General features: G+C 49.7%; 4 protein-coding genes and 4 long non-coding RNA genes across 20 annotated transcripts in view; 5 read left to right on the top strand and 3 right to left on the bottom strand.

Annotated features, from left to right (window-relative positions):
• Positions 1 to 47,592, bottom strand: part of RIMS3 (regulating synaptic membrane exocytosis 3) — a 47,972-nt gene extending 380 nt beyond the window's left edge. Inside the window, exons 1-10 of one of the 5 annotated variants that reach the window (XM_019429133.2) lie at positions 47,467 to 47,592; positions 47,260 to 47,344; positions 46,253 to 46,368; positions 21,924 to 22,100; positions 16,302 to 16,549; positions 10,753 to 10,894; positions 8,254 to 8,366; positions 5,970 to 6,071; positions 5,500 to 5,639; positions 1 to 3,941 (exon numbers count right to left, since the gene is read on the bottom strand). The exon at positions 1 to 3,941 is cut by the window's left edge and continues 380 nt beyond it. In XM_019429133.2, the coding sequence (XP_019284678.1) occupies positions 3,729 to 3,941; positions 5,500 to 5,639; positions 5,970 to 6,071; positions 8,254 to 8,366; positions 10,753 to 10,894; positions 16,302 to 16,518 (927 nt within the window). In that variant the 5' untranslated portion in view covers positions 16,519 to 16,549; positions 21,924 to 22,100; positions 46,253 to 46,368; positions 47,260 to 47,344; positions 47,467 to 47,592 and the 3' untranslated portion in view covers positions 1 to 3,728. Of the gene's footprint in view, positions 3,942 to 5,142; positions 5,245 to 5,499; positions 5,640 to 5,969; positions 6,072 to 8,253; positions 8,367 to 10,752; positions 10,895 to 16,301; positions 16,550 to 21,923; positions 22,101 to 38,277; positions 38,601 to 46,252; positions 46,369 to 47,132; positions 47,232 to 47,259; positions 47,361 to 47,466 lie in introns of those variants that run through there. The other 4 variants (XM_053896842.1, XM_019429134.2, XM_053896857.1 and 1 more) reach the window with 4 other exon arrangements.
• A 9,468-nt stretch (positions 47,593 to 57,060) lies between these two features.
• Positions 57,061 to 124,129, top strand: NFYC (nuclear transcription factor Y subunit gamma). Of its 4 annotated transcripts, none has more exons than XM_019429138.2 (10): positions 57,061 to 57,262; positions 94,892 to 95,004; positions 102,475 to 102,546; positions 104,274 to 104,387; positions 107,258 to 107,353; positions 112,355 to 112,528; positions 116,021 to 116,179; positions 119,350 to 119,457; positions 121,893 to 121,952; positions 122,920 to 124,129. In XM_019429138.2, exons 2-10 carry the CDS (start codon positions 94,900 to 94,902, stop codon positions 123,349 to 123,351), a joined length of 1,320 nt encoding a protein of 439 aa, XP_019284683.1. In that variant the 5' UTR covers positions 57,061 to 57,262; positions 94,892 to 94,899; the 3' UTR covers positions 123,352 to 124,129. The 4 variants fall into 4 exon arrangements, with proteins under 4 accessions (XP_019284683.1, XP_019284684.1, XP_019284685.1 ...); XM_019429139.1 differs by lacking the exon at positions 57,061 to 57,262 and adding an exon at positions 73,890 to 74,007; XM_019429140.2 differs by lacking the exon at positions 57,061 to 57,262 and adding an exon at positions 75,620 to 75,720.
• Positions 124,130 to 134,777: 10,648 nt separating this feature from the next.
• Positions 134,778 to 188,593, top strand: KCNQ4 (potassium voltage-gated channel subfamily Q member 4). Of its 5 annotated transcripts, none has more exons than XM_053896801.1 (14): positions 134,778 to 135,497; positions 165,135 to 165,225; positions 165,893 to 166,019; positions 166,316 to 166,491; positions 167,118 to 167,243; positions 167,630 to 167,740; positions 167,958 to 168,023; positions 170,907 to 170,995; positions 172,681 to 172,842; positions 179,717 to 179,937; positions 180,826 to 180,925; positions 183,268 to 183,399; positions 185,661 to 185,790; positions 186,389 to 188,593. In XM_053896801.1, exons 1-14 carry the CDS (start codon positions 135,184 to 135,186, stop codon positions 186,599 to 186,601), a joined length of 2,058 nt encoding a protein of 685 aa, XP_053752776.1. In that variant the 5' UTR covers positions 134,778 to 135,183; the 3' UTR covers positions 186,602 to 188,593. The 5 variants fall into 5 exon arrangements, with proteins under 5 accessions (XP_053752776.1, XP_053752769.1, XP_019284687.1 ...); XM_053896794.1 differs by having other exon boundaries at positions 134,813 to 135,497; positions 167,928 to 168,023; positions 179,720 to 179,937; XM_019429142.2 differs by having other exon boundaries at positions 134,817 to 135,497; positions 167,928 to 168,023.
• On the bottom strand, positions 164,568 to 186,126 carry LOC109254871 (uncharacterized). Of its 2 annotated transcripts, none has more exons than XR_008420165.1 (5): positions 186,093 to 186,126; positions 183,641 to 183,683; positions 170,108 to 170,259; positions 166,263 to 167,230; positions 164,568 to 165,851 (listed from the first exon to the last, which is right to left on the bottom strand). It is a non-coding gene; the product is annotated as an uncharacterized LOC109254871 (long non-coding RNA). The 2 variants fall into 2 exon arrangements; XR_002075001.2 differs by lacking the exon at positions 186,093 to 186,126 and adding an exon at positions 185,649 to 185,730.
• Positions 188,594 to 210,075: 21,482 nt separating the features above from the next.
• Positions 210,076 to 212,134, top strand: LOC109254873 (uncharacterized). Its single transcript, XR_002075002.2, has 2 exons — positions 210,076 to 210,178; positions 211,876 to 212,134. It is a non-coding gene; the product is annotated as an uncharacterized LOC109254873 (long non-coding RNA).
• Positions 210,178 to 211,549, bottom strand: CITED4 (Cbp/p300 interacting transactivator with Glu/Asp rich carboxy-terminal domain 4). Its single transcript, XM_019429144.2, has one exon. The coding sequence runs from the start codon at positions 211,259 to 211,261 to the stop codon at positions 210,707 to 210,709; it is 555 nt and encodes a 184-aa protein (XP_019284689.2). The 5' UTR covers positions 211,262 to 211,549; the 3' UTR covers positions 210,178 to 210,706.
• A 29,369-nt stretch (positions 212,135 to 241,503) lies between the features above and the next one.
• LOC109254874 (uncharacterized) lies at positions 241,504 to 255,696 on the top strand. The gene is made up of 4 exons (XR_002075003.2): positions 241,504 to 241,603; positions 243,015 to 243,059; positions 249,289 to 249,389; positions 255,164 to 255,696. It is a non-coding gene; the product is annotated as an uncharacterized LOC109254874 (long non-coding RNA).
• Positions 255,697 to 265,732: 10,036 nt separating this feature from the next.
• Positions 265,733 to 267,039, top strand: LOC109254843 (uncharacterized). The gene is made up of 2 exons (XR_002074994.2): positions 265,733 to 266,056; positions 266,804 to 267,039. It is a non-coding gene; the product is annotated as an uncharacterized LOC109254843 (long non-coding RNA).
• The last annotated feature ends 16,545 nt before the right edge of the window (positions 267,040 to 283,584 follow it).

Genomic DNA, 283,584 nt, shown 5'->3' with positions numbered 1-283,584 from the left:
CTGGGCAGCAGGGCGAGGAGCAAGAGCCCTGGTCGCGGGTCAGGGCTCCTGGTAACGCAGTCTAAGATTGTGCTACATTTCATTTCCAAAGACGGACCCTTGGAGGTCTCTAGTGTCTTTAAGGGGTGGGGGAGGGGCCTGCTCTCCTGGAGGCTGGCCCTGGCAGGCGTCATGCCCCTGGGAGAACCGGCGATCCCACCAGCGATGGGCTACACGGGTGCCCTCTCTCTGGAGCCCCGGGGCTCTGCCTCAGCCCCCTGGAATGCTGGCATGCCCCAGAGGGCCTCCTTAGCCCACCACTCCTTTCCTGGGAGAACTGGGAGGTGGAAGAGACCGCATGGGGAGTCCTTTTGGAGATGGTTCTTCCCTGAAGGATCAAATCCCCCTTGTCAAACCTAGACTTGGCCCCGTTTACTGGAGCCTGATTCATACCAAAGGCCCTCAGACCTTCCTGTAGGGAAGGAGTCTAAGAAGGAAGTAGGACACATGGAACAGAGCAGAAACGTGAAGACAGATGCTCTGAATCATCCGTCACGGTTCCTGCCCACAGCCCAGCAATGCCGCGGGGCCACCCCCATCTCCGCCACATCCTCCACGAATCCTGCCTGAGCAGAGGAAGGGGAATGGCAGAGTCCCATCCTGTACTCAGCTCTGGGTTTCACCTGGGGTGAGGAGGCCTTCAGAGCCAGGAGGCTGTACCTGGCAGCGAGTCGGTCCCAGTTCAGGGAGAACTCTGGAGGAGATGGTTCCTTTCTTCCCCACCATCCTCTCCTCAAAGATGCTGCCCTCCCCAGGGAAGGACAGGAGTCTCACTAGTGCTCCCTCCCCTCCTGGGACAGGCTCGCTCCCAAACGGTTTCTCAGACAAACCCCTGGATCCAGGAGGGCGAGAAACAGACCCTTAAATCCAGCCATTCACCATCCCACACACATCAGTCTCATGTGACCTCACCATCATGGGGGGCGGGGGGGAGGGAATCCACTGGGGATTAGTAACTTATTTGGTGCCAAGGGTTAAAAAGAATAATTCCCTAAGGTCTACCCGGGGAGGATTGCTTCCCGCTAGAGAGGTGGGAGAGTGAGTGGCCCAGCTCTTGGGCAGTTTCGGCAGCTAGGGACTGTAGGCAGGCCCAAGTCACCACACGTCAGGCCCCATCTCTGGCTAGAAGTTCCACGGTGCTAACCAACCCTCCCCCAGAGGTGAGGGCATCGTTGCCTGCAGCTACCCAGAGGCCATTGCTCTGCGGGCAGCCCTCCACCTTCTCTGTCTTCCTGGGCCCCTAGAGGAATGAAGGTGATACCCCACAGTGATATCCCCCGTTCCCTGGGGATGACTGTGTGGTCTGGGTATGACCACTCAGTGCTACATCAGCAAATGTCTACACTATCCTGTGGATCACTACGAATCCCACCATTCCAAAAGTGTAGAGTACGTTCACACTGTCCTGAGGGAGGCCGCTCTGAAGGTGAACACCTCACGGACAAAACAAAAAAATACCCTTTTGTGAGCGAGTTTCCTCCCTTTCCCGACCCTAGGGTCAAAGAGTAGAGCCCTTCACCTTATTTTTAGAAACATGAGAAATGCATGCATTACCCAGTCCCGACAACGGGAGAGAATTTCTGCCTAGAGAGAAAACTCGACCCAGCTGCCTCCTCCCTCGCTCTACGCCCACAGCAGTCCTCATCTGTGATAGACAAGGATGAAGGCTCCGGCAGGAGCCAGGAGCCCATTCGGTTCATTTCTTACTGCCCGTACCCACTTTCTGTCTGTGGGCAGGGCTGATGGGGTTTTCCTGGGAGAGAGGTGACCGGGCTCTGGCTTTAACCTGATGTGGCTTCCTGCCAGGAAAGGAGGCCCTTTGCGCAGAGACGCTTCCACCTCCACCTGCCCTCAGAATCCGCCTCTCTGCCCATCCATCCAGCTTTGGTTACAAATGGAGCCCAAGCACTCAGGCCCAGAGACCCCCTCCACTGCTCGGCGGGGTAGCTCCCCTCCACCTCGAGTAGGTGGGTCAGAGTCATCGCAACACGTGGGGCTGACGCCGGGGGAAGAGGCAGAGGGACAGTCTTCTCCACACCTTGACCCCTCCTGCCACCTCTTTGCTCCCCACCAGACGCGGACCCAAGGGCTACTGTGTCCATCCCCTGGGCAACCTCTAGCCTTTTGCCCTAGACCCGAGGAGGAAGAGGACAGATTTGGGCATTTCCTAGCAGACATCTCACAGGGCCAGTCCAGGCCCTGGTCCCCACCCACAGGGCCCAGCTGTCAAATGAAGTCAGGGTTTTTGAGTGGCTTTGGGAAGCTCCAGACAAGGGTAGAAAGAAAGCAGAGGCAGGTGAGGCACCTAGGGCCGGCCAGGCCACTCTCCAGAGGGCAGCTGCGGAGCGCAAGGAGGTGGGGAGGCAGAAAGGGGAAAGTATTGCTTGTACAGAGCTGGTGTCTATGGCAGTCTAGCTGAGTCCAGAGCCAGGCTGTCCATGGGGCCAGAAGGCTGGAGCCCAAGTGAGTCTGAGCTCCCACACAGGGACCCTGGTCTGGAAATGAGCAAACAAAGAGAGACCCAAATGATCAACCTCATGCAGCTAATCCCCAAAGGTCAGACAGGATTCTCAAAGGGCACAGGGCAGGTCAGCCCCAGCGCCCCCCATTCCAGTAAGCAGCCCCACCCTCAGCACCTCCTCCACAAGCCAGGCCCCCCCAGCATGAGCCCAGAGAGGGACAGGACCACCCCCAGGGCCTGGAGAGGACACAGGTGCCTCCAGGGACCATCTGCTGGGGCAGATAACATCCCCCTTCTGAGGCCAGCCTCCTGGATGTCAAGACCCTCCACGTCCACACCTCCTGGGATCCACTGGGAGAGCTCCTTTGGCATGTTGGAAGTGAGGAGGTTCGGAGGAAGACAGGAGGTGAAGAACATGCCTAAGGGAGGTGCCAGCACTTCCCTCTAAGGGGCCTGGCCAGCAACCTTGGGAACTAAGACTTCCTAGCGTCTCACCCATAGGAAGGAGGCAGCTCCGGCCCGAGGGAGAAGATGGTCTCCAAGCCCTCAGCTCCCTGGGCATCCTCTGCTCCCCAGGCCCCTGGCCAGGGCACCAGATGAGCATGGCACATGCTGCAGATGCATTCAGTGGGAAGAGCTGCCAGAGCGCTCGGGTGGGGAGGAGGGCGTCGGGTCCCAGAGGGGCCTCGGGGTGGCCAGCTGCAATGGGTGCTACATTCCTCAAAAAAGAGCAGTGGTGCTGGGAGAAGCAAAGGTGGAACAAAGGACAAGACAGAAAACTAAGCAGGGACCGCCAAGAGGCAGCCCAGGCGGGGACATGTGGGCTCGGCCCCGGGCACAGGGCCGGGCAGGACGGACTGGCGGCCACGGCCCCCATTTTTACCCCTGGACTCCGGGGGGATTGGTGCCCACACAACACTCCTTTGGGTTTCTTTTCAACAAGACACAGAGGGGTGTGGATTGTAGCCCATGTAGTCACCAAGACTGACTGTACCCAGACAGATGAACAGATATAACGTGGTCACACACAGACACAGACACACACACACACACACACACACACACACACGCACACACTACAGTCTCCACTGCCAGCTGGGACGGGCCCAGTAGCCAACAGGCATGCAGCAGGGCAAGGGGGCCAGAAAGACACAAAGACTATGTACAAGGGAGGGGAGGCCATCAGGCATCCCTTCCCACACTACATCCTGGCCTCTTCTGGAGGTCCTTAGGAGCACGAGGGGCTGGTGGCACTCTCCAGGGAGGACTGGGACAGGCGCCTGGTGAGGGATCCAAGCGAAGAGTCTGCCACTGAGGACGTAGGGAAGAGTTTGTACCAGCCGGCGACCGCGGCGCTCAGGTCCAGCTCGTCCAGCATGATCTGGGCCATGCCCATGAAGCATTTGTGGTCCATGCGGCCGTAGTCTCCCCAGACGATCACCTGCCGGAGGGGTTGGGGGTGGCTGGTGAGACAGAGGCACTGAGCCAACTCCCTGACTCCAGGGCTCAGTAGTGGGCCCAGGAACCTGCAAGTTTCACCAGAGCACAGATGAGACAGAGAGAGCTGGAACGAAGACTGATCTGGGGCAACAGCTTACTGAGCACTTAAGATGTGCCACGGGCTCGATCCTACAGACTTCTATCTATTATCTCAATTGTTACAACCATCTAGGTAAAGGTGTTACGTATCGTTATTTTGACAAAGAGGACACTGGAGCTCAGAGAGGTTGATTAACGCAGAGATATACCGCAATTGGTGGCAGAGCTGGGATGGGAACCTGGGTCTGCCTTCCAGAGCCTCCCAGCATCCCAGATGACAGCCTTCCCCATTAAGGAGCAGACTGAGAGTCCAGGACCTGAGTCATAGCTCCCAGTCGGCCGCTGGCTCATGGTGGAGCTTGGGGAGACCCCCGGCCCTCGCTGGACCTCAGCGTCCCCGTCCATAACACTGGAAGAGGGGACTAGATGAGCTCAGTGATTTTCACACTTGTGTTTTTATCGGTGGATCCCGTTTTCAAAGCGGAATCCCAACATATGCGTGCGTGTGTGTATGGAAACAGACACCCAAGATCACCCCTTCCCCCACAGAACCCTGGAGTTCCACAGCCCTTGCCATTTGCAACTCTGAGGGCTGTTGCCATGCAACCGCCTCAGCCCAGAGGAACAGCCCTAGATGAGCAGTCGCACAGCCCAGACAGTCCCTGGCTCAGGCCTCCCCTCCGCCGCCCACGTGGCCTCCGGCAAGGCCAACAGCCACAGCCACCACCGCCAGTACCTAGCGAGTAGCTGTCCGTGCGCCAGGCGCTATGTGAGGCTCTTCACATGCACCTCTTGTTTACTCTTCACAACATACCACCCGCAGACCGTGATGGAGCTGGAACTTGAACCCAGGACTGAACCCAGAGCCCAGCCCCACTGTGAACTATCCCCACTTAGCCTCTCGAGCACCTCAGGCGCCTCATCTGCGGCTGGGGGTGATGATCCCTCCCTCCCAGTGCTGTTGCGGAGGGCACCGCACTCTCAGGCAGTTGGGGCGAGGTCACCTCGGCCCCGGGGGGTCACCCTGGCTCTGCAAGTTACCAGCTGAAACCTCACACGGGTCACTTCCCCTTTCTGAGACTGCAAGATGGGGATCATCGTACCTACTTCCCAGGACCATCTCGAGCACAAAAGGAGGTCAGGACTGGAAAGCACTTAACACAGAGCCTGGCATGGAGCTGATGAGCAACAGACATTAGCGCCGGCTGGAAAGAGAAGGCGGCGGTCACACCCTGCTTCTATCTACCAGCAGGGCAACCTGGGGGACAGTGGAGCTGTCCCCCTGAACTCTGGTTTCCTAATGAATCAACCAGGGGCAATAACACCTCCCTGGGCTGTGAAAACAAACATGTAAAGCGCATCAATGCACCTGGGACGGTGCCCAGCACGGGACACATCGTACGTGGAAGAGATCTGAAATGACAACCTGCGGTTTTTGAGGATTGCCCCATCGCACTCACCTGCAGCACCTTGCCCTGGGGCCCCTCGTCAAAGAGCAGAGCCTGCTGGTACAGGGGGTCACAGGTCTTCTTGGCGACCTTTGTCTTCTTTTTGGCCAAGCAGGCCCCATTCTCAAGCAGGTAAACCTTGATATAGGTGGCTGCGGGACGGGAGAGAGCATGATGGGAAGGGTCCAGGAGAGAATGCTATGCCCTGCTCCACCCCCTGACATCCAGCTGGCCCTGGAGGTGAGCAAGGTGAGTGGGACTAGCTGACCAGTGGACAGCAGTAGAAAAGATGGACTCAAACACTGACTCGTCCATCCTCCCCTCCCCCCAACCCTTTCCACTGGCCTTCCAGGCAAGCCAAGTCGAGAACGCGGCTCTAGGCCAAGGGCAGCTGAGGATGTGCTAGACCCGGAGCTCAGTTGCATACCCCTCCCTGGCAGGACCCCAGATGGAAAACCCCTCTCCCTGCTGCTCTGCCTTACCTGGGAGGGATTTGGAGCCTGGTTTGGGGGTCAGGCCCCGGGCCTCAATCACTTCCACCTCCAGCTGGCCACTCCGGTCCATGATGGCAACGTGCACGTCCCCTGCAAGGGAGAACAGGGACAGTCCAGGCAGAGGCAGACGCAGGGGCAGGCCGGCCAGCTGCTGTAGAGAACGGCGTCTGCAGAGGATGCTACAGCACTGGAAAGGGCACAATATGCAAAAAATTGCATGTGCCAGGATTGCTCTGGGAGGCCACTTGAGAGCAGGCTGTGAAATACTTTGATAGGTCCCCTGAGGAGAGGCAGGGGCATGGCCCTCAGTGGGGGCCATGCTTGAGTAACAACAAATGGCTGCCAAATTCCCAGGCGAGGCTGGTTTCCTGGGGGGGTTCTGTCTCACCGAACAGGACAGCAGGTGTGGGGACAGAACTTCCGGCGTCAGGAAGAAAGCGAGGGAGGCTGTGGGTTTAGCGGCTCTTATTCACCTTCTACACGGCAGCCCTCCACCACGCCCCAAAATACATTTTGTCAAACAAATATAGACAAAATACCAGTTTGAAGAGACACAGAGATAGGAGCTCGTGTGGGACAGGAGGCCCCTGCCTGGGAACGAGGGGCCTGTTCGTACCCTTGCCAAAGGAGGGAGGAAAGGCCGGCTTTCCTGGGAGCAGAGAGCTCAGAATTCCTCACTATGCTCCCACAAGCGATTATCTCGCTGAGGCAAGTTCTGTGTGAAGTCATGTCAGTTATTTCTAGAACTCTTCGCTTTGTTCGACACCAGTTAGCAGAATTTGAAATTATGCATTAGTCACTTGGAGCATCCTTCAAAGGAGTGCAGAATCACAAGCCTGATGCGGAAAGATTAAAATGGGCCAGACTTTGGGTTCAGCCACCCATTTTAGATACACTGAGCTATCGTGCAATTGTTTGTATTTGCATACTTGGGAAGACGGGGATTTATTACTTTCAGGAAACCTCCTGGAAGTCATCGCCCTCCCTCTAGCTATTTCTGACCTCCCCATGGGGGAGTGGGAAGGGGGAGGTCTCACTGTAACATCCCTAACAAGATGAGCAAATACAAGCCTGTCCTTTCCACTTCTGGACACCAGGCGGCACCACACACAAATGTTCTAGGCTGTGGTGGTGCAAAAGCCTTGTGGAGATGGCTGGCTCCTCTCACTGCCTCCCAGCCCCTGGCTGGGCCTAGGGCTGGGAAAAGCAGATTCCCCAGGCCCGTAAGAGCCTGTAAGCAAGGGCTGGGAATTAGCCAAATCCTACCCAAGAGCCAGAGGAGAGCTGAGGGGTCCCCGTGGACCGCCCCTCCCAGCAGACAAAGCCTCCTGTGTAAGCACATTAGAGCAAGACAGGGCAGTATGGTGGGATGGAAACCCAGCTCCACAGCTTGGCTTACGGCAGAGCACTGTCTGAGCCCAGCTCTCTCATGGGCTGTGACATCAGCACTTTGAATCTCAACACTTTGAACCTGTGAGGTCAACATCTGAACACTGTTCAAATGAAGACTGAGTCCAGATGTCTGGGGCAGACTCCCAGGTAGGACTGATGGGGAAGCTAGTTCCTGGGAGGAGCTGCTTAAAGCCAACACAGTATCTAAGAGAGGGAAAGAGGGAGGGAGGGAACCAGAGTGCAGCTAAAAGGACCAAGGGTAGACTCTGGGAAATAGGTCCTAGCTGCAAGGAAGGGAGATGAAAAAATTACTTAAAAGGCTTTTTTTTAGGTGCCAGGCACTATTAAGTAACAAGTCAAAGAAAACACACTTTCTAAGGAGTTAATGAAATACTTCACTCAAAGCACCGAATAGGAACTCAGTGAATTGTTGTTAGATTGCAGTACTAAGGCAGGTATTATTATTCCCATTTTACAGATGAGGAAATTGAGGCCCAAAGAAGGGAAGTGACATGGCCAAGGTTACACAGGGCATCAGTGGCAGAATGGACTTGGTGAACGTCAATGCTGTGATGATTTTTGTTCACCGTTTTCCGCCCAGCACTCAGCACCGCCAGGCGGGTAGCAGGTGGTGGGGGGGTGGGGGGTGCGTGGTGGTGAGGGCAGGGGTGTGCTTTAAAGCTGCTGCAGGGTAGCCAGCAGAGCAAGGCTGGCTCCCCTTGTCCTCTCTGATGAGAGACAGACTGAGGAGTGCCGGGCTCCTTCTTGGGGCACAAAAGCCGGAGTGAGGGCTCCTCTCCGCAGCTCACACTGTATCACACAGGGCCCCCACCGAGCTCACCCCTTCCGCCCTACTCGCTCTGCCCTCAAGGAGACTCACCCATTGGTGGTGTCGCCAATGTCTGTCGCCCCACAATCTGGGCTGGTCCCAGCCCATCCAGGAAATCACTAAACTGGCTTTCAGCCCCGAGCCGGGTGGTGGGGAAAATGAACCTGGAGGAAGAGGCAGAGGGGTATGAGGTGGTCTAGATAGTGAGATGCAGTGGCTTTGCCCCAAGGACACTGGGCCATGCCCCTCTGTGCCTCAATTCCCCACCCCCTACACAGTACGAGAACACTACTTTAGCTGGGAACAAACAGAACTGCTCATCTCTGCACATTGAAGAAAAATACTTTGATGTCTCTTGAGAAATAATAAAGATAATAATGTTATTCAATCCTCAAGCACCAGGATTTCTAAGATAACCCTTAGAAGGCAGGGCTTGCTGGGCACCTGTGTCCTCCCCAGGGGGGTATGGATGCCAAGAACCAGAAACATAGGCCAGGAATTTCAATGCCTGGAGCAAGTTCCGAGAACTGAGGTTTAGTTGACCATATGTTTGAAATCCAAGTCAATAATCTGAGGTGGTGCCCCAAACAGCAGCCGAGACCAAAATAACACAATTACAGGGTTGAGATAAAAGGCGAGTGATGGTGGGTGGTCCCTGGTTGTGGGGGCCTGGAAATAGTAACAAGCAAACTGACAGTGATTGAAAGTTGGCCAGACGCCAGCAGCACACTGAATGCTCAGCATACATTATATCATTTCATCCTTCTAGCCATTTCTGCGCTCCAGGGGCTATTACTCAGTTTTACAGATGAGAAAACAGAGGCTCCAAGAGGTAAGAGACTTGCCTTGACTTCAAAACAGAGAGGATGCCCAACTCATAGGGTCATGGCAGTGGGGGGGGAGGGGGAAGATCAGGGCAGGTGATGCATGAAAGCCCCAGACAAACAGGAAACAAAAAAATGGTAGTTATTACGTTGCTGCTGTTAACATCAAGGGGAAGTGCTACTTGTTCATGTCCTCAAGCCTAGATGTTCTGGAGGTGGCCAGCAGAGAAAGGCCAGATACTAGAGGGCTGACCCGGGTCTTCTCAGGACCTACGAAGGACCGAAGTTCTAAGACCCCCTAGCATAGCCTCGGTTCCTGGCCTGAGAGGTCAGATTGTCCCAGAATGACTCCCTGTTGGAGAGTTTGGCCTTGAGTTCCCCTTGGCCAGTGACAGGCAGGGAGAAAGACACAGGACATACCCTTGTTGAAGAGGGCCTGGATCTCCCCAACTAGGAAGTTGGCTGGGCTCTACTTCCTGGGAAGGGGCGTCGAGGCCCACCCGCTCTTACTGGCCAGCAGCAATAGCCTCATACTGAATTCTGTCTGAGAAGGTTACATACATAAAGTAACAGACTCTCAAGGTCACAGAATTAGAGACAGCGTAGAGGTTATGAAAGAAAGGTTATAGAGTCCAATGGCCCTAATTCAAATCCTGACTCTACCACCACCGAATGGCTGTGACCTGGGGTAAAGGACCTCACCCTCTTCCCATGCCTCAGTTTCTCCACCCGTAAAATGGAGTTATAATGGTACCGACATCCCCCAGTGTTGTTGTTGTGTTAAATGAGATACTATTTTTGCTCTGATAGTAGCTGGTAGATCCCAGAGTAAAAGGCACTCACCTGATGCCCTGCATACAGTAAGATGCAATAAATGTCACTGGCCATTTGCATTCATGGAAGTGGGCACAGTAGTGACATATGAGGTCACAGAATCCTAAATAATAGAGCCACAAGGTCCTAAAGTCAATGGGCCTTGATGAAGCCAAACCAAAAAATCTTAGTCATATAACCAGTTGCATAGATTTAGGAGAGACCAAGGGAATATCTAACCCAGTGACTTTCAAATTTTTAACTGTAACCCCCCCCTTCCCCCCCACCCCCAGGCAACAGAAGAAATATATTTAACACCACGGACCTCTGTGTATCCATATATTAAAAAACCAAAAATTCCCAAGGTAATTCATCCTCACTCCACAGGATATGTTTGAATTTTCCATTTCTTCTTCTAATGTTGGTTTTGACCCACTAAACTGATTTTACTTCCTGCCTGAGTCACCACCCACAGTTTGAAAAACACTGATCTAGTCCAACCTCCTCCTCTAAGCCCCAGGCAAGACCACTTGCAAGAACTCCATTCATCTGAGCCATAACAATGGTTTCAGAGAAGAATTTTAGGATCACATTTTCCTTTCGAGCCCTCTCCTCTGGAGCAGGGCAGCATGTAGGTGCTGGGTGGGGGGGGGGGGGAGGGATAGGGGGTGGGGATGAGACATACAGATGGGATACACTGCCCTGGGGCTGCTGGGGGGGTTATTTGGAGGGGAAACAGCAGCCTGGAGCAGAGGAAGACTGGGGCCCAGGCGGCGGACGTCCAGGGGGGGCAGGGACGCAGAAGAACCCGGACATCTGGACTGGAAACCCCCACAGGAAGATTTCCCAGCCCTGCCCCTGGAGGGTGCAGGAGGGTGGGGCGGGGACCACAGTGGGCATGGGCTGCACGCACGTGCCCTCGGAGCTGTTGCTGTTGGTGCTCCCATCGGTAGACTCCCGGCTGCCCTGGCGTGTGACCCGACTCCGCATTTCCACGGCGATGCCTGTCTCTGTGCTCCGCCGGATGTTGCTGCGCAGCTTCTTGGTGGCCCCTTCTGTGACCCCCCCGAAAGCACAGAAAGGGAACAAGGTCAGATCGCTGAAGAGGCTTCGGAGAGCGTGCTGCCAAAGTCACCTCCCGGGAAGGGGCAGGATGGGCAGGACTCGAACTGGAGGCAGGGGCACAGGTGAGCTGGGGCTGCAGGGTCGGGGGGTCACCAGGTGGAGACCAGCCCTGGAGCCCTCACTCAGCCTTAACCCTGCCAGGCTCCCTGATGGCCACCTTCCCAACGCAATTCCAGCCTTTGCCCCAAATGGTTACGTGCTCTTTTCTCTTTTGGAAAGTTTGCTTTCTCTGGCATTCCCAGATTTGCTTTCCCCCTTACCCTCATGAACCCTATCACACCCCGACCTCACAATCCACCTCTGACTCTGATTCCTTCACAGAACCAATGAAAACCCCCATGTGAAGTTTAGCCACTCTCACATTAACCCACATTCTCAATGTGGGCCTGAATGTGGAAAGGGATGTGTGTGGCGGGCTGGAGGGGCCGTTAGGGAAGCAAGACTGACAGGGACCACTAGGTTGGCCTGAATTGACCTTGGCTCTGAAAGAGAGGTCTGCAGAAGAACTCCAGAAGCCATGCGGTGAGAGCTTACTCAGTGTCTCTGTACCTCATTTGGAGGGCCCTCTACCCTCACCCCAGCCCCCCTCTTGAGCCTTGCAGGGAACACGGGGGCACTTTGCCTCTCCTAGCAGCGCACCATCCTGCCTGGGTTTCCATGGCAACCTCCTCAGCATTGCAGTGAGGTCCCACTAGACACCCTCTCCTCCTGGGGGTGGGGGGAGCAGAAGACGAGTGGAAGGTTTGCAGGGCTTTCCCCTGCTGGCGCTTTGCTGCCTACGGAGCTTCATAGGGAGGAAGAGGCACTCAGATAAGGACTATACCAAAGGAGCCATTTGCTGTCACTGGTTAGAGGCCTGGGCAAATGAAGAGTGGAGATGCTGACAGGGATGGGGAGGCTGGGAGTGGGGCCGGGAACACAGCCTCCAAAAGCAGTGGGGAGGGGGAGCTGGCTATGCTGGCAACCTCCTCTCTTGGTCACACCCAATGGTAAGTTGGGGAGGGGATGTTCAAAACACCAGCCTGCGCAAAGGGGAACTTTATTCCTCCTGCTTCGTCCTACTTACCTTTCAGGAAGTCCCACTGGGTGAGGGACGGCTGAGAGGGCCGGCATCACTAGCAGATGGGATGGGGGTCCTGGGAGTGGGGATGGGCTGGTGGTGAGGAGGAATGTCTTCTCTGAAACCACCCCAGCTTCTGGGATATTGGAATAGCTACTATCCATGAGTCAATGAGACCGCTGATATGACTGTCTGTTTGCCGGCCTGTTTCTCTCCCCCCCCCCACCTCTCTCTCTCTCTCTCTCTCTCTCTCTCTCTCTCTCTCTCTCACACACACACACACACACACACACACACACACACACAGTCACTTTAGCTCATGTGTATTTCTTTCACATTGACATAAGCAGATATACATGAGTGCTAATGATCACACGTATGAGTACAGTGATCTCACACACCAGGTCACGTATGCTCATATAATGGGCACACAGTCACAAATGGTCCTACCAGGTCTTAGTCATACGTACACATGACATACTCTGCCACGGACATGTGACCTTCATGCCCTAACACTTGGAGTTGAACCCATCCACTCAGTCACACACATAGATACAAACTCATAAATGGTGTGTGACCCACCACACATACAGGGCAATAACAGTGGGTGTAGGGGACTCACGGTGTCCCTGGCTCCTAACTGCCACACCCCCCCTAACCCAGTTAGGAGTCAGAGGGTCTGTGGGAGCTGCACTTTACCCTCCCTTCTCATATCCCCCCCAACAATACACACCCTAAGCTGAAGCCAGAGCCTCACCACCCCATGGCCTCAATCCCCCCTCTTCTACAACTTGAGAAGCTTTGACCCAGCTGGGAGAAAATTTACCTTCTTTGACCTACCCAACCCACTACGAGCCCCTGGGAAGGGTGTCACAGAATCCTGAAGTGTTGGAGACACCTCGCTGACCTCCCACTGCCATAGATGGGGAGCCCAAGGTCCACATGCTCATAGGGCTGGGGCCAGACTCTCCCAGTCTACTGATAGCCAACTTTTCACCCCCTCCATCAACTCCACAACGATTTGAGAGGTGATTCAGCAGAGATTCAGTTCTGTGTCTTCTGAGTGGGGAGAAAGTTCTTGCAACATCAGAGAAAATTCCTCTACTCCAGTCTGAATTCTGTCCATCTGGGGAATAACTTTATGTAGCCTCTCTCTCTCTAGAGAACTGGGTTCCTTGCAATAGTTCTGTGGTTCCTGGAAATTGAAAGACTCAAGGAACTATCCCATCTGTCCCACCACATAGAAGGGAGAGGCAGTCAGAGCGCTCAGCACCACTCACAGGGCATCTCCTGGAAGGGTCCTGAGTCCTCTCCCCACCTTGACCCAGAGCCCAGAGCTGAGGTGGGAAGAGCTGCTGTCCCTGGTACTGAAAAGAGGAGCTCCATTTGGGCAAGGGCTGGAATAGCCCAGGGTGGGCCCTGAGTAGACCCAGCCTAAGGCCAGGCCAGAACCCACCTATGTCCTAGGACCCTAAAACTCTGACCCTACCTTCATCATTGCTCCCACAACTTAGAGAATGTTAGATATAGCCGGAAGCTGGGAGACCGTCTCTATAGTTCCATTTTATAGAAGAGGAAATAGAGACCCAGTGGAAATGTGACTTTCCCAAGGACCCACAGGGAGTTACAGAGCTAGAATGAAACTCTGAAGTTTCAGGGTGAGTTTCTTCAAGGCCACTTTAGGAAAATGTGAGGAAAAAACTGGAAGGGGCAGGCCGGAGGCAGGAGAATTAGAGAGGAGGCTGGGGCAATAGTCCAGGCTAGATATCATGGGTCCTGAACTAGGACAGAGGAGGAGATGGGTGGGGCTGGAGCCAATGCAGAGTATGGACAGATCAGGAGGAAGGAAGCTGCTGGGAAGGGCAGACCTAGAGCTCAGAAGCTGGGGTCCAAGAGAGGAGTTCTCCCCACTTCACACAGCCCAGCCCTTCAGGGAACTGAGCCATCCCATCTGGGGGCAGCAGGGGCACCCTGCTAGGATCTTTTCCCAGAACCGAGTTTCCAGAGCCAGTGCGAGGTAGCCCATACATCCCCCTGGGGCCAGACTCTCCTACCCAGAAGGGGGCTCCAAGTTGGGACACTGGCAACCTCAAGACTGGGGAGAAAAAAAATGGAAAGAAAGAATTACAGATGGGAGAGGAGTATGCTACTGGTGAGAGGCAGAGTTGTGGGGGCTAGAGAACTCACTTCTTGTTGGGTCCTACTGTGTGGCCATGGGAAATAATAATACCAACAATTTACCAGGTATCTATTATGTGCTGGCATGAGGCTGAGTGGCTTTGCATATCCTGTCTCATGTAATTCCCTGGAAAGTCTGCAAGACAGGTATCATTGTCCTTATTCCACAATCAAGGAAGCAAGCTCGGAGAAGCGAAGTAACTTGCCTGAGTCACCCAACTAGTAAATGACAGGGTGTGGCTCTGAAGGCCAACTTGAAGTTGTTCTTCAGGAAAGTGCCTTCTCCTCTCCAGGCTCAGATGCCTCATCGATAAAATGAGTGTAGGGGACTAGATGATCCCAAGGGGCCCTCCCTGCTCTCCCATTCGGAGATTGGATGATTCACAGAGAATTTTGGTTAAAAGGGCATCTGGGCAATTCTCCTGGCTCAGGCCCCAGGCCTTCAGCTGTACCCATGCATACCATGGAGACAAGTGATCCAGAAGCCTCACCGTCATTCATCTCCCCTCGAGGCTTGAGATCTTCTTGGTGTTTACTCCAGTCCCTGCCTGTTGACTGTGGAGTCTGGGTAGGTGGACAGCCCCAGGCAGATCACCAGAAGGTCTCCCAGTGACTCAGGCCCCAGCCCTGACCTTGGAAAACCATCTGTTCAAATCACTTCGGGCATGAAGAAGCCTTTGGGTCTGAAGCTGAATCAGCCAGATTCCTAAAGCCAGACTCCTGGAGCCCAATACCTCCTCAACCTCCTAATCTTAATCCCCCAACCTTAATCCCACCCCTTGGTTCTGTGCCAGCCGAACTCCTGGATCCCCATCCCCCTGATTCCCTAGCACCAGGCCCACACTGCAAACACAGAGGCCATGCCTCCTGGGCCACTGATAACCTGAAGCCCCCTCCCCATCTAACATTTCTCTGAGCTAAAAAACACACTGTAGCTTGATTGCTGGAAAAGACCATCCCACGTGCTCCTGTGAAGGGCTTTGTAAAAATCTATTTTAAGGCCTGGAAAAGTCTCCCACCCTCAACTGGGAGTCTTGATGAGCATTCTCTCTGGATCCTCCGGCGCCCCCGCCCCCTCACCACCCCCATCCAGCTGCCTATTTGAAGGTTTCCTGGGGAAGTTGTTACTCTGAACAAAATAAGCAGGAAGAGATTTTAAAACAAAACCAGCTGGTGTCTGGGCTGATGCCACAAAGTGAGGAGGTCTTGGGAGGGGAGGGTTGGCTCCTCCTCTGTGATGTGGGGTCCAGGGTGACTGTGTGTGACAAAGTGGGTCACCCCCCAGTCCGAGCATCACTAGGACTCCAAAACTAGGTGGCTGAGAAAATACATTTTTCAGGATGTAGCTGTTAAGGCGTGTGTGAACGTGGCTTTGGGAGGTACGTGCGTATACGTATACATGTGCGACGTGTTTCTGTGACCATGGGCTGTTGTGTGTGTGCGTACGCGACTGTGCTTCAGTGATCTGGGTCTGTACATTACTACTCAGAGGAGCGTGCTTGTGTGATTTGCATGACTGGCTTTATTGTGACCATGTACAAGTGTGAATGACTGCAGTATGATTTCCTGGCAGTAGGGGTGAGTCACCTGAGCAAGTCAGCACACACCGTATGACGATACAAGGTGTGTGTGTCTCCCTTGTGACTTGGTGATGTGTAGCTGCACTCCTGCGGCTATTTGTACTTGGGAAATTCAGAGAATGCAGGTGAGACCGTATCCTGTGGATGCGTGTCTGTGAAGCCGTGCCACTTAGCACAGTGCCAGGAAAACGGTGGCTGTTGAATGCGTAAGGGTGCGCACGGAGGCAGCACAGCGTAAAGTTCAGGAGCATGAACCCCGCAGCCCAGCTGCTTTGAATTCAGGCTCCAGTAACCCGCTTGCTATGTAGTTGGGGGCATCTTACTTCCCTTCTCTTGCTTCAGGATCTGCCTCATGGAGTTTATGGGGATCCAATGAGTCAGGACACGCACTGGCCCCAGAGTAGCAGCTGGTATACGGTAAGTGCTATATAAGTATTTGTAGGCATGAGGACACCCCCTGGGTGCCCTGTCATTGCAAGGTACCCCACCCCACCCCCTCCGTGTCCCACGTCCCCTCACCAGACTGGGGGAGCTGGAGTGTGCTCTTGCTCCACTGAGTCAGGCCCACGATGGCCACCATCTTGGCCCCAAGGCTGCTGCGCCGCTTCTTGGCCGTGGTGGTCCCGGTCCCACCCCCAGCCTGCTGGGAGCCACAGATTTCACCGCTGATGCTGGAGCTCCGAACCACATTCCTGGAGGCCGCGGCCGAGGCCGGACCAGGCTCCCCGTTAAACATGGTCCGAGGGGCGGCAAGGCCTCAGGCAATCCTGTGGGGGGAGGGCAGGAAACAAAGGGGTGCCACATCAGGCCCTGGGGCCACTCTACGGCAGCCCGCCACTTCCTAGCTGTGTGACCTTGGGCAAGTCACTTGGCCTCTCTGAGGCTGTGAGGATTAAACGAATCAATAAACGTAAAGCGTGTGCACAGGGTCTGGCTCAATAATGGAACTGTTCCTATTAGCACATGGCTATCCTGGCAAGTGACCTGGTTTGGCCAGGTCAAGGCAGAGGCTGTGGAGTCATACGGCCCACTCTTGAATTCCAAAGGCCTCTACACACTGCCTGTGTGATCTTGTGACCAAGTACCTCGCGGCTTCAGTGAACACCTCAGCAAAACGAGAAATAAAAGCACTCACCTCACAAGACTGTCGTAAGGATTAAATTAGAGCATGTGAAGGCGCCAAAACAGTGCCAGGCACGGAGTAAATAGTAAGTGTGATTATTGTCATGGCCAATAATAAGAACAGAGACAGCAAGACTGGCCCCAGCCTGTGGGGTCGGGGTGGGGGTGGCGGCTCCGGAAGGGGCCCTCCTGCTGGAAGGGATAGCACAGAAAAGTAGAAAGAAGCAGGCACAGGTCGCCCTGAAGCCCACCACGGAGTGGCGGCCCCTGGAGGCGTTTTGATCTGATTTCCTCCCAGTCTCTTTTCTATGCATTTTTAAAAATAATTGAACTCATAGTGCAAATACAATTCTGCATCCTGGTATTTTTCATTTAACATCATATCACAAGCATTTCCCACTGTCGTGAACGCTTGGTATACATGTTTTAACACCACCATAATATTTCATTGTATAGAGGTAGCATAATTGACTTAAGTATTTCAATATCGTGACCTCTTAGATCGGGTCTGACTTCCTCCTCTGTCTCCTGTCTTCTTTTTTTTTTTTTTTTCTTTTAATGTTTATTTATTTATTTTGAGAGAGAGAGGAGAGGGAGGGCAGAGAGAGAGAGAGAGAGAGAGAGAGAGAATCCCAAGCAGGCTCTATGTGGTCAACACAGAGCCCAACACAGGGCTCCATCTCACAAACCATGAGATCATGACCTGAGCCAAAATCCAAGAGTCGGAGGCTTAACCGACTGAGCCACCCAGGCGCCCCTCTCCTGTCTTTTAAACAACATCACTCAACACTGCTTTGATCTACTTATTTCCTTAGGATTGAGTCCCAGAAACAGAGTCACTAGGCTGAGTGTGGATACTGCTAGGAGCCTCCCCAACAGCCACACTCCCTTCCTGCTTCTTGACAGAGTGCTGGTTTTGTGCAGCCACCACCCCATCCCATTTCAGAGGCAGATCCTGATTAGTTCAAGCCAATCAGTGAGCGGCCCTCATCTTGGTAACTCGTACTGGTACAAGGGCAGGCATATGACTAAGTTGGCCCCATCTGACTTAAGGGGAAGATTTGGATTCCATGCTTACCAGCGAAGTGGGGTCTCTCTCCCCACTTCTTCCCTCAAGACTCTTCCCCCTAGAGAGGGCCCAGTCCCAAGAGGAATCCAGTGTTGTCGAGTGCAGCACAGCACAGACAGAAAGGACCTCGGCCACCCTGGAGCCTGCTTTTCTCTGGCCTTCTGGTTATGTGAGATAATGTGTTTTCCACTGCTTAAGCCAATTTGAATCAGTGGTCTCAGTTACATCCCAAAGCATCCTACCTGATACCAAGGACATAAACATTTCTCTGATTCTTGTAAAATATTGCCGAATTCCTTTCCAAAGCTGGGTTCAAAAAATATCGAAGCCCCCCCCAAATTTCAAGGCCTGTGCAGAGTGCCGAGGATACAGCAGTGGCGAGCCAGGCCGACTTGGTCCTGCCCGCTCAGAGCCTCCAGTCCAAGAGAGACAGACAGCGAGTGACTGATTATGTAATTAAATATTAAATCGGATTGTTCTGATGAGTGCTAGGGAAGACAGAGGGCATTGGAAGCCACTCTGGGGGAGCTGGGTGGCTCAATGTTGCACAGAGATGGGATCTCCAGCTATCGGCCTCTACAACTTGGCTGAAGGTCCAATGCTGCAGCAGGTGCCCTCTGCTCAGAGTATGGGAAAAACGGCTGCTCCGGCAGGCTCTGCACACAGCCCTTCCCAGCTCTGTCTCAGCCTACAGAGCTCTTCCCAGGGCAGCCCATCTCCGGTCACTTTGCTCGACCCTCTGCTCTCAGCCCTGTCACCCTGAGGGAATCTGCCTTTTCAAAAGGACATAGTTGAAGTGTCAGGTCAGGGGAGAAGGAGGGAGGAGGGAGGATGCCACTCTAGAGGATTTCAGCCCCCAGGTAGCTGTAAACGGTGGCCACTTGGCCTCCTGGTCAGCATGGCTCCTGCCAACCAGGCAGATTAGGGCTGACAGTGGGATGAGTCAAAGCTGTGTTCTCCCTTCTTTGTGGTTGTCTGGACTGTTTTCGCTCACTCTGTGATGTACACAGAGTCCCGGATTGTATTTCTCCATCCATCCCCCGTTAACCTTGCAGCTAATGGAAAGTCCCCCTGGACTTGGGCCTATGATGATCTCTTCTCTTCAGTTTCCAATTCTAGTGCCAATTTGTGTGGTTTTTTTTTGGGTACCTGCATGGTCTTCTGGTGAATGGTGGGAGAGGGCTTCCAGCGTAAGCCTAACTTACTCTTTAAAGTATTGTTGTTAGGGGCACCTGGGTGGCTCAGTCATAAGCGTCTGACTCTTGGTTTCAGCTCAGGTCATGATCTAATGGTTTATGAGTTTGAGCCCTGAGTCGGGCTCTATGCTGGCAGTGCGGAGCCTGTTTGGGAGTCTCTCTCTCCTCTCTCTGCCCATACCCCACTCGTTTTCTCTCTCTCTCTCTCTTTCTCAAAATAAATAATAAAATAAACTTTAAAAATGTTTAAATTATTTGTGTTAGGTGTATGGTAATCTCCACGTCACAGATCAGAAAAGTCAAGGCCTTGCCCATCCTACTTGGCTACGAAATGGCAACACCTGGACTCGAACCCAGGTCTCCTCTTCCCACAAAGATGTGAACACACTCAGCAGTTCCTGCCCCATCAACCCAGACCTCACCCAAAGGTGTAGGCCCATCCCTCTCACTCAGGCTTTGCCCTGGGTCTCCGGCTTTTTGAAAACTCTGCAAGAAAATTATCCCTGATGAGAAAAACCTCTCTGGGCCAGGTTTCCACAGCAGGCACAAGCATCTGGGGGCAGTAGAAACCCCACCCAGACACAGCTGGAGAAGGAAGCGCTTCCCTAGCGCAGCCTACAGGCAGCTCAAGATTATCACTCCCAGGGGTTGAGAAGGGAAGAAAGTATGGGACAAAATTCCTGACCCTGCCAACCCAGGGGCTCATGTTTCCTCATGAATAATGAATGACATTGACAAGCAGATGGTTTGACATCCAGGACTCTGCACCATCTGGAGCCACTTTCTCATCTTTAACTACCCAGGGATCACCCAGAGGGGCCTAGAGAGCTGGTGAATGCTTCAGAGGGCCCAGCCAGATAGGCCACCCTCAAGGGGACAGGAGGAACCAGACCCAAAGCAGTGGACCCAAGGTCTTAGGGCCTGACCTCTGGTGCAGGAGTGCTGGGCAGGGCAGCCTGGGAGAATGAAGAATCAGAAAGTGGGATTAGAATGCCTATGGATTCTTTGTGTCACTTTCTCTAGGCCTTGGTTTCCTCATCTGTGTGTAAAACGAAGGGGTTGGATTAGGTGATCTCTACAAGTTCTTGTAACTGGAGAGCAGAGCCTAAGAACACATTCTGCATTGGCAGAATGGGGGCTCTGGCTGCTTCTCTGACAGTCAGTCTAGTTCAAGAGGGATAAGACAGAGGGGCACCGGGGTGGTTCAGTCGGTGAAGTGTCTGACTTCGGTTCAGGTCATGATCCCATGGTTCGTGAGTCCAAGCCCCACATCAGATTCTGTGCTGTCAGTGTAGAGCCTGCTTGGGATTCTCTCTCTCTCTCTCTCTCTCTCTCTCTCTCTCTCTCTCTCTCTCCTTCTTTCTCTGTCCCTCCCCCACTCGTTCTCTCTCCCCCACCCCCAAAATAAATAAATAAACTTAAAAAAAAAAGAGGGGTATGGGGCACCTGGGCGGCTCAGTCAGCTAAGCGTCTGACTTTGGCTCAGGTCATGATCTCACAGTTCGTGAGTTCGAGCCCCACGTCGGGCTCTGTGCTGACAGCTCAGAGCCTGGAGCCTGCTTTGGGTTCTGTGTCTCCCTCTCTCTCTGCTCCTCCCCCACTCATGCTCTGTCTCTGTCTCTCAAAAAAAAAAAAAAAAGGCTTAAAAAAGGGGGGGGTAGACAGAGAGACAGAGCCAGCCACCTGGCCCCCATGTAAGTCCTACTCATAGCGCCCTCTGAGCCATGAGACCACAGGGACGGGGAAGGGGCAGCAGGCAGGGATGGGGGCAGAGTGTGAGGGGCCAGCAAGCCACAGAGCACAGCATCTCACATATTGGTGGTTCCAAGAGATTGCTAAATGACCTATATCCTTTCTACAAAAGTCACTTCAACAATTCTCTGCCTCTGAGCAGGACTGTCCCTTTCCCAGCCCAGTTCATGGCACCTCAAGGAAGGGGGCCCTTCCTCGCCGGGTCACAGACACCTCACTCTGGAGTTCTCTCCGCTGACCCCCATCTACTGCCACAGCAGCATCTACTACTATGGCTCGGGTGTCCCCTCCAGGGACAAGTCCTACTGTCCCCACTCCTGCCAAAGCTCCATGCCCGCAGATACCTTCAAAGCTTCCCAAGCAAGGAGGCTAGTGTTTTCTTTCCAGTTATGGATGTTTGGCCTCTACCCTGGAGTCACAGTACCCTAAGCGCTCCCCAGACCATCTCTTGAATCCTGACAGGGTTTCAGAGCTCTGCCAGGCTACCCAGGTCCCTCATGTGTCTAACCAGATCATAAGCCTGTTTTGAGAGTCAAACAGGGCCATCCAAAAGCCCAACATAAACCTAGCTACCCACTCTTTCAACAGGAGAGACCAAGGAATCTGTCACAGGGTGATGGACTGGTAGGTTGGAAGGGATGGCAAATAACTGAGGCTCTTACCACCTCTCTCCTTCTCCCACCCACAGCAGACATCACTAATCCATCTCTTTCCCACCAAGGACAGATTTAACCTCAGAATCCCTCTCAACACAGCTCCAGCACCAATTGGTGAAAAGTGGCCCGTGATTTAAAAATGATTTAAAACAGATTTGCCAACCCCATTCCAGCCTGAGTCTTTCATTTTGCAGAGTGGGAAATCAAGGCCAGGGAAAGAGACACACCCAGGGTCCCACAGGAAGTTGGTGACAAAACTAGAGCTCCAACCCAATTCTCCTAACTCCCAGGTCCCACATCACCTGGCAGGTGCTTCCTCCCCACTTTGAAGAAAACCCAAACTCACCCAACTGATGAATCTGAGCGTGGTGTTCCACATCACAGGGGGCTGTGCCCCTACCAACAGCACACCCCTAGGGCATTTACACGAGGCTTCTGTTAACTTCTGCCCAGACAGCAGTTTTCAAGAAAGGAGGTGAAGGCAATCAGGGTAGCTTCTAGGAGGAGGTGATGTGATAAGAGTCTGGAAGGAAAGAGGGGAGTTTAGAGGAAGGGCTAGTGAAAACATCTATCCTTAAGGGCTTCCAGGAGCTTGCAGAGTTAAGAGACAGACTTCTGAGATGGCTGTGGGATGTTGAGCAAATCATTTAAACTCTCTGATTGTTTCCTACTTTGTAGAAAGCATCTCAACTCCTGGGTCCCCGAATCTGCCTGTAGGCACGTTAATGTCAAACTGCTGCTGAAGCCCCACCCATAATTTTACGACTTTTAACACACGAGGGACAAATGGAGGTCCAACGGCTAAGGAGCTCTACATCTTACTCTTTCTTCCTCAGTCCTTCCTCCCACTGAAGGGATGTCCCTCCCCAGATACTGTGAGATACCCCGGGATGGGGGGTGGAGCACTTCTGGCTCCACCCCCAGCCATGTGACCCCGAACAAGTCGTTCAGACTTCCGTCTCCTCTTCTGTGCGGGGGGGTGGGGGGGGGAATGTCTACTTGCCACCTGGACGCAGCCCCTCTTTCCAGGCTGGACTTGGTGTCGGATGGGATAACGAGGAGCAGGAAAACGCTGATTAAAAACACAGGCTTTGGAGGCAGACCTACTTGGTTCAAAACCTAGATCTGTCACTTGCAAGCCGTATGACGCCGGGCAATTTCCTTAACAACCGACCCCCCCCCCCCCCAGCCTACTGCTCCTCACCACTAGAGTGGGGATAATAATGCCTGCCTTAGGATTATTAGATGAGATGCTACAAAATAAGGATCGGTAACGTGCTAAATGCTCGGTTGGCCAACTACACTGTTACTACTCATAATGGTGCCTTTGTTAACAGGGAAGGACTGTGTGGGTGTCAGTGCTCATTGGGCCGGACTGCGCACCGGGTGCAACCACTTCATGAGAAGGCTCAGAGACCGAGAGGATCACCTCTCACCTGCTTCCCCCCAGAGTGCAGGACAGCGTGGGATGTGGGTCCCTGTGCCTCTCAGTTGAGGTGGGAGCTGGCACGTGAAACTGTGCTTTTCTTTGCCAGCCTCTCAGCTCCTGGGCCCTCACTGGGTGCTGGGTCTGACTTTTGAGGGCCCCGACCCAATCCCAGTCCACCACCAGGGCTTCCCGCTACATCTCCCGTACCAATCTGTGTCCATGTCAGGGGCCAGTGTCTGCATCCACAGAAGGGGAGAAGGGTTCTCTTTTTTTTCTAGCCCTGCTTTACCCCACCCCCAGGAAAAGATGGGCGGGTGACAAGGCTGGCATATGGTGGGGGAGGCAGGCTGGGCTGAGGGAGCACACCCAGCTTGCATGGGGAGCACCATGCCAGGTCTCCTCCTGATTATGTGACCTTTGTCTCCCCCAAGCCAGACTCACATGCACAACACTATACACACACAGGGGGAGACACAGGGCACTGAGTTTCAGATGTGTGGTCACACACCATACCGACCCAGACGGATGATATACACTTAAAAGACATAATCCCCTACGTACACAGACAGGCACATGCACCCCCAAGACAAAGGTGCACAGAAGCAGCCACATTGACAGTCACAGGCGTTTGCAGACTCACATATGTGTACACACCCACGCACACTCAAACACACACACCCCTCCTTGGCCTCTGCCCAGCCCAGGGAGGTGGGAGGAGCCCCATCCCTTTAGTGGGCAGGGAAGTAGGAAGGGTCATACCTGGATCCTGGGTTCTCTTGGCTGAGGCACGCACACCAGCTCTGAGCAGGTGCTTGTGCGAGCTTGAATACGTACACACTCATACCAGCTCCGGCCCTGAGTACCACCCTCCTGGCCCCCATCCCTGCAGGCCGGACAAAAGAGCTCATCGGTGAGGTTTGTGGTGAGGAGATGAGAAGGCTGGCAGGGAGCAGCTGCTGTCACCATGGCTACCAAGCTGACCCACTTCTCCTCCACCCAGCCTGGCCCACCCAGCCCAGGCAAGGGAGGAAAGGCAGCTTTGGGCAGGGGGGCCCTCTCCTGTCACACACAGTAAAGAGTCTCTGAGGGTGTGGTGAGGGATGGGTTGAGCACCAGGCTAGTTCCTGCATAGAAAGGAAATAGCCAGACATTCTTTGAGGGCAGCAAGGTGCTCAGGATATAGCCCCTGCAAAACCTAGCCCCTGGCCTCCCTCAGCTTTGGCACCTCTGGCTCCAGGGACCTACGTGGGTCATGTGCCTACCCTGGACACATTCTTAGACACAGTCTTCATGGCAGGGCAGAGGGTGGGGCAGCCGAACCCAAAGCTCTGTCCACAACTCCAAGAGCTCAGGACACTGAAGGGCAAGATAGACCCAGAGCTGGTTGCACCCTGTGTCCTGCTCAGATCAAGGTTCCTGAGGGCAGGGCTTGTCCTCCCCCTTTGAACCAGGGGCTGCTGAAGACACGGCCATGCCTCCATTCCTCAGACAGAGCTACCGTGTGTCTTTCCTCAGCCAGGGGGCTCCTGAGGACATGGCCATGTGTCTTCCCTCAGAACTGGGGAATATAGAGGAAGCACACAGCCTTCAGACAGCTCAGTTTTGTGAGATCACTCACAAGGCAGAATGAATCACTCCTGCAAGACAGCTTGCCATAGCTCCCTAATTCTTTCAGGAGAAGGTAAAAACCCCTCACACCAAGGCCCACAAGCCAAGTGAGCCAGATCGTCCCGTGCTCTTGCTCTGCTTCTGTATTCCAGCTGCACTTGCCTTTTTTCCATTCCTCAAAAGTGCCCTGTGTCTCCTGTCTGCCTGGAATGTTCTTCTCCAGCTGACCCCCACCCTCATGTTCTGATGCCCTCTGTTTCTCTGTGTGCTGCCTTTGCCTGGCTAATCCCTATTCATTGCTCAGTCCCAGTTGGAAGGTCATTTCCTAGGAGAGTCTTCCCAAAATGACTCCCCCTGTCATGCTCTCCCAGACTCTGTACTGTCCCTGCCCGTTATGGGTTGAATTCTCCCCCCGGGAAAGATATGTCGAGGTAGTAACCCCAGTACCTCAGAATCTGACCTTGTTTTGGAATAGGGTCATTGCAGATGTCATTAGTTACACTGAGGTCATGCTGGAGTAGGGTGGGTCTCTAATCCAATATGACTGGTGTCCTCATAAGAATGCAACCACATGAAGGGCGCCTGGGTGGCTCAGTTGGTTAAGCGTCCGACTTCGGCTTAGGTCACAATCTCCCGGTTCATGAGTTCGAGCCCCATGTCAGGCTCTGTGCTGACAGCTCAGAGCCTGGAGCCTTCTTTGGATTCTGTGTCTCCCTTTCTCTCTGCCCCTCCCCTACTCCTGCCCTGTCTCTGGCTCTCAAAAATAAATAAATGTTAGAATGCAACCACATGAAGGCAGAGACACACAGGGAGAATGCCACATGATGATGTGGGCAGAGTTTGGACTGATACAGCAACAAACTGAAGAACACCAAGGATTGCCAGCGGTCACCAGAAGCTAGGAGAGAGCCACGGAACAGCATCTCCCTCAGCGGAACCAATCCTGCCACCTGCCTCCAGGACTGTTAGAGAATAAGTTTCTATTGTTTTAGGCCACCCAGTTTGTTATAGCTGCCCTAGGAAACTCATATACTGCTATTCTTAATTTGTTTAATGCCTGTCTCCCACACTCCACCTAAAACAGAAACCATGTCTTCTTCACCCTGAACCTCCAGTGCCTGGCATAGGCCTGGCTCCGTAAAAATGTGTTGAGGGCGCCTGGGTGGCTCAGTTGGTCGGGCGTCCGACTTTGGCTCAGGTCATGATCTCACGGTTTGTGAGTTTGAGCCCCGCGTCGGGGTCTGTGCTGACAGCTCGGAGCCTGGAGTCTGCTTCGGATTCTGTGTCTCCTTCTCTCTCTGCCCCTCCCCAACTTGTGCTCTGTCTCTCTATGTCTCTCAAAAGATAAATAATGTAAAAAAAAAAATTTTTTTTTAAATGTGTTGAAGGAATGAATGACAATCTCAAACAAATATTAAATTGACAATATTTATATCTGGATAGTAGAATTGTGAGTTATTTTTATTTTCTTCATGTGACATACCGTGTTTTTTTAAGTTCCCACTTTAGAAACTGTATTGATGCGATCATAAAGAAAAACTAAAATACATATTTTTCTTTTCAAAATATACATTAAAATAACAGTCATTTCCACCAGTATGTGTTTTGTGAAGAGGAAGAAGTTCTGCTATATGCTTGATAACTACTTTTTCATCGATTAATTGATTCCTCCTTGTGTCGCTAGAGTACTTTCTCGAGTCAGATTTACAGAGCTTGAGCTCTGGGGCCTTTTGGGGCATAGATTCCAGGTAGGAGGGGCCAGGCAAAGTATGCATGCTTCACAGCCATCTCAACCATCCACCCCTTCTCATAGCTCGTGGGATCTGGCCAGATGTGCCACCTGTCACCTGATGGGGGCTGTTAGACTTGGCACTTAAGAACACCACCAGCCCTGGCTGAAGGCCATTCCCAAACAAAAGATCCTACCCTCAAACTTAAATATTCACACAAATCACTTGGGGATCTTGTTGAAATGCAGATTTCAATCCCATGGGTCCCAAGTGGAACCTGAGATTTTGCATTTCTAACAAGGTCTCAGGTGATACCCATGTTGCTGGTCTCTGGGCGACCCAAGGCACTGAAAGTTAAAAATTAAATACTCTGGTTGTTCTTCAAGAGTGAATGCTTCAGGGGGTGCCTGGGTGGCTCAGTCAGTTAAGCGTCCGACTTCGGCTCAGGTCATGATCTTGTGGTCCATGGGTTCAAGCCCTGCGTTGGGCAGGCAGCTCAGAGCCTGAAGCCTGCTTTGGATTCTGTGTCTCCCTCTCTCTCTGCTCCTCCCCCACTCATGCTTTCTCTCTCTCAAAAGTAAACATTAAAAAAAAAAGAGTGAATGCTTCAGGATGAGGAGACTAGAAAAGGCACATTGGGAAGTGCATTGCAGAATACCTCAAAAGATCGGCAGGATAAGGAGAGATAGAAGTGGCAGGAGAGAAATGGAAACTACCTGGGAAGGACCAGAGAGGAAGTGTTATGTTCACAGGATGGTGAATAGGGCAGTGCAGATAGAACAGGAGGTAAGTACAATTGCGGAAGAGAAGGCTAAAAAGGTAGGCTTGGCACAGCCAGTGAAGGGCTCTGAATGCAGGGCTAAGAAGCTTGACTTTAATCCTGTAAGGAGTGAAATCTGACATGACTTAGATGTAATGTTTTACAGAGCTCAATCTGACACTGAGTGCAGAATCAGAAGAAAGCCTGACAGAAGGAAAAACAGTCAAAAAGCAGATAAGAAGACTGCACTGCTTCAGACAGTGCAGATGGGAAGAGGAAAAGGGTGGTCAGGAGTCATGAGAAGGCTTGGGGCATTGCCTAGAGTTAGTGATGGGACGAAGTCGGGGAGAGGAAAAAACAGAATCCAAAGTGATTTATAGGAAGGGTAGAGACTGAGAGGTGCCATCAGCAAGGCTTGAGGTCCCAGAGGAAAACACTGGCTTAAGGGGAAGATGAGTCCCATCTTAGATGTGATGAGTCTGAGATAATACTGCAACTCCCACGTAGAGGCATTGGGCAGGTAAGCAGATTCACTGGAGCTCAGGAGAGCAATGTAAGCGGGCAGGATTTGGATGTGTACCCTGAGGGGAAAAGTGGCATATGGAAAGGAAAGAGAATGCCCAGAGGGGAGTACAAAGTGAGCAAAGGGCGAGGGATAGGAGGAATATAGAATCCAGTGAAGAAGGGAGTATCAGCAGAGAAGTCAGAGAAAATGCCATGAGTATACAGATGGCCAACCTGGAGGCCCTACCACACCGTCACATCAAAACCAAGGGAAGACTTGCCCAGCCAAGAATGTAGACGCGCAAGGAAAGTCTAGGCCTGAAAAAAAAAGCACAGCTTGAATAGAAAGCAGGATTTGGATTGGTGGAGAAGAGGACGGATTCCCTGGGGAATGTCTGGGCTTCAGCACGATCCCAAGGGGCCTGGGGCTCCCAAGCACTTATTCCAGATCAGCCCTAGCACAGGAAGGACCATCCCCTCACCTGCAAACACACTTAGTGCTCACACCCCCAGAACCTACAGAACCCCTCCCCCACCCCGGAGCAGAGAAGGTGGGATAAGAGGTCTTTGGAGCAAAGCCTTATTGTGGGGATGCACATAATTTATCATCCAAATAAGACTTTTGAGAGTAAGCAGAGATGCTACCAACAATCACACCAGGACCACAGGTGTATATTAGGGTTGTCTCAGCCAAACACAGCCCTACTTTTAGCCTAGCCACAGCGGGGGGGAAGGGGGCAGAAGATGGTAGATCCTCCAAAATGCCCGTTTGATCCCTGTTCTCCCTTCCTAGATGGGGTGGCGGAACTGAGACACAGGGGATAGGAGCAGGCAAGCTCATCCTCCGAGGCAGGGGCCCCAGCCAGAGCATGTTGGTGGATGGGGAAGATTTCGCTCCCCCCTCCCGGCAGCACCATGGACAGCGGCCGGTCCGCTCGCTCCCCTCCCCCTGGCCCCTGTTTCTCCAGGGCTGCTGCGAGGCTGATCAATATTTCATGGGGGAAGGGGCTCTGGTTACCAGCCCCGCGCCTAGCCGGAAGGCGCCACCCGCTCCCGCCGAGCTCTGGGGACCCTCCCCGGGAACCCAACACACCCACGGCACGGCCCGGCTGGGGCAGGCGCCACCTTCAGGCACGCTCAGCATTCCCGGGCCCACTGCTCTGCGCCCCCGCCCCTGCCCGGGCACAAAGACCCGCGCGCACGCCACACGGCTTCCCGCGGCCACTCAGACACACCACGTATTCGGATGCGCGCTGTACAAAGCCAGCGGCCACACAGAATAACAGGCACACACCGCACCCAGCAGCCAGCCACCTAGACACACAGCACACACACAATATGCCTCACAGACACGCACCACGTGGAGATGAGTTCACTACAGACCCACACGCACATCAGACGCCCTGCCACACATACGCAAACTCACATGCTGCACAAAAACTCCCTCACAGAGAACCTCAGATTTATCCCACGCAATACATTTACCACAGATGCACATATCACACGCTGTGTGCGCACACACGTACGACATGCGCTCAGAGTCCTTCAGATATATCGTTCAGAAGTACATCACCACGGAGAGCTACATGGATCTCACACACACACACACACACACACAGAGTCACACGCGCGTGCACACACACAGTATGCTGGAGAGCGACACTCATCTCACACACACACACACACAGTCACACAGAGTCACACGCACACGCACACACACAGTATGCTGGAGAGCGACACTCATCACACACACACACACAGTCACACAGGCACACACACATGCACACACCATGCCAGAGAGCTACATTCATCACACACACACACACTCTGTCACACACACACACACACACACACACACTTACTCTCTGTCACACACGTGCACACACACACAATATGCTTTCACAGAGACCCTCAGACATTCACCGTGGATACAGGAGCACATGTCTCACACTACCCAGGCCCCCCACCCTCCTGGAGCCCAGGCCTGCCCTCCTGCTGTGGACATGGGACTGGGGACTGGGGAAGAGTCAGGCGGGACCTCCACCCCTCCTGCCTGGCCCCAGTGTTGACTCCTGTGGATAAATTCTGTGTCCTCTGAGGACTCCCAGGGTTGCTGCCCAATCCCCGGGGGCAAGTAGGCAGCAGCACAAAGGGATGGGAAGGGGGTAACTGGGGAAAGGGAACCTTTGAGACCCCGAAGCCTCCTGGCTTTGTGGCCCCGGGGCCCCAAGCTCTGGGGCACCAGGCTCCAGGGATGGCCTTGCCCTCACTGGCAGCTCCCACGGCCTCTGTGCTCCCTGGGACTCCTGCCCTCTGGGAGGCCCTGAGGTTTGTGTTGTGCCTGGGGACCAGGAGAACTGTGGAGTCTACAGCTCCTGCTCTCCCCAGGAGTGCCCACATGCCGCCTCAGAGATGAGGGGGCATCCTACCGCCGTCTAGACACCCCAACTCCAAGAGCCTCCCTCTCTCGTGGACTGAGGGAAGAGTGGCACAAATTCTGTCTGCAGAATAATCATGGCAGGATTTTCTGAAAGAATCTCAAGACGGGGCATGTGGTGAGGAGAGGGAAGCAGGCTGGCGGAGCAGGAAGAGACCCCTACGTTTTCCAGGCAGGTGGAAGGCACCTTCAATATTACCCAGGTGAACAGTCCATGTCTCTGACATCCCCACAACACTTCCCAATTTTGCATTATCCGCATAACACTGTGTGCCCTCTCAATGATTTCTGCCATACTCTTGTACTGCTCCTTATTTATTGTGCTGACATTGACACTTTTAACTTACACGCATTTATTATAAGGAGAAATTTTGTGTTACTACTATAAATGCAACTATTGTTGCTTTTAATAAGTAGAAGATGAAAGTACAATACCTACAGTAAAAGCAAAGCTGTATTACTAAATTTTAGTTACCTGGAGTTGCCAGTCAAGACCTCTTTGTTAAAAAGGGAAGGGCAGCAGTGTTGGCAAGTTGTTAAAGACATACTGGCACTTTCTCCCTGGGACAAATTTGGACTTGATGGAGTGGAAAGGGAACCAACTTTCTCACTATGGGAGCCAATGCTCTGTCATGACAGGTCTGCGAGCCACTGAAAGTCACCTCAGGTCTCACTGAAGGTGCTACTACCCACGGTGGGAAGCTCTAGGCTTGGGCACAGTGGCTAGCTGGAGCCCTGTTACCACAGTCCAATCTGGTAACAATAATCCTTAGAAATTGCTCAGTTCTTTCCCATTTACCAATTATCCTTAGAGCCACTATCTAGTATGAGCTGCGTACCGGGAATTATCATCCCATTTCCGAATGAGAAAATAGAGGCTCTAAAAGATTAAGAGATTTGTCCAGAATCACATAGCTGTACAGGGTTAAGTCCACGAGTGGGAGACCCTCAACTCTACCTGTCTCCATTTGTCTCATCTCTGGGATCCCTTGTTCTGGGCTGGCCCCTTGCTGGGCAGTGGGCAGGAGAGGGAGAATGGTAATCTTGTATTTGCCTGCGAGGCCCTCACAATCCTGAAAGGCCAACAGGCAAGTGAGTAAGTAGTGGAGGGTAAGAACTTTTACTCTGGAGTCACACTGTGTGTCCCTAGCCATAAAAGTCACCTCTCCGAACCTGTTTCCTTGTCTGTAAAGTGGGGATAATAATAGTACCTATTTAATAGGGCGTGAGGATTCAATGAAATAATGCATGTGCATAGTGTTTGGCACAAAGTAAGGGCTCAAAAATGTTTATTACGAGGGAAGTACAAAGAATAGAATTAATTCAGATAAAAAATGGCTGACGGTGGGGAGCGGGGAGGTAGGCACGGCATGGTTCTTCATAGAGGAGAGGAAATGAGTTCCATCTTAGAGAATGAATATGATTTTGGTAGGAGAACTATCCTGTCTGCTCCCACCCTCCTCTTCCTCCAAAGACAAGTGAGAAAATTTTGGGTCTCATCTATCTATCTCTCTGCTCTGGCCTTTGAATGACAACTGACAGGCTCTTCAAAGCCTGCCCTAGCATTGCTGCCCCAGGAAAAGACACCCCTTTAAGTCACATGCCTGGGTTGTTTTCTCCAGGTGCTATCCAGATGGAAGGGTGGGGGCCAGGCACAGCCTGGCGCTCTAAGGATTCTAGCAGATGTCTTTTAAAAAGTACTTGCCCAAATAACAAAGACTCTCCCCACCACCACCTTTCCATAAGGGGGTCAAGAGCAACGTCTGCAAATCTGACTTTGAGAGCCTTCCCAGCAGGCTGCAGTTGATTGGACCAGGGTGGGCACCTGACCAACTCTGAGCCAATCAGATCCTCTCATACAAGTTTGGATTTGGATCTGGCGAACCCTGGGTTCCCTCTCTGAATGTGGCGGGAACGCAGGACACAGTACAGGAACTATAGGTAGTTCAGGGTCTGGTAAAGCAGGAAAAACCAGTCCGTGGAGAAAGAAAGCTAAAGGCGGCCAGCAAGGTGCAGAGAATGGCTGCTTCCATTTCTCCTGGCCTACAGTTTCTGCCTCCCAGAGGCTAACGATCTTTCTGCCCCTCAGTTCTCAGGAATCTCTTGTGTCCTGGTAATAAACCCTTCTTTATTACCGAAGCTGACCTGAGTCGGTTTCTATATACAAGCGGAGACCCAATTAAGACGGGGGAGAAGCTGGGAGCTAAGAGGCACAAAGATGGACAATCCTGGAGGGAAAAAAAAAAAAAATCACTGTGCCTGCCCTGGATGAGCTCAGCTGACCGAGAGATGAGGAAGAGTCGACGTCTGTCGAGATGTAGACTCTGAGAAGATGTGGCCGAGGGAGGGTGGGTTAGCTCTGTCCAGGAAGCGCCAGGAGGGTCCTCAGAGGCTTCCCAGCAAAGGTGGCAGCTAAACCAGTTTTGAAGAGTGAAGGACGTTCTCCAGGGAGAGAAAGCTGGGGTGGGGAGGCATTACAGGCGGCGGGAACAGCAAGTGCAGAGGCACAGAGGCACAAAACAGCCTGACGTGTTACAGGAACTGCCAGCAGTTCAAAGTGTGGTGGGGGAGCAGGGAAGACGAAGCTGGAGAGGCCGGTGGGGTGCAGATCACAAAGGGCTTTGAATTCTATGCTAAGAAGATGAGGCCTTTCCTGTCAGCAATAGGGAGCTATTGAAGTATTTTAAGTAGCAGGGGGTGACAGGGTCAGTTCTGTGCTTTAGAAAGATCGCTCTGGGGCCCCCGCGAAGAAAGGACTGGAGAAGGCAGGCCTGAAGGCAGGGAGGCCAGTTAGGGTACTGCAGCAATGATTCATCTAGCCCTTTCATCCACTGAGCAGCTCACTGTGTACCTACTGGGTGCTGGGGCTGGGCAAAACAGGACCCCTGACCCCACGGAGTTCACAGGCCAGCAAGACAGAGAAACAAGGGAGAAGCAACTCCAGTGTCCTGAGTGTCCTGAAGAAGTATGAGGTCCCACGGAGGGGGGCGGTGTTCAGTTTCTGGTTGTTACGCTTCACTGTGGGAATGCCACAAGAGCTGATATGTCTCTGAAGGATAAGTAGGAGTTAACAAGGCACTAGGAGGAGTGCATTCCGGGATGAAGGAACATGTGTGAAAGTCCTGCTGCTGGGAGAGAGGAGAATGGGACCAGATGATCGAAAAAGGTAGGCAAGGACCAGATCACGCAGGGCCCTGCAGACTACATCAGAGTCTGGCTTTTATTCCAAGAAGTCTTAGAAGGGTCTTACACGGGGAAATGATACAGTCAAACATTTATCTTTAGAAGATCACTCTGGCCACAGTGTGAAAAATGAAACAAAGCGGGGCAAGAACAGAAACGTACAGAGCCCAGTCTAGGAGGCTATCGCTGCGGTTCAGGTGGGCACTGATGGTGGTCTGGCATGGGGCGGTGGGCAGGGAGAGAAACACAGGACAGCTAACACGATTGCTGAGGATGGCTGTGGGCTGTGGGGGTGAGGGAGAGGGAGGTGTCCAGGAGAACTTCCAGCTTTCCAGCTTGAGCAAGTGGGTGGATGGTGGCAGCAGAGATGAGCTGGGGATGTTGGAGGCAGAGCAGGTGCTGGCAGGCGGAGCTGGGGACCTGGGTTTGGACTCTAGGCTGATTGTGAGACATCTAAATGTGGTTAGACCTGCAGGGCTTGAGCCCAGAAGAGATCACTCAACTCAAGAGGGTAAGGAGATTACCGGGCAGCGGAGGAGGAGAGGGCAGGGCAGCGAGACGAGAGCAGGGACAGCTGGGAGGAATCCTGGGGGCAGCAGGGCCTGGGGGCAAGAGTGACCAAGAGCTCTGAGCCTGGCAAGTGAGAACCACAAAATCCAAAGGTTAATTCCCTCAGCCCCAGGGGGCATCAGGCTTTGGCTCCCACTCTCCTGGCCAAGCATCGGGCCTCAGCACAGACGCTTTCCGGCAGAGACAGCCCTCTTCTTCCTCCGAGTTACCTTCAGACTCGGCTCAGGGGACCCCTTCTCCTAGAGAAGACTTCTGGTCCGGGCATGCACTGTGCTGTCCAACAACCTGGGTTTGAATCCCAGTTCTGCCTCTTGATAGCTGTGTGACTTTGGCCAAATGTAACCTCACTTTCCTCATCTGTATAATGGCAATAATACTACCTACCTCATGGGGCTGTTTGAGGATGAGTACTTAGCAGAGAACCTAACACACAGTAAGCACTAAATAAATGTTACTATTATTAACATCCCGCCCACCTTGGGACAGTTAGTCATGCCCTCCACCTTACACCTCCTCCACTTGGGAACTATTTGTCAGTCTGTGTCTCTCCCGGCCTCTCCCTACCCTTACCCAATTTGTAGGGCTACGTACAATGGAGGGCCCAGTGCTAAAGGAAAATGTGGGACCCCTTGTTCAAAATTAGGAATTTCAAGACGGTGACAGTAAAACTGAGGGTGGGGTCCTTCTAACCCAGGGCTCCGTGCAACCAGACTCGTGAAGCCAGCCCTGTCCCCGCCCCCACCCAGCCCTGGGCCTGGCCTGGAGTAGACGTCAGTGCCATGCTACAAAGTAACGTGCCAAATGACATTGGAATGGGTTCCATAATTTCCATCTGGAATTTCGTTTTATCCTTCCTATAGAAATAACATCAATTCTGTCTTATGGTTGAGGACACGGAGGTTGAGAGATGGGGTGTGCCTTGCCAGAAGTCACCTGCCTCGTGCAATGCAGAGCTAGGATGTGAACGTAGACCAGCTTGGTGCCGAAGCCCTGCCTCTTACCCTCTGGCTTCCTGGGGAGGTAGGGAGAACCTGGCCCCAAGGGGTGAACGTTGTCAACAAGGCCCAGGGGGAGGGAGCTGAAGGGACTGGGACTGGCCCCCTCCTGGGGAGAGCCACATAAACAACGAGCTCCCTGGGCACCAGGGCTGCTACACAGGGAAGGGGGTGTGAGAGGGCAAAAGGTCACTCCTGAGAAGGCTCTGCCCGAGAGCCGCAGACCCTAGCCCACGCTCTCTGGACATGAAACCCTGCCTCCTTGCCTTAAAGCCCTTCAGGGGCTGCCACTGGCCTCAGGATAACTCCCAAGCCTTTAGTATCCTGCTGGACCAGGGAGGTCCGCCCTCTGCTACCTGTGCACTCTCTACCCTCTCTCCTCCACTTCTGTCCTCCCCTCCCCCATACCAGGCCCCACCTGCCATCACCCAGGCCTTAGCCCACACTGGTCCCTCTCCTCATCGCTGCTTCTTTGCCTCAACTCCTGGTCACTCTAGGCTCCCTGAATCTCTCCTTTTGACACACGATACAGGGGCAATCACCTGCCCTGGACCATCCTGGGCTAGAAAGCAGGCTCCATGGAGGCAGGGCTGCTTGGCTCACAACGCTTGGTACATCAGGTGTCTGAAGGCATCCCCCTGCAACAGAGGCAGGAGGGTCCTGCACTCCTTCTCCCCTTCTCTCCACTCCCCCCTAGTCCTCTTTTTCTTGTCCAGGCATCTCGAGCTCAAGGTGGGAGAAGCTCAAACTTGCAAGGGGAAGAGAATCATCATAGAGTATCCTCCCCACGCCCCACCTGCCAGGCCTGGGCTGGGTGTTGTACATCCAGTTACTGTATCTAATCCCCAAGCACCTTCCAGATGGGGGTGGGCACTATGAATGTAAATTATTCCTATTTTCCAGAGGAGTCTGAGACCACCTGCCTGAAGTGGCAACAGAACCTATAAGTGGAGAATGCAGGATTTGAACCCAGGCCTGTCTGGTGCCCAAATACGTGGCATCCCCTCTGTCCCTATGACTCACTGTTTGGAGCCAGCTCCCTTCCAACCAGGGAGAGTTGTTTCTCACCCATGCCTTCAGTTCACACACACACCCAGGCAGCTCAGCTACCCTGTGAGATCAGCAAAACCCTAGCGCAGAAGGCAGCACCCCCATCAGTGAGAGGCCGGTGTAGAAGTCACCCCTCCCCTGGGTCAACAAAATGCCAGTGTAGTAGAAATACCCCCCAGGTCAGCCAAACACTAATGGGGGAGACACCCCCACTGTCAGCAAAATGCTGGTACAGGAGGTATACCCTGCATCCCAAGTCAGCAAAAAGCCAGTGAGAGAGAAACTTCCTCACTCCTCTCTGCCCAGGGCCCATGACATGCTCTGGGGGTGCACAGAGTCCTCCAAGGTGGTGCTTTTGGGGTGGGGTAGGGGGAAGCAATGGGGCTGGGGCGGCAGCTGCTGGGGGCAGGAGGCTGCAGCTGGGGAGCGGGGCAGACTCGGGTGAGAGTTCTCACATGGCACTAATGAAATCAACCACCAGCCTGCCCCCCCTTCCCCAGGGACCCTCCAGCCTCCAGCTGATGCAATGCCCAGGCCAGATAATTGTTTTCTTCCCTCCTTAAAGGGCCAGCTGCTGTTGCAGCTGCAGACATCACCCAGACCCCTGAAAGACCCCACAGAGCGTAGCACCTGGTTAGGGATAGGGGGAGCCCAGAAAGTAGCTGCTTGGCCCAGGCTCTGCAGAGGAAAATCCAATTAATGCCCGAGACCAGAAACGTCTGTGAGCAAGGAGGGAGAGATGAGAGTTAAGACAGAGACAGCACCTGGCCCACAACCACATGCCCTGAGGGAAGGGAACCTGGTCCCGGGCTGGGTCCCCAATACCTGGCTTCTTTCTGCCTGCCTGTCCCGTCAAGTCCTTGGCACAGGGGTTGCTAGTGAGTTCAGTAGTTCTCTCCCAAGCTTCCCTGAGTGCCAGGTACTATGTGAAGCAGTTCAAATCCACCATTTCATTCACTCCTCCCAGCAGAACTGGAAGGTGGGACTGTTTTACTGAAGGAGGCTCCGAGAGGGGAAGGGATTTCCTCAATAGCAGCCAGAAAGTGGCAGAGGTGGGTCTGAAGTCAAGTTTGCCTGACTCTGGACTTCATACCTTGCAGAAGGTCGAGTACGTGTGGAACCCCAGGGCTGGAGGTCCCTATGCCAGGCAGCCCAGCACTGAGGTCAGGAAGGAGGGTCTATGGGCCCTAAACAGGTTCAGAAGGGCACAGTGCTTGGTTTAAGCACAGATTTCACAGACCCCTTCCCCAGTCACCTCCCCCAACCCCCAACCAGAGAATGCCCCATTAGGCTGCCCACATGCCCCCAGGGACAGTTGGCAGCTGCCTGATTACAGACTAATTGGTGGCTGGCAGCAATTCTTGGGGGGTGGGGGGGGGGTGGTGGTGGTGGTGGCTAGTTAACCCTCTGGTGACCAGGCCTAGCCCAGAAAGGCCCTCTCCCCACCACTTCAGGCCTCAAACCCAAGGACCCTAGACTTAAGAAGGCATCATAGGCAGAGGACCGGACCAAAGGGGCATCAGGCTTCCTCTCCACACCCAGACAACATCCATGGGGCTAGAGGTAGACTCTGACATTCACCTAGGCTCCCCAGCCCCAAAGCGGCAGTGCCAGCCAGCACCCCTTGTTCCCTGGCCTTGAGTATGGCATTGCCTACTCCATCAAGACCACAGGAGCTATGGGTGCTCCCTGGATTTCCAGGCCCAGAATACTGGGAAGAAACCCACTCCTCTGGGCTGGGTTATCCAGACAAGGGGATGTAGGCATGGGTCCAGGCAGCCTGGAGGCTAGCCAGTGAAGCTACCCTCCCCCTGAATGAACGGGTGTCCAGGTTGCCCACCAAGAGTCCTGCCAAGCCTCCCTGAACTCCCCACCATGGATTGACCAACTGCCTTTCCCAGTTTCCCAAAAGCCCCCTCTTCCCCTCCTAGGGCCGGAGTGAGCACCATCCCTTTCCTTTCATGGGCTGAGGGGGTTCTCTGGGCACCACAATGGTGTTTCATTGGGAGGAAAGAGTGGCTGCTTGTCAACCAGGGCACAGGCAGGAGGGAGAAAGCAGGCTGCCTTCCAGCTCCCTTTCCAGGAGAGATTTTAAGCACTTTCCAAAAATGCCATGCGAGGCAATGCTGTTGAAGACCATGGCCCCAGGTGCTCTGAGAATCAGCAAAGAACTCAAGACTCTGGGGTCCTCTACCCCATTTTCCAGGTTTCCTCAAACACCCCACCTTCCCCTCTCATACCTTAGCCCCCACCCCAGAGCCATCAAACACACTCTGCTGATCCCCTGAGGCCCCGCCCCCCCCCCGACCCTGCACACTCACATCCTTACGTGGCTCCTCACGGCCCGAGCCCCCCTCCCCCGCTGGTAGTCCCCCAGACCTCCGAAGCCCCCTCCCCACGTCCACTCCCAAGCGAGCAAGGCCTACTGACTTACCCGGAGGTGGGTCCAGGGTCTAGACAGGGAGGGGTCTCCGCCGGGCTTGGCGGCTCCACAAGGCGGGGCAGGTGCTGCCCCGGGACCCCGCCCCGCGGACCCGGCGGTGGGCGCGGCCCCGTCCCAGGCGGGCGGCGGACTCCGAGGGGGTAGGGGCGCGGGGCGGGGAGGGGCGGCGAAAGAGGCTCACGGGGGCATCGCCCGACACCGGGCCGGGCAGCTCCGCTCCGCCCGCCTGCGCTGCTGGCTCCGCAGCCGCCACGGTTCTCAGCCGCCGCCGGGTGCAAAGCCCAAGCCCCGGCCGGCGGGAGGCGAAGAGGGAGGCGGGGCCTGACGGGGGCGGGGCCTCGGCCAGCGGGTGGGGCCACTGGAGGGGCGGGGTTAATGGGGGCAGGGCCTTTGGTGGTGGGCGGAACCTAGGGGAATGGGGAGAGTCTGGATTTGCCCAGTTGCAGGCCACCCAGGGTAACAAGACCAGCCTCGAAGGGTTTGGGGTCTAGAGGACGCCTCAAGCCTCTCCACGTCTCTCGGACACTCTGGCTTCATGACTGGTCCCCCTCTCCACCACCATTTATATCTGCACTTTTTCATCCTTCCTCCTCTTTGGGGAACCTCGCAGGACATCACTGGCACCATGGTACCGCTACTCCCTGCTGGACCAGATCCAGGAAAGTCAGATGGTGGGAGATGAGGAAATGACTTACAAACTCAAATGCAATGTATAGGTGGAAAAACTGAAGCCTAGAGAGGAGAAAAGCCTTGCGCAAGTGCCTGCTGTGAGGAAAAAAACTTTCTGTGACCGGATAATGTGGAAGACCTGAAGCTGGATCCCACAACTGGCCAGAGGGGAAGCCAGGACTCAATTCCATTCACACATTAATTAAGCTTTTGTTATCATCTAATCTACATCACGCCTAGAACTAGGGCCCGTGTTGTAGCATGAATGCTCTGGAGCAGCAGGGGCATTATTAGATTGGAGGGACAAGACAGAGACCAGGGAAACGGCTGGAACAATGGTAGAGGTGAACGGTGGGGAGAGCAGAGCCTGTGAGGATGTGGGAGAGGAGGGAGAAATTGAGGTTCCCCTGTGCTCTTCCCATGCTCCCTATCACAGAGACATGGAAACCAGGGGCTCCCTTTGGAATCATGGTCCCTTTGCGCATTTGATGACAACTTAGACAAATGTGCCAATGTATGCTTTGCAGATAATTCTAGGGACTCCAGGGACAAAGGATTGGGTGGAGGGTTGATTCTTAAGTGCATATGGAAGAATAAATATGCAGGAATAAAAAAAAATCTAGAGAAAAAGGAATGGAAAGAGATTTTGCCTTACCTGATATTAAGACATAAAGTCAATGTACTTAAAGCAGTATGGTATTGAAGCAGGACTACACGAATCAGTGAAGCAAAATGGGGTAGAGGAATGGATTCAACTCCACAAAGGAATTCGGGTGTTATAAAGATGGCACTTCAGGTAAATGGAGGAAATAGGACTTTCAACAAATGGGTGAAATAACTGGCAAGTCATTTGAGGAAATGAGAGAAAGCTGTGTCCTTACCGTACACCGAAGTAAATTCCAGGTGAAGAGCATATTTATATAACAACACCAAATGTACCAGAAGAAAGCATGAATGGATGTTTTAATAATCCTAGAGACGGGGGCGCCTGGGTGGCTCAGTCGGTTAAGCATCCGACTTCAGCTCAGGTCACGATCTCACGGTCCGTGAGTTCGAGCCCCGCATCGGGCTCTGGGCTGATGGCTCAGAGCCTGGAGCCTGCTTCCGATTCTGTGTCTCCCTCTCTCTCTGCCCCTCCCCCATTCATGCTCTGTCTCTCTCTGTCTCTCTCTGTCTCAAAAATAAATAAAAACGTTAAAAAAAATAATCCTAGAGACGGAAAAGACTTTCCTAAGCATGGTGAAAGCTAGAGGCCAAAGGAAAAATACTGATAAAATTTAAAACTTCTATGGAGAAGACGATAGACACTATAAAAACTTCTATAGAGAAGAAATTATCATACTCAAGTTTGAGAGACAAATGACAGACTGGAGACCCTAAATCCCAGCTGCCCTCTACTACTGTCCCCTGAGAAACGGGTGAGCAGAAGGGACGGCGGCGGCTGTGAGCGGGCCAAGCACATTGCGGAGGCTCCTCCCACAGCGCCCTGGCCAGCGCCCACCTGTTCAGGGGCCGGGAAGACCCGGAAATCCCAGCCGGGCCATCTGGGTCCACAGCAGGTGCTTATAGCACAGCAGAGCCAGAGTCAGCCCCGATGTTGCTCACCACTTCCCTCGTGTGGCCATCCTGGGAACTGTAATCCTGTAATCCAAGGTTCCAGTTCGTGCAGCTCTCAGACGTTAAGGTGGGATTTTTTTTTTTTTTTTTTAAGATTTTATTTTTAAGTAATCTCTGCACCCAGGGTGGGGCTTGAAATTACAACCCAGAGATCAAGAGTCGCACGCTTCACCGACTGAGCCACTCAGGCGCCCCATGGGATCTTTTTTTCTTAAAATAAATAACAGCTAAATTTTTGAGGAAGCTAACAATGTTCTAGGCATTGTACCAAACACTTAACATACAGCATTTCATTAACGCTCAAAGCTGCTCTTCTACGTCCACTTTATTATCACCTCCATTTCACACATGAAGAAACAGGATTTGAGGAGAAGTGACTTGTCCAAATTCGAAGTAGCAGCATCAGGATTCAAAGCCTGACTCTTGGTCCCACTCTTGATACGAGAAAGCCAAGGCCTTGGAAGAATTCAATGAAACAAAGTTTTTTGAAGTTAACCTTGAGCCAGGCTTTGTCCCAGGTGCTGAGGATTCAGTTGAGAAAAACAGTCATTAGGGGAGACAGGCAGAGAAACATTTCTGACACAGTGAATCCTGGGAACACTCAAGGCCCTGTTAACCACGGGGGAGAGAGGAGAGGTGCAGGCCCTTGAAGCTGAGTCCTGTGGAGTTTGAGAGAGGGGTGAAGGAGTGGGGCAACACTTACAAGTCTGGGTGGAGGATGAGTGGAACTTAGGGGAGGAGCAGTGGTCTGAGTCTGACTCTGGGGTAGGTTAGAGATGAGGCTGGACAAATATACTAGGGCCAAGTTCGAGTTTGGGCAAGAAGATTTTGAGAACTTTTCTATGGTTCCATAGACTTGGTCTAGGGGTCACCTGCTCTGCTGACCCAACCTGCCTCTTTCCTCCCAGATAGTCCCCACCTGAGCTCAGGGTACCAGTTGCTTAAGTCAGAAGCCTGGGAGTCACCCTTGACTCCTCCCTCGTCCTCACCTCCATCCAGTTCATTATCAGGGCCTGCGCAGTCTACCTTTTAAATACTCCCCAGGTTCATTTGCTGCTATCCGTCCCCCATGGCCGCTCCCCTCGTCCACACTGCCCTCCTCTCGCTCCTGAATCCACTGCTGGCAGTGACTTGGTGTGGAGGCCTCAACACCTCCAAACTTTCACACAAGAGAAAGCCTTCTAAAACAAATCTGTCCACATCTACTCTCCTACTGAAAACCCTTTTCATTGACCCATTCAACAAATATCAAGCGAGCATTTGTTACATGTTAAATACTGAGGACTCAAAAATGAGAAAAACAGAGAATTTAAAGTCTGTTAGGAGGGCAGACGTCAATCAAATGAATCCCACACCAAAATAATACATAATTACAAACTGGAATATGTGCCCTAGGAGGGCCTGACCTAGTAAGGGAGGTGCTAGAATGCTCCCCCAAGGTACTCCATCTCAAGTGAATAGCAACCAGAGCAGAGTCAAGGATAGGGTAAGAGCTTATGCAAAAAAGCTTCTCTGAGTCTCAGTTTCCTCATCTGTACCATGGGGCTGTTTATAGTTGTGAGGATTAAGTGAGTGAATATATAGAAGGTCCTTAGAACAGGTCTTAGGACATAATAAATTTTCCGTAAATGTTAGCTATAGTAACAATAATTATTATTTAAATTTGCTTTAAGTAGAGAGCCAATGACGGTTTATCAGCAAAGGAGTTAAATCATAAAGAAGTATTTTTTAAGGGTCATTCTTGCTGCAGTGAGGAGCATGGTTTGGAACAAGGAAAGAGCAGATTGGGGGGGTTAATGAGGGCGATTTTGCAGGGGCCCACTGAGAGCTGTGGGGCATTTAAACCAAGGAGGCAGAGAGCATTTGGAGACATTTTGTGATTCGGGTGGGCGAAACCACTGGCCTTGGTGTTTAGTGGTAGGAGGCTGCGGGAGGTGGCAAGGGGCTCCCAACATCTCGGCCCTAGCAACAGGGTGGGTGGTGATGTTCTTCACCAGATTGGGAAAGCTTGGAGGAGGACCAGGACTGGGGGAGGTGCTGAGGCCAGTTATGGATGTGTTCAGGCACAGGCACTGTGGGGCGTCCTAGATACGGGATGCAGAAGCAGCTGATTGGGTCTGGAGTCCAGGGAAGAAATAGTGGCTGCAGACACAAAATTGAGATTGTTGGCAAATACTTGAAAATTTGACCTCAATCATCCCGTCTGTAAATGGTAGGAGGAAGGAGATAGCTAGGTGATTTTTTTTTTCTTTAAAGGTTTTATTTATTTTTGAGAGAGCGAGCGCACGCAGGGGAGGGGCAGAGAGAGAGGGAGACAGAAGATCTGAAGCAGGCTCTGTGCTGGCAGCAGAGAACCCAGACTGGGGTTTGAACTCATGAACTGTGAGATCATGACCTGAGCTGAAGTTGGACGCTTAACTGACTGAGCCACCCGGGAGCCCCAATAGCTAGATGATTTTTAAGGTTTCTCCAACATGTGTAAGATTCCAGTTGTTGAGGCTGGTAGGACCACAGAGACAAGGAGAAAAAAATCCACGTGGCCTAAAAGATTTGGCAGAGGCTCTTTGGAGGCTCTTTGCTATTCTTTCATCAGACTACCTTTTACTGAGCAGCTACTATGAGCCAAAAGCTCTCCTGGAGTTGGAAGAGTAAGACCTTGCCCTTGCCCTCAGGGAATTCAGTTTGGTGCTGGGACAAAGCAAAGGGCAATTACAAAAATGTAACCCAAGTACCCGAAGGTAAGCTTGGGAGACCAAGAAGGCTTCCTAGAGGAACTGACATCCAAGACAACACCTGAAATTCAGGCAGAAGAAAGCCCTGTGGGGAATCTGGTCTGGGGAAGATTGTTTATGTGGTTATTTTAGAGATTTTCATCCCTCCCGAATTTTTCATCTGGACTCTGCCCTGAGAGTCTATTTCAGGTGCCAGGGCCCAGATACTAGTAATTGCATTTCATAGGCTGTGTTAAATTGGTCTTCTAGATCCTTCTCCTCAATGCTCCTTGTGGCCTCAACTCCACATGCTAGCATTTGCTAGGGCTTGGATGAAGGCACAGCAAGAGAGGTGCCCAGAGTGCAAACTTAGGGAGGCACTCACTGTCAAGGGTGTGCAACGTGTCCTTGGCCCTGCTCCCCGTCCACACCCCCACTCCAGACTCTCCGGTGCTCATATCTTGCTGTCCACACACAGGGCTCTGTTTACAAAGACCCTCCCCCACCCCCATTGGCCTGGTGAAAGCTCACTCCTGCTCCAAGGCTCAGCTCTATCTGAAAGTCTACTGCTCTCACCACCCATCCCTGCCTCCACCCTAGGCCAAGGTGGTCCTCTGTGCCCTAACAGCATGGCTGCATAGTGCAAACCAGACTCTGGTATCAGAGCCCTGCTGTGCTATTTATCATCTGTGAACCACTCTCTGAGCTGGTTTCCACATGTGGAAAATGTGGTGCTGACTTCACAGGGGAGTTGTAAAGATTAAATGAGAACATGTATGTAAAGTGATCTGCAGTGATTGGTACAGACTACTCAGTAAGCGGTAGGTATTAATACTTTGTTTATACTTCTTCTAAAGCACTCATGTATTCTAATTATTCTCCTGTCTTTATCTCCACTATACCATAAGTTCCTTGGGGCAGGGAGGAGGAGGAGGAGAGGAAGGAGGAGGAAGATCTTTACAAATGACATTGAACAAGCCCTAAGACATGTCTGCTGCATAAATCAAAGAAATGACAAATTCTATGGAAAAAGTTCTGGGCAGGAAATCTGGAGCCTTGGGCTCTAGTCACATGGTCCCAGTGATGGCACAGTGCCTGCCCAACTTACACTCACTTGGAAGAAAAGCTGCCCAAACCGCAAACCCTTTTGAGCCCATTGCTTTAGACCACTTGGCCCCTTCAGCTTCTAGACTTGAACAAATGGGGCCAGCACCAGAGCCAAGGGTTACCATTTCAAATATTAGCTGGTGACCTTTAACTAATGGCCCACCACAACAATCTGAGACAGGCCAATTAGAGGCTCTCTTGGACCAAGGAACAGAAAGAAACTGTCAGGTAGCGGAGGGAGTTGGAGTAGGGAGGTCAGAGACAAGTGAGCCTCAGCCAGTAAAGCCATGTGCAAGCCAAGATAAGACAGAGCAGAGACCAAGAAGCAGCAGAAGCTGGTTAGTAGGAAGAGGAGAAAGGAGCAGCCCTGTGCAGAGATGGGGAGGGTGTCAGGGGAGGGAGAATGAATAGAACAGTGAGTCCTAGGGCTGCCTCATTCCTGCTGGCATTTCAATTCCAGTCCTCACAAGAAAAAATTCTTTATATTTCAGCTACATTGGGTAGATTTCTGTACCTTGCAGCCCAATGAGGCTGACTCTACTTGTTATGTTGGTCAGTCTCTGCCTTTCTCTCTGCACCTCAGTTTGACTAGACCATCTCCATGGTCTTCTCCAGATCAATGTTTGCTTTGAACACCATGTAGAGAGAATGAATTTTAGGTTGTTGGCCACTGAGTTCAGTGTTAGTTACAGAGTGCCATGACATCCTGGCTCCCGAAATAGCTTGGTGACTGGTTAAAGAGCCTGTAGGAGGATCCAACACGTACCTGACTTTGAACCTGAGCCCTGCTGATAGTCTGCCTCCCCCTGTCCATTGCATCCTTTGTTGGATCACAAAGGAACTGAGAAACCAGGGCTGGTGTTTCTCCAGTGTCTTTGGCTGCTGAATGCCCTACCTACTGCCTTAACACTTTCCTGGACCCACTTTAGCATTTCAGAGGAGTCCAGTGCCAGGTCTGCTCCAAAGAAAGTGCCACTCCAGGAAGATTGTGAACAAAGAAAGTTTCCTTCTTTGGTGCTAAGATTTCCTGCCTTCCAGCTGTTTGGCTCTCAGCCTGTGCCCTGCCATCAGCTTTCTAAACTAACAACTATGTTGATAATAATACTTCCTTGCTTTTGTATGGTACTTTGTCCTTTTCAGAGCATTTTCATGCTTGTTGTCTTATTTGATACTCACAGAAACCCAGGGAGAATGGGCAAGAAGTGAGGTGTAGAGGATAATACCTATCATTTCTCCCATCACATCCACCCCCCCCGAAACAATTTATTTTAAAAGAACTTAAAAAATTATCCCTCTGTTCTTTTTAAAATACATGAAAATAATGAGACTGAGCTTGATTAAGTGACTTGCCCAAGATCACAGGGCAGGTAGACAGGTGAGTTGGAACTAGAAAGTCTCCAGTCACGGATCACACTTAAGCAGGACACATCTTGCAAAACACTGCTGGCCATGGCAAGGGACCTCTGAGAGACATGGTGTGCTCGCACTACTGTCCCTCCCCCCCCCCCCCCCGCCGCTTTTTAAAAATGTTTTATTTACTTTTGAGAGAGAGAGCGTGAGCAGGTAGGGGCAGAGGCGGGGCAAGGAACAGAGGACCCAAAGCAGGCTCTGTGTTGACAGCAGCAAGACTGATGTGGGGCTCGAAATCACAAACCACGAAATCATGACCTGAGCTGAAGTCAGACGTTCAACCCATTGAGCCACCCAGGCGCCCCCACCCTGCTGCCCTTTTGAGGCCTCTGGGGATCGTTCACCATCTTACCGCTCTCGTCCCTGCAGAGACTTGGCTACCCTACAGTGGCATGGGTAGCACCAGGAGCCCACAGAAGGTTAGATGCAAGCATTTAGTAATGGTTCTTTACATATTGGCAAAGATAAGTGCTTTTGGAAGAGTCCGTGTTCTTGCTTTGATTACAGAGCCCTTCACAGAAGGTAAGACAGGAAAGGAAAGGCTGAGTCCCTCCTTCAACCAGCACCTCTGAAAAAGAGGAAGCAGAAGTAATAGTTCTTGCCCATCCTCCTCTCCTCAACTCTACTCCGCAGCAAGGACACCCTGTCCTGGCCCCTCTGTTTTGGGCCCCTTCACGAACTGTTCTCATTGCTGCACTGTCACCTGGTCAGGATGAGCCCACCCCTCCCAATCATAACACAGATTCAAGTTATCCTGGGAGACAGCAGTAAGTTCTCACCTCACAGTTCTAATAGGGGTAGGCGAGGAAGCAAAAGGAGTGGGAAGTCTCTGTGCTTTCTCCGGGGTCTGCCCTTGCTCCTTCCCCAGCGCCCCCTAGAGGGCATAGTGTGCTTCTCTTGTGGCATCACCCAGCCCCGCAACTCCAAAGGGCACAACCGGGAAATGAGTCAAGGCAGTCAGCCTATCCAATGGCCCGGGCAGTATGTCAGCTCAGGTGAAGACAAGAGAATAGAAAATGTGCTTGGAATTTTGAACAGAGGGAATTTATTCCAGAGGACAGCTTAGAAACCTGTTGGCTTGTAGGAGCCAAAGGGCAGGGTGGGGCAGGCTAGAGAGTAATAGGTGCAGCAAGCTTCTACCAGGCTTGGAAGATCAAATGGAAGGGTATTCCTGGCTCCTGAAGTGCACTTGTTGCTGACAGTGTGCGAGCTTAGTTTTTGAAATGATGCTGCTGGCAGAGCTGCTCGAGGTCACTGGAGCCCACAGGTACCCACTGCTGCCCACCCCCCCCAGGACCACCAACACTGCTAGAGCCCGTGACAGTAACCCACCACTGCTGGAAATGCTGAATGTCTCCGAGCCCATAACCACCAGCTGCCAGAGTCTCCAGTGGATGCAGAGAGGAAATGACTTTGCCTGTCCCGCTCCGGTCCCATCTCCTGGCATACCGTTTCTCACCTGTACTTCCCATTCGCAGAATCTGACAGGAAGCCAGTTGGCAAAGGGAGCCTGGGAAATGTAGTTTTCAGGGCCCGGCATTCTTCTGTACAAAGCAGAGCATTGAAAGGCTAGAGCAATAGGCAAATGACCAGCACAAATGCTACTGAAAGTTACACCTCATTTGGGCACCTTAAAGGCCATAGGTATTGGACGTTAGCTGATTACCTCATGACTCCATTTTCCCTTTTCTAGGATCCATGTGTTTCTAGGAAGCTGGCTCCCTGGGAGCAGAGCAGGGCTGAGTCAGTCAATCCCACTGGCCAGAATGATTGGTTCAGGGTGGTCATATGAATCAGCCAGTCCAATCAGAGGGAATTTCAGGATTTTTGCTGAGAAGGCTGGCACACAGGCTGTCTCTTCCTTGCTAGCAATGAATGAGGAAGCAGGAAGGCCTTGGGGGCTGTTGGCAGTCATCTTGGGACAATAATAGGAGCAGAAACCAGGAAGAAAGAGTGGCCTTGAAGACTGGGAGATTGATTTGGGGGCACATAACCCAGATGCTGTGGCCACTGTGTAGGAAGCTCTGGCAGAGGTGATCAGTCTTGTGCCCTTTATGGTGCCTATTAGCAATCTACAAAGCAAGACCAATTTATGAGCATCATGGAAAAATCTGGAAGAGAAAGAAAGTTCTAGGAATCAGCCACTTTTCCCATGGTCACATCTTGAACCAGTGGCGTTTAAACGTTTTTTATTGTACCTTCAATACATGTGTGACCAGTACACATGTAGCTGTATAAATAACTGAAATAAAGCTTCACAACAGTTTTCACTGTATTTACCCTGCTATGTGCAATTAATTCAAATTTTCAATTCTATTCCATTTTTAAATAAAGCTGCTCATAAATTTCTAAATGATTTCATGATCTAACGGTTAGGACCTGCAATTTGAAAAACATTGCCCTATACCATGCCATCATCAATTGCTGTAAAACTTAACTCTTGATTTGAATCATCCTAACCTTTGCTAACTTTCCTGCTTTTGTACCCATATTCCCTGTCTTCCTTTGCTCTGAAGGAAAGTTACAATGTCCCATGTCTTATTGGAGGTGAACCTCTCTCCAACCTGACACAAGAACACCAAGAATTTACCTCTGTAGCTATTCTCTTTTGCATTGCCAATTTCTGCCTGTATACTGGAATGTTGAGTTTATAAAATTGCTCTAGAGTCTCTCTCTCTTTTTTTTAATTTTTAAATTTTTGTAGTTTTGAGAGAGCGAGTGAGGGGGGCGGGGAGGCAGAGAGAGAGGGAGACAAAGAATTCCAAGCAGATTATGCACTGTAAGCACAGAGCCCGATGTAGGACTTGATGTCACGAAATGTGAGATCACGACCTGAGGCAAAATCAAGAGTCAGACACTTAACCAACTGAGCCACCCAGCTGCCCCTAGAGTCTCTCTTCTTTAGAGTCTCTAAACTCTCTTGAGTCTCTCTTCTCTAGAGTCTCAAAAGTCTCCTTTGATCCCATTTCAATAGCCACTTCCTTAAGTCAACCCAGATATGGTTGAATGGGATAGGAAGAAGAAGGGTGGCCTAGAGGTGAACTCAGTAGAGGGATGAGGACTCTGTCAAGAAGGCAAGTAGTGGGCATGGAAGGGAGAAGAAGGCATCACAATTTATGCGAACAGACAGAAATCAGAAGTAAACTTTCTTTGTGTGTGAGAGAGAGAGAGAGAGAAAGAGAGGGAGAGAGGTTGAGTGGGGAAGGGGCAGAGGGAAAGGGAGAGAGAGAATCTTAAGCAGGCTTTATGCCCAGTGTGGAGCTCAACATGGGGCTCAGTCTCACAACCGTGAGATCAAAGAGCTGAAATCAAGAGTTGGACGCTTAACTGACTGAGCCACCCAGGTGTCCTGAAATCACAAGCAAATTTTGACTCAAGAACTGCCTTCCTTAAACCCCACTTTTGAGAATCCTGCTCCTTCCTTTGTTGGTGGAGCCTGGAATCTGGAGTGGTAAGCTCAAGTTCCATACTAGCTCTGCCATTTCTGAGCTGGCTAACTTTGGATAAATCACATCTCTTCTTTAAGTTTTCTCATCTGTAAGATTAGTCTAATAAAACCTACCTTATCAAGCTGGCTTAAGGATTAAATTAGATAAATACGTGTTAGCTCTTATGATTAAGGCCTTTTCCCATCCTTATACAAAACCTTACCTCCCCCCACCAATAATAATTACCATAGTGACCACTTGTTAAGCAATTAATTCCTCTGTGCCAGGCAATATGCTAAGGACCTTTCCAACTGTTTCCAAGCCAACAAGGATTCCCTGGCCACCTTCTTACTGCAGAGTTTTTTTCCCCTGATGATGTACTTGATATTTATAGAGTGTCTACCATGCATCAGGAAGTCAACTGACTTACTCACATTTCATTCATTCTACAGATGTTAGTTAAGCACCTACTATGGTGCCAGGAACTTACTAGGTGTTGGAGATACCAAGATGAACGAGGCCCTGAACCTCGAAGGACTCACAATCCAGTCACATAGTAAGTGTTATGTAGTGAGGGGATGTATAGGAGATGTTCATTACCTGTGGCTTCCTTGGTCTAGACAACCCCATCTTTGGCTCCAGACCTAATGACTGATAGTGTTTGATTCTGTGTTTCTGGCTTGACTTTGGAGCCCTACTTTTAGGACACGCCTTTCAGTTCTCAACTCCCCATGGGCCATCAGGATTAAGAGAAAATTTTTGTGTTTCTTGTCTCTCCCTGCCTGGGATCCCCCTCCAGAGGAAAGAAACTTAGCAGATGTCCAAAAGACAAATAAATTGCTGGTTGGTTTTCACCCCAACACACTTTTAACACTTTCTGTCTTAATCTACTCAGTCTCCTAATTGCCAAATTCAATGGACTTTTTGTGCCTTTGCAGGTCTTTCTGGTATCACATATCATTTACTGTTCTTTGCATCTTTCACCTCTATAGCTCAGAGGGGTTAAGTAACCTGTTCAATTTACACCACTAAGAACTAGAGTTGGGACTCGAACCCAGAGTAGACTGACTCCAAAGCACATGCTTTAGCCAACATTCCCTACTGCCTTCCCAAGCAGACCAGTAGTCTAGGTCTGTGCTGTCCAATGTGTAGTCATTAAGTGCATATAATTATTTAAATTGAAAATAAAATAAAAATTCAGTGATCCCTTCATGCCCAGGCAGACTCTCTTCATGAAGCAGAAATGATGGCCACTCACAGATCCTTATGGCTCAAGATCTCCAGAAGAAACGTCCTGTCTCTACTGTACCTGTGCTTCACATCTTTCAGAGGGCTTTGCTCAGCTTAGTTTGGGTCATGTGCTCATCTGTTCAGAAACTGTGACCTGTCTTAGCAAGGGTTCCTAGAAAACAAAGCCTGAAGAAGGGATTATGTGCCAAAGGCTTTTGTGGACGCACATTTCCAGGGCAGTGAGAATGAGGGGAGGGGGAAGCAGGAAAAGATGGGAAGCAATGCAAGCAAATGTTTGTTACTTCTTCACAATGAGCTGTGAACAGACACAGCTACTCTCTTGAGAGGTCCACCTACTTGGCCATGCAGAATGTCTCTAGACAGGTTGTATAGAGAAATTACACCTTAAAACAGACCATCAGAGGAAGGAAAAGAGAGTGGATTGTTCTCTCCTGCCACTTCCTGTCTCTTGTCTCCCAGTGATCACTGTGCCCTATGGGTAATGAAGTCTGTACTTCTAGGTTGCTTCATTGGCCCCTTCGGGAAGCCAGAGCTCATGTTCTGTGAGGAGGTGTGTCATCAGGGTCTGGAAGTTTGCAGAAGCCAGAGAATATACGTTTGCAATTAGTTGGCCTCAGGCAGCAGAGCTGTGAGACCTCACTCAGAATTGATCAGCCATGCCTGTGGGTGAGGTGGACCAAATAACTAATGGTCTGAGAGTGAATCACACTGAGAGACTGAAGAGGCACTGGGCCAAGATGTGGGGATCATTGAGATCAGTCAGACTGGGTCACATGCCTATCCCTACAGCTGATGGGATATGGAAGAAACACTGGGGAAGGAAATAGCCCATCCTTCTTCCCCTTATGCCAGTTCAGATCCTCAGAGAATCAGATACTGAGGCAGGATTAAATGCAAGGGATTTATTATGAAAAACATCTGTGAGAGAAAATGGGGCAGAAGCTGAGAGAGACTGAGGACCACCAGATAGTGATGCAAATCCAACCCTGAAGGAAGGAGCGAGAAGGAAGGAGTTCTAGGTGGAAGGGTCTCTGACTGCAGTGTAGTTTTAAGGAAAGTCTGGCAAGGCCATTGAGGAGTCCTTGAGCCACAGTCACCCATCAGAAGAGTATCCGTTTATCCTAAAAAAAAAAAAATCCTGTCCTGAAATTCCTGCTGGGCTGTCAGTGGCCAGGAGCAGCCCATGGGGAGTGAAGCCTGGGAGTGAGGGGTGATGGATTTCATAGCTCAGCAGCTGGGCTGCTGAGGAGTTACACTTCTCCCAGTTGGAGATCTGAAAAGTGCATTCTCATGGCCACACACTCTCCCAGCCCAGCACTACATGCAGATGAAGAAGGATGGTTCTACAATCTAAAAGAAGAAAAAACGTACAGTGCCATTTCAGTTGAAAGGGCAAAGACATTGAGCAGGCAAGACAACAAATGTCCACCTATAGCTTACAATGTCTCATGTATAATTCAAACTCTACCTGTTCCAACCTGAACCCGTGACTTCTCCATGCTCTGAAAAAGTCCAGGAGTCTTCATCTGGAGACCACCATCCTCCTAACTGTGAAAGCTAGAAGTCATATTAAACACCTCTTGATCCCCTCTCCCCTGAAATAGTCAATCAGTTCTCCAGTCCTTCCAATCCTACCTTGGAAATGTCACCCCTGCACTTGTACACTCTTCTCTCCATTCTCACTGCTACTGATGTATTCAAAAGTTCATTGTATCTTGCCTGAACTACTGTGAAAGTCTCCAGTGGTCATTTTACAATCCCATTCCATCTTATTATCTCTGCCAGATTGTCTTTAAATGCAGTTTTGACCATGTCAATCCCTTTGTAAAAACTTCTATCACTGGGAATATAAGATGGTGTAGCCACAGTGGAAAACAGTATGGCAGCTCCTCAAAAAATTAAACACAGAATTACCATATGACCCAGAAATTTCACTTCTAGGTATATACCCCAAAGAACTGAAAGCAGAGACTCAGATAATTGTACACCAATATTCATAGTCAGCATTATTCACAGTACCCAAAAGATGGAAACAACCCAAATGTCCATTTATGGATAAACGATAAACAAAACGTGTTATATATACATAACAAAATACTACATTCAGCCATAAACAGAAATGAAATTTTGGTGTGATACGGATTAACTTTGAATACATTACGCTAAGTGAAATAAGCCAGACACAAAAGGACAAATATTGAATGATTCCACTTACATGAGATACCTAGAATAGTCAAATGCAAAGAGACAGAAAACAGAACAGTTGTCACCAGGAGCTGGAGGAAGGGAGGATGGGGAATTATTGTTTAATGGGTGCAGAGTTTCAACAGGGGGTGATGAAACAATTCTGGAGATGGACAGTGCTGATATTTACAAAACAATGTGAATGTACTTAATGTCAATGAACTATATACTTAAAAATGGCTAAAGTGGTGAAACAAACAAAAACAAAAACAAAACTCCACACTAACTCTACTTAGCAGAAAATAAAACCCAAGAACCTTAATCTGACCATATGTAACTTTCCAGATGATTCTTCTTCCTTTTCCTCTTACTCTATGTTTCCTCAAGTGATCTCCTGCTTCCTATATTTGCTCCAGTGGCCACCTACAAAGGGCATGCTCTTCCCCTAGTTCTCATTTTTTTCAAGACCCCCTTCAAAGGTCACATCCTTGCAAATCTTTCCCGAACTCCTCCCTGTTTCATACTACGTGGAAGTAATCACTCCCTTTTTTGAACTCCTACAGCTTGTGAATTATGTCTGTCTTTAACACTTACTGCTTTTCTTTTCTTTTTAAAGTTTATTTATTTATTTTGAGAGAGAGAGAGAGAGAGGTAGAGAGAGAGAATCCCAAGCAGGTCCATTCTATCTGCTCAGAACCTGAGTGGGGCTCCATCCCATGAACAGCAAGATCATGAGCTGAGCCAAAATTAAGAGTCGGACACTCAACCGACCGAGCCAGCCAGGCACCCCTTTTGGATCACAGAAGGCACACAAGGAGATAGAGAGGTATAGCTGAGGGTAGTCTAGCTGGCACTCTAGACAGGTCCCTCTACAGTGCTACAACTTTAAGGAATTTACCAACATCCCAGAACTGGTCTTCAACTTTATAAATTCAGAACCCTGATTTTAATAAGTAAACAGAGGGGAATCATCTCTCAAGGGGGCTCCTGTATCCACTAAGTTCACAGAGACTGGAAGTTACATAAGCCAGAATCCAATAGATTGATTTATAATGAAAAATGTCATTATCAAAAGAACTGAGATCCTCTAGGCAGCAGATCACTAAATTCTGTCCCCACAGGTGAGACATTTGCTGGGTGAGCACAGAATCACACCAGGGAAGCACGTTGATCTTTTCTTAGCTGAGGCAGCCTGAGATACTCTCACCCACTATAGGGATGACACGGACAAGGAAATCCTAACGCTTAGGTCAGCTTGACTGAGGCAGGGCGTAGAAGGGCAATGCTAAAGTTTGCCTCTGTGACTGCCCTGTTTTGGGCTGTCATGGCTGATTAAGCCCTTTGGTTCACAGAATCTCTCTCCAAATAGGATATAGAATGATTGGTTGATAAGATTGACTAAGCATCTATTTAGTAAATTACAATCACATTTGCTTTCGTGAGATTCCTCCTGTATGACCTGGCCCAGAGTTTGGTTTGCTTTTTGATCGTGTTTGTAGAGAAACTCTTGGCTTACTGCCACAGATAGCTAATTTTAGGGTTGTATTAGTCAGCTTAGGCTAGCTAGGTTATGCTACGGAAACAAACAACTAAACCTATTTCAGTGGCTTACAACAAAGGTTTATTTCTAAAAAAATTTTTTTTAACATTTATTTATTTTTGAGACAGAGAGAGACAGAGCATAAATGGAGGGGGGGGGGGGCAGAGAGAGAGGGAGACACAGAATCGGAAGCAGGCTCCAGGCTCTGAGCCATCAGCCCAGAGCCTGACGCGGGGCTCGAACTCACGGACCGTGAGATCGTGACCTGAGCCGAAGTCGGACGCTCAACCGACTGAGCCACCCAGGCGCCCCTATTTCTCACTCACCTTACATTACAGGTCATGTACATCAGCTGTGGCTCTGCACATCTTCGTTCTGGGACCAACCTTGGAGAAGCAGTTCTATTTGGGACATGCTGCTCTCATGGCAGAAGAAAAACAATATGGTGGAATCATTAGATGGCCCATTTATTTCTGTTCAGAAGTGGCTCATGTCATTTCATATTTCATTGATCAAAATAACACCAAGCTTGATGACATTAGTGTGAGAAGTATAATCTCCCAGGGACAGACAGACCAGATAGGCAGGGTTTTAGAAAGGCAGGGGCAGAGAATATTGATAATAATAGTCTACAACAAGGACTAGTATTCAGCCTGTGCACCAGTATGACTGGTACCAGTTATAATATCAAAATAGTGAAATGGTTTTGTACTGATTAATGCCTGCTGTCCCAAGCCTCCTGAGAACTCCCCACTCCTGGGAACTATTCACAAATTAGCAACTAAAGGGTTAATATCTGGCACAGAAAGCTCTCTCCAGGACAGCTTATGGATTGCAAATCTGCTAGATCAATGCTTGAGCCCTACTTGTAGTTAAATATGTTTATAATCACCTTTGGCTGATTTCCTCCACTATGTAAATTCTTATTAGTTTAATTCTGAGGGCAACCTGATTTCCAGGCTCTTGGAGGGAAACTGACTGAAGCCCCTATGTGCTGTCAATACTTCATTATAACAATATCTAATAATACTAATTTGTGCTCATTCCTACACATTTTTACATCTTTTGCAACAAAGTATATGCAATAATTAACTTAATAAGTATTTGTAGAAAGACTCACTTAGCTTTTTCCCATTAGCTGAGCTCATCTCTGTACCATTTTAACATAGTATTTATTTTGGGTCTCTCTGTTTTGAATTTTTTTTAATGTTTATTTTTTGAGATTGAGAGGGCCAGTGGGGGAGGGGCAGAGAGGCAGGGGGTGGGGGGTGGGGGACGGAGGACCTGAAGCAGGCTCTGTGCTGAACCCAAAGAGCCCCGGTGCAGGGCTTGAACTCACCAACTGTGAGGTTATCACCTGAGTGGAAGTCAGATGGTCAACCAGCTGAGCCACCCAGGCGCCCCATCTCTGTTTTGAATTTTTTTTTTTAAATTTTTTTTTAATGTTTATTTTCGAGAGAAAGAGTGAGACAGAGTGTGGAGAGGGCCAGAGAGAGGGAGACACAGAGTCGGAAGCAGGCTCCAGGCTCTGGGCCATCAGCCCAGAGCCTGACGCGGGGCTCGAACTCACGGACCGCGAGATAGTGACCTGAGTAGAAGTCGGACGCTCAAACGACTGAGCCACCCAGGCGCCCCTCTGTTTTGAATTTTTAATGCCATTTCTCATGTCTGAAAATGTCATCATTATCGCTAACTTCTTTATGACACTTCTGCAGTTTGTGAAGCACTCTCCCTTACACTATTTCATTCAATCTCCCCAACCAACACTCCCAGGAGACAGGAATTAGATCATTTTACAGACAAAGAAATTGAGACTCAGTGAAGTCAGGTGTCGTATAGCTAGTTAGGTTTTGTTCATTCATTCATCAAATATTTATTGAGTGCTTGAAGTGAGATTTATTCAGGTTGGATCTGAAAACAGTTTCCCTGAATTCAAGTCAAGGGCTTATTCCAGTATGCTCAACACCTTTATCACCAGGGTCATACACTCAAAGGGAAGAAATAATAATAGTGTATTGGTTATATTGTTGAAGACCCCTGCAACCCAAGTCTCAGAAAGGCTCCAAGGTCATTTATAAAATTTAAGGTAACCACTAGCACCAGCAGTTTCATTTGTCTCTGTGCTTACACCTAACCATTGGTTCAATGTAGATAGTCCCATTCCATACGTATTTGGTGAATAAAAGACAAGTTTTGGAGCTACTCACACTGAGTTTTGACACTTAATAGCTGTGGGACTTTGATCAAGTCACTTAACCCTTTGAGCATCAGTTTTATCATCTGTAAAACAGAAATACTAACGCCTTGGGACCAAGTGGTTGCGGAGATGAAAGAGCTAAAAAGATGTAATGCCCATTGTAACTGGGGTTTTCAATCGTCTTGATGAAGTTTTAAACTGCATTTAAATGAGAAAAGCAGTGTCTATGTCAACGTAAGGTTACCAGCGACAATTCTTGGGATGTGCTGTTCTTTACTCGAGTATATCATTTTTACAGTTTTGGTGTTAAATCCCTTTTTATGGTACTGGTAGCTATCTTCTTTACCGGCGCACGTAATCTGGCATCCCCGTGTCGTCCTTCGTCCCCCCAGCTCTTTCCTTCCAAATTAAACAAACCCAAAAAAACAAAAAAAACCCGTATTTCCTAACATTCAAGGGTGCGCACCACATCAAACGCCAAGCATAGAACACCCTGTGGAAGTCACCAGGCAACGCCTCCGGGTCCCCTAGAAGGGGGTGGGGTCAGAAGGCTCTCTGATCTCATTCCGCCTCCCCAGGTCGTCGCCCCTTCCTAATTCTCGCGAGATTTCAAACAACCCAGCTTCTGCGCACTTCAAGATACTGGGAGTCAAGGCGCCAAGGGAGGGGGAGGGGAAGGTGGGGGGAGACGGTGCAAACGGCGTGGCCGCCATCTTGTTTGTGCCCCCGCTTCGCGCGCGCTCCGTTCTCTGTGACGCACGCTTCCCCCTCCCCTCCGCTGTGCCCAGGCCTCTGCATTGCCTGACTCCGCAGGAGCGCGGGGGCGGCTCCTGCTCTTCCCTGGACTCCTGAGCAGAGGCGTGTGAGTGTGCGGGAGCGTCTGTGGGAGGGAGGGTGAGAGGCGAGCGGCGGCGGGGGGAGGGGCAGCGCTTCCCGCCTTCGGCGGAGACCTCACTTCCCTCTCGCGGCTGCCGCTGTAGTTCGGTCCGGCCTGCCCGCCGCCATGTTGTGTTCTCGCCAGGCCCGCCGCTGTCGCCGCCGTCGCGCTCCTGGGGTCCGTGCGCCTCGTCGGCCCGGCCCGCGGGCTTTCTCCCATTGGCGGAAGGCGACTGCGGGGGGGCTCGCTCGTGATTGGTCGGTGGCGGGGAGGCCGCGGACCTGGCACCTTATTGGTCGCGCTGGCTCGGGCCTGGGGGGTGATGAAGGAGTCGGAGGCTGCGGGGATGCGCGCGTCTCGGGCTTGGACGGCAGGGCGGTGACCCCGTCCGGTGCAGGCTTGGGGTGGAGGCCGGGGGCGAGCCTAGAGACCTTAAGGGGGAAACAGGGTGATGGTCTGGCAGGTACTGTGGGGATAGCCTGTGCACGGCCCGGAGTGGGAGGCACTCCTAACTCCAGAGGTACACTCCGTGGAACATGCGTGGCCCATTATAGAGAGGCGTACAAGCCCCAAGGGTGCCATGCTTGGAAACGCTGAAACCTGAGTTAGGGTCTGAGACGGTCTTTGAGATCCAAGAGTGCTAGACTTGGAGGTGTTTTTGTTTTTGTTTTTTAATTCCAGCATAGGTAACATAGAGTGTTACATTAGTTTCAGGTGTATAACGTAATGATCCAACAATTCCCAACACCCAGTGCTCGTGGCGGGGAGTGCACTCCTTAATCTCCATCACTTGTTTCACCTATCCCCCCCACCTGTTTCCCCCCCTGGTAACCATCAGTTTGTTCTCTATAGTTAAGATAGACTGGAGTTTAACACAGTTTGTGAATGACTTTGATGTCCATGGATGTCAGGTCTGAGGGCGTGGTATAGGAAAAAAGGCATCTGGGCCTTAGGGACCTATCTAAAGGATAGGATGAGATCAAGAGTTTTGCTGGAGAGTGATAGCATTGAAACCGAGGTTTCAGAGTTACCAGACCTGGGATGTGATATGAGGAGAAAATAAACAGACCCAGCCCGAGAGGTGGATCCTAGGATGTGATATGAGGAGAAAATAAACAGACCCAGCCCGAGAGGTGGATCCTATTGGACCAGTGCGCTGGGCCTTCAAGTCTAAGAGGCAGGGGCATGAGGTAGTGACATCTTTAAGAATGAGGAAGTGCGAAGCATTGGGGGAACATTTGCAGAGTTGGGAATTATAGTAAGGGAGCAATTCTAGATTATTGGGTCTCAGGACCATGCGGCTAATTTTGTAATGTTGTTATATAAAGTTTTCCTGTATTAGGAAGGATATAGGTCAGGGCTGAGTTTCTAAAGCTACGCTTGCTGGCAGATATTAGATACTTGGTATTTATTTGAATAGATATTGGTAGGTATCTCTTTAGTGGAAGAGAGCTTAACAGAGATCCTGGACCTTGACTTATTTGTTTTCTTTTTTTAAAGTTTATTTTTGAGAGAGAGAGGGAGAGCGTGAGCGAGTGCATGCACGTGGGGTTGGGGCAGAAAGAGAGGGAAAATCCCAAACACTAGTAGTGCAGAGCCTGATGTGTAGCTGGAACTCATGAACTGTGAGATCATGACCTGAGCCCAAGTCAGACACATAACAGACTGAGCCACCCAGGCGCCCCTCTTTTCTTTTATATATACCTAAAAATTACACTCATCTTCCTGTGCACTTAAAAAAAAATTTTTTTTAAAGAAATAAGCAGATTTGAGAATAAACTAGTACATAGTTCCTTGCATCTTGTTTTGAGTAACAGGACTTGTCAACACTTTCTGGTTTGTATTTCACAAAACTTTTGTTCTAATCAAGAGTTGTTAGAGTAAGCTTGTTGGAGGTATTTTATCATTTTCCGATTTATTGTTATGACTTGAATTGTTCTACATTTGCATTTCCCAAGGTTTAGGGATCGTGGAAACCATTTGTGTTAAACTTCTCTGTTTCCTAATTTGTTTTTCCTTGTCTATGTTAGGTGGTCCTCTCTAATTTCAGATAGATGCTATAAATCTGTTTTTATACCAATTTCAAGAAACTTTTCCGGTTTTCAAATGTGGTCAGTTTGTGAATGCAACATTTTCAAGAGAGAAGAGGAAAGTAGTAGAGGAAGGGAATTGACATTTTGGGGCACATATTTCCTATTATGTAGGCATTATCATTTGCATATTGCAGATGAGAAAAATTGAGGATCAGAGAGGTTGTGTAGCTTGTCCAGTGTCTGTGTGGTTGAACTGGGATTCATATCCAAGTTGCCCAGTGGCAAAGCCTGTAGTGTTATCTGCTGTGTCGTGTTATCAGTATAAACCTGACTAGTCAAACTTCCAGATAGCATTATATTATATTTTATTTATTTATTTATTTATTTAGTAATTATTATTTTTTAAAATATAATTTATTGTCAAGGTAGCTAACATACAGTGTATACATTGTGCCCTTGGTAGATAGCATTGTATTTCAAAGTGGATCATCTTTCTTTGATTGCTGGGAATTAGGAGCATATTGAGTGAGGAGAACATAATTAACAAGAGTTTGTTGTACTGTTTCAAAGATTCAGACCACAGGGTAGGAGCCATGTAGAATCTAGGTTCTTCAACTAGATATTTAAATCATATCTCTTGTTTTTTATTGTGTAGAGAAAGATTAAAAAGTAAACTGTTGGAGTTTTTCTGAAGCCAGGTAGATAATAGGGGAAAGTATGTACAGAAAGTTTAAGAATCTGCATTCTTTAAAACCAGTCTTCAGAATATTGCTGACATAGTTTTTCTATATATGGAAGTGATTAATGTCAAAGAGTGAGGAACTACCAAGTATATAAAGAACTCACCTGGGAGCTTTTTCAAATATCACTAGTACTTTAGATGTTTGTCTCCAAGCACTGGGATCTGTCCAGAAGCCTAGTGCCTTCTTCAAACCGTGGGATAGTGATTCTAGTATATGCTTATCCTGAATGATGTGTAAAATTAAAACTGGATACAACAAAATATTTGTAATCCCAATTTTGCATGGAAATCTTTAAATAATTCAGGTTTCAAGGGGAGACCAATGATTTGGTAGTCTGAGTTACTTTGTGACTTAATGCAATTAGGTGAGGGTCTCCTCCCTTTTATTTGCAATTACACTGCAGTGTAGGAGATAGAGTTAAAATACAAGGGGAATTAGGGCTTGCCATATTTTGTACATTGGTCATCTCAAGCTTCATTTGGCTTAGTCATTAAGTTAGCCAAATATGAAGAATGTTACAGCATCCATGACTTAGTTCTTTTTTAGTAAGTCTAGACAAGGTTGCAAAAACTAATATACACATATTCAGCAAGCATTTCTGAATTACCTTCCCTTCAACAACGGTGATCACCTTCATTCCCATTAACTCCTTACATCCATGGCCGGTTGCTGGGCCTTGTTATCTTCTGGAATGGACCACCCTAAAAATCTGGAATCCCAGGAGGTCTGAGTAGGTCTGAGTTTATGGTAAAAACTTGAGAACATCAGCTGTGTCTTCTAAGCAGACATACTAATGTTTAATACTTAACAGACTGTGTTCATGTCTTGTTACCTAAATTTTTATAACATAATTCTGTTATTTATGTGTACATATTTTCCATTTGGTCAAAACTGATTCATTGTACTAGAAAAGATACAGGGTTTCTTAACCTCATTTACAGAGAGATGCAGAGGCAAAGTGAAATGAGGAGCCATGCTAGGTGTCTCTGAGGCAATTTTGAAATTCATATCTCTTTTAGTTCAGAGGTACTGAGCCATTAAGGATCTATGAATCAAGCTCAGGAATGATATAGTTAGTTACTAACTTTTATCGAGTGGTTATGTTGCACCAGCTAGGGTATAAATGTATTGTATATATTATCCACACTCTGTATGTGGTGGACACTATTACCACCTTTATTTTTGTGTGTGAAGAAACTGAAGGGTTAGGTAATTTGCTCAAGGTCACACAAGGTGGCAGAGCTCAGATTCAAACTTAAGTCTATAACTCTTAATTCCTACAAAATTTGTGGAACCCTTACTCTTAAACTGTGTTTTCTTGACACCTTAAAATATTATGAGAAAAGAAAAATTCCTGCATCTTAGATCAGAAAGTGACCTTCAGTTTTTTTCAGGCAGGTACTCTTTTACTGAGGCCCTAGAGTGTGATGTGACCTTGACAAGGTCACTTGGCTTGGCAAGGGGAGAGCCAGGTGTAACCCAGATTGTTGGATTCCCAGACCAGTCTCATTCCACTGGACAGTATTGCCTCTTCCGTGGAAACATTGGCTTGATGATAGGGATGACTCTAAGGCCCTTTTATATTTTGACAAGTTTGCCTCATTCATAGGAAGGAGAATGGCAGAGGACATTATTAAAGATACAAATGACCTTCTTGAGGTTTATTCCAGCCTCAGGCATACAACCTAGGAAGAACATTCCTTAGCCAGCAAGTTGTTCTTTTCCATTCAGTTTCTTGTGCTCAAAGCAGACTTATTGTGAGTTATCTGATGTCTTCCAGTCTCTTTTCATTTTGTTTATTCAGTTTTTCATGCATGTGCTGTGACTAGTTAGGAAGGCTACAAGGTCATTTTAGTATTTTCCCAGTGACTCAAAGTACCTAACATAATTTAAGTAGATTAATCATAGGAAGAAGTGGATTTAAAATACTTTGGCCAAAAAATGCCATTGGGAGGGGGTAGTGTAGTTGCTGACGCTGGAGTCAGACCTGGGAAAGAATTCTGTCTGCGTTTACCCTCTGTGTGAGCTCGGGGTCAGATTCTTGACCTGTCTAAGCCTTAGTTTCTTCCTATGTAAAGTAGTGGTAATGATACCTCTGTTACAGAGTAGTTATGAAAAATGAATACAGCAGCATATGGTAGGTGCCTGTCACCAAGTGGACCTTAGTAAGTGAGGGAACACATCCCTTTCCTTTTAGAACAGCATAAAATCTGTCAGCCTGTTAAAGCTTCCCCAATGAGAAGGTCGTTTGTAATCGTCTGTTCTTTCATGTACAGTAAGATTTCTACATGGGGGAGCAACCACTTGACATGAAAGAAATAACCTAATTTAGTTGTGGTGTTGTGATTTAGGAGTTGATTTATAGTGGATCTCTGTTATTATTAGTCTGTATTATTTATGAATGCACAAAGCAGTAACATCTTCTGCTTCAGAGTTAGGTTGTCTCCTGATTGCCTCTGTTCATTCTTGGGTGCTAAGTGGTAATGATTTTGATGAGATGAGAACTTTTCTGTATTTGCCAAATAGCAATAATTACTAAAATCAGAACAACCAGTTTTATCTTTCAGTCCAGAAAGATTTACATTATAGTCATTTAAAACTTTTTCTGGAGGTGCCTGGATGGCTCAGTCTGACTCTTGATTTTGGCGCAGGTCATGATCTCATGGTTTGTGATCATGATCTCCCAGTTTGTGAGATCGAGCTGTACATCAGGCCCTGTACTGATGGCACAGAGCCTGCTTGGCATTCTCTCCCTGCCCCTCCCCTGCTTGCACTTTATCTCTCTCTCTCTCTCTCAAAATAAACTTAAAAAAATTGTTTTTCTAATTGTAGAAGTTGTCAGTTGAAGTGGGACTGTCAGTTTGGCTTGTAGTCACCTGGTAACATTTTCTTTGAAGTAAGCAGGAAGACAGCATTGTAAAATGGTTCAAGAAAAAAAGTCTGTCTGCCTGCAGAAATTTTTTGCCAGGTTGCGAAATTTGCTGCACCCTTCCCACACTTCTCCATGTTTTAGCAGTGATGTACCTGATAACAGTGAGGCAACATTTGTGCTCATTTTCAGTGTGAGAGTTGTATTTTCTGTTTTGGGTTAAGTCCTTACTTGTTTGCAGACAGATTACTTCTAAATTCAGTGTACTTTTATACTGTGAGAGCTTTCTAATGGATAAACTTCAGGTGCAGTTTAGAGAGAGGGACTAGGCTAACCTTTGCATTTGAATGTTTCCAGTGGAATAGGTTTACCTTAAAGGTTCAGATCTTCATGTCCAAGGTACATAAGGTGTCCTCATTAGATGAATACTCTCCATTTAAAATCAACGGTATCTTGTTACAGATCAGATTTAAGAATTAATCTTTTTTTTTTTTAAAGGAAAGATTTTTTTTTTAATTTTTTTTTTAACTTTTATTTATTTTTGAGACAGAGAGAGACAGAGCATGAACGGGGGAAGGGCAGAGAGAGAGGGAGACACAGAATCGGAAGCAGGCTCCAGGCTCTGAGCCATCAGCCCAGAGCCCGATGCGGGGCTCGAACTCACGGACCATGAGATCGTGACCTGAGCTGAAGTCAGACGCTTAACCCACTGAGCCACCAGGCGCCCCTAAGAATTAATCTTAAGTACATTCATGGGTATGAGCTATAAACAGTGATCTTGACCAGTGCTTCGATGAATGCCTCAGTGACTCATAGGGAATGATATCGGAGTATGGAATATTTTGTATGATGTCACTGGCTTAAATCTATTAGAGTTAAAGTCGTCCCACCCATTACCTGTGGTTTCGCTTTCTACGGTTTCGGTTACCCATGGTCAACCGTGGTCCAGAAGCAGATGATCCTCCTCTGACTATTGTCAGAGGATCAGTAGTAGCCCAGTGCCCTATCACAATGTCTGTCCTCACGTCACTTCAGCTCATCACGAAGGCATCTTATTTAGCGGCGTCACAAGAAGGGTGAGTGCAGAGCAATAAGATTTTGAGGCAGAAAGAGACCACATTCACATAGTTTTTATTACAGTATATTGTTATAATTGTTCTATTTTATTATTATTATTTCTTACTGCGCCTAATTTATATAAATTAAACTTTATCTTAGGTGTGTGTGTATGGAAGAAATGAATTGTAAATAGGGTTTGGTACTATCTGCAGTTTCAGGCATCTCCTGGGCAGGGCGCGAGTGGTGTCTTGGAACGTGTCTCCTATAGATCAGGAGGGACTACTGTACTGAAGGTTTTCACAGTTTCTGTTATTGCTCACCCTTTTCTCAGGAGCTGCAAATTGTCCAGTGATCTGTATGAAGTGAGATTCTTTGCCCAATGTTAAGAAGACCTATCCTCCTCACTAGTGGTGTGATCAATTCATTTAAGAGAGGAAAGTGAAAGTACGTGCAATCTGCACAGTTGAACATCTTTGTCATTTTTAACTGTGTTAAAAATTATTGCTGTACCCTGAAGGGTAAGTAGCTTAGAATTTGCTCATTATCAGCTGACAAAGTTGTGGCCTTTTTAAAAAGCAAAGCACACTTGGTTGGCAGTAATTTGGGAGGCAGAGGATTGCTATTTATGGTGATATTTAATGTCATTTTTAGTAGGACTAAATTAAAAGGGAAAGGCCATAATGTGTGTAAAACTCCAACCATTTTGGAAGGTGGTCAGAATAGAGTTGCCTATAATCTTTTCATTCCGCTAAAATCTGTAAGGCAGCTTAGCGCAGCATTTCCTAAACTGTTTCATTGAACTTTAGTTCTTATACAATGTAATAAATGTCCTCTGGAGTTGAAAAAAGGATCCTTGACAAAATGATAGCTAAAGTGAAATGCATTTCTTTACTGCAGAATTAGTATTCAGGGCCTTTGTGTTTACGTGCCTTATGACCCTTCAAGAGAGAGGATACATAATGCAGTGTTTCTTGGACATATTTGGCCATGGAACCCTGTTCGTGAGAACATCTAATAAGTATTTCATGTTATGACTGGGGTGTAGTGGGGCCCAGTTGAGCAGTTCTAGTGCAGAGAGCTTATGAGTAAAAAATGAATCTTTTGTATAGGATAGTTTGGCCAGTAGTGGAAAAGAATTTTTCTGGGAACATACAACACAGGTCTCCAAAGTAACATAGACTCTTAGGGGTGAATATGATTTCAAAGGCCATCTAACCCCGTTGCCAGCATCCGTGACACTGGTGGCAGCTACCATTTTTTTGTGCACTTGCTGTTTATCAGTCGGTGGTGGTGTTCTACATGCATTATTAACCACTGGTCTTCATGTTATGTATTTTTTTTACCTTCTTAATATTTCCCATTCATCTACTTTTCAACATCTGCATTGCTACGTTTTCTGGTAAGTAGGGTACTGCAGTGTCTTGTTTTCCCTGCTATCTGTCTAGAGCTGCCAGTCTCCCACCCAGTCCCACTTCTCCATACTGTACCCCAAATGATCTTTTAAAAGGGTAATTCTGAGAGGCGCCTGGGTGGGTCAGCTGGTTGGGTGACTGACTTCGGCTCTGGTCATGATCTCACAATTTGTGAGTTCGAGTCCCGCATTGGGCTCTGTGCTGACAGCTCAGAGCCTGGAGCCTGCTTCGGATTCTGTGTCTCCCCCTCTCTCTACCCCTCTCCTGTTCTCTGTCTCTCAATAATAAATAAACATTAAAAAGAATTTAAAAAAAATAAAAGGGTAATTCTGATTGTGCCAGTCCCATGCTTAAACTCTTCAATGGCTCACTGTTGTCCCTTAGAATAAAGTTCTAGCATCTTAGTCTTGTCCAGCCCTGTTCATGTTTCTGAGTTAACTTGTAGCCTTTTGCCCCTGGGCTACTGCCATACCAAACTATAGCCCTTTCAGGAATGTAATGCTTTATGTCAGCTCCAGGCCTTTGCACATACAGTTTCTTTGTCTGTCTCATTAAGTTCCTATTCTTAGGATTTAAATCTCCCAAGAAGCCATTTCTGACTGGCCTGAAATTGAGTTAGGCCATGGGCTAAGGGGCTCTGCTTATGTCCTGTACTGTGCATTTGTTCCTGTTGTAACTCTTAACATAGAGCACTATGATTGCCTGTTTTAATTTTCCTCTTTGTTATAATAGACTTTAGTCTCATTGAGGACAGGGACTGTATTGTTTAGGATCCCCACGTCTTAGCACAATGCCTACACCTAAGTATTTATTGAATGAGTGAAAGTTTCCTTAATCTTTACAGCCTTGCAAGATGGTTTATAGTTTAGGAAATTGACCTCAGTGGGGTTAAATACCTAGTTTGAGGTTACTCAGCTAAAAAGAGGTGAAGAGGGATTAGAATCTAAATCTGTCTAGCTGCAAAGACTGTTTTTTCCCCCCTGCTTCTCCACATGGCTGCTCTTTTTCATCTTGTCTTTACATATTCCTGTCAAGTGTTCAAACAGCCTGTGCTAACAACCCCATCCATAGCTTCTGAAGCAGCTTGTGCCATCTTTGGACAGCTCTGAGAGAATAGAATAGTTTTCTAGAATAGTTTTCCATCCATTGGTCTTAATTTATGCTTTGGAGAATATAATTTATTTTTAAAAACAAGTAATTCAGGGGCTCCTGGGTGGCTCAGTTGGTTGAGCGTTCGACTTTGGCTCAGGTCATGATCTCATGGTTCCGTGTTCGAGGTGCGCATTGGGCTTGCTGCTGTCATCATGGAGCCTGCTTTGGATCCTCTGTTCCCTTCTCCCTCTGCCCCTCCCCACTCACATTCTTTCTCTCTCTCTCTCAACTTAAAAAAAAAAAGAAAAAAAAGTAATTCAGGGGGCCCCTGGGTGGCTCAGTTGCTTAAGTGTCTGACTCTTGATTTTGGTTCCAGTCATGATCTCATAGTTCATGACAAGCCTCATGTTGGGCTCTGTGCTGACAGTGTGGAGACTTCTTGAGGTTCTCCGTCTTTCCCTCTCTCTCTGTCTCCCCCTCCCCACTGGCTCTCTCTCGCTTTCTCTCAAGCATTAAAAAAAAAAAAAAAAAAAAAAAAAAATTCAGAATTTATAATCCACTTAAGGTCTCATTTATTAGTTTACTTCATTAACTTGTTGAGCAGTGATTTACTGGGCACCAGCGCTATATTCCTTATTCTAATGATACTATCATTGCTCAAAATGTTTCTGGGACTTTGGGGTTCTTTGGGAGTTATCTTCAGAACTTCTGCCAGATTCTTTTGAAAATGTGTGGACACACTTTTTTAAACCTCAAAGGTGGATTTGGTTTGGGAAATAACTAATAGTTGTTCAGGACCAAGTCAGGTGAAAGAAATGGGTCAGAAGCTATAATCTGGCAGCCCATAATTTCTTTGGTCTGCTTATAATTAAAAAAAAAAAAAAAAAAAAAAACTGAACCAAAATTGAAACTGGAAAGATTTAACATTCAAACAATCTGGCTTTCATGTTTGTATATATTTTTTCCTTAAACCAGACAAAATGATACTATTTATGAAGTCATTGCTGTGGTTCTGGAAGGGATAATGAGGGTATAAGGAATGGGCATAATAGATGTTCTCTGTGATGCTATTTACAATATTTTAAAATTGAAGATACTGAGGGATTAATATCTAAAGTATACTAAAAATGTCTGCATCTCAACACCAAAAAGTAAACAGTCCAGTTAAAAAATGGGCAGAGGACCTGAAAAGACATTTTTCCAAGGAAGACATATAGATGGCCAACAAACACGTGAAAAGATGCTCAACGTTACTAATCGTCAGGAAAATGCAAACCAAAACCCAATGAGATATACCACCTTACACCTGTCAGAATGGCTAAAATCAAAAAGACAAGAAATAAGTGTTGGCAAGGATGTGGAGAAAAAGGAACCTTTGTGTGCTGTTTTTTTTCCTTCAAAAAATTAAAAATAGAAATACTGTATGATCCAATAATTCTGCTGGATATCTACCCAAAGAAGATGAAAACACTAATTCAAACAGATATATGTACCCCTGTGTTCATTGCATCCTTGGCATTATTTACAGTAGCCAAGATGTGGAAGCTGGGTGTCCATCAATAGACAAGTGGATAAGGAAGATGTGTGTATACACACATACACATACATGCATGCACAGTGGAATATTACATAGCCATTTAAAAGGATTAGATTGTGCCATTTGCAACAACATGGATGGACCTAGAGGATATCATGCTCAGTGAAATAAGTCAGAGAGATGAATATTATATGATTTTTACTTATATGTAGAATCTAAAAAACAAAACTAATGAACAACAGAAAAGCAGAATCAGACCTATGAGTACAGAGAGCAAATTGATGGTTGCCAGAGTGGGAGGTGGTGGGCAAAATGGGTGAAGGGGAGTGAGAGATACAGGCTTCTAGTTATGGAATGAATAAATCAGAGGAGTGAAAAGCACAGCATAGGGAATATAGTCAGTGATACTGTAATAGTGTTGTGTGGTGACAGATGGTAGCTATACTTGTGAGCATAACATAACACATAGAGAAGTTGAATCACTATGTTACACACCTGAGACTAGTGTAACATTGTGTGTCATACATCAAAAGGTAAAAACTATAAAACATTGTAGACAGTGAAGTCATTAACATAAAACTGATAGAATTCAGTGGAATATACTCCAATTGTAAATGATATAGATACAGATTTGATATGGAAAATTGTTCACATATTTAAGTGAAAATTACAAAGCAGTTTGTGTAATATTATTATACAATATGTTAGATGATATTAAGGGACTAACTCAGCCTTGTTTCTAACTGACATAAGCAAAATACAGTGTTTGATTCTGAGTGGTTGCTTTAAAGGAAGGTATTCTTAAAAAAAATAGCCCATCTGCCTAACTGATAACATCAGTACAATACTGCTTTATACATCCATCTCATCAACTTAGTATATAAGTCACACAATGTATTTAATAGTCAAGTGAATATGGCTTTGTATTCATATCACAACATACGAAAAGTTCATTTTTCTCTAGAGGTTGTCTGATATTTCTTGAGGCTTCTAAGTGTACTTACTTTACTAAGTCAGTTAGGGACAACATCAATAAAATGTTCAGGGCACTGAAGAGCCCAGTTTCTTTGCTGCTATTTCTGCTTCTGATGTGATTGATACAGCATAACCTCCAAGATAGGTAATCTTGGGGGACTGAACAAGACTGTCCTTGACAAGACTTATCAGGGTGGTTAAGGCCAACTTCTGTCATAACTCTGGTCCTTCAGTCATTCCTCAGGATCCCAGAGCAAGAGCTGTTCTGGCATCAGCTTTTTGTGTTCAGGATCTGACTTTTGTTTCTTTTATTGACTCTGAGGCTCTTGCTACAGTGGACTAGTATTCCTTCATGGCTTTTGTCAGTTGGAGCTGAATAGTAGCTGCCCCTTCAGATGGGACATACGCTCTCCAGTTTTCCTCAGTCCTCATTACTCGTTACTTCATTGACACTGTGGCTAAGGTTGGGTTTGATGTACTGGGGATATATGTGGATATAAATAAAACACAGCCACTAACTTCAAGAAGCCTTCCTCTGGTAATAGAGACATGGTTAAAAGTAATTATAATGTGTGATAAATGCTATAGTCAAGTGTATATTTAGATGTTATTGAGTATCTACCACATGCTAGGTGTTAATGCTGAGTGCTTTTTTTTTTTTTATTTAAATTTTTTTTTTTTAACGTTTATTTATTTTTGAGACAGAGAGAGACAGAGCATGAATGGGAGAGGGTCAGAGAGAGGGAGACACAGAATCCGAAACAGGCTCCAGGCTCTGAGCTGTCAGCACAGAGTCCGATGCGGGGCTCGAACTCACGGACCGCGAGATCATGACCTGAGCCGAAGTCAGCCGCTTAACCGACTGAGCCACCCAGGCACCCCAATGCTGAGTGCTTTAACCTTATATCATTTAAACCTCAATGCTCCCATGGGTTGGTGTTATTTATTTATTTTTTTTTCCATTTTATACATGAAGAAGTGAGTTAGGGATAGATAAACAGCCAGTAAATAGGTAGCTATGATTCAGAATCAGTTTTCTGACCAAGAGCATCATTTCCCATGCTGCCTACTTTGAGAGCTTGAACCAGGTAACCAGAGGCAGTCATTTTGCCTCATAGTGATCTGGGTGTTTTTTTTAGGGCAAGACAATGCAGTTGTCTGTTGCAGAGGGCTGCTGATATCCAGGACCAGGGAAGAATGTGAGTCGGAATTCCAGAGATCCCATGAGGCTGTTAGTCCACAGTAACAACAGGCAAGAGAAGGGAAAGCTATAGTAAGTAAGTACAGTATAGTAAGCCGCCAGATGGAAATTCTAGGATAATTTCAGTTCTCTTCCCACTAGTAGCTTGAATTCTAGTAAGGTGGCTGTTGATGAGAGGGGTTCGAGTGGTTTTCTTGCAAACCTTCCAAGAACTAATAAAAACTACGCCAAAGGTATTCACAGAGTATTAAGGGACATGTTTGGTTTAATCAGGTATCAAAGGATGGGCATGTGGAACAACAACCAAATCTTGGCCTGGATGGGTGATGAAAAGCATGGGGAAGATTTTTTGTAGCAGCTGGGAGTCCTCCCACACTGCCCTTTATGGCTTAGGAGTTGGTTTCTGCAGGGTTGCAGGGTATGCTGGAGATGGAGGAGAGACAGCCCCTCCTAGTAGCTTTGGGGCCTTAAGGAGAGAGACCTTTCTGCATCTTAACCCTGTATAAAACAAGGAATTTGGACTGGATGACTTCTAGCACTTTACAGTTTTTCAGTGCTTACTAGGCACAATACAATATACATGTGTTAACTCATTTAATACTTATGGTGGCTCTGGATATAGAATGGTGACATCCATGTATTACAGATGAGGAAGCTGAGGCTCAGGGTTAGTTCAGTGTCATACAGTTAATAAGCAGAGAAGTCAGAATTTGAAATGAGCTCTGCCTGATTCCCAGGTGCTTAGTTGTTTTTTCCTAGTGATAACTAATTAATAGTCAGCGATGTGAATGTTCTCCCTCTTCCTCTGCTTCCCACCTCATATAAGCTTCTTGCTTCCTTCCAGCCGACTTGACCTCCAGTGTTGAGGGGTTGAAAGACTCTAGTGTGGATGAGACACAACTGGCTTTTTGGCCCTCTGCCTTCTCTTCTCAGGCTGGTAGCTATTCAGAATCTGGGATCGAAACTTCTGAGAAAAGAACTATAATACCTGCAGTTCTGTAGCTTCAGCAGTCGTCCTACAACACACCCTGTTGGCATAACTAAACTCTTATTTAGATGCCATAGTAAAATTGCCACACAATCCCGTAACAGTTTATTTTGTGTTAATGATTTAATCATTAGTTGTTCCAAGTCCTGATAAATTATAAATGTGATTTGCTACTGGTTAAATGCCCCTAATACTTCAGTAGTAAAATGCGTATCAACTTATAGGGTGCTATTTTGTCATATACTCAGCTAGGTCTCTAACCATCAGGTGAAGTTCAACATCAGTCAGATTTCTAATTTTTAGATTAATGAAGGTGGGTTTAACGGTTTATGCTACCTCTACATATATGTGACTCCTAAGAATTTCCTTGGATGTGCCCTGGGGTGCTCCATGTCTTCGTGTCAGCCTTGTGGTACAATAGAAAGAATACCGCCCTAGGTTGGGACCTGAGTTTGCATTCTAGATGTATGGCTAGGGGCCAGTTGTTAAGCTTTGTGAACCTCACTCTTTTTCACATATAAAAGAGGATAGTGAGGATTAGAGGGGGAAAGTCTGTGAAATATCTAGCATAGAACCTGGCACTAATTGGTGTTCAGAAATTAATTCATTGCAGTTTGAGAAATGAGTAGAATGTGTGTAGAGAAGTTAATATGGATGGCAAAGTGATTAGGCGGACTACCTTGCTTTTTTTTTTTTAATTTTTTAAAAATGTTTGTTTATTTTTGGAAGAGAGAGGAGTGTGAGGAGGGGAGGGGCAGAGAGAGAGGAAGACACAGAATCTGAAGCAGGCTCCAGGCTCTGAGTTGTCAGCACAGAGCCTGATGCGGGGCTCGAACCCATTAACCGTGAGATCATGACCTGAGCTGAAGTTGGAGGCTTAACTAACTGACCCACCTAGGGACCCCGACCACCTTGCTTCTATTTCAGGACTCTGCCACATCTCTGCGTATGCCCATGATGACTTTTCATGTAAGGTCAGCTGAGGTATTTCTAGAGAAGGACTCGTCCTGAGGAAACAGTCGTGTTTGTTTCATCCTGGGATGCTTAGTTTTCATGGGAGGAAGCAGTTCTAAGGAGATTGTTCAGAACTTTCAGTAATAGTGCAGTGTTTCTATTTGACCCATTTTGTAAAAAGAAAAGAAGACATGTTAACTGATTTTCACCTTTTTTAGGAGGTTCCTCTGAATACCTCAACAGTTGGGCACAAAATCCATAAGCAAATCTTTGACCACTGGTAAACCTCAGCACCCCAGAATGTTTTCCATAACTGCAGTACTTAGAGTATCTTTCCTGGGCTCATACCTGCTACTTATTCTTGAAAATGTGGTAAAAAGTTTATCTTCCATGATATCAGAACTCTGTAAGATTAAAAGCTGATAAACATTTTATGACCATTCTAAATAAATTAATCCGAACTATAATATGCTTTAAACAGTGTAATCACTGGTGTTCTATCTCTGCCAGTGTTCCCCACCCTTTATTATTATATTTCCCTCTTGGGTTCCTGGTAGACTTTTTGGCAATGCCACTGTCCCTGTCACTACCTTCTGACATTACTGCAGAATTTTCCTGTTTAGGTTAGTTTGTGTTTCAAAGTAAGGTGATTTTTCCTAGCACTAATATATGCTTTTTTTTTTTTTAACGTTTTTATTTATTTTTGAGACAGAGAGAGACAGAGCATGAATGGGGGAGGGTCAGAGAGAGGGAGACACAGAATCTGAAACGGGCTCCGGGCTCTGAGCTGTCAGCACAGGAGCCCGATGCGGGGCTCGAACTCACGGACCGCGAGATCGTGACCTGAGCCGAAGTCGGCGCTCAACCGACTGAGCCACCCAGGCGCCCCTAATATGTGCTTTTAAAATTACCAGGGACAAGATGACAGATTCCTTTTTAGAAATCCTACAAACTGTTGTAAGGCCATTGGTATCACTCTTTGTAACAGCTGTTAAAGAGGTTACATTTTCTCTGGAGCTATTTGATGAGCCCACCCTGGTTTCTTTTTCTCCTTCTGTTAATGCTCAACAGAAAACTGTAGATAGTTAAGCCACAACTTTCAGATCTTGTGCACATTGCTTCTCTGGTTTACTGCCATAGGATACTGTAGCAATATCTTACAGACATCTTTGATGGCCAATCAGAAGCAGTTAAATTACCTTAAATTTTTTAAATGGAACTCTGACAGCCAATAAGAAATCCTTTGGGTGGGAACTGTAACAACCCTTTCGTGTGATTTTAAAAGAACAGTTGTAAATTTGCAGTTTCCTGTGTTTTGGAAGCACAAGAGGCCCTAGTGCATCTGCTGTGTGCATTTGCCAGGCATTTCCAAGCCTTAAGTTCCCTGTAGTTTGAAGTCTGGATCTGACCCCTGTTCTGCTTCTCAAGGTAACTTTAAAACAGGAAGTGTACAAAGGAGGTAACTGATGACGTGAACAGCCAATCATGGCTTTGTGTTCTTAGCTGATAAAGCAGCTCAGCCAATGGGACCACTCTGGAGGCAAGGTTTGGTGTCAAATAGCATGCTAGATTGAATGCCTTTGACTGTTAAAGTGGAAGGAGGCTGCAGGGCTTCATTGGAGCCTCGGAGTTTTTCACTGAGGCAGGGGTCAGCTGAAAGACAAAGAAAAATGGCGAATAGTTTGCTGGGGGGTGGGGGGACAGCTGTTCGGGTTTTCACTGGAGTGGACATTCCAGACTCAGGTTTCTGCATCTCCTGCTGCCTTTTGTTTCCTCCGTCCTTTTGGGGGGGAGGGCTAGGAGTGACTTAAATTCTCCCTGTCCGAGGAGATATAAATAACTACATGTAAAATTAATGCAGTTCCCGGTAAGTTTAATTCTTTGTTTTGTGTTAAAATGGTAGAAACTGTTTAGCTTCAGAGAGTGTAGACAAGTTGCACTGTTTCAGAAAATGGCCACTTTACATTCCATGCATACCTTTTGGTGCACCTAGAATACCTTGCTCTGTTTAGATTTTGCATGCCCTTCACCTAGGATTTCTTTTCCTAGTTGAGTATTGACAAGATCAGGTACATGAAGAAAGGCTAATCATTTTTCAGGGGCACACAGAAACAAGGCACTTTCTCTTCGCATTGGGTAAACTTAACTGTTTTCCAAATAATTTTCCTTTGTTCAAGTGCACTGAAGCTTTCCTACAGAATAAGCTGAGTTGTTGTAAGACTTTTTCTGTTTCCATGCACTTTGTTGACATCTGTGTTTTCAGAGGTGGAAACAACACTATTGCTGTGCTAAATTTGTGTGAAAATACGGTTTGCACGAATGCAGCTTCTAATGGTGAAGGCCCACATGGCAGTGTGAAATTCTCCCGGTAACTTTCTTGATTTACCTGTCTGCTTCTATTCTGATACGTACCAACTAATTAAATAACAGTCTTTGTTTTGAAATGCACATTTGAGCTTAGAATGCTGGTGAGGAACATACTTTTCCACTATATTGGTAGTGACAAGAGCAAATCTTTTTCTGTCAATTTCACACATTTTTGTCAGGCATTGATTTGGTTCTTTAAAGTGATGTGAGCAAAGTGCTTTTCATTTTCTGTATGAAATATTTCGAATCCTAATTTACCTGCAATTTGTGAATTGGAAAGTTAAGAGTACAGGCAACCCTATCTTTTGCCCTTGATATATTTTTCCCCTCTTTTAAGGATAGGAAGCTAATGCTGGTTGCTAATCAGTAACCAGCCAGTTTTTGTGAATAGTGCACTCTTCTGTCCCGTGTACTAACATCTATAATACACTTGATTTTAAAAAGCAGTTCTTTGTTTTCTTCTTATTTGCAAATATGGAATGAAGGTCATTGGAACATTTCTGCAGCAGACTCAGTGTGGAGCAGTGAGCCAGCAGTACTCAGTCTCTGGGTAGGGAAAAGGAACAGGCCCTAGTAGAGAAGTTTGGAGGGTGTTGATTTGCCTTCCCCTGGCTTCCCCTCCTGTAAGGGATTTACCTGAGAGGATCGATAGGGGTTTAGGTTCGGGGCTCTTTGAATTGGAGTGGTGTTGCAGTGAAAGTTGCTAGATGCAGGCCTCTGTCGTTGCTCGCAAAAGTGACCTTGAAAAACTGCCGAGGAGTTGAAAGATTGAAGGACAAAGTTTGTTTATACAGATTTAGACTGAAAAGCTCTATTTAAGATGAAAAGAGACTGTACTTCTGATGTTCAAGTCGAGTGGTTAGTAGGAATATGTTATAGATTCAGATTAGGAGTTTTCAAGCAATAAGACAATGGGGCTGCATTCATTCTCTCTCCCACTCTTCTCCGTTCCTTCCCCCAGCAAAAAAATTCTAAATCCTTTTGGTATGATAGTTGAGTGAACTGCCTAACAGATTCAGAATTCCTTGCACGCTACCTTGTCTTCTGTGTAATCTAGAGGGTTCTTTAGTGAAGAATGGCATTTCAGGAGTTCAAAGCAGTTATGTTTGTAAAACTTCTTTGGGGGAATTGGAATGCTTATGGTAAGAAGACTCATTCTGGGAAGTTAAATCATAAGAGAAAGGAGTATGTGTTAAGGATTACATTTTAACAGGTAATTAATTTCCATTTATTTTTTTATAAGTCATTGATTTATATGTTACCAGTTGCTCCAGGTTTTATGTATGATTTAAAAAACTCGTAGATACGGAATGACTCTGTTAGCCTGGGAGAGGGCCTGGAGCAGGCAAGGCAGAATAAGTGGGGCACAGTACGAGGCCTTGATAAAAACTCTTTCTCTTGAGAACTTTGTGGATTTAGCTTCTTGGAAAGATATGTGGCTATTGCCTCTAGCTTGGGTTCTTAACCTTTCAGAATCATGGACTCTTGAGAATCTGACCCACTACCTGGAAAAATGCATATAGGCATGCCTATGCAGAACTCCTGGTGACTGAGAAATCTTCCAGTATATGCCGAATGGTCTTTATGTGATCTCCTCATTTAATACTTTAGCCAGATAAATGTTTCCCAGAAAAAGGAAGGAAACTCTACTTCCATAAGGAGCAAAGGCCTTCTAGAGTTAACTATAACTTAGACTAGGGGTTGGTGTGTAGGGATGGGTGAGGCTTAGATGGGGTCTTAGATTTGGGCATTTGTTTACTCTGATGACAGTATATGAAGTAGTATGGTATAGTAGCAAAAGCAGGCTATTTAAAGTCAGGAGACCTGTGTTCAGGTTCCACTCAGCTATCACCAGCTTTGTGAGCTTGGGCAAGTCAGCCATTTAGTGTCAGCTTCCTCACATGTAAAAATGGGGCCTAAAAATAGCACCTTCCTATTTAGTGGTGAGGCTCAAATGAGCTCATGTATGTCAAAGTGCTTTTGCAAATTGTGAATTGCTACATTAATATAAGTTGTTACTAATCCAGACTGTTGGGGGAGGGGTGTTAAATACTTAGGAAGATAGATGGGCATCAGAGAAAAGAATGCCAGTATTTTAATATTTTTACAAAGGAGTTTGCTTAAATTCGACACGTCTTTGTAAGCCGGTTCCATGTGCCTTCACGTGCATATTCCCATTTGTGCTGACATGATCCTATGTAATTCATATGTTGAGACCATCAAACCTTCCCTTACCAGGATTCCTTTGAAAGAATTTTAACCCCTTTTTCAAAAATTAAGAGTCTCTCAGAATAAGATGAAATGGGAATGCTGATTTTTAAAAAACCCTTACTAGATTTAGGAACCTCTCAGTAAAAACTGGGAACCTGTTCTGATTTGTGTTATAATGCAGGTGAGTTCTAATAGTTAGTTGCAGATGTTTACTAAGCAGAGGTTACATTTTTAGTTTGTGCACCAAATATTTATAAAGTAAACTGGAGCCATTTTTTGTTGTTGTTTGCTTTGTGGTCATATGATTTTTTTGGTCAGTTTTCAAGCTTGGGAGGTAGTTATAGCTTGCAAAGTAGTAGCAAACCAGTCAATGTTGGGATAAAAACTAAAAAAAAAAAATAGTTGGTCTCTCATCAAAATATAAGCACTAGCATGAATTTCACATAGCTGATACATATTGTGACAGATAAATTTCCAAGATAAATGGTGGAAACCCAGGGGGGGTTCTTTATCACCCATTTTACATGCCTGGTGTCCTCTATTTTTAGGACTCTTTTTCTTCCCCTGGGGTGGGGTGGATATTTTGTGATCTATTTGATTTCCTGTCCTATTAAGTCACTTCCTCTCAGGCGTGGTCAGTCAGCATTGATGTCTGCCTCCTTTCTGTGCATTGAAAGAATCATTCACACAGAATAAGGTTTGCCAAAATTGGCATTGGCCTCTCCAAATAAAAGTCCGCTTCCAGGGATGTGTATATTTGAAAACAACAGTCATGGTCACTGTGGGCTTTCTGTTCCTAAAACAAAATGAGATCTCCTTTTAGAGAAGCTATATACTTTTCTTGGAGGCATCAGTAACCCCAAAAGCATTCTTAAAGCTAATCATTTATACATGGTCTTCTTCATGAGTGGATTTATTTTTGCCTATTTCTATCCCCAATAACATATGCATACAGAGTTTTTATACTCTTAAGCTGATGGAAATCATTTCAGGATCTAGTCTACTTCCTTTCTTGTAAAGTGGGGAAGTTGATGCCCAGAGAGGTTAGGTGCCCTTGTCTGTCAGCTGCTTTTTTTTTTTAATTTTTAATTTTAATGTTTATTTTTGACAGAGAGAGCAAGCAGGAGAGGGACAGAGAGAGGGCGACAGAATCTGAAGCAGGCTCCGCAGAGTCTGATGCAGGGCTCCAACTCATAAAAAACCCGTGAGATCACAACCTGAGCCGAAGTCAGACCCTTAGCCAACTGAGCCACGCAGGTGCCCCAGTCTTGTCAGCTTTTTAATGACTGGCCTATGCAAATTCAGAGATTCAGCTCCCACTTAGTTCATTCCAGGTTTCTTTACTTTTTATTTTTCATATTTCTCTTCCTTTTGGCATATCCATACAGGTTTGCTGTTTGAACACAGAAGGAACAGAGAAAATGGGCTAGGTAAGAGGTTCAGAAGTCTCCATGTGGAGTCTGTTGGTTAGAAAGTCTGCTGTGACAGCAGACTTATAGTCCCTTTTGGGATATGAAGATTTCTTGCCTCAGCCAGTTGCTTATTCAGAAAGTAGAGAATCAGCTAGGAAGCTAATGGTGTCCACCTGGCTGAGGTGTCCCAGAGAGCTGGTTACTTTCATATATTACAAGGAAGTAGACTAAGGTGTACAAACACAACACCCGTATGCCAGTTAGTTGGGTTTTTGTTTTGTTTAGTTTTGATTTTTTGGTGGTGGTGGTGGTGGTGGTGGTGGTGGTGGTGGTGGTGGTGGTGGTGAATACATCTTACAAACAAGCTAACTCCCAAACAAGTTTGGGCCTGGTTGTTCAAGTGAGTCAACTGGTATTTATAACTAAGGTCTCAGGATCGTTTTATTTTATTGTTTATTTATTAACATTTATTTATTTATTTTGAGAGAGAGAGAGAGAGAGAGAGCATGAGCAGGGGAGGGGCAGAGAGAGAGGGAGAGAGTGAGAATCCCAAGCAGGCTCCATGCTGTCAGTGCAGAGCCCGATGTGGGCCTTGAACTCATGAACTGTGAGATTGTGATGAGTTGAAATCAGGAGTCCCATGCTTAACTGGCTGAGCAACCCGTGTGCCCCTCAGGATCATTTTAAGCATTAGACAAGACTGAAATAGAAATCGTTATCTGTATACTCCCCAAATAATATTTTAACTATGTTGACTTTAATCTTTACCACCAACAGTTGTATTGTGTGTCTGCACGTGTGTGTTTGGGTAGTTGTGGATTTGGTTTTGTTCTTATTTTGCATTCTCTGATAGACTATAATCTACTTGAAACTTTCATTTTATTTACTTATTTTTAAATGTTTGTTTATATTTTTGAGAGAGAGTGCAAGCAGGAGAGGGGCAGAGAGAGAGACAGACAGACAGACACATAATCTGAAGCAGCTCCAGGCTCTAAGCTGTCAACACAGAGCCCGATGCGGGGCTCGAACTCATGAACTGCAAGATGATGACCTGAGCCACCAAGTGCCCCCTGAACCTTTAACATTTTTTCTTTGTAGTTGCATTTCTTTTCACCACCTTCATATATTTGAATTAAAGTTACAATTCATTGAAAGAATGAGAGCCTGAATGATGTGCATCTTATGTAATGTTTAAGTGCTGAGGCATACCATGTCTGAAAATTAGAATAGACACAGCTGGATAGTATCTTCCTCATGTCTGAATTTCCCAGAAGCTTAGTTTTCTTTTTAATCTCTTCTCTCTGCTGCCTCACTGTTGGGCCCAGATCTTTAGAACTTGGTCAGATTCTGTTTGTATTGTCATTCTTCTCTTCCTGTCTCTCCCCTTGGTGTCCCAAAGCCAGACCCCACTGTTCAATAAGTGACCAAAAGTTTTCCTCTGTTGATTGTTTGCTATAAATTGAGTTACAGTGCTGCACTCTGTAGTGAAAAAGGGCACTTGAAGGGTAAGAAATAAAGGTAAATTCCAGTGTAAATGCAAAACTAAAGAAAAAAAATCTAGTAAATGTTTAACTTTAAAGTGGCATAACATAGTTTATGACCTTGTATTCTTTAGTTCAAAGGAAGAAAGGAGACAAACCACAGCAAACAGCAGTGCTGATTCGCTTGGTTACCTTTTTTCTTGGAAGTATTATCATTTGGTCTGTCTTCATCATTTCATTTACATAGAAAACTAAAGCAAGACCTGCTTGACTGGAAATACCCAGATAGAATGAATTTTTCCTTTATCTCCTTAACCTGTATAGTTCTTACCTACGAGGAAGTCCCAAAGGTGTACGCTCTATACTTTCTTCCACTAATTCAGCATGCACGCATGTCTTATACGTGGAGACTTAAAAACGTGCACAAATAACATTTTACTCCAGGACCTAACAATCTGGTAGGAGAAACAGAGGATGTATATCAAGTACATGAAACTGATACGGAAAGTACAAGCAAAGGACACAATTCAGAGGAGGGGAGACCTCTACTTCTGACTTAGGAATGAAGGAAGGCAGTTTAACTGAGCGTTGGACTCAGGGAGGTAAGAACAAGGGCATTCCAAGCATGGGGAAAGGAGGAGCAAGGTCATGACTGAAAAAGTGCAGCATGTGCCGAAGAGAGCAGTGAATGGTCCAGTCTGCTTAGACCATATAAGGAGATGAGTTAGGGACAGGAGGGAGTGGAAAAAGAAGTCCGGAGAAGTGAGTTGGGGTCTGCTGTTGGAGGGCCTTGACTGTCAAGAAATTTGAACCATCTCTGCTTGAATTGGTGAACCGTTGAAGATCTGGGGTAATAGATTGATGTGGCAGTATCAGGTGTGTGCTTTTATAAGATTTATGAAGAGATTTATTATGTATTTATTATGTAGACATGAGTAGAATTTGAGTGGAAGGCACCAGAAACAGTGAACGATGCAGTGAGTTTGCATACTGGGTTCACAACCCTTACAGGATTGTTATGGGGGTGAAAAGGGAGAGCAATGCTAGTACCTGACACACAGCACTAAACCAGTATTAGGTATTATGATCATCATATTTGTTATTATATGGAGATGATGAGGGCCTGAATAGAGATAGTGGCCATATGAAGAAAGGTCAGGAGATGGACACTGTTGGACACTGTTACTACAGAGCCTGGAATTGATTAGAATTGAACAACAGAGTCTAGGACAACTCTGAGGTTTCAAGCCTAGGTGACTGGACGATAGAAACTGAAAAGTTAGAAGGAGCAGGTTTGGGGAAAGAGGAAGAATTTGGACACATGGAGTTTGAGTTTGAATTCTGGGTGGCTTTCCAGTTGGGAGGTCCAACATGCAGGACTGGAGGAATAGCAGAACTGGTAATGTATACTTGGAATTTGGGCTGTAGAGATTATGGCTGAACCTGGGGAAAAGATGAGAGAGAATCAAGGGAGAAAATAGACAGAAGGACCGGAAGAATAAAGTTTCATGTCAAAATTGGAAACAAAAGGTTGTACCCTCAAGCTGAGACATGTAGAAGTGAACATAGTGGAGTTGTCTAGGTCAGTGTTCTGTAAGCTTTTTTGATTGTGCACCCCTATCGTCTGAGTGTGCCACTCCCATATATGCGTTAGTATTCTTTAAAATTGCTTATTCCTTTTTTAAAATGTTGGTTTAGTTAAAACCAGAGAATATCTATAGCTTCCCTATTCCAGGCCTACATAACGAAGTAAGGTGTCATTGTTAGCCCACATTTTTCTCAGAATACTTAGAGCACCATGCGTGATACATGATCTTGTGACAAGTTAAACGGAATGAGGGCGTCAGTATCAGCCCATAGCTTAACTATTCAGAAAGCTAATATTAACATTTTCAGTGTGTGCTTTGATGCGTAGAAGACTAGAAATCCTGCTTTAAAATCGGGTGGCCTTCATTTCTTCTGAATATGTACAAATATTTCCTTGAAATGTTTTCCACTAGTTCCTTGAGATTAGTTATATATATGTTTCTGTATATGTGTGTAGGTATGTATAGCCATAAGCTTTCTTGTTTAAGTTTTAACCATATACACACTTCTGTCCAGTGCAAAAACTAAGTCATTCGATGGCCTGGGTGGCTCAGTCAGTTAAGCATCTGACTCTTGGTTTCGGCTCAGATCATGATCTCACGGTTGGTGCGTTCGAGCCCCACATCGGGCTGACAGCGTGGAGCCTGCTTGAGATTCTCTCCCCCATCTCTCTATGTTCCTCCCCTCCTCGTACATTCTCTCCAATTCTCTCTCAAAATAAGTAAATAAACTTAAAAAAAAATTAAAACAACAACAAAAACTAGGTTGTTGGTTTGTTTCCCAAGTCGCATGGGGCTTGATCTTCACTGGTGTTAACTTTATAATAAAGTCTCAAATGGCAGCCTCTGCATGAAGCATAAATACACATGTAGGAATTCGGTAGCATTTGCTTAGCAAGTAACTTATAGCCACATGATCATGATAACACTAATGAACAGCATACAATATAAATTACCAGCAATAGGATAGCCTCATCTGTAGGATTTAGCAGAACTTTTATTTTGTATATTTTATTTTTATTTTTTTGCAGAACTTTTAATATAAGGCACCTATATTTAGTTTCTAGGCTAGGTATGTTGTAATTACCCTCAATTTAAAATAAAAGTAATAAACTTTTCACTGAAGAAAAAGTGGTAAATTTCCAGCCATCCTACGTTGATTATTAATTTATATCCTGAATTCCATGATTATGTCTCTCCTGGTAGTTAAATGGCCAAATACCCATGAAGCTAGCCTTGAAGGTAGTTAAGTAGCATAATAGTATGTAATGTTTATATGAAATAGTACGTTACAGTTAATGGAATGATTTGATATCCATTCTGTCACTTGGTATTTACCTAAGGTAGGTAAGACAGAAATATTATCCCCATTTTGTGGGTGAGGAAATAAGAGGCAGAGCCTAGTGACATAAGCCCTGTGCTCTTTGCACCTTGTTACTTTGTATGAAAAACAAGCTATAGCTGTGTCCATCTTCTAGGACTAATTCTTCCTTCCACCTCTTCTTGTGTGTGCTGCTCTTCCCCAGAAAGGAGACACGTAAAAATTTTTTTTTCTCCAGAGATCACACATAATCTTACATGAAATGACTAAACAGTTGATCATAAAAGGAGCAAATACATATAGTCAAACTGAATTACTATTTTTTTAAAATTTAATGTTGATTTATTTTTGAGAGAGAGAGAGACACAGAGCACGAGCGGGGGAGGGGCTGAGAGAGAGGGAGACACAGAATCTGAAACAGGCCCCAGGCTCTGAGCTGTCAGCACAGCCCCAATGTGGGGCTCAAACCCACAAGCTGTGAGATCATGACCTGAGCTGAAGTCTGATGCTTAACCGAATGAGCCACCCAGGTGCCCCCTGAGTTATTTTTTTTAAGTTTATTTATTTTGAGAGAGACAGAGACAGTATGAGTGGAGGAGGGGCAGAAAGGGAGAGAGAAAGAATCCCAAGCAGGTTCCACACTGCCGGCGCGGAGCGTGACCTGGGCTCCATCTCACAGAACTGAGAGAGATCATGACCTGAGTCAGACGCTTAACTGACTGAGCTACCTGGGCGCCCCTATTTTTTAAGTTTTCTCAAACATAGCCGCTTTTCTTTTCAGAACACGGCATAGTGCAAATAGATAGGTACTAAATGAGTACCACCAGTGTGGTGGGAAATTTGTCTTTCCTGAATCCTAAATTCACTAAGGTCAGGTAAGTAGTTGAAGGACTTTTTCCGAAAGGATATGAGGTTAGAGTTGTGTTATGTGTTCTATGGTGTTCCTTAGTTGTGCAAATGCACACATTATGGTGTGTATTGGGCACCCCCTAGATTTGTGTTCTTATCTGGAACCATAGATTGGTATTTTTAGATGCCTTATGGTGTTTTTAGATAATCAGTTGCTTTATATTTCCTAGCTGTGATTTCTAATCCTTGCTTTACCCCTAGTGAGGTAGTTAGGACAAAGGAATTCTGATTTCTTGGAGTGATGGCTGCACAAGTAAAATAACATTGTCATCATGTTCACAATGTGGCAATAGCTATAATTTTGCGACACTGAGTAATACTGAGTCAGGTGATTCCTCCTGTTAACGTGCTCGTCTGGAAACACCTCCAGCCAGAGGGCCAGGCTAAGGCTATCTCTGAACCAAAGGGAAGCAGTAAAGGGACTTCCCATCACCAGGCCCCCAGAGAGTTAACTTGATCTACCAAACCTTTTCATCCTCACTCTTGGTTAATGACCAGATAACCCCAACTTCCCAGTCCTTGTGGGCAACTGCAGCTTTAACCAGTTTGAAAACAAAGCTCTCCACTTTGAAATGTATAAGAATCTGGCATCTTGGTCTTTTGGAGTACTTCTTCCAGGAGAATGATGGACTTATTTATGTTCCAGGCTTCGAAGACCCATACATTCTTAAGTTTTTGGTCCTCTGTTGAGTTATTAATTCTACGAAGGGAGGAGGACATGCGGTGTAAGAGCACAGAACTGAGTGTCAGGACACGTGGATTTTCATTTGAGCTCTGGCATGTGCTTGCCCTGTGCCTTCTGACAAGTCCCTCAGTCTATCTGAAGTGTTTTTGTCAGATGGGAATATTAATTAGTACCTGTGCCGTGTTTATAGCGAAAAACAAATGAGATGACAGAAAGAGAGCTACTGTACAAAGTGTACATACAGCATGCACAGATGGAAAGGACTAGCATTACCATCTCAGTTGCTTTCCACTCTTTGAAGTCGTCTTTACATTCTCAGTTCCTGACAGCTACATACCTGGAGGTAGGAGGGTCAGTGCTTGTTGGGCCTGGAGGATTTGTTTCTTCTGCTTTTTTCATTGCCTGCCTTCCTTTCAACATTTAAGTCAATGATAAAAGACACTTAGCAGAGGGCAGAATTTAGTGTGTCTGTGAATCAGCAGAATCCATACAGCCAAATCAATACAACCAAGCTCGCATTGACATTCTTACAATACCCTGCAGGTTTTTAATTGAGAATTCTTTGCTCACTGCCCTACCCCCGGTTTTAGATGGATTAACTCATCAGCACAGTCTCCCATTTTTCCAGTGGAGTCCATGATTAGAGAATTATCTGCATTCGTGGTATGTTTTCTGAAGAAGAACAGGTTTCTCTCCATACCTACTTTTTTTTTTTTTTTTTTTTACTTTTCTTTTGGATTACTGCACAAAGGTTATTGCACAGCAGAGTACAGGCACTTAAGCAGGGGTTTCCCCATGTGAACATTTCAGAGAAAAGGACCCAGAGTGAGGCCAAAGATACTTGGAGTCTTAAAATAGTTCTTTTTTTTTTTTTTTAATTTTTTTTTTTTAACATTTATTTATTTTTGAGACAGAGAGAGACAGAGCATGAACGGGGCAGGCAGGGGCAGAGAGAGAGGGAGACACAGAATCTGAAACAGGCTCCAGGCTCTGAGCTGTCAGCGCAGAGCCCGACGCGGGGCTCGAACTCACGGACCGTGAGATCATGACCTGAGCTGAAGTCAGACGCTTAACCAACCAAGCCACCCAGGCGCCCCTTAAAATAGTTCTTGAGGAGCTTGTATTTGTCCAGTAGATTTGTGTTGAATTCCTACTATGAGCAAGGCATGTTTCCCTTGAGGATGTGCCAGAAACAAAGACAATTACATAAGAACTGGGGAGAAGATAGGAGCAGGGAAATTTTAGGCTTAAGAAATAATGTGCCAAATAATAACATGCCACACAAGTCTGACGAAAGTGAATATGTTAATTGTAGAAATAGATTTTATTGGGTGCTGGGAATGGTTTCTTGGGGAGAAAAAAATTTAGTGGTCACTAATTAGTGAGCGTGTATATTTAATTTGTTACAGTTGTACTGTAAAAAGCAAGCTTAACAGTGCTCTCCCCCCCCCCCCAAAAAAAAAAAAACGTAAAAGATTGGTTTCAGTCCATGAGATAGTCTGAATAGTTCTTGCTTTCAGAACATGTTCCCTGTACTCCAGGGTTTGGGATGGAGATGGAAGGAGCCAGAGGTCTCTTCAGAGCTCAAAACAGAATCTTTTTCTTAGCCTTTGGGGCCAGGTAGGGTGGAGGCTGCCTAGACTAGGTCTCCTGTGCCCTCTAAAGTAACAAGATTTCTTCTGAAGGACAAAGCAGCCACACACACTCCTAGCTTACAGAAGTCTGAGGTGTCCAAGGAGACATGTTCTAGGAATTTAAATGTTTTTGGCTTAGTCTGGAGGGGAAACCTGCATAGCTACTGGTCATTGACATTCTCAGGGATTTAAATGTGGAGCATTCCTAGTCATTTCCATTTGAATTCTTTGCTTATTTGGATCAGTACACTCATTCTAAATTTAATAGTTTAAAGGGCTTTAAAATTTATTTCTTGTCTATTAAAAGAGATGGGAGAAGATTTCTCTGTATTTGTTTTTAGCATATTTTCTAAGAGTCCAGTTTCAGATGCATGGAAACAAAGTAAGTCTAAATTAGAGGATGAAGCAAGTTGAGTTACTGGCTACAGTACCTAAGGGAGGTTGGACTTTGGACTTGATGTTCTGTCTGAGACCATTCAGGCCAGGATTAGATGTCTTATCTAGCTCTGAGCAGCGAAGATTATATGCCATCTGGCATTTGTATGATTCTTGGTATTTTTCGAGGCCTTCTAGCATGTATTTTCCCATTTGTGTGCTGCAACTGCCCTGTGAGGTGTTCCTGCAGGTGAACAAAGGCCCCCAAGAAGTTAAGAGATTTGCCCAAGATCATAAACATAGCAAGTTAGTCGTCAGAGAGGGAGAACCTCCATGTCCAGTACATTTTCTTTATGTATTTATCCTGTACTTTACTGCCCCCCACTGTTCACAGCTGAGTATTCATAGGTGCTGCCTACTGACCTGGAGACATGCAAAGGGGAAGGAAAAAATAGGAAAGAAAAAAGAACAGAGCTTGGAAAGAGACAACAGAGAATTTAGAAAAGGATGTTTATATGGTAGTAGATAAGAGTGCTATTAGCATCTTCTATTATTGTCACAGAAATGATGGGAGTAGGTGTTTAAAAATGATCATTTGGGTTAAGGATTTGAGTCATTGATCTAAGCCAAGACTGCTTATCTCTCTGAACAGTTTGAATATACACATACCTTAAAACAGTGCAAAAAGTGAGGATGAACAAGCTGACTTAAGGCAAGAACAGAATTTTAGAGCTCCACCATTAACTATATTGCGATCTTGAGCAAGTAACTTAAGATAACTAATCCTCTGCTTTCTTATTTGTAAAATTGAAATATTGATCTCTTTATCACTGAGCTGAGTGAAGATCAATTAAGGGTAATGACTGTGACAAGTAGTTTGTGAACTCAACAGCTCTTAAGTTGGCATCGAAACATTCTGCAGAGTCCTACTTCTCACCTCTCCTGGGCACACACAAATACAGGATCCTGCCAGAACAGGAAGAGGTGGTTCTCAGGGTTTCTGAATCTCAGAAGGAATCCAGTAGGCAAAATGCCTCTTTGTTTTAGGATACAATTTAAAACTCAGGCTCCTGGCACTGTTTCTGTCTCCAACTCATGTCAGAATTCTCTTTCAGGCTCAGAGCCTGAAAAACCAGTAACTCTCCATTCTTCTTGCAAGAATTTATTTACTCTCCAGAGGTTGGAGAGTCAAAGAGATTAACAAATATTCCTGTGGGGCGGAGCGGGTTGGCCCAGCTCACTCCTTCCTGATGGAGGCTGAACAGGTGAGGGAGCTGTGTAACAGCTGTGTGATCTAGGGCAAGTTTCTCCACCTCTGGTGCTAAGTTTCCCCATCAGTAAATGAGGGATGACACTCTTCTGTCATGGAAGGATTCATTGAAATAAAACTTAACAGTTTCGAACTGGGTTCTAAATGTTATCTGATCCTTTTTGTGTAAAGGGCCAGATAATATTTTTGGCTTGCAGGTCATACAGTTTATGTTGTAACTGTTCAGCTCTGCTAATGTAGCATGAAAGCAGCCTTAGTGTAAATGAATGACGGTGCAGTCTTCTAATAAAACTTATTTTTTGAGAACAGGCTGCAGGCCAAAGTTGGCCTGTGGTCTGTAGTTCACAGACCCTTGCTTTAGAATACTTCACTAAAATACTTGATTTTTTTTCCTCCAACATACAAAATAGTGTTTTATTGCTGTCCTGTATGGAGGGATGGTTTAAGAACATTACTGAAGAAATGAAGAAAGTGTGTGAAGTAAGATGTTTACACATCATTTTCCATTCCACAGAAACAAATCTTAAAATGTTTTGTTCATGCCTTCCTATAAGTTTCATTGCTTATACCAGATGCTGTGCCTTCATTTATTTTCTAGTTATAACTGCATTATGATCTGGCCCTTGTTTAAAAGATTATGTTGTAGTAGATAGCAAACAGAAACATGTTTTTGTTTTTGAAGCAAAGTGTTTCTGCTGCCAATTTAAAAATGTGTCCTTGTGAACAGATCTTTGGGGAGAGCAATGTGCAGCTAGTTCCAACCCTTCGTCTTTTGGGAAGCATGGTTTTTCTAGTAGGCAGTTTGAAAAGCAACTTCATACCTAGCCTCTTGGAGCTAAAAACAGACACACCCTCAAACATTGAACTTGACATTAATCAGGGTTGGGGAAAGGGGTCTTTAGTCAGGCTGCATTATTCATTCTTATAGTACTGGATACTGTATAATCACCTGCGAATAGTAACTATGACTAGCTGATACACAGTCAAGTAAGGGGTTAGAACTTAAGTAAGAAGGTTTCTGGCACTACCCTCAGTGCTTTCTTGCGTGATTAAGTAGAAACCTTAGATGAGCTTAAATAAAGATTGTTGACCCCTCTTTTCTCTCTAGTCACCCTGCCTTCTTTTGTATTCATTCATTTATTACATCAACTAGTGAAGTGTCGGTCTTCCATACCAGACCACCCCTTTGGCCTGCATGGTGAGTATACATTGCTCCTGGAGTGCCTTAGTGGAATGACTGGCCCAGGGCCACCAATTAGTAGGCAGTAGGCCAGTTCACAGACGTAGGTCTTTTAATTTCCAGAGTGATGCTGTTTTTCTCCTGAAATTGTTGATTTGAGATTGGTTTTATTGTAGAGAACGCATGCCTCCTTAAGGTTTGAAATACTCTTTAGCCATGATTGATGATGGGTCCATCTGTACAAACTTTAGAACCAAATTGACTGTTGGTGGAATTGTTTGGTTTCAAAAGTCTCAGTTTTCAAATGTCATTTACACTTTTCTTTGTAGTTTAGAAGAATATCTAAAATAGCAAGCACAAATAAGCTTAAATCCTACCCCCTTCTTATCCATCTAGTAATTCACATTAACATTCTTTTTTTTTTTTTTTCTTTCTGTGTATCGCTCTCTCACCATTTGAAATATAACATTCCAACAGTTTTGGCTATTTCAAATAAACCTGGAGCTAACTACAATAAATATCTGAACAGTACTGGAATGTAATAAAAGGCATGCAAAAATGCTGGCAGTTGGGCAAGATAAAAAACATGTCATCTAATGACAGAGGAAGGCATGCTCAAAATGCAAGACACAAAAGGGAGTGAAGAAGGTATGTGCTTTGCACATAGGGAGATAACTGATACATGTTAAGTTGGAGATACACAGGAATGATTAAGGTTGCTTATAGCCTAAAGGCCGCAAGTTGGATTGGGGGGCGGTCATTAAAAGGAAATGGTGGTACCAATGTTTAGATTTGTTTTTCAGTCAAAACTGGGCTAAGATATATTTGCATTTGACAGTAAGAGTATTGTTTTTAGGTGAAACCTGACTGCCTGGAATGGGTCAGCTCTAGTACTTTAATAGAAAGCAGCATTGGTCAAGGGTTGGGTTTCATTTCAAGGGAGCTTTCTTTGATCTTTTTTCCTTGAACAGTTGTTATATTAGGGTTTTAGGTATTATCTCCCAACAACATCTATTTGGTTTTAGTTATTTTCAAAGAGCTATAAAGTGGGTTTAGGAATATTGTAAAGGACTTTCATAGAGCGAATGAGGTTATGTGCCAAGAAAAGAGAGCTAAAGTCTAAAGGTACAGAGTTTTAGAAGCCAGAGCATATTGCAATAAAACTTACATTTCTATATAATTTTATGAGGTAGATCTTTTTGATACATCCTGTTTCATGTCTAGGCATGTCACTGAGGGAGGATTTGGTGAATCGTGGTACCTGGTCAAGAGTAAGAGCTTGGAATATTTCCAAGATCTTAAAAAGAGGAACACTCTGTTCTGAGATGTTTTGAAAACTGCTTAGGTCTCTTTTTCTTTCTTCATCAATGATAGAGTAACTGGATATTAGAGTGACAGCTAGATTTTCCATCCTTGAATGATATGATTGAATCATCTCGTTTCCTCCATGCTTTTCTCCTTCTCTTCCTGCTAATGTATGGCCAGAGATACTTGCCCTCCTCCTACTTACCTTTTGTCATTAATTTTTCAAACTTTTCTAATCTATCGTGGTCACCTTCCTGACAAAGTTCTGTCTTTCCAAAGATTTACACTTGGGAATGGTATGCACCCATGTTTCCAGGCTTTCCAGTCTGCCTTGCAACTTGCACAAGGTGTGTATGGGGGTGTGGGGGTGTGGCCTTCCTACCCTGCCCTTTTATCTTAAATTCACTTCAGTAAGTTTCAGGTGGATTTCTCATTGTTGTCCTTCTTACTTTAAAGGCCCAGAGAGAACCCCCTTTATCTGAGCTTCCCAGAATAGCTCCTATAACCACTTCCTTTGGTTGTTCAGGCAATCCATTAAGTCTATTTCAGGGCCACACTTCTCAAGAGACCTCTTTTTCTCAGGCCATACCCAGCAACTCTCTTGCCTCTTCATTCAGAAGTAATCAAACTGGGTGCTAGATACTGTGAGGGATCCAGAGATAAATCATATTTAGGTCCTACCTAGAAGGAGCTTGTAAACCAGAAAGGGAAATATAAGACATACACATAAATAATGATCATACAAGATAATCTGGTGAAGGCAGAAAGAGGTGCAGATCAAGGGCCCTGAAGGTTCACAGGAAGGAGTGATCACGTCCGGATGGGGATGTTTAGAGAAGACTTGTGGACAGATGGCTGTTAAGTTGAGCATTGGAGAAACAGCCTTTTTGTGATGGACCTTGATTCTTCTCTTTCTAGCTTTGGAAAGCAAACTGTTTTTAAAAAAGCAGGTAAATTAATCGATATTGGGAGTTGAGATTACCTCTGGCAACAACCGTTCTGTATACTTGATCTGATCCTTATGTCTTTATTAAATAGTTAAACATCTTATTCAGGTAGTATGAAGTAATTAACATGAATGGTAAATCTAATACTAATAATTAAATCTGGGAAATTCTATGCTGCATGTCTCATGAGTGATCTAAAGCTAATACAGCTTGATCTTAAAGCAGTTTTGTTGTCAACTGTGTATAAATAGCTTTGTCCTGTGATGAGATAGCAATTTAACATGGAATAAAAAGGATCCTGGAATATAAATCTTTCTTACTTTTTAACATACCTTCTCTCATTACTCTAGAAAATGAATCTGGCATGTATTTCATGAGCTGTAAATGTTATGAATAGGCTACTTCTGTGGCAGAATCAACTCAGTTGCAATTAATGTATTATTAAAATCAGAAGTAATAAGATTAAGGTCAGTTTATATTTTTTTTAACTTGTTGGGGTGTTTGGTGAGCAAAATGCTGATTAGGTTTCATTATTTTAATCCTGTGCCTCAGTGGGAAAATATTGAGAACACCAATTTGTTCTTATAAAATCTGTTGCTTGAGATTTGGTCTAATTTCTTTTCAATTAATTTTTTTTGAGAGAGAGAGAGAGAGAGAGAGAGAGAGAGAGAGAGAGACCCCGCACTGGAGGGGCAGAGAGAGGGAATCCCAAGCAGGCCCCACACTGTCAGCATGGAGCCCGATGTGGGGCTCAAACTCAGGAGCCATCAGATCGTGACCTGAGCCATGTTCAAGAGTCAGATGCTTAACTGACTGAGTCACTCAGGCACCCTGAGATTTGGTCTAATTTTTAAAGCCCTGTGTAATGACCAGATCTGCTTTAATGAAAACCTTTTGAATGAAAGTAGTCACCTTTTCTTGGAATTTACAGTAACAAAGAGGTATTAACAGAATTACCTACTCATCATCTCTGTGCAAAGATGCTACACTTGATCTTAGCCAAAAGGCCGAGAAGCAGTCTCTGTGCAGAGATGCTAGAAATCCTGCTCCTAATGAGATCTTCCATTTCTGATGAGAATACCTTTGGTTTTGAAGTCAGAAATTTATAAAAAGAGGTTTCTGGATGGAAAAATCATAAAGCCTATAACTCTAAATCCAAAGCTCAAGTGGAACTTTGAAAATAAAACCTAATGTAAAGTAGAACAGTGAGAGCTGTTCAAAGATGGAAAAGAATGCCTTATCAGCAAGCCATTTTCCCAAAACTGGGGAGGGAGATACTCATATTGAAGTTGAATGACCACTTGGGATGGGATTGAGGAGGTTTGGCAGAGGTTGGAGTAGAGCAGTGTTCTTTAGATAGGTGGGCCTTGGTGGCTTTTGATGTCTTTTTTTTTTTTTTTTTTTTTTTTTTTTTTTTTTCAGTCCTAAACTTCTGTGATGCAATAGAATACAAAGGACATTATTATTGACTATATTTTGCCATTGTCTGTGATTTTCTAATGCCGATGGGCATCTGAAGTTAGATATTTAACCTTTAGTACATTTTTCAATTCTAGAAATATTTGACAACTTCTGTTTTGTACCTAACCTTCACTCCCAGCAGTGTGTGGGTCTGAGCCAGCCAGGTTCATTGATAATCTATTGACTGCACAGATGTTTGGGAACTGATCATACCAGCACATCCTTAGTTGGGATAGTTCAAAATTTAAAAGCATACTGTCCACAGACAGAATTTAAAGGTGCTTCTTGAATTGAGCACCTTTGTAATGTTTGTGGGAACAGATCACAGGACAACCAAAACTTGTTACCAACTTTCTAAATCTCACAGACCTTTTGCACTCAAACTGAATCTACCCGTCACTAGCAAGTATACAAAAATATCACACTGGCAATGGTTCATCTTCCTCCTTTGACTGTAGCAGTTTGTGTGGCAAATTTTGCTAGATCAGGCCTATCCATGGATCTATACAATAAAAAGTTAGATTCTTTTTAAGTTTTTTGATACTTATTTTTATTTCTGGAAAGATTTTTTATTCCATTTTAAAAGGTTACATACAGTCTTCATTGTCCTGAGTACCTTGTAGATATCTGTTAATAAAAATAAACTTCTCTAGGGGCGCCTGGGTGGCTCAGTCGGTTAAGCGTCTGACTTCGGCTCAGGTCATGATCTCACGGTCCGTGAGTTCGAGCCCCGCGTTGGGCTCTGTGCTCACAGCTCAGAGCCTGGAGCCTGCTTCAGATTCTGTGTCTCCCTCTCTCTCTGCCCCTGCCTGCCCCGTTCATGCTCTGTCTCTCTCTGTCTCAAAAATAAATACACATAAAAAAAAATTAAAAAAAAAAAAAACTTCTCTAGATTACTTTGATTTCTTTGTTCTCAGTACATCTAAGAGAATAGTGTATAGGCCATGTGCATACAATGATGAATGAAAATGTCGTGGGAGCTGAGTTGAGAGGACCATACTTGGTTATTGAGGACTAAAGATTTTATCTAGTCGTTTCAGCTGTGATTCAACACTCTTCACTTTAATTCCCTCCAGAAACTCCAGGATCATATTGCTTCCTAGTACTTAGAGTTCTGTTGATGTATGGAGCTGCTTGTTGGCCTCCACCACCAGAAATTGGCTCCAAATCTTTTCCCATTACATCATCACCCACTAATGTCATTACACCAGAGTGAAATTTGCTTTGAAGATTGTACTCTTGTTTTCCTTCCATTTCTTTCCTCTCATCATTTCCTTTAGAAGGAAAAAGAAAAAAAAAAAAAAGAGAGAGACCTCTAGGACAATCCCGGCAAATATTTAAGAGGGAATCAAAACACCCTCACAGTCTAAACCGATGATTTATCAGCCCTCATTCCACTCGGCTGACGGAGAGTGATCTGCCCAGTGTGCGTCCACACAGGGTCTGGAAAGGAACACGTTTGGTCACGTGATGCTTGGCTTTGGTGCTTTTCTTTCAGCCCTTCAGAATTAGTTCTTAATGATTTACATAGCTCTCTGCCAGCATCCTGTCACTGGCATGTTAAACCTTTTTAAATAATTTCCCAGAATAGAAATTCTTAGGACATCACTAAGTTTCTTGTTCTTTGTATTTAATTAAACTGTTTCTTGCATTTAAGTATTTGCCAGATAAGCATTTATGCCATCTGGAGTTTTTTACTTTCCCACCGTAAATCTTTGAAGACTTTATAGTATCATCTACCGTTCTAACTGATATGGGGGTTCTTATTCATCTTCCCTCCCCCATCACAAAAGCAGTTGACTGCATGCAGGTTTTGACCCTCTTTTCTTCATCCTAAATTTAATTCCCTGTTATTTTTCAACCACCTTTAAAGCGTCCAGTTGACAGTGTGCTTTGTTTGGCTTTGTTCCTGACAGAAGGCTTCAGGTAAGGAAAGAACTGGGAAGTGGTTCCAGTTTGGAGACTTGGTGCCACCCACTCAATTATTGGCCAAGGCTTCAGTGCTTCTGTGCCCTTGGAGGCAGATTAGCTTGAGAGTAGAAGGAATAATAATCATCAGTAGCCTCAAAGAAATGGGGCCACGGTGTCTGAAACAAAGGAATAAAATGGGCTCTTACTTTTAAGACTTGGGTTTACATTTCTATACAGTGTTAGTCACTGGGACCCTCAGTATGTCTGCTGCAGGCTGTGACATGGAATGTGAGAAACCATGTTGAACTTGAAAAAACATTGAAGGGAATGGCATTGAAAATTATGGACCAGACTAGAGCACCAACCAAGTACCCTTTTTGCCCCCTCCTAAGACAAGACATTAAAAGGCCTGATTCACATTAAGATTTCAGTTTGGATTTCTAGTAATTTTAGGTTTTCTAGTTAGAGCTCCTTGTTAGTGTCTGTGGTATAGGTTGGATAGAAGGGAAAACTTTTTCCATATGTTTTTGCTGACATTTAAGTTTGTGTCAGGAGCCTCTTCACAATTATGTACCTTCTCAGATTGAAAAATTGAATGAATTTGTGAAAACAGCCATAAGGAAAGATATAAATAACCTGAACAGAAAGTCTGCCGTTATTACTTCTAATGTATCTTATGTATGTATTTATTTTCAGTTGTCAGAATGTCCACAGAAGGAGGATTTGGTGGCACTAGCAGCAGTGATGCCCAGCAAAGCCTCCAGTCCTTCTGGCCTCGTGTCATGGAAGAAATCCGGAATTTAACAGTGGTAAGTAAGAATGAGAAGCTTGTGGAGTGTAAAGAACTATGAGATGAATAACTGAGAGTAAAACGTTTTTCATTTCAAGTACATTTACAAAGGCATAGTTCATTCCTTACCTTTGGGTGGGAACATGAAGATGTAATTTACCTTAGTGAGGTAACTACAGGGGTTTTCTTTTTATATCTTAGTGGCTTTCCTTAGGCATGTGGGTGTATAGCGGATGCTTTGATGCAGAGATAGCTTAATGTGAGGCATATCTTTTAGAGAATGTGGAAAAACAGAGCTCTCACCTTCCTTCAGTAGCTGTAGCTCATTTCTTAGTCCTGTTTCAGTGGCCCTGCCAAATTTCTGGAATCATAAATGCTGTTGGGCAATTTATTCAACAACAAATCTGTAAGCAGGCACTCTTTCTAGGTGTTAAAAGATACCCTTTAGATCAGGGTTTCTGCACAGCAGCTTTATTGACATTTAGGCTGGATCATTCTCTGCTGTGGGGGACTGTCCTGTGCATCGTAGGATGTTTAGCAGCATCTCTGGCCTCTCTACGCATGTTGCCAGTAACAATCTTCTCCAGTTGTGACAACCAAAAACGTCCCCGTACATTGGCAGGTGTCTCCTGGGGGCTAAAATCATCCAGTTGAGAACCACTGACTTAGAAGAATCAAATATAACCCTGGCCCTTGAGGGGCTTACAATCTAGTAATTACAACCAGAGTCATTTATTCAGTGAATATTTATTGAATATAATAGTGAATATACTTACTGAGGCAGGCACAGTGATGAGTCTAAAGCAGTAAAAGTCAAAGTGCTACGGGATTACAGAGGACATAGTGCTTGTTCCTCCCTGGTTGAGTTAGGGAGGCTTTAAGTAAAGGGAACATTTTTTTGGATCTTGAAATAGGAGAAGCATTCACCAGATGGAAAGGATGAGTGTGAGAGTATCTTAGGTAGAGAGATTGGCATTCGTAAAGGCCTGGAGGCCCAGAGGGGAGGGCCTTATGTTTCAGGGAACAACAAGAAGTTCAGAGTGGCTGGAGGTTACTGTGTGAGTAATAGGGGTGAGGGGAGGAGTAAAGTGGTATGACAGTGGTAGAAGGAGGTGAGACTCATTAGAATGAAAATATTTCAAGAGTGTAGTGTTATTTTCTTAGTGAAGACTGTTCCATTTGGTGTCATTTTAGCAAATACTGAAGGATCTCTCTGTTTTAGATGTGTCATTCCTGCCCGAAGGCATTAAGCATCCTAGCAGAACAGATACCGGACTCCTTCCTAATGTAGAACTCATGTTGCACTTTCTTAGAGCTAGTGGTCTTTAAATCTCAGACGTAGGAGGTCAGTTTATTTGCTTATTCAGCAAATATTCATTATATACCTACTGTGGCTGTGCTACTTACCGTGGATCCAGTAGTGGGCCAGACAAGATCGTTGCACTCACAGAACATGCATCCTGGTGGGAGAGAGAGACTCTATAAACAAGTAGTGAATGAATAAAATAAAATAACTTCTCTTTGTGGTAAAGGCCCCACTGACTTCAGGGCTTAAAAAAAAACAGGTTCATATTCTGATGTACCTGTAGGTCATGTTTGTTTATATGGGACGTTTCAGCAGCTGAATTTGGCTTGGCTTTTCTCAGAGTGGCTTGCATTCACAGATGAATTTCCACTGAAAAGTCATTGTTTCTTTTATTTAGTGTAAAGGTGGTGGTTACCTATACTGTCTCAGATAGAGGAGAAAAAGAAATGATAAAGTAAAATGTAGGGTATTTTGCTCATATTTTGAGTGGGTAATCTCAGTCACGCTTATCAGGTGTTGGTGCAGGAGTCAGCCAGGCATAAAGCTAGTGCCCTCCTGGGCTGTGGTGGGATTAGGCCAGTGCCGCAAGTCGACACTCCAGCTTGAGCATGGAAGCAAAAATTCAGGATCAGGCAAGTGGCCAAATAAACTCTGGAGGTTCAAGCTCAGCATTTTTCTGTAGTTTGAGTTTTGATTTTTTTTTTTTTTTAATTGTGGAAAAGAATATGTAACAAACTGTGTCATCTTAACAATTTTAAAATGTATAGTTTAGTAGTGTTAAGTATATTCACGTTATTGTGAAACAGATCTCCAGGACTTTTTCATCTTGCAAAACTGAAACTCTATACCCCTGAAACAACAACTACCCTTTGCCCTCTCCCCAGCCCCTGGTAGCTACCATCCACTTTCTGTTGCTGAATTTGACCACTCTATGAGTACCTTCCATAAGTGGAATCGTACAGTATTTGTCCTTTTTGTGACTGGCTTATTTCACTTAGTGTAATGTTGTAGCTTATGACAGGATTTCTTTCCCTTTTAAAGCTGAATAGTATTCCGTATATATGTGTATACCACGTTTTGTTTATCCATTCATCTGTCAGTGGGTATTTGCGTTGCTTCCACCTCTTGGTTATAGTGAATAATGCTGCAATGAACATGTGTATTCACATATCTCTTTGAGACTCTGGGCTTTGGTTTTTATTCGCCTTGGTTTAATTTGCAAGTTTGATTGCCAAAAAAGCAGATGGTGGTGTTGACCAACTTTATTCTCTAGACAGCTAGTCTACCAGAGGTTCAAAGTGGGTTACTCTGAGGGATTCAGTTTTAGTTCACATTTTATGAATGAAGAGAAAGACCAGCAAGGAGGACAGTTGTCTTTAATGATTCTTCTATAGATGGCTAAAGCTTTTTTCCCCTTGAAAAAGACTCCTGGACCACTACCATGGGAACGCTTAGATGCTTAGAGCAGCGGTTGGCATTTAATAGGTGCACAATAAATATTTAAGTGAATTAGACTCCCCTACTTGAGATTGAGTGTGAGGCAACATCAGTGGCGACTTCAAGTAGGGATGCGGTCTACTAAAGTTGGGGTGCTCTTTCCTTTGGTAGGACCCTTCTTTCTCCTCTGCCTGCAGCACATAAAGGCATCTTCCTCTCTGACTATGTAAATACTTTAGTATTTAATCTGTGCCTTTCCAGAACTCAACAGTACTTACAACCAGACTTCTTCAGATATGTCAGAGCCTCTTAGGTTGACATCTCAAAATTTCGAACAGATTTTTAAAAAATCCATAGGTTCAAACTGTCCAAATGTAAATAAAGGTTTTGCGAATATTCATAAGGTGTTGGAGTCCCTCTAAAACTGGGACAAATTTGTTCTAAAAACAAATTGAAATTTGCTAGGTGATCTATTTCATGATGCATTGGGAACACTGGACCCAATCATTTTGGTCTCAGCTTTGCAAAAGCAATTTATCTTTCATCTCAGCTTGGCCATTATGTTCTCCTCGCTCTTAAAAGTCTCTGTAATTGTCCATAAATCCAGGTGATGTTCAGTTGGGATTGAAATTGGTTAAAAATCATACCAAAATGATGTACACTAGGATGATTGTGCAAAGTACCGTATTCCTGCTCAACAGAGCTCTGGGAACGATAATTAACAGACTTCTTGGCATTGAATTTTATCCCTCTAGACCTCTTTGAAAGTGGGGAAGAAAAAGCTAACTTCATATTTTGGGGGGCAGGTGGGGAAGTGCAGCAATGCTGAATCTTGAAAAATCTCCTCCTCTTATTCCCTCCATTCCGTTCAGCCTTTAGTTAGCTGTAATTTGATGCGTAGGCCACTTTCTTTTAATTGCCAGTTACATCTTATTTTTTGGTGCCTTCAGATTGGACGGTGACATTTCTAACATTACAATCAAGCCAGATAACCGTTTAAACAAGAACTTGGAGATGAAGGTTGGTGGGCTGTTACAAAACAGGTCTTGTGCTGTTTGAGCCCTTCCTGTCGAGCAGCGCCTCTTTAAAGTTTATTGTCTATATGAACCAGATGAGGATCTGGTTAAAATACAGATTTTGAGGGGTGTCTGGGTGGCCCAGTTGGTTGAGCATCCGACTTCATTTTGGGGTCATGATCTCTCAGTTCGTGGGTTCGGACCCCATATCGGGCTCTGTGCTGTCAGTGCCGGGCTCACCTCAGATCTTCTGCCCCCACCCCCTGCCCTGCCTCCATCACTTGCTCACTCTGGCTCTCGCTTGCGCGTGCGCGCGCTCTCTCTCTCTCTCTCTCTCTCAAAAATAAACGTTAATAAAATATATATGTATATATATTTATATGTGTGTGTATATGTATTATATATATATTATAATGTATGTATATTATATATACACACACACATATATATGTATATAGATTTTGATTTAGTACGTTTGGAGTGGAATCTAAGTTCTGCATTTCTTTTGAGTTTCCAGGTGATGCCATTGCTTGGTCTGAGGACCTCACTTTGAGTAGCAAGGCTTTTAAAGCAGTGGTCCTTAACTCTCACTGTGGGTCATAGTCATCAGGCGAGTTTTCAAAACACTTGATGCCCCCTAGAGTTCCTTGTTCAGTTAGTTAGTCTGTGGTAGAGCCCAGGCCTCTTGATTTTCAGAAGCTCCCCAGGTGTTTCTAACATGCAGCCAAGGCTGAGAATCAGTGCTTTGGAGAGGATTAGAACATGGACTTTGCTGGAATGCCTGACTGGGTAGGACTGGAAAAGATTTCTCATCATTATTTGAAACTTCGGATGTTCTTTAGTGCAGCCTGAGACCCGTTGACTTTTCTTTGGCTCCAGATTCTCAGTGAGTGAATTCAGACTTCTTGAAACTCGGCGGTTTCAGATGGCAGTGTTTTTAATGTAGTTCTTTGGTTGTGGTCAGGATCATGAGAATTTTCTGAGAGTGAATCTGTTCTTCCCCCTTGCTGATATCACTCCCAAGGGTACAAAAGAAAAGTCAGTATGTGTCAATTGTTCGTCCACTTGGATCAGCATCAGGAGAAGTTAAATGCTATTCACATCAGTTGCATGGCTGCCATTGATAAGGGGAGCAGGGAATTGAAAGGCAATTTAGTGGACCATAGCCTGTTGCTGGTGAAAGGGCTCCCCTCTCCAGTAAGCTTGTCGTAAACCCTTACACGTGACTGAAAAGGTAGGATGAGATTATAGAAGACTGGGGTCTTGTCAGCAATAATGAACCACACACGCACATATGAAGATCCACTTTTCACACACTGCGCCTTGAGATCTCAAGGTCTGGGGATCACGATAAAGTTTCCCAAAAGAAAAGGCTTTTTGGAAGGGAGACTTAGAGCAGAGTTGTTTTGTAAATTTCTGCCACATTTTATATCTCTACAAGATGGGACCCGTTTTTGTTTGAAGAATGGTCTCATAGAAATTCTAGAAGTAATAGATTGAAGAATTATTGATTGAAAAATAGTCTCATGGAAATTCTAGAAGTAATACTCTTCTCTTTCAAGTTGGGGAAGGAGGTCTTCTCAGCTTTGGGCTTTGGTTAAGAAATTTTAGAACAGTCGTGTGGAAATACATTAAATAACCAAGCCCAATGAGAGCACACTTGCAAGAGAGTTAAATCTTGTGGTCATAATCTTGTGCTGTATGTATCACCGTGGGAGGCCTTCCAAAGGAATTATCCCCAGCATTCTCTTTAGCATTTCTGTTTAGCATCATCATTTTGTGTGATATGCCACATAAGAAGGAAGACCAGTGATTGATTTCTGTGGTTAAACGTTTTTTAAAATCCCTTTAGGGTCTGGCCCCAATCCAGCATTCCCTTTCCTGCTGCTCCCCTCTGTACGCAGATCATACATCTAAAACTTAAATAGGCCATGTTTTTTGTGTCACCATACTTTTGCTTCTGACTGAATAACATTCTCATACTTTTCCAACAAGCAAATTTTGTAACATCCTTTAGACACAGTTCAGATGTCAGCCCTTCTGTGGAACATTTGCCAGCTCCTCTTGTTCATTCCAACCCCTCCCCTTGCCCCACCAGCTGCCTATTTCCTTTCTTGTCACTGCGATTTTACACCCCCATCCTAGTATAGCATAGGGGGTTATATTTTTTATGTGACGGTCTCTAACAATTAAACTATAAATCTGTTCAAAGGTAAGAATAGACTTGCATCTTTTACATAGTAGCAGGTATCATACATTCACTATTGGTCGAGTTGCATGAATGAGTGAATGAAAGAGGAGAAAAATAAGTATAGAAGGAATGTATCCTCCTGTCCTTTTCTGGTGAAATTCCAGTCATTTGAACTTGTAAAGCTCTGCCACTCCAGAGGTAGTTTTAGTAGAAGCCTCATGGAAACTGTTTTACCTAAGTTGGAAAGAGAAAAGGTACAAAAATTGGTGTTGGAGGTTTGTGGAGTTGGTGAGTGGTCCCAAGCAGCCCGTTGGGTTTGTGAGGAGAAATCCAGTGTCTCGGTGTGCATTTTATCCTAATAAAACTAACTCTTCCTTCTGTAGTCATAAAAATGGATTCTGGGAAGGCTGGTGATGTTTTTCTAAAATGCCCCACTGCCTTCTTTGACATATAGTTGAGAGTTTCTTTTGGTCTTAGAATAGAAAGTTCACTTATGCATGTTCATTATGTCAAATCTGAAATAATAGCTGCTCCTTCCATAATGTGATGATGCAAATTCCCAGGTGAGCACGTTGGGTTTGGTGAGTCACATTTCAGACCACTTATAGAATCAGTCACTTGACACCTGGGCCCAGTAGGGGTTTCGCTGATTTTAGCCAATCTCTCCCTTTGCACCTTTCTCTTCACTGCGGCTCTGAAACCCAGAATTGATTTTATTTCTAGAATTGCATCCATCACTGGGCATGTGTTTAAGTACCAATAGTATCAAAAGGGCTTAAATCGCAAATAATTGAGTAGTGCTGGTAAGAAAGCCCTTTCCTAAATTCTGTCCCTAGTAAAGTCACGTGGTTTCCTCCCAGCCCCAGGGCAGTTCCTAAAAGGCAGCTGAAAAATTTACCCATTTTTCTCCATACTCTTCCACTCCCACCCCAACCCCCAACCCCCAACCCCACCCCCAAGCAAACTTCGGAGACCAGGCCTTTGCTGCTGTGATGGGAAAGGCCCTCCTCCCCGATTTCTGGTGTCAGATTAGTGCAAAGGTCAGAAGTAGCCCATATCAGCCAGTGCTGGCTGAAGACAACTGTGGGTCACAGTGGTCAGGTGCTACTGGCACCTTGCCCTTGTAGTCCCAGAATAGAAGAAAAAACTAGCAACTCAAAGGAATGCCCTTGAGGCAAAAGTCTCATTTTAATCTACATATCGCATACTGGTTGGTGTGCTTAGGGGGGCGGCGGTGGGCACTCAAGATGCACCTCAATATTGTGCTGGCACAGAATCTGATATTGTTTGGGGCTACTCTTCATGAGGGCACTGTTAGATGGCATTGTAAGTTTATCCTGAAACCTTTAATTGTCTGAAGCTCTGCATGGGTTAAGAAGAATTTTGCTCTGAAACTTGTATTCTCTTCATTTAATTTGTAGCTCCTCTCCTGGCATGTTTTTTGAAAGGAGGGACTAAACCAGTCACAGTGTTTCAAGATGCCTGTCATGCCCTGTTGATTGTCCCCACCATTTATGTGCCTCTTGTTACTCATTTCAGAAAGATTTCCGAGTACAAGAACTCCCACTGGCTCGTATTAAGAAGATCATGAAACTGGATGAAGACGTGAAGGTGAATTCACATTCGTTTTTATTATTCATATTGAAGTTATAATGGTGGGTAGGTTTTCGCTCATTTTTGTAGTGCTCAAAGCTTAAAAATGAAAATTTCGTTATTGTTTCTTTTTTTATTTCGTTCCTGTCTAAAATTGTTAAGTGAGCTGAAATTGAACAGTTTTAATTATTATATCGTGCTTCTCTGGAAATTAAGGATATCTTGTTTTCCAGATGTTGATAATATGCTGTTTGCCTTTTTTTTTTTAATGTTTATTTTTTTGAGAGAGGTTGAGAGAGAGCAAGCAGGGGAGGGGCAGAGAGAGAAGGAGACACAGAATCTTAAGTAGGCTCCAGGCTCTGAGCTGTCAGCACACAGCGCAATGCAGGGCTCCCAAATTGTGAACCCCAGGATCATGACCTGAGCTGAGGTCGGCCGTTTAACCGACTGAGCCACTCAGGCACCCCTGCTGTTTGCTTTTTGAATCACCCATTCTTTTCACTGTGTAGGGTAAACACAAATTATATCAGCAGGACAGTGCCATCTTCTCAGTTAGCATTTTATTGCAATCTTTAGTTTGTCAATATAAGCTCTAAGAAATGCTTGATAAAGATACTGCTCTTGTTCTAATTTTTCAATCTGTGAGCTGTTTTACGTGAATGACAACCTGTGAGGTTTCCTTGCAGGTGGCTATTTCTGTATACCTAGGCGCCCACCTCCTATTTCAACTCTCAGGAAGAGAGCAACACTTACAGCTTTTTCTTTTTTTTAAGTTTATTCATTTTGAGAGAGAGGGCACACATAACACGTGAGTTGGGGGCGGGGGTGCAGAGAAAGAGGGAGACCCAGAATCTCAAGCAGGCTCTGTGCTGTCAGTGCAGAGCCCCATGTGGGGCTCGATCCCACAAACGGTGAGATCATGACCTGAGCTGAAACCAAGAGTTGGACACTTAACTGAGCTACCCAGGTGCCCCTTCACTCTTCTTATCACTGAAAACTAATAGTCCCTTGTGTTTGTATAGAAAGCTAACAGTTCACAGCAATTTTCCCTTTTATTAGCTCTCACTTCTCCTTCCTTAACTCCAGAGCTCTTTCCATGGCTCTGTCCTGCACAGACCAGCTCACCAAGGGTTCAGAGCCTTGTTTGACCAAGAGCTTGAACTTTGAAATCAGACATGGCAAAGCAGCTTACATTACTTGAGCACTTACTAAGTGCCAGGTCCTGTGCTGGGTGCTTTTATATACATGACCTCATTTGATTCCCACAACAACACTGAAAGGTTGTCTTCTTTTTCAGTATGTGAAAAGTAAAACCCAGAAGGATGGGAAGCCTGAAATTTTATCTAAATCCATTGGCTCTCAAACTCATTATCTTTCCCCACATTGTCTGTCCTTGGATTAGGACCTTAACGCTGCCACTTAACTGGCTCTTTGGCCGTGGGCAAGTCACTTTACCTCTCCTAAACCCTAGTTTCTTTAGGTTTCTTTGAAAGTCTGTTACGAGAATAAGAACGTATGTGGTAGTTGCTAGAAAAGTATTCTTTTTCCCTCTTCCTTTCTTCTGCTTGCTTTCTGCTTTGCCCGATTCTTAAGGATTTACTTTACCTTGGAATCTCTTGGGACTGCCACCTTCTCATTTTCCAGCCTTTACCCCATCGTCGATGGCAGGACGTGAGGCAAGGGACAAGTGGGCTGGTTTGAATAACATGCTGGTGATTGACAGGGAGGGCCTACATCTGTTGCAGATGATCAGTGCAGAAGCCCCTGTGCTCTTTGCCAAGGCAGCCCAGATTTTTATCACAGAGTTGACTCTTCGAGCCTGGATCCACACGGAGGATAACAAGCGCCGGACTCTACAGGTAATGTTGTAGACGTACATGGGGAAAGGGGGCAGGCAACTGCCCTTGCCTTTGTCTGCTTTTCTTGCATCGTTTTGGACCAAAGATTGTTCTTCCTTAGGTTTCTGTCAAGCTGATGTGTGTAATTGGCATATTCCTCCCACTGTTGTGAGGCAGGCATACTCTATAGCCATGATTGTATTTCCCCACCAAGAATCTTAATTGCCAATTCTCACGTTTTTCACAGCTCAGTGACTGAACTCTTCACTTGGTGAGCTTTGACTATAGACAGAGGCTCAAGTGTTTGATCTATTTCCAGATGTAAACAACTTCTGGTTGGAAGCCTTGTGAGACTCCAGGAGAGGGCAGTCCCAGGGAGAATCCATCTCACTTACCTCATTTGCCTTTTTGTTCCTTGTCTGCCTTCCTGGGAACCCTTTCCTTTTCTTTTTCATTTTCCTTTTATTTTAAAAATCAACATTCACATTGTGTGTGAACGTCCCTTTACCTCCAAATTGAAGATGTGTGCTTATTTATTCTGCAAGTATTTATTGAACACCCACAGTATGCCAAGCAGTGTTCACACAAAACAGGAAGAACCCCCACACCCTTGGGAAGCCTACATTCTAATGCAGCTAGACATTGAGAACTTACTTTATGCTGCTGTGAAGGAAGCCTATGACTCTAGAGAGATCCAGTTAAAGCTGTCTTCAAGATGAGTCCAGATTAAAAAATGAGCAAGATACTTGGACAGTGTTTCAAAAAAGATACCCAAATGACCAATAAACATATGAAAAGGTGTGCGGCATCATTGGCACCTGGGAACTAGAAATTAGAACAAGACACTGGTTTACATCCACTAGAATGGCTAAAACAAAAAGGACTGACAATACCAAGTGTTGGTGAGGGAGTGGAGTGAGTGAAACTCATATAGTACTTACTGCTGGTCAGGATGTGAAGTGGTCCAGTTGCTTCGGGAAACTGGCACTTTCCAATAAACTTAAACGTATCCCCACTGTGTGACACAGCCGTTCTACTCCTGCGTATACACACTGAAGTGTGGATGTTATTGTGTAAGAATGTTCATAACAAGCTTACTTATGATGGCCAAAAACTGGAGACAACTCAAATATCCATCAAGATGGGGATATAGAAACAAAAGGTTATAGTCATAAAGTGGATTACTAGTCAACAACAATAACAAAAAACTGTTGTTCCGTACACTGTGGGTGAAATCTGAAAAAATTATTATGTTAAGCAAAAGAAACCAGAGGGGGAAAAATTATATAACACACGATTCCATATACTCTCACCATCTGTGGTGATAGAAACCAGAGTAGTGCTTGCCTCAGATTCAGGGGGGAGGGCAGTTGATTGGAAAGGGATAGAAGGACACTTTTTATAATCTTATCTGGTTGATAGCTGTGTGGGTACATATATTTATTAAAATTCATCAAGCTGTGTCCTCAAGACTTCTGTATTTTACTGAATATGAGTATTCAGTAAAATACTACTGGCTTTAACAAAGGCAAAATAAAAAAAAGACCAACTCTAAGTATATTTGTGTTTCCAAAATACTGTAGCACACTTTGGTGTATGTTTGGAGGTGTTCTTTTGTTCCCCACCCCCACTGTTCCCCCAATTCCATCCATAGATGAGCTGTTTAGATAGCTTTGAGTAGGTGACATCATCAGGAATGTGATACTGTATCGTACCGATCTTAAATGAGACCTGGCGGCCTTAAGATGCGCCCCGCTTCCGTTGGAGGGTTATTGTCAAGCTGGTGGTTGGCAAGAAGGGTGGATTGGAGTTTTGCATTTCAGTGGCTTGGGGCCATCACAGAGACAAGGGAAGGAAAAAACAAAATTTCCATCCCCTTTTGTTTTGTCTGGTGAGTCACCTCTCTTAAGATGTGATATATAGAGAGATTGCTAGGGATTTCTGTTACCATGTTCATTTACCCCCCAACATTTTATTACGAAAACATTCAAACATAAGCAAAGTTTACAGTATACTTACCTCTTAGATCCTACCGTTAAGTTTACTTGCTTTATCCCCGTATCTGTCTGTCCCTCTGTCCATCAAGTCATCTGTTTTTAAGTGCATTTCAAAGTTTACTTTCCCCTCAAGACTTCAATATGTATATCACTCACTAGAGTTCACTACTTTTTCCTGTTTTTTTTTTTTTGCTTTAAAATTTTCATGCAATGAAGTATACAGATCTTAAGGATCATGTGTTAGTTTTTAATTACAAAATTTTAAAAATTATTTAAAGAAAGGGAGTATCACTCTTAGAATTCCATTGGAACAGGCCTTGGTTTTGGTATCATTAGTCAATTCTAGTAACTTTAGACTTCCCCTTATTCATATCACATTAAACAAGATATAAACCACGGATTTAACATTGTGACTTTGAATTCCAAAATAAAAATCATAGCCTTGTGGGAACTAACATATAGATCCAGTGACTAGAAAATAATTGTAAAAAGCTATTAGGATTTCAGTAGAGATTCAGAAAGATTATAAGATTGAATAGTAGCCTAACCTTGAAACCTGCCAGTTGAGATTGCTAGGTTTGTACAAATTTAGCTGGAGGATGATAATTTAACAATTGTGGGGCAGGCCTGGTGTAGGATCCAGCAGAGGTGATAGTTGTAGTTGGAGGCTCAAATCCCTAGCTTGTAGAGCATGAGCTACATGTAGATCTTCCGTGAAGTCTGATGTGAAGTTTATGAGTTTGGCTGTGCTTGCTTTAGCTATAGCCTTGGCTGTGGTTGTTGAGTTTGGCTTAGAAGTCATCATCTTATCTTACTTGTAACGTGGAGGGTGTAAAGCCAGGTGAACTAGTTTCTCCCCAGGCTAATTTTTCACCCTGCTTTTCTTTGTTACAGAGGAATGATATCGCCATGGCAATTACAAAATTTGATCAGTTTGACTTTCTCATCGATATTGTTCCAAGAGATGAACTGAAACCTCCAAAGCGTCAGGTGAGCCGGGAAGGCATTGCTGCTGCTTCTGACCAAAGAGCACCTTGCGTGCTGGTGTCAGATATGCTCCCTTTCCTCTCTCAAGTCATTTGCTGTTCCTTTTGCTTTTCTTTCTCTAGACCAGATCCATCCTTAACATCTCCCTCTGTTACTCATTTATGGATACTTTTAACTCAGTGCCTCTGAGGTGGTATTTCAGTGAAAGTAGACAAAATGAAAGTTAAAGACAAGTTACAAACAGGAAAGTGAAGCTCATTTCAAGGTATCCTAGGGAATTTCTCAGAATTCTTAATCTGGGATGGGAGAACATTCCCAGCAAGGCACAGATTTTAGATTTTCCAGATACAAAGAAACAGCTTCTCTGTGTGCCCAGTGGTATTTGAATGGACTTTGGTTTTCTCTTACTCTGGTTTGCGGTTCTCTATATAGTGCTCTGGCTATCCATTAGATCACCTGTTAGGGTTTAAAAAAATACTAGTGTCCGGGCCCCACCCCACACCAGCTGAGTCAGAATCTGACGGGGAGGCCCAGGCATCAGTGCTTTGTCGAGCTTTTCAGATGTGCCTAACGTGCACCCAAGTTTGAGAACCACCACTTAAACCGTTTTCTGAGCAGTCATGAGAAAGAATGTGAATATCTGTCTTTCCCTCTCTTCTGCCTGCCCCTCTCCAAAGGCCACACTGATTGTCTTTTCAGCACCTTGGGTGCATAAAGCTCTTAACTGCAGTTGTAATAGACCCCTTTCCTGTAGAGCTCATTGTCTGAGGCACACGGATTGCATGACTCAGTCGGTGTGGTAGAGACACTTGGGGAATAGTGGCAGGGTCTGACAGGAACAAAGCCGTGCCTTGTTCTCCTCGCTTTATTTTGTTAATAAAATTTTAAGTGTTTTGAATGAATTATTTCATAATATATTATCCTTAGAACAGAGTCATTCAGTGACAACCATTGTCCTATGCTGTCTCATACTAATAATCAGTCAGGAAGTATAGAAGTGGGCATCTTAAAGGACACCTGTAATCCTGACCCTGCCTGGGGGCCTTTGGATCAGCAAATCCTCTGTCCCCTCCTTACTAGAGCAGGTGCCTCACTGCGGCTCCGTTCTTTCTGGGCAGTCTTTGCTACTGTAAACATCCTTGACTGGAAGCTGTAAGGTGTTCAGAGGAGCTTTCAGTCGGATGTTTACAGCGGCAGGCTGCCACGGTCGTCCCCCCGCTGCGCATCGTCTTTGAGACAATTGCAGGTTTGTGCCCACAGGCTCAGTTCCTCCTCTTGGGGTGTTTCCCTCCTCTCTGAGAAGTCACTACAGCAAGAACTCCGACTACTTCTCTTCCCCCAAAACAAATGCTACCATACCCCTGCTCTCCTTGTTGGAATTTGTTCCAGAAGCCCCCTTTAAAAACAAGGTGTTGAGCTCTGTGACAAAGTCAGGCCTTGTGCTAACTCCTGCTTGTTCTCTATGGGCCGTCTGCTGAACCAGCTGGCTGCAGGGAAGGGTCATGTCCTGTCCCTTCCTCAAGCCCTCGGTGCCTGACTGACTCAGGGTGTCAGACAGTTCCTTGTTCCATCCTAGCCCGGCTCACAATGCTGTGATCCATCTCCTTTTAAAGTATGTCTAGCTGAAACAGCTCCTTGCTGCCTGGATTCAGGTCTTTGTAGGTGTTCAAGCCATTGATTGGCGTCCTGTTGGGGACAGCTGCTGCCTGGCCTTTGAAAGGTTGAGATTGCTGAAAGCTGGCCTGAAATTCTAAGATAGCACTTTTAATCCTCTGTAGACTCAAAGTTTTCCCAAGCTCCAAATTGGCTGGCACCTCCTTAAGTCCTTTAAAAGCGCCTACTCTCCAAAACTCACCCTTTCTGAAGGAGGCAGCAGTTCGTTTCTGGCTACTGAAGCAAATGTACTTTTTTCAGTTTGGGGCTGGCTGCACAACTCTGTAGTGATGCCCCTGGGATGCTGCTCATTCTCTGACATTTGTCAGTCACCACTTCTGAAAAGATTCCAGGCGTAAGCCCTCTGGTCAGGGAGGCCACTGCGAAAGCTGGGCAAGTGCCCCATTCTGGATTGATCCAGTCATTCAGAGATTGTCCTAGCGCAGGGGGTGATTTCCCACTGCTGGGGAGAGAAACTAGCCAGAAATACTGAATTGTAGATCTAAGGTCCTTGACTTCTCAAGAAATGCTTGGAAATTTCTCTTGTTCTTTGGGGAAGCCAGTAAAGGCTATTTAGAAGCAGAGAATAGTTGAGGCTGACTTCTACTCCACTAAAGCTATGAGTTGAAAGTTCCTGCCCATTGAAATGTCATTTTCTCTTCACCCATTTCTTTAAACCAAGCATAATCATTCCCTTGCTAGCTTGCCCTCCATTGGCCGGATGAGTCTTCATAATGCAGAAGAACCTTAGATGTGCCTCCTTCCATTCCAGTGATTCGAGAACAATCTCGCCTGGTCCTCACAACACAAACCTAGGCGCCTCTACTTGGTACTCTCAGAGTGACCTAGACACTGCCTAGTTCATAAACAACTTAAGGGGGAGTGATGGGCAGTTTAGGGGAAGCTTTTTACCTGCTGTCACAGTTTTTGGCAAGGAGTATTTTGGCTTTTGAAAGGGATGCTTAAAGGGTTTGCTTTTTGTCTGGCAAAAAGACTATATTCACTTGTAGACCAGTTGCAGTCAGAGATAACTGGAGACAGAGCAATCACAGGTTGGGGCTGGGAGGTGCCAGTTTCTCCCTCCTCCCTGACTTCCTTCAAGTTGGTTGTGGCGGTGGGGGGTGGGGGGTTCTTGGTTCTCTACACCCTCTCATTACCCAAGAGCTTTTGTAAGTTAGGTCTAGACTACAGTGATGGATGTTTTTTTTATAAAATGAGAAGGGCATTCTCAGTGGAAAATAAATATGTTGAACCTATTTCAGGAGCCTTGAAAAGAGCTGTTGGCCTTTGTTTCTTGGTTAAGGGAGGGTATCTGTATTTATCCCTGCCACAGCCAAGAGCTAATTGACAGGCTGGCCTTTATTTATAATGGTGAAAGTTGAGTTGAAATGGAGATGGTGATGATGTCACAGTTACATTGTTCTGGAAACTGAGACCTCAGTGAAAATAAAGGGGACCTCCTTTTTCTTCTGCCTCAGCATGGTTATGGTCAGGGTTCAGATTGTTTGGGTCTAAAGCACAGACTGCATTAACCTAGAAAATTCGTTCTTGTTTGAGAACTAGCTTAGAAATCCAGAATGTTAGAAGTGTCTGCTGAGGCTGGGTGTGTGGCCGTTAGGGAATCTTGTCATGCCAAGACCCCAGTTCCTCAAAGCCTGGATGTCAACAGTCCTAGTATCCTGGGCCCCCAGTCACCAGGCAAGGCCTGTTCTGTAGGGGACATGAACTCCCCACACCATGACCACAAAATCCTAGAGGTAACAAAAGAGAGTGTAGCTACTCTTTTCTGTTGGTAATAGCTGTTGGGTTCAAGAGACTGTCATACACCAACTTAAGCTAAAAAGCACTTTCCCGGGTGCCTGGCTGGCTCAGTCAATAAAGCATGTGACTCTTGATATTGGGGTCGTGAGTTTAAGCCCCATTCTGGGTATAGAGCTTACTTAAAAAAAAAAAAAAAAAAAAAAAAAGCACTTTCCTACCTGCAGCTGTCTGCCTGGCTCTATAAATCCATCCATCATTCAGCAACCTCTTACTAAGTACCTACAAGGGAATGAATGGCTGGAACAGTGGAGAGCAAGAGTTAAGCCCTCATAGGGCTTCCACTCAAGTAGGGAGGGCACTTGACAAGCAAGCAAAACAAAGTGTAGTGAGGAAAGGACTGCACAACATAGATTGGGGCACCTAACATAGTGAGGGTATCGGGTCAATACCGGCTGTGTCATTGTCATTTTGGGGAACTTTGAGGCAGCCCACAGTGCCTCTGTACCTTGAAGAAGTGTCTTTTCCTGTCTTCTTGAGCCTGGCATACTTAGCCCAGAACAAGGAATTGGGTAAATGAAGCAAATTTTCTGCTCAGTCAACCCAAGTGGTTGTATGTTTCTGTTGTTTTTGTTGTCCCAGGCAGGGGCACCGTGTGTCGCAGGGCCCTCCGGAGCAGACGCCGATCTCTGTGTCAGTGGTCGGGGGCCGGTCAACCCCGGACCCTCAGGCTCTAACCATGTTGTAGTGTGTGTAAACATCCTACACTCTCAGCTGTGAGCTCAAGGTGGCTGGGAGAGGGTTGTTTACTCCTTCTGCCATGGAAAACGTCAGCTGAAGAAGGAACAGTCTCTTCATCCCGCACATTGGACAGAATGCGACCTCCCTAGTCAGCCAAGGCCGCCCCCCAGCGGAGAGCTGTCCCTCAGGCCCCCTGGGTTGCGCTTCTGTGGCTAAGTACAACCAGAACCAGACCTGACGCTGGACAGATGTGCCTTCAGTGACCACGGAGCTCTTGATGTGCTGTGAAAAGCTAGGCACTTACCTACCAGTGCTCTCAATCCTGACACTCAATTCTGAAGTTCCAGCCCGGGGAAAGCCCTGTTTCCCTTTTCCCTGCTCTGTCCCTCCAGAGCTGGCAGGAACCAAATAAGGAGAGTGCTGCCTACTGGGGAGATTGGGGGCTGGCCTGAGATGAGAGCCTGATGTTTGGGTAGCATCTTCCCAGTGCTCGCAATTAGCACCGTTTGCAGATCACAGGCCTTGACAGCGTTTACTGACAGGCACTGCTGGTGCGTGGTTTTTAGTTACGGTAATTATTTGCCCATTTGCAACTCATCACGCAATGGGTGATTACTCTGTACTTCAGAAAATTGGCTGTATGTTTTGTGAAGCCTATGGAATCTGTTATTTTTAGTTTGATTTAGCACAACTGGTCTCTTCGAATTCCACTTTCCCTTGGCTTCAAATGTGGAGAGCTCAGCATTCAGCAGGCAACTGCACAGAGTCCGTTTGGGGGAAGAATGGAAATTCACTGTGGCGGCTGCTGAGTCAGTTCTTTTCCTCTTACCTGCTGCTCCTTCTACCCCACAGGAGGAGGTGCGCCAGTCCGTGACTCCCGCCGAGCCCGTCCAGTACTACTTCACACTGGCTCAGCAGCCCGCTGCCGTGCAAGTCCAGGGGCAGCAGCAGGGCCAGCAGACCACCAGCTCCACGACCACCATCCAGCCTGGGCAGATCATCATCGCGCAGCCTCAGCAGGGCCAGGTCTGTGAGCTGCAGAGGGCGCCCACCGGCAACACGGCACCGCTTAGGTTGGGGAGAGCACGGCCGGGGCAGAGGAGCAGGCCGGTCGTTTTACGACACCAAGTTTGAAGTCTGGAAACTTGGGCTTCTCCCCAGATTCAGCCACCAGAGTGACATGTCACCCTGACCTCTCTGGGTCCTGGTTTCCTCACGGGTCACATGAGATTGCAGTGAGAAGATGCTCTCCAGGATCCCTATGACCTAAAACATTTTGGAAGGAAAAAAGTCTATATCATGCCCCCACGAAGAGTAGTAACATCCCCATGGGAGGTATTACAAGTGGACCCCATGCCTATGTCTGCACTGGAACTAGGATTTGTTGTACCTCTAAGGAAGAGATCAGGCATCATTTCCAGTTTGCGTACTTCCCCTCCTCTTCTCCCTGTCATTTCTCTGTCACACCATAGTTGTGTCAAGTGATCTTTTTACAGTAGCAACCAGAATATTCCCTCCCCCCAGTGGTATTGTTGTGAAAGCAGTAACATCCATGCTTGTTGGGGATCACGGGAGGCTGTGGAGAACTCTGTTCTCTGAGCTCTGACTCCAGATTCCCTGACAAGCATTAATTTATTCACCAAAGATTGAGTCCTATCCTATGTGCCTGGAATATAAGCATGAATAAAACAGTCCCTATTTTTAAGAATTTTCACAGTCGGAGTGCCTGGGTGGCTCAGTTGGTTAAGCGTCCTGACTGTTGATTTCAGCTCAGGTCATGATCTCTCACAGTTAGTAGGATCGAACCCCACACCGGCCTCTGTGCTGACAGTGTGGAGCCTGCTTGGGATTCTCTCTCTCCTTCTCTTTCTCTGCCCCTCCCCTGCTCATGCGCTCACTCCTGCTGGTGCTGTCTGTCTGTCTGTCTCTCTCAATAAATAAGTAAATAAATAAACATTAAAAAAAAAAAAATTTCCACAAACTAGTAGGGTACAATTACTTAAAGGTCATACCACCACCACCTGAGAAGTGTAGAAATATTCTTAGGGCTGTGTAAAGGGTGTTAAGGGATCACATCAAAAGGGATACCTAACAAAAATGTGAGAGAGGTGGTAGAAGTGGATGTCAGAGAAGGTTCCCGAAAGGGAATAATCCAACTTTTAGAGGGAGAACAGTGGCAATGAATCAGATAAAGAGGGCAAGGAGGGCTTTCCCAGTAGCACAGCACAAGCAAAGGCTTGGAGGTGGGAACCCGCACCGGGAGTGGTGGGAGGGTGCAGTCAGCATGGGGACATCTAGGCAAGTCTGAAAATAGAGGCAGAGGACACATGCTAGATAGTCTTGTGTATGCTGGTAAGGATCTGGGTTTGCCTAGAAGGAAAAAACGATGACGGAGGTAGATTTAACTATTAATTATGATTTTAGGATTTATTCCCTGCTCCCTTTTTTATCCGTATAACAAGTTTTAGGGTGCTCGCTCTTTGCCAGACACTGTGCCGGGCAGGAGGGGTTCAAAGATGATCACAGCCTAGTCCCTGCTTCAAGGCGTTCACTGTACCATGATGCCTAAGGGATCTTCTTTGGCCAAGGCTTGTGCCTCTGCAGTGGTGTGAGAGCTTTATCCCTCCACAGAGCAAACTTTGAGGGAGTCTACGAAGCGCTGGCTCTCATCGACTCAACATCTAAGAAGCTCGTCGTGGTTGTTGTGTCCTGACAGCAGGGCACACGCCATACGTGATTTGACAGCTGCCAACTAGCACAAGCCTTCATTTTCCTGAAATGACTCAGAAATACCGTGGAAATCCTCTTGGGGAAATTGAGTTGGTAAAGTACAGTGATGAGTTGGCAGTATACATTTTTTTTAGTCAGCAAGAATTTCATCTATTCTCTTTGCCACCCCAGACTTCTCAGCTTGGAGCTGGTGAGGCTTGTGGGGATGGGGAAGTTGGCCTCTCTCTGTGTCTCCTAGCTGTGGTTCTCTGTTCTGCTGGTTCAGGGTGGCCTTGTGCTGTATCACCCCTGCTTAGGCCTGTAGTAATGATTATTTCAGGTTGAGTTCAGATAACCTTTGCGGGACAGAACACATATTAAAGTTGGAAGGAAAGCATATTTTGGTAAAGTGAATCCTGTGCGTTCTGTCATAAAATTGGAAACTTCTATTCCTGGAGGTTGGACTAGAATAGGCTGAGTTGAAAATCGTGGTGTGAGAGAACAGGAGGTGTTTCCTGTTGTCCTGGCCTACCGCATGTATTTTTACAGAGATCCCTCTGTCCTCTTTACCCGCTGTGTCCAGTTCATAGTAATTTCTCCTTCCTTAGTAGTCCCCTGCATCTCCTCTATAGTTCCTGGGACACATCCCCTTCTCCTGTAACTAGATGCGTAGTATACGTATGCAGGCAAAGTCTGAGAGCATCAGAATAACAACATCAGTAGAAGCCCAGATTCACTGAGATTCCCAGAGTCGTCTTACTGAGGTAATTCTTAATTCAGAGTGGGACGGGACCATACCCAAATTGGGGCATTGGGGGTGTGAGTGTAGTTTAAAAGATTCCACCCTCCTGCCACTCCCATGACCGCCACCCCCTGACCCCTCCATTGCCATGTGCCACTACCACCCCACCCCCACCACATGAACCGTGTGCTGTGCCCACTGCTCTAGGTAATCTGTAAAGGTCACATCTGGGGCTAACGTTTTAAGATTTTGAACAAGTGACCGACCAACCCTTTTGACAGTTAACGTCTACCGTCTCTCAAAGGAGTAAGTTTCATAGGACTGCAACCCACTAAGTTTGTGTGAGAGACGCGGAACCTGCCAGGTCGTGTGTGGTAGACAGAATTTTCTTACATCTGAGATTCTTGTTTCTGGAAAGATAAAATCCTCGCTTTATTAAATTCTGTGACTTAGGGGTGGCCTCAGTTAACATCCACATCTTAGTGGCGTTTGCCTCTCCCGTGGGAAGCCGTGCTGGATCCAGAGCAGCCAGCTGGCCGGTGTGGGCTGGCGCTGCTCTGCTGCTTGAGTGCAGCCAGCGTGCGCCTTAGTTTCCTCCCAGTGTCTTGCATGCCTGGAATGGAGTCCAGGATCCTGAACCTAGTAAATTCGTACTGACCCCGCTTTCCATTCAGTTTGCTCTCCAAATCCACCTGCTCCAGACCTGACGTTGGCCATTTCTCAAATGAACTGTCACGGTTGCTTTTGATTCTTTTGTATTGGATGTGCCTTTCTTTCGTTGCAAGAGCTCTGAAAGATTGCAGTATTTGAAGCATAGAGGTGTTTGGGGCTTGGGCAAATATTCTGTACCATGAGCCTAAACATCTGCGTGGCTTTCTCCCATCTTTTGTCTTGGAGAGTAACTTTAGCAGTGCCCTGTACTCTGAGTATTGCTAAATAGTGTTAAGGTGAGTTTGGGTGTCCGTGGAGGGGGTTTGCTCCCAGTTAATTGGTCGTTATTAACCGCTTGGTAAGCGCAGTGGCTCTAATCTCGAGCTGAATCCTCTTTTCTCATAACTCCTCTCTAGACCACACCTGTGACCATGCAGGTTGGAGAAGGTCAGCAGGTGCAGATTGTCCAGGCTCAGCCACAGGGTCAAGCCCAGCAGGCCCAGAGCAGCACCGGACAGACCATGCAGGTGATGCAGCAGATCATCACAAACACAGGAGAGATCCAGCAGATCCCGGTAAGGCCCGTTCTGCCTTGCAGCCGCAAGGCGCTGTGCTCGTGTGGGGGCGGGAGTGCTTCCAGATCTTACACACAGAGGATCTCGTATACCCGTATGTGTAGATGTACTCGTGTTTTTTTAAACCTATGTCCCTGTTCACCCAGACCACAACTTGCTTCCCTGTATACTGCCTGCTTTCCTCTAATCCACTTCAGGTTTGCCACCGTGGGGCAGCGCCTCTCCACGTCCCCGCACTCCACCTACGCAGAGGATGCTGGTAACCACTGTTCCATGCCAGGACCTGACGGCCCTGGGAGGCAGTCCTGTCTTTTGATTAGCAGAGAATAAGAGGGAGGTGTACGGGGAAGGCCATAAATAACACTTGTTGCATATTCATGAGTCAGTTCCCAGTGGAGCCTGCGGCAAAGTGTATTTTTGGCTTTCATTTAACTTACCCATTCCTTCACTGTGGACTGCTGCTTCCTGTGTGCCTTGAGGGATTTCATTTCTTAGATTTGTTGGCTTTTTTACTTGTACTTGCTCTTTTGTAAGAAATGTCCTATCTTAACACTTGCCATCTATACACTGGTCATTTTGCCACCCGAAAACGTGGAAAGTGAGTGACACGGAGCAGTCCTTCTGTTTCTGCCCCTTGGTCTGCCTGTTGTAAATGACATGGAGGCAGATACAGAAAGTCATTTGGACTTGGCTAATCACTTCCTCTTTGCAGAAAGCTCTGTTTTTGTAACTGTTCTTACTAAGTTAGCAGATAGACCAAGAGAAAGCTTAGGAAAGTGGAGTGTGTGAGTCTCTGTGCCTGTCTTTCTGTCTCCTCTCCCTCCCTCCCTTTCTTGCGCTTTTGGTGCACTCTCCCTCTGCTAGAGCTTGCTCCTTCTCCCTCTCTCCCTCCCTCCCTCCCTCCCTCCCTCTCTCCCTCCCCCCCTCCCCCTTCCCCCTCTACCCCCCCCCCACCCCCCCAACATACAGACCCATCAGTTTCAGGTGCCTTGCCTCATTGTGTCAGGCACTAACCAAGACCTCTCTCTTGAATGGTCCTCTGTTCTACATGTGAAGGCACCAAAACAAATTTACTTAAGCAGAGAAGAGTTCCCACTTTACAGTAACTTTAACTCAAGTCTTTTTAACCCTCTGGGGTACAGAGCTTTAGCACATATTTGTTGCAAATTCATTATTTTCAGATACCTTCTGTAGGAGTCTGCATTTCTGAACTCAAGAGTGCTCGCCCCAATAGAGGGGACCTTCAGGAGGGAAACTTTGCTTCTCTTTTGGAAAGCCCAAGGAGCTGGCTTATTTATCCTGTAGTTAACGTCAAAAAGCTGCCAGGCGCCCCAGACCTGTCCTTGTGGTAGAGCACTGAGGGCAGAGCATCATTAGACGTCTAAACATAAGCCTAAAAGAGGAGCTTCTTGCTTCTAAGAACTGCTTGGAAACTCTCTGGCTCACAATTTTTCAGTCACATCTGTTTCTGCAAAGAGCTCTTCCCAGCTGAGAGGTGTAAAATCTCTGTGGCTGTCAGTATACTTTCCCTGTTCTTGAGACAAGGCTTTAGTCTTTCATCCTGGTTCCTGGTCTGGAGTTCGGGGACTCCTGGGACCAGCCACCATCAGTGTCGGCAGACGAGGCTTCCCGAGCCTCCACACAGCTGCCTTCAGCCCCGCAAGCAACTTAGTGTTGTTGCCTGGAAGCCACGTTACGGGATATAAGGGGGGCGGTCTGGGCCTGGCATCACAACTTCCCAGCAGCTCTTCTTGACGTGTTCTCGGAAAGAAAAGACCGCAGGTCGCAATATCTCGCCCTGTCTCCTGTGAACCCGGTTCTTAACGGGTTTAGATTTTCTATCCCTCCGTTTTCCTAAGTGGACAATTCTGGAATGGTCTACCAAGAACTTCCAAGGTCTACACTGACTACCAAGTGTTGGTCTTTTCTTGGTGGGTCGCATCCCCTTTGAGACCGCAGTTGCAGAGAAGCAGTGTGACGTAACACTGCGTGCACACGGGCAGTTGCATTTACCAGCACTGTCCTCATGGAGGTAAAGTTCCCTGCCAGGGAGCTGGCTCTTGAAGGCCAGGGGAGAACTCACTCCGGGACAAGGAGGCATGACTTACCTGTTCACGTCAGGAAGTTCACCCTTGCAACAAAGGCAGGCTGGGCAGCCAGGAAGGGTGGTGTCTGGGCCCCCAGATAGAGAGAGACCAGTCTGTCCTTCTGGTACCTCGTTCATCGCCCAGATCCCGAGTGTGGATGTCTGCAGTGCTCTGCTGACTCTCTTCTGCTGAGCCATGGCTCCTCTCAGTGCAACCGCCTTGGTCTCTCCGTTCCCGCTCGAGGCACAGAGACTTCCATGGTACACTGGAGCGTTAAGAGCCTGAGTTAAGGCTTTTAGCGCACAATTAAATGCAGCATGTGGTATTATTGTATTATCTGAGACTTAATCTTAAGCATGAGGGACTCTAAAGGCCTTTTTGTAGCTTTGGTTTCCCGTGATGGGGTTTTCTCTGAAAGGTTTATTGATTCAGTTTCCCCTTGGGAGGAGTTTGGCTAGAAGCTAGTGCTGAACACCAAAGATCCTAAAAGTCCCACAGACCCCCATTGGTCCTGGCTCTTGGGGACAGAGATAGTGAAGCAGGCCAGCTTTTTCTTCCGAGATGTGCAGCATGGGGTTGGGCAGGACTGGGGCTAGGGCACGGAGTGACGGCCATCTGCCTTGGGCTCCTGGCAGATGCTGGAGCTCTTGTGAGTATTGGATCAGCCATCCCGGGAAATAGGGTGGCGGGGTGTGGAGGTAGAGGGGGGAAAGGCCCACACTTTAGGGACAGAGCATTCCGATCATGTCTCACAGTCTTTGGGATAAAATCCTAAGATAAACTAAGCAAACAGCTAAGAGTCCGTGAATGTTGAGGGTGCAGCCATGCTGTTCGTCACATACGTGGCCAGATCCTCTGGGAATTTTTTCCACAGTCCATTCAGGGAACATATCCTCTGTTGTGTTTTGTGACTTGTGGGGTGGGGATGTTCTGGTTTTGCCTGTGTTGACCTCTGTTGAAGAGGAGCTTTTCAGAGTCAGCTTCTTTGGAGAGCTCGGGGGGCAGGGGATGGTCACCGCAGGGGAAGCTTGCCTGGTGAGGCCACACTCAGTCCCCTGCGTCTGTCTGTCTGCCCCACCCTAGGTGCAGCTGAATGCCGGCCAGCTGCAGTACATTCGCTTAGCCCAGCCTGTATCAGGCACCCAAGTCGTGCAGGGACAGATCCAGACACTTGCCACCAGCGCTCCACAGGTATGTGCCCCAAAGGTGCAGGGCTTGGGTAGGGGACCGGCCCAAGCTGGCTTCTGGCTGGAAAGGAGGGCTCAGCAGTCGCTCTCTTGCCACCTCACCCTTCAGCAAGAGACACCTCCACACCCTTCACATCTCTTCACCCCAAAGGACAGACGGGGTTTAGTGGAGGACTGGATTCAAAGCGTGTCTCTTACCATCTTGTTCTCGAGGGACAAAGAAATGCAAAGGAGGGGAAATCTCAAGGACGCTTGTGAAGAAAGCCTGATGTATGTGTGTATATGTCTGACCAGAGGAAGCACTTTGACAGACTGCCTCATCGTCAGCCTGAGTTTCCATCTTTGAACCTAAATAGCTGTTGTGTTCTGGCAGCCGCTGTGCCCTTTGGAAAGTTAGCCTGGATTTTACTTCCCCATGCACGCCCAGCCAGAGACTGTCCGCTTCGTCTCCTCTCGTGCCCTAAGAGACGGAGGACTGTGAGCCACAGGTGCTGAGGGGACAGCCTCCCTGGGCTTGAGGATTGGGGGTTGGGGAGTGTGGGCATCATTTGCACTGGATGGGGGATGCTGGTCAGGGGGAGGCATTGTTAATGGATTCTTTTGCCTCAGACCCAAAAAAAGCAGCGATCGTTTAAGAGCTGGACCCGTCTGGCCCAGTTGCATTTCTGGTGATGTATCTATTGACAGTGGTGACAGAGCTGAGTTTGTAGAGCAGGTCTCCAAAGATCTCATTTGGGAAAATATAAGGAATGAGCCAAAAGCAAGGCTTCTGAGTTCCATATAGTCTCTGGGATCATTAAAGGGCCTGTTCTAAACCCGTGCCTTGGCTCACATAAGGGCTTGGCCTTTTCCCTAATTCCTTTGGGGCTGACTGGCATGGAGTCACATCTCCAAACCGGTCAGGTCACACCCTTAGGTACCCCTCTTTTTAAAACACAAAAAACAAAAAGTCTTGTAAGATTTTAACCTGGGGTCCAAAAACTTTTCATGGCGAGGGGGTGGGAGGAAATGAGAAGGAAGAGGTTTTAGTTCCTCAGAGGTCAGTTTGGGGGCCAGAAACCAAAGCCAGTGAGTGGGGAGAGTCGGGTTGTCAGACAGGAGGGGGAAGAAGCAAGAAAAGGGCACCATTACAACAACTACATTACAACAGGTTGTGACTGTGACGGCCCGGCATGTAGTAGTACGTGTGTGTTGAACGACTGCTGAGTGAATAACATGTAAATGGCATTTAAAGGTAAATGAAATTTTCTCAGCTCGTGTGAAGAGCAGTCCTGCTGGCCACAGGGCACAGTTGACCTTCTCATCTATGAAGAATATTTGCCATTTGTCTCAGGGTCATTCATTTATTCTGTAGACATTTCTTGAATACTTAACTTTGCACTGGAGGCTGTAAACATAGCCACTTAGAGACTGGTAGACTGGTGGGAGGGGAAGGACCCCCAGTAAGGGACAACAGTAGGAAACCGTCATGAAGCCCTATCACGCCTGTCCCCTCCTTACTCCTGACGGCCTTACGGGTAGGCCTGACAGGGTGTTTTTGGCTGTTGTGAGGGCCCTCGAGAGGATAGTCTGTACCTTGCAGGTTGGCTGTGAGGGTTCCAGGAGATGGTACACAGAGGACGTTCCTAGTCAGATGTTGCAGAGGTGCACATATGCACGTAAGCCTGCTTTCGTCTTCTTACTAGTCTACCAGGCTGCGTCCGCAGCTCGCACTATATGATGCGGTTCTGCACGTCAGCCAGCACGTTTCTTTTCAAATGTACTTAAAATCCCCACGTAAGATTGTAAGTACACGTGATACATGTTTTCCTTGCTCCACCCGCCTCCACCCTCCCCCCCCATCCCCCACCCCCACCCCCTGCTTGGCCCAGACGACTTCACGTGGCCTGTCTCGGAAAAAGTACTTCATAGGTGTGCCACAAGGGCTTCCAGGGCCAAGGCCACCTCCCCGCCAGGGTGTTTCATATTCCAGGCAGATAATCTAGGTGATACGGGTTTGGTTTGGAGCCCACCTTCCAAGAATGAAACAGACCACTCACCCCTTTGCCCCGCGTTTTACAGTCTGCATTCACTGGCTAAAGGTCTCCTGGGGTTTCTGCCTAAGCCGTAAATGTTAGGCGTTGTCATGTTAGCACCTAGGAGCTTGCAATGAGAAGCAGGTGGGAAGCAGGTGGACATTAAGAGAGAGGGTTATGGAAGTTGTGTATGTTACACGTTCCGGGGTCCTCTGTGGTCCCCTCTGTGGCCCTCGGCTCGGAGTAGCCATCAGTAGTTGCTCTCCTGCTACTCATTAAGCACCTGCTCTGTGCCAGGCCTCGTTCCGGGCACTTGATGTGCATTGTCTCACGCAGTCTTCACAACACTCTCCTGGTTGTGGGCTGCCGGAGGAGTGGGCCAGACCCTGCAGCTGACCTTACTCTGCCATCTTGATTCCTGCAGATCACGCAGACAGAGGTGCAGCAAGGACAGCAGCAGTTCAGCCAGTTCACGGACGGACAGGTAGGACACCCAACTGGGGGAGGGGCCGTGGGGGAGAGGCTGTGGGGGGGATAGCGGGTGTGAGATCTGTGGGTTTGGATGGTTACGGCAGCTGTCCTATTTTCTGTTAATGAGGGGACAGAAATTGTTAAAGTGGGTTCAGTCTTGAATTTGGAGTACAAATCCTTTAGATTTAGATTTGTGGGAGCTGAAAATAATCTCAGACATTATATAGTCCCAATCCCCATTTTACAGATGAGTCAACCGAGTCCTAGAGATGAGAAGTGTCTTGTCTGTGCTCATGCAGCTCTTGATTGCAGAACCAGGACTAGAATGCGGGTCTCCTGTTTCCTTCTTTAGGACTAGTTTTTTCTAAGCTATGCCGCTTTTTAATAGCATGGGTTAGTTGAAATGCAGCGAACATGTGACTTCTCAAGCTCTCTTGGTGCCTGGAATTTAGTAATTCTGAACTCATGTGAGGAAGGAGTCACCCTTTCCCTCTAATGGTCCCAGAGACCCCCGAGTACATGGTAGGATGACCACCCCCCCGCCCCCACGCCTGTGTTCTCTGCTGCCCAGAAGGGAGAGGAGCCGGCATCAGGACCCACGTCTGGCCCCTGCCTGCACCACACACTAGGCTCACATGCCAGGGCTCTTGTGGCACGGGGTGGGGTGCGGGGGGGGGGGGGGTCTTCGCCTGTGGGCTTTTTGAGGGGGGAATGCCTTTCCATAGTGGCTACCTGAGCTGCTTCTCCACGCCTCACGGGTCTTGGCTTAGTAAGCGTTTAAACCCAGGCCACCTCCTCAGCAGGGCCCATGTAGGAAACGCAGGTTCACTGTAGCCTCGGCCTGAGCCAGGTACTCGGAGGAAAGGAGGAGGAGAGGGGGTAATCCTACTGTCCCTACTAGTGAGGATTACCAAGAGTTGGGGAAATGCTGACTTCCAAGCTGCTGGTACAGTGGATCGAATTGCTTGTGTTTGTCACAGAGGAACAGCGCGCAGCCAGCCCGAGGCTCTGAGCTAACGGGAGAGGCAGAGCCCAGAGAAGTGAAAGCCACGGGAAATGCAACTCCCTGCACCTCTTCCCCGCCCACCACACACACCCCCTCACACCGGGCCGGAGCCTCCTGTGTCTGCTGCGCCCAGCCCCCGCAGAGCCCCACTCCCCCTCCTCCCTCCGACGCCTTACAGTGGGTGGTGGTCGAGGTGTCCGGGGCCCCCAGCCAACTCGAGGCCCATAGGGAGCTGCATGCCCCTCTCCCGGGGGTGACCTCACTCTCTCCTCTCCACCCCTCGCAGCAGCTCTACCAGATCCAGCAAGTCACCATGCCCGCCGGCCAGGACCTCGCCCAGCCCATGTTCATCCAGTCAGCCAACCAGCCCTCCGACGGGCAGGCCCCCCAGGTGACCGGCGACTGAGGGCCTGAGCTGGCAAGGCCACGGACGCCCAACACAATTTTTGCCATACAGCTCCGGGCGATGGGTACAGCCTCCCTCCCCAGAGGACCCGGCCGACCTCCGCGCCTCCTACAGGCTAGGACACTGGTGCACTGCGCCCCACGCTGGAGGCCGAGATTCTCCAACAGAAAGATGCAATATTTTTTATTTCCTTTTTCTCCATTTTTTCTCCGAGGAATCAATATTTCAGTATGTTGAGCTGTGTGTCCAATGCTATGAAATGAATATTAAATAACATATTTATGGCATTTTCTTGAAGAGTGTGGTTGAAGAAATACTTCTTTTGTTTTCCTTTTTTTTTTGATTCTTACCGCCACTTCTTTCCAGGAGCACATCTCCTCAGGGGGGTATGTTATCTCCTGACTCTCGGAGCAGCTGCGGCCCTAGGATTTGCCACCTTGTTCTGCCCGCAGATTGAATTAGGTGACCACGTAGCTTCTTTCTCACTAGTGGTCCTCTTCCTCGTGACCCTGTGCTCGTCCCAGAGCTCTGTGTGTTTGCACCCAGAGGCCGTGGAAACATTCCTTGCGTTTAAGAGGTGAACTCATTTGCCATGGAGAGTGGATGGTTTCATTTCCAAACCCTTCTCTCCCAGGGACCCAAGGAGACTAGAACTTTGTGCATTTGCCCACCTCCACCCCCCATTTTTTATCTTTAAAATGCATTAAAAATTGTGCTAGTCTCCTTTGCTGCATGGACTTCAAACTGCATGAAATGCAATAAATCTCATTTTAGATAATTTAGAGTCTGGGTTTCTGTGTCTGGGGCATTCATGGGCCACTTTTCTTGGGAAGGCTTGGAAATTAGGTTTGTTTGCCCTCAGGTTGTGTGTCTGTGAAGGAGCGGGACCCTTGTGAAGAGCGGGCGTCCAAAGCTAAGGGAGCTAATGCTGCATATCTGATTCAAATGGAGGTCTTCCGCTGATTTTGCAAATGAACTAGATCGGAATCTGTTTGCTGCTTGGAGACGCCCGCCTGCCTTCCCTCCTAGACTACCACATGTGGGCCAGATGCAGCGGTGTCCTGGTGGTTGAGCGTCAAGAGAGCATCTCTCGTGGAAGAAACTGTCTCTGTCCTTCAAATCAGGACCCGGATCAGTCCCTCCACTTCTGCCTTGGCGCAGGCTGCCATTCTGAGCTGCCGGCTACAGCCGTGCCCATTACCAGAGGCATGGCATCTGCCACGGTGGGCAGCCCAAGCCTCTTGTTAGCCAGCAGATCAGAGGGTTCACAGCCAGGGTGTGCTTCCTGATAATCGAAGCAGGAAGAATAGAGCATTCCACTTCTTCACTGGCTTTTGTTGGCCACAGAGGCCAGCGGTGAGCCTCTTCTCCTAACCCTCACTGTACCATCCTTACAACCTGAGTGAGGCCTGTTGTTGTGGGGAGAGCAGGGACTGGAGTGCGAGGAGGAAGGAGGTATTAATTTCTTCTCTGATGGTAATACGCCATCAAACCGTGGGCAACTCCCTTCTCTTTGGACTATCCTAAGGAGTGAAATGGGGACAGGGAAGGGGCTTTGATAGGAGGTGATGGCAAGTCTGACCCTGAGACCCTGGTAACTCTCACACCAAGTGTCCCTCGCTGTTAACCATGGTAAGTACTTGGGCACCTATCATCGATTTCATTTTCAATCATTTACCTAAGTGTACCTTATAGTATTCCACAAGAAAAATTAAGATGGCTTGTGTAGAAAACATACAGAAAGACATAATAAAATATGACAAATTAGGATTAAGAAGAGTATCATTGAGTGGGAAATCCAGATTGTAAACGTGAACACAAACATTCTGGCCATAAAGACCTACGTAGCTGTTTGAATTCAATTTCACATTTGGCCCTGGGCTCCCTGGCCACCGAGGCAAAAAGATGAGACCAGGTAACAGATTCATACTATAAAGGGAAGAAAAGTAACATTGTCTTTCAAAAGCAAAGATTTTCTCAGTTGTAAGGTTTTGGATACATGGTTCCCCTCTGGTGACCTCTTGGTAGGTGAAGCAGGTGATAACTATCACAAGAAGTCGGTAGGTCCGCCCCCATGAGTCAGGGGCAGCGCCCCAGGCTTCTTCCTGACTCCCAAGTTTAGCGCCCCCCCCCCCGCCCCCCGTGTCCAGTTATCTTCGTTCTAGTTCTGAACTTCTCTCCGAAGGGGATCATCTGGCTTTTCCCACTGTCCTGTACCCAGTCTCACCCAGCCCCACGCGGAGAAATGCAGGCTCAAGGAACGCCAGCCTCAGAGGAACAGCAGCAGCCCAGCGATTTCGTTTCCTCACCGACCTCCCATGTTGAGGCCACAGCGCTGCCCCACCTTGCTGCTCTTCAACTCATTCTCGAAAACCCAAGTAGCTGGATTTTCACACCAGCCGGAGGGTCCCCGTTTCCCATGGACTTCCACTCTTATTTTGGAGATGTTTGGATCAGTTGTGATCGGCAAGCAGCTTCCTTACTGAGCACGTTCCCTTTAAATTTCCCCGCCAGCAAGGCCCATCTGGGTGTAAACAAACACTTTAGTGCAGCCCAAGAGAGCCCCTGTCTAATCCCCAGCACGATCCCCTTACATCCGGAGCACGCTTTCAACATTTTTCCTAGCACTTGCAGCGTCCGATGATCTTCACAGTGACCCTGCAGGGGAGACAGCAAGAGGGATAATGATGCCTGTGTTACAGATGGAGACATGGGAGGCCTAGCAAGGTGCAGTGACTTGCCCAAGGTCACTCCGTGAATAGGGGTGGAGCTGAAGCTAAAACGGTGGTATCCTGACCCCGTGTGTATACATAGTGGCTTTCCGGCCAAAGGTGGGGTGCACGGAAGAACAAGACTTTACCAAATGTGAACAGTCTCCTTTTGTTCTGCCTCCCCAAGCCATTGGTCCAGTCTTGGGTATACGCGGAATAAATAAAGCAATTGGATCTGGTGTGTGGACAGCTGGTGGTTGGGATGGCTCTCTCAGACTGGTGCTGGAGACTGGAGGCCCCTGGGGTTTTGAAGACCACCTGGCCAGCCTCCTTGCTGTTCAGTTCTGCTGAGGCCACAAGGGGGCAGCAGGCAGCACTTCCCCAAGCCTCCGGACGGTGCCCTGTCTCACCCACCCTTATCCCGACCTGAGGCTGTTCTAGGAACTACAAGGGGGTATGACTGTCCCCTTTTTCAGTGGGTCCTAAGTTCTTAACCCCATACCTGGTAAGACCCTTAACTTTTGAAGGCAGGGGCATCTCTAGGGCAACTGAGGGCTGCAAACACTGTCCAAGTATTACATCAAGGTAGGTTCTCAGGTTTTATTTATTTTTTAAAGTAATCTTTACACCCGGCCTGGGGCTCGAACTCATGACCCCAAGTTGAAGCGTCACATGCTCTACTGACCGAGCCAGCCAGTTACCCCAGTTCTCAGATTTTAATAAGACTTTCTGGCAACCCAAGTTCATTCAAGGCCCTTCTTATCTCCCTAGTTTTGTGTCTTTCCACTCTCTTCTCTCCACTCTACGCACTCAGTTGCCCACTGGTCCCTGACCTCACCTCCGTGTTTTCAGAATGTACTGGCCCCAATGCCTGGAATATTTTTTTTTACTTCCTCTTCCACTTACTGATCTAGACATCCATCAAGGCCTGATTTAAATGGCCCTTGCTGGGGCGCCTGGGTGGCTCAGTCGGTTGAGCGCCGACTTCGGCTCAGGTCATGATCTCACGGTCCGTGAGTTCGAGCCCCGCGTCGGGCTCTGTGCTGACAGCTCAGAGCCTGGAGCCTGTTTCAGATTCTGTGTCTCCCTCTCTCTGACCCTCCCCCGTTCATGCTCTGTCTCTCTCTGTCTCAAAAATAAATAAATGTTAAAAAAAAAAAAATTAAAAAAAAAAAAATAAATAGATGGCCCTTGCTGAGAAACTTCTAACTCCTGGGGAAGAGTCCGCAAAGACCTCTTCCATGCTCCCGCGGTAGCGTCTAGAGCCTCTCCTGTTTGCGCTCGTATTCACAGTCATTCAGCAAATATTTCCTTGGCACTTTCTGTGTGTCCGAAATTGTTTTGGACGTTGTAAAAACAGCTGAAAATTAGCCAGATGAGATTGTGTTATCGTGGAGCTTATATTGGGTTGGGGGAAAGGGGAGAGGGTGGATGGGAATGAGAGAGAGAGAGAGAGACAGTAGCAGAAATCCCCTATCACTCTTAGAATTTTCTGGATTTGGCTGTCTTCCTTACAGATGGTCCTCCTCCAGTTCAGAGTCCTCTCTGCACCTCCAGAGCCCAGCACAGGGCCTGGGACCAAGAGGATACGAGTGACTGATGAAGAGTGAATGAACATAAACACTTCCCTGAAAACAGGGCCTCCACACCCGCGCTCATTCCCACCTCCTCTCGTCTCTTGCTATTGCTTTTCCCTTGTTAACAATTTTTGTTTGTTTTATTGAGCTCTGATAATGTGAGAGGCAGGGATAGTAGACAGAGATTATTCTTTAGAGAAATTTCTGTGTAGGAAAATATATTTAAGCTTGATGCCTAATAGATGATCTCATTTCATCTTTACATCCTCATAAGGTAGGTATTCTCGTTTTATAAGTGAGAAGTGGGGGTTCAAAGAGGTTGAGAAATTACCTGAGGTCACCAGCTGGCCGAGTGGAGCCAGATGCTTCAAGAAGCCTCCTGTCCCAGCCGGGCTCAGCCCCATTGGTCTCCTCCCCTCTGTTCAGGATTCTTCTCTGCTAGAGAATGAGAGCTCCTGCACTCCCCTCCCCTGGTAGGGACCTAGCTTTTGTCCCACGACTCCAGCGTCTGTAGGCCTCTGTAAGGGGGCATCTGACCTCCCAGGAGGAGAGGACCCTAGAGGGGAGGTCAAGTGCCTGGTCACAGAAGCAACTTGGATGTGGCCTCCCCAAGCTCCCTGAGCTGGGCCGGTGGTGTTACTCCCTAGCTTGGGTTTGGAAGAGGGGATGGGAGAAGCAGCAAGGCTGGTGCCCGGGAGGGGAGAACATAAGAGGGGTCCCAGTTGAGAACAGGGTGGGCTGGGTTCCTCTGGCTGGTGCTGAGGAACAGTCCAAAGTAGCCAGCCCCCCCTCGGCAGCCTGGAGCCCCCTCACCTCTCCAGCTCCCAAACTCTCCCCCAAGCCCCTGTGCCTCTCTCTTTCAAGTGAAATTCTGAGACAGAAGCTTTCTAAGATCTCGCATGTGTCAAATGTCTTTATTTTGCCCTTTGTTTGGCGACGGGTGGCATTCTAACTTCACAATTATTTGCGCTCAGCACTCTGAAGATACTATTCCATTGTCTTTTGGCATCTGTTGTTGCTGATGAGACGCTTACTGTCAGTTCAATTATTGGACCTTCGTAGATAAGCTATCTTTTCTCTCTGGTGGCTTTTAGAATTTCCTTTTTATTCTTGATATTCTACACTTTAGCTAAAAGGTGTCTAGATGTAGTTTTGTTTTGTTTTTAAAGATATCTTACTAGGCAGTCTGAGTCTTTTCGATCTAGAAATTCATGTCTTATTTCTGGAAAGATCTTAGTCACTCTTTCCAGTATCTTTTTCTGGAGATAAAACATGCTGGGATTTCTTATTCAATCTTCAATGCCTCTTTCATGTTTTTAATCTCCTTATCATACTGTGCTTTGTTCTGGAGGATTTCCTTGGTTCTAGTTTCTAATTCACTAATTCTCTCTTCAGCTGCATTTACTCTACTAACCCACGTATTGATTTTTTTTTTTTTTTAATGTCAGTGACTTTAGTTTCCATTTCTAAAATTTCTAGATAGTTCTGTTCACATCTGCTACCTGGTTTGACATCGTTCTGTTTTTGTTTTATAGATGCTATTCCTTCTTTTATCTTCTTGAGGATTTTAACTATATTACACTTCCTTTCAGATTGCTCCGTTATCTCTAGATCTTTCAGTATGAAGTCTCCCATGAGAGAGATGTCTCTCGAGATATTGTACTTTTTCTTACATGTTGTAAAGTTTATCCTTGAGATAGTTCTTTTCAGCACATTTTCCTGACCATACCTGGAGATATAGAAGCCACCCAAAGAGCTGATTTCTCAGCTGTATTTGCCCAAACCATGTGGATGTGCACAGCCCCAAACTAGTTCTTATATTAGTGTCTTGGCTTGGGACTTTTCTGCCCAGAGCCAAGACCAGGAGGCTAGCAGGCAGAGATCTATTAGTCCTGTTTATGGCAGGCAGCACTTGCCCAGACCCAGCATTAGGCAGGGAGCCTACGGCAGCCCCTGCCACTTGTGGGGTTTGCAACTATACCTTCTGTCCTGCTGAATGCCTCCTCAGAGGTATGGCCTCTACTATTCACCAGAATGCCCTCTTACTTCTGGCCCTTAGAGACTTCTCACTCTTGCTTTTGAGTTTGGATATATTTTTATAAGTCGTCCAGAATTTATCTTGTATATATCTTTTAAGGAAGAGGGACTTTAATACATGTTCAATCAAGTTCGACCTGGAAGTCCCACTCTCTGGGCCTCGACCCCTGTCATTGAGCCCCCAGCCTCCCTTCTGAGCCCCCATTATCCTCCTTGGACCCCTATCTCCCTCACCAAGTCTTATCCCTTTTCTGGACCCGCTTCTCTGCTACTCAGTCTGCAGTCCCTTCTGCTAACCTCATCTCCTTCCCTGAGCCTGCATCGAAGCTTCTCCCACCAGGGGAGCAGGGAAGCTTTCTTCCAATGCACCCTCAGCAAGTCAGAAACGTCCTTCCTCTTCGTTTTGCAACCGAGTCCACAAGTCCCAGCGGATCTCACTGAGAACACGGAGCCTACCAGCACACCTGCAGCCGTAGTGGAGCCTTCTGCATGGTCTTCCAGGAGTTGGGGGTCAAAGAGGAAGAATCTCGAAGCCAGAGGAGGAGCCACAAAAGAAGGGATGGTTTTGACTTTCAACTCCACACCCCCTCTCCTTCAGTGTCTCCTCTTTGTGGGCCCCCCTCCAGCCCTGAGGATCAATGGGGGTTCACTTTCGCTGAGCTCAGCAACACCGTTCCCTCCCTACTTCCTGTGTCTCTGAACTGACTGGCCCTGAAGGCCTGCGTGGGCTGGGCTGGGGAAAGCTCAGGGGCACACGGAGATCTGGGGGGATAGAAACTCCTCTGTTCCCTCCGGTACCTCCCACCTGCCAAGGGGCCTAAGTCTCTTGTTCTCTCTGGCCTCACTGCGAAACAGAAGCAGGCCTGATCTTTATACTTCTTCCTCCTGCTCACAGTGGAGTGGAGCCCTGGGAGTGAATGATGCAAGTGATGTCACTACCCCGTGTGCACCCCACCCTGCACGCCAAGCCCCTGCTCCTAGGAAGCCTTCCCAGATTGAGAAGAGCTGCTAAGACTAGGAGTTTCTCACAGCATGTCCCCTCTCCCATGCATTCAGTCTTCCTGATAGCTGGGCAAGGTGGGGTAGAGGTGGAGTGGCTTGCCCAAGGTTACCAGCTAATCCAGAGGTAGAGGCAGGAAGCCCAGCCATGACCTGTAGTTCAGTGCTCTTTCTGCCCCTGGCACTGCCGGCCTCCTTGGGTGCCGATCCCTCCAACTCCACCCCTCCTGAGCCCTCTCCTATGGAGCCCCACCTCTGCAGCATGGCCAGGCTAAGGCTGTGGCCAAACTGGACCCTCCAGCTTAGCATTCAAGGCCCCTGGTGTCCCCCTTGCCAAGCTTGCCCTTCCTCCCCTCTGCTCTATAACTTCATCCCTACCCCCCACCTACACATACACACACACCCTACAACACAGGGGTAGAGAGCAAGATTAGATGAGTCTCTTCACTGACCCTCAGTCTTCTTGTCTGTAAAATGGGGGTGTAAGCAGCATTGCATCACAGGGTTTTGGGTTGGGGTGCCGAAATAAGACAATGCAGGCGGATCACCCTGGATAAGGCCTAGCATTTAGCCCGGACCTCATTAACGGGGTCTGCAGGCGTCATTGGCTGCACTTCTCCGCACCTCTCCGAGTCCCCCATGCCCCTGTCCCCTTGTGGAGACATTGCCAGTGGAGACTTTTCCCTTGTCTGACCTCTAGCAGCCCTAAGAGCTGTAAGAAAACCCGGGGGGAGAGGGAAGAGGAGGAAGTCGGGTGGGTGGAACCTCGACCCCCCCCTCACCCTAACCCAAGCAGAACACCTGTGCTTGAATACTTCTTACATGTTGGGGTGCTACTTTACGATTCTGTCTATAAGGAGGATTCCACTGTTAGTAAAATCGGAAAACCACAGACTTAAAACCCCGCTTCCCACTCCAAGAAAAGAATCTGCACCTTTGGTTGACCTGAGATCACACCGGTGGGCTGTTATAGTCAATGACAGGCTTGAGCCTGGCCCTGGGACAGAGGTCCCAGACACTTTTAGACCCGAACCCTCACAGACCCGGGAGCCTCCACCCCTGGCAGGGGTGAGCCACGAAGAACAAGGATCAGGCCATCTACAGTTCCCCTCAGCCTACAGCACTGGTCCCAGGATCCCAGTGCACAGTAGGCAGGTGCCAGCCAGCAGGGAGGACAGGTCACAGCCAGTTCTGGGGTCACCCACGGGCTGTGTATCCTTCAGTGCGTTCCCGTATCTCTCTGAGCCTCGGCTTCCACACATGCAAATGGCTGCTCTCTGTCTCAGATGGGGCAGGATCTGGCACACAGCTGGTGCCCTGCAAATGGGAGCTCTCCCTCCCCACCCTTCCTCTCAATCAATACTTGCTCCATTGATGGATGATGGTGACAGTGATGAACTACAGGAGATCCTGGAGTCCTGCCCTCTTCTTCTGGTACAGATGGAAAAACTGAGGCCCATAGTGGGGAAGGGACCCGCCCAGGTGGGTCTGGGCAGAGTGGAGACATTCTGGTAGTGTTAGGCAGTGTTACCAGGGAGAGGTGCAGGGGCTGGGGGGTGGGAAAGAAGCTGCTGAGGGTGGGGTGCAGGGAACAGGTGGGAGAGAGGAAGAGAAGGAGGAGGGTGGGAAGCCACAGCGCCCCCCCCACCCCCACCCCTGCAGCAGGGAGGCGGACTGAGAGAGCTTGAGACAGCTGTTTGCTCAGAAAAGTGTCTTAGTCACTAAAGGCTGTGGTGAGGAAAGTCCATCCTCCCAGTCATGTCCTGGGAATCCGGATGGGGGCAGGAAGGCCACCGGGTGACCCTCACAGTGGCCACCTGTCCTCTCGGAACCGGACTTTCTCCTCTGCCTCTTCCAGTCCTTATGCGCACGCGCGCGCACACACACACACACACACACACACACACACACACACACACACACACCAAATAAACCACTTATGGCCTCCTAGGACCATCTTCTCCATTCCCCTCACCCCTTAAGAAGAGTCCACGTCTTTCCACTTTAAAAAGGAGTGGGCCTGTCCCTCCGTTCGTTACACACACCCCTGCAGGAGAAACAGGCAAAGTCTGTGTCCTATGAAAGTCCTTCCTGAGATCTAACTTCCATCCCTCCGGCAGCCATGGTCTCTTTCCTTTTCCTGCTGCCAGTGAGGAGGTTGTCTGGAGCTGGAGTTGGCAAAGGTGATGAGGGGCCCTCTCCTGGCAGTGAGGGCTCCTCACAAAGAGAGGCAGCAACTTGTCCAGCATCTCAGATGGGAAGAGAACCGTGGGGTCCAGAGGTGACGCTAAGCTTAAAGATCAGATTTCCAAGAACAGACCCAGGGTCAGATATTCTGTGTATTGGTAAGGGCAACCTGGGTTCAAGTGGCGTTTCTGCCACAGAACGGCCTCAAAAAGATCTCCGGAACAACCCAGATCCTTTAACAACTGCTTTTCTTTCCACCTACCATTCAAGTCCTCAGATCTTCTTAGTCCTACCCTACAGGACCCCTCCCTGATTGTGGAAGCCCAGACAGTCCCATAGAGTACAAGAGAGTGGTGCCGCATCTCTAGGGGGTGCTAGCTTCATCCCACAGGGAGACAGGAAGGATGCGGCGCATCTGTAGCTGGGCCCTGGGGTCCAGAAACCTTCACCAGCTACCAGCGAGGTCGGGGCATAACCTGCCCAGAGGCACCAGGCTCTGGCCCTGGGCACACCTGCAGCTTCAAGGAGCAGCAGGAAAGATTCAGGTCAGACCCCAGAAGGCATCCCGTGTTATGCAGAGGGAAAAGGGTCACTAGCCGGGCACGGGTGTGGGCCAGCTGCCAAGCTGGGCTCGGGGACCCCCCAGGTCCCGGCAGCCCCCTCCCCGCCGCCTGCGGATCTGCCTCTCTCCCTCCCCCACAGGCGCTCAGCAGATCAATGCTGCCTTTGCTGACAGCTGAGAATCGAGCTCGCCTTCCCGCCCCCTGCCCCGCCCCTCCCGCTCCGCTCGGTCCCCCGAGATCCTCCCGGAGGAACGAGAAGAGTTTGCTGCGGAAGCCTTCACCCTGGGGCAGGGCCGGAGGAGGAGCGGCTGGTGGGGCCCAGGCTTCCGTCAGGGGAAGAGGGAAGGAGGATCGGGAAACCCAAATTACCACTCCGCGCAGGGCCCAGAGGGCTAAAGGGAACGAAAGGGCTGCCCCCTACTGCTAGAGGAGGTCAGGCACCAAGAACTTTCCAGCTGGAGAGGGAGTTCGTGGGAAAAGAGCCTCCCGTTTGAGGGTGGGATTCTGTGGGCCTCTGGGGAGAAAGTTGTCCGGCCCGCAGCGCTAGTTCAGAGCTCACCTCCCATCACCCACGTGCCTTGACCTGGGAGGGAGGCCAGGTAGCGGTTCAGGCTGGGTTTGCTGGGAGCAGGCCCCTCCATCAGAGGAGACTCTTCGCAGGGCAGGGTGGCCAGCCAGGAGGCTCTTTCCCCAACACGAAGAAGGGAAGCTCAGACGTGGGGGTGGGGCTGGGGGTGGGAGGAAGAACGGACACACCCGGGGTCCACTGTGCAACACACTGTGACCCAGCTCGGCAGCGCTGGGACAGCAGGCCTTTCAGGTAGGAGCTGCTCACCGAGCCACACGCGGCACCCGCACATTCTACACACGCCGCCCAGCGGACTAAGGGCACGACCCGACGGGGCACACCTCATCGCTTCCACCGCCACCACCCAGCGGGGCCTGGACCGTGCACACTCCTCTTCACACCCCTCCCCATCGTGCCCACGCCCCACACCTGCACGCACTCCATCCCATCACCGCGCGCACCCGCAGCCGCCCGCTCTGCACACACGGAGCACGCACTTCTGCATCCACTCGCACCCGAACTCCACGGGACGCCGAGCCCCGTCCACGGCCGCGGCCGCAACTCCACACTCCACGCCCCACTTTCCGCAGCCACACACCGGGCGTCCCACCCCAGCCCGGCCTTCGGGGCCCGGCAGCCCCTCGCGGCGGTGCACGCCACTTGCACGCGGCCACAGCCCCCCGGGGGCCGCCGCCACGCGGTCGGGTCCCGGCACCGACTCGGCGGCCCGCGCGGCCGGCGCGCCCGGCCCCGCCGCTCGCTCCGCGCGCCCCCCTCCGCCTCGCCGCGCCCGCCCGCTCGCTCCCTCCCGATTTGGGAAGGCGGCCGCGGGGCGGGCGGGGGTGGCGGGGGAGGGGCGGGGCGGGGGAGGATGACATGTGAGCGGCGCGCCTGAGGCAGGTGGAAAGGCGAGCGGCATGGAGCGCGTAATAAGAGAGTTGGAGTCGGAAAGAGCCGCCCCAGTCGCCGGGGAAGCGGGCGGTCAGTGCGGGCTCCGGCGGCCCCCAGGCTCCGCGCGCCCGCCCCCGGCCCCCGCGCCTCCCCGGCCCGGCCCCTAGCCCCCGCCGCCCCGTGCCGGCCCCGGGCTGCCCCGCCGGGCCCGGGTCCGAGCCATGCGCCGCTGAGCGCCCCGCGCGCGCCCGCCCCGGACCTTAGCCGGGCCCCGGCCCCCCCTCTGCCCGGCGCCGCCCATGGCCGAGGCCCCCCCGCGCCGCCTCGGCCTGGCCCCCCCGCCCGGGGACGCCCCCCGAGCCGAGCTGGTGGCGCTCACCGCGGTGCAGAGCGAGCGGGGCGAGGCGGGCGGGGGCGGCTCCCCGCGCCGCCTCGGCCTTCTGGGCAGCCCCCTGCCGCCGGGCGCGCCCCTCCCTGGGCCGGGCTCGGGCTCGGGCTCCGCCTGCGGCCAGCGCTCCTCGGCCGCGCACAAGCGCTACCGCCGCCTGCAGAACTGGGTCTACAACGTGCTGGAGCGACCCCGCGGCTGGGCCTTCGTCTACCACGTCTTCATGTGAGTTTGCGACCCTGCGCCCCTTGCCGCGCCCCCGTGTGTCGGCCCCCGCGCGGCCCCTGCCCGAGCCCGGGGCTCCCCAGGGATGGTCGGCAGCCATGACTCCGCCCCCCGCACCCCCCCCCCCCCAAGTTCCCGCGACCGACCCTCCTCTCTACCCCCAAGCCTGAGCCCGATTTCTGATCCCCCGGTCTGACCTTAACCCTGATCCCCAGGTCCTGATCCCCGCTTGACCTCGCTTCTGACCTCCCCACCGCAACTCTTTATTTTCATCCTGATCTCCAACCCCTGCTCCTCTGTCCCAGGTACTCCCCACATCCAGCTTCTGGTCCCCCATCCTCTCTGCATTCCGGAGCCACTACAGCGGGGTCCCGTTTCCTCTTCCCTGCCTGTCTCCTTGTGCCCCAGACACAAAAGGAACCATTGGCCCCCACACACTTTCTGTCACCATCTCCCCAACTTTGTTGGCAGAGTGGGCTTCCCCCCGGGCTCCCCTTGGAGATGACCCTGTCCAGGAATGGCCTCCACCCCATTCTGGGGCTGGCCCCCCATTGTAGGTGTTTGGGGGTCCCCGTGAACCACCTGAGCCCTGACACTCGTGTGTGCTGTATGTCTGTCTTCACCCAGCCTCCCCTCCACCGTCAACTCCCCAGTGGCAGCAGCGGGCGGCCCTGCTAGCTTGCCCAGCTCGCTGGCTGCTGCACCAGGCCTGGCGCTGGGCACCCTGGGGAAAAAGAAAGAGGAGAGGGGTAGGTTTGGAAACACTGACGCTGCGGGCCCCCTCCTCCCCCTTGCCGGGCTCCTACAACTTTCAAAAACACTGACCCCTCTTGGATGTAAAGAGTGAATTTTGGCAGCTTAGAGCTCAGTCTTGGGGGACGGCCTGGCCCAGCCGGGAACATGAGAGGCCCCGCGGATATCAGTTGAAGGGCCCGGCCTGGCGCTGGGACGCCCGGAGGTGCCCGAGAAAGACCTCCGGTCCCTGGAAAATGTACCGATATTAATTCCTTATTGCTGCTCTCAGAGAGGGCTCTCTGGTCTTGGGGTCTCCTGGGTGGTCCCCTTGCCTACCCACCTGACTGTCAGACGGTCTTTCTGCCTTGTCTGGCTGGCCCTGTGCCGGAATTTCCACCTGTGTGTGGTTGGCCCGTCTATTCATCTCTCCCCCTAACTGTCCAGCCGTCCCTCTGCTTGTCTGTTTCCGTCCCTCTGTGTGCCTGCCTGTCCATCTGTCCATCTGCCTGTCCACCTGCCTCACTCTTCTACTTGTCTTTTTCTTCCTGTCTTTTGGTCTGTCTTCCTGCCTGCCTCTGCCCCATCCTAACTGGGCCCACAGAATTTCAGAGGTGCAGGGGAGGAAAATGCTAGCAAAAGAGCCCCCCACCCCCACCCCGGCCACAGGGAAGGTGGAGGAAAAGAACTCTCTCAGCCAGTATGCTTGGGGGCAGGGGTGGGGATGGGGGTGGAGGTGTAGCCTTGACTTTGTGCAGAGACCCCCGCTGGGCTAGGCCCCGGGGCAGAGTGGAGTTTGTCAGGACATGAGGTCAGGTTTAGGGTCATGGTCAGCTGTTAGGAGTAGTTCAACCCCCCCCCCCGCCCCCCTCCCCCCCCCCCCCCCCCGTGCCCATTGGGAGGGTCCAAGCTGAATATTTTTCGAGGCAGAGAGGACTGCTGGAGTGATGACAGTACAAGGGACAGTGGAGTCAGGTGAGAGGAGCAGGGGGACTGCTAATTAAGGGTGGTTGTACTGCTTGCATTGCAGCCTGGGGTGCCCAAGGAGGCTGAGACACAGACAGTGCTGTGCCTTCCATGGGCTCCTCTCGGGAGATGACTTGTCCAAGGCATGGCTGGGCCTGGGGAAGCCAGTTGACCTCTGGGGTGGGGGTCTTTAGTCCCGAGGCCTGGCCTCTCAGTCTCCACGGGGGTCACTGGAGGTGAAGGACCAGCCTCATGTCACCTGGCTAGTCACTGTCTTTGCCTCCTCTGGAAGGGCCTCTCCTTCCTCTCCAGGAGCTAAATCCGCTGGCACCTTTGCCCCACATCCTGCCCTTTCCGGATGCCAGGAATGCCCTGGCCAGGGGCACGCTTGTTCTGACCACTTGTGCCCGGGAGCCCAGGGATGAGGCATCTCAGGAGCTCTGAGGAAGGAAATGCAGTGTGAAAACATCCAGACATTTAGGAGTTCTCAGAGAACTGGTCATCTAACTTAGAGATCAAAGGAAGTGAGGGGTTGGGAGCCCCACCTCTTGTGTGCTGTGTGATCTTGGGTTGATGGCTGGGCCTCTCTGAGCTTTTAGATGTCTCGGCCATCAAAGTGGTTAGAAACCCCAACCTGTGGACCTCCCTCTTGGATAAGGTAATAGGTGGGAAAGAGCTTGGTGAGCTGGAAGGGTCTGAGTGTAAAATATGGATGTTATTATTGGGGCTGGTGGAGGGGGCCCACACAGGAAGCCTCTCCCATTCTCGAGGCGCTCCAGGTGTGGGGTTTCTCAGTCACTCACTGTAGGGTCTTGGCTGTTCTTGCCAGGAAGTGCTTCCTGCTGTTGGACTTCTAGCTCTCCCGCTGCACTGTTGGTCAAATCCTTTCCCCACTCCACAATGGCGCTCAGAGGCAGCTCAAGCGTAGGGGTTCCAATGTGCACAGTTAGCAAGCACCCCCTTCCCATAGGCTCAGGCCCAAGTAGGAGGGCCCTGGCAGAAAAGCCTGGAAGAGGAGGGCTCAGAAGGAGGGAATTGGGGTGAGCTGGGTCTGTTCACCCCAGGCGACACCGCCCTCACACCTGCCAGCGAGGTCCTCCTGGGCCCCGCACCTTTTCTGGCACCGAGGTGTGGGAGATTACCCAGAAGACAAGCCCCGATTTTCCCTCTCCTGCCAGTGCAGCTGTGGCCTCTGGGAAGTGGGGACCGCTAACTCCAGTCTTCTCCTTACTGAGGTCCAGCATGAGGGATTGTGGGCCCATCTCTGAGCTCTCTCACCTCTCTTTAGGCTCCCAGTCCTCTCAGCCAGTCCCTCCTCTGCATCCCCAGCCTTTGACTTAAGCCCTCAACCCTTTATAGACCCTGCTCTCTGAATTTTGAGAAATACCACATCACTGCCCATCCTGCTTCTTGAGCCTTCGGGAAGGATGCTCACCTCCTTGCTGCATTCTCTCAAAGGCCACCCCAGCCTCCCTTTTGAAGCCAGAGCGCTGGAAGGGGCTGATACAGGGCAAGGCCCCATCACTTCCCATCTTCCCCGCGCCACTGTGAGACTGGCTGCTTCCAGCCCCCAGCTGCCCAGCACTTTCTCTATGTGAAGGTTTACACTCTGTAAACATCCTCCTCAGCCTTGTCCCTGGGGTCAGAAGCTGTGGGAATGGGGAGGGGAGGAGGTGGCCGCCACTCCTGGGGCCCTAGACTCCTAATCCGGGAGTCCTCCAAGCTCCCACCCTGACCATCTGAGAAAGATCACTGCCTGGGTTGGAAATAAGTCCAGCAGAGGGGGCCCAGAGCCCTCAGGCATCCCCACTAGGTGGGTCCTCACATTTTGACAGCCCATTTTGCTTATGAGAAAACTAAGGCTCCCCAGTCAAACAGTGAATGAGAAGTAAATGCAGAACCAGACGCAAAGACTCCTGACTTCCTGTCCAGGACTGCCCCCTGCTCCCTGCAGCCGCCTGGGTTGGCCCTTGGAATTTGAACTGAAGTTTCTCATCACGCGTGGGGCATCGGTTATGTGGCCGGGCACCGTGCTAAGTGCTCTCCGTAGATCACGTCCTTGAGGAGGGTACTGTTCTCCTCCTCCTCTGACAGATGGGGAGACTGAGGCTCAAGAGAGGTCACTGAGGAGCCTGCTCAGAGCTAGGTCGGACTCAGAGCTGTCTTTCTCCTGCGACTCGGCTTCGGCAAGCAGCCCAGCCCCAGGCCCAGCCCCAGGCGCGGTAGTCCTGTGTCAGTGGTTTCTCTGGCCCCAGCACCCAGCACACAGGCAGCAGGGGGTGGGCAGTGACAAGGGTTTGTGGGATTGGGTGGAAACTGCCCAGCCTCACCCAAGGCAGTCATACTTCTGCTGTTCACGGCTTTGCACACATGTCCCCGCGGCACGCTCAGCGGCCTGCCTCATGCACACGCTCACTACAACTTGGACACCCACGGCCGTGGATGTCACACACGCACCTACAGCAGGCATCCAGTGAAAGGAAACCTAATGCACAGCTGTGTCCACTCTGCACTCGCTTCGCAGACACACACCTGGGCCTGCGGCCCCAGCCCAGACCCGTAGGACAGAGCGGAGTTGACCCCACTCCCGAGTTTTCTGCCCCCCGCCTGTCCGTACGTGCGGGGCTGCCCTTACAGGTCTGTGTGTATTTGTGCGTTTGTCTGGGAGGGCGGCCTCAGGCCCGCGTGGGAGCAGCGTGGGTGGCCTCCTAGAATTTTGCTGGCCTTTGCTTCCCCCGAAGGGCCCTCTGAGGCCCTTCTGCCCAGGCCTGCAGTGTGCTGCTGGGTACACCAAGGCACGGAAAGGGGCAGATCCGTGGTATGACTGTGCCAGGAGCCCAGGCCTTCTGCCTCCCAGGTCAGGACTTGAGATGACAGTGTTCCTCACCACCCCCCCCCCCCCGGGCTGATGCTCCAAGAACTTGGCCTGATGCTGGGGACAGCCTTGGAGCGTGACCCCAATTTTTTTGTGCCGCTGTTTTTAAGTTCTTAATTCTTTTGTCTGGTCTTTGTGAGGAGGGGGCGAATGGAGAGACCATCCTGCCAGCTTTCTATCCCTTCTATTCCCCACCTCCCCCTTAGGTCCCTTTGCACCCTCCTGCCCGAACTCTCTTTTGGGGGTCACCGGAGCAGGTTAGATTCCTCACTGCTACCCCACCCCAACCCCGTAGTACATTCGTTCCTGCCGTTGAGGAAGCCGTGCTGAATGACTAACTTCAGTCCGTATTGCCGTGGAAGCCTAGATTCTTGAATGTTGGAGCCAGGAGTGTTTCAAGAGGTGATTATTCTTGGGCTGATGGCAGCACTTTGAGTGGGTGATTAATTGAAGTTTCTCTGAGCCAGTCAAGGGAGCTCGACCCGCCTGGGGAGCAGGAGAGAGGAAAGCTCTGCAGAGTCTGTGGCCAAGGCCTTGCCCCTGCTCCAAAGGAGGCCACGCAGGGAGCTTCCCCGACTCGGAGCGGCTCATCACCCTTCCTCCCCGCACCACACGCACGGGGGCCGTTGCGCAGGACTGACCCTCCTATGGGCCAAGGGGCCCAGCGGGGAACTCTGGGGGCAGCCCCTCTCTAACACCCCCAGTGTGGGAGTCGTGGGGCTGGGGTGGAGAAGGGGGCGACGTGTCCTGTCTCCAGTGGCTGCCCCACCGAGGGTTAAGAGCATGGGATCTGAGCCGGACACATTTGGGTGCACTTCTGGTTCTACCCTTAGCGGTTATGCGCCCTTGGGCAAGTTACTTCACGTCTCTGAGCTTCAATTTTTATCATCTGAAAGCTGGGAATGACCATACCAGCCTCTGGGATAGTCAAGGCCAAGTGGGTTAAAGCACCTGCTCTGTGCCCTGCATGGGCCGCAGCCACGGGCATGGGCACCGGCTTATTGTGTTGTTGTCATTTTCACTGTTCTTCCTGGGGAGGATCCGACCGGGTGCTGGCCCAGTAGGGGGCAGAGTGTGAGCTCTCCGCGGGGGTCCTGAGGGCCCCAGCCTGAGCCCCTTCCTGTGGTCCCTCATGTAACCGCGTTCACCTCTGAGCAAAGTGAGGCCGGTGAGAGGGTGCCACCCACCTATATGCTACCTTGTACCAGGTCACGTAACTAGTGAAGGGTGGTGCCAGGACTCCAACTTGGATCCTTAGGACGCTCTCCACCAGGCCTGGGGTGGGGGGGGGATTGGGCACAGGGAGACAGACCTAGGACTGGCACCCAGGGAGAAGGCTGCTCAGACTGTCTGGCCACTGGCCTTTCCTGCTTCCTCTCCCAGGGACTGGCGGAGAGGTCTGGGGGGTAAGTGTGAGCACGTCTGTGTGGTGCGGGGGGAGGAGCGTGTATACGACAGGGTCACCGTCTGGCGAGGCAGGCTGAGGTGTGGGCCTCGTTAGCAAACCCTGCAGCGAGCCTGGCCCCAGGGAGATGGAAGAACAGCCATGGTGCTCAGGGGGACAGTGGGGGGGCTGCTGGGAGAGGAGGGCGATACCCCACTCTCTCCTGAGTGTATCATCCTGGGGAATGGGGACAGGGAATCCCAAAGGTGATTCAGAGATCTCAACACCTGCTGGGAAGGTACCCACCCCCACGCCACCCCAATCCCCAAGCCTCACTCTCCTCCCCTGTAAAATGGGGCTGAACTGGAAAGTGGACCATTCAGGGCTATCAGGCGCAGAGTGATTCTGGAGGGCCGGAAGAGCCACCGTATAGACTCTGAGTGTTGCCAGGCGAGGACCTGGGCAGTCTCCAGCACCTTCTCCCTGGGCCCCTCAGAGGACTGGGAGCACCAAGAAGGGCACCCAGAAGGCTGGAGCACCCAGCTGGGGCTCTAAGGGGGTGGGGAGAGGGTGCTGGTCAGACCTCTGGGGCCCCCATGAAGTGCCCCTAGGACTCCAGGCTTTCTGGGCAACTCTCTCCCTAGGGCAGGATCTTCGTGCCCTGGGGGTTGGCACCTGGTGGGGGGTGAGGAGGGAATGGGAGGGGCAGCCCCAGGCAGCAGACTAATTGGGCTGGGAATCTGTGGGCAGCGCCTGAGGGAGGGAGGCAAAGAGAGCTGGAGCTCAGCAGTTCCTTCCCTCTTTCTTACTTCTTGGAGATTTGGGGAAGAGTGGGTGGAGTGGGGTCTCTGGCCTAGGGGCCCTCCCCAGTCCCTGCAGGGAAATCTGGGGGGTACTTTCTCCTGACTCCTCAGACATCTAGGCCAGGCAGGTGGGAGAGGGAGGAAAGCTTGCTGGAGATCAGTGGAGCAGGGTTCCCACTGAAGCATAAGGGATGCAGGTCAGACAGCAGGAAGGACTGCCCAACAACCAGGAGGCAGAGCGAATTCCCTGGGGTGCTCTTTCTAAAGCTTGGGGACCCATGTCTAGCGTGGCTGGACAAGATCTACTCTGCTAATTATCCTCGGCAAGCAAGCGGTACCCCTCCCTAACAGTGTGAGAATGGAAAACAGAGACTGCTCCCTGGAGCCCAGCTCTGGGGACTGGGGGCAGAGGGGTCCAATCCGGTATCTTTTGGCTTTGGTGGGAGGGGGAGGTGGTCACAAGCTACCTCTCTGCCACCCTTCCTTCCCTGCCACTCCTCCCTGGGAGCCTCAGGCCCGTCCAGGTCACCGTCTTTGGGTTTATTTTTTGCTGGGCTAGGCTGTCCCCTGGGAGGGGAGGGGGCAGGGAGCAAAGGAGGGGAGAAGGAACAGCTTTGTCAGCACAATCCCGGGCGCCTCTGCTCCTGCCCTCCTTGGCCTGGCTGCCACCCTCTTCCGGAGAGATGGGTCCCTGGGCCCAATGGGGACCCAGACCCCTGCGGGATGTCCTTCCCTGGGGCACAAATAGGCCTTTCTCCCCTCACCGCTTCTCGTTTTGTCCTGCGGCTAGCTTCTTTTCACACATGGGGAAACTGAGGCCAGGAGGAGAGACCCGATTGCCCGAGGCCTCCTCAGTGGATGGGTGTTGTACTGTAATCTTCCAGGACCGAGGAATGCCTCCCTCTGCATTCCACCCCTGATTTCACTCACTCGTCTAATTTCCCGACTTCTGGGGATCGCTGGAACTCTGGTGGGAGAGACAGAGGAGGGACGGAAGTGTGACCCGGGCTGGGCTGGCAGAGGGAGGGAGGTACAGCCTGGGGATGCAGTGAAGGCCGCCCAAGCTTGTCGGCCCTCTCCCCTCTGCCCTTCATTCCTCTTTCTGTAAAAAATAAATTAGCCCTATTTTACAGATGGGGGGAATGAAGGCCTAAAGGCAACATAGCTGCTAAGTAGTGGAGGGAGGATTCACACCCACAACGTGGTTCCCTGGGACGCTGCCATGTCGCCCCTGAGGGTCGAAGCCTGTTGGGCCTTCCCTTGCGGAGCCCGCCCTTCCCTTGACTCTCGGGCTCTTCTCCTTCTGCCTGTAGAATGTTGGGGTTCCTCGGGGCTCTGCCCTGTGTCCTCCTCCCTGTACAGAGTTTTTGTGGCGGGGGGGGGGGGGGGCCGGGCTCATGCCCTCCTGTGTCACTGGGAGTCACCTCTGTGATGACAGCATGCCCCTCCGCAGTTCCAGCCCTGAGCTTCCTGTGGACGCTTTGCCTTCTCTTCTGGTGGGCACCTCAAACTCAGCCTCTCCCTCCAGCCTACCCTTCCCCAGTCTCCCCTGACGGTGACGCTCATACCCTCGCTGCCCAAGGCAGGAACCCCTTCCTCAAGCATCCTTAGTGACCCACGTAAGCAGCAACTTGTGTCTCCAGCACGTGCTGTTTAATGCTCTCTCTGCTTTCCCCTCGCCCTGAAACTCCCTCCCCTCGCCCATCCGTCATCTCAAGAACTCCTGTTCGCCTCTCAGCTTGAGGACCACCTCTTCTTGGAGTCACTCCCCGCACACCCCCACCCCAGGCTCAACAGGGGGCCCTTCCCCAGAGCTCCGCTCCGCTGGCTTCGCTCAACCAGCCCTGCGTGTTCTTCTGGACGCTTCTGCACCAGGATTGTGAGGTCTGGCCGGTGGGGGTTGAGCACGGGCCTCAGCGTGTGGTTGGTAATTTGTAAATGTTTGCTGAGCCAAGGGAATAAAGGTGGCATTGAGGCGGTTGGAAGGATGAGAACGGTTTTGCCAACTAGAGAGAGGTTGGAATAAGGACCCCAGGTCCTCTGTGCGCAGGCACGGAACTGGAAGCTTTAGCGATTTTTATCCTGAGTGCATTCCACGTGGAGGCAACAGCGAGAGCAAAGGCTCTGGGGTGGAATGCTCTTCCTCTACCCTTTCTGCCCCAGGATCTGCAGAGTCTGTTGTTGTGTCCGCGGCCCTGAGGGTGGAGCCTGGATCATCAGGCTATGGAGGTAGACTTTGCCCTGTGGGCAGTGGGGGACAGCCAGAGGCAGTGGCAGGACCGGGAGGTGCCACTGGCTGGAAGCCTGATTTCTTCCCAGGAGCTAGTGCTTTGCAAACACCATTGTTCCCATTTTGCAGATAGGAAATTAAGGCTCAGAGAGGAGAAATAACTTGCCCCAGATCACACAGCTTGTCCACGGGGGAGCCAGGATTCGAACCCACGTCCGTGTGGCCCCCGGCCCAAGCTCCGGATGTCGCTCAGATACGTCAGCAGACCCATGCGGTTCTCAGTGGCCTAAGGCAAAATTGAAGGAAATAAGGACAATGTGATGACTTTTTCATAAAGCTAAATTTATTCCACTTAAAGGAGTTTTAGTCTGAGATTATGTCCTTTCTTTTATGAAATGATGGGGCTGGGAATTTTTTTCAAATGTCCTTACTTGGCAAAATAAAAAGTTGACAACCAGTCCCCAAGTGTTTTTGGGAAATTTTACCCTGTGCGTGAAATCCTTGAGTCTGGGCGACACCCAGCCTCCTCCCTCCTGAGCTCGAAGGCCGGAAGAGTCTGGGTGGGATGGAGGGATTAGGGGGATGGTCAGTCTCCACTACCCATTCCTTCTGGGCCTGTGCACCCAGAGTGCAGTGAGGACCAGCTCGGGCTCTAGCCAAGATTGGGCTGGGGGTGGGTGGGGACAGGGTCAACCACAGTCAGGGTTCACCTGTCAGTTAAGGGAGCACTGGGGAGGGGCGCCTGAGTGGCTCAGTCGGTTAAGCTTCCGACTCTTGATTTCAGCTCAGGTCGTGATCTCACAGTTGTGAGATCGAGCCGCGACTCAGACTCTGAGCTGACAGCACAGAGCCTGCTTGGAATTCTCTCTCTCCCCCTCTCTCTGCCTCTCCCCCTGCTCGTGCTCACTCTCTCTCTCAAAATAAATAAATAAGGGGCGCCTGGGTGGCTCAGTCGGTTGAGCTTCCGACTTTGGCTCAGGTCACGATCTCACGGTCCGTGAGTTCGAGCCCCGCGTCAGCCTCGGTGCTGATAGTGTGGAGCCTGCTTGGGATTCTGTCTCTCTCTCTCTCTGCCCCTCCCCTGCTAGCTCGGGCGCAAGTGTTCTCTTTCTCTCTCTCTCTCTCTCACTTGATCTTAGCCAAAAGGCTGAGAAGCGATGTCCGTCTCTCTCAAAATAAATACAAACAAACTTTAAAAAAGAAAAGAAAGAAAAAAAAAGATATCTCAGGTATTGTGCCAAATGTTTTCCAAATATCACTTCATTTAATCCTTCCAAGAGCCCTGGGGGTAGGTACTATCATTACCCCACTACACAGAAGAGGACACTGAAGCGTAAAGGTTAAGCATGTGCCTTTGTCACACAGACAGTAAATGCTGCACACCCGGGAGGGCGGGAGTTTAAGCCTGAGCGTGCAAGGACTCTGGGGTGAGCGGGTCTTCAGGGCCGCAGTCAGTGTGTGTGAGGGGGCGGGGTGGGGGGGGGGCGCGGTGGCGCTCACAGTGTACATGGGGATGTGGGTTGGGATGGGAAGGCCACCTTCCCGCTGGGTGGCCTCCAGCGGTCACCTTCCTCTCTGAGCCTCAACCTCCCTCTCCTACTATGTCTGTCAATAATAAAAGAGATAATAATAGCAAAGGCTTACCCATCATATTATGCCTGACTGGCCCTCATGGTCCTGCAGCCAGTATGAGAACCAGCTGAGCCTCAAAGTTCATGGTCTTGTCCTCCACCCCAGTTCTGCGCTGGGAACTTGCTCTCTCATTTGGGAAGCCTTCACTGGCAATCGCTTGGGGCCCGTCACTGTCCCACGTGCTGGGGCCAGAGTAGTGAATCAGACCCTCCCTTGGTCCCCGGGGAGATGTGCCAGAAGCTGATGGTTGTCCGGGGAGTGCAGAGTCCTGTAGGAGCCCAGCACAAAGGGGCCAAACCCAGCCCTAAATTGGGCATGGCTAGGAAGGCCTCCCGGAGGAAGAGGTTTAAGTCAAGCCCTACAACATGAGTAGGAGTAGTAGTTAACCAAGCCAAAAGGAGCATGGAACAGCATTCTGGGCAGAGGGACTAGCATGGGCAAAGCCCAGAGGTGAGGCTGACCATGGCATTTGCAAAGACCTCCAAGAGGTCAGGAGAGTGGGAGCCTGGAGGGAGCAGGAGGTATGCAGAGAAGAGGCTGGGACATGAGCTGAGGGTGTCAGGCTGAGGAGCAGTGACTTCCTGGAGGAGAAGGAAGGAAGTGAAGACAGGAGTACCCTGGGCAGATTGGTATTTTAGAAATGCCTTTGTGGATCTCCAAGGAGGATGGTAAGGGGGGAAATTCTGGCAGGGAGCCACGGGGATGCCATCCACTTGGGCTCTTTTTCCCTCTGCCCTCCCCTCCCCTCGGCCCAGCCCCCTGAGTGGCTCCTCTGGAGCTGCCCACGAACTCTGCCGCGGCCTGACCAGACCTGGCCTGAAGCCCTAGGACTTTGCCTGTAGGGAAAGTTCAGCTGCTTATGCAAAGCCTGGCCTGGGGGAAGGTGTGTGTGGCTGAGCTCAGGGAGCCTTTGGAAGCAGAGGGGATGGGTGCAGGCCCGGAGGCTGTCTGCAAGGATGTCTGGGGATAGGGCTGAGGATCTATGTGGGTCCCTAGAACAGTGGCCTTAGAACAGGCTCGCGAGAACACCCAGGGGTTTGGCCCAGCTAGTGGTGCGGTGTCCTGGAGGACAGAGCTTGGGTGGCCCAGCCTGCCCCACCTCTTTGTCCCCTCCCTTTCTTGCAGCTCAATAGAGTGTGGAAATCACCGGTCTCACCCCATCCCCTCATTCTACTGATGGGGAAACTGAGGCCCAGAACAGGGCATGGGCTGAACTTACGTCAGTGGCAGAGCTCAGATTGCAGCCCAGCCTAGCTCAAAAGTCTCAGTTGTCCCCAACACCTATAAATAACAGTGAAAAACTTTCTGCAGTGAAAACTTTTCTGCAGAGCTGACCGGGGACCCGGTGCCTTCTGGGTGGTCTTTGGCAGGCCTCTTCACATCCCTGAGCCTCGGCCTCTGGGTCCAAAATGCTACCTTGGGGCGCCTGGGCGGCTCAGTCAGTTAAGCATCTGACTCTTGGTGTCAGCTCAGGTCATGATCTCACGGTTTGTGGGATCGAGCCCCAAGTTGGGTTCCACGCTGTCAGCGAGGAGCCTGCTTGGGATTGTCTCTCTCCTTCTCTCTCTGCCATTTCCCTGCTCATGCATGCTGTCTTTCTCTCTCAAAATAAATAAATGAACTTTAAAACAAAACAAAAACAAAAATGCTACAAAAACAAAAAGGCTACACCCCCTCTCCACTGGATGGTCCACAAAGCACTTAAAGCCATGCCTGGCCCATTGTGGGGCTTAATTAATGTTTGCTCAGTGGAATCCCACTGAGTTCTCCCAACAACCCTGGAGGAGATATTGTTACACTATTTTACACTGAGGCTCAGACAGGAGAAGTGACTTGCCCAAGGTTATTCAGCTGGAAGTAGCTGATATGGGGCTGGAGCCCAGGTGTCCAGGCACCTAAGACCCCTGATGGACATGGCCCCAGTTTGGAGCCTCTGCTCTCAGTGTGTATCAGTTTAGTGTCCCAAGCAAGACCCAACAGTCAGTTGGGCAGAGTGTGTGTGTGTGTGTGTGTGTGTGTGTGTGTGTGTGTATGGTAAGCTGGACTGGCCTGAAGGCTGGAACTCAGCTCACATCAACCCCTGGGCCTCCATGCTTGGGCAGACTGCAGCTGCTGTCCCATGGGGAAGGGGACCCACTTGCCCTTCTGCACTGAGGGTTTTTTCTCTTGGCTGGTTAGGGAGAGGATCTGGCTGTGGTGTGACCAACAGGGCGCCTGCCCGCCCCTCTCACACTGGGGTCTGGCCATCTAATGCTCTGCACATGACAGGCATGGGATGGGCACTGGGCTGGGGAGAGGGATTTGCACTCTCCTAATCCGGGGACTGCAGCCCTCCTCTGTCTTGGCCAGGGCCGTGGGAGAGGTTTGTCTCTGCCCCCCTGCCCAGTGGCCCCAGCTCAGATCCCTGGCACATACCCAGCTCCTCTGCTTGGGGCCTTCCTCTGCCGTACTCATGGTCTTCACCCTCCCACGATTTGAGCAGAGTTGAGACTTATGGGGGCAAATGCTGGGGGCATTTGGGGCTCACGGAGACGCCGTGTTGTGTAGCACTTGGGGCTGAACAGTGGGGCGATATTGAGGGGGTTAGGGCTCACATTGGGCAGAGTTACGGGCAGGACCTGATGGGGTGCAGAGCTGGAGTGTTTGGGGCTAATCCTGGGCCACCCCTTCCTGGAGAAATTTGGCTATAAGTCAGGGAGGCAAATGTATGGGCTATGCACACACCCCCCCCCACCCCCGGGCAGTAAACATAGCCGTAGCCCAGGAGACTGGCCCAAACATCCCGGCCCCCCCTACGGTTATTTATACCAGGACTCCCTCTCCTTCTCAGGCCTGGTCCGGCCTCTCAATCTACTCCTGAGCTAAGCAACCTGAGTTGAGGAGCCAGACCCCTACCAAGGCAGGAGGCTACAGCTGCAGGCTGCTTGAACCCCACCAGGGGCTGGGCACTCATCACCTCCCAACAGCTTGTATTGAAGGCACTGGGTCTTACAGATCATAAATGTGCTCAAGGAAGTCAAGGTCTGGGCAGGAGGCAGGAACCCTGGATTTACTCTAAAGTGCTGTATGACTATGGTCACTGACACCCCATAGCCTCAGCATCTATGCTCAGTAAGAGGGAAGGGGCTAGATTAGTGCTTTGCAGACTGTTTTAAGCAGATCTGGTTCCTTAGATGAAATGTGACACAGGAGGGCAATAGATAAAACATATCAAAGCGGGCACCTGGGTGGCTCAGTCGGTTAAGGGTCTGACTTTGGCTCAGGTCATGATCTCCCAGTTCATGAGTTCAAGCCCTGCATCGGGCTCTGTGCTGACAGCTCAGAGCCTGGAGCCTGCTTCGAATTCTGCGTCTCCCTCTCTGCCCTTCCCTTGCTCATGCTCTCTCTCTCCTTCAAAAATAAGAAAAAAACATTAAAAGAAAAAAAAAAAAACCATATCAAAGCATTGCCACCCTGGGTGGATTCAAAGGTAGGGGCTCAGAATCCTACCCACTCAGCCTGTCTGGCTCTGCATACCAGCAACCCAGTGCCTATACACAGCCATGCTTATTCTAGAACACATTCCAGGTAACCCTGAAGTCCCCCGACCCCTAAATCCCTGTGTCTGTGCCAGGGCATGTACAGGCCTCTTTCCTGGTTCATCATCCCAAGGGCCGGAGTGGTGTGAGCTCTCCTAGGACCAACAGCAGCTGTTTGCAGCCAGTGTAGATGGAGCCTGGAAGAGTGGGCTGGGGCGCCCGCAGGAGTGGACCCCAGGCCCCCCTGTTGAGGGATGAGCCCAGTGTGGGAAGAGAAGAGGGCACACTATGGGGTAGCAGCCCCTCCCTGCCAGATTCCAGCATGGAACTATAAAGAGTCCAAGATTTTAAATTCAAACCTGGCCTTCCAGATCGTTATGAAGGTATATGCGTCAGGAAGGGTAAAACATAGTTTATCTAACAGCTGGCTAGCTTGATTTAAACTTTTAAATATTTAGACTAATAGTCTGTGTGTCCCATTTGTACTTCTTCTCCAACCCTGCCAGTGTTCAGGATGGGCTTGTATTTGCCCTCACTCCACCCACCCACATCTGCAGCCATCCCCAAATGCCTGTACCCAGAGTTCTCAGGCTTCCCAGGACAGTGGAAAGCCCTGACTCACTGATGCTCAAGGTCCTGGTGACCTGGTGGTCTTCCTGATTCCTGCCAGATACTGTCTGAGCATCTACTCAGCCAGCAAGGGCCTTGCCCTTGGTGGCTGGATTCTAATCAGGCGGTGGTTGGGGAGGTGGGGGCTGGACAGAGGCAAGAACAGCCTCAGCAGGAGGGAATCCTAGGGTACCTAGAGAGGGCTAGGAATCCAAAGGGGCTGGGGGAAGCACTTCTCCCTGAAGCAGATCAGGGATTCTTGGGGAGGAAGGGGGAACATCCCCAGGAGAGGAGAGAACGCAAAAGTCACCAAGGCAGAAATGTACAGGGGTGGAGTGTGTCTGACACTTGTGTGTTTCCAGCCTCAAGCTCTGGGCTGAGGAGCTTGGATTTTAGGTGGTAAATAGTAAGGAGCCATTGTAGGATTGTAAATGGGGGAGGAGCACTCAGACTGACAGAGGTAATGGACTAGTGGGGGTGGGGATGAATCATGGTAGTCAGTGAAGAGGTGGCTGGAGGGAGGAGGAATGGGGCTCGTCCCTCCATGGACAGGAGTAGGAAGCGGGAGGCTGTGCAGAAAGAGTTGACCTCTATTCTGCCTTCTGGAATCTCTTCTTCTGTCCCCTCTTCCTTCTGTCTCCTTCTCTCCCGTTCTATGGCCCTGTGTCTCCACGCTGGGGAGAGAGGCACCTAACCCCAGACCCACCTCCCTAAGGAAGACCAGTTCACACCAGTGGTGAGTGGGAGGCCACAGCTGTATAAGAAGGCACCTGCTCATCATTCCTTCGCTTATTCACTCAACAGATATTTATTGATGACCCACAATGCACCAGACCCTGTGCTAGGTGTGGGAGAGATAGTAGTGAACAGGGTAAAGTCGCTGTGTTCACGGAGCTTACATTATGGGGGACTTGGGGGCCAGAAACTGTAGCTTTCCTGGGTGTCCACCCTCTGGCTCGCTTGGTCCATGCCCCTGCATGCCTGGGAGAGGGGACTGTCTCCGTTACCCCTCATTTGTTCCAGCTGCCCTAGTATCAGCATCCGTGTCTCAGGACACTGGTGAGGGAGGTCTAATGCCCAGGGCCCTGGCCACAGGGACTGTTCATCTCCATAAGATGAGTCCAGGCCTGGAGGTCAGGTTCTGGGCTCAGGCCCTAGTTCTTTTCACTCACAAATGACTTGGAGCCCCTTACAAGGACCTTCCTGGCCTCAGTTTCTTTATCTGTTAAGTGTGGCTTTGGGGAAGCCCCGAGGAAATGAGGGGAGGAAAAGACCAGTCAATTCCAGTATTCCCCACTGGTGGACAGCAGAGGTGAAAGGATGCCAAGGACTCAATATCATCATCATTATCAACACAAGATAATAATGGCCGCTCTCTGTTGTATTCACTGTGGACCAGCCTCAGGCATCTTCTCATTTCACTTGTTCTTCACTACCAGCTCTGAATCTTCCCTCCCCATTTTTCAGATGAGGAAACTGAGTCTCAGCAAGGTGAAATGACTTGCTTGAGGTCACATGCAAACCTAGCTGACTCCTGGAGCCCTTAAGGACGGTGCTGTGAGGGTGCTGCCTGGCACCTGCCCTCCTGGGCACTCAGCCTTGAAAGTAGTAACCCAGCCCTAGTGCCTCCCCCCCACCTCCGCCAGCGCCCTCGAGGGCTGGCACCACCCGGAGCCTGGGCGCTGGGTCCCGCGACGCCAGGCCAGGACAGTACGAGGGACTGGATCAGGCCAGGACCCGACTTAGGGGCCTTGGCACCTCTGTGCCCTGGGGCGCTCAGTGCCCTCACCCGGTACTAGGTGGGCAAGCCCCGGGCAGTAAGGGTGTCGCGCCCCCCTCTCCGCCCCCGTCCTCGGGGACGCGGCGGCACCTTCACACTTTCCGCTTGGCCCGCTGCTCGCCTTTCAGGCCGCCGCGTTTTCAATTGTTAATTTGGAAACGGAAAAAGAAGCCGGCGGGGCGGGGGAGGCCGCAGGGAGGTAACTGGAGCCGCAGCGCCGCCCCCGCCCCCGCCCCTCCTGCGCGTGGTGCCGGGTGTCGGCGAAGCTCCGCCCCTCCCGGGGACGACTCGGAGCCCCGCCCACCACAGTGTCCCGCCCCCACCTTTTGCCCCTCCCCTTGTAATAAGCCCTCCCCGTGCCGAAGAGGCGGGGCGGGCTCTGCGGACCCCGGAGCACGAAACTGCTGCGCGTCGGCAGCAGAGGAAGGGGCCCCCGCAGCGGAAGGGGGTAGAGCACCGTCGGGGGGGAGGAGTCCCCCAGGAGCTCTCCTCCCAGGAGCCCCACCCTCTCCCGAGGAGTCCCGCCCGGAGTCAGCCTCTTCTGTGTCCCTAAGTGAACCCAAGCCTTTCCGCAACCCCTCAGCGATGGTTCCATCCCCCGACTCCAGACTCAGATCGGGCGTCCCTGGCCCCATTCGATAGACGAAGAAACTGAGTCCCAGAGAGGGACGGCTCACTTGCTCAAGGTCACACACACAAGGCTGAATTCTTGAGCCTGGCAGAGGTCAGGATCTGAGCGGAATTCAAGCCCTGTTCCTCTGGCTCTGATGCTTGTAGGGTTCTGTCTTCCTCCGCTAGAAGAGGGTGAATCAGGACCAGAGATGCAATAAGTCCCTTCCCTGACCTCCAACACCCTTTCTGTGGTTAATGAGCCATTGAAAGTTTTGCTTTGGTCTACCCTGACTCCTCTTTGCTATTATTATTCAATTATAGGGGGAGTTTTGGAGGTAGCCTTTCTATGCAAATGAGCACCATGCAAATGAAATGTAAAAGATCCTCTCCTCAGACTCCAGAAGTTGCTCAGGACAGGCAGCTTCTTTCTGGAGCTTCTAGGGCCTCACTTCCCAATTGAGAAGCTGAAATCACCAGTCCCAGATGGATCAGCGAAAAATAGGGCTCTCAGAGACCCTTCCTCAGGAGTAAAGCCAGACTCAGAGACAGCTTCCCCAACTCCTTAGCTAAGTGGTGGCAGAATCAGGATAGAGAGCACACTGACCCAGGTTCCTAGCTCTGTCCATGCCCTTGTGCCTTCCTTTCTGCAGCCCCAACCCTGACAAATAGCTCAGAGCCATCAAGCAGGCTCCTGCCTTTTAGAGGACTCTGAAACAGCCGGAACTAGGGGCTGGGCAGCCTTTCCTGTTAAAAGCAGAGGAAACTGAAAGGATGTCTGCAGATGTGCTTCTGGTTTCCAGCCTAAGACCCTCCTAAACCATCCTTCCACCTTGGCTGCAGAAGGCCCAGAGAAGTTGTGCTCCTGGCCCAAGGTCATACAGCAAGCCTTTCCCAGCTGTCAGGGCCCACTGGAGTCAGTCTTGCTGGATTCAGTCCAGCTGGGCCTGGATTTGGGGTTCCTATGGGGAGCAAGGCTTTCAGGGCAGCTGTAACCAACTGCCCCAGGTGTGGCCCATGAGTTTGCATACTGCTTTGCTTGCTGATAGCAAAGGCATTGAAACACCCCTCCCCATCACGCCCCCTAAACCTCCCACTGGGTGGGATGCTCACTGGCTTGGGCCTATAGCACTCCCAGGCTGGGCTCAGCCTTGGGGCCTGTACTCCCCAGGGGGCCCGGCCCTCCCTGAATCTCCTGTTCCACCCTGTCAGCTCTTGGTGCCCTCTCTTCTCCAGGAGTGCTGACAACCAAGTGTTGGGGACTAAGCTCTTTCCCCTGGTTTGGATTCTTCTCTTCCTCTCTCCTCCCCCCTTTGCGAAAGTTCTGCTGATTCAGAGGACAGAAGGCTCCTTAGAGGTGACCCTTACCCCTACTGGGCTCAAGTAGCTGGAGGCCAGGGCAATCCTTGAACCCAGTGCCACCCTGTCACATACAGCAGGAAGGGCAGGGGCAAGGCCTGAGCCTGATGCCTGGATGAGGGAATTTTTGAGATGGGGGTGGGGGAGGGGCAGGTGCCTGGGTCCTGCTACAGGAAGAGGAGAACTCAGAAGGACATTACCTTAGGAATCAAGAAATCTGGGTGCCAGACCCAGCCATGCCGCCGATCTACTGTATGATCCCAGGTAGATCAGGCCCCTCTCTGGGACTCAGTTTCCCCTGTTTAAATGAGAGGATTGATTCACTCTAGGGGATCTTTCAGCGCTAAAAGAGTCAGCATCTGCTCACCTCCTGCCACCTCCATTCCCCTAGCACAAGTCACCGTCATCTTTTGCTTGAATCACACAACCGTCCCCCACCCCATCCCCTCTCTGCACCAATGTCTGTTCTCTACTCAACAGCCTGTGCTGTTGCAAACGCCAGCCAGTCGGATCGTGTTACTCCCTGCTCAGAACTCCCCATCCCACTTGGAGTAAAAGCCAAAATCCTCACAGGGGCCGGTAGATGATCTGCATCCCACCTCCTCTGCCCACCACTCTCTCCCTTCCTCACTCCACTCTGGGGGCACTCCTTTCGTGATGTTCTGGAATATACCAGGCAACCTCTGGCTCAGGTTTTTGCTCTTGCTTTTTTCCTCTCCTCGGAACCCGATTTGCCCAGATACCTGCGTGGCTCCCTCCCTCATTTCCTTGAGCTCTCTGCTGAAAAGTCACCTTCTCAATGCTATTTCCCCAACCAGCCTCTATAAAATAGTCCCCAACTCCCATACCCTTGCTCCTTCTCCCCTTTCCCCACCTGATTTCTCTCCATCATCATCTCACATTTTCAACCTTTACTTGCTTATTATCCGTCTCCCCCAGGACACCGCATGAAGGCAGGGACGGTGCCTGTCTTTGTCGTCTGGCTCATGGGGAGCCCTCAGTAAATACCAAATCAGCAGTGAATCAGGCAGTGAGTGAGTGCTCCGGGGCCCTGGCCTGCGTGCTCAGGGCCACTCACCCCACCTGCTGCAGGAAGGGTCGAGATGTGCAGCCAGGAGTGGCCAGCAGGGCGGCGCGGGCACCCTGGAGGGTGGGTGGTGCCTGGGGTCCAGCGCCTAGGTTGTGCTCTCTCTCAGGGAGCCCCGTTCTGAGTTGGGCCTGGGGCATTCAAGCGGAAAAGGACAAGACCTCAACTAGCTCCTGGTCTGTGAGAGGAGGCAGTGCCTCAAACAGCCTTTCTCGAGTTGAAGTCATTGCCACGACCGAGATGGGCATAGAGATGGGGGTGGGGGATTAAGGGAGTCTGAGGTGGGCTCCCACCGGACCCAGCCGGGCTGGAGGAGGGGCAGACGTGAGGGAAGGAAGATCGGGAGGGGAAAAGTTGCTTGCTTTTGCAGGGTAGAGCTCTGACAATGGAGCGTCAAGTGCCAGCTTGGGCTCTGCGTGGTGGAGAGTGAGGTGGGGGGTGGTGAGGGCCTTCCTTGCTTAGGAGCTTGGGCCTGAGCCTGTAAGTTGGTGGATTTCACACTTTTTAAAAAAGCAGCAAAGCTCTTCGTTCAAGTGGAATCTTATGCCAAGCCCAGAATGTAAAACTGAGTCACCCGAATCCACATGGAGCTTTCTCAGGTGGAACTGGGGAAGCCTTCCATTGGCTATCTTGTTTAAGTGTTCAGAATCCAGGCTGCCTGTGCTCCACCCCTTACTTCGCTTTCGGTTTTTTTTTTTTTTTTTTTTGCTGGCCTCCTGCCGGGGAGCCCACGCTCCCTGTTTATTTGAGGAGTCCATGCTGCCTGGCCAGCCCTAAACAGATGGATGGCCCCTGCTCCCTCCTTGTTCCCACCCTTGACACGTTGCTCTGCCTACTTACCTGGTGCACCAGGTTGTCTGGCTGGCATGGGCAGAGGGAAGCAGCCAGAGCGAGTGGGAGGGTTTGGAGCCAGACCAGGTAGGAGAGGACGAGGCTATGACTCATGAAACACCTTGTCCAGAAGACACTGCCTTCCACATCCTACTGGGACTGAGACCATTCACACTAGCTCAGGAAAACCTGGCATGTGAAGGCGGAGGACACTCCTGCCAGGCTCGGGAAGAATTTCGTGGCATCACTGAGGGAGGCGCACTCCTGGGCTTCACCAAATAGAGAAGGGGAGATGAGGTTCGGGAACAGCGGCCTCACGTCCATTTCTTTCTCTGCATCCCTGCCAACTTTGCTCTGTGGTTCTTAGTTCCATTCCCGAGAAAGATAACCTGACTGGCTGGGCCCCGCCTACAGGGGGACCTTTCTTGGGTCGGTCTCCAGCTCTAGACGAATCCGTGGTGGCGAGGAGAGCGGCATGGAGCCATGTGGCCCCTCCAGGCCTGTGGTGGCTGTCAGGGCCGCCCCTGGGGCTGCCCATGTCCTTGTACATCCTGTGCATTGCCAAGGGGCCTGGCCGAGAAGACGTCAGTGGCACTGAAGTCCAGGCTCTGCTTAGGGCTGGGTCAGCCCGGAGCAGGGGATGCCTGTTTCTGGTGGGTCCATCCAGAGGGGTCAACTTTTTACAATTTTTCAGGCTAAAGGGGAACGCCTTTTTCTAATTGCTTCTCCAAGAGGGGCATTTTTTTCATATTTTGTACTATGTGCTGGCGGCCGCCGTCCCTCCAGGGACACCCTCAAAGAATCTGGAACTGAGCTGAGGGCTCAGCCCTCTCCCCTCCACCCCACTCTGGAAAATGCTAAGGCTGGAGGGGGTGGCCCCCTTCGCTGAGTGTCCCCCAACTTCGTGTTATGGACAGGGAAACTGAGGCTCCACTGAGACCTCATCCCTAAGCCTGAGCCCCCAGCATAGGCCTCCGGCCCAGAGAAGCAGCAGCCGCAGCCGCAGCCCTGGTGTGGGGCCCTGGGTCACGTGCTTTTGCTCCCTTTGCCATATTTAGAATCGCTGGATCAGGGGAAACTTCTCGTCCCAGCCCCTGAGGATTCTTGGAAAGAGCCTCGCTCTGAGGCCTGGCTGACTGCCCCTCCCCTCTATCCCCCTGCAAGAGAGAGTAAGAGCCTGCTCTCCCCAGAGGAGCCCAGGGCCCTCCAGACCACACTGCACCCCCGTGTCAGGGGGAGCCTGAGGTCCCTCCTTCACTATCAACTCTGGTTTGGGGTTTAAGAAGCCCTTTCCGGCTGGAAGGTGGTGGGGTTATGGCCTCTGTCCTCCAGGAACCTTGGCTGAATGGGGACAGACTGGCCCTAGCTGTCCCCAGGGGGAAGACAGAAGCTCGCCTTTGGGGTCCTGGTCTGGGAGGTGAGGAAGGGGTCACATACTCCCAAGGCCAGATGTAGAAATGAGGGAGCCAGCTGGTGGCCAAGCAGGCAACAGACCCTGGTAGAGGTGTCTGGGAGGAGGGACACTGGAGAGAAGGAAGGAGGCCCAGGAGGAAGGAAGGGGCACGGCCTGGTTCTGCATTTACTGTAGCCTGATTGGAGGCTGGGGCATCCCCTCATCCCACTTGGCTGCTTCCTCCCTCAGGAGCACCAAGCCTTGAAAACAAAACCAGAGGGGGCACCTGGCAGGCTCAACCGTTGGGCATGTGACTTGTGATCTTGGGGACACGAGTTTGAGTCCCTCATTGGGCATAGAGATTACTTCAAGGGGTAAAAATTAAACAACAACAACAAAAACTCCCAAAACAAACCAAACCCAAAATGCACGTGTGGGGCACCTGTGATGTTCTGGCTCTTTTCTCCCATGCTGACTGCAGGGAATAATGGTCCTATGTTCCCACGGGGACCCCTCTCTGGGGCCTGGTCAGTTCCCTCCACACCAGCTGTTCAAATGCTCCCCCCCCCAGGAAGGAGGCCTGACTCCTCTGTCACAGAGGAAGTGAAGTCAAAGCCCCCAGGGAGCTCTTCGGCTTCCTTGGCCCCCCAACCTCAGGTTCCACCTAGCCCCTCCTCCTTGCCGCCTGTCCCAAGCTGGCTGGGGGCGGGGCCGGGGGGTGGGAGGGTCCCTTCTGCTCAGCACCAGCCCTGCCTGGCCTGGATCCGGGCCTCCCTGCTGTCCTGGGGACTTCATTCCATCGATCACTCCCTGTCTCTCCCCCATCTTCATCTTCTCCCTCTCTCTTGGCTCCTTCCACTCTGGTTCTTGAATCTTAAAATAAAAAACAAAGCCCAGTCCCAGTGCTCTGCGTCCTTCTCCGGCTCCTGTCTGCCTCTACTCTGTGCCGTCAGGCTTCTTTAGCCATCCGTACAACCTCTGTTGCCTCTTTATCGCTGCCCCTCTCCCTTTCTCATCCCACCTGGGCCTGTGCCAGGCCTCCCCTTGGTCTCCGCTGCCCTTGCCAAGGTGCCCAGGGACCGGCTTGTCACCAAATCCAGTGGACGTTTTTCAGGCCTTATCTTGCCTGACCTCTTGACAGCATTTGACGCTGGCTTTCGCTCCCTCCTTGAAACCCTCTTGCTCGGCATCCTTGCTGCTTCTTCTGGTTTCCCTCCCATCTCGCCGCTGGCAGCTCCTTCCGAGTCTGGGTGGAGTGTGTCACCTCCTTCTGCGCCTCTGGGGTCCCATTGGGTCGTTCTCCAAATGTGCCGCGTGCTCTCCGAACTCTCTCGGCCACTCCCGTGGCCTCTACCCCGATGTGCCCCGCGTCGGCACTTCCGGCTTCAGTCTCTCTTCATGCCCTTGACCGTTTGCCCGGTGCGCCGCAGCCCTGTCAGTCTCCACGTGTCCCAAATGGAGCTCATCGCCCCCAGCTGCCCCTCCAGCGGGGTCTCTCGTGTCTGCTCACTCACGGCACCTTCACCCACCAGGTGCCCACACCAGAAGTATGAGAGTCATTCTCCCTCCTTTGTCCCCATTTCCAAATAATCACCAAATCCTCCTCCCTGAAACCTCCATCCATCCCCTTCTCTTTGGTGCTGTCCCCTTCATCTCTCATCTGAATTATTGTGGAACTTTCTACCTGCTTTTCCCCATCGGTCTCCCTGCCTCAGGTCCATGCTCCACACTACCCCTGAGTGATAGTCCTGGAGCACGTAGCATACCACGTCATTCCTCCCTCGAAACTCTCCAATGGCTCCCCCTTGCCTTGAGGATAACATTCGTAATGCCTTAGGGTGCCCCTCGCGGCACCCACTGGATCTGGCCCTCTGGTTTCTCCACTGCCCCTTCACTTCAGCCCCGCGTCATCCAGAACTGCTGGCCACCGGGGGCTGTCTGTAGGCCCCCACGTCTCGGGTGCCTGCACATATCCTGCTTGCCCTGCTGGAGGCACTGGCCATCACCCTCTCCATGTCTTCACTGATCCCTCCACATTGGCTCTATGGAAGCTGTCTTAGGGCTCCCCCCCCAACCCCCTTGGCAAACTGTTATCCCCTTGTCCATCCTATCACTGCTTTGTGATAGTTGTTAATTTCTTGGAGCGGGGGGAGGTCTGGGTTATTCATTTCTGGCTTTGCAATCAACCTGGCTGAGTATGGATGGCAAAGAACATTTCTTAAGTGAACGCGGCTCAGAGGTTAGGAGATAACCCCTTCTCTGTGGGTTAGAAACCAAACCCCCAACTCCTATCCCCACCTCTTCAGCCTCCAAGCATCTGTCTCTCCGGGGACATCCCCAGAGAATCTGGAACGGAGCTCATGGCTGACCCTCTCCCTTCTACCCCTCTGCTGGAGAGTCTTAAGGCTGACACCCCCCACTTCATGTTATAGATGGGGAAACTGAGGCCCAGAGAGGTAGTATGGCTTGGGGGTCCAGGTGGACTTGGGTTTAGGTCCTGGCCTTATGACTTTTGGACAATCTAGTATGCCTTTCTTTTTCTCCTTTTAAATAACTGCTTTATTGAGCTATAATTCACATACCATAAAATCCCCCCTTATAATTCGGTGTTTTTTAGTATACTCAGAGTTGGGCAGCCATCATAGAGTATCCTTCCGAGCCTATGCTTTCTCACCGATAAGCCTTGGGTAACTTTGACGCTGCTCTCACAGGGTTGTTGTGAGAAGTAATTAAAAATAAGCATGGAGGGGGCTTGGCCCAGTGTTTGGGGGTCACACGGTGAATTGGGGGCGAAGCTGATGTTGGCATGAGACCCATCTCCCCAGTAGGGCTTTCCTTGCTACCTCTGCCCCGTGGCTGTTTCTGGGCAGTGATTTCAAGAAGGTGGTGGGGGTAAAGTGAGGCGGGGAAGGCAATAATGGCAGTTGTTTAAAAAGCCGTGAGTTGGCTAATAATTGAGTCAGCCACAGGCAGGCCTATCAGCTGAGCCAGTGATTCTCAAAGTATGGTTCCCGGAGGAACAGCATTAGCATCACCAGGGAACTTTGTAGACACGCAAATTCTCCGGTCCCGCCTCATACTTACATTCTAGGAGTGAAGCCCAGAAGTCAGTACCTTAACAAGTCCTCTGGGTGATTCTGACACCAGCTGTAGTTCGAGAACCACAGATCTAAGCAAACCAGCTACCTATTCAGTCCCTAATCTCCTCACTGCCTTCCTGAATGAGCGGGATAGTCACAGCATGGGGGTGGAGGTGTGGAAGGGTTGTGATGAGTCTCAGGATAAGCCCAGCCAGGGAGAACCAGCCAGGCAGCACCCACCTGTCCCGGCACTGCCTCCTGGGCCGGGCAAGGGAGGACACGGGCCCCAAACTGCAGCCAGACATGATGGGCAAAAGTGTTCCAGAAAGCGGCAGTCTGACCTCTCTGTTGGGGCAATTGTAGATGGCCCAAGCCAGCCAGCTCCTGCATACTACCTATAATTCTAGAGAGAGAGAAATTGGAGCCCCACAGGGGGCCAGAGGCAATCCTTAGTCCTTATTTGTTGCATGAATGAAGCCACATGGTGGTTCTGGCATTCACAACCAGACCCTGGCTTACAGCTCCTTCTCTCTGTCTCCTCTCTGCCTAAGCTCCAGACACTGATCTCCCTTCTGCTGTCCCAAGAGTGGGTGTCTGTGTGAGGACCCCTCAGGAGGGCCAAGGTAGCCTGAGGGATCACACTGATTCACTGATTTGGAACAAGTCTATCCCTCCTTCCTGAGCCCCATTTCTTCATCTGGAAGATGGGGGTAATTATTCAGGTGCCTGGGACACAAGATGTTCTTTATCAGATTTAATGTATCTGTTCCACTGTATTGAGCATCTGGGGTGGAGAAACTCTCAACCAGTGTATGAAGGCAGGGGAAGTGAAGTTCAGGGGCTTTTTAAACAGTTTACCACATGGAGCTGGTCAAGGTCAGAGACCTGCCTTCTCTTCCCTTCTCAGGAAGGGCGCTGGGGGAGTCCAACAGGTCAGGGATGGATGTGCTTAGAGCTCTGGGAGCCTTCTCAGTGGGTACAAATTGGGGGCTTTGGTGACATGGTGCTTTAATGTTTGTTTCATGTGAATTTCTGCTATTCATTTACTCAGTCTATGAAAAATAAATAAAGCAGAGCAAAGAGAGAGAGAGTGGGGATGGGGCTATTATTCTGGAGAGGGGGTGGTTAGGGAAGGCCTCTCGGAGGAAGTGATGTTTGAACGGAGACCTGGATGAGTAAAGGAGCAATAAATAGGCAGAGGAAGCAACAAAGGAAGTGCAAAGCCTGGAGGTGGCAATGGGTTTGGTGTTCCAGGAATGGCATGGAGGTCGGGGTCATCGGAGCAAAGTGATGGAGGCGGGGGAGGGGAGGAGATGAAGTCTGAGAGGTGGGGTGGGGGCCAGAGCTCACGGGGCCTTGCTGCACATGCTGAGGAGTTTAACGTTCGCTCTCAAATGTGATGGGAATTTGGAAGTCAGGGGAGAGTTGGAGGAGAGTGATGGCGTCCAACTTTGCATTGTAGGAAGATCACACCAGCTTTTTTGGAGAGAGTGGGTCACGGCTGGGCCAGAGTGGAGGCAGGGAGGCCAATCAGAGACGAGGTGGTGGCGGCTTGGTCAGGATGGTGAGCTGTGGACTGTGCAGGGATTTATTCTGAAGGTAGAGCCAATAGAAATTGCTGAAGGGCAGGATGTGGAGGGTGAGGGAAAGGGAAAATCAAAGGCAACTCTTAGATACTTGGCCCGAGCCCCTGGGCGGCAGGTGGTGCCATTTACTGGGATGGGGAGACCGGCGGGAAACAAGATTTGAGGGCAAATGGAGTTTGGTTTTGAACATGTTTGGTTTGAGAGGCCACCAGACATCTGAGAAGAGATGCTGAGTAGACAGCTGGACATGTGAGCTGGACTCCTGGGGAGAGGCTGCCACGCCCTGTCACCTGCCAAACGGCAGAAGCGATTATGGTAAAGAGGTGGGGGCAGGATTGAAGGTGGCTCTTTCTCTGTACTTTTAAGGAAATGCATTTTAAAATTCCCATTAGTTTGTTATCACCCCTGTTTATTCTAACAAAATATGAGGAAATGCAGAGGAGCAAAAATGTAAAACAAAAGCCAAATCGCTCTTAATCTTGCCACCCAGAGATAAGCCCTTCTGACTCTTGGTATGAATATTAAAAATATCTATATTTTATTTTTTAATGTTTATGTATTTATTTTGAGAGAGAAAGAGTGCGTGTGCATGGGGGAGGGGCAGAAAGAGAGAACCCAAGCAGGGATTCCCCCCCCCCGATTTAAAAACTATATTTTTAATGTTTATTATTTATTTTTGAGAGAGAGACAGAGACAGAGACAGAGACAGAGTGTGAGCATGGGAGGGGCAGAGAGAGAGGGAGACAAAGAATCCGAAACAGCTCCAGGCTCCGAACTGTCAGCACAGAGCCAGACGCAGGGCTCGAACCCACAAACCGCAGCGTGAGATGATGGCCTGAGCTGAAGTCAGAAGCTTAAACGACTGAGCCACCCAGGCGCCACCCTCTTTAAAAAATTTTTTTTACCCTCCCCCCCCATTTTCAAAATATAGGTATTTGGGGGGCACCTGGGTGGCTCTGTCAGTTGGACGTCTGACTCTTGATTTTGGCTCAGGTCATGATCTCACAGTTCATGAGCTCAAGCCCTGCATCCAGCTCTGTGCTGACAGCGTGGAGCCTGCTTGGGATTCTCTCTCCTTCTCTCTCTGCGCCTTCCCTGCTCACACTCTCTCTCTCAACATAAATAAATAAACATTAAAAAAAAGTAAAAATTGGGATCAGGTTTTATGATCTGCTTCTTTCATTTAGCCTGTTGTGATGTGTCCATTTTATAGACATAGAAAGAACAGTGTTGGGAAAAATAAATTCCTGAAAGCCTCAGCAGGAACCCCCTAGCGTGGTCCACTCACCCGTGGATCTGACATCAACTGAGCACTGGGACGGAAGGATTTCTGTCCAGGGCTGGGGTGAAGACCCATCAAGATTTGGCTGCAGCCCTTCCCAGGGGAGGGGGTTGAATGAGATGACCTCAGCAGGGCGTTGCGGGGGCAGGCCCTCTGCCCCCGAGCCCTGGGTCAGCGGCCTTCCCCCCTCCCTGGGGGATGTGGTTTTCTGTGGTTAATTATTGAACGTGAGGAGTGGGTGCTCTCCCCGCTCCTCTCCCTGTGCCTTCTGTCTTCGCTGACTCAGCTCTCACCTGGAACTGGCCAAGGAAGCCTCCTTCTCACTCATTCATTCAAAACCCTTTGCTGACATCTGCCACCTGCCTCCTCTACCCAAGGGCATGTGCTGGGATGCAGCCCTAAGCCTGCCCTCCAAGCAGCCTGTCCAGGGAGGTAGAGCCATGCCCTTCACGGGTCTATCTCCCCATCAGCTTCCACCGTACAGATGTGGAGACTGGCTCAGGGAAGGTAGGGGACTGTATAAGCCGGATCAGGATTTGAACCCAGGTCTCTCTGACCCTGAGCCCATGCCCCTGGCACCGTGAAACACAAATGAAGCCATATGGAAAGTGACGTGGGCCACATACACGCGGGCAAGCACGGGGAAGGGGCGATCTGAAGAGGGAACAGTGAGGCGGAGGGCATCCCCGAGGCTTCCCAGAGCCGAGGGTGAGCAGAGACTCAGCAGGCTCCGACTCTGGGGTGTTTCAGGCAGGATGCCCTGCCAGCCGTCCCAGGCGGGGAGATGCTGGGAACACTTGGGGAACGCTGTGGGTCAGTTCATAAGGGATGTGTTTCTAGAGAAGCCCGTTCCCCCGGAGTCTCTTCCAGGGCACATGTGTGTCCGGCACATCCCCCTCCCAAAGAGCAGCGCTTCTGGGAGTCCAGATTCCTTGTGCTGCCTCTGCACGTATTCACGTACTGTCTGAGGCCTCCAGCCTCCCTCCTCATGCCCTTTCCCCCTCTTCCCGTCCACTGGGAAGTGGGGGACCCTGGCTCTAATCTCAACTCTGTCCTGGACATAGTGAGTGACCTTGGGTGAATCCCTTTCCCTGTCTGGGCCTCAGTTTCCTCATGTGTGTGGTTGGGGTTGTGGGAAGTGTTGGCTGAGCTGGCATATAAAGTTCTTCCCTTTTCTAAACGTCTCTCTCTGGGCTTCCCACAGCCCTCAGGGGAGTTCCAGGCCTCCATGGCATGGCTCCATGAGGCCTGATTCCCCTCCCTACCCCACTCTGAATCCTTCCCTCCTTCCCTGTCCTCCTTAGTCCCCTTTCCTTTCATAGTTGTCTCATTATTATTAATTCCCTAAGAGCCCACGAAGGCAGAGGCAATTGTCCCCATTCTGCAAATGGAGCGATGCTCCTGCCAACCTTGGAGTTCAGAGGGAGCAGAGACCCCTCCCTCAGCTGCCGACCGTGCCTGGCCCCCCAGCTGACCTCTGAGATACTTCTCTTAAGACAGTCTTAAAACCGAGGGCACCACTTGCGAATGGCTGAGCCTGGAGGCGCTTCCTGACTGTGGGAGCTTGAGCTGGTGTGTTTCCACCACCAGCCCAGACAGACCTGCCGCCCCCCAGAGGAATGACCACCTCCCCAGGCTGCAGCCCCCGCATTGAAGGGAACTGAGAGGCCTGTAAGGTGTCTGTGAGCTCAGTAGCCCAGACCTTGGGGCTTTTCCCTTTGGTGTCCAGCACAGAACCACAACTCCAGGGAACCCTCATTCTGATTCTGCCTTCCAGATAATTCTTCCCAAATCCTCCTGCGACCCCGCAGCCCCCTGCCAGAGGCTCCTCGGCTGTCCTGTCCATGCAGCATTCTAACCCTCTCCATGCTGCTATTGCAGATTTTTGCTGGTCTTCAGCTGCCTGGTGCTGTCCGTGCTGTCCACAATTCAGGAGCACCAGGAACTTGCCAACGAATGTCTCCTCATCTTGGTGAGTGCCAGAGTCCGGGTCTGAGCGAGGCTGTGTAAGGTAGCACCGTGGGGTTCAGGGTAGAGGGACAGAGAGGCTTCTCCTACTGTGGCTCAGAGAGTGGCTTGCTATGCTGTGTTCCCTGAGTTGATGGCTGCCCCTCTCTGGACTTCATCTTCTGCTTTAGAGCAAGTGTTGAGGGACCTCCTGCCGCTTAGCCAGGGCTGATGTTGGGCTCAGAGAAGAGGTTGAAAAAGCCCTACTCCTTCTCAGGACCCAAACTGCTAAGTCAACCCCTGGTGTGATTTTTTTTTTCTCTCTCTCTCTCTCTCTAAACAGAAGCACCTTGGAAGTGGACAGCTGACAGATAGCCACCCCTTAGGTCACCCAGTCAGGGTTACTGAGTCTGGGATAGCTGGGAGGGGGAGGGCAGAGTGAAGCTCAGAAAAAGCCAGACAGCTGGTGGACAGGAAATGGAAGACAGACTGGGGCTTTCAGTCTGTGGAAGGCGCCACGTGCCTTCTGGAATTCTCCTCGGGTCCAGCCAGGTGTAAGAACGTCCAGCAGAGGTGGTCTGAGGAAATCCTGGTACCCCTAACCCGAGGACTCCGGGCTGGGCCGGTGCTGTGTGACCTGGGCCCTCGCTCCTGGAGGCCGGAGACGAGAACTCAGGCCCCTGGTCCCGCAGGAATTCGTGATGATCGTGGTGTTTGGCCTGGAGTACATCATCCGCGTGTGGTCCGCGGGATGCTGCTGCCGCTACCGAGGATGGCAGGGCCGCTTCCGCTTTGCCAGAAAACCCTTCTGTGTCATCGGTAACAAGGCCTGCCCTGCCCGCGCCTGACCCCTGACCCCAAGCCTCAGGGTTGACGCCCTGATGCCACCCCTGACCCAGACCCTCGCTGCTGACAGAGATTCCACGACCCTCCCGACCCTTCCCTCCACGCCTCCCACCACGGTCCTCCCCCCTCCCTCCCCCCCCCCAGCCCCAGGATCGCCCCCCCCCCCCCGCCCTCCCCTCCCCCGCTCTCCCCCGCAGACAGCCCCAGGATCCCCACCGCGGGTCCTGATGCACGGTGGCTTGGTGAGCTCGCCTGTCCCGCCCCTGCAGACTTCATCGTGTTCGTGGCCTCGGTGGCCGTCATCGCCGCGGGCACGCAGGGCAACATCTTCGCCACGTCTGCGCTGCGCAGCATGCGCTTCCTGCAGATCCTCCGCATGGTGCGCATGGACCGCCGCGGCGGCACCTGGAAGCTGCTGGGCTCCGTGGTCTACGCGCACAGCAAGGTGCGCCGGCGGGACGTCTCCCGGGGCCCGAGGTGGGGGGTGGGGCAGGACCCGAGTCCAGCCCCAGGGTTGGGGAGACTGTGGGCCCGGCGGGGGGCCAGGCCACAGGGGCCGATCTCTGAGGCCGGACAAGGGCCAGTCTGCAGGGGGAGGGCAGGTGCAGGCCAGGAGGAGGGGCTTGAGGGGTAAGGGGTTGAGGGGCTCAGTCGGAAGCTTCTGGGTTAGGTGAGTCTGTGTGCACAGCAAAGTGGGGAGCTGGGGCGGGTGGGGGGGACGACTGGATGTTGGGGTGTGTGGGGCGTTGAGGGGCGGTGGGCCTGGGGACTGAAGTCGGAACCTGGAACCTGGGGGGGGGGGGGTCAAGGGCGGGGCCGGGGGCGTACCCTGAGGTCGGGAAGGCGGGGCAGGGTCTCCCCGGAAGGAGGAGCTGGGAAAGAAAGATGGGCAGCCGCCCCCAGGCAACTCGAAGCGGTGGGGCGCCTTTATCCCCCCTCCAGAATGCCTCTCGGGGTCATTCTGGGAACCTCCCACCTGCCCCCCTCTCCCAGGTACGCACAGTATTAGGCGCTTCCTTACACCCCTCTGGCTCGGCCCTCCTGACGTTTTCATCTTTGCTGTCACCGCAGGAGCTGATCACCGCCTGGTACATCGGATTCCTGGTGCTCATCTTTGCCTCCTTCCTGGTCTATCTGGCCGAGAAGGACGCCAACTCTGACTTCTCCTCCTACGCCGACTCGCTCTGGTGGGGGACGGTGCGTGAGGGTCTGTGCAGGGCTGCCCTTCTCCCTGGGACCCTCCCCTGCGTGACCATTGTGACCCTGACTCAAGGTTGAGCGGGCCTGTCTCTGTCCTCTCTGCTAAGGCTGGGACCCCCTGTGACCAGCCCCTGTGTTAGCCCCCATCCTGCCCCAGTAAATCTGCTTGTGCTTCATGTAGTTCCCCACCAAGCCCTTGTGACCTTACCCCTGACCAGCATGGTGGAGTGATGGGGAGGGATCCATCTATGCCCCTAACCAGCCCCTGTGAGTGACCACAGGGCACCGCCCTCATGATCAGGCTCCCACCTGCCTGTGTCCCAACAAGCTCTTGTGGGTGGCTCCCGAGACCAGCCCTGAGGGTAAACTGTTTGTGTCCCCAGATCACACTGACAACCATTGGCTATGGTGACAAGACACCGCACACGTGGCTGGGCAGGGTCCTGGCTGCCGGCTTCGCCTTACTAGGCATCTCCTTCTTTGCCTTGCCTGCCGTGAGTCGCCATCCATTTAGGATCTCCCATCCCGGGGGAGAGAGGTCCTGGGGGCAGAGCCTGCCAAGCCCCTAGCCCCCATTTGCATGGATGGGAAAGGGACATCTCAGATGGGCAGTGATGGAGACCTTCTCTGCCTTTTGCTGTCCCCCCCACACCCCCCCCCCAACCACGCCTATTCCCCTAGGGCATCCTTGGCTCTGGCTTTGCCCTGAAGGTGCAGGAGCAGCACCGGCAGAAGCACTTCGAGAAGAGGAGGATGCCTGCAGCTAACCTCATCCAGGTACAAGACGCCAAGGAAGCATGAAATGAACTGGTGTATCAACTCTGTGTGTTGACCCACGCGTCCCAGTTTCGCAATTGTGGCTCCACGTTGAGGCTCAGAGAGCAGATGTGACTCTTCTGGGGTCACGTGCCAAGTCAGAGGCAGAGCTGGGATGCTAACTGGGACTGCTAGAAACTTCTCTTGCTCCCTGGGCTCAGTTCAGGACTCACCAGAGCTGCCCCACTGTCCAGCTCCAGCCCCAACTCTACATGGCCTGCATTGGAATGGGGCCTAGGGCCTCTTGTCCTGCCACCCAAAGGTGCAGTCATCAGTAAGCTCATTCCACAAGCACTCACACAAATGAATGTTGTAGCTATAAACTGAGATTAAACACTTTGAAAGAAAGAAATTGTTCTCTGAAGAGTGTTTAACAGGGTCCTGGCCTGATCTGACCTTGAGGGGGAACTCAGGGATGATGACCCTGGGAAATGGACACTCGAGTTGAGAGATGGAGGACCGATAGGAGTCAACTAGGTGTAGAGGTAAAGGGGGGAGCATTCAGGGTAAGGGAACAGCATGTGCAAAGGCCCTGTGGTGGAGGGGAACATGGTGTGTTTGGTGAACTGGAAGGAAGCTAGGGAGGCTGGAACAGAAAGCTCAAGGAGGAAGGGTTTGGGGAAGTGGGTGAGGGCCAGACCCGAAGGCCACGGGGAGGAGTTTCCCATTTTCCCATTTTCCTATTTTCTTAAGAGCAGGGAGGAACCACTGACAGGTATAAAGCAGGAGTGGGTGACATGATCAGATTTGTGTTTTGAAAATAGGTGAATGGATTGGAGGGTGACCCAGGTGTGTGTGTGAGATAATAAGAGGCTCTGGCCACAGTGTGGGCAAGGCAGGGCGCCGGGTGACCTGACTGGCATAGCAACAGACGAGATGGGGAGAAGTGGGCCGATTCTGCATAGTTCGGAGGTGAAATTAGCGGCATCGGGAGTGAGGAAGAGAGTGAGGGACATGTGTGGGGGGTGACTTCCAGGTTTTTGGCTTGCCCAACTGGATGATCGATCGCCTTCCTCCCTCGAGGGGGGACCAGATCTGAGACACGAGGAATGTGAGCTTGGCTGGAGCACGTGGAGTCTGGGGGGCCTCAGCCCCTAAGCAGTGATGTTGACGAGGCAGCTGCATATGCGGGTCTGCGGCTGAGAGGAGAGGGGTGTGCTGGGCAGAGAAGGCTTGGAGCCGTTGCACCTGGATAGTAATGAAGCCCAGGGCACGGATGAGTTCACCCCGCAGGGAGAGGAAAGACGGAGGAGACAAGATGGTCCAGAATGCTTAGGAACCCCAGCAGTTAGTGACAGGGCCCGCAGAGTTGAGCCAGTCAAGGAGACAGAGGAGGAACAGCCAGAGGGGTGGGAAGAAAACCAAGGAGCGTGTGGTCTCAGTTTCCCCCACTGTGCTGCGGCATTCTGATAGGGCATGGGCTGAGGCAAGGGCTCCAATTTTATATGAGTCTGTGACTCAGCCCTGGCTTCTCTCGAGTCAGGGTGTGTGCAAGAGAAGCCCCTGCGGGAAGTAGTTCAGGGAATACTGGCACATCCCAGCTTGGCCTTCTCCCAGCATGCCACCCTCGCACTCCCTAATCCAAGTCTGACTCACCCCCACTTATCTCTCCTCCCCAGGGTGGGAGCCCCTCCCCATCCCTGCTATCTCCAGCCACCAGCCCAGCCTTTCCTTCTCAGCGTCCCTTGGGGCATAATGGCCGTTGTCCCCCGGGAGCTGGCCTTCCAAGGGGCATTGTAGGGGCAGGCGGCTGGCACTGTCCAGGCCAAGAGACAGCTGGTATTGTGGTGCCCATAATTAATGAGACAGCTCTGGCAGCTGCTCCCCAGCTCAAGCCAGGGGCCTAGGCAAGCAGGAAGTAAAAATATTCCTGTCTTAGGAGGGTGCCTGGCCAGTGAGGTCAGCAGTGGGCAGTCCCTTAAGGACAAGAGGCACCCGAAGTGGTGGTGGTGGGGGGGCATCCAGGGCTCAGTTGTGCTCTGTCCATGCCTCCCTGCCCTCCCTAATCACCCCACTCACAGTCTCTCCTTGGCTCTTCTCGTCACCTGGAGGGAGAGGGACAGTCCTTCCTCTTGTCCAGCCCTCATCCCTCCCGCTGCAGAGGAAATCCTGCAAATCTGTGGATGCTGAGGGGTTGGTAGGTGATGCTCTGATGCTCTTTCCTTCCCTCTTCAACCCCATGGGCAGGGACAGGCAGCTGCAAAAGATGGGGTGGACTTATTAGTAGTAATTATAATTCACGCGGTCAGTATTTATTCCCCTAACGTTTGCAGAGCACCTACTATGTGCTAAAGGATACAGCAGTGATCAAGACATGGCTTAGGGTCTAGGGGGAGAGGAAGACATTAATCAAATACACAATGAATGGAGATTTACTAGCTGTGGTGGGGGGAGGTACCAGGAGCGTTCAACAGGGGAACCCTGTGTTAAGTGTCTTCCATGTGCCACGCACTGCACTTGGCATTTAATACACATTTGCCCTTTTAATCCTTATGATACCCTGTTAGGTAGGTAGTATTACATCCGGCTTACAGATGAGGAGACAGGGGCTCTGCAGCTTCCCTTAATTTGTCCAGGCTAGTAAGGGGCGAAGCTGGGACTGGAAACCCATGTCTGCCTTACAAAACCCCAGCTCTTCCCTTAGACCCCTGGCTCGGATGCCCACCTGATCCCTACCTTGTGGAAGTCTGTCTGGTCCTGCTGATGGCTATGGAATTGAAGCTGGCCTCTGGCTCTGAGTGCCCTTCAGCCGACCCAAGGACTGGGTTCCTTCTGAGGGGCTCAGAGGCTTACCTGATGCTTTGTCCCCCTCCCCCTCCCCCTGCCTCTCCCTCATTCGACCAGGCTGCGTGGCGCCTGTACTCCACCGACACGAGCCGGGCCTACCTGACGGCCACCTGGTACTACTATGACAGTATCCTCCCATCCTTCAGGTAGGTCCTGCCTTCCGGGGGGTGGGGGGGCGGGCGGAATGGGCGGGCGTGGGCTGGTGGTAACACCCCTTGGGGACAAGTGGCTGGGACTCAGCCCTGGAGGGTGGGGAAGGGGTGATGGCTCCCGGAGGCGTTATCGGGCTGGCTCTGCAAATCCTATGTAACGCAGAGCCCGGAGTGTCCTCTCTCCCGCCCTGTTCTGCCCCAGGAAGGCGGTGGGCACTGGGCATGGGGTGGAGCCCTGCCCCATGGGGCTGCACCCCGGTTTCTGGAGAGCTGGCCGTCCGTAGGCTGACCCACAGGGCTGCCGTTCAGGGCGGTGGGCAGCCAGCTCATCTCCCCTCCGAGCTGAGGGTAGGGTTATTCCTTACCAGCCTGGCATACTGCAGCCGGGTAGAGCAAGTGTGGGAGGGGCAAGAACGCATGTGCCAGAGTTGGGTTCACGGACACACCCCAGCACCCGTGTGTGTGAACGTGACCCTATTTTTACTGGCCCTAGCACCCGGAAGTGGGTTCGTCCCACTGGCCCAGGCCAGGGTAGAACTGCCCCCGGGGGTGGCTCCACGAAGAGGATTATTAATAGCCATCTCCAAGGTTTGTGTGGCCAGGTGCCTGGCCAGGCCCTTGGGCAGGAATGGAGACCACAGAGTGTGGCTCAGTCCCGCGGGCAAGCGGGGATCTAGCACGAGGCTGGGCTAGGCTGCTGTGCTCAGCGCTTCTGCGCACAGGTCTTTTTCCTGATTAGTTCTCCAAGAGCAGCTCTTGCGTGATTCCACTCACCCCTACACCTGGCTCCCCCTCCCTGCTCCCTCCTGCCTCCAGGGGCTTCCTAGGGGAGGAACAGGAGACAAGGGGCTGGGAAGGGGGGCTCCACTTGACAGACGCAAGCTCCTACCTCAGAGACAGGGGTTGTAGAAGGAGCCTCCCTTTCCAGGGGTAGACTTGGGGAGTGGGGCAGGGGCTGGTTTGTTAGAAGTATGGTGTATGTGAGGCGGAGAGAAGATTTGGGGATAGTGTTGGGCCCTCCAGTAGGAGGAACAGAGCTTGGTATGGAGATTCTAGGTCCATGGGCCTGCTTCTCCTTGGAGCTCAGTTTCCCCATCCATACAATGGGAAGGCAGAGGGGAGATATCCTCCTTGGGTTATGGAACCAGGAAATGGCCTGGAGGCTTAGGAAGAAGCTGAGCCCCAATCTGGTCTCCAAGAACCCAGTGGCAGGAGTGGATGCTGCAGGAGTGGGAAGCCGGGCTAGCTACCCAATCAAGTCTCTCTCCTGCGCCTCAGTTTCCCCCCTAAGATCCCGTCGGATCTGGAGGGTGAGGATTTCAGGGCCGCCGCTGGCCTCCAGGGAGGCACAGTTTCATGTCTGGGCACTCTGCTTGATGAGCAGAGAGGAGGCTGGATTTGAGCTCCCACTTGCCACCTTCTGAGGGTGCCCTCAAGTTGTGCCCCGCCTGCAAAACCGTACCCAGCAGCCCTGAGGATTTCCCAAGAACTGTGTGCAGAAAAGGAGGGAGGAAGGCTTGTCTCTCCCACCTGCGACCCTGCCTGTTCTGGCTTGGGGTGTTTGGTGAGCACCTCTAGAGGCAGAGCCTGGCAGGATCTGAGCTCTGGAGCTCGGTGCCCACCAGGTGAGCGGGTGGTGCCACGGCCCTGCCTGCCGCTGATGGCGCCCTCTCCTGCAGAGAGCTGGCCCTCTTGTTTGAGCACGTGCAACGGGCCCGCAACGGGGGCCTACGGCCCCTGGAGGTGCGGCGGGCGCCGGTACCCGATGGAGCACCCTCCCGTTACCCGCCCGTTGCCACCTGCCACCGGCCGGGCAGCGCCTCCTTCTGCCCTGGGGAAAGGTAGGGGCCCCCCGGGGCCGCCACCTCCTCTTGCTTCTCCTCCTCCTCTTCCATTCGTTGTCTCATCCTCTCTCAGACCTGCCTGCAGCCACCATATGGGTGTCTGGGCCTGTTCCGGGGACTCCCCGGCTTTGTCATGAGGCCTGGGTAGTTGTCGTCGGATGGCCTGACAGGTACAGACGGAAAGCCTCCCTGCAGAGGCCAGGCTGGACTCACCTGTTTGTCACCTGGGGCTCTAAGGGTCTGAGTGGGGGAGCTATCCGCACTGTCCTTTCCCAGCACCTCCTCCATTCATTCCATTGTCCTCTTTCTTTCTCTGTTTCCGCGTCCCCCTCACTCTTCCATCCCTGCACCCCCATCCCTCCTGGGCAGCTGGAGAGAGGAGGAGGCCGCTGGCCACAGGTGCTTACGGCTCAGGTAATCGTGGGCACCATTCTGGGGCATGAGGGCAGGGAACCCCCTCCCCCAGCATGTTCCTCTAGAAGGGGCTTGCCCCTGAACTTGCCTCTCGGGAGTGAGGAGCCAGCTGGAGAGAGAGCTCTGTGCCTAAGAACCACTCTAGGACCTACGTAAACTCAACCAATGACTAATGCTCTTGTCTTGTGCAACCCTTGTCCGCAGCTTGGCTAATCCCAGAGGGTCCTCTTGGGATGCTCCCATAATGCCTTTCTTCCTTACTGAGGGACATTTTGCTGCTCGTAACCTTCTCTTTCCCCTTAACCTGTCTCTCCTGGAGCTTTTGCATCCTGAAAGAAGAACAAAGAAAGAACAATGCTTACCCCCACATAAATGTTCAAAAGAGTGGAGTTTCAGGCATTTTTGGATAAGGGAAGCTCACTAACTCACAGTATGGGAAAGTGGCCGCTCCCATAGAAGTGTAGCTTTGAGGTCAAGGATTCAATCCCCCCTCATTCCTCCCCTGACCCCTCCCCATCTCTTTCTTTTGTTTCATCTTCACACATCATCCCTGATCAGCCAGGTAGACATCTGGGCGTTGAGACTCAGTTGTGATTCTGAGGCCAGGACCCAGAACAAGGGAGGGGAGAAGAGACCAGCCATTCAGTGATCAGAAGGTGGCGTGGTGAAAGTTTGTCTCTGCTGCCTGATGCTGTGTGTCCTTGAGACAGTCACTGAGGGACTCTGGGCCTCTGGGTCCTAGGCGGAACATCAGCAATGTTTAGGATGATCAGGGGCTCTGGGTTCTCTGGGTTTCTGGGCTTAAAAGGCCTGGGGAACAGGGAGGAGGGAGTGTTGGTGCAAAGGATGCTGGGAACGACATTGCTTCCCTCTTCTCTGTGAGGGCATTTCTGGCCAGGGGCCGAACAGGAAGCAGGGAGAATGAGGGTCCTTCCAGGTCAGGGGGTAGAAGGAGGGGCAGCATGACTGGGCAGGCCAGGCTGGGAGCTCCCTGGAAGAGAGTCCCTGGTGCGGTCCTAGCCGGATTCTCTTGTCCCTGCTTGAAGGCCCTTCACTGTCCTCCCCGACCCCACCCAACCACAGCTTATAGGTAAGACTCAAGAGTTTTGGAATTTGAGCAGCCCTGCCCAGGGCCTGAACCAGTGCTCTCTGGAGCGTCTGGTTTGCTCTGGTCTCACCCTGCCTGGATAGAAAGGTACTGAAAATTGAGACTAACCCGGAGCGGAACACCCCTCCCTCCCACCGCTGCTCCAGGACTCTGCGTCCCCCAAAGCCTAGGACCAGATGACTGCTTAGGGGCTTGGCCATCACTAACTCCCAGCCTTGCATCTGTCTGCCCTGGAGTGTCTGTGTGGCTGGGGCTCATGGTGATGGTGGTGGAGTGTCCCTTCTTCCCAGAGACCCCAGGGGTTAGAGCTGTGACTTCTAGGACATCAGTCATCAGGCTCAGGCCAAGTGGGCATATCCTCACTCTTGGCTTTCTGGACCTATGGGGTGGGTACTCCAGACAGGACCCCCCCCCCACACACACACACCCACATACACTTATATACTCCTCCTCATTGGTCATCCCCTTAGTGCTACTTGTGGATGGACACAGGCTGAGCACGTTCCAAGACTACAAGGAACAGAACTTCCTGGGGGATGGTATTGCCAGGGTCAGCACCTCCTCTCTTTGAGGTTTCTCGATGAGGCGCTAAGTTGGTATTTCTCAAGGCATGGTCCACTGACTTCCTGAATCAGCACCTGTGGGGTGTTTGGTCAAAATGCAGATGCCCGGATGTCTCCCCAAGCCCACAGAAGGAGAATCTCTGGAGAAGAGGCACAGAATTCTGCCTATTTAACATGCTCCCCAGGAGATCCGTGTGCAGATCCTGAGAATCTCTGCATCCTGGGGATGCGGGCTGGAGGATGATTTGGGTGGGGGTTCTTCTCTCCCACCAGCCACAGGAAGCCAGCCCCATCCTGGCAGCCCCCCATGCTCTGCCCACCTGCCCCCTCCCCACTAACCTGTTTGTGTCTTGTTCTCAACTTCCAGCCAGATGTTTAGTAATAAACGGAGTTTCTTTCGGATCCACGCCAGCTGGAGACCGAGGTACCCCCTCGCCTGCTCCTCCTGTCCCCACTCCTCCTTGCCCCAGCCAGTTCGGGGGCTGGAGAGGGGGACAGGATAGGCCAAGGACAAGGTGCATGTGCCTGCCGCCTGCCGTCTGCCTTGGGTCCCTGATGAGCCTCTTACCTTCCTGGGGATGCCTCTGCCAGGTCTGGGGGGCAGACTCTGGAGGGACTCTGCCAGGAGGGACATCTGTAGGAGCCTTGGGATGAGTTCTGGCTCTGCCGCTGACCCCCGTGTGATCTTGGTCAAATTGCTTCCCTTCTCTGGACCTCAGTTTCCCATCTGTGCAATGGGCAGATTGAACTAGAGGCTCTCTGAGGGTCCTTCCCACTCTGACTTTTGCCGGGCTTTGGGTTTAGCTTCCTGGCTTCCCACTGCCCACCTAGGGACCTAGAAGATGCCTGAAGGAGCTGGGATTGGCACCTCTTCTGCTAACTCTAGAGCCCAACTCTTAAAGCTGCATCACCACTACCTTCCTTGGTACCTGCCCTGTGCTAGGCCCTGCACTAGGGACACAGTGATGAATAAAATGGTGCCTGGAGCGTTGCAAAGAGCAATTGCTATTCAGTGTGATGAATGCAACAAAAGGAGGAAGCAGAGGGGCTACGGAGCCAAGGTCAGGCACTTCACCTCCCAGAGGAGGCCCCAAAAGGAGTGGACGTGAGGGAGGGCATCCCAGGCCAAGGAAGCAGCGTGCACCAAAGCAAGGAGGTGAGAGAGCACAGCCGTGGGAAGGGAGCAGGCAGCCCAGTGTGGCCAGATTTGAGAGTGGTGGTGGGGGGGGGGGTCAGGAGTGAGGCTGGGGGCAGAGCTGGATCCCGAAGAACCCCAGAGCCCTGCATGAGCATCATCCTGTAGGCCCTGCCTGGCAGCCTGGGCTCACTGAGTCTCGGGTTTCCCCAAAGTGCCTCTGGAGCTTTGTGGGGTTGAGGGGCCCAGGAGTAGATGGGTGACAGAGCTCCTGGCTGCTTATCCAAGACGCAGTGCTTCTTAGGAATAGGGCTCTGGATCTGAACCCGGCCACCACTCACTAGCTAGGGGACCGTGACCATAAGCCCTGGGGGCCTCAATTTCTTCCAAAGTAAAACACGGATGGTAATAGCATCTGCTTCCACTCGAACTGGGCCTGGCTTATAGGAAGTGCTGTATGAATGGTTGGCCTTGTTCAATGTGGTATGTTGAGCAGTTAAGATCTTATTAAAAAAAAAAAAAGCTTGGAAACCATAGCTGAAGGAAATGGGAATACCCCTGAAGGGTTAAGCCAAGACGTCGCTGGGTTAGATCTGCCCCTTTGCAAGGTGACTTCAGCTATGTGGGCATGATGGCCAGGAAGGGCAGGGCCGGAGCAGAGGGGCCAACATTGAGGCTGCCTCTATAGTCCTGAGAAGAGGGGCTTTATGCAGCACCAGAGGGGTAGGCTGCCTCTTCCCCGCGTAAGCTTGGCCTTCGGTATCAGAATCCTTAGAGTCATTCCATGTGGAAGCGAGCATAGGGGTGGGTCCAGCAAGGCAGTCAAGGGCAGCTTGTGCCCAGAGCTTGCCCCCACCTCCCACCCAGGATAGCCTCAGTCAAGCCTACCCCATCCGGGTTCCAGGCACCAACAGACCCCTGAGGCCAGTTTCTCAACCTCAGCACCATGGAAGTTTGGTTCGGATCATTCTTCACTGGTTGGGGGTGGGGGTGGGGGCTGTCACGTGCATTATGTAGCATGGTTTAGCAGCCTCCCCGGCCTCAACCTGCTAGATGCTGGGAGCAGCCTCCAGTGGGCCAACCAAAAATGTCTCCAGATAGTACCAAACGTCCCCTAGGGAGTGAAGGTGCTCTCAGAGAACCACTGCCCTAGACACTCTCCTAATTGCTAGTCCCAGAAAAAGAACACAGTCTCTCAAGTCAGGAAAAACTGGGTCCTGGTCCTTGCTGCATCCACAAGGGCTCTGTGACTTTGAGCAGGCGGTTTTACCTCCTTTCCAGTCTGTAAACTCCAGTCTGTAAACGTGGAGCCCAGCACACAAAGTGGCCAAGAGAGCTGGGAGGGCCAAGGCATTCAGACAGGACCTCGAGTGTTCTGAGGAGCTTGGGAAGGGAAGGAGCACTTCTGATGTCCACCGTGTGCCAGGTTTCTTTCCATTTTGTTTGAGCATTTAGGCTCCAGAGAGGCTGACGTGAGCCATTTCCTGGGCCCTGCCCAAGGAGCTGGAATCTAGGGCCACCCCTGGGAAAACAGTGCCTCCTTCTGTTGCGGAGGGGCCCAGGGCCTCTGGCTGGAAAGTTACAGAACCCCACAAACCAGGCTGGAAGCTCCTTCAACCATCACAGCATCAGAGCTGGAAAGGGACCTTTCAAGGCCTCTAGTGCAAGCCTCCAGATCCATTCCTCCCTAAGTCCCACTGAGAGCAAGCTCAGTCTTGCTTGCACACTTCTCATGACAGGGAGGTCACCCCCTTCTCCCAGAACGTCATTGGAGTGATGTGCCGGGCGCAGAGATCCGGGGTTCCAGGCCCTTGGCTAAGTGGCAGGGCCTTCTCCACCCCCCTCTTGCTCTCCCCCTTGGAGGAGTGGGGGACAAAGGAAGGGATTGCACGGGCCGGGTGGGTGGGGGGTGCTTGCCAGCATGAGGAGAGCCCCAAGGAATGGCTCTGCAGAGGAAAGTTTGGGAGAGCCAACCTCAAACTTTGGTTGGAACCTTTGGGATGCATTGAGGGGATCCTGGGCCAGCAAACAGCATGCTGGATTGTGGGGCTGCCTCGTCCTTCCCTTCTGATATCCTCAGGGCCCCAATCCATGACCTATGTAACCTCTCCCTTCTGGGCAGAGGCCCCTACTCCTAAGGATGGCCCTACATCCTGGCTGCCTTCCCGAAGGTGCCCCTGGTTTCGACGTCTTCCTCACCGCAGCACCTTGGCTCTGTACCCTGGACCCCATGCCCCAGGCATGGGGGACCCTAGCTCCCACCCAGCCCTGAAACCAGAATCCGTCCTCTGCTTAACTCTTGACCCGAAAGCCCCTAACAGTAGGCGACACAGTTTCCTCCCCCAACCCTTGCCCCACCTTAGGCCTCCTCTAAGACTGGCTGGTGCTCTCCTGAGCCAGGGCCCCAGACGTTTGGGGTGGAAGGGCCCCCAACCTGGGAAGGTCCCCACAGCAGGGAGGCAGTGGTGACACCCCAGGGCATGGGATGGGGGATGTTTGCCTAGGTCCTATTCAGACAGTGATAACACGGTCCTTGAAACTCTTGGACACAGAGTTTCTGTACCAGGTACTGGCTAACCTGGGCATGTCCTGGACAACCTGAGGCCTCCCCGCATCTGTCTTCCTCCAAGATCTGGGGGGATGTGGTGGGGAGCTGGGGTGTGGGAAGGGAAGTCTGAGCACACACACAGACATGCACAGGTGTGTTCCCGTGCACACAGACACGTGTGGGTGTTGTTGAAATGGGGGTTCATTAGGCAGTGGGGGGTGTGGGTCTGGGAGGGAGGACATCAGTCCAGGTGGGCAGAGCTCAGGCAGTGGAGACCACAGAACCAGGTTATAGGCCTTCACCGGGAGGCTGGGCACCAGGCACGTCTGGGGCAGATATGAGGGCCCAGTAGCTGGACCCTCTGTAGCCGGCACACCGCGCCCTGTAATAGGGGCACTATTTACGCCGAAATCTGCGTGGTGCGGACCTTTGCACCGTCTGCAAAGCTGCACTAGGTCCTAAAGCCTTGACCTGACCGGTGTGGGATCAGAGAGCTCTGGCAGGAAAGGAAGAAAATGTGGACACGTGTCCACACCCTGGTACCTGGGTACCCACACCGTCACATGTGCACACACGCACGCACACAGACACGCACACGTGCACAAACACACACCCTCGACTCCATGCGGCCTGCCTCTGTGTACAGTGAGGACCCAGAGGCCTTTCTCAGTGTGCATGGCCAGGTGAGCCTCTCCACCCCTCAGCAGCCTGTCTGTGCCCAAAGGGTGGCCATCTCCACCTCTACCCACCCACCTGAGCCAGACCCAGCTCTCCCATCCTCCTGTCTGTCTCTGACTCCCTTCTTGGGTCTCTCACTCCTTCCGTCCTGACATCTGTCTCCTGTGCACCCCTTATCTGTCCGCGCAATGAGGGGTGGGAGATGGGGGTAGGGAGGGGATTGGCTCAGACTGACCCTGCAGCAGCTTCTTGTAGGAGTCAGGGTCCCCCTCACCACACCCTTGTTCCATCCCCAGAGTCTCCACTTGGTGGAGAATCAAAAGCCAGTAGCCACGCCCAAGTCCTAAGTCAGCGGTGTCCCCACGCACACCCGCCCCCAGCTCCAGCTAACTTGGCTCTCTCCCCCACCCGACCTGCCCTGCCAGCAGCCGGATGGCCATCAAGGACCGCATCCGCATGGGCAGCTCCCAGCGACGGACGGGCCCCTCCAAGCAGCACCTGGCACCTCCACCGATGCCCACCTCCCCGAGCAGCGAGCAGGTGGGTGAGGCCACCAGCCCCACCAAGGTACAGAAGAGCTGGAGCTTCAATGACCGCACCCGCTTCCGGGCCTCCCTGAGACTCAAACCCCGCACCTCTGCTGAGGGTGAGCCCCTGGGGGTCTGGGACCCAGGACCTAACTGCATGGGGGGCAGGGTGGGGACACAGTCCGGGCTGGGGGCAGAAAGACGGTTCTAGTCCCAGCTCTATAGCTGATGGACCATCTTTGGGCTCTGGTCTTCTGGTCTGTGAAATGGGTGTTGTGACACCTGCTTTGCTGGCCTCTGGAATCAGATGAGAATTCAGAGGGTGGCACTTGGTAGTGGTTAAGAGTACAGGCTTTGGAGCCCGGCTGCCTGGGTTTGAATCCTGGCCTTTGCCACTTATTGGAAAGTTACAGAATCCCACAAACCAGTCTTTGGGGGGGGGGGTGGTGCTGACCTATGGGAGTCTGGGCATGGCTAGTGCCCAGGGCCTCTTCTTCCCTGCCCAAGAAGCTGCCTGGCCTTCCCCCACTCCTGCCCCCCCCCCCCCCCCCATGGAACAAGGATAGTATCCCCTCTCCATGCAGCGTACTGGCCTGGGAAGAAGCATTTCTCTTCCCCGGGGAGAGAATGACTTGCTTTCCAGGGCCTTTCCCCCTTGTCTCTGGGGCTAACTGTCCTGGTGGGACCGTAGGCCTTCCTCCAGGGCTGTGTGTAATTTGCCTCAGGCCAAACCAGATGTGCCCTAAAGCAGCTTCCGCTCACCTGGCCACTGGGCAGATTCTTACTCTGGTCGTAGGGCAGATGGGCACGCAGTAAACCAGGGTTTTCCACCCTGGGTAAGGCAGCTAGGGAGGCAGGAGCCTGGTCTGCCTCGTGCCCCCAGGAAGGTTCTGCACCCTTACTGAGCCTCTCTTTATCGGTATCTCTAAGGGTGGTTCGGCAAGTGGTGGTCGGGGTTGGGAGTGGCCCCCTTCTGCTGCCACCACTCGGGCCCCCTGACTTTGCAGAGGGCCCCTCGGAGGAAGTGGCAGAGGAGAAGAGCTACCAGTGTGAGCTCACAGTGGACGATGTCATGCCTGCCGTGAAGACGGTCATCCGCTCTGTCAGGTGAGACTGAGGCCTGAGGTGCCCCCCCCGCCGGCCCCCCAATCCGTCTGCCACCCATTGCTGCTCCCCGTCTGGGGCCTGCCCTCATGGCCAGGCCTGGCCTAGCTCCCGGGCACACCAGCTGCTGCCCGCCTGGCACCCTTGGCGGTGCTGGCTGGCGGGGGGCCCTGGAGTATGGGTGGGGTGGGAGGGGCATATGGCTCCCAGCAGGGTTTGCTCATCCCCTTCACGTCTGGACGGCCGGCTAGGTAGGGCGGTAGGCTCGGCTGCCCACCACGGTCCCTCTCCTACCCCCGTGGTGTCCTCTCTGTGTCTCTCTCCTCTCCTCACCCCTTTCTCTCCCCCTAGCTGTGTACCAGCTACCTACTCTCCCTGCGTCTGTCCTGTGTGCTCTTTCCCTCCATCTCTGTGTCTCACTCCATCTTCCTTTTGCTTCTGTGTCTCAAAGTTCCTCTCTCTCTCCTTGGGTGTTTTGATCTCAGCTTGTCGGTCTCCCCCAGGGCTTGCTCTAGAGCAGTGCTTTTTCAAACCACAGGTCCCAACAGTTTGAAATCAACTTAGTGAAATCAACTTAGTGGGTCACGGTCAGCATTTAAAGAAAAAAAGAATAGAAAATAGCAGAGTGCATCCCCTGTAGGAAGGATAAATAATGTTTATGAAACCTACATTGAAGTTGTGTGTGTGTGTGTGTGTGTGTATGTGTATCCTGGTTTCTGATGTAAAATGTATTTCTTATGGTGGGTCTTGGTTAAACGAGTTTGAATATCCCTGCCCTGCTGACTCTACCGGCTGTCTCCCTGCCTTGACAAGAGTGGGCCAGAGTCCCCCCTGAGCCCTTTAGCCATGGCTCAGCCATCATCTAGCCCCCAAGCTTCTTGGCGTGGAGTCCTGGCCTAGACTCTGTCTCTGGCCTGCAGCTCTAGCTCCAGAGACCTCCTTCACCCCCAGGCCTTCCAGACTCACCTCCTCTCTTCTCTGGCTGATGCATCCACCCACAGGCTCTTTCTTTTGTGTCCTTTGTAAAATCAGAGTCAGCTGGGTCCCCCTCTACTCCCCAGAGAGTCTGAGGCCTCTCCCCACCCCCTTTTCATACATGCTGTCTCTCCCCCTCCAAGTGAGGCTTCTGGAACACATCGCCTGAGCTGCCACATAGCCTGGGTCAGCTCTCCTTGGCCACCCCACAGAGCAACTCACACCCAGCATACCCCAAACCTGCTCCTCCTCCCGTGTCCCCATTTTAGGCAGGGGCACCACCATCCATCCTGTTGCCTAAGCCATGGGCATCATTCTGCACTCAGACTCAGAAGCCTTGATGTCCCTTTTTGTCCTGAATTGCTCTAAAGCTGCCAGCTCCTGGCTCAAGCCCAGCCCCTAGGTCTAGTCTTCCTGCCCAAGACTCTGCCCCTCCAGGGCATTCTCCGCACAGGCTGGCAGAACCATCATGCTAACATAGAGGAAACCACAGGGCCCCTTCCTCAGCACCCCAATTGCTCATTGCCTGATCTCTGCCAGGGATTCAGGGCTCTTCGGAGTACCTCTTCCTCCTACCCACCAGCCTCCTTTGCAAGGCCAATCTCTTTCTCTGTCTTCTGTGCCACCCTACCTCCCTAGGGGGCGTGGGGGGGGGGGGAACTGACCCCTTATCTTCACATTCTATTCCAGCTACTTTGAATGGAATCTCACTCATATGCCTCCATGTCTGTCTGTGTCCAGAAAGCCTCCCTTCATCCTCCTCTTGCCTTGGGGATGGAAAGTATCACTCTCAAGACTTGTCCTCTGACCTCCCCAGCTGAGGTCCCCCTTCTCCTGGTCCCAGACTATGAGAGGTCTCTCCATTCCTTGACACAGCCCTTGTCTCCCCATAATTGTGTGTCCTGTCTCCTACCCCAGAGCAGGGCTCCTGAGACCTGGGGTTGGATCTGATGCCCCTTGGGTACCCAGGGTCCAGCACAGTGGCACTAACAAGCATGTGTGGGTGAAAGCAAAAATGTCTTCCCCTAAGTGGTCTTGATCATCAGTGTTCACAGATGCCTGCCCTGTGTCCAGGGCAGTCCCTGGACTGCCCAGGCAGAAACCAGGCCCCGTCCCTGACCTCCCAGGCAGATACAGGCACATTAAAAACCAACCAACCAACCAACCAACCAACCTACCAACCAACCAACCTATGAGGGCTGAGGGTGGAACGTGGTGGGTAGGGAAGGAGGCTGGGAGTCTGACCCAGCAGAAGCTGTTTGCGGTGACCCAAGCAGAAGATGCCCTCATGGTAGGCAAATGGTTAGCAAAGGGATGGAAAGGGGGCTGGGAAGGAATCCCCTCCCGCTGAGACCCCCCTCTCCCGACAGGATCCTGAAATTCCTGGTGGCCAAAAGGAAATTCAAGGAGACGCTGCGACCGTATGACGTGAAGGACGTCATCGAGCAGTACTCGGCCGGGCACCTGGACATGCTGGGCCGGATCAAGAGCCTGCAGGCTCGGTGGGTGCTCCGGCAGTGAGGCCGTGGCCCCAGCCCCCACCCAAGGACTGCTCGTGGGAGCCCCTCCGCTCGCGCCCAAACAGAGCCCCGAGCGCCCCCTAGGGACCGCGGAGGGAGCTGGAGTTTTGGCCTGGGCAAGGCCTCTGGCTTGCAGCTCGCCACTGAGGCTCCATCCACCCTGCACCTGTTCCAAGCCTGAAGAAGGACCCAGGCGCAGGTCCTCTGTGCGAACCCTACTGACCTGCACTCCTCGGGGGACGTCTTTAGATGACTGTTTCCTGGTCCTAAAAGAATAGGATGAAAATAATCAGTGATCTCCCATCTCCCAAGGGGATAGGCAGATTGTCCTCAGTGGGACCCACCTCTGGCCTCTGGGACCCTCTGGCACCTCTTCTCTCCACCTAGCATATAGGAAGAATTCTTGCACCAGGACCCTAATCACCTACACCTTTCCCTTCTCCTCTTGTGGCCTGAATTATCACTGCCCATTCATTCACTTGTTTCCTTAAATAATCGTTGGGCTTTTGTTACTTGCCAGATAGTGAGGCTCTGGTGGAAAGCAAAATTCCCAGCCCCCGTGGAGCTTTGATTCTAGTGGAAGGAGAACAGATGATAAATAAGTGAAACTAGACAATGTCAGATGATGATAAAGGCTCAGGAGAAAACTAAGGGTTAGGGTGTTGGGGATTGTGATTTTAAATAGGTAAGCTGACATTTGAAAAAAAAAAAAAAACAAACTGGAGGTGGGGCAACCAGCCCTGTGGCTGTTTAAATAAAGAGTTTTCAGAGGTAATAGCAAGAGCAAAGACTTGGGCAGGTGTCTGGGGTATTGTTTCAGGAACAGGAAGGAGCCCAGTGTGTCTGTTCTCTAGCCCGAGAGAAGTAGGCAAGATTAGAAGGCGAATGGCATTTGGACTGTTTAAAGCCCTGTAGGCCACTGCAAACACGCTGGCATTCATCCACGGGGAGATGTAAGCCTTGGAGAGCTCTGAGCAAAGGACTGACAAGATCTGAGTTACATTTTAAAAGGAGCACCCTAAGTGCTGTGCTGAGAATGACCTACAAGGGAGCTAGGGTAGAAGCAGGGCAATCAGTAAGGAGGCTACTTCAGATGTCCAGATGTCCAGAGATGATGGGGACTTGGACCAGGGTGGCAGCAGTGGAGGTGGGGAGAAATATGCCGACTCCAGATATATTTTGAAGGTAGAGCTGACAGGGTTTTCTGATGGGGTATAGGAGAAAAAAAGAGTCAAGGCCTGAAGCCAAGGGTTTTGGCTTGAGCAACGGGAAAAAGTTGCTGTTTGTCGACACGGAGAAGGCAATGACTGCGGCACGTCTCGCTCGGGAGAGTTGGGGAGTGTTGGGTTATGATGCCCATCGGACATCTAAGTGGAGTATTGCTCTGGCAGCCAGACAGAGGAGTGTGGACTTCCAGGGAGAGGTGTGGGCTGGAGATACAGCTTTGGTACCAACAACGTACAGAGGAATTGCAAATCTGGAACTGAAGACGTCGCTTCGAGTGAATAGAGAAAAGAGGTCCCAGGAGTGAGCCTTGGGGCCTACAGTGTTTTGTGGCGGGAAAGGAGGAGGAACCAGCAAAGAAAAGTGAGAAGGAGAAGTCGGTGAGGAAGGAGAACTGGGAGAAGGTGGTGGTTTCGGCCCCAAATGAAGTGGAGGAGGAAGGGTGATCAGATGTGTCCGAATGCTGCTAAAAGGTCAAGTTTAATGAGGCCTCAGAACTGATCATGGAATTTAGCAACATGGAGGTCATTTGGATTTTGACAACAGCAGTTTTGGTGAGATAGTGGGAATGAAAGCGTGACCGGAGTAGGTATAAGAGAGAAAGGGAGGAGAGCAGTTGGAGAAGCGGACAGAGATGACATTGTCAAGAATCATGCTTGTAAAGGAGAGCAGAAAAATCAGGTGGGATCAGCTCCAGGCTTGTCCACCTTATAACCCACATCCCCGCTTGTGTCTCTCCCTCTTTTACCTGTCCTCCCACCAGGCAGTGGATTTACTTGTCATGTTCGTGTGTGGTGCCTTTGCTCGGCTAGTCTGAAAACACTCAAAGCAGGAGCCCAGGGCCCTCCATCCACCTGTCTCCATTTGTCAGGGGCAAAATGGTCCCTTCTCCCCATTGCGGGCTGTGTTTCCCCGTTCAGCAGGCAATCTAGAGTTCTCGAGTGAGGGACGGGGCGGGGGTGGGGGGGGGGGCGTGTGACTGGGTGCTTCGACGCCCAGAAGGTTACCTTCTTCCACAGGGTGGACCAGATTGTGGGCCGGGGGCCGGGGGACCGGAAGGCCCGAGAGAAGGGAGACAAGGGGCCCTGTGACACGGAGGCAGTGGATGAGATCAGTATGATGGGACGCGTGGTCAAGGTGGAGAAGCAGGTGAGTATGGGATGGAGTTTCGCTCGTATGGCGGAGCTGGTCGTTGACCAAGAAGCTCCGGAAGGCTGCGAGGTCCAGCACAAGGGGAGGGTGCACTTCTCAGCCGCAATCCAGAGCACCCTCCGGGGAGGCCCCAAGCAGGGCAGACGCGTCCCGGGCCCCACGATCCCCGCCCCACAGAGAAGCCGCGCCTCCTAGGAAGTCCGCCCACTCCTACCTGACGACCCCGACAAACCCACCCTTTTCTGCCAAGCCGCGCCTTCAAGTCGCTAACGTCTCAGATAAACCCGTCTAAATTTCACCTGTTTCCATGTAACCCCGCCTCAGTTGTCTGTCTCTAGCTCCCGGACTATTCCAACCAATCACAACTAAGTTTCCCTCCGGGAATACCGCCCCCCCCCCGCCCCCCCCGCCTCGCTTCCCTCCTTCGTCCCGCCCGCCGGCCAAGCTCCGCCTTTCCTGTCTCACCTCCCGCGGGAGGAGCCGCGTCTCCCAGAAGCGCCCCTCCCCGGCCAAGCCCCGCGTCCTGGCCCCCGCCCTCCGCCCCAAACCCCGCCCCCGCCCCCAGGCCCCGCCTCCAACCGCGCCCCGCCCCCAGGTGCAGTCCATCGAGCACAAGCTGGACCTGCTGTTGGGCTTCTACTCGCGCTGCCTGCGCTCTGGCACCTCGGCCAGCCTGGGCACCGTGCAAGTGCCGCTCTTCGACCCCGACATCACCTCCGACTACCATAGCCCTGTGGACCACGAGGACATCTCCGTCTCCGCACAGACGCTCAGCATCTCCCGCTCGGTCAGCACCAACATGGACTGAGGGGCTTCTCAGGGGCGGGGCAGCACACGGCCAGCCCCTGGGCCTGGCGCTCGGACCCGCCCTCTGAGGCCTCCGGACTCCTCTCTTACTTGAACTTGCTCCCTTGTGGGGAGAGAGGCCACACGCAGTATTGAGCTGCCTGAGTGGGCGAGATACCCGCCGTGGGGGTGCCAGCGACCCACCCCACCTCAGGAGCGTGAGATGCCAGGCCGCACCGAGGGCAGCCGCCGCAGCTGCCCCGCGGCCTCCTCCGCCGCCCCCCCCCCCCCCCCCAGTGCCCTGCCCGTTCCATCAAGGCCCGACACAGCCCGCCTGGCAGGGGCACTGTCCCGGGAGTGAGAGTGGGGCGCTGGGGTCCTGGGCCCTGACCCAGCTTCCAGCTATGCAAGGTGAGGTCTCTGGCCCGCCCTTCGGACAGAGCAGGGAAACCCTCCCGCCAAGTCCCCGCCCCACTTGGGGGTGGGCCCAAGGTGCCCATAGGTACCGACTAGCAAAGGACCCTGCCACGAGGCAGTTGGGCACCATATATGCAAACTATGTTAAATATGCAACTTTGGGGACCCCCATGGGGTCCCTCTGCCCCTCCCTCCTTGGGAGATGGGCCTCCAGCAGTAGCTGGTCTCAGGCTGCTTGGCCATGACCCTCATCCCTGTTCTTTGGCTTATCACCCCCTCCTCACCCCGCATGGGGCCTGTTTGTTTCTCCCTTTCCTCCCCAAGGGCAGTGCTTGGGCCTTTCTTCCATTTTGCAGGGACCCTCTCCCAGAGGCTCCTTCTTCCTGCTGGATGTCCACTTCCCTCCTTGGCCCTCCAGACACCTTTGACAGCACAAGTTTCTGTATTTGCCCCCACATCTCTCATGGACAGTGCCCCCATGGTCACACACAGTTTCCCCAGACATGCAGAGAGTCTCTCACACTCACAGTGATGCACACAACCACACACGCTTGGAGACACAAGCACACCGCCCCTCAGCCTCTCTTGGGCCTCTGCCGCTGATGCCAGTGGGCGGGCCTTGCAGGGTGATGTCCACCAAGAGGGAGCCTGCCACTCCATCTGGGTAGGGGAGGGAGCTCTGAAGTGGCCCCAGGCCTCTCCAGGCCTCACCCCAGAGTTTTACCAGTTCCCCTTTCTCAAGATCTACTTCTCACCAGTCCAGGAGCCCTATCTGCTGCTTCTGCTGCTCCCAAGGGCCCTCCTTGGTGTCCGTACAGCACAACTCAGGCCTCGACCTCGGGGGCCTGGACAGCACTAGAAAGACCCCAGGCCCTTCCCCAGCGGGGGTACCAGGCCTGCTTCCACCTAGGCTTGTCCCCTTCCTAGTCTTTCTCGCTCTCTGGGACAATAATGATGCATTTAGCAAGTATTTGTCGGGCACCAGCTGCGTACCTGGCACTCACACGCACTGTTTCCCCTCGTTCCACACCCCGCTCTCCACTTCAGTTGGCAGCCCCCCCATACTGGCATAAGTACCCCCCCATCCACTCCAGGCCCCCAGCACCTCTTTGGTACTCCCTATCCTCCTGTCCCTCTTTTGTGAAGCCAATGCAGGTAGCAGGAGGGTGATGGGTAGTGGACCAATGGTGACCCTCTGTGGGGTGCCAGGGAACAGGGGCTCAGCCCAGCTGCCTGCGTCTCATGACTGGGGACCTGCATGCACCAGCGCCAGGGCTGGGGCTGGGTCTTCTCAGCCCCATGGTGCCCAGCCTCTGCCCCAACATACCCTCTGCATGTGACCATCATGTCCTGGATGGAGCCTGTCCTGGCTCACCTCACCTGCACTGTCCCCAGACAGCTACCCTCCATCCCCTCAGAGACAGAGCTGTGGAGAGGGGCAGGAGAACGGGATTACCCTCTGACCAAAGGAGACTTGGGATGAAGCCTTCTCTCCTTCCACGATCAAGGTTCCCCCACCAACCCAGTTCTCGGATATGCAAGTACCTCACTTTGTTAACTTATTAACTTATTGGTTTCATTAAAATTTTCAGTAGGAGGTGGTTGCTTTTGGCTGTTCAGTGGCTGTGGGGTGGGGCACCTCGTCTGGGGGTGGGGATGAAGAAATTTGAATTAGTCAGCACCCTTTTGCTTGTAAACAAAAATCTAACCCGTTATAGCTTAAGAAAAAAAAAAAGAAAGAAAATGAAACTTATTGGCCCAGATAACTAAACTGTCCAAAGGATAGAATTGTTATAGGCACAGCTAGATCTAGGTGCTTTAACATGTCAGGGATCTGTCTTCTGTCTCAGCCTCCCTCCCAGGCAGGCTGACCTCTCATGATGACCCCTGGCACTTACAAATTTACTTTCTCTTGGCTTAGGGCCCCAGTGAAAAGTGAGTACCAGCTTCCTAATCGTTTGTGTCAGTCAGGGTCCAATTAGGAAAACAGAAACTACAATTTTTTTTTTTAATGTTTGTTTATTTTGAGAGAGACAGAGCCAGATCACAAGCAGGGGGAGGGACAGAGAGAGAGCTGTCAGCACAGAGCCCGATGTGAGGCTCAAACTCACAAACCGCTAGATCGTGACCGGAGCCAAAGTTGGATGCTCATCCGACTGAGCCGCCCAGGCGCCCCTACGCTAGGTTTTAACAAAGAGAATTTTCAATAGGGAACAGATTACATAGATATAGGTGGGCTTGAAAGAACAGAAAGAATACTAAGGTAACTGAGAGGAAACTCCTGCAGGAAGCAGCTACCTCTCCTAAGGCTGCAGGAATGGAGGGGAGAGGTTGGGGTTCGCAGAACCTACAGACTTGACTGGGGAGTCCTATCTTGCTAGGGCTCAGAAATCTGAAGGGAGGGTGTTGTCTGGCTAGTGCCAGCACCTTTTAGGGGATACAGTGAAGCTTCCCTGGGAGTGCAGAAAAACAGCTAAGGGCTGGCACCAACTGTTAGGCTATCGCTGTTAAGGTTATTAAGCAAAGGAAGAAAGAAGTCTCCACTCCTCCTGCCTTCCAATCTTTCCCTAATGCCTCTTATTGTCAAGGCCAGCTCACAAAGGTACCGTGGTTTGCAGAGTCCCAGCCCCAGCATCACAGAGCTGAGTGTAGAAGGCTGTGTTTGGAACTCTAAGACAATAGCTTCATAACTGGCACAATCCACCCTTTTGGGCACTTGGCCCCCATACACATCAATCCACACGTACTTGAACATCCATATAACAACAGTAGCTTCCACCTAATAAGATGAAACTACCTTGCAAATGAGGATAATAACCCTCTTCCCCCAAATAGGAAAAGCACAGAGTCTCACCGTCCGATAGATGTCTCCATCTCCAGGAGTTAGTCATTGAATCCATACTTGGATGATGTTAATTACTCCTCTAATTAAGTCACAAGCCCACCTACAACTAAACAGTGAACTGTAAAGTTAGCAACCACTTACAGTCTTTATATAAAATAATAGGGGAGTAGAAGGAGGGAGGAAAAAATTAAGTACTTAATATACAATGCACACACCAGACACAGAAGAAGATATGCATGCCTGTGAGGGACCTCCTTTGGGTAACTGGTCACAGTGCCATAGTTGATAGATATTTATTTGTTAATTGGGTAGATGTATATATATATATATATATATATATATATATATATAGTTAATTGAGTAAATGTATATATATATATATATATATACATTTACTCAATTAACAAATAAATTCTGTTTTATATATATATACATATACATATATACATATGTACATATATATATATATATATATATATATATATATATATGGCTAATTGGGTAAATATGTGTGTGGGTGTGTATATATTTGCCATTCTCTTATATGTAATTGCCCTTAGCCAGGACATCAGCTAGTTGGGGTTCTTTGTGTGGTGGAGTGACCCAAAAAATCATTCCCGAATGGTCTGGATCTTCCATGGGCCTGCGCAGTTTGGGGTGCCAAAGCTCTTTGCTAACTTTTACTATTGTCCGTGGAAGTACCAAGAGGGCCCCTGAAGGATCCCTGGGTTCTAGACGTAGTTCTCATTCTTAGTGGGTAGCAATATCCCAATTTCCCTTTGGTGATGAGGACCAGTTAGGCAGGCAGCACAGTAACTCTTTCTTTGCCTGCTGGTTTAGTGGCATGAGAAATCCAAAATGACCAGTTAGAAGTTTCCAATTCCAATGCAATGAAGACGGTTTCTTCCCTTCCTTTGAGAACTAAGACCTCCAGACTGGTGGAGCCCAACACTGCAGGGACAAGAAGCAAAAATTTTGTGAGTGGGTGCAGTAGGCTGGATAATTGCCACCCAAAGATAACAGATCCTAATCTCTGGAATCTGTAAATGTTACCTTGTAAGGAAAAGGGATCTTTGCAGATGTGATGAAGTTAATGATCTTGCCTCGGGGGAGATAATCCTGGATTATCCGGTGGGCCCTGAATCCAATTGTAAATGTCCTTTTAAGAGAGAAAGGCAGAGGGAAATCTTACACACACAGGAAAGGAGGAGGCAATTAGAGACAGAAGCAGAGACTGGAGTAGTGTGGCCAGAGCAAAGGTATGCCTACAGCGGCCAGAAGCGGGAAAAGTCCAGGAACGATTCTCTCCTAGAGTTCTAGAGGGAGGACAGCTCTCCTTGACACTTTGGTTTCGGCCCTGTGAGGCTGATGGTGAATTTTTGGCCTCCAGAACTGTGAGAGAATAAATTCTGTTGTTTCAAGTCGCCCAATTTGTAGTGACTTGTTACGGCAACTACAAGAAAAAATACTGTAAGTTATTTGGTGTCATAGTGGGAGAAGCTATTCTCACTACCGCTCATTGATGCCTGGAACTGTATATTTGAGCTGCGTTAATGAGGCTAAGTCACTGTCCTCTCCATGATGGGAGGGGCCCAGGGAATCAGCCTGGCACCAGGTGGTTAGATGAACCCCTGCAGAATTGTGGCATGTTGGGTATTCAACATCTGTCTCTCCTGATGGTAGATTGGACAGACAGTAGTGGCATTAAGCAGGTGAGCTTTGGGAGGGGGGGTGTGAGTCCATATCGTTGAACCTGTAAATAGTCTCCCTTCTTGCCACCATGACCACGTGGTGCGAGAGCATGTTGAACAAGCCCTGGAGGAGTTGCAGAAAGAGGCCAACTGGTGTCCATGGGATGTGCCATTTTAGCCATCTGATTATCAAGAGCCTTGTCTGTCGTGGATGCTCTTCGGTGAGATTTCACTTGGGATAGAAATATCTTTACACTCTGTGCCCACTGCTGAAAGTCCATCTAAATACCTCATCCCAAGTCCTCCTTGTCACCAATCCTCCAATTCTGTGCTTTCTAAGTCCCTGACCGTGCAGCCAAACCATTAGCCATCACCCCAAACCGGTGTTGATGCAGTACGGAATAGACTGAAGGATGAGTAGGATTTAGCCAGTTTTAGGAACTGGGTGGTGGCGAATGTTCCGGCTAGAGTGTCTAGCATGTAGAAAGGTCCAGAGGCACCAGAGAGCATATGGCACAAAGGAATAGAAAGAAATCCCTGTGGCTGGGCCCAGGGAGCAAAGGAGAGAATGGTACAAGATGGGGCTTAGGAATTAGAGATCAAGGTCTTCAGGATTCCATAAGTCATTCATTCCAAAGAGATGGGACTTAACCGTGAGGGGATTTGGGAACCAACTAAAGATGTTGACCAGGGATGAAAGCAGGCTAGATTCCCATTTTACAAAGTTTTCTTCCTAGGTTGGAAGAGGGATTTGAGGGAGCAAGTCTGGCTGTTCCCAGTTCGGAGACTGCTGCAGTAATCCGAGCAGGAGATGTTGTTAACCTAGACAAGTCCCATGGCATTTCACTAATTGAGTAAATGTCTATGGAGCACCTGCTGTATGTCAGGTCCTGGCTCAGCACAATACACAAGATGAACCGCTGCGGGAGACCCAGGTCTGGCCCTGAGGTCATCCAGCCCCTGGGGGAAACAGATGCACAGTTGCCCAGTGCACACGCCGCTCTTTATCTTCCGAGTTTGTCTGGCTCAGCAAGGAGTGTTTGCAGGTGGCTATGGGAGTCCCCAAACAGTCATCAAATATGGCCTCGAGAGCAGATACGATTTTAGCTTGGTGTGTCTTTATCTATTGCTATGTAACAACTCACCTTACACCTTAATAGCTTAAAACAACAATCATTTTACCTACTCTTGATTCTGTGGGTCAGCAATTTGAGGGGGTGCTCAGCTGAGCAGCTCTGCTGGTCTCACCTGGGATCACTAATGTGGTTGCCATCACCTGGCTTCTTGACTGGGGCGGGATGGTCTAAGATGACCTCACTGACCGGCTGTCAGCACCGTGGTTGGTCCGACAGGATGGATGGCTTGTCTTTGCTCCATGTGGCTTATCATCCTCCGGTAGATTCGACTGGGCTTCATTACATGACCAGAGGGCAAACGTGCAAGCTCGGGCCTCTTAAAGGCTGTGGCTCAGAAGCCTTACCTAGCAGCTTGGGACTGTCGTGCCGCAGGGGCTCAGCTCATATGGGGTGCTCTGACGCTTGCAATTTTTACACTCTTGCAGATCAAAAAACCCCATGCTACATATTTCCCACTTTAGAGAGCTTATGCGATGTACTTTGAACAGTTCCAGTCGCCGAAACAACTTCTTTGTTTTCCCTCTGAGAAGTTGATGGATACATTTTCCCCTTCCACACCCACCTCTTGCGTGCAACAAGATTGTGAAAGCTGCTATACTGGTGTCTTAGTTTGCTGCCATAACAAATGCTACAGACTGAGTGCCTGTTTTTTTTTTTTAAGCCCCAGAATCTTTTTTTTTTTTTTTTTTAGCTCCAGAACCTTTGCTACAGCATAGCCTATTTGGAACCCCAGTATAAAAGATAAAATCAATGCATACACACTGAGCGTGTGCCCAGCATTTTGTTGCAACAAAATAAATCGGATCTGTCTTCAGGAGGCTTTCTTTAACAGTTGTAGTAGACAGTATTATTCGTCTGAAAAGTCTTTCTCCTTTCCTTGTTGCCATGGCTACCTTTGGGTGGAGTAAACGTCCCCACCTGTCTTACAATGGCTTTCCTTCAGATTCTGAGACAGAGTGGTGGGCAGAGGTTCACTGGGGAGTGCTCTCAGCAGATTCTTCTGTGGGGATGTCAGGACTGGGCGGAGGGAGAATTTGATCTGCAAATGCAATTTCTTTTTTTTTTTTTTTTTTAATTTTTTTTTTTTTTCCTTTCAACGTTTTTTTTTATTTATTTTTGGGACAGAGAGAGACACAGCATGAGCGGGGGAGGGGCAGAGAGAGAGGGAGACACAGAATCGGAAACAGGCTCCAGGCTCCGAGCCATCAGCCCAGAGCCTGACGCGGGGCTCGAACTCACGGACTCACGGACCGCAAGATCGTGACCTGGCTGAAGTCGGACGCTTAACCGACTGTGCCACCCAGGCGCCCCTGCAAATGCAATTTCAACTGAGGCATCTGCTGACCTTCAGGAGCTCTGGAAATCAGGCAGCCCTTCAGGGTTTTGCCAAATTGAGGAAAGGAAGCAGGTCTTTGTTTCCCTGCTTCAGTCAATCACCTGCTGTGAGCTGCCCCTGGGGGAGGGCATGACTTTGGGTAAGGCAGTTTACTATGGCCAGAGGCAATTCCCAGTGAGTGATGGTTGTGGGCCAGCAGCTGGGGAATGGGTGCACAGGCCCTAAAGGTATCTGAGCACCTCAGCGTCCACTCCACCACTCCAATGACTTTGGGCTTGGCCATGGGATTTACTTTGGCCATTGGAATGTCAGTGGGGGGGGAGGGGTACGGGGAAGGACAGCATGCTTATTCTAAGGTAAGGCCATAAGAGGCAGAATGAATTCTGTCAAACCTCTTGGTGCATCCTTCCTCCACCACGAGAGACTATTGTTCCTTCATCCTGGGTCCAGAATGAGCGTGAGCAGACCTGAACCAGATTCAAAGTCAGGAGTCCAGCTTGATCCAGCCAATATCAGCTGAATACCACGCAGTTGACATACAGACTCAGGAGTATGGAATCATACTTGATTTTCTAGGCCACTGAGATTTTGGATTTGTTTATTTCACAACATTATCACAGTAAGACCTGACTAATACAGCTAGTAAGGTGGATTTTACAGGAAGCAGTGAGATCAAAGGTTTACCAATGCACATCACAAAGCAGAACATTCCTTGAAATCTTGCCATTTGCAACTACGTGGATGGAACTAGAGGGTATTATGCTAAGCAAAATTAGAGAAAGACAAATATCATATGACTTCGCTCATATGAGGAATTTAAGATACAAAACAGATGAACATAAGAGAAGGGAAACAAAATAAGATAAAACAAGGAGGGGGACAAAACATAAGAGAGTCTTAAATACAGAGAACAAACAGGTTTGCCGGAGGAGCTGTGGGTAGGGGGATGGGCTAAATGGGGAAGGGGCATTAAGGAAGACACTTGTGTGGGTGAACACTGGGTGTTATACACAGGGGATGAATCACTGGAATCTACTCCTAAAATCATTATTTCACTATATGCTAACCAACTTGGATGTAAATTTAAAAATAAATATGTATATTTTTTAAGAAGCAGAACATTCTTTGTGTGTGTGCAAAAAAGGTGATTTTATTAGAGCACGGGGCCAGGACCCTTGGGCAGAAAGAGCTGCCCAAAACAGAACATTCTTTTTTTTAATTTAATTTAATTTTATTTAATTTTATTTTTTTTTTAATATTTGAAATTTACTGTCAAATTGGTTTCCATACAACACCCAGTGCTCATCCCAAAAGGTGCCCTCCTCAATACCCATCACCCACCCTGCCCTCCCTCCCACCCCCCATCAACCCTCAGTTTGTTCTCAGTTTTTAACAGTCTCTTATGCTTTGGCTCTCTCCCACTCTAACCTCTTTTTTTTTTTTTTCCTTCCCCTCCCCCATGGGTTTCTGTTACGTTTCTCAGGATCCACATAAGAGTGAAACCATATGGTATCTGTCTTTCTCTGTATGGCTTATTTCACTTAGCATCACACTCTCCAGTTCCATCCACGTTGCTACAAAAGGCCATATTTCATTTTTTCTCATTGCCACGTAGTATTCCATTGTGTATATAAACCACAATTTCTTTATCCATTCATCAGTTGATGGACATTTAGGCTCTTTCCATAATTTGGCTATTGTTGAGAGTGCTGCTATAAACATTGGGGTACAAGTGCCCCTATGGATCAGTACTCCTGTATCCCTTGGATAAATTCCTAGCAGTGCTATTGCTGGGTCATAGGGTAGGTCTATTTTTAATTTTCTGAGGGACCTCCACACTGCTTTCCAGAGCGGCTGCACCAATTTGCAATCCCACCAACAGTGCAAGAGGGTTCCCGTTTCTCCACATCCTCTCCAGCATCTATAGTCTCCTGATTTGTTCATTTTGGCCACTCTGACTGGTGTGAGGTGATATCTGAGTGTGGTTTTGATTTGTATTTCCCTGATAAGGAGCGACGTTGAACATCTTTTCATGTGCCTGTTGGCCATCCGGATGTCTTCTTTAGAGAAGTGTCTATTCATGTTTTCTGCCCATTTCTTCACTGGGTTATTTGTTTTTCGGGTGTGGAGTTTGATGAGCTCTTTATAGATTTTGGATACTAGCCCTTTGTCCGATGTGTCATTTGCAAATATCTTTTCCCATTCCGTTGGTTGCCTTTTAGTTTTGTTGGTTGTTTCCTTTGCTGTGCAGAAGCTTTTTATCTTCATAAGGTCCCAGTAATTCACTTTTGCTTTTAATTCCCTTGCCTTTGGAGATGTGCCGAGTAAGAGATTGCTACGGCTGAGGTCAGAGAGGTCTTTTCCTGCTTTCTCCTCTAAGGTTTTGATGGTTTCCTGTCTCACATTCAGGTCCTTTATCCATTTTGAGTTTATTTTTGTGAATGGTGTGAGAAAGTGGTCTAGTTTCAACCTTCTGCATGTTGCTGTCCAGTTCTCCCAGCACCATTTGTTAAAGAGACTGTCTTTTTTCCATTGGATGTTCTTTCCTGCTTTGTCAAAGATGAGTTGGCCATACGTTTGTGGGTCTAGTTCTGGGGTTTCTATTCTATTCCATTGGTCTATGTGTCTGTTTTTGTGCCAAAAACAGAACATTCTTTAAACTCGCTTTACACACCTTTATTTTTGTACCATTTACTTCTGTAGGCATCAAACACTTCCTCCTCTCCTCCCCTCCCCCCTTTCTCCTCCTCCTCCTCCCCCTCCTTCTTCTCCTCCTCCTCCTTCTTCTTCTTCCCCTTCTTCTCCTTCTCCTCCTTCTCCTTCTCTTTCTCCTTCTCCTCCTCCTCCTTCTTCTTCTTCTCCTTCTCCTCCTTCTTCTTCTTCCCCTTCTTCTTCTTCTTCTTCTTCTCCTTCTCCTCCTCCTCCTCCTTCTTCTCCTCCTCCTCCTCCTTCTTCTCCTCCTCCTTCTCCTCCTCCTCCTTCTCTTCTTCTTCTTCTTCTTCTTCTTCTTCTTCTTCTTCTTCTTCTTCTTCTCCTTCTTCTCCTCCTTCTTCTTCTTCCCCTTCTTCTCCTTCTCCTCCTTCTTCTCCTCCTCCTCCTCTTTCTTCTTCTTCTTCTTCTTCTTCTTCTTCTTCTTCTTCTTCTCCTTCTCCTCCTCCTTCTTCTCCTCCTCCTTCTCCTCTTTCTTCTTCTTCTTCTTCTTCTTCTTCTTCTTCTTCTTCTTCTCCTTCTCCTCCTCCTCCTCCTCCTCCTCCTCCTCCTCCTCCTCCTCCTTCTCCTCCTTCTTCTTCTTCCCCTTCTTCTTCTCCTTCTCCTCCTTCTCCTTCTCCTCCTCCTCCTTCTCTTTCTTCTCCTCCTCCTCCTTCTTCTTCTCCTTCTCCTCCTCCTCCTCCTCCTCCTTCTTCTTCTCCTCCTCCTCCTTCTCCTCTTTCTTCTTCTTCTTCTTCTTCTTCTTCTTCTTCTTCTTCTTCTCCCTCTCCTCCTCCTCCTCCTCCTCCTCCTCCTCCTCCTCCTCCTCCTCCCTCTCCTTCTTCGCTTTCCCTTCTAATTTCCCACATAGACTCTAAAGTGGGTGGGAGACAAGGAGGACTTCTTGGAAGAAAGGGGGAAGATTGCTGGAAAACAGATACCCTGGGAGGAGAATCCTGAGGCCCAAGACCCAGGCTACCCTGCCTGCTCACCTGGGTGGGTTCTGCCCTTACCTCTTGCCTTCCCTCTCACTAGACTCTCCCCTGGCTCCTCTCCTGGACCTAATGACCCATACCCTTCCACTCTTTCCCCAGGTGTCACTTCAGCTCCTGGAAGGCAAGAAGCACATCTGCTTCTGATATGTAGTCATAACTATCCCTCACATCAGCCGGGGAACACAGGTGATGGATAAATGCTGGTTTGCAGGGGGGGAAGCGGGGCCACCTGGGATTGACCGTCCCCTACCTGGGAAGACTCCCAGTCCCTGTTATATGTCTCCATGGCCACAAGGCGTCAGTAAAGACCTTGACTTGGTGTTGTAGCTCCAGCCTGGAGCCAAGAAGGAGGCTGGACTTTGGGGGCAGGATGCCCTACCATGAAGGCCCATTAGTTAGGACCAACATGTCTGAAGAGAGAGAGGTGTGGCAGAGCTGATGAGAAATGGGGACTCTAGGACTTGCCTCAGAGAGTAAGGGGCTCTGTTCTCTGCCCTTCATTCATTTGTTTCACAACTGTTTGTTCATTTCAACCATGTGCCAACACTCTTTAAGGTGCCAAGGTCATAGTGGCTCTCCCAAGCTCACAAAGTCCCTGATCACATGGAGCAGACAGCAGATTACTGTCTCGACAGAAAATAAGCTAGACAGGGCACCTGGCTGGCTCAGTCGGTATGGCATGTGGCACTTGATCTCAGGGGTTGCAAGTTCAAGCCCCACATTTGGCATGGAACCTACTTTAAAAAAGAAAAGAAAGAAATTAAAGAACAAAAGCTGAACAAGATAATTTCAGAGAGTGTTAAGCGCTATGAAGACAAGAAACTGGAAATAGGAAAGTGACAGCATTGAGGGAGGCAATTTTAGGAAGGGTATCAGGGAAGCTCAAGGTGAAACAAGAGCCTTCAGGAAAAGGGCTTCCAAGGCTCCCAGGGGCTGGCTGGTCCAACCGCCATATTTTGCAGATGGGGAAACTGAGGCCCAGTAATCCAGGGAGGAGCCTAGAGAGCTGAGCCCAAGTTTCTTGACCCCCAGTTTTTCCCTTGGGTGGTCTTCCTCCTGTCACATCCTTGGCCTGGGGAAAGAGTAGATGTAGGGGCTCTCTCAGAATGTTTTGGTTAAACAGGGACCAGAGGAGAGGCAGACCTTCCAAAGCCCTAAGTGCAGAAAACGTGAAACCACACCACAGTGGCAAAGAAATTCCACAGAGTTTTGATTTTCCCATGATACAATTTCAATGCTTTAAAAACTATTTTAAAAATAAAATTCTTTTTCAAATATTGGTATTGATGCCTTTGCCTGTGTGAGGGGCATGGACCTGGAAAAGTCATTTTCCACTCTGTGAGCCTCAGTTCCCTCCTCTGCAAAATCTGAGCCCAGCTTTCCTGACTCCCAAACCACTGCTCCATCCAGTCCTTGAAGGACCTCAGGAATCCCCCTGGCCACGTCTGGCCGGGGCCCCCTCCCTCTGCTTCTGAGCCTGTGCCCACTGTCCATCCCTGCCTGAATCTGTCTATAAGACCATCAGACATAACCACACTCATTTAAGATTCCCACTGATCCCTAATACAAGTTTGGGCATGTTATCATCCCCAGTTTGTCAACTAGGAAGCAGGACTTACTCAAGGTCACACAGCCAGTAAATGACAGGGTTTGACCCAAAGTTCCGTTAAGTTTTCTTTGCTCAAGGCTCTCATCCAAGATGGCAAACCCCCCACAGTTTTGCTGTTCTGGGAAATAAGCTTCATTTCCCTGAAAATACATTCATGCGCAATGTGGCGATCCTGGCTGTGTCACTTGGTGTGGTGCTGCCACCTCTTGAGCAAAATGGGGTATTGCATTCCATCTCCAGTCCGCACTATCTGGGTCAAACCCCGGGAAAAACCCCAACAAGAAGCCCCAGGCATGGGTCACTTGACCCATAAATACGCTGAGGTCCCAAACATGACCTGACCAAGCCACCTACCTTTGCTGATCCTTTACCTTCCTCTTTCTTACCTTCTGGTGACCCGCTGACTAATGCCCCGCTATTCCCCTGAAACTGCTTTGGTAAGTTGGTTTTCTCTTCCTGGTTGCCAAACTCAACAGCCTGTTTTCAGCCCTCATTTTGTCTGATATTTCAACCGCATTAAAACACTGCTGACCACATCTCCTTCGGTGGCTTTCATGACATCTCTGGTTCTTCTCTGACCTCCCCCGGCTGCTTCTCAGTCTGTTGCTCCCTTCTCTCTCTCTTTTCTTAATGTTTATTTGTGAGAGAGAGAGAGAGAGAGAGAGTAGAGGAGGGTCAGAGAGAGAGAGAGAGAGAGAGACGCACAGAATCCAAAGCAGTCTCCAGGCTCTGAGCTGTCAGCACAGAGCCTGACCCAGGGCTTGAACTCACGAACTGTGGGTGAGGCCATGACCCTGAGCCGAAGTCGGACGTTCAACTCACTGAGCCACCCGGGTGCCCCACGTTCCCTCCCTTCTCTTTAATGTCTGCGTTCCCCAAGGTTATGTCCTGGCCACTTTCTTTTATTACTCGGCATGACCATTCCTATGGCGATCGCTGATACGCTAATAACTCCAAAACATGCTTATTCTCAGCCCAGAGCTCACTACTGAGCACTTGGCCCATGTATCCAGACTTCCTCCAGTTGGCCATGACCCCTGGGTGTCCCGATGGGTCCCTTCTGGTCTTATCCTACTCTCTGCTATCCAACCTGCTCTTTGGCTCCCACCTCGGGCAAGAGCCCATCTCATCCTCTAAGCCACACTCCTGGGACTTGTTTTGGCTCCTCTCTTCCTATAGCCTCCACTTTAGTAGCCCATTACTAAGACTGTGGTCACCCCAATATTCATTCCCACTTCCTCTGTAGTAGTAGAACCCCCCCCCCCCAATTCTAGCCACCAAGAATAAAGGCAACATTTCTGACTCTTTGTTGTGGTTCCATGCGGGCCAACTCCAGAAAGTGCCCTTCTCCTTCTCTTTCCTCCTTTTTTCTGGCTGGAATGTTGATAGAGCGGACCCGAGCAGCCTTTTGGACCACGAGGTCTAACCCATGAGTGACGAAGTAATAAGGTGAGAGCCTAGATCCTGTGATGCTGTGATAACCACGCCAGTCCTCGACAACTTCCCTGATTTCTTCTGTTCAAGCTGCCGTTATTCTGGCGCTTAAAGCCACGCACCTAATCCTAAATAATCCTAAATCTACAGTTCATTCAGCAAGAGGGTCCATCTACCCCAGACGTCGTGTGCCGCTTTTTTCAGAGCAAATCTCTCTTAAATCTCATTCCTTCTGTGTTTACGGTCTCTGCCCATGTAACCCACCTTGCCACCACGTGTCCCGGGGTGCTCGTCTGTCCCTGGATCAGCGTCTCCGGTGCTCCCACTGGGCCCCTCTTGAATTCGTGCTACTCAGAGTAGTCAGAGTGATCCTTGCAAAACACAAACCTAGCTCTTTTTCCATCCTGCACAAAGACTGCATGCCCCTACCCCCATTGCTTACAGGATCAAGTTCAAGCTCCCCAGCCTGCCACTCAAGGGCCATCCCTTCTCCGACCCTTGATCTACTCGAGTAGATTACTCGCTCCTCTGACCGCCGCCCTACACGCTGACACACTGGCATGTTGTCCTTCCCAGCTCAAGCCTTATTCATTCATGCCACTTGGTCAGAGGACACACTGTTACCCTCCCCTGGCATTTTCTTCTTTCATGTGCTCAGTCCCATTCTACTCGATCCATCCCACCATGTGAGCACCTAGCATGTGTTATAAACTTTGGCAAGTACCATTATTCTCCCTAGTTTACACGTAGGAAAACCGGAACTCGGAGAAAGGAAGTGAATTACCCAGGGTGCACATTCACAGTGCGGACATGAACTCTTCCCAGTTCCAGCAATCTCTGTTCATTATTTCGGGGGAGAGAGAGAGAGAGAGAGAAGAGAAAGTGTGAGTGGTGGAGGGGCAGAGAGAGAGAGAGAGAGGGAGAGAGAGTATCCCAGGTAGGCTCACACGCAAGGCTCGATCCCACGAACCATGAGATCATGACCTGAGTGGAGATAAAGAGCAGGACGCTTAACTGACTGAGCCCCCAGGCGCCCCAACCAGCCATTCTCTTTATATATAGACCACCTCTGACCTTCCCCGCCCCCACCAAAATTCTGGGCACGGGAGACTTGAGTTCTAATCTCCATTGAGCCACTTATCACTACCACCTGCTGTGGTAGAGACAGCTGGTTGTCCACCCCAAATCCACCCCCTCCCATTTTCTGTCCTGACTGAAAGCACATTCTCTCGTCTTTTTTGCAGCTAAATGGGGTCATGTGAACAAATTCTTGTCAAGAGAATCTGGGCGGAAGTATGTATGTATCTGGGCCTTAAAACATTGCTTGTACTTTACCTCTTTACTGTCCTCTTCCTGAGAGCTGACCCAGCTTCCACTCCACAAGGACAAACAAAACAAAACAAAACAAAAACCCAATCCCAGTAGCCCCTGGGTGGCTCAGTCGGTTAAGCCACCATCTGCCTTCGGCTCAGATCATGATCTCACAGTTCATGAGTTCGAGCCCCCGTGTCGGGCTCTGTGCTGACAGCTCAGAGCCTGCAGCCTGCTTCCGATTCTGTGTCTCCCTCTCTCTCTGCCCCCTCCCCTCTTGGTCTCTGTCTCTTTCCTCTCTCTCTCAAAAATAAATAAAACATTAAAAAAAAAAAAACCCAACCCCTCAAAACAAAAAGCCAAAGTGGATTTCGAGCAGCCTACCTGGTTCATGAGGTTGGGGTCATCAATAGCAGGGCAAGAAGGAAGCAATCTGGGTCCGGAGTGACTGAGTAAAACTAGACAGAAATATTTTCTACTCTTGAAAGGCCACTTGAAACCTTTTCTGGTTCCCTTTGTACAGCAGCTGGGTTGACACTTAAATATCTCTCAGTATATGTACTAGGCTAAGTACATTAAATTCAATAAATTACTAGCTGTGTGGTAGTAGGCATATCACTTCCCTTCCATGTGCCTCAGTTTCCCTGCCCTCTATGTATCTTGGAATAATAATGTGTGAGCAGACAGCTCACGTGTTTAGGAAACTTGAAAGGGTTTGATGTGAAGAAGAAGGAGGAAGAAGAGGAAGAGAAAACATTGCGATTTGAGGGGCACCTGGGTGGCTCAGTCAGTTAAGCGTCCAACTCTTGATTTCTACTCGGTCACCATCTCGCGGTTCCCGGGTTCGAGCCCCGCGTCAGCTCTGCGCTGACAGTGTGGAGCCTGCTTGGGATTCCGTCTCCCCTCTCTCTCTGCCCCTCCCTCACCCACGATCTCTCCCTCTCTCTCTCTCTCTCTCTCCCCTCCCGAACATAAATAAATAAACATTAAAAAAAACGTTGCTATTTAGACTAGTTATGGAAAACTGAAGAACTTTTTGGGATTTCTATACCCGTTTTGCAGTTTAGTATTATCTTATTTTGAATCACTCGAGAGGAATAGGCAAACTTATCCAAACTACATGAAGGAGAGGTGATTGCCCAAAACAGAATTTGAGGAAAACTTTTTTTTTTTGGGGGGGGGGGAGGATGACTGGATTCTAGAAGGCATCAACGACAAATGTCTCCTTCTGCCTCTGGGTCTCCCTCTGCAGGCTGAAGAGGCCCATCCTTCCACCGTTTACGTGGGACCATTGTTTGAAAGTCACCATCCCCACTCTGGCCTCCTGTCTGGACACTGTTAACCAGTTGCTGCTTCTTACTCAGCACCTACTGTACTAATGTTAGAAACACCATCACTTATTGGGGACTTACCGTGGGCCAGGCACTGTGCTGGTCACACACACACACACCCACACACACACACACGTCAGCCTTGCTCCTTTGATCTGACCAGTTGGGTGTGTGTGTATTGATACATATTTTAGACTGGAAAGAAAAACAAAACCAGAGGCTCAGAGTGTAAGGTGGCTTTGCCCGATGTTGTATATGTAGCTGGAGGCCAGAATTTTAATCCGGGTCCGTATGACACCAAGACCCGGGCTTGTTTCTCAGCCCCTGTGGCCAGACTGTTGACCTTGCTGTCCGCTACAGAACTCGGGGCAGAAGCACAACGGGGCCGGTGTCTCCTGTTGTCTCTGAGGAGGCCAGAGCATTCCCTGTCCCTGAATTTAAACCCAGAAGCTATTGGGGGGGGGGAGGGAGGGGGAATGGAGAGATTTTTTTTTGACACGAATGACACGAACGTTAAATGCCCCGAAAGGCAAAAGATACCATAAACAAAGTCAGACGACCAGCCACAGATGGGGGAGAGAATATTTGCAACATTTACCAGAGACAAAGGTTTACTATTTGTAATATATAATGAACTCTTATACCGCAATGACAAAAAGACAAACGGCCCGGTAGGAACACGGGCAAGACTATGCACAAGAAATTCTTAGGACAAGAAATACAAATAAACAACATCTTTCTTGATAATCAAAGAAACAGAAATTAAACAACCTTTTTTAAAAAAGAAATTTAGGGGGCGCCTGGGTGGCTCGGTCGGTTAAGCGTCCGGCTTCGGCTCAGGTCATGATCTCCACGGTCCATGGGTTCGAGCCCCGCGTCGGGCTCTGTGCTGACAGCTTAGAGCCTGGAGCCTGTTTCAGATTCTGTGTCTCCCTCTCTCTGTGACCCTCCCCCGTTCATGCTCTGTCTCTCTCTGTCTCAAAAATAAAAAAACGTTAAAAAAAATTAAAAAAAAAAAAGAAATTTAGGGAGGTAACAATTAAGACATTGCTAACATCCAGTGTGGTCCAGGGTCTGAGCCAGCGGGCGCTCTGTCACAGCACTGGCAGGAAGGTGAATGGGAACAGCTAGTTCGAGACCATTTGGCAGTGGCTCTCACGGTTTTATTTGCTCATATCTTCTGACCCAGTAAGTCCCCTTCTAAGAGTGCATTATACCGAGATGTTTCCACGAGGGTGCAAAGGTAAATACACAAGGATGCTCCTTGTAGCATTGTTTAGTAACAGCGAAATTCAGGAAGCAAGTTCAGGTTCCCCGACAAGAGACCGGTTTAAGCAGATTATGCACGATGCGGTCATTAAAAAGAGTGGAGGGAGAGCCGTGTTTACTGACAAGGGCGAGATTCCCAGACTACATTAAGTGAAAGAAAGAAATCCGATCATATACAACCGTATAATCCTAGGCATGTAAAAAAGAGATGCGTATTGTGTACGTGTGTATAACACAGGTAACATAATGTACACATCGCATGTGCGCGTGTGGAAAAACCCGGAGGGTCTTGGAATTTTCACTTTATAACTTCGAAATCGTTTGAAATGATTTTGCCTCAAGCGTATATTACTTTTGACTAAACACAGTGTGTTTGTTTTAAGAGCAAATAATACTTGACTCATGTTCTCTGCCAGACCAGAGCAGGGGCTGGGTGCCAGGGGGGGGCTTGCTGCCAGGATGTGCCAATTGACCGGAAGTGCCGACTTTGTGGCACCGCCCACCGCAGGAACTTTTCACGAGGAAGCGGCAATGGTGCAAGTCCGCCTGGAGCGCACCCCCTGATGAGCTGTACGCGACTCTCTGTCCCGTCCCTGCCACACCCCTGCTCCCTGGGGGGAGATCCGGACTTGATGCTGATTGATGTTCAACAGCCCTCATCCTGCTGATGAGAACAGCCTCTTCCCTAGAGTCCTGTGTATTGTTGAGTAGGTGCTTGACCTCTCTGGGCCTCAGCTGCTGGAAGGAGGCCAATAGGCTGGGATGAGGCCGGTAAAGACAGCCGCCTCTGGGAGCTGTTGTGGGAGGGGGGGACATGCACATCAAGCCTGCGGCAACCACGTGCGGGGGGAAGCATTGCATTTCCCGCCTCCCTCAGGTCTAGCCTCCCTGCCTTCTAGCACCTGTGAGGCAGGAGGGGTGGGAATGTGGAATGTGGTCCTCCAGGTACTGAGTTTAGAGCACTCACTTCTTTTTTAAGTCTGTTTATTTTTTGAGAGAGGGAGGGTGGGGGGTGGGGGTGGGGGAGAGAATCTCAAACAGGCTCCACACCGTCAGCACAGAGCCCGATGCCAGGTCTGAACTCACGAACTCACGCGAGATCATGACCTAAGCCAAACTCAAGAGCTGGACACTTAACCGACCTGAGCCACCCGGGTGCCTTGAGTTCAGAGCACTCAAATAATGCGCCTCATTTCAGGCCAAGGAAACAGCACAGGCGAGGTGTAGAGGCATCAGGAGCCCGAGGAGACTACAGTGGAGGGTGGAGGGGGGCCTGGAAGCTGGTTGGGAGGGTGGAGGGGGCCTGGAGGCTCCCCGTCCCTGTGGAGACGCTCCCTGACATCCGAGCAGCTCACAGGGGCAGGGACTTGACATCACCTTCGTTCATCCTCACAAGAAACCCTGTGGGATCTCCATCTGGCCCATGAGAAACACTGAATTCAGAGTAGCTTCATTTCCCTCTGTCTGCCCTGGCACACGTTGGACCTTGGGCTTTTTACCTGGGTGTCCTCCCCGGGTTGACCCACCCCTACCCGTTTATCACCATCAGCTCCCAGGACTTCCCAGACCCTGCGCTGCTTGGCAACACCTGCCTGGAACCCTCCCGCATGTGACTCTATCTTGCGCGCTCCGGGCTGGCCTGCATCTCAAGTGCCAGGGTGCACGGAGCCCTCTCCAGATCAGCCGCCTGGGTCGAATGCGTGGCTGTTCACCCCCAACTCACCCCAACCAAGCAGCGCTGCACCATTTGCAATGTGCTCACAGAGACCTAGTCTCAGCTGAATCCCTGCATGCACACCAAAGGGACTATGCTCCCCACTGTACAGAAACTGAGGCCCAAAGAGCCTCAGTGACTCCTGTACCCCATGGCCACAAAGTGGCAGAACCAGGTCTGGGACGCTGCTCTTGTTCCGCTGAGTCTCAGGTCCTTGGCCAGCCCCAGCCTGGGGGAGGGGGAGGGCCCTGGAGTACCAAAGTGGGCATGCCCACGCCAGCACTTAGCGGGATGTGACCTGGAAGAACAATCCTGAACTCATTCTGGGCAATTCTGGGATCACTCTGAGCCCCAATCCCCTGACTTCTGAAATGGGGGTAAAGGTACCTAGCGGTGTTATTCGCAGGGTTGAGTGAGGTTAAAGGAGAGGCTGGAAAAGAGAGAGCACCTACTGGGTGCCGTTAGGGTCCATCATGCCTGCACACAGGAGGCAGTCAACAAATTGGGACTCAGTGATCCTGACCCAGCACGGCCAGCAGCGGGGTGGCGTAAGAGTGAGGCAAGGATGGATTAGGAATTCAAGAGGATTACTTTGCAATCAGCTGAACCGAACGGCCTAAGCGGCCTGGGAAACACTGGGATCAGGACTGTTCATTTAATTTATTCATCATGACTGTTGAACACTTAGCTGAGCTGGCACAGTGATGATGAGGATGGGGACAGCGGCTCTCAATTATTTCTGCCATGTCCCAGGTACTTCATGCGGTCTCATCACATCAACCCTGTAAGGTTGCTATTCTGGGCAAAGATTTTTTTTTTTTTTTTTTTGCCTCTCACAGGGCAGGTACTAATCAGGCCTGGGATGAAGGAGAGGGCAAACGAGACACCAGAGCACAAATTTAAGGAGGCTCTTGCTGTCATAGCTCTTACGACATTGGCCGTACCGTGTCCCACCTGTGCTTGTGGTGGACTCCGTGACGTGCTGCCCAGACCCCCTTCCATGAATTGTCCTGGCTACTGGGGCCGCTGGCCCTGCAGACAGCCGTCCCCTGCCAGCTCCCAGAGGGACTGCTCAGCAGCAAAGAGCTGCCTTGCCCAAGGTCAGCTGCCACCGGAGCTCCCCATGGGGCTGGCCAAGGCTCTGATTGGGTCTGCTCTGAAGCTTTCTCTGCTCACATCTGCTCCGGCCCTTCCCTTCCACAGCTGCTGACCTTATAGGCTCTCCCTAATAAGCTCCTTGCAAGCTAAACCGCATCAGACTCTGCTTCCTGGGGGCCCCAACCTGCAACAGTGGTCCTGCTGGAGTAACCCCTCACTAGCTGGTTAAAACACAGCCTTTCGAAAGACTAGTATAAGGGTACCCCCGAAAAGCCCAGGCTCGGGGATGCTAAACTACACACTACACTGTTCTAAACACCTTGTGTGAATTGATTTAATTCATTTCCACTGCAGCCCTGCGAGGAGGAACTATTAGCGTTTCCATTTTATAGATGGGTTCAAGAGAAGTCCTGAAAAAAAAAAAAAAAACTACTTTGTGATGAAATCCAATCATCATTGAAAAGATGAGTCACAATAATGGGCTTCGGCCCCAGGGAAACTTTTCGTCTGAAAAGAAAGGAAAAAAAAAAAAAAAAAAAAAAAGATGGGAACATGTCTCGTCTGGGCCACAACTCAGTTCCCAACCTTGAGGGAGCCTGACTCCCAACCCCAAAGACCCGGGCCGGGTATGAGAGTAAAATCCACAAGCCCAAGGGCAACAGGTCAGTCACTTTAGGAAGTAACCCCAGAGAAGAGGTGAAAGATATACACTGGCTCCACAGGAAGGTGGTGATCACCACCAAAGACTCAGAAGGCAAGGTGACTTATTGAGGTTAGGCAGCTAGTAAGGGTCGCTTCCGGAACTGAATCCCGAGGCCGTCAGAATACCAGCCTCTATGTGCTGGCAAGGACATTCCATCCTCCAAAGAATCCTCCAGAGGGTATCAGGGATTTGGAGATCCAGGTGATGGACTGCCCCAGACTTACCTTCTATTCTGTCCACCTGTTTGTTGTCCAATTTGTCAGCAGCCCTGCTGGGAAGGATGGGGGCTGGAAACAGCTCAGCAGCCGGACTCCTACACCTCCCTCCACCCTGCCTTACCTCTACAAAGAGGCAGGTGTTGGGTTTTCATTGTAATCCCTTCCATATGGAGAGCACTTTGGTGTTTTACCAGCTGCTTGTTAACCCATCCCTGAATTTGTTCATTTCTTGTGAGGCTTATTGCCTTATGAAATAGCAGGGCCAGTATATTAGCCCCATTTTACTAGTGGGAAAACTGAGGCTCATAGAGAAGGGAATCATGATAGTGTCCAGGAGAGTGCCAGACCCTCCCATCCCAATCCAGCCTCCTGATTTTGTTTGTAAGAGAGGGAGAGCGCGCAAGTGAACGAGGGGCAGAGAGAGAGAGTGCGTGCGTGCCAAAGAGAGAGAAACGGGGCTCACCCAAAGAGGGGCTCACGTTTACCCGAAGTGGGGCTCGAACTCACCTGATGTGGAACTTGAACTCAAGAATGGTGAGATCAAGACCTGGGCCAAAGTCAGATGCTTAACAATTGAGCCACCCAGGTGCCCCCAGCCTCCTGTTTGTTTTTGTTTTTGTTTTTATCTCTAGGTCTTGGGCAGAGCTGGGGCAAACACAGGCCATTCTGAGCCCAGAGCTCAGGGCAGTCCCTTTCCAGAAGCCTATCTGTCCTTCCCATCCTGTCCCAGAAAGCCCCATTATCTTAGGGGAGACCTTTATTCACTTGCCTAAGACTTCCTGTTGTCCACTCCATGCCTTCTGGTGGCTCCAGAGCCCATGGTGACACGGTATACCCTGAGTGAACTCACAGCTGGAGAGAAGAGTCATGTTAACAAACAAGTTCCTCAGAGCAAAGCCCTACCAGTGTTCCTCTCCAAAGTCTCTGGAATTCATTCTCTCTTCTCCAGCCCCACTGCCCTGTCCTAGCTGGTCCTCGGCATCTCTGACCTCCTCCCTGCCTTCAGAGCTTCTGTCCTGGCCTTTCACCCACCCCCACGAAACACCTAGGGATCTTTCCAGAGAGCCAATAGCAGAGGGTGGCCAGGAGCTCACAATGGTGATCAGGACTGAGGAACAACCCTGCCGGGCCTGGGAAAGCTCTCACATCTCTCCTCTGTAGAGTGGGGACTGTGCCTACTTCACAAAGTGGCTGGAAAGACCTTTGTTGTCCCTTCTAGAGACCCCATGCCCTAGTGCATGCCCTGTACTTGTATGCTTCCTGCCTTTGAACAGGCTCTTCACTTACACGCCACCTTCTCCAGCTCCTAAAGATCATCCTTCAAGGCTCTGTTTACATCAAATGTTGCTGCCTCCCTGAAGCCTGAACTGACACACCTCCAAGCAGCTGAAACCACTCCTTCCTCTTGAATGGATGGTGTCTTGGCCAAGGAAGAGAGCCAGGATTCAAAGCGAGAACTGTCTGAATTGTCAGGTCCCACCCAGCTTCCCTCTGGCCTCTGTGCAGCCTGAGCAAACAGGTGAGGGCAGCACCACCAAGCCCTCCCACCCCTTCTCTGGGCTGAGAAGTCCAACCTAGGTGCCTGTGGGTTACTCCACCGCCAGGCAGCCTCTGCCTTCCAGATTATGATGTAACAGTTGCACAACTCACAGATATTTTTGAAAGAAACTGTCAATTTCCTCTCCTGGGCACTGCCAGGGGCTGTGGCCTCCATCCCACCCAGAGTCCCCAACAGCCTCAGGACTCTAGAACCCAAATATAGTGCAGGGTTGTTGAAGTGATAAAGAAACGAAAACGCAAGACTGTAAAGTGACCCAGTTTTATTTTGGTTTTGGAGGCCAGGGGGGGCATTGCCCCACTGTGCAGGGATCAGGGCTGTACAATCTTCTCCTCCCCAAGGCGGGGGCCCAGGCAGCAGGGTGGAGGCCCTGTGGATTGGCGGCTCCGGGGACCCAGTGACCGCAGTAGGTTGCACAAGGAGAGAAGGGGTATCAGGCAAGCAGCCTGGAATGGCTCAGATTGGGGGGTGGGGTAGAGGAGAATCCGAGAGGACAGAGAATCCAAGAACCGGGAGTCCGAAAGGGGGTCCGGTCCCCTTCACTTTACCGCCGAGGCTCCGGGACAGAGAGGGGGGAGCTCAACTGTCATCCTGCAGGAGGCAGGGCCTGGAGTGAGGCCAGGCGTCCCAGCCCGGCGTCAGGCTCTGTGCACTAACCCGCTGCCTCCACCCTCACGGAGGGTGCGTGCGGGGCCCAGGCGCAGGGTGCGGACTCCGGCGGGCCGTCAGATCCCCTTCTCCTCTCGGGCGCGCCAGGCAGGCGCCCGACCGCATTCAGCAGCTCACCGAGCCGGCGGGTGGCGCCGACCCCAAGTCCGAGAAGCAGTCGAACTCGCTCTGGCCCAGGAAGAGCTCGGGCAGCTCGCGCACGCGGTGCAGCCCGAGCTCCAGCTCCAGCGACGTCAGCGCTTCCTCGTCGATGAGTTCGGCGTCCATGCAGCCCAGGGCGTGCGCGGGCGGCGGTGGGGCCGGGGCGCCGGGCGCCGGCTGCAGGCACTGGGGCCCTCCCGGGACGCCGGGGGGCGCGGTCGCGCGGCCCGGGTACAGCGTCGCCACCGGCTGCAAGTGCGCGCTGCCGGCGGCCGGCGGTGGCACGGCCGGAAAGGGCTGGAAGGCAGGCGGCGGCCCGAAGGGCCCGTACGCCAGGGCCCCGGGTGGGGGCGGCGGCGGCGGGCCCAGCGGAGTCCCCCGCGGCCGCAAGCCGCTGTCCAGGCCCGGGCCCGCGTACGGCTGCAGCGTCCGGAGCGCGTGGGGGCCGTGGGAGGGCGCGCCGGGCGGCGGCCTCTGCACCAGGCGGTAGCCCTCGGCGAGCATCAGGTGGTCGGCCATGACGGCGGGCCGGATGCCTGCAGGGGCGGGGGGCGGATGGTCAGCGCGGGCGTCCCTCGGTCCCGGCCAGCTCTTCCTCCGCGGCGAGGGATCCGCGTCCCGTGCCCTCACCGCAGCCCAGCCAGGCCAAGGAAAACGGCACTCGACCCGTGCTACTGCCCAGCCCAGGGCGCACCGAACTCAGAGGTCCCGCGCGCCCCGTGGTCTCAGTTCTCGGCAGCTAGAACACCGCACACCCACGGGTTCGGGCTCTGAGACCTCCGCGCCGCGCCCCCAGAGTCAGTATCTTCTTATACCAGAGGCGGAGCTTCTCCGCCCCCAGGCGCTCATTGGCTGAATGGGACGCTCTGGGCCGGCCTGCCCCCTCCTCCAGGTTTCAGCCCCGCCTCTCCTGGAGCTCCGCCCTTTGGGCCAGAGGCTGTGCCTTCAGGCTTAGAGAGCTGTCCTGGGGAGGGGTGTTTTGCACTTTTCAAGGGGTTTGGGCTGACTGTCTCCTGCTCAGCCTGGCACTGGCTGGGGCCAAGCTCGAATTGACCGGAAGGGGGATTGAGAAGGGCCAAAGGTTTGGGTCCCCAGAGCTGTAGGATCACAAGCTCAACTTCTTAATTTTCCAGATGGAAACCGAAGCTCAGCGGTGGAAAGGATTTCCTGGGAATACACACCAAAGTCTTAACAGAATCGAGACATGGCTTTGTGATTGCCATCTCTACACAGGACACATGCACTTTAGCGGTGCAGGGTCCCCCGGAAAGTTAACTGCTTGTCCCCATGACCCCAGGGGAGCCAGAGGCTCCCTCACAGGCTCCCACTTACTTGTCGGTGGAAGCATGTACTGGGTTGTTATTAAAGTAATTTATAGGCACGTCTCCTGAAGGACTTGTATCCTCAGCATTTGGCCCAGAGCCTGGCTCAGAACAGGCTTTTAGTAAAGGTTGGGTGAAAGAACAAATGATCAAATGAATTGAAACTCATTCACCTGAGCTTCAGTTTCTTCATCTGCAAAATGGGAGCAACGGCAGCACTGCCCCTACTGAGTTGTCGTGAGGGTTAAATAAAGTAGGGCATGTATAGTGCCTGGCATATAGTAGGTGCTCAAAAATGTACCTCAAATGAATGAAAGGCTGGATTTACTTCTGTCCCTAGAGATCTTCAGAGTCGGGGATCTTGCACCTTCCCCTGATAGACTGGTAACAACTGGGATGTTTAGAGTGCTTTACATTCTACAAGCATCTTTTTTTTTTTTTTTTTAATTTATTTTGAGAGAGAGAGAGGAAGCAGGAGGGGCAGAGAGACAGGAGAGTGAGAATCTCAAGCAGACTCCACACGGTGAGTGCAGAGCCCAACGCGGGGCTTGATCATGACAGTTTGTGAGATCACGAATGAGCTGATATCAAGAGTTGGACGCTTTACTGACTGAGCCACCCAGGCGCCCCCCGACAATCATCTTAATGGGGGCAGGGCATGGATTAGCAGCCCCATTTTGCAGATAAGGAGACTGAGGCACACAGAGAAGTGGGCGTCCTGGAGTCCTGCACAACCAGAGCTAGCATGTGAATGCCTGTGTCCTTAAAGCAGCTGGAGTCTCTCCAGGTGGCCAGGAGAGAGCCACCTGAACCTTGCCCTTCACTTCTTTGCCACTCTGCCCCTCCCTTCTTTGGCTCTTCTTCCCTGGTAGTGTCCTTGGGACTTCCTGGAACTTGGGTTTATCCAGCTGATGCAGAGGGGAGAACCTCAGAAGCCCAAGTTTTAGTCATATCCCCACCACTGGCAAGCACTGTGACAGCTGGGTGTTATGAGGGGGTTGTCCCTTGAGTCCCAGGGCCTCGGTTTTCTGCTCAGTGAAAGGGAGATTCTAATCCCTGCCTGGTCACCCTGAGAGCTTGTGGCAAGGTCACTAGTGACAATGGGTGTGATCACGTTTTATGCCAAGTATAAAAGCGGCACAGTGGAGTTGATTCTCCTGAAACTCTCCAATTAATGCTTCACATAGAAATTCCTAAGGCTGGCTGCACCTGGGACTCACCTGGACATGTGTATCAAGTGGGGGAAGGTGGGAGGGCTTTTGAAAAATACTAAACCTCTGCCCCCACCTAAACCTCCGGACTCAGACTCTGTGAGGGTATTTTTGAGTCACAAGAATTTGTGTTTTCAAAGAGCAATCCTGTCATTCTGGCATAGTTGATCCAAGGAGGCTAACATTTGGGAGCCATTGTGCCACTAAACAGTTTTCTCAAACAAACAAATAAATAACGTGTGTGTGTTAATAATGTTAAAAAGCCCTTTAATGTAGTCAACAAATATTTATTGGGCACCCACTCTGTGCCAGACGTTGATCGCCTAGTGGTATTGAAGCTTTGGGGATCAAGTAATTCTTTTTATTTTTTTATTTTCTTATTTTTTGGATTTATTTATTTATTTATTTATTTTTAATTTTTTTTTTTTAAATTTATTTTTGGGACAGAGAGAGACAGAGCATGAACGGGGGAGGGTCAGAGAGAGAGGGAGACACAGAATCAGAAACAGGCTCCAGGCTCCGAGCCATCAGCCCAGAGCCTGACGCGGGGCTCGAACTCACGGACCGCGAGATCGTGACCTGGCTGAAGTCGGACGCTTAACCGACTGCGCCACCCAGGCGCCCCTGGATTTATTTTTGAGAGAGGGACAGCGTGAGCAGGACAGGGGTAGAGAGAGAGGGAGACACAGAATCCGAAGCAGGCTCCAGGCTGTGAGCTGTCAGCACAGAGCCCGACGCGGGGCTCGAACTCACGGACCGCGAGATCATGACCTGAGCCTACGTCGGATGCTTAACCGACTGAGCCACCTGGTGCCCCTCAAGTAATTCTTTGAGCATCTAACGAAAGCTACAGACATCATGGCCACAAACTGACGTGTATGAATGTGCAGGCCAGCAGATCTCTGAGGGCATCCATGAGGTCATCAGGGGTTCGTGGAGTTTGGTTACTTGGGGACATGTAGGAAAGTGTAAATAAGGAAAATAATCATCCAGATGTTAGAAAGTGGGGGGAAAAAGTGGGAAAAAGAAAGAAAAATAGAGTTGAGAAGAGATTGGGGTACAGGGGCAGCTTGTAGTATTGAACAGGACAGTGATGGTAGGTCTCACTGTGACATTTGGGCAAAGACTTATGGGATCTGGGACAAGAGCCATACCAACAGAGGGGACAAATGCAATGTGCCAGGGACAGAGGCATTACTGCCACCCAGGACCTGTCCCAGACCAGAATCAGTTTCTGAATCAGAAACTGGGCTGGGGCTCAGACAGCGGCATTTTCATAAGCCCTGTGGGTGGTTCTGAGCCCCTATGTTAGGGTAAAGCCTCATGGTAGGAGTGAGTGACAGGAGGGCGTGTGGCTGCAGCAGAGGGAGCTTGGGGTTGGAGGAGGTCAGAGGGAGGAGGGAGGAAGATGACATGGGGCTTGTAAGGGCTTTGTTAGGTCTCATAAGGACTTTGCAGATGAGTAACATGATCTAACTTGGCCTGAGAAGCATTGCTCTCGGTGGATCTCATTTGTTCCCGGCATTTCCGTGAACTGCTTCCTCGCTCTGCCTCGGACTGCCCAGGCACCTTCATTTCTTGGGGCTCCTGCTAATCCTGCTGCCTGGAATTCTCTTCCCCGAGACACCCACATGAGTCACTCCTTTGCTGTTTTTGGATCTCCATCTAAGAGTCAGCCCCTCATGTGCCTGGGTGGCTCACTCGGTCTGTTAAGTGACCGACTCTTGATTTCGGCTAAGGTCATGATCTCGTGGTTCGTGAGATGGAGCCCCACGTCAGCACGGAGCCTGCTTGGGATCCTCTCTCTCCCTCTCTCTGCCCCTCTGCCCTCAAAATAAACATTTTTAAAGATTTTAAAATAAAAATAAAGATCGGCCCCTCATAGAGACCTTCCCAGGTCACCCTCTGTCCCTCTCTATCCCCTCACCCTGTTCTGCTTTGCTGCTCAGTGCCTCCTACCACTTGGCTTTATGCCAAAGAATGCCTCCCCGCAAGCAGGTCAGCTCCCTGAGAGCCCTTGATTCGCTTGTTCTGCACAGTACTTCTGAGGCCCCAGAGCAGTACTTAGAAAAGACTTAAATATTTGTTGAGTGATGAGGCAGAGCGGACGTTATTGTCCTTCTTGACAAAGAAGGAAACTGAGGCCCAGAAAACCACTCAGGAGGTTGGCTGAGGTCACAAGGTGTGTGTGTGGGGGGGGGGGGGGGGGGTGCGGGGAGCTGGCGTTGGAAGCGAGAAACCTGGTTAATTGTGGTGGTTCCCCCAGATGTCCAGAATTTTTTGGTACACCTCCTTAAATTTCCCTCTCCTTGAATGTGGGCTGGACGCAGTGACTCACTTCTAACAAAAAGAGTATAGCAGAATTGATGGTGTCGTTTCCAAGATTAGATCATGAAAGATAGTGTGGGTTTCTCCTTGCTCTCTTGAATCACTTGCTCTGGGGACATTAGCTGACACGTCATGGGAACGTTAGCTGACATCCAGCAGCCCTATGGAGAGGCCCACCTGGCAGGGAACAGAGAGGCTTTCTGTCAACGGCCCCTGAGGAACCAAGGCCTTTGGCCAACAGCCGTGTGTGTGAACTCTCTCAGAAGCGGACCCCCAGTGCAAGTCAAGCTTTTAGATGTCCACAGCTCCACCTGACATCTTAGTTTGCGAGATGAGAGACCTTGAGAGACCTTGAGCCGGAATGAGCTAGCCAAGCCATTCTTGGATTCCTGAACCACAGGAACTGAGATAATAAATGTCTGTTTTATTTTTTTAAAAAAGTTTTTAAACATCTATTTATTATTAAGAGACAGAGAGAGACAGAGCATGAGCATGGGAGGGGCAGAAAGAGAAGGACACACAGAATCCGAAGCAGGTTCCGGGCGCTGAGCTGTCAGCACAGAGCCTGATGCGAGGCTCGAGCTCACAAACCGGGAGGTCATGACCTGAGCCGAAGTCGGACGCTTAACCCACTGAGCCACCCAGGCGCCCCAATGTTTGTTGTCTTAAACTACTCAATTTGGGGGGTAATTTTGTGCCACAGCAATAGATAATTAATACATGAATATATCAACCATCCCTGGTCCATCCCCCACATGGGCCTTACTTTGCTCTACTTTTTTTTTCCCCTAAGCATTTATCATGTTTTAACACATTAAATAATTCACGTATTTATCATGTTTAATTGTTTGTCTCCCTACCACTAGAATGTCAGCTCTGCACGGCAGGGAACATTGTCTGTTTCATTTATTGATTTATCTCCGGTACCTAGAACGGCACCTGGCACATACTATATATTTATTTTTCATTAAAAATGAGATATTATCAATACAAGACAATTCTTATTTTGGAAAAAAATAGAATGGAAAAAGAATTCATGGATGTGAGAATTAGTAAAATAGGGATATAGGTGCTCAATAAGTATCAGAATGTTGAATGACAGAACGGCTGACTTTGTGCGAGGGCGGCAATTTGCCCCGCCCCATTCGGACACATTCCTGGCCAATGAGATGTGAGCAGAAGAGGTTGGGCGGGGCTTCCTGGAAAACTCTTTCAAACCCATGAATTATGCAGAAGAGGTGAATCCACAGAGACAGGATGAGGATTGGGGGTTACCAGGAGCTGGAAGGAAGGGAGAATGGGAACAACTGCTTAATGATTCCTTTTGGGGCTGGTGGCTCAGTCAGTTAAGCGTCCAACTTGGGCTCAGGTCATGATCTCATGGTTGGTGTGTTTGAGCCCTCCCATGCCCCCAGCCTGCTTCCGATTCTGTGTTTTCCTCTCTCTCAGCCCCTCCCTCACTCATGCTCTGTCTCTCACAAATAAAAAACAAAAACCAAAAAGTTAAGGATTCCTTTTGGGGTGATAAAAATATTTCGGAATTATATAGTTGGTAATTACACAACATGGCGACTCCATTAAATGCCACTGATTTGTTCACTTTAAAATGGTTTGTTTTATGTGATATGAATTTCATCTCAAAAAAAAAAAAAAAAAAAAACAAACAAAAACACCACAGGTGGATTCAGCCATCACTCACTTTATGGGCTTTGCCTTTCCTCCCTTCCTTCCAGGGATGAGGATGTGAGGCCTAGAGGGGCAGCAGCCATCTTTTCAGCATGAGGGCAGAGGAAGAAGAGGAGGAAGAAGAGAAGAGCTAACACTTATAGAGTGCTTAATGTGTGCCAGATACTGTTCCAAGCTCTTTACGTATATTAATTCACTTAATAATTACAACAATCCTATAAGGAAGGTACTATTCCCATTTTATAGATGAAAAAACTGGTACAAAGAAGAAAAATGATGCTAAAGATAGCAGAAAGGAATCTAGGAGAGGCCTGAGACCCCCCCCGTGCCATAGAGCCTCTGTAGCCAGTCCTGGAAGACCTACTTTGGCCTTCTTACTATTTGAAGAAAAAAAGAAATTAGTCACGTCATTGTAGTTACATTTCTGTCCATGCATCCTGAGGTTCAAAGCCAGGTGTGTCTGACTTTAGTGTGTAAGTGCACCTCACCACTGTGCTCCCCTCATCTGCAAATCAGTTATCAAGTGCTTTTTGGTATCTGATATCCCACAGGATGGTGGTCCTCTTGTGGGTAGAGATGGGGTCTCTCTCCTCTCGGAAGCCCCATTGCCTGACACAGGGCCTGGTCTGTACCAGAGTGTGGTGTGAGGTTGGGATTAGCCGCCTGGATCCAGGAAAGGAGGGTGGAGTGCAGGAGGGAGACATTCCCCAGCATAACACAGACGTCAAAGATGCAGTGAGCCCTGGGGATGTGGGGGTGAAGGGTGGGTGGGGGAGACGTCATGGAGGAGGGAGTCTTCCGGGATAGGCAGGATCTGGACAAATGAAGATGGCAGGGAAATGAGGCTTCTCAAGAAAAGCATAGCTTTTGAATGAAAGCAGCAAGGCATGAATGTACAGGATGAAGTTCAGGAAGTATCAGGTAGCTGGGTGGGGCCAGAATAATGGTCATTTGTGTCTGGGAAGGAGATCAGGCTTGGACGGTGAAGGCCCTTGAAAGTCAGTGCTCCTAACACTGAAAATCATTGTGAAGAGTTTTCTACATCTTCTCTCAACAACCCAAGAAAGAGAAAGGGCAGGCGGTATTTGACCCATTTTACAGAAAGGAATTAAGAAAGAGAGAGGTGAATCCATTTGGGTGATGTTGGATTGCTAGCAAGTGCAAGGGCAGGACTTGAACCTGGGTCTTTTAATTTCACATCCTACACTGGCCTGCTCAAGCAAGCGACGGTCAGTGACTCCTTGGGTAGGAAAGGGCCATGGAAGGCTTCTGAGCAGGAGAGTGCTGATCCTCTTACTGGAACTTTCTCTCCTGCCAATGGGAAGGACAGGATGAATTTGAGGCAAACTGATGGGGCATAGCAACGGACTCGTTCATTCGTTCATTCATTCATGCGTTCATGCATGCATTCAACAAATACTTTTTGAGCCTCTATTGTGTGCCAGGCACTTCCTGACATCATGGAGCTTATAATTGAGTGACAAGAGACATGAGAACCAAGTGAAAAAAACCAAACAATTACAAACTGCCAAGGGCTAAGAAGGAAACAAGCCGGCAGGGTGATTTGAACTCATTTCAGAAAGAGGGATCAGGGCTGCTGGCCTCTTGGACAGGTGACATTAAATTGAAATTGATAGAGAGGAGGAGCCAACCCTGCCAAGGGCAGAGGAAAGAAGTTCTGGGCAAAGGAGCACCACATGCAAAGGCTCAGGTGGAAAAAAGCTAGTGGGTTTGAGGAACTGAATGAAGGCGCTTAGGCTGGAGGGTGGTGAGCCGAGGGTCGGTGGTCAGACAGGCAGGCAAGGGTCAGGTCGTGCGGACACTGTGGAGCTGAGGCAAGGGGTTACATGTGTTTCAAGTGGGATAGGAAGCCACTGGAGCCAGCAGGCTCCCCTTGGTGCCCCCATCAGGACCAAACCCTGTGAGCCCGAGGAAGAGGGAGATTAGGGAGGGATGGGGGGAGGTGCTCAACCACATATAGTGGAGTCATATTTAATAAGGGTGGGGAGTTGGGGCCCCTGAGTGTCTCAGTCGGTTAAGCATCCAACTTCAGCTCAGGTCATGATCTCACGGTTCGTGGGTTCGAGCCCCGCATTGGGTTCTGTGCTGACGGCTTGGAGCCTGGAGCCTGCTTTGGACTCTGTGTCTCCCTCTCTCTCTGCCCCTCCCCTGATCACACTCTGTCTCTGTCTCTCAAAAATGAATAAGCGTTAAAAATAAATAAATTAAATTAAAAAAAATAAGGGTGGGGCATTAACTTTTTAAAATCAGCATGTAAGGCAAAAGTCACACGTGGTCCTTAAAAATCCCCCGTGGAATTTATTACATTTAAATTTTTGCATGTTCAATCTGTATAGCCATACATATGTTTGTAGTGCTAGTTACAGTAATGTATAGTATATGAAAAATCATATGCTATATAAAAAGCACAAAATAAAGATATTATTTAATATTACTCTTGGGGCGCCTGGGTGGCTCAGTTGGTTGAGCATCCGACTTCAGCTCAGGTCATGATCTCCCGGTTTGTGAGTTCAAGCCCGGCATCGGGCTCTGTGCTGACAGCTCAGAGCTTGGAGCCTGCTTTGGATTCCGTGTCTCCCTCTCTCTCTGCCCCTCCCCCAATCATGCACACGCCCTCTCTCAAAAATAAATAAATGTGTAAAAAAATTTTTTTAAATATTACTCGTCAACACACAAAAGAGAGAGATAAAGGCAGGAGTCAGCTAGTGCCCATGTATGTTTACATAAGGCTCCCCATAACGGATGCTGTCGGTGCCCCCCCAATCCCCTTTCCCATCTGTCTCACCGCCTCCCAGCTGCCCTGATGTCTGCCATCATAGCTGCCTCCTTCTCTTGCAAATTGCCCTCAGCCAAATGGAAGCCTCCTCTTCCCCCACCCCAGCCCCTGCCTGTCCTGGGGACAGACTGGTGAGGGGCACAAAAGACTAGTCCCCTCGCCTCAATGTGAGATTGACCTGTGGGGCTCCAGAGCTTGCTATGGCCCAGGCTGGGCCTGTATCTTTCTATCCCTTCCCCTCTTTCTCTTCCTCGCTCCTCTCTCCCCAGAGCTGTGCTTCTAGGGAATTCGACCTAAGACTTTCTCATCTATTAGGTGCTAAAGGTTGACGTTCATTCATTGTCTTATGTACTCCTCACAATAACTCAGGGGGATCTGCCTAGCTCATGGCGACACTCCTTCTGTGAGAAGTATCCTCTCCTCACTTACCCATGGGAATCCCCAGTAATGCTCTGTGATCCCACATTTCCCGGACGTTTCTCCCTGTGCCAGAGACCACAGTGGTGGACCTTAGCCCGAGCGGGGCTGGATTCTTTCTCCCAGGAGTCTGGAATTGGGCCTGAAAGACAGAAGCCAGACGGAGTGACTCTAGGACGATCACACACAAACCTATGTGTAAACTGTGGGGACAGCCAGCTTTTGCCACAGGTAGCAGGTGAGTGGAGAAAGCCCATCTGCAGAGGGAGAAAGACAAAGCCAGCATGGAGGGAAAAGAGACAAGAGGGGAGATGGAGAGGGAGTCCTGTCTGAATTCCTGATGGCTTTGCAGGCATCGTGCCAGGCTCACGTGGCCCTCGGCTCTGGAGTTCCAGGAGCGCCTTGGTCTCCTCCTGACACAGACCTGAAGTTGCTTAAGCTAGTTAAAAAAACAGTGTTGACCAAGATGAGGAGTTTTATCCCCAGTTTACAGGTGTTGAGAAGGGTGTCAGGAAGGGCACATCACCAGCCGATGGGAACAGAGCCAGAAACTGATGCAGCTAAGATTCACAGCAGGGTCTGGCTCGGTCCAAGGTCTGGCTCATCCCACTGCTGGCCCTGCCTCCCCAGTGTTCACGCCTGCCCATGGGGGACAGGGCTCTGGGCCCGTGAATGCAGCATCTCTGAACACCCCAACTCTGGACCGGCAGAAACTGCGTCCTTGGACTCAGGAACTCCTGAGCTGACCGAGAACATGAGAAAGGAAAGTCTGTGTAACTGGGACCCCCAAGACCCCACACATCTGGGGGAAGGGGGGGTTGGCCTGAACTGCATTTCTTCACCAGCATCGCCCATCCCTTTAAAAATCAGGCTGATAAACGAGTTAACGCTGAGCCCAAACCAGGCATGATTAATCATTTCCTTCTCCACGCTTCTGCTACTGCATCCTGTGTGAGTCATTTCCGTATCCCTATACCTCACATAGTGCCTACCACAAAATAGGCATAGAGGCACCTTTGCTGAACGAATGGCATTTTCTCTTGCACTGTTGGATGTTGTGTCCACTCAGTCCCCTTGGCGATACTTAAGGCGGCCTGAGGGTAGGGCCACATTTTATTCTTTGGTGTGGGAAGGGCCAGGTTAGTGCAGGGCAAAAATATGGGCTCTGCAGACACTCAGGAATCCATGACTTGAATTCTGCTTGGCTCTGCTTCTCTGGGTCTTCAAATCTTGTACAAGTTATTCCATCTCTCGGAACCTCAGTTTCCCCATCTGTAAAATGAGAGTGATAAGAATATCTGATCATGTCATCAGGAGGATTAAATGAGATAATATACTTAATATTTATGTCACTGGCCTAACACAAAGTAGGAGCTCGGTAGTATTAATTTTCTCCACTCTGGTATTTCCCACGGTGCCTGGCATATGGCAGACATTCAGTAGGGCTAGGTCACCTTTAGGCCATCCAGGACCATCCAGCCCTGGTCAAACTGCCAGCATACTGCAAGTGCATGAATGGGCCTGGGAGATACCATTAGCAGAAGAAGAGTATCAGCTGAGCCCGGCCAAGTGTAGCAAAAGAGAACCAGGAGCTGATAAATGGTTGCTGTTTTAAGCCCTGTGTTTTGAGGTAGTTGTTACACAGCAAAAGCTGACTGAGACAAACAGTGAAGTTATAGGAAGGGCTGGGATGGAGCAGGTCTTTGGGACCAAATGGAACCAGAACTTCCTCTCTGTGTCTCTTGTCTTTGATTTTTTTCTGAACATCGTCTTTTTTTCTCTTTCACAGCACACTGGTTTTCTTCATGGTGTAGAAAACATGGCTGAGTTTTATACCTTGCACTTCTAGCTACTGGAGAAAAAACTGAATCCTTTCTGGCAAAAGACTCCTTGGATCAGTTTGGGTCAAGCACCCTCTGGGACCATCACCTGGTGATGGGGGTGGGGGGGAGAATAGGATCACAAAACACACCCTTGGTGATGCATGCTGAGCACAAGACGTGCCAAGCCCTGTTCTGAGATTAACGTGTGTTTACTGACTTTATCCTCATAACACAACAATCCTATTGGAACTGTGACATCAATCTCTGCTTTGAAGTGAGGAAACTGAGGCACAGAGAGCTGAAGTAACTTGTCCAAGATCATACAGCCAGAAAGAGGTGGAGCCAGGAATCACAGCAAGACTGTCTTGACTCCAGAGCAACCAACTGCACTACTCTGCCTCTCCTATTGAGCTCCTGGGGGATCCCATGTATAGCAGGGTAGGCAGGGTGGAGACCCTCCTAGGAAGCAAGTGGAGTACTGAGCTCAGAGAAGAGAAGCATCTAGGGTTCCTTAATCACATGCTTTCACATCACTAAATGGCTGTCAAGAGATAGGGAGAGTGGAAGGTTCTGAAAACGAGCCTAGGACCAGTGAGTAGACATCACCAGGGAGTAGGTTTCAGTTCAATAGAAGGGGCTTCTTCAGAGTCATGGTGTCTGAGGATGGGAGGGTAGCCCCTAGAAACACGAGAGCCTTGTTGCCAGAGGTTGGAGGAGCCTCTTGCCAGGGTTGTGAGAATTCCTGCAGCCCATCTCCAAAGGTACAGTTCATGCAGATGAGTGGAAGATCCTCAGTGGGTAGGTGACTGGAGTCGATCAGTGGGTCCCAGATCTTTGGATCAGTAAACCATCCCCTTCCAAATTTTAGGAACTGATGTAAGGGGACTTTTTTTTTTTTCCCCCACCAAGCTAAGACATATAAAATAGCCTAACAAGTTGGCCCAACAAACCAAAAGCAACTACCAGCCGTTTCTCTACTGCGCGAGAGGAAGGCCATTTTAACACCGAAATATCCGAATGGCAATAATCTCAGAATAAGCCATTTGCTTTCTCTTAAGGAAGAGCACTTGACAAAGGTACATGAACATAACAAAAAAAAGGATATATTAAAAACCAATTGAAGGTAGAAAAAAATTAGGGCACAACCCTTTGTCCTACATGCGGATACGAGTATGATACGAGCTCGTCCATTCGGGGATCTGGAATTTCTGGGACTTGAGAAAGTGCCACTTACTGTTAAGAATCCCGTTTTAAGGAAATGGAAGCCATACTCTTCCAGCTGTTTTATTTATTTTACAGACTATGGGGAGTTAAGAAAAAAAAAACAAAAAACAGCTTCTGGGTTCTCCAGCCACATTTTCTTGAACATTATGCCACCCTTCTGGACCTGCTGTCTGGTGCGTGGGGGGAGGGGAGCCCAAGAAGGGGCTGCCTGAGGAGAGGGTCCTCCTTGCCCCCCCTCCCCACCCCCGGGGCCTCCCACCCTGCCGCCTTCCCCACCCATCTATGCTGTTCAAGCACCTGACCAGCCAACCCTCACCAGAGGGGGCCAGTTCAAACTGCCACAGAGACGTGTGGCTGGTCTTTATGAACCACTAGACCAGACATCCTGCAAAACCCCTTTCCAGTCTAATTACATTCCAATGACTGGTTCTCAGAGTCTCAGAGAACCCCCTTGTGACAGCCTTGGCTAGGCTGATTTTCGTCACAAAAAGAAGCATGTGAATGAAGACGGATTGTTATTATTAATAACAGTAACAGTAGCTGACATTTGGTGAGCCTTTCCTCTGGCGGGCGGTGGGCGGTGTTCGTGCATCACCTCGCTGAATTCTTACAATAACCCTGCAGAGAAGGAGACAGAGGTTAATGCTCGAGGTCACCCGGCAAGCAGCTGGCCAAACTAGCGTCTGAAGGTGTGCTAGGGTTTCGCTATTGACGACTGTGCCCTGTTCTTTATTTCCTTCTAAAACGTGGAGAGAGAGGGGGGTAGGTTGGGGCATGGAGAAACCGGGCCCATAGCTTCCCATATCTCCTTTAAGATCTGCTGTTTCCCAGCAGATGGGGACTACTGTGTGATCATCTCCAGTTACTGTGGGTGTGACCTGCCTTCTAGACTCTGATGCATACATTCCCCAGGGGTGGGGGAGTCCTGTGCTCCTTCGATGCCCAGCCTGGTGCTGTCCTGGCTGGGGACTATGGGATGGGGGTGCCCCTGGGGGCCTGGCTCAGACTTAGGGGGCAGGATCGGGTCAGCCACAAAGGAGTAGTGCGGGGTTTCCTCTAGGTGGGCCGGCTGGCTCTTGCTGGGCTGGAAGCCAGCCTGAAAAGGAATTTCCCAGGCGTGTCTTAATTCTGTCTTTATGGGAGAGGGAGCAGAGCATTGGAGGACGGGCTCTGCTCTTCAATTGCTCAGAAACCAGATGCTCAAGGGGGAAAGCGGGGATTTGGGACGCCTTCCTTCCCCGGGGAGGAAGCAACACTTTCTCATAAGGTATCAGGGTCTGGTTTTTCCCTCCTGGGAAGAGACCCCACCCCACCCCCAGAGCTGATCGGTACCCAGAGGAGAGTCTCGGCTTAGCCGGGTGACCACCAGCTCTTTAACCAGTGCTGTGTAATAGAACGTGAGTCACACATGAAATTGTACATGTTCTAGTAGTCGCTTAAAAAAAAAAATAAAAAGAAACCAGTGAAATGAATTTTAATAGCATATTTTATTTAACCCGGTATATCCAAAATTATATCACTGCATCATATAATCAATATAAAGATTAATGAGCTATTTCCCCTTTTCATATTAAATCTTTGAAATCTGGCATGTATTTTACATTTACAGCATAATTTGGAGTAGCCACATATCCAGTGCTCAGTAGCCACAGGTGGCGAGCAGCTACCATATCGGACAGAGCGGCTTTACCCCTCGGGTTCTGGAAGCTTTACACCACGGATTCTAGGAAGACCAGAAAGGCCGCAGAATTTCTGCCTCGTAAGATTGTCTTTGGAAGGACTTCAAGGTCGTCTGGTCTGGTCCATTACACGCAGGGAAAAAACTTTCCTTATGGAGACCCACTGCCCCCCTGCTGTCAGTGAAGCTGATGCTGTGTCTGTGTCGAAGTCTCAGATAACTGCTCTATCCCAGCAACCCCCTGCCGGTGGAGATGGGCTGCTGATGCCACCATTAAGGTGTAACACAGGACGGACCGGTGAGGCAGGAAGACACTGGAAGGAGAAAGGATGTGCCCTCCCCCAGTAGACCTCCTCTTCTCTGCCACCTTCTCCCTTTCTGGAAAGAACATCACCGTCTGGGCACAGAGTGGGCAGGAGTTCCTTTGATGAATCCCTAAACCTGACTCAGGCCCAACCCCCTCCCTTCTGATCCTCCTCCCTTCTCTTTATTGCTGTCTACAATGAGCTAGATCCTGTGCTTGGTTGCGGATAAAAGACTGGCCAGAATTCCTGGGGGAAGGGAGCAATTAACTCTGCCTGGGGCAACCGGGGCAGGCTTCCTTGCTGGACTGAGAGGAGCAGGGGAACTGTGGGTGTTGGGGGTGGGGGAGGGAGGGTAGGGGGCAGGAAATGAAGGGAGAGGGCATCCAAGCAGAAGGTGACAGAGAGAAAGAGAGAGGGGAAATGTGAGGGAGTAGGACTCCTAATTTCCCAGAGCTGAAGGCTTTCTCCTCCTCCAACTCTGGGGTCTCAGTAGCCACCATGGCTTCCCATGAAAGAAGGAAGATTCCATTTTTTTTCATATGTCTGCCCTACCTGAGGTCCTAAGAAGACCAACACCTGATGGGTACTCAGTGAACAGAGGGGAAAGAGGCAAGCAGACAAAGAGGACATTAGGGTGAGGTCAAGCCAGCTGGGCAAGGGGGACACGGGGACCAGGAGAGGGGCAGGAAGGTGAGCGTGCAACTTGTCCGCTCATCTTCAGAATCTCAGTCGCTACCCCAGTAGTTGGAGGTGGTATTGCCCCCATTCGACAGGTAAGGAAAATGAGGCTCAGAGAAGTCGCATAAGGGGTTAAGGCTGACTTCAAAGGCCAATCTTTCTAGGTTCTTCCTGGCATGTCCTCACCTGGCTACTGCCAAGAACCCAGCAGTGACCAAGTTCTTGGCAGGCACCCCTGCCTTTGGAGAGGACTGCTTCACTGGGAGTTCCTGATCAAATGGAGGGTTCCTGGAAAGGCCTCCTGTAACAGGCACTCACTACCCTACTGGACTTGGGGATCACCCAGGCAGCCCCCCTCCACCGCCCCCAGGTAAGGATGGGAGCTAAGGTGGCTGGCTCAGGGTCATACAGTGAGGGGGTAGGAGAGGTGGGATTGACCACTCCTGCCCCTGGGCACTGACTCATGGCAGCCGGTGTGGGAAAGCCACTGCCAGTCTTACAGCCTTGGGTTTCCCAGTCAGGCAATGGGTAGGATGGTCTGGCATATCTGCCTGGGCCTAGAGCCAGGGGACTGGGAAAAAGCTGAGCACAGCACATCACCAACGTGCCTCGCCCTGTTCCAGTGCCAACAGTTCACATGGGGCATCCCTGCCCGTGGGCAGGAGCCTCTCCGGTTCTCAGAGGGACCAGGCCAGGCTCTGACGTGGCTCAAATCCCCAGCACCCAGCACAGGCAGGGCGACCATCTGCCCGATTTGGCCAAGACTACCTCCATCTTAGAAGTCCTGCATCCTGGGAACCCCTTGGTCCCGGCCAAACTGGGACAGTTGGTCACCCCAGCCCTGGCACCAAATGCAAGTTCACAGCACTCAAAAATGTTCTGCGTGAATACAATCAATGAACAAATGAGCAACAGTGCTGGGAAGGAGGCTGAATGGTGACTGCTGTCCCCATTTTACAGATGAGGAACTGAGGCCCAGAGAGTTTCAACTTTCAGGTGGCTCATCTCTATCTCATGCCTTTTCACCTGCACCAAATGTCCTTCAAACTGTCCGCTGAGTATTTTCAGTTGGTCACTGGGGTGGGAGGCAGCTGGGGCAAAGAAAAGGCATTTGGTAAATTATGCCCTCCTAAGCTTGAGGCTGGAAAAAACGCTGAGAAGAGGGGAGGGGGAGGAAGGGGAGGCTACCAATTGAGCTGCACAACCTTCCAGGGCCTCAATGCCCATGCTGGGCTCGGCCGCCTCAAACCTCCTTCCAGCCACCTCAGCTCTGTGGCCTTGAGCGACTGACCGACCTATTCCCTCAGCTTCAGTTTCCTCATCTGTAAAGTGGGAATAAAATACAGACCCTCGGCTCCTGAGGTTTTCGTTGCAAGGATTAAATGAGATACTACACAGAAAGCACTCAGCACAGGGCCCGGCATAGATACAGTAAGCGCTCAGGAAATGTCAGCTGTTACTATGTTTCTTATTCGGTGTTGCCGGCACAAACGGCTTGTTCCCTGTGTGGTGGCGCCGCGGAAGCGGCTCTGGAGGACAGAAGTCTGACTGACACTCCTGTGCCTGCGTGTGTGACCCCCGCAAATCCCATCGCCTCTCTGTGCCTCAGTCACCACGTCCGTGAAATGGGGGTTCACCCGCCTTCAGGGTTGCCGCGGGCACTACGTGAGCGCGTATTTGGGATGGGTCCAGCACAGAGCGGGGACTTGGCGATGAGCCATGCCTTTCTTCCCACCCCCCCCACGCCCCCCGACCTTAACCCTGCGAACGATCCTGTGGAGCTCATATTGTTATTATTGTCATTTTTGTTTAGGGAACAAACGAACGGAGGAGTGGAGGGAGAGGGCGCGCGGATGAATGAATGAATGAATGAATGAATGAATGAATGAATGGTTGGCGCGTGGGCACCTCCCCGCGCGCTCGGCCCCCTCGGCTTCCTGCAGGGAAGGGGGCTGAGGGCCCCGCGCTCTCGCCGCCGGTTGGGGGGGGGGCGGTTAATGGGCGCGGGGCGCTGGCAGGTGGCAGATGAAAGGGGCCGCGAGCGCCGCCCAGAAATTAGCCTCGGGGCGAGCGGCGGGGCGGGCTTATCGGCCGCCGCGGCCTCCCGGGCGGGCGGGCTCGCGACGCCGCCGTCCCCGCCCCCGCCCCGGGCGGAGGGCCGGGCTGTTCCCACGCTCGGCCGGGGCCGGGGGCGTTCTCGGGCCGGCTTGGCCGCGCGGGCCTCGGCCGCGGAGGCCGGGCTGTAATTAGGGTAATTGCGCGGCTCCCCGCGGGCGGCAGCTCCGGACCCCGCTGTGCCGCGCTGGCCGGAGGTGGGGGGGGGGGGGGGAGGGCAGGGCCCGGGGGCGCCCCCACCCGCGGCGGGGCCCGGTCCTGCCGCCGTGAGTCAGCGCACCTGCTCTCCCAGCCGAGGAGGAAGGGGCTCCTGCCGGGGCTCTGCGGGGGGAGAGAGCTAGCCTTGAGGGCTGGTTGGCCAGGCCTTTCGTTCCTGCTCAACGAGCGGGTGGTGTCCCGAGCGGACGAGAACTTCTGGGGCCGGCCCGAGAAGGTGCTTAAAGCTTCACACGGTATCGTGATCCGCCCGTCAGTTTCACAGGTGGGCGCTCGGAGGCCCCGAGGGGCTAAGCGACTGTGCCCGAGCTTCCACAGCCAGGACATCCGTGCTTCAGAGAGGAGGAAAGTGAAAACCCCCCGCGCAGCAAATGTTGGTTTGGCTTCTTCGAGTACTTCGGTGTTACTCCAACCCTAAAGCCCATCCCTGATCCTTTGATCTTTGGCCACCCTACTCATAACCCCGGATTCTTACCACTGATACAAGCCACGTGGAATCCTTCCGGAAAAGGCACGTTAAAAAGAAATAATCCAATTTCAAGCTCTACTCTGTAATCCTAAACCCAGCCCAAACCTTAACCCTGCCCCACACCTAACTCCCAAATTAATCTTGACCTTGGCCCCCTCCCCTGCCACTGTTCCCACCCTCCCACCTCCAGGTACCCTCCTTCTTGAAGGTCTGCTTAAGGTATCCTAAGGCTTGTTTCAAAGCCTCTGGACCTTTGTACATGCTGTGGCCTCTGGCTGGGACATCCTTTATTCGGGGCCACTTGGTTTCACCTTTTAAAATTAATGGTAAACCCTTTGAGTTCCACTCTCCACCTGTGCCACCTTGTTCCCTGGCCAGGCTCTCCATAGACTCTGAGCTCTTAGAGGATAGGGTTCAAGTCTGCTGGAAGTAGAAATTGGGAGTAGAAACAATTAATTGTGAATGAGTGAATGAATGAGAGAATGAATGAATGGATAAGCAAATGAAGAGCTATTCTGAACCTAAATCCTTAACTCTCTCCCTAGCCCTGGATCCCTTCCCGAGTAGGGAACAATTGAAAGATCAAGGGAATGTCCCTCACTCTCCAAGTGCCTTGAGATGATTAATTCTGTGTATGTATGCACATGTGTGCGTATGCATTTGAGCCCAGGACTTTGAATCAGACAAGCCTGGGGTCTACTCCAGCCATAGTGGTGTTTCCCAGCTGAGTGACCTGGGCAAGCGACTTCATGTCTCTGGGTCTCCATTTGCTGATCTAAAATATAGAAACCATAATAAAACCTATCGTGGAGAATTGCCCCTGCCCCCCACCCCCTAGCCCTTTGCCTGCGGCAGGGTCAGTGTTTGGTGCGACAGGAACCCAGTCTTTCTTGAGGGCAAGGAACACTAAGGAGGGTAGAAGGCAGGGCCACAAGGAAGGGAGACAGCCCCCTTGGGTGGGGAGGGAGGCTTCACAGAGGATGTGAGAATCAGTCAGTTTGCTGCTGGGCAAGTCCTGGCAGAGGCAGCTGCATGTTCAAAGACACCAAGCTGGGAACAAAGGTTGCTCTATTATTGCTGGAGGACAAAGTGGGAGGTGGGGGGTGGTGGCAGAAATTGGGGCTGGTGAGGGTGGTAGTGTCTGGATCAGGAAAAGCTTTGAGGGGCCTTTGGCTGTTGAACTATATCTCAGAGGCAATAGGGAGCCATTGCAGATGTGAGCAGGGAGGGATGTCAGATCTGGGCTTTAGAAAGATCACACTGATCAGTAGTGTGGACAGCATGGAGGTGGTCATGGCAGGAAGCAGGGAGGCACTGAGTGCCTACTGTGTGCTGGGCGATATTCTAAATGCTTATTGGTTTTAGCTCACTTAATTCCCCCAACACCCATACACAGAAGGTGCCTCGGAATCTTCTAGAAATACCATCTGGACACTAAAGTCTCCCATGTTTCCATCTTTAGCCTGCACCTCCCCTCTGTTGGACCTATATGCCTAACAGCACACAAGCTTCTCTGCTGCACCTCTAACTGGAATCCTCGCCATCAGGTGTCTGAAAACCGTCTTCCCAAACCTGCTCCTCTCAGCCTTCCCCATCTTGGTAAAATGACAATTTCATCCTTGAAGTTGCTCAGGCTAAATAAAAACTTAGGAGTCTTCCTTGCCTACCCTCTCCCCACCTTTTCCCTCAGTCCTTATATCCAATCCATCTGGGGATCTGGTTGGTTCTGACTTCAGCCCACGTCCTCAGTCTGATTACTTCCCTGCTGCAGCCAGTTGGGCTGAGCCCCGATTCTTAACCTGGATTACTGCAGTGGCCCCATTTCTGACTGGCCTCCCTGCCTCCGCCCCTTGCCCTGGCCTCTCCAGTCAATTCTTCACACAGCAGCCAGTGTGACCTTAAAATACAAAGTCAGATCGGGTTCCTTCTCTGCTCGGATCTGACCCCATCTCCCTAACATCAAAGTCAAGGTGGATGCAACAGCATCTAGATCCCTCCATAATCTAGCCCCTCTTTCCCCAGCTTCTTATCAGACTTCTGTACTAGACCACTGTTAATCTACTCTAGCCACACTGACTTCTTTGCCATCCTCCAACACTCCACGTGCCCATCAGCCTCAGAATTCCTACACTTGCTTGCTCCTTCAAGTTTCTGCTCAAATGTGACCTTCTTAGTGGGACCTATTGTGGGACATTAGCCACCATATTTTTTTTTAAGTCTATTTATCTTGAGAGAGAAAGAGAGCACAAGTGGTGGAGGGAAAGAGAGAGAGGGAGAGAGAGAAAATCCCAAGCAGGTTCCATGCTGTCAGTGCAGAGCCCAATGCAGGGCTCAAACTCATAAACTGTGAGATAGATCATGACCTGAGCTGAGTATTTCCTTCCTTTTTTTTTTTTTTTAATGTTTATTTATTTTTGAGAGAGAGAGAGCGTGCGCACGCAGGGAAAGGGCAGAGAGAGAGGGAGACACAATCTGAAGCAGGCTCCAGGGTCCAAGCCCGACGCGGGGCTTGAACTCACAAACTGTGAGATCATGACCTGAGCCAAAGCCAGACACTTAACCGACTGAGCCACCCAGGCGCCCCTAGCCACCCTATTTAAAGTAACAATGCTTTTTCTCTCCCTACCCAGGGGCTCTCTATCCCCTTCCCTATGTGTTTATAGCACATATCACCATCTGAAACATTTTATATTCTATTTTTTTGGTTACTGTCTTTCTCTCCCTCTGCCCCCCACCACACTAGAAGTCTCACGAGGACAGGGATTTTTGTTTATTTGCTTCATTGCCACATTCCCAGTGCCTAGAATATTATAGGTGCCCAAATAAATTGTATTTGTTTAAACTTTATTTATTTTTTGAGAGAGAGAGAGAGACAGAGAGAGATCATGAGCAGGGGAGGGACAGAGAGAGAGGACCCCAAAGCAGGCTCCGAACTGTCAGCACGGAGGCCAATGTGGGCTTCAAACTCACAAACCGTGAGATCATGACCTCAGCTGGATGCTTAACCAACTAGCCACCCAGGTGCCCCAAATTGTTTTGAACCTCCAATATGGAATCTTCACTTTACAAATGAGGAAACTGAGGCACAAAGAGGTTAAGTACTTTGCCCAAGATCACATACTAGTAAGTGGCCGGGCTGGGATGATGGGACCAGAATATGGGCAGTGACCGCAGTGAGCGGGGGAGGGGAGGGCTGGGTGAAAACAAGGGCTCTCCGGACGGCTCAGGTGACTGGGTCCAGAGTCCACGAACTGACTGCTGCACCAGCAGGGAAACCTGATATTGTAGGACCTCTCAGGGTTGACATGAAGGTTAAATTAGTCTGGAATTGAAAACACATTGTATATGTAACGAAAAAGGATTTTTGCAAAGCTATCCCATGAATTTTTAATTCCCGGCAATTTTCCTGTCCTTCGTCACCCTTGACACTGAGGCGTCTACTGCTTCTAGGGGAGGCAGATTTGGCAGCCGACAAGGAGCTAATCCTTGGCCTTGACTTTCTAAGTGGATATTTTGAACGAGTAGAACAGACAGACCGTTTCGGACTCCAGAATTTCAGATTTAAAGACCTGTGCACTTGGGAGGGATAGAGAGTTTTTCTGAACGCACCCTCCCACCCCCAACCTCCAACTTCCTTTTACATGTCGAGACCTGGAGTCTGGCCAAATGGACCATGGACTTTTCACTCTGAGCCCTGGAAGGAGGGAAGGTATGAGGTATGGCAGTGATTCTCAAACTTGAGTGCACAACCAAGTCACCTAATGGGCTTATTCCAACACGGCTGGCTGGCTGGTCCCAACCCCAGAGTTTCTGATTCACTAACTCCCATATTGGGTAAGGCCTGAGATTTTGCATTTCTAACAAGTTCCCAGGTGATGTTGACCACGCTTTGAATAGCCCTGATGTCGGGGATGTTCTTAGCCACACACCCTTGTGGAGCCCACCCCTTCCAGGATGGAGGTATGGAGGGGGAAAGGCAACATAGGTTTCCGGGATCCCAGGAAATAGGGATGTAGAAATGCTCAGGAGGACTGTGGGCCAGAGAGAGCTGGGGTCAGAGGAGAGGGTGTGGCAGCTGTGGCCAGGAGCAGTCACAGGCGGTGGATGCCTGGGGACCTCTCCGGAGGACAGGTGAGATGCATACATCAGCGCACCCAAGGGAAGAGACGAGGCTGGAGGCAACCCCGGGACCACAGACCCCCCCCCCTTCCCACCCTGAGTTACCCAGGCCCTCGCCTCCACCTCCCCTCTCCGATGTTACCCAAGAGAAGGAAAAGAGCGGGTGAAAAATCCTGAAAGAGTGAGCATTTTACCCTCAAGAACTCAAGTGGACCTGGAGGAGCGCACTTGAGAATTTCTTGCCAAAACTCTATTGATTAATCCTTCTGCTCCTGTGAGAGCACGTGGCCCCACAGCTGCATCACAGTGGCTAAGAACCCGGGCTGTGGAGTCATTTAGCGGTGACACAACCCTGAGCGGGAGACCCTCTCCAAGTGCAAGCTGAAGATGAAAATCTCCCCCGCTTCACGGGACCGCGCAGTAGGAGAACATGCAGGACCACTGCTCGGCACGGAGCTAACATGCAGTAAATAGTATTTATCGTTATTCTGGGTTTAAAAAATTCTTTCCCTCTAATTGTTCCTTCTCTCTTCCTCCTTCCTCAAACACTTGCAGGCACCTACTAGGCTCTGGGCTAGATTTTGCCCTACAGGGAGGAATCAGACAGGTCAGGCGCTTACCGACCATGGGCTGTTACTGTGATGGGGTACGCCCAGGAGACTGGGGGAATCAGAGAAGGCTTCCTGGAAGATGGGATGGATTGCTTACATAGCTGGCTTTGTAGAAGCTGGTAACAAGTCAAAAGAAGATTTTTTTTTTTTTTAAAGATACTTGGGAAGGGAGAGTAAAAATGATAAAATTTCTCCCTTAGTCAGGGTTCAGAAATATAATTCTCAGGTACAACAGTTTATAATGGGGGGCAGGAGAGGATGGTCATCTTTGGAATCAGGTAGAAATGACCTAGAATCCAGATTCTGAGGTTTAACAAAATGTGTGACCTTGGGCTAGTTACTTAACCTCTCTGAGCCTCAGTTTTCCTTATCTGTAAGAAGAGACTAAAGATACCTGGTTGATACCTGGGTCTGCCGTATGAATGAAAGGAGGCTGACTCTGCAAAGCACCTGGCGTGTATTTGTTTACTCATTAACTCCAAGTTCAGGGCAGGAAGGTGGATCAGGGCTGTTTTCTCTCCACTTTCCACCCAAAGCCAGCCTGTCGCTTGGCATTCTGGATCTCAGTGAGCTGATGATCATCTGTGTTCCCCACCAGCCTGGGTGCTGCGTGGGGACAGGGTCTGATTCAAGCTATTTAGCAAATCCACTTTGGAAAACATTTGGCATCATCAGTAAGGCTGAAGACCACCTGCCTTATAACACAGGTATTCCCCTCCTTGATATTTAGAGAAACCCTGACATTGGGAGGCATGTACATAAAGGTTCACAGCAGCATGTCTGTAACAGCGAAAAGCCGGAACACCCCAAATATCCATCAGCAGCAGAATGTATAAATGATCGTGGTCCATTCTACACTGGGATGGTGCACAGTGATGGGAACACACGACTGACAGCTCCTGACGTCCAGGAACCTCAGGACGATCGTGTCGAACAAATAAAGCAAGTCACAGCAGAGTCCATTCACTGTGATTCCTATGTATAGTTCACAAATATGCAAAACTAAGTGGTATTTTTTTTTTTTTAGTGATATGAACACATTTGGGAAAATAAATTTTATTATTATTTAAATGTTTATTTATTTTTGAGAGAGAGAGAGAGCGTGAGCAGGGGAGGGGCAGAGAGAGAGAGACACAGAACTGGAAGTGGGGTCCGGGCTCCATGCTGTCAGCACAGAGTCTGACGCGGGGCTCAAACCCACGAAGTGTGAGATCATGACCTGAGCCAAGGTGGGAGGCTTAACAGACTGAGCCACCCAGGTGCCCCATATTTTTTTTAATGTTTATTTTATTTTTGAGAGAGAGAGAGCAAGCAAGCAGAGCAGTGGCAGAGAATCTGAAGCGGGCTCCACGCCGACAGCAAAGTGCCCGAGGCAGGGCTCAAACTCACGAACCATGATATCACGGCTTGAGCCATAGTCAGATGATTGCCACCCAGGCACCCTGGAAAATACATTTTAAAGTAAGGGAATGATAGACACACAGTTCAGAAGGGTGGTTTCCTCTGTCCTGAAGGAGGGAAGGAGCCAGGGCGTGAAGGAGGGAAGGACCCAGGGCAGGAAGGACACAGGAGGGACACAAAGGTGGCTCAGGGGAGGGGAGGGATGCAGGAGTCACCTCAGTTCTCTCACCTTTAGAACATACATGTATATTATAAAAATTTTTTCTGTGCTTGCCCAATATTTAATATACCAGGGCCAAATCTCAACTAAGAAGCTTTGGGGGAAGAGGCCCGTGGGGGCAGGGAGGATACAAGTAGCTCAGAAGAGGAGTCCCCAGGGGCTGCAGGGCTGTGGGTCTATAGGACCTGCCTCATGAGAAAGAGTGGGGCATATCTCCTTCATGATGACCTCTCCCATCGCTGTGATTCCATGATCTACTATCATCACAGACTCTCAGATTTCCTTTCCCAAGTCCCTCGATCCCAGAAAAAAAAAGGCTCCAGGTTAGGGAAAGTGGCTTCTGAGTTTTACGTCCGGGTCCTGTGGATTTTATTGCTTTCTGGGCATTACAGGACCATTGGGAAGAGGTAAAGAGATGGGGCCTGGAGAACCCCAAACGGAGCTCTGGCACACAGTGAGCGCCCAATAAATTTCAGTTCAGAAAAAGGAAATGTGTCTTAGGGTGATTCCTGGCTTCCAGCTGCAAGACCTCAGAGGCCGGGTCCAAAGCAGCCTTGTGGCTTCTGCCTTGATCTCTTGGAACGCTGGCTCCTCTGGATGTGTAACCCAAGTTCAAGTCACCCGGTTTTATTTACAAAGCTTTTGCACGAGAGCTCAGGACCTTAGCAAATCTAAGATGGGGGAAATTCCTCCGTGGCTGGGGAACTTCTCTGGTAGAAGGTTTCCAATGGCACCCGGCCTTGGCATTCTGGTGACAGCTCACCTCTGGGAACTGCAAGCCTTTCTGAAGCCAGGATCCCAGTTCCGGATTCCAGAGGGTGTGTAGTGGGAGGGTGGAACCCGAGAACGCAGCTGGAGGCACTCGGGGCTTTAACAGAGGAAACCCCTGCTCTCCCCAGCCCTGGGACCCACACAGGTCTCCTTCCTTCCGTGAGCCTCAGATTCCTCAATGGTAAAATGGGAGAGCAATCCCTGCTCCTCACAGGGCAGCTGTGAGGGATGAGAACATCCACAAAGTGCTGAGGACAGTGGCTCCCAAGCCTTGGGCTGGAGGGGATGGAGTCTAGAGTTTTCTTTTTTTTTTTTTTTTTTAAATTCTTTTTACGTTTATTTATTTTTTGAGACAGAGAGAGACAGAGCATGAATGGGGGAGGGGCAGAGAGAGAGGGAGACACAGAATCGGAAGCAGGCTCCAGGCTCCGACCATCAGCCCAGAGCCCGACGCAGGGCTCGAACTCACGGACCGCAAGATCGTGACCTGAGCTGAAGTTGGACGCTCAACCGAGTGAGCCACCCAGGTGCCCCTAGAGTTTTCTTGATCAGAGCCAATGAGGAGGCTCAAAGACTGGCCCCTGGACCTCCCTCTCTCCTCCTCCCCCATTATCTGTCCTCTTCTCCCACCCCAGCCCTCAGCTTCTGTCTCTCCTTCCCTCATTCTACTACTACCTATCTCTCCTCACCCTCCATTTTCTCCAGTTGGGTGGCCTTCAGGGACATACCTTTGTCCTCCTGGGGGCCCCACCCTGCCAACAGGAGGTTTAGGGACTGAGTGTTTCCAGGGCTGGGTGCAAGCGAGATGAGCTTCTCTACCACTGGCCTGATGCCCACGCCCTGCCCATGCCACTCCTGGTCAAGGTTACCTTCCCTCCACCTAACAGTGGCCTGGCAAAGGCCTGAACCTGGGCTGACTCTGAAACAGGACAATGACTTGTCCTGTGGGCGCAGCCAGTTCTCCGCTGCTATTTGCTTCTGCTGCAGTCTATTCCATGCCTCTCTGTTCCAGTCCATTCCCTTTCCTTGTCCGTAGGAAAACATCAGGATTCTAAGCACACCTGCATAGAGGTACGTGAGGCCCAAATGAACCAATGCATGTGAAGGGCTTAGAACACGGCAGGTGTTATGTAGGTGACGGCTGTTAAGCAGATTCTGGAGTATTCTGTTTGTTAAGCTGTATGTAATTCTGAGCCGCCTTGATAAGAACCAGAGCTCCTCGCTCGATTTTTCGAATTAAATCAATCACAGATGGAGAGTTCCTTGAATTCAAGGGAGGCCAGGTGCCCCTGAGATTGGACCCTGCAATAACATCAACAAACACCTATTATATTTCTCCCCAGCCCCTCCGCTGCCCCCAAAGAAACTGTGACAATTTACCAGAGTGAGTGTACCTGGGGGAGAGGAAAAAAACCCAAACCTTTGGGGTATCTTCACCCTGGGTTTAAATATAGTCCCTGGAGACACAGTGCCCCAAGTCAGTGTGAGGGACTGTCCCCTGGCCTTGTCCCCACCACCACCACCAGGTGGGTCCATCTCCTTGATGACATTGTGCGAATGAGACCTGGTGGGCGGGAAGTAGCAGAAACTCGAAGTCCCCTGGTAAGATATATGCGTGCCTTGGTAGGAGGTCCAGACCACAAAAATTCAGACTGGTACCTCGTGATGTTCCTGGAGGTCTAGAGGTCTGGGCATGTCATGTTTGCTCCCCCCGAAGTGGGACCCCCTCACCTCCCAAAAGAACATCGTTTTTGGTGGGCCTGTGGAATGTGGAGGCCTGGCGCTCCATATTGGGGTAATTTATCCCAACCCGTTGACCAAGTGATCCACAAGGCTTCCCCTTGGAGTAAGGCCCAGAGGAAGAGAAGTTTCCAGGTGGTGCTGGCTGCAGAGCAGGCCATGAGGCAGTTGGATCTTTTGACTCTGCACTCACGATGGTGCTCAAAGAGATGCATGTATCAGGACGTTGTACGGACCCCGTGGCAAAGCCCTGGGTAGAAGAATCACAGGGAAGGCCCTTGGTTGTTGTGTTGTGTTGTTGTTTTGTTTTTTATTTTTAAAAAAATGTTTATTTATTTTTTGAGGGGGGTGGGGGGGAGAGGATCCGAAGCAGGCTCCACAGTGTCAATGCGGGGCTCAAACTCACGAACTGTGAGATCATGACCTGAGCTGAAGTCGGACGCTTAACCAACTGAGCCACCCAGCTGCCCCTGTGTTGCTGTTTCTTCTTTTTTTTAAAAATTTTTTTTAACGTTTATTCATTTTTCAGAGACAGAGAGAACAGAGCGTGAGCTGGGGAGGGGCAGAGAGAGAGGGAGACAGAATCTAAAGCAGGCTCTGGGCTCTGAGCTGTCAGCACAGAGCCCAATGCGGGGCTCGAACTCACTGAGCATGAGATCATGACCTGAGCCGATGTCGGACACACACCAACTGAGCCACCCAGGCGCCCCCCTGTGTTGTTGTTTCAAACAGCTTTATCGAGGTATTATATCCACACTGAATAAAATGCATGTATTCAAAGTATGGAACTTGGTAAGTTTTGATATATGTACATACTCTGACACCATCATCATCATCAAGGTAATGACCATTACCCCCAAAAGATTCCTCATGCCCTTCTGTAATCCCTCCCTGCGGCCTTTTCCCCTGTATCCGGGCAACCATCTATCCATTTTCCAACTTTGAGACTTTTGTATAAATGGGATCACAGAGTAAGTACTCTTTATGTCTGGCTTCTTTCACTCGGTGTAATTATATATAGATTTCCCCATGTTGTTCCATCTATCACTAGTTGGTTCTTTTTTTTATTGCTGAATAGTATCTTTTGTGTGGATATACCACAGTTTGTTTATCCACTCATCTGTTGATGGACAGTTGGGTTTCCAGCTTTTGGCTATTACAAATAAAGCTGTTGAGAACATTCATGTATAAGTCATGGTATGGACATGGTCCCTAGAACTGGAATGACCAGGTCATGTATATATATATTTAAGTTTATTTATTTGTTTAGAGACAGAGACAGAGAGAGAGAGAGGGAGGGACGGAGGGAGGGGCAGAGAAAGAGGGAGAGTGAGAATCCCAAGCAGGCTCTGGGCTGTCAGCACAGAGCCTGACACGGGACTCAAACTCACAAACCATGAGACCATGACCTGAGCCAAAATCAAGAGTTGGATGCTTAACCAACTGAGCTACCCAGGCGCCCCCTTTATGGTGGGTACATATTTACATTTTTAAGAAACTGCTAAACTTTTCCAAAGTGGTTGTACCATTTTATATCCCCTCCAGCGGTATAGGAGAGTTCTAGTCCCTCCTCACTTTGCCAATACTTGCTATGGGTCAGTCTTTTTAGCTTTAACCACTGTGATTGACATGTCCTGGCATCTCACTGTGGCTTTAATTTGCATTTCCCTAATGACTAATAATGTTGGGTATCCATATACCTTATTTGGTGAAGTGTCTGCTCAAATAGCTTGCCCATTTTTAAATTATGTGCTTTCTGATTATTGAGTTTTGAATTCTTTATATATTTTGAATACAAGTGCTTTATTGACTGTATCATTTGCAAATATTTTTATCCCAGGCTGTAGACTTTCTTTTTCATTCTCTTAGTAGTGTCTTTCAAAGAGCAGACATCTTTATGGTTTATGAAGTCCAATTCATTGATTTTTTTCTTTTATGGAGTATACTTTTGGTGTTGTAGCTATGAAATCTTTGCTTAAACCAGGACCACAAACATTTTCTCCTGTGTGTCTTTTATATGTTTTATATACATTTATATACTTACATACATTTATGTACGTTTAGGTGTATGAATCCACTCTGAGTTACTTTTTACATATGATGAAAATATTAGATTGGGGTGTGTGTGTGTGAGTGTGTGTGTGTGTGTGTGTGTGTGTGTGTGTGTTTTAATGGATGGGTGAGCACTTGTTCTTGTACCATTTGTAGAAAAGACTATCTTTTCTCCATGAATATACTTGTGTATCTTTCTCAAAAATCAGTTGTACTTATGTGTATTTCTGGACTCTAAGTTCTGCTCTATTAATGTATTTGTCTGGATTTATACCACACTATCTTGATTACTGTAGCTTACTCCAAAACAAAGACATAACTGATAAGGGGGAAAAAAGGGGAAATCTGTGTGTGTGTGTGTGTGTGTGTGTATGCGTGTGTGTATTTTTTCAAATAGACACACTTGCCAAGAAAGAACTTTTATTTTCCTTGGAAAGTGAGAGCTTACACGACACTTTCCCAAGCCCCACTCCCTTCCCATCTCTAGGTGCTGTCTGATCAGGGCTGAGGGAGACAGAACTAACACCTCCCATCTTCTAGAGACAATATTTTTTTAGTATGACTCAAGATCACATTTAGCTTGGTGGTGATTACTGTTGATTCACTTAAAGCTTGCTATCAGTTAAGACTTCTTTTTCTGTTAAAAGTGATCCTACTAATCCAAGTCAAGTCAAACCCTCTGCACGGAGCAATGTGTATTTTATACTACATGATTTTTGATTAATAATTATGTGTCCAGCCTCATGCTATAATTTATTATTATAATAAGTTATTATGATGGCTACCATATACTGAACACTTTTACTATGTGCCAGATATTATGCCAAACATTTGTTTTTAATGCTGTGGGAATTTATTGGCTAATGTTACTCAAATGTCTAGGGATTGTGAGGCTTCAGGCACAGTTTGATCAGGCTTCACACACTAGACATTTGCATACTTCATTCAAGCCTTACAACAACTACTTTATTAGCCCCACTTTATTGTTGAAGACACTGAGGCTTTTAGAAGTGACATCACTTTCCCAAGGTCATCATCAGCCAGGAGGCGGCAGAGTCCGGAGGAGGTAACTCCAGGGTCTACACTCTTCTGCTTTCCAGTTTGTAGAAATGAGGAAGTGAGGCTAAGAGAAGTTCAATAGGTCATATAGGTTAAGTGGACAGAGGATTGGGACCCCCGGGTCTGCCTGGCTCCGTATTTCCCACTGTGCTCTTGGGAGAGAAGTGTTTTGCATGAGTAGTCTGGGGCCAGTCCTCCCAGGCTAGAAGTGGTGACCCCTACGCTAGGGACTTTTAAAGTTATAACGCACCAATCAAATGTAAGGGTGGCGGTCATTACTATCATGACTGCTAGTGCCTGGCTTGCCAAGTCTAAATTGGGAGGCTGAAAGACTGGTTTCACTGTATCCGTGATTGATTTGGTTACATGAAACAGAAGCCCACTCCAGCTAGTTTAAGCACGAAGTGTAATTCAATATGAGGAGTCAGGGCTATCTCACAGATCTCAAGGGCAGGCAAGTCACACAAGGACCTCGCTCCTGGGACTGGCAAGCCATCAGGACGGAAGGCTCTCTGGGGGTGCCCAGCAACCCCTCCCCACTCCTCTGCCCCCCATGCTTCTTCCAGAACACTGGTTTCTGGCCTCTGTCTCAAATGAGCGTTCTGAGCAAGTCTCCTCCGTGAGTATATGTTACCTTACCTGACCTGTACCTGTACCTAACTGTCTGGGCTCTCCTCATCCTAATTCTAAAATCTGGGAATCTGACCCAGCCTGGCCTCTGGAGTGGTTCTCTCTGAGGCAGGTGCCTACCTCTGGCCAATCAGCTAGACAAGGAGGGGCTGGCTGCATAGAACAAAGATGGGCCTCATTCTCCTTCCCTGTCCACGTTGGGGTCAAATAGACACAGGCAGAGCAGATACCCAAAAGGGAACCTACTTCCCTTTGGCCTGTCCTGGGGACTAGGAGGAAGGAGGCCAGCTGGGTCATTTTTCTGCCTAGTCATTCCTCAGTGCCAAGCACCTTCAACGGTACATTTTCTCTATCAGGGATCCCTGCACCTCTGGAAACTACAGAAGATTCTGGGAGAGTCTAGTGAAGTGTGTGTAGTTTGTGCTTTTGGGGCTGTTTAAAGCTCCTGGGACTTGCCTACTTGTTTTTCTTAGTTTCTGAAGGGTGGTTTACAGACGGATCCTAAGGGATTTCCTGTGTTGTCTCCTGAGTCATGGCTCAGAAACATAACAGATAAACCTGTTGCCTTTGACCGCTTACTTCTCCCACTGATTCCATCTAGTCTCTGTGTTTTCCTTTGCTGGGTGTGACTCTTTTGCATTCAAATGCCATCCACCTCTCAAGTGGGGAAACTGAGACAGAGAGGAGAGATGAATGAATGCAAAGATACCCAAGGGTGATATGGGAAGCGATTTCAGATAGTATGTGGACAGACATGATGTTGGTCTCACAGTCGTCGTTTGTTTGTTTAAGTTTATTTATTTATTTTGAGAGAGAGAGAGAGTGCACATGTGCGCCCACGAGAGCACAGGGGGAGGGGCGGAGAGAGAGGGAGAGAGGAATCTCAAGCAAGCTCTGAACTGTCATCGTAGAGCCCTACGTGACACAAACCGTGTCCCATAAACCGTGAGATCATGACGTGAGCTGAAATCAAGAGTTGGACGCTCAACTGACTGAGCCACCCAGGAGCCCCTCCCAGTTGCATTTAAATAAACTATACTATTGCCTAAGCTGTGGCTAAATTCACTTAAGTAAAATAATCAAATAAAGAAAAACATGAAGTAAATAAGCTTATAACATATTGGATAAGGCAAAGTGACGAAAGTAATATGGTATGAGTGGAGTTTAGGAAACACTACATTGATGAATAAGTGAAAGAATGAACAGATGAATGAATGAATGAATGAATGAATAGATAATGGGCAACAGTGGAATCTTTGGGCTTTATTTCCTTATAGACTCAGAATTACTTCCCAGTTCTTGGTTTTCAAGTCAGATTCATCAGGGCCCACAAGACACAAAGCTAGCCTCACTTACCATATGGAACAAAATCTGTTTACTATACTGTTTTCATTGTTCAGGTCAGCAAATTCTGGCTTCAATGGTGACTGAGTCTACCTTTTAAGGTGAGTGTCTTAAGGTCTGGTTGCCCAGCTGCCTTTGGGGACTTATCCCTAATCTTACAGAAGGGAGGGTCTTGAGGAAACAGATGGGGTCTTTGGCTTCCCCTGGGGATCCCTAAATGCCATCTCTCTTTCTTGGCAAAACCCTGGGCCTGAGCCAGAACTGAGTAATAGAGGGGAAACCACCCTAGATGGAATGGGACAGGCCCAAGTGACCTTGGGCAAGTCCCTGCCCTCCTGCACTGGTCTCAGATGCTTCCTCTGATAAACAGAGAGTTTAACTCCACCTCATTTTTCTGTTCACCCAATAAACGTCTACTGAACTCCTACTACATTCCTGGCATTTGCTTGGCATGTGGGCAGATAGAGGAATTAGACTCAGTGCCTGGAAGAACCCATAGTCAGGTGGGGTGGGAGAGAAGGCACATATAACATATAATTACAGATACTCTTGGTCGGTGCTAGGTGATGTGGACAGTCCCCACCAGATCTGGGATCCCCAGAGTGTGTCAGTCCAGGGACAGGAATACGTGATTGACTTGGCAAGATTACAGGGCTGCACCCAGAGAGGTGTTGGCCCTTGAAGGTCAGGAAAGCCCTGGCCCAGCTTCGGAGAGCAAAGCTGGTGAACGGGGGCTTTGGACTCTGGCAGATCCAGGTTTCACTCCAGAGCAGACACCGACCAGAGCCAGCAGTTTAGTTCTCTAGGTCTCAAATTGTTCCTGTTATCAAAGGAGGATGCCCCCAAGCTCCCTGGGACTTTGGACGTTCCATAAGGTGACAGAAGTGTGGCACAGAGGCTGGCGCGTAGTGTGTGTTTCCACCGTCTGGGCACGAGGGGGCGGAGCTGCATGCCCCCCCTCCCCCCCATTCTGGGACACACCCGCACTTTGCCTCCCTGGCTGGCCTCCCCAGGGCAGACTTTCTTGCTAACGGCCTCTGGCCCCAAGAGGACTCGGCCTAGCTCTTCCTTTAAAAAAAAAATTTTTTTTTAAATGTTTATTTATTATTGAGAGACAGAGTGTGGGAGGGGCAGAGACACAGAATCCGCAGCAGGCTCCAGGCTCTGAGCTGTCAGCACAGCCCGATGTGGGACTTGAACCCATGAACCGTGAGATCATGACCTGAGCCGAAGTCGGACACTTAACCGACTGAGCCACCCAGGCGCCCTTGCCTGGCCATTTCTTGATCCCATAAATGCTACGGTGGGCTTTCCTCTTTCCAGGCTAGAGTCCTTTCCACCATGCCCCTCTGCCTTCCTGATCTGACTGTGAAATTGGTATGTGCTGAAGCCATGGGTGGGACTCCTCTGGGGAAAGCCGGGGCAGGCTGCAGATTCCTTCCTCTCTCCCCAGCAGCGGGGCACTGCTGGAGCTCCCTCCTCCTGCCCAACAACTTGCTGAGGACAAGGTGACATCCTTCCTCCCTTCTCAGAGGCAGGACTGACTGGCTTCCTAGAAGAAGGCTTCAGGACAGGCCCAGCGTCAGACGCACCCAAGGGAGGCAGGAGGAAGCTGCTGGCAGGGGGAGGGTGGGAGCGTGGGGCAGCAGTGGAAGGACAGGTTCACCCGCATTCTTGGCAGGTCCCAGGATTGCAAAGCACTTTCTGTTTTTGTCACCGACTGCCAGTCGCTTACTCTGCCAAGGCCACAGCGCACCAAGCTTTTCAGAGCACGGAGCCCTTCTGTTTGTAATTCCCGCTCTCCACAACACGAGAGATGGGTCCCACTGGCTCTGTTTTACAGATGAGGAAATTGAGGCCTCGAGAGGAAGAGTCACATGTCCAAACTCAGATGGGTTGATGGGAAGGAATCAACATTTCATCGAGAACATGCCACAAGCCAGGCCCGTTCCATACGCGAGAACCGTGCCTCCTTTCAACAGCCCAGCAAGACGCCTTGTTCAGGTTTTCCCCACTCTGCAGATGAGCTGCCCCAAACCCAACCTGGTGAACACACTTCCCCGGGGTCCCAGAACTAGGAAGCCCAGAGCCAAGATGTGAGCGGAGATCCACCAGGCTCCTGGTCCTGCTGTGCTCATTTCCCTCTCCACGGCAAAGGCTAGGAGGAAGCAGAGACTCGGAAAGGTTCAAGCTGGGCCAGGGTCACGCCAGCCGCTAGCAAGTGGCAAACGTCGTTTTCCACCCAGGTCTAACTCCAGAACTTCTGCATTTCCCGCAAAGCTGCGTGGTCTCAATAACTTCTTTTGTGGAGCAACTGACTGATACCAAATCACCACAAATGACTCAGAGACAGAAAGACCGAAAGGGCCATGAACCTTATTACTGTTGTCGTTAACGCTGTTCTTCATCGCAAACCGAGCAGGGTCAGCATTTACACCGTATGGCTCAGACGGGCAGAAATAAGACTTGTTTTCTTTTGCAGCTGAGCCTGACTTGATCACAGCTTCCCTCTCCCCCAGTTTTATTTCTGAGTGAAAGTTTATTCTCTGCACGGCAACTGAATAAAATGCATGATCCTGCGTTTTCTTTTGTTATAAAGGACATTTGAGGACAACCAGTAAAATCTGAAGTCTATAGCTTAGATAAGGGTGCTGTATAGTGGTGACTCGTGAGTATATAGGAGGATGTCCTTTTTTTTTAAATGTTTATTTATTATATTGAATGAGAGAGAGAGAGAGAGAGAGCACATATGAGCAGGGGAGGGGCTGAGAGAGATGGAGAGAGAGAGAATCCCAAGAAGTTCAGTGCTATCAGCACAGAGCCCGACTCAGGGTTTGAACTCACAAACTGTGAGATCATGACCTGAGCCCACATCAAGAGTCGGATGCTTAACTGACTGAGCCACCCAGGTGCCCCGAGGATGTCCTTGTTTTTAAGAAATACATGTTGAAGGAGGCACCAGGGTGGCTCAGCCAGTTGAGCGTCCGACTTTGGCTCAGGTCATGATCTCCAGGTTCATGAGTTCGAGCCCCACATCAGGCTCGCTGCCGTCAGCCTGTCAGCTCAGAGCCTGCTTCAGATCCTGTGTCCCCCTCTCTCTGCCCCTCCTCTGCTTGTCCTCTCCCCCAGAACAAATAAATATTTTTTAAAAATACGTGCTGAAGTACTTAAGGGTAAAGAGGTAGTGTGTCTGTAGCTTTTAAATATTTCAGAAAAACAGGATACATGCACTGCAGAAAAACACAGAAGGGGAAAGCAAATGCGGTAAAATGTTAACATCTGGGGAGTTGGGGTGAAGGGTATGTTGGAAGTCTTTGCACTATTCTTGTGACTTTTCTGTAAATCTGAAACGATGTCAAAAGCAAAAGATTTGAATTCAAAAGTGTATTCTTGTTTGGGCAAAAAGTCACATCGGGATCCAAAATCTGATGGTGTCCAACCGCCTTCCCTCAAGGATGACATCTGGGGCCTTGGGCCTGGGCTCCTGGGCAGGCTGGCCCTGCTGGTGTCAGCTTCACTCCCCATCATTTCTCCTGGCATGACTGGTCCAGCCTGGTGCTGGGCCCGAGCCTGTGTCCCTCCAGAGTGCGCTCCAGTCATGGCCTCCGGTGTCAGTGCTGTGCCCTGGGAGCCCTTCTCATCCTGACCCCAAGTCTCTCACAATCAGTGTCTTACCAGTGCTTGGATACACCCCACTGGAAACTTCTGACGCTTACCATGACCCACAAAGGCCTTGGGGGAGTCACGCTCTCATATGAGTCAGTCCCATCAGGAAAACGGAAGTCACACTGGCTGTTTTAAGAGAGAAATCTTAATGTAAGGAATTGGCTCAACAGTATTGGACAAGTGGAAAAGCAAACAGTGAGATATCAGAGCTATGACTGCAGGAAACAGATACCATCCCTCGGGATGGGGGGACAGAGGGAGAAGCTGAGATTATTAGAATCTAGAAACTGGAACCCCGACCCTTGACGAGGGCACGCCTGTGGCTGGTGTGAATACATCCACAGGGAGGCCGGTTCTGGGAATGTGAGAAACAGTTGGAAACTGGAACCAGTTGCCACTGCCGGGGCGAAGAGCTATTGTGAGGTGACGTTGCCACAAAGGAAGGGCCAGCAGGAAGCCTCGAGTCCTTTTCCGGTGGCCATCTTGTGCTCTCTAGCGCCCCCTATGGACAGAGCCTGCCATGGAAACAGCTGAAGAAACAAGTGTCACAAGACAGAACAGAGAGGTGGGTTTGGGGTTAAGAGCCAACAGCTTAATAACTGGCACTGGGAGAGGGGTGGGAAGTGGGGTGGACCTGGGCAGAGTGAATGTGAGGTTCTTTTCCTAAATAAGCCTTACGGCCATTGCACCAGTATGGCTTCCACGTGGGCCCCCGGCCCTCTGTGAGGTGATGTCCTCTCCAGCACTAGCGAGGCACAAGCGTCTTTGCTCCGGGGTCTTCTATCCACATCCACTGGCTGTTCACCCTCCCTGGGCAGAAGATTCCAGAGGCAGGCTCCAGACTCGAATCCCTTCTCAGCCCAGACAGGAAGAGCTCCTCGTCCGACACGAGGAACTTGCCTGCTCTCTCACTTCAGTAAACCTTTTATTCTCTGTCGTCCGAGTTTCATTTAAAGTGTCACATGAACGTTTAGTGAAAGAGAAGATTTTACGATTCTGGAAAAATTTTTTTTCTCCCCTGTATATGTCGACTCTTGCAAGTGAATGCCCGGCTCTTCAAAGCAATTTGGCTTCGGATCCTTTTAAGCGTCCAATCTGACATTCAGGGGGGAACAATGACTTCTTTCTCCAAGGCTGTTCTCCACCGCCCCCTCAGACAATGAGTGGAGGGCCATTAAACAGCCAGAAACATTTGGGCGAAGAAAAAAAACCCTCCATGTAAAAATTCCCAATATTATCCTGCTCCAATAACACGAAATGAGTACACACTGTGTACTCAGTGCCCTGCTGGGCACGGCCACCTTCATCCCATTTTGTCTTTTTAACAACCCTGAGAGGAAAGTACAAAGGTTTCCATGACTTTAGCCTCAGCTTATCCCCACTGTGCTGCACCACCCTTCTGGGGCCACTTCTGTCCTTTCACCTTTCGGAAAACTGAGGCCTGGCGGCGGTTACGCAAACCAGCAATGAGTACGAGTTCCAGAGCAGTCTAGCACTGGGCAAGTAACTGAACCTCCCCTCCTGTAAAGTGGGGATGTTGTAAGGGTTGAAGGTAATGCATGGGAAGTTTGGGGCACAGTGCTTGCAAAACAACAGGTATTTGATAAATGGTAATATTATTACTGTAGCTCCTAATAAAAACAATAATAAACAATGTTTATGGACGGGCTTTTATGTTGGGCACAGGGCTGAGAACTTTGTGTGTGTTAACTGTGTGAAAGCCCGCAGTCTCCCTCCATTTCATGCTGGGATACTCACCCTGCCCCACTGGGAAACCTCACTGGTCTCGTTCATGCTGCTCCCCACCCTGAGGTCACAGCTCTGAGCGTGAATAACGCCAGCCACAGGAGGACATCCATTGATCCGGACTGTGCATCCATCGGGAGGGCTGGAAACATCTACACAGCCCATCGCATTTCGTTAGTGGCGTGGTTTTCTTTCATTCCGCGGAGGGTTGTGCGAACTGCAGCTCCCAATCTTGGTGAGAGTGAACGCTTTTGTTGTGTAATTGAGGAACGTGAAGGCTTTGTGATGTTGTTATTCTCTTTGTTATTTTTTATATTATTATGTCGGATTTACCCAAGAGTTACGAGAATGGTAGGGAGAATTCACCAGCTTCCCTTAACGTGACGTGATGTTTCATACCCATGGCACGTTCTTCGAAACTAAGAAACTGACATTGGACAACACTATTAACTACGAATTGCATTTGGATTTCACCCGTTTCCCCACTAATGTCCCCTCTCTGTTCCAGGATCCCATCTAGGGTCCCACGTTGCATTTGATCATAATGTGTCCTTAGGCTCCTTCAATCTGTGACAGTTTCTCAGTCTTCCCTTGTTGTTGGTTTTTGTTGTTGTTGTTGTTGTTGTTTTTATGATATTGGCTTTTGAAGAGCATTGGTCAGGTATGCCTACCTGAGGCTTTGTTCGAGGTTTCTCACGATTAGACTGGGGTTGGGGATTAGGTTGGGGGGGGGGGGAGAATGTCCCAGAAGTGAGGTGGCCTTCTCCTTGCGTGCTACCTGGGGATATATAATAGCATCGTGTCTTGTTACTGGTGATGTTGACCTTAATCATTTGGTTAGTGTCATGTCTGCTAGGTTTCTCCGCGGTAAAATTGATGTTTTTTTTTTTTTTTTTTTTTTTCTTTTCCATACTTTAGAAGTGAGTCACTAAGTCCAGTCCTGGAGGAAGAAAATTAAGCTCCACTTCCCGGAGGGAGAAGTATCAGAGAATCCGTGGACATCTGTTCAAACCACTATGGTAATTAATATTCTGAAGAAGACACTTTGAGGCCAGGCAGATATTTTATTTCTCCTTCAAATTTCCCCCACTCTTTTCGCATTCACCAGTGACCTTGCCTGCAGCAGTTAGTGATGTGCTAGAGAAGAATACTTTTTTTTTAAGAAATTTTTTTTTTAAATTTCTTAACATTTATTTATTTTTGAGACAGAGAGAGACAGAGCATGAATGGGGGAGGGTCAGAGAGAGAGAGGGAGACACAGAATCTGAAACAGGCTCCAGGCTCTGAGCTGTCAGCACAGAGCCCGACGCGGGGCTTAAACCCACGGACTGTGAGATCATGACCTGAGCCGAAGTCGGACGCTCAACCGACTGAGCCACCCAGGCGCCCCAAGAGAAGAATACTTTTAACAACAACAAAAATACCATGGTATCCATTGTTTGTGAAAACTTGTAATGTCAATAAGCCCTTGTGAAATCCGTTTTTATACTGTATAAACCACATTAGAATCGACACGGTCTAGCTGGATTTAACACACGTTGTATTCAGGGCTGACTCAGTGCTGGGACCCACCGCTGAGGCCACATTGGCTTGGGATTATTGAAATACTTCTGCCCTCCTTGGTAAATAGTGACTGCCTACACCCCGCGCTGAGTCCCACCCTCCTCAAGTCTTGGGAAATTTCTCCTCATGTCTCCACAAATTAAAAAAAAAAAAAAGCCACACTCTCTAGACATTTCACTTGCGAGTACAGACCGAAGTTTGTGATCACCTCGCTGCAAGGGAAGAAGTATCCAGCAGGGTAATTCAAAGGTTCACCCCCGGGAGGGACGTTTTATGGGAAAAGAGAATGCCTGGAGTAGTTTTTGCTGGATTCGCTAGAAAAAGAGACCACGGCCTGATTGTGGGGAAGGTGGGAGCATGGGCTCCGGAAGTGGATCTGGGGACAATTTTGCGGATTTGACACTGTCCGGCAACGAAAGCCTTCATCTCTGGCACAGGACCGGAGCCCTCTTTATCCTTCATCCCCAGCTCAGGCTAGGCAACTCCCATTCTGCTAATCAGCCCTGTGCTCAGCTGGCGGTGAAATACTTTGAAGAGTATGCAACTGTTACCTGTGCACACAAGACGTGTTAATCATCAGTCTGCGGTTTGGTTCAGGTACAGAACTCCGAGGAAGCAGGCTTTCGAGCCAAATGGAGCTAGTTTTGAAAACCAGCATAAGATACAAGTTCTGGGGCAGTCTGGCGTCGGGCAAGTTGTCGAACCTCACTTTTTGTAAATCAGGGGTGTTTTGTGGATTTGAGATCACGGAGGGGAAGTGTTCAGCCCAGTGCCTGGAAAAGAATTTGATAAACGGTGATGCTATTAATAATAACTAAAAACATTTATTGACCAGTTACTATGTCAGGCGCGCAGCTCGACCCTTTACATGCATTAGTTACTTTAATCCTCATAATAACTGAGTTAGGGGCTTTTAGCATCACCCCTACTTTGCAGAAGATGGGAATCCAGACTCTGAGAATTCAAGTGACACATCTTATTTAAAAAAATTTTTTTTAACGTTTATTTATTTTTGAGACAGAGAGAGAGACAGAGCATGAACGGGGGAGGGGCAGAGAGAGAGGGAGACACAGAATCGGAAGCAGGCTCCAGGCTCTGAGCCGTCAGCCCAGAGCCCGACGCGGGGCTCGAACTCACGGACCGCGAGATCGTGACCTGAGCTGAAGTCGGACGCTTAACCGGCTGAGCCACCCAGGCACCCCTCAAGTAACACATCTTAAGTTCACACAGAACGCTGGTGGAACTGATTCAAACCCAGGCAGCCTGGCATCGATGCCTCTGTGATGTGGACACGCATGGGTGTCCATTAATCCCTGGCAATAACTCAGAAGCCTTCCAGAATTACATAGCCCTCGGGTTGGGAGCTCCTGCTATATACACTGCACAGGGACCTTTGGCTTCTTACGAAATATTTCTGACATCCGCAGGCTTTGGTACTTATTTTTATAACTTTACAGCAAGAGGAAGACAGATAAAAAGGAACGGAGATTCACGCAGTTACCCAGAAACAAACAGAATATCCTGAGATACCTGGCGGGCAGAGTGCAACTTTCCAGAAACAGTCATTGGACAGCACTCCCCCCCAAAGCCCTGTCTCAGGATGCCTATTAGAGAACGACTGTCCAGTCATCCATTTTCTTAGATCTCACAAAACTTCCTAAAAATCTGAAGGCAACTAACCTTGTGCAAAAACAAAAACAAAAACAAAAAACCTACCAAACAACAAAACAGGGCTTCTCTTTAATGGAAATAGAAGTGGGGGTGATCTGCTGAAAACTTGTTTTCTGTTGTAGCATAAAAGATGCCCAAAACTCCCTCTTGTCTTTCCTGCAAAGAAAGGGGTGGAAGGATGGAAGGCCTTTCGTTCAGGACTCACCCCCAGCCCGCCCCCACTAGGTGAACTGTTTTGAGTTTCCAAGTTCTGGCCCTGCTTAGGGGCAATTCAGAATCTCTGAATGAATGAATGAATGAATGAATGCATAAATAAATAAACAAATAAATTTGTTTACTTTTGAGGGGGGGGGGAGGGAGAGACTGAGCAGGGGAGGGCAGAGAGAGAAGGAGAGAGAGAATCCCAAGCAGGCTCTGTGCCACCAGCACAGAGCCCAACACGGGGCTCGGACTCATGAACTGCGAGGTCAGGACCTGAAACAGAAACCAGGAGTTGGATGCTTGACTGGCTGAGCCACCCAGTTGCCTCTGGAATCTCCTTTACAAGGAATTACCTGAATATTTGGGGCCTGGGACTGAGATCAGAAGTGCTGGCCCTGACAGCGGATGACCCTGGACACTAACAGGCAAGCCCAGGAGGTGACCAGGCCCTGCCTAGTGCAGGGACGGCGGTGCCCACGGACTCTCACTGTTTGGAGCAAGGACAGGAGAGCCACCACAGCGAGAGTGCCACACCAGGGCAACAGTGACAGTGGCATCACACGACTGCCTCTGGACTTTGAGACTCTTGTCCCCATCTTGGGAGTGAGAGTCAAGCACGTTCACTTCTCTTGGATTTTAGAAGCCCTGGCTATTCTCGAATGACCCAAAGTGGTCAGAGTAGCAGGGGAGAGGGAAGGCACTGCCCACAAAAGGTGATCCTGGGCTTTCTGCTGATCTGGCCAGCAGATGCTCAAGACAGTTTAAATTCAATTCGGATAAACAATTTTAACACCCTGCGAGGGTTTCCCCCAGTTACAGAAGTATAACCATGGCCTTCTGCCACATCCCCCCTCCAGGGGACGATGTCTGCTGGAATGAGGAATTGGCAAGACTCAGCGCTCCTGGTCACCAAGTTTTTCTTGTCCCCATCACGCATCCGTGCTTGATTCGTGGGCGTCCACAAAGCCCCTTTGTGTGTGGCCAGCAGGAGCCCGGGCAGTCGGAAGGGCCGGGGCTGGCACTGTCCTTGGAGTTTGCAGAGAGAGGTACCTCTAGCGATGAGGCTCAAGCCAGGAAAAACAGGTCCAGGAGGAAAAATAACCTGCCACCAAAAAGCCAGTCTTATGGAAGAGGAGTATCACATTGGACGATCACTCATGCGACACAGCAGGACTTTTCATTATTCATTGTGTTTCGAGACAAAAGATCTTTCTGTTCGGCTTTGTACTGAATCATTTTTCAACTACCTGGAGATGGAAACCATTTTTGAGAGCCCTATAGGAGCAGCCTCTGTTGGCAACTTGCAGCCACCCTTAAGGAGGGCCTAGTTCTTTGGCCAAGACCCCCAAGGCCAATCCAGGTACCCCATAAAGGCAGAGCCAGTGTTACTGAAGATTTGGAACACGGGCTGACATTGTGCATCCCGGAACACAACTCACACAAATGCTGATCAGACTCTTCCTTCCTACCCCAGTATGTCCTTCTTGGCTGCTGGTTCCCCATCTCCTATTGCCCCCTCACCCCTGCCTGCACCCAACTCCCTGGTCCATGTCTCCCCATCACCCCTCCCGCCCAACAGAAGCCCCTCTAGGAGCCTCAGCGTTTACTCTCCTTGGTTTGGGTTGTAGGGGATGTAAAGAAATACTTTTCCTCTCTCGTGGAGGTTTTTTTCTATTCCCTTTGACATTAGTCGACACAAATGCCATTTTTCCCTCCCCCAGATCAGCAAACACGAACTCAGTCTCTAGCATTTGAAGACAGAAGACAATGGTGATAGAGGCAAGGCTGGAGAAGGAAGTGATAATCTGCTTCCATGGGGCAGGCTCCCGGCTCTGGTCTGGTGGCCTGGCTTCAGCCTCGGGCTGGACCTCGTTCCGCTGTGTCCCAGGACTGGCACCTGATCGGGTGTCAACAAATGTTCGCTGGACGAATGCTCTTGGGCACGCCACCTCATTTTCCAGCCTCAGTTTCCTCATTTGGAAAAGGAGGACAATAGTCTCTTTCCCTGTCTACTTCTCAAGGTTGGGGTGAAAAGCAGACGTGAGTTAAAGGGAGGCATGTCGGCGTGGCTGACTCTAGCCTCGCGTCCTGCGGTCTCCGTTTTGGTTTCCTCAGAAGGGCCCCATCCTCTGGCAAGGCAGAAGCGGAAGCCACTTGGGCAGGTGCATCTGTAGCAAGTAGAGGTCACCTTGGCCACCTTCAGCTCACCCTCCCAGCGCCTTCCGTGGACCCTGCTGGCCTCAGACCTTCCCCCTTTTCCTGTCGCCTCATCCATCCGGTGTCACACCCCGAGTCTGAGACAAGGCTGCTCTCTAGGGGTGGATTTTGGTGCCCCGACAGTGAAACAGGCTGCCTCCGGGAGGTGGCCTGCCCCTCTCCCTGGAGGTGGCAGCTGGGAGGGGGGAAGGGGGAAAATTTTGGACTGGGGAGGAGCTGCCTTCGTTGTTTCGCACCGTCTCTGCCGCGTCCTCCACTGACAACCCTCCTTCCAGCATCCTAACTGGTGCAGACACTATGCAGTTTTCAAAGCACTCTGCACACACGATCTCTTTGGATCCACCCCGTAATTCCTACCTGCGATGAGGGTGTTATTAGTCCCATCTTTCAGATAAGGAAACTGAGGCTGGGAGAGATCACAGAGCTGGGACTTAGGCTCCTGTCTTCTGCTTCATGAAGCCAAGTTGCTGCTGCTCTGGATAATCGAGGCCCTCGGGCAAATTCGCCCCATGACCGTGGGAGAGTCCAAGGGCACCCCCTGCAGGGGAAGATGGGCCCGGATGTCCTCTGGAAGCACCCACTCCACCCCCCTCAACACGCCCGGGGTTTTTTTTTTTGTTTTTGTTTTTGTTTTGAAGCTTCTGGAAGACTTGGGTGTGGCTGCTGTGGGGCCAGAACAAGGCCCCGGCAGGCGCAGCTCAGTGCTTCGCGCTCCCACCCTGCTGTCCAGGTCCCCTCGCCAGCACGCCTGGCTACTCCCCAGACAGCAGGACGAACAAGCCTCCATTGATTCTGCATCGTGGCTAGAAGAATGCCCCTTTGTTGAGCACTTCCCCCTCCTCCTGTGTGTCTTTGCCCACAGGAGAGGCATTCAGGTAGGAAGCAGCTTCGCCACGGTTCCTCCTGCAGGGACCCCAGAGGGAAGCAAAGGACAGAATACCATCCCAGGTCCCGGAGGAGGCCTGCCTGTCCTGCCTTCTCTTCTCTCGAATCCTCTCTGTCATTTCCCGAGCTCTCTCCACCCTTTTCTGTCACCCTGGCATTACTTGGTGGTGGGGGGTGGGGAGTTGGGGGGGGGGGGTTGAGGGGGCGGGGTCCAGTCCCAGATCTTTCAATGTTCAAATCTTCCCCACCTTTCAAGGTCCTGCTGGCACGCCTGCTGCTCCATGAATCCCCACCAGAACGGGAAGCTTGTCAAGAGGAGGAAGCATGGGCTGTTCCTCTCTGTCCCCCTGTGCCCAACCCGGAGCTTGTTCTTGAAGCGACACTTCAGAGTCTCAAGGAACAAATGAACTGACTTCTGTCGGTGGCTCTACCACCTCCCAATCACCCAGACCTGAAACCTGACCAGCCCAATGCCTGGCTGGTCACAAGCTCTGCTGATTCTCCCTGAAAAGCCACCCCGACTTCTCAGTCTGGGCTTCACAGCCCTCCCCAGGCTGGCACCAACCTAGCCAACTGCGTCCCGGGGGTCGCCTCCTTCTGCCAGCCTGGACTCTCCACTGCTCACTCATCCACCCACCTCCACGCTATTTACTGAGCCCATACTGAGCCCTGCCATTGCTCCAGGGGCTGGGGATGCAGGGGACAGGCAGACTGAGTCTTCTCCCTCAAGGCTCTCACAGTCTCTTGGGGGTAGACGGACAATAAATCGGTGTGCAAATGACAGAATAACACAGCATCGAACAGTGGGATAAGTGCTCTGGGGAAAAGCACGCGGGGTAAGGGGATGGGGAGTGACGACAGGGTGTGTGTAGCCAGGAGGCAGCGACTGAGGCTGGGCAGGGGCTGCGTCGGAAGGTGGGTGGGTGGGGGTCACCGAGGAATGACCAGCCGCAGGGAAGAGTTTGAATCTTCCTCGGGGCGCCATGGGAAGCTGCTGTTCTGCCAGTGCATCGTGTGCGTTCCTAACTCCGGGCTTTGTCCCACTGAAATGCCCTCCCCAAGCCTCTCCAGCTGCCACTGTCGCGCTAGGATTCCGGGACGCAATGCTGGTCTCGCCAGCATTCCGAAGCCTCGCCTTTTTCCTCCGGAGTGCGGTCATCTCTCCTGCCAGATTCCCAGGATGCCCCTCTGGTCTTGGGGCTTAAGTGCCTCGACGTATCCAGTTCAGGTTCTCAAACATTTACTCGGCACCCGCTATGTGGCAGGTGGCTCACCCAATCCCTGTCACCTCCCCTTCTCTATGAGGTTCCTATCATGCCCAATCTTTACAGACAGGTAAGAGGAGGCTCAGAGAGGTTCAGCAACTGATCTGTGACCTCATATTTAAGGAGTGGGGGAGGCAGGATTTGAAGGGACAGTATCTGACCCCACAAGTCCAACTCCTTTCTCACCGGCCCCAAGCTGCTCCTCCCCTTAGGTAACTTGGTAATGGTATTCAGGGCCCTCCAGGCCTGCCCCTGATCTCCTTCCCCACCTTCTCTTCCACAGGGACTCTCTGCTCCCAGGGACCACCGGGACAGGCACCCTGCCCTTCTGTGCATTTCTTGCCTGTGTGATATGCCACTCGCGGCTTAATGAGCACACCCACAGGTGACCACCTGGGACAGGGGCATCCAAGGATGGGCCCTGCCACCACTTCTCTCTCCCCCAAGTCAGGGAAAGGCCTCACTCTAACCAACACCCTCACCCCAGGGCCACTCAGTCATCCGGAGAACCAGGGCCCATGACTTTGGAAAAGTTGCCATATGCTAGGGTTGTGTTATCATAAATGCAACTATTTCTCCAAGGCCTGATGATGTGGGGAAAATCATAAAGTCCTTTGCTATATACTCTTTACTGGCACTGACCAGTCTTAAATTTTTCCTTTTTTTTTCTTTTTTTTTGGTTAAATTCAAGATGCCAGGGCGTCTGGGTGGCTCAGTCGGTTGAGCATCAGACTCTTGTTTTCGGCTCAGGTGGTGATCTTGAGGTTTGTGGGATCGAGCTGCCAGCGCAGAGCCTGCTTGGGCTTCTCTCTCTTCCTCTCCCTCTCTTTCTCTCTCTCAAAACAAATAAATAAACTTAAAAAAAAAGATGTCAGTGATAATAGTAAATAATAACAATAGCTACTTTGTCAAGGTTGTGCAAGACGCGAGGAGCCTGCTGGCCACCTTACATACACTACCTCATTCAACCCTCCTAACAACCCCAGCACGCGGGTGTGATTATTATTCTCTTCTTACAGATACAGGAACTGAATCCCAGAGAGGGAAAGCAGCTTGCCTGAGGTCACAGAGTTGATAAATGCCGAAGTTCAAACCGCAGCTCCAACCCTGGTCTGGTGGACCTTGAGGTCTTTGACCTCAAGCTCTTGCAGCCCATCCTGCCACTGGTGTTTGGGAGACCCATCACAGGCGGGGGTCGGGGGGCGGTGGAGGGGGGCAGGTGTAGTTACTGGGGCTTCTGAGAGAGGAGACGGCGACCGGGCTGCTCAGGACCCCGTGAAAACACAGGTCTCGGTGCCAGGCACAACCTGGCTCTGCGTCCTGCCTGCTGTGTGTCCTTGCTCATGTTGTTACCTTCTCTGTGCATTCATTTCCTCCCCTGTGAAATGGGATGATAGTAAGCCCTCCCTTTCCATCTGCAGTGGGAAGGAAGCACGATGATGTTCGTGATCGTGTTTTGAGGCCACGAAGCTCAGTGTCTTACTACCCACTCCCCACACTTCCAGGATGAGTGAACAGAGGGGAGAGGCTGGAGAAGCACTGGGGGAAGGGGGAGAGGAAAGTGCTGGACTGAGCCTTTTCTGTGTAGACGGAGGCAGGTGAATGGCTTGCTCAGCCAACCTCACATGACGAGAGGAACCAACTAACTAGGTCACCTTGCAGGAGGAAAGAGCTATTCCGGGAGCTGCCTGCCGCCTCCCGGAGCAGAAGCTGCAGAACTGGGCTATTTCAGGGGCGGCACAGAGAACTCATCCGACAACACTAACTTGGATCCGGCCCCTGCCTTTGTGCCTCGGGCCATGAGAGGCCAGGTGGGCTTTGGGGGGGGGGGCGCACTGTGCTGGTGCCCTCTGTGTGGCGTCGGCAGTGGCAACCTGGGACCATCACCCCACGACCTTCCCCGTCCCCTGGAAACAGCCATCCCAGGCGAGGATGGTGAGTGAGGACAGCAAGACGCCAGGCTTGTTTTCCCCTGCCTGGCTGCAACTCTCAGCTCTTCCGTGCGGTAGTCCTATGACACGGGGCCATTTGGTTTACCAGTCCGGGCTTGGGTCTCCCCACCTGTAAAGTGTGGTGTTCCCAGTAATCCCATAACTCAATCCCAGCACTTCTGTGACTGTCTCACTCACTTCTTGTCCTGCATTAAGGGGTAACGGTGCTTATGCCCTAGGACCGTTTTGAGGATTAAAGGAGATAATGACGTAAAGCACCAAGCACAAGGTCTGGCCAGAGGAAGTGCTGGATAAATGGTTATAGTTCCTAACTGGGCTTCTGGGGTATTCCATGCCGTAGTGGTAGCCGTGGGAAGGACAGTGGATTGTTCTGCCGGTTTGAAAAGAAGGCTGCGCGTTGCTGGATGGGGTGGGGGACAGGTGGAGGGAGAGATTGTGCTGCAGAAGCTGGGCTTTGGGGGCACAGGCTCTGGCTCTGTAAATGCCATAAAGAGAAGGATCCTTTTGGAAGGAACTTGGGGCTTTGACGCCAAGGACCGCCCTGTGCGAGAAGCACTCAGCTCCGTGCCGCATGTCTGTGCTCTGAGCTTCAGGTGCCTCGTCTGCAAAATTGGGGAGGAGGCATTTATCCCCGATGCTGTGGCAAGGAACAAACGAGGTCATTACCGCAAAGCCTTTGGCACAGCACTTGGCACCTAGTAGGCGCTCGAGAAACACCAGCTGTAATTTGTTCTCTCCCTTGGTGCCCACGGCGACCCCATGCAGAGAATGTTACCATCTCCACTTTGTAGATGAGGAAATAGAGGCACAGAGAGGTTAGGTAGGGTCCCCGAGGTCTCACAGGAAACAATCTTGTCAAGATTTGAATCCAGTCTAACTCTGGGACTTGTGCTTTTTGCCACTTTGCCTGGGATGTGGCAAGTACAAGACGAAGTATATATAGACATGCAGTTACAGACGTGGGACCGGTGCCCAGCATGGCGCAGTTATGTAATCAGTGGGCAGCAATGCACCTGTTGCTCTTATAATTATTCATCTCATCGTGACCATCATTCTGAAGCGAACTGGAAATTATAAAGCTTGAGGGTGGCTGGTGAAGGTCGAGGGTACTCCAAGATACTAGAAAAGACAGTAAGAAATCTGTCAAAAATAAGGGGCAAAAAAACTAGAGTCATCAGTAGCTTCCTTGCAACGTTATCAGTTAATTGCAAAAAAAAAATAGAAAAAAAATGTACGTATCAAACAATGAGGGAGTGATTTGGTAAATCATGGTTGATCTCTTTGTTGGAAAATTACACACCCATTTAAAACTATGATAATCTGACTTAACATGGAAAATGTTTACTTGCAATTACTGTTAAAGGGAAAAGGCTGGTATAAAATTATATTTCTGCTCTAATTATACCTCTATTATAACTATCACCTGCATGTGGAGAAGAGTTGAAAGGGAACATGCAAACAGGTGATGTGTTAAATGCTGGAATCGAGGATTTCTTATTTTTTGCAATTGATTTCATAATTCAACCGTAATTTACTGAGTATTTACTAAGTGTCAGTCACCATGTGAAGCATGGTTATTAATGTGGGTTATATTAGGATTATACTAGCAGGAAGACTTAAAGAGAAAACAGGTTTTGCTGTCTTTTAGGATATTCTGGGGGGGGGGGAGGGAATTGAAAGCGGATGTGACGGCTTCAGGGTGTCAGGGGGCCCGATCTCTCTGTCTGGTGACTCTGCCATCCCTAAGGAGTTGTTCTTTTCCACGTGGTCCGATAAGACCCGTTCACCTTCCAGCCTGCAGGAGGAGGATGAGAACGGGAGGGCATGCCCCATCCCAGGAAACATATGACTGGCAGTGGCTCATAACCATCCCCATTCTTTTTTTCTTCTTCTCCTAATTAAAGTTTATTGATTTATTTTGAGAGAGACAGAAACAGTGTGAGTGGGGGAAGGGCAGAAAGAGAGAGAGAGAGAGTGAGAGAGAGAGAACCCTAAGCAGGCTCCTATGTGGGGCTGTCAGCACAAAGCCCTATGTGGGGCTCGAACCCACAAACCGTGAGATCATGACCAAGATCATGGTCCAAGAGTTCATGAAACCAGGAGTTGGATGCTTAACCAACTGAGCCACCCAGGCTCCCCTCATACTATCCTCGTTCTTATGCATTAGTCAGAACTTTGTCACTTGGTCACCCCAAGCTGCAAAGTAAATTGGGACATGTCGTTACTTTGGGAGGCCATGAGCCTAGCTAAAAATCCAAGCTAATGTAGAAGAAGAGAGGACGGCACCTGGGGGACCTCTTTTGCAGCATGCCAAGCTAAGTGAGTTGAGGCCACGTCCCTGAAGAACCCACTGCCCAGTGAAAGGGAAATGCATGTCAAGAAATGATTACAAGACATTCAGAGAAGTGCTGGGATTGAGTTAAGGGATTACTGGGGACAGGTGGTCAACACTGTCCGGTGGGGCGTTAGCAGCTCCAACCCCTGTGAAGATTTTGCCTTCACGGGCAGCCACCCAGTTGGTACCGTGTGGCACTGAGCTCCCTCCCCAAGATCTGACAGTCCTGAGCAGGGGTGAGTGCACTCTAGACCCAAGCTGGGACCATCCAGTGTCTTCGAGGATGGTGAATGCAGTAGAGAGACACAGGATCTGGTCACAGTAGCCCTGTCCCCAGAAGGACCCTGGACCTGTTCTTCATACTGATTGTTTATTCAACTCCTCAGCCTTCGATCTGTGATGTGCCTCCATAGCCTCCCAAGAAATCCATCAATTTCCCCTCCCTCCACTTTTTGTTTTTGTTTTTGTTTTTGACTTAGAGTAGCCACCTGAGACCAAAATAAGCTGAAGTAATTCAGGGGTCAGGATAAGTTAACAAGCAGTTTTGCTGAGATTCAATTCCAAGCGGGTATTTTCCCCCAGGTGCATTGAGAAGCCAGGAGGGTTTTAAGGAAGGCAGAGGGGAAGGTTTTCCAGTCAGGGACTCAGCAGTATATAAATCTGGAAGCCTTTTACTTCTGTTAGTGGTTTATTGATTATGTAACAAAACGACCACCGGAGAAGAGAAGATACGTAACAAAGACACTGAGGGATCGGGGGCTGGCAGCCCGTGGCAGAGTTCTGGATGAGGAGGCTGGAGTTCTGCCATCCAAGGGAGACCTGGTTTCTGGGTGATCCTAAGCACACAAGGAGGTGTTTTGGGATCTGTTTGTTCAATTCGAGGAGGAAAATCCTTTTTACTTAAGTAAATAAAAAAAGTCACAGCAATATCTATGAAAACTTTATACCATTGCTCTCTCTCAGACCTGTTTAACCCTGTGGTGTAACCGTTAGCTTTTTCCTCCCCGACCACCCTCTGCAGCCAGTCTCCCTGCAGATCCGAGAGCCCAGGACAGGTGTCCGAGGCCATCCACTTCTCCCCCACCAACCTGGCCACCCGCTTGTCTGAGCCCCAGACAACTGCTTCGTCTTCTGACTGGCCTGCCTGCTGTCATATTGTCCCCTTTCAATCTATTCTCTACAAATCAGCCAACGTGATCTTTTAAAAAGTCAGATCAAGTGAAAGAAGCCAGTCTGAAAAGGCTACATAGTGTATGATTCTAACTACATGACATTCTGGAAAAGACAGAACTATGGAGACAGTAAAAAGATCAGTGGTTTCCAGGGTTTTCATAGGGAGGGAAGGATGAACAGGTGGAGCACAGGTGAGTTTTTTGGGGGGTGAAATTATTCTATATGATATTGTAATGGTGGAAAGATGTCATTCATTACCCTATTTGTAGAGCACAGAATAAACCTTAATGTAAACTGTGGACTTTAATTAATAATAATGGATTAATACTGGCTCATTAGTTGTATCAAATGTATCACACTAATGCATGGTGTTAATAATAGGGGAAATTGTGTATGTGTGTGTATGTGTGTGTGTGTTGGGGGTACAAGGGTATATGGGAATTCTCTGTACTTTCCCCTTAAGTTTTTAAGTGCCTGGGTGGTGCAGTCAGTTACGTGTCCAACTCTTGACCTCTGCTCAGGTCATGATCTCATGGTTCGTGGGCTCTGCACTGAGAGTATGGAGCCTACTTGGAATTCTGTCTCTCCTTCTTTCTCTGTCCCTCCCCCGCTCGTGTGTGTGTGTGTGCGTGCACGCGCACATGCTCTCTCTCCCTCAAAAATAATGTTTAAAAAAAAAAAAAACTACTCTAAACCTAGAACCTAGAACTACCTTAAAAAAATAAAGCCTAAGGGCACCTGGCTGGCTCAGTCGGTTGTGTCTGACTCTTGGTTTCAGCTCAGATCATGATCTCACAGTTCGCGGGTTCGAGCCCTGCATCGGGCCCTGCAGCTGCCAGCATGGAGCCTGCTTGGGATTCTCTCTCTCTCTCTGTTTCCCACCCCCCACCCCCCTGCTTGTGCTGTCTCTGTCTCTCTCAAAATAAATAAACGTAAAAAAAGTAATAATAAAGCCTATTAACTTTAAAAAGTCAGATCATGCCATTTCCCTGTTTAGAACTCTCCAGCTGCTTCTATCATATTTTGAAACAAATAATAAATTATAAAAAAATAATAAAACTCTATGGTGAACAAACTGAGGGTTACTGGAGGGGTTGTGGGAGGGGGGATGGGCTAATTGGGTAAGGGGCACTAAGGAATCTACTCCTGAAATCATTGTTGCCCTATATGCTAACTCATTTGGATGTTCATTTTAAAAAAATAAAAAATAAAACAAGTAAAAAAAAAAAAAAGAAGATAATTTTAGCACCAAACCAGGCCTTTGGGATTTAGCTTATTTCAGTTCATTCAATAAACATTCATTGTGTACCTATTTTATAAAAATATTGTGTTGGCTACTTAAATCAGGGGGATTTACAAAGGGGAAAGTACAAAGGGGAAAGTACAAAGATAAATAAAAAATGTATCTTGACATAAAAATAATAATAATAAAACTCTTCCTCTGGCTGATGAAGCTTCCAAGATGTGGTCCCTTCCTCACTGTCTCCCTTCACTAACCGATACTCCAGCTGTACGGGGTTTCCCTCTGTGGGGAATATGCTCAGTTGATTCCCCTGTGAGGGTCTTTGCATTTGCTGTTTCTTTTGTCTAGATGCTCTACCCCTGATGTTCAGATGGCTGGTTTCCTCTTATCATTCGGGACTCGGTTAATATGTCAACTCCTTAGAAGGCTGTTAACAACCAGTCAACTGCTTGCCATAGAACCCTCTTTTAGTTCTTTGCATGAATTACTGGCTGATATTTTTCTTGCATGTGCATTTTTGTCTTTGTTTAGTGTCTGGATCCCCACTAGAATGTAGTTGCCCTGGGAACAGGGGTCTTTTCTCCCTTTTCCATTGCTTTATCCCCAGCTCCTAGAACAGTGCCTGGCATATCAAAGGTGCTCAATAGATACTTGTTGAATGAATGAATGAATGAATGAGCGAACGAACGGATGAATTTGTTGAAACCCACATAGGGTTAGGCCTGAGCTGGCTCCTGGTTCCTGCGGAAGCCAAGGCTCATGACCCCTGGCATCTCACAGTTTAATATACGAAGATTTATACTGAACGTCCAGAACAAAATATGGAGTGGTTTGCACGGCCATGGAGTCAGTTAGTCTGGGTTCAAGTCCTGGCTCTGGTCCATAATAGCTGTGGTCTATAAACCACTCAGAAATGTTCCTAGAGCATATTACATACTTAACAAATGCTAGTCATCGCCTCTCTGAGCCTCAGTTTCCTCAGTTTTCAAGCAGGGAAAACAGCACACAGCTTTGCAGAGTTAGAAAGAAGACCAAATACATGTGTATGTGTAAAGCATGAACACAGTGGCCAGATGCGTAAGTGGACAATAAATGTTAGTTTCTCTCTTTCCTCATATCCGTTACCCATGTGAGCCGCAGAGATGGCCTCCTACCCCCCAGCCGTGGTCAGGGCCCCTCCCTGCTAAACAGTCCTTTACTCTTCCAACGGCCTCTAGCATGAGGTCAAAATTTGGGACACCCCAGGATATTTTAAATTATATTTTTAAGTGTTTCTTTATTTTTTATTTTTATTTTTTTTAACATTTTTTATTTATTTTTGGGACAGAGAGAGACAGAGCATGAACGGAGGAGGGGCAGAGAGAGAGGGAGACACAGAATCGGAAACAGGCTCCAGGCTCCGAGCCATCAGCCCAGAGCCTGACGCGGGGCTCAAACTCACGGACCGTGAGATCGTGACCTGGCTGAAGTCGGACGCTTAACCGACTGCGCCACCCAGGCGCCCCAGTGTTTCTTTATTTTTGAGAGAGCGAGAAAGAGAGAGAGAGAGAGAGGGAGAGAATGAGTGGGGGAGGGGCAGAGAGAGAGAAAGGGAGTCACAGAATCCAAAGTAGGTGCCAGGTTCCGAGCTGTCAGCACAGAGCCCAACATGGGGCTCAAACTCACAAGCTGTGAGATCATGACCTGAGCTGATGAAGTCAGACACTTAACCGACTGGAGCCACCCAGGTGCCCCCACCCCAGGCTATTTTACCCGCCCCTTTTTCTGCCATCTCTCTAAGGTTTTTTTTTTTTTTTTTTGGAGACAGAAAGATATGGAGAGATAGAGTACGAACAGGGGAGGGGCAGAGAGAGAGGGGGAGAGAGAAAGAATCCCAAGCAGGCTCTGCATCGTCAGAACGCAGCCCCACATGGGGCTCGAACCCACAAACCGTGAGATCATGACCTGAGCATCCGGAAGTCGGATGCTCAACTGACTGAACCATCCAGGCGTCCCTCTTTGTAACTAATGTGTTGTCAGGTTAATAATAAACGAGTCTACAGCCATTTTTGGAGATGGTATCCCTGTTTTGTAGACGCAATGCACTTTCGTATACTAAGGGTTCTGAGAAAGCCTTCAGGAAAGAAATCTGTTTACCCTTGTTCAATCCAGAATTTTCCAAATGAGTTTGACTGTGAAACCCTATTAATATCCCACAGAACATGCTTGTGTTTCCGGAACACCCTTTGCAGTTTCCTGCCTGCACACTCTGCATAGGTTGGTCGTGCTCTCCCACAAAGGCTTCCTCCCCAGCAAAATGGACTAATCCCTGGAGGCCCGCATTGGAGCCCTCTCCTCCGTCTGGTAGGGTGAGGCCCTCCTCTGGGCGCCCTCAGCTCGGCGTGCGTGCCCCTGCTCTAGCCCTCTCACCCCAGCATGCGGGCGCCCCTCCCAGGCTGCTGGCTCCCACCCCCAACACCCCAGTGTCTGCCTCCCTGCTCCCCTTTCCTCTGCCCTCCAGCCCATTTCCGTCCTCTTATCTGTCCTCTGTTCTTGGAGAAACATCAAAAACACCTCCTCTGAGAACCTCTTTTGTATGTTCCCGTCAAGAAAAATTTCTCTTTTCCTCATGCTCTTAGAGTTAAAGCTCCAGGAGGGTAGGACCCATATTTTTAATTTCTCTCTCTGGATTTCAGTTTCCTCACTCTTCAAACAGGAAAGATACAGATCTATCTCAAGGGGTTACTGTGACGATGTAAGTGCTTAGAATATTACCCAGCACATAGTAAGGCCTGTAGGCACGTTGGCTATTATTGTAACACGTGGTTTTTTGTTTTTTGTTTTTTTTTGCCTCGCAGAGATTGCTGTCTTCGGGGAAGACAGACACTGAAAAACTAATTATACAAATAACTACCTGTTTCTGAGATGTATCAGGAAGGAAAAGGAAAGTGCACAATGGGGGTATGAAACAGATGGCCCGGACTCGCCCGGAGGGTCAAGGGTAGGTCACATCTCACGGGATATGACATCTAAAGCCAAGACCGAGGAAGCGCAGGAGACGCCGGGCCAAGCGGGAATTGAAGGGTGTTGCACGCAGGGGGAAGAGCATGTGCAAAGCCGCAGGAGGGAGCTCGGCATTTTGGAGGGACTCAGAGGAGGGCAGAGCGATGGAAGCTCAGAGAACAGGGGGGCAGAGGTAGAGGTGAGTGTGCAGGGTGGGGCGGGTCCCGCGGGCCTTGCGGCTTCATTCGCGGAGGTTGGGAAGCCTTTGGGGGTTTTGATTAGGGTGGGTGATCGTAACAAACCATTCCGGAGACTGGTGGAGAACCCCAGGGGGAGACTAGTCTCTGGCGCTTATGTTGGGGTGTAGGCTGTGGGGAAAGAGATGCATGTGTCAGTGAGCGGTTCGGAGATCAGAGAGCAGTCCAGAAGGCGCGCCCCATCAGACTGGGAGCAGGGGCAGAGAGACGCGGCGCCAATGCGTGTAGATTCTCCATCCGAGCACCTGGAGAAGGGAAAATGGTCCCGCTCACACGCGGAGGGACGTGATGACCCCAGTCTGAGCTGGAGGGCGCAATGGGTTTAATAGTTTAAGGGGAGTAAAAAGAATACGTCAAGCCAAATCGTGGCGTATGAACGATATAAAGGTAGGGGAAGTAATCATAGGTTGAGAAGAGACTTTGGGTTGGGAGTCTGTTCCTTTGTTTCATGGAAAATAAGGCTGCAGATGGAGGTTGTTTGAGTAGAGAGATGTGCCTGGGGAGCTTGGCTGGGGTTTAGGCCCACAGCAGCTCCCAGTAGATTGGGGCTCTTACCAGCCCTGAAATGGGTGGAGAATCTGGACAGGAACCACAGTGCAGACATGCTCTGGCGTCACTTACGTGATTTCACTCGCTCACTCACTCATTCACTCAACAAACATTTGTTTATTTTTCTATCAATGTTCTAGGGCTGAGGCATTTAAAGGATCCAAAACTCCCTTAGCTTCTGCCAGAGGAGACACCTGATAAACACATCAGCGTATAACGAATCTCAGGTCAAGTGCTACAAAGGAAAAGAAAGGAGGGTCCCAGACTGGAAAGTGACAAGAAAGGCTCTCTGAGTCCAGGGGAGAGGCGTTTGAGTCTGTCTGAAGGAGAGGCATCTGGGTTTCAATAAAACCACTGAGAAATCACAGATTGCTGATTTGGAAGTCTATGTAAGGGTACCTTCTTGTTTTTTGTCATCTTTAAATATATATTATTAGATAACTGGCAAGCATATTAAATAACGGACATAAATATTAAATATTAAATAACTGATGCAAATATGAAAAGTTAGTAGAATATGAAGTAAAAGCCTTAAAAATGAACAATGAAATCAATGAAGAAAATTGTAACCAAAAAATTTCAGATCATTCCCAAAGCAGTACCCATCCCTAAGAGGGATGGGTCAGTGTGAAAAGCAGGTGTGCAGAGGCTCCCGGAATCTTTCATGATCCACTTAACATGAAGGAGTGGATCACATGGACACGATATGAGAAAAAAATATTTCGATTGTTTTGTAGGCTTGATGCAAATTACTGAACTGACTGGGAGAACCTAAAAGGTGTTGGGGCACCTGGGTGGCTCAGTCGGTTAAGCATCCGACTTCGGCTCAGGTCATGGTCTCACGGTTCGTGGGTTCGAGCCCCGAGTCAGGCTCTGTGCTGACAACTCGGAGCCCGGAGACTGCCTCGGATTCTGTGTCTCCCCCTTCTCTGCCCCTCCCCCGCTCGCACTCTCTCTTTCAAAAATAAAGAAACATTGGGGCGCCTGGGTGGCTCAGTCGGTTAAGCGGCCGACTTCGGCTCAGGTCATGATCTCGCGGTCTGTGAGTTCGAGCCCCGCGTCGGGCTCTGTGCTGACAGCTCAGAGCCTGGAGCCTGTTTCGGATTCTGTGTCTCCCTCTCTCTCTGACCCTCCCCCGCTCGCACTCTGTCTCTTTCAAAAATAAAGAAACCTTAAAAACATTTTAAAAAAATAAATAAAAGGTGTGTTGTGCCCCTATGAAAGGACATGGATGGCAAACAGTAATGAGTGTCATCAATGAACAGAGGACTTAGGATTAGACGCTTGCACAAGAAGCCTTCAGGTGTCCTGAAAGAAACTTGACAGAAGTTTTCCTGAGTTTGAGAACAATCCTGAAAATTTACACAACGTGGCTATTTGTGAAACGGGAAGAAACTTTCCTGAATTATCAACACCATTTTTCGTCCATGCTGGAGAATACACCGTGCTGGAGGGGGAAAGCTGAATCGCCTCTTTCTTCTTGGTATGGAAACACAGACATACAAAATCGCTGTCGTGAGTGTGAAGGGGCAACCAAAGAAAATGCAGCCCCAAATGTAGGAAATAGTAAAGGAATGTCAGATGGGCAATTTAAAATAATATTACGTACTTTTCTGGACTCTGCGACTTTTGAGCTATCGGTCAGCTGTTAAAATTTGATAATCTGTTGTGATTTATTCTCTCATTATGAATACATCTTCTTACACTTAAATTCATTAGCTATTGCTGTCATCCTGCCATAATGCCCCCAAACTCAGTGGCTTGCAAGTATAATTATGTATTTACGTAGGTCTGCAGATCTGCTGGGGCCCTTCAGCTCTAGGCTAGAGCAGCTGTGGTCAGATGATCTGCGACAGGCTCAGGGGGACGGCTCAGCTCCAAGGGTCTCAGCTTCCACCTGGGACCAGTGTGCTAACCAAGAAGTGTCCTTCTTGTGATGATGGCAAGCAAAGCGGCCTTAGAAATGGCATGCTGTCACTTCCACCCCACTCCATTGGTCAAAGCAAGTCATGTGGCCAAGTCCAGTGTCAAGAACCATGGAAATATATTCTGCCCCTTTAGTGGCCAGACCTGCAAAGTCACAAGGCAGAAATGTATACACAAGGAGAGGTGAAGAATTGGGCCCAATAATGCAATCTCCTATTCAGACTCATTTTACACTTGTCGTTTCATAGTCTTTATCTGAAAGAGCTCCTCTCCCCAAAATGTGCAGACCTCAGGCTTCCAAAAAACTTGGACCTCTCCCTGGTGGCTGTGTTCTTTTGATGGTGCCCAGAGTAGCTGCAGGGTGACCGCTGTAACAATGCAAGTAACATTCAAACATTCTGCAAGTAAGGGCTTCATTAGTCCTTTAAAATCCTCGATACCACAGAGTCCTATTGAATTCAAAGTCCATTTACATCATTTTAATCCATTTCATTCATCAATGACAGAAAAGGAAGGGCTGTTAGATTCTTTAAATAAAATTTCAATTGTCGTAAGTCCTTAAATGCTGGCAAAAAAAGTGGTGACAGTAACTTGTAGAGATAACTATATTTAAATTTTTCGATGGGGTCGCTCATGGGTGGCTCAGTCAGTTAAAGCATCCGACTTTGGCTCAGGTCATGATCTCACGGTTTGTGAGGTCAAGGCCCACACTGGGCTCTGTGCTGACAGCTGGGAGCCTGGAGCCTACTTTAGGTTCTGTGTGTGTGTGTGTCTCTCTCTCTGTCCCTCCCTTACCCTCTCTCTCTCTCTCTCTCTCTCAAAAATAAATAAACATTAAAGATATTTTTTAAAGTTTCAATTGGGAATTTTGTGTAGCTGTTGCAAATACAAAATCTGATCTAAAAATTTATGTTCACAGAAGCAAGCTCAAATCTCTGAGTAAAAATCCTGAAAAATTTTTATTTGAAAGGTGTTTAGAAATCCAACATTTAGTGTCTTTGCTAACTGTTTTTCAAGGGGATCCTAGGTGACAGAAATAAATGATCCTAACCCTTGGCTTGTGATACACCGTTAATGTTTGTCCATGTATATTATGCTTGGTTGAGTTATTTGTAGTAACATATAACATGTTACCCAAAACCAAAGCCAGAATTTTGGCTATACTCTACAAAAGCATAAATTCCCTCATCCCATCCTCTGTCTGACCCAGTACCACGTTTTGACTTTCATGGATCCGGATGCTTCTGCCTTTGTGGGCCTCTTCCTACACACACACACACACACACACACACACACACGTTTATTATATAACTGCATTGATATAAAGAATATATTTATATTATACATTATACTTTGACCTTTGCTTCTGATTTAAAGGAAATTTAAACATTTCAACAGGTGCTACAAATATTATGGACTTAAGGCACTGAGTCCACTCTGCGCAATGGATAACCTGGCCCTACTCCCCCTAGTGAGGTACCAATCGCTCTGGATCCTGTGCTCGTCATTCCTTGTTTTCCTTTTTCGTATCATAATTTATTGCAACTATATATGTTCCTTTAAAAAATCATTAAACATTTTTTTTAACGTTTATTCATTTTTGAGAACAGAGTGTGAGCAGGGGAGGGGCAGAGAGAGAGGGAGACCCAGAGTCTGAAGCAGACTCCAGTCTGAAGCAGACTCCAGGCTCTGATCTGTCATCACAGAGCCTGACAGGGGGCTCGAACTCACTGACTGCGAGATCACAACCTAAGCCGGAGGCGGACACTCAACCGACTGAGCCACACAGGCACCCCTAATGAATCATTTTTTAATACTTATTCATTTATTTTGAGAGAGAGAGAGCAGGGGAGGGGTAGATAGAGAGGGAGCAGTGCCCAACATGGAGCTTGATCTCACGAACTGTGGGATCTCACGAACCTAGATCGGACCCTAGAATCCTTTTCATATTAGTCGTTTTTAACTTTACGAAAGGCTATTATATTGCATATAATCCTTTGAGATTTACTTTTCTTGCTTAGTGTCAAATTGATAAGATTAATTTATATTTAAGAATGTCCCTGGAGCTCATTTATTTTGACTGCTGTCTCTTGTATATCGTGTGTGAGCATTTCACAGTTTATTCACCACTCTTCCATTGATGGGCATTTGAAATGGACATTTCCTAGCGTTTCCCACAGGAACAAAAAACTGGAATATTTCAATGGCTCATAGCACCAGAAGTTCTCATTCTGGGAGGCTGAAGTTCGGCTGTAGCTCTACTGGGAAAGAATCTTTGCCAACAGGGAGACCTGGCAAGGGTGAAGAAGGGATGAACAATTATGAATAAGTAATGCCATTGATCCCAGATGGTTTCCAGGCTTTACTATGTAGATATACGGGTAAAGTTGCTGGGTCGTAAGCTCTGTAAATGCTCAGCTTCAGAAGATGATGCCAGACTTTTCTACAGCGGTTTCACCAGTTTACATGCCTGCCAACAATGTGCAGAAGGTCCTAGGGATCCACACCCCTTCCCACACCTGGGATTATCAGACTTTTAACGACTACAAATCGAAGGGATGTAAAATGGTGTTTTGCTGAGGCTTTGGTTTGCATTTTCCTGATCCCTAACAATGTTTGACATCTCTTCACACTGGCTGTGTTTCTTCCTCTCTGAAACATCTTGCTTATAGTCTTTGTCCTCTTTTCTTGGTTGTTGTTATTGTGTTGCTTTTCTTACTGATTTGTAGTTCTTTTTTTTTTTCTAATTTTTAAAATTTATTTTGAAAGAGTGAGAGCGAGTAGGGAGGGGCAGAGAGAGAGGGAGAGAGAGAGAGAATCCCAAGCGGGTTCTACACTGTCAGCGTGGAGCCCTATGCAAGGCTGGACCTCACAAACCACAAGATCATGATCTAAGCCGAAAGCACAAGTTGGTCACTTAACCACCTGAGATACCCGGGTGCTCTTGATTTGTAGTTCTTTATGTATTCTTCATACTATTCCCTTGTGGCTTAGGTTGTTTTGTCCTATGTCATAACTTGCTTTTCACTTCCCTTAAGATGGCTTTCCTTTCTAAGTTCTTAACTTTTTTTTTAATTTATTTGTTTTATTAGTTTTCTTTATTGTTGAGGCAGAGAGAGACAGAGCACGAGTGAGGGAGGGGCAGAGAGAGAGGGAGACAGAATCCGAAGCAGGCTCCAGCCTCTGAGCTGTCAGCACAGAGCCCTACGCAGGGCCCAAACTTACGAACCATGAGATCGTGACCTGAGCCGAAGTCACACGCTCAACCGCCTGAGCCACCCAGGCGCCCCTAAGCTCTTAACTTTAAGACAGTCAAGTTTTCCAATCTTTTATTTTTTGGTAAATGTTTCTGGGGACTTATTTCAGAAATCTTTCTCTACCCCAAACTCTAAAAGATATTTGCCTCTATTTCTACTGAGAGTTTTAAAGTCTTCTTTTTGAAGTGTAGGCCCTTAGTCCACATAAAGCTATCTCTTTATAGGCTGTGAAGTAATTTTTTCCCGGCTCCATTTATTGTACCCTCTTTCTTTATTCACCATGATGTGCCATGTCTGCTTTATCCCGAAGTCCCATATATGTGTGCGTGTGGCTCTGGGTCTCTCTATTCCTTCTTACAGGCCCGTCTGTCCCCATGCAGTACCATACAGCCTTCATAGTATATAGCTTCAGAGGAAGGCCTGATTTCTGATGGGGCAAGTCCTTCTTCCCGGCTCTTCTTGGAAATGTCCAGTAGCACAGCAGGGCACCTGACCTGGGGTGGGAGGGGGGGGTTGGATAGTCTCCTAAACGGTGAGGGATTCAGAATCCAATCCCCATTGCATCCTAACTCTGCTCCTTCTGGGTGACTGGCTGCAGGCATGTCAATTTCCTTTTTGAGGCTTGGCTTTCTGTGTATAAACTGAGTGTAACGATGCTACCCAACAAAGATGTTTGGAGGGTCGGATAAAACCACAGGAACCTGGCACCTGTTCATTGGCCCCGAGTGTCTGTGAGATGGAGCCCAGAGATGCTAACTGACATGTTCAAGGTCACACGACTAGATTGACCGAGTGCTGCCTTCTCCACCACCAGAATTCAAAGATAAGTGATTTCTAACTAAGTCAGTCTTTTCAGTTTCTTTCTTCTGTTCCCCCCCCCCCCCCACAAGAAAATCCATTTCCAAAAGCTCATGGCACACCATAGTTCCCAATGACCCCATCTGCTTTGGCTCTTTCTTATCTGATGGGAACAGAGTGAACTGGATAAGGGTCTCTCTAACAATGTTGGAGAGGAAGCCAGGTTTATTTAAAATCCAACTTTTTATGGCCCTGTTACCATTGGCTGAGCCATGGCTCAGTGCATCCAAAAGCAACCAGGTCTGGGCGTGGCTTCCAGGAGGATCCCTGGGCTGGCAGCAAAGTGTCCCTGGAATTCGGGAATCAGGAATCATGGAAATCACAATGGCCTTGAGGGTTAATCACTAAAATCAGTCCTTGAGACAAGGCCCTTGTCTGTGTTCTCCCTCTGTCTCTCTTGATCCCACCACAGCCCCACTCTGCTTCATGGCCTATGCTCATGAATGAATGAACATAAAGAAATGCAGAACCACCTGGAAGAGACAGTTTGACCTCATTCCAAAGATACCAACACAGCCAGAGAAAAGGTGTGCAGCTCACCAGCCAATTTGGTGAAGTCTTACGAAGAGAAAGTGTTCAGAAGAGAGTATGAGCGTATTAAAAGTTGCAAGAATTAAAGTGTGTAACTGACTCAGAAACTGATGGAGAGATAATGGAAGGGAATAGAATCCACAGACAGACCTAGACATATAGGAAATTTGGTACACGATAAAGGTGGCATTTCACATATGTGACAGGATATTATACATTTAAGGGCAAATGATGGGCCATCTGGGAAAAAAAAATCCAGCTGTGCCCCTAACTCATAGCATAGACTAAAATAAATTCCAGGTGCATCCAAAATGTGTAAATGAAAACCAAAACAATAATAGAAGAAACTATCAGAGAATACTTGTTTTTGGAATCACAGAGCAGAGAAATTCTTTCTACAACGTGACACAAATCCCAGAAGTTATCAAGAAGAAGATGGACAGATCTGACCGCATAAATATTTTTTAACTTCTATAGGGGGAAGAAGCATACACAAAGCAAATGACACACTAAACTGAAGAAAATAATTGATTTCCTTTCCATATGACTGATGAGGACTAACAAGGTGATACTCAAAGAACTCTTATAAACCAAAATTTTTTAAAAGTACAAAGGATGGGGCACCTGGGTGGCTCAGTTGGCTAGGCATCAGACTTCAGCTTAGGTCATGATCTCACAGTTCGTGGGTTCAAGCCCCATGTCGGGCTCTGTGCTGACAGTTCAGAGCCTGGAGCCTGCTTGGGATTCTGTGTTTCCCTCTCTCTGCTCCTGTCCTGCTCACGCTCTGTCTCTCTCAAAAATAAAATAGACATTAAAAAAATTTTTTTAAGTACAAAGGAAGAAAAGTGAGAAAGAAAAAGATGAGTAAGAAAAATAGGCACATAACATGAGAAAATACATTTTACAGAAAATGACATTCAAGTGGCCAAAAAAACCCCACGCGAAGTGATGCTTGAATCCACACACACAAAAAACTGATCCAAATGAAAACAACGTGATGATATTTTTCATGTATCAGATTGGCAAAAATGAAAGGGTACCCAGTGTTGAGGCACAGTGTCTATAGGTCCTCTCCTAAAATACAAACGGACACATTATTTTGGAGAGAAATTTATCAATTTCTTTTTTTTTTTAAGTTCTTGTTTATTTACTTATTCTGAGAGACAGAAAGGCAGGGCAGGGGCAGAAAGAGGGAGAGAGAGAATCCCGCAGCCTCCGCACTTTCAGCCCAGAGTCTGATGTGGGGCTTGACCTCACGAACTGTGAGATCATGACCTGAGCAGAAATCAAGAGTTGGATGCTTAACCGACTGAGCCACCCAGGTGCCCCAGAAATTCATCAATTTCTATCAAGACTTTACATTTATATTATGACTTTGATCTAGTTAACTCTGTCTTCGAGAATTTGTTTTAAACACTGGCAAGAGGGAGCAAAGAACAGGACGCTCTTTGCAGCATTGTTTGTAATAACCAAAGACTGGAAATGCATATGTATCAGCAGAGGATTGAGGAATTTATGGTATGTCCATATTGTATAGCTGATAAAGAATGAGAGAGACCTATCTACTTGTGCCAATGTGGAAAGAGGCCCACAACCTAGTTTTCTGTTTAAAAAAAAAATTTTTTTTTACATTTTTTATTTTTGAGAGAGAGAGTGAGACAGAGCACAAGTGGGGGAGGGGCAGAGAGAGAGGGAGACACAGAATCTGAAACAGGCTCCAGGCTCTGAGCTGTCAGCACAGAGCCCAAAGCGGGGCTCAAACTCACGAACCGTGAGATCATGACTGAGCCACCCAGGCGTCCCTTAGTTTTCTATTTTGGAAAAAAAAAAAAAAAACAACAAGCTGAGGGGCTCCTGGCTGGCTCAGTTGGTGGAGTGTGTGCCTGCTGACCTCAGGGTTGTGGGTTTGAGCCCCACGTTGAGCATAGAGATTACTTACAAATAAAATCTTGAGGTTCCTGGGTAGCTCAGTCAGGTGGCTCAGCGTGCACTCTTTCTTTCTCTCTCTCTCTCAAAATAAATAAATTTAAAAAATAAAATCTTTAAGAAAATCTCAAGTTGAATAGCATATTATTACCTATATGTGTAATATTATCATACAGATAATATATTATAACATATATGTATTCAAATGCTTTAACTTTTTAAATTTACATTTTTATTTTTTATTACAAAACTTCTTAATGTTTATTTATTTTTGAGAGAGCACAAGTGGGGGAGCAGAGAGAGGGTGACAGAGGATCTAAAGTGGGCCCTGCACTGACAGGCTGACAGCAGCGAGCCTGATGGGGGACTCGAACTCACGAACCGCAAGATCATGACCTGAGCCAAAGTTGGACGCTCAAACGACTGAGCCGCCCAGGTGCCCCTTAATTTATGTTTTTAAAATGATCTCTCACTCTCTCCATACATATTTGTATAAAACAGACACACATATGTATGTATATAATTATACATAATTATATGTGATTGCATAGATCTGAAAATATACACACCAAAATGTTAATGATTTAGACAACAAAAGTTGAAATGCACATTTTCAATGTCTCTTAAAATTTTTTCAGCGAGCACACAATACTTTTACAGCAATGTTAAAAAACAATCTTATTAAAAATAGTCAAACTGACATTTTGGCCTAATGTATCATTGTTTGTGAGTTGGTTACTAAACGTCTGCCTCTGAGGACACACTCCCAATCTGCTAACAAGTGAGGCTTTCTGCTGGGTCCTATTTCCTTCTCCTGGATTTAGAGGCTTCCCACCAAGAACCCTGGCTTCCTTCTGGAGCTAGAATTTGCAAGGACTGCCCTTTATCCTGAGAGAGCCAGAGAAGCCACTTGTGTTCGCCCAGGACTCGCTGGGGCACAGTAAATGCAGCCCAAGTACACATCTTTAGCATTAAGGCAAAAGAACCCTTAGCAATTCAGTTCCTTTGTTGGGTCAGCCTTTCCCAGAGCTGGTAATAGCAGCAGGCTCCCCTTCCCACCCCGGCCTGGGAGCTGCCCCAGGGCAGATACTAGTCCCACTGTTGTCTGTATTCCTAGGAGCAGGCACAGAAAAGGTAACTTGACCTAATGTATCAACACATACATTAGGGAGGACTTGCCCACCGGGCAGGTGGTGATGCCTGGCTATCAATGGGCCTATGCAAGTAAGAAAAGATGTTAGCAGAGTGCGTCCACCTCCCTTTCTGCCTCTGCTGCCTCCAAGGCACCCGTGAAAAAGCTTGTGGCGCAGAGGGCAAAGAAAAGAAACAAAGTTTACCCTGGACTGCACCCACCCTGGAGAAGACGGAATCGTGGATGCGGCCAATTTTAAGGAGTTTCTTCAAGAGAGAATCAAAGCGAACGGCGAAGCTGGGAATCTTAGTGGAGGGGTTGTCACCACTGAAAGGAGCAGGAGCAAGATTACTGTCACTTCTGATTTGACCTTGAGCAGGTGGTTAAAGGGTGTGGAGAGGTGCACACTTCAGTTAGTGACTATTTTGCTTCAAAAAGTGTGACCGTTTTACCTGGTGCTTTTCTCAGAGATTCAGGTATAGAAATGTTGGGACTTCTACTCCCCTGGGAGCAAAACCGGTGACTTCTTTGAGGTTCTCTTCTTGTAGGAACACGGCAGGGTCGATAAAAATGCAGGGTTCTGGGGCATTTGCTTCATCTTTTGATTACAAAGTACTTGATGCACTTCGTAATTTGCATACCATGCAATTATTGTGTATGGTAATCCGTGTTTCTCCCTGTAGAAACAAAATGTCCTTTTCTGCTGCTGCGGATTCTTTTCCGGAAAGAATTTGGAGAGCGCTTATGGAAGTCCCAGGTTTTAAAAGTAAAAGTGCACAAAAATGAATTTGTAAATAAAAACTGTTTCCGCAACAACAACAAAAAGAAAAAGGAAAGATGTTAACAGCCAGCCATCAATGGCAGGAAGGCAGGAGGGACAGAGGGCAGATACAGCAGGTCAGGTTACCAAAGGGAGAAAGGGAGGAGGCAGCCAGCGCCCCCTAAACATCTCGGGCAGTGCTAGTGGGGCATGGTGCTTGCCCATGGTAGGAGCAGAGGGCAGAGTGGCAGGTGGGGGTGGAGTGGGAAGTGGGTTAGACTATACTGTATTCTGTCCAGAAAGCCAGCGGACGAGGAGATAGCTCACGACAACTGCCCCAAACCCCTCTTGATGGAGACGGCTTAGGAAAAGCACGTGCCATAGCCCACGCGTGGTTGAGAGGCAGGTACGAAGTACCTGTTTGCGTTGGCATCCCCCGTGCCTCGGGCCTGGCACAGAGCAGGGACTAAGAGGCTGCTGGAGGAGGAAGGAAGCTAGGGAGGGCAGCAGAGATGGGGGCCGAGATAGGCAGCGGAGACGGAGACGAGGGGCCAGGACAATGGCCCAGGAGCCAGCGAGCTCTTCTCTAGTTTTGTGCTCTCAGCCAATGCTTTGAGGGGGTCCTGGAAGGCTGCCTCCACTCCGCTGCCCCTCCTTGGGCTTCTGTATTCTTACCTATACAGGGGGTGTTGGGAGGGAGCAGGAATGTTGGACTAGCTCAGTGATTCTGGCCTGGAGTCCCAGAACCCTAGGGAACTCTCAGGATGGAAATGGGTACCATGAACTAGTAGCAGGAATTGTGCATTTGCTCAGGAAAGGCTGGTATGTGCTGACAGGCCAGGGGTCTTTCTTTGGGCCTGGAACTCCATTCCTCCCAAGGAACAGGAAAGCATTTGGATCCAGCCCGCCCTACAGGAGGACTGACCCGGGTTAGATCATCTCTCGTTGGGCCTTTGGCCAAGTCAGCCTCTTCTGAGCATTAGTTTCCTCTTCGGTGAAACGGGGGTGATAACAGGACCCCACTCAGAGGCTTATGGTGGCCATGGGGTGAGTTAGCACAGGTAAGACACTTGGCACTGAGCCTGGCCCAGAGTGAGCCCTCGGCAAATGGTAGTTACTATCATTATTAATTCAGGGTAGGAAGTCTGGACATCTCATGCTAATCAGAAACTCGGATAGGAGCTATATATATTGATTAATAAATAGTAGGAAATGAGTGAATTATTAATTATTTAGAGCAGCTTTTTGGAAGAGAGCATCTTTCAAAACATGAGACCCCCTGGAGAGAAATCAGGAACGTACATGGGGGGACAAAGATTGAGCCTCTTTGTGTAAGTCCCCTTCCTGCTGGAGTTGAATAAGAGGCTCAGCCTTCCGTCTTATGAGCCTTGGTACAATTACCTGTTCTCTCTGCTTGGAATCCCTTTCTCTCCCCCACTCTGCCTGGCTGACTCCGTCTATGACTCCCTATGACACCTCCTCCAGGAAGCCTCTCTTGGCCTTTCCTTCCTGAGTTGGGGTCCTTCCGCAGCACACTGGCCTCACTCCTTTGAGGTCACCCATTACAGTGTGCAGTGCTTTCTTAGACCGGTGATTCTCAACCTTGACCATGTACCAGAATCAAATTAAGGGCTTTTTAAAACAGATTGTGGGGCCCCCACCCCGAATGTCTGGTTGTGTGGGTCCAGAGTGGGCCCCAAGAAGCTGCATTTGTCACACGTTCGCAGCAGTTGCTGATGCTGCTGGTCCCAGGGATCAGGCGTTGGGAACCTCTGGTTTAGATCAAGCACTCTAAGATACCAAGGATCTTACCGGTTTATTCCACAGCACCTCCAGTCCAAGCAGCACCTCGGTGTCGGTTATTGCATAGAGGAGAAAGCCAAACAACAAGGTGATATACAGAAGATTTCCCAAGGTTTTGTGTGCTGACAGCCATACAGCAGCGGTGACCCGGCTGGAAGCTCTCACCAGCCTGAGGGCTGCAGGTGAGGTGCCCACCTACGGGGCAGCAAAGGAAGAAGGCCGGTGTCCTGGGTCATGGCGCCCTCTGGTGCCCACAGCTCAGCTCTGCGCCTGGAGCCGTGAGTGGTCGGGTGACAGAAGGGACGGGTTTTCCCCTCTCGACCTTGTTCATGCCACCACCAGAGGTAACCTGCTGACACCCAGCTCTGACCGTACTCTTTTGTCTTCCTCCGAGTTAAACCCTCCTACCCACGTCTATGCATAGTTTTCTGGATGAAGCTAAACTTTCAAGGTCCTCTGCTGCCTGGTCCCCCTTCTCCTGCCTCTTGTTCCTCAGTACCCTATTGCTTTCCTCAGGAACCCTCTGTTTTATCCACATAGACAGGCCAAGGACTTTCTGCCTCTCCAAATGCTAGTCCTCCTAATGGGAGCGCAACCTACTTTCTCCTCCTGAGAAAATTACTCTTTCTTTAATGTCAAATGTGGCCTCTTCCATGAAGCCCTCCTGGACTCTCCCAGACAGAGGTGATTGTATAGCCCTGCGCATAGGCCACTGTAGAGACCGCCATAGTGCACTTAAGTGCCTGTGTTGGGTCTGGCTTCTCCTTAAGACCGTGAGCTTCTTCGGGTCCTGACTTAGCTTTGGTGTCTCAATAAATGCTTATGGAATCTAAAAGGTTCTTTTCCTCTCTCTCTCTCTCTCTCTCTCACACACACACACACACACACAGCTCCAATGCTCTCTCAAACCTCCCCTTTCAAAGCTGAAAATCACTTTCTAATTCCTAAGGCTGCATAGATCCTTAGATATAATTCGTTCATTAATGCAATCAGCAAATATATTTGAAGCCTTCCTTCCTTCAGGCATTAATCCTATGGCAGGGGATACAGAGGGAAATAAAGACAAAGTTCCTAGCCTCAGAGCTTACATTTTAGTGGAGGAGAAAGACAAGAAACAAGATATATACTGTTTGTTAGAGATAAGTGTTACAAAGAAAAGTAGGGTAAGAGACAGAAACTGATGGAGGGGGTCTATTTTAGGCAGTGAGGTTAAGGAAAGTCTCACTGATGAGAGGGTATTTGAGCAAAGACCTGAGCAAAGTGAATCTCTGAACTTGCACACGTCTGGGAGAAGGCATTCCTGATGGCGTGCAAAGGTCGTGTGGGAGGAGCAGCGACTCCAGTCAGGAAATCCAGAAACAGACTTGAGATGCAGATTCATGTGACTTATTAAATGCTCCCTTAGCAGCGGGCGGCAAGGGCATGGGGGAGGCAAGGTAGGGAAGAGGAGTCCAAGCAAAGATGTGACTTCAGGCAGAGTGCGGCCGAGGAGGGGCTCAGCCTGATCCCATAGGGAGCTCTGGTGCATGAGTTATGCCTTAGAATTTGTTCCAACCTCAGGCCAGGTTGCTGAGACTTTCATACCCTTGGTTTGGGGTCACGTCAGGGAGCCGTGAATGCTCAGACACTTCATGTGGGCAAAGTGGACTCCAGGAGCCTCCAGGCAGCCCTGCCCTGCAAAAGAGCCATGGAAACTGGGTGTTGAAAACAAAAGCATACACAAGGCTGGAGAACACACACGATGCGGGAAAAGGGGGTATCTGAAGCAATCTAACGTTATCCAGCACTGACATTATCTGTTATAATCAATGAGGCTGAAGTCAAGGGGAGGAGTCAAGGGGAAGAATTGTGAAATGAGATCCAGGAGTTGGCTAAGGCCAGATGAGGTAAACCAACATCTGATTTTGCTTCAAAGAGGCAAAGTGCCAAGCTGAAAATTCTACATTTCCCCACCTTCCTTGCATGTAAGGGTAGCCAATTCTGAACCCTGAGATCTAAGTAGAAGTCAGCTGGAGGCTTCTGAGAATGCACTGACTTCCTGATGGAGGCACCACTTCTTCCACCTGGTTGCTCCCTTCTTCTTACCTGGAATGGAAACCTGATAGTGGAGGTAAAGCAGCCATCTTGTAACCATGAGGTCACAATGAGGCAAATGTGGTAGTAAAACCTTCACGCTAAGGATGGTGGAACAGAAAGGCAGAAGGGGCCTGTAGTGTGATGTTTCAGCACAGCTGCACAGCCTGAAATGCCCATCTCCAAACTTTTTGGGGGGTGAGGATAATACATCCCTATTGGATGAAGTCATTGGCTTTCTATTACATGCAGCTAAGCATCATCCCTAAGCGATAATGCCTCCAAACCGTCTACGGGTCTACATACTACCAAAGCCATTCTCAGACTTAATGCAATCCCTTACAAAATACCAATGGCAGTTTTCACAGAACTAGAACCAATAATCCTCAAATTTGTATGGAACCACAAAACACCCCGAATAGCCAAAGCAATCTTGAAAAAGAAGAACAAAACTGGAGGTATCACAGCCTCCTACCTTCTGTGAGAGCACCTGTTCCCACCCAAGCGTGGCGGATGTCGTAAAGCTTTCTCAGGCTTGCTGATCTTCTGTGGGACTAATTCTACCATGTTGTATTGTGCATTTATTTAGTGATGAGTGGGGCTGAGTGTTTTTACACGTTTCGTGGATATTTATGTTTACGTGAACTGCATGTTTCTGTGCTTTGCCCGTTTTCATTTGGGGACCCAAAAGAATTCACCCGTGGGCAGTGGCATTTGAAAGGTTCTGAGAATTCCCGTAGTATTAAAGCAGCAGCTTAACTTCAGCACCGCATCCTCCAAAACTATTTGACCACAGAACAGGTTTAGCCTTGGGATCCCTTCTGCTATTAGGACAGAGCTTTGTAACTGGTGTGCTATGAAGGAGCGCGGGCATGTTGATCTGTTCAGCCACTCAGAAAGTTACTGCAGCTGAAAATATATCCGAGCACTATCAGATAGCTCCCTCTGTAATTGGTAATAATTATTTTTGTGGCCGAGATTTTATGCCAAGTACCTGCCGCCAGGAAGTTTCTGTCGGGGCCATGCTGTGCCATACCCCCGGAGGTACACAGCAACTCATCTCAGCTCGGCTGATTATCATCATCGTCATGGTTTGCTTAGCACTGGTAATTTTCTTTATTTTGCGAGCACCTATACAATAGTGACATTTCTTTAATTTTCTTATTTTTCACATTTTGCGAATGTAGAAGTATGGATATCATTATTCGTCAATTCTTTAAAACAAATTTTTTAAAATATTTATTCGTTTTGGAGAGAGAGACAGAGCATGAGCGGGGGGAGGGGCAGAGAGCGAGACAGACACAGAATCCAAAGCAGGCTCCAGGCTCTGAGCTGTCAGCACAGACCCCGACGCGGGACTCGAACCCACAGACTGTGAGATCATGACCTGAGCTGAAGTCAGACGCTTAACCAACTGAGCCACCCAGGTGCCCGGATATTATTATTATTTAATTGTGTGTCCATATCAAAATATCACGTATCATGTTAATTTTTTCACTGGTCCTTTCTTGGCTGAGTGACTATTGATTTTTAACACTCATGTTTAACACAGTTTGATTCTTGATGGCATTTCAGAATGAATTGTTGTTAGCTTTTAAAATTGAGAAAATGCTTCTGCGGGGCGCCTGAGTGGCTCAGTCGGTTAAACATCTGACTCTTGATTTCGGCTCAGCTCATGATCTCATGGTTTGTGGAATCGAGCCCCAAGTTGGGCTCCATGGTGACAGGGTGAAGCCTCCTTAAGATTCTCTCTCTCTCTCTCTCTCTCCCTCAAAATAAATAAACGTTTAAAGCTATCTTCTAAAAAAATAAAATAAAAATAAGAAAATGCTTCTAAAGGTAACCATACCTGATCCGACCCTGTGCTTCTAGCCCTCGATATTGAGTTACCCACTGGCAGGGAGAACATGTGTCCACAAAAAGACGCACACAAGTATGTTTGGAGAGCAGCTCTTTTCATGAGAGCCACAAACTGGAAACAACCCAAATGTTCATCAGCAGACGAATGGATAAATTCTGATATATCCATACAGCAAGGATGAATTTCTCAAATGTGATGCCAAGTGAAAAAGCCAGACAAAAGCACCCACTCTATGCTTCCATTTATATAAAGTCCTCAGATGGGCACATGTAATCTATGGTGATAGAAATCAGATGAGTGGCTACCTGGGAAGGGATGAGGCTACTTTCTGGAAGGATGGAAATTGTCTCTCTCTGGATCTGGCACACAGAAACGGAAAAACACACCTGCGGCCGCTGCAGGACTGTATACTTCACATACCTCGCTCTATGTATTTTAGCTCAACAAAAATAATGTAAAATAAACGACAAAAATTTTATGTCTAGAAATGAAAGTAATTGAAAAAAATCCATGAGTTAAGAGACTAAGACTTGATGGCGCCAGAAAATTGATTTTCAAAATATTTTCATCACACCTGACTCTGAGTAATATCTGGATGTTGTGAATTTTCAGAATTTGAATTACCAAGTTAAGTGAAAAGCAGCATTTTAGTGCCTCCTATTTTGCTTACTGAATTCTTTTTTAAAAAAAATGTAGTGCAGTAAGAGACTCTTAAAAACTGAGAATAAACTGAGGGTTGATGGGAGGTGGGAGGGAGGGGAGGGTGGGTGATGGGTATTGAGGAGGGCACCTGT

Source organism: Panthera pardus, unplaced genomic scaffold (assembly GCF_024362965.1).
Source record: "Panthera pardus isolate Hobbes unplaced genomic scaffold, ASM2436296v1 HiC_scaffold_11, whole genome shotgun sequence".
Taxonomy (NCBI): domain Eukaryota; kingdom Metazoa; phylum Chordata; class Mammalia; order Carnivora; family Felidae; genus Panthera; species Panthera pardus.
The sequence above is the reverse complement of the archived record's forward strand: the minus strand, read 5'-3'. Positions and strand labels throughout refer to the sequence as shown.

What these genes read in the sequence shown, in the direction of transcription:
- NFYC (XM_019429138.2), top strand. Translation starts at nt 94,900, where the DNA reads ATGTCCACAGAAGGAGGATTTGGTGGCACTAGCAGCAGTGATGCCCAG. An exon ending in AACTGGATGAAGACGTGAAG is followed by an intron (nt 102,547 to 104,273) that starts GTGAATTCACAT and finishes CATCTGTTGCAG; the next exon opens with ATGATCAGTGCAGAAGCCCC. An exon ending in CGCAGCCTCAGCAGGGCCAG is followed by an intron (nt 112,529 to 116,020) that starts GTCTGTGAGCTG and finishes ACTCCTCTCTAG; the next exon opens with ACCACACCTGTGACCATGCA.
- KCNQ4 (XM_019429142.2), top strand. Translation starts at nt 135,184, where the DNA reads ATGGCCGAGGCCCCCCCGCGCCGCCTCGGCCTGGCCCCCCCGCCCGGG. An exon ending in CCTTCTTTGCCTTGCCTGCC is followed by an intron (nt 167,741 to 167,927) that starts GTGAGTCGCCAT and finishes CTATTCCCCTAG; the next exon opens with GGCATCCTTGGCTCTGGCTT. An exon ending in ACGGTCATCCGCTCTGTCAG is followed by an intron (nt 180,926 to 183,267) that starts GTGAGACTGAGG and finishes CTCTCCCGACAG; the next exon opens with GATCCTGAAATTCCTGGTGG.
- CITED4 (XM_019429144.2), bottom strand. Translation starts at nt 211,261, where the DNA reads ATGGCCGACCACCTGATGCTCGCCGAGGGCTACCGCCTGGTGCAGAGG.